Source organism: Phaenicophaeus curvirostris, chromosome 26 (genome assembly GCF_032191515.1).
Source record: "Phaenicophaeus curvirostris isolate KB17595 chromosome 26, BPBGC_Pcur_1.0, whole genome shotgun sequence".
NCBI classification, from domain to species: domain Eukaryota; kingdom Metazoa; phylum Chordata; class Aves; order Cuculiformes; family Cuculidae; genus Phaenicophaeus; species Phaenicophaeus curvirostris.
In genome coordinates, this window is record NC_091417.1 from 2,558,332 (window position 1) to 2,832,045 (window position 273,714).

Genomic DNA, 273,714 nt, shown 5'->3' on the forward strand with positions numbered 1-273,714 from the left:
GGGTCCCCGTGGGGGCCAAGCGCAGCCCCTTCCCCACCGCACACGGGGTCCTTCAGCTCGAGGGGTCCTCCCCCCATCGCCGCGGGGTCCCCTTTCCTTGGATGCTGCACACAGGGAGCGCAGAAGGATCTGTGTGTGGGATGGATGCCCCTGGGGAGCGGAGGGGTTCGGGGTGGGGGGGGGGATCGTGGGTCGCTCTGGGGCTGCGGGGGTCCTGGACAGGGAGGTTTGGGGTCCCCCTAAATATCCCGAGGGAGCCAGTTTTCTCCAGACTGTGGCACATCCCACTCCGAGCGCTGACGTTTGAGGATGGAGGAAAGGTTGTCGCTGTGTCCCCTCCATCTCTTTTTGGGGTTCAAAGCTAAAACCTAAGCGTTCCTCCAGTTGGGGAGGGGGGATCCTCATCACCCCCGCTTTTCTCCCCCCTGGGGAAGGAGCCGCTTTTGGGGGGGGTCCCCTAAGAAGGGGAAGGGGGGTGTCCTCATCTCCGTATCCCCCATTCCTCCTGGGAATGCGGTGGGAGCGGCTGAGGCGTAGGCAGCCGCCCGCCATCCCTCGTCCCCCCGCTGCCGCCATCCCCACTCCTCCTTCCTCCTCCTCCTCCTCTCGCTCGCTGCACGCCAAGGCCACCATCGTCACCACGGGTGGCTGCTACGGCGTGAGGAGGAGGCCTGGGCTCCATCGTCATCATCTCATCCCTCTCTCCGCCCGTGGCCCCCCAACATCCCTCCGTATCCCAAAACCCGCCGCCCCCGGCGAGCTCCATGGTGCGGGAAGGCAGCATGGCCCGTACCCCTTACAGCTCCTCGCAGGACATCCAGATGGACGTCTTCGACAACGCCGCCCTCCAGGTGACACCCCATAGAATTTTTTTTTGGGGGGGCTGCATGGGGAAGGGGCACCCATGGGGCTCAACCCTCCCAATCCCAACCCCGACACCCCCATCACGGGGCTGATTTTATCCCCTGAGCGTGCAAAACAGGGTGCCCCCCCGCCCCCAATCCCTCCCCAACCAAACGCAATCATCGCCTTCTTCCCATAGCAGCAAGGAAAGGGGGGGCTGGATTCCAGGTTTTGGGGGTGCATGGAATTTGGGGGGGTCTGTGCTGGTTGCTGTGTCACTGCCTCAGCGTGGGGAGGTGGGTCCAGGAGTGAGGGGGGGGGTCGTGCTTGCAAGGAAACTTTTAGGGATTGGGATATCTAGGAATGGGGAAAACTCTGCTGGAGCAGTGTCCCCCCACCTCATCCACCTCTTTGTGGGGGACACACAGGGACAGGGGTGTGTCTGTGCTTGGTACCAATATAGGGGAGCACCATGGAATGTCTTGTCCCTATGGTCTGCCAGGGGCTGACCCCCCCTTTGCACCCTCAATGGGGACAGAACCCCCCCCTTGGTGGCAGCTTGGGGGGCATTGGGGGTGACAGTTTTTTGGAGGGGGACACACATGGGATGGAGACCTGGTTGGGTGCTGAAAGGGCTGGGGTTCTCCCCCACCTCTAGGTTGGGTTTGGGGGGGACTTTTTTGTGGGGGGAATGCGCTGAACCCCACTGTCCCCCCCACTGAGACCTTCACCAGCCTCCTGGGAGCAGTGGATGGGGTTTGGGGGGCACTGGGGGGGCAAGGACCTAAAAATACTTAGAGCTTGGGGACCACCCATCCTGACTGGGTGGCAGCTGTCCCCAGCTGTCCCTTGGATCTGAGGGGAGGTGACAGCCCCCCCCCCAATATGTGCATGGCATCCCCCCCCACCCCGAGGAACTCCTGCAGGGGGGCATGGCTGCATCCCAGTTTCCCCCAGTCCATCCCAGTAAGAGGCAGTGGAGGAAGCTGGAAGGGGGGGGGGGGTGATGCTGTGGGGGTGTGGGGTGGGTGCTGGCTGGCGGGGGGTGGGCGCGGGGGTGCAGCCCTTCACACGGAGCGAGCACGAGAGAGGGGACAGTGCCCACGCGTGGGGACGTGGGCATGCGTGGGGTGTCCCCATAGCAGCCCCCCACCCCCAGGCATCGATTGGGATCTTGTTTGGCTGGGGCTGGGGGGGCTGCAGCGAGGCTCTCCCCCAAATCCGATCGGTCCTGCCAGCCCCCTCCCTGTGGAAAGCTGAGATCCAACACCCCCCCCCCCCCCACTAAGGCAATGAGTCCCTGGGGAGGGGGCTGCCCCCACAAGCTGCAGGACAACCCCATCCCCTCCGCTGCCTCAGTTTCCCTTCTTTTATCTCCCAGGAGCTAGGTTTGTTTGCAGGGCTGGGGGTGGGGGGGCGAAGCATCTCTGGCTGCTGGAGCTGGGGGGTGGGGAGCAGAGCTGCTCCTCATGGCCTGGGGGTCCAGCACTCCCCTCCTGTCCCCCTTTTTCTCCCCCCAGGCCAAGTACAGCAAACGCAAGAGCCGCTTCAAGCGCTCGGATGGCAGCACCTCGTCTGACACCACCTCCAACAGCTTCGTCCGGCAGGTGAGCAGGTGGGAGGGGGGGCAGGTATCTAGAGGTGGGGGGGGGGAATCTGCCTGCTGGGGGGGTCCCTTGTGCCCCCCAAGACCGAGACAGGGGTGCAAGTTTGCAACCAATCCCAGCCTGGAGGGAGCGTGGGCATCGCAGCGGCTGAGCTCGACCTGGCTGTGCCCCCCCCAGCCCTGTCTGCTTTGCAGGGAGTGCTGGAGGGGGGGTTGTCCCCCCGTATTGGGTGCATTTGGGGTCCTGTAGCCACCCCCCCAGGTTTCTCATCCCTCCTGGAGGTGCCAGGCAGGGGACACAGCCCTGGCATCACCCAGCTGGCACCAAAGCCGCCGTCCCCAGTATTGTCCACCCGGGCGGGCTGGCTGCTGGCTTGGCAGTGGCCCCTTTGTCCCCCCCCCCGGCCCCCACCCCCTGCCCGACACCGGGCTAAATATACCCTGGGCGGCTGCGAGAGTCCCAGGGCTGAAACCTGACCCACGGGCGCCCCAGCCCAGCACCCACCCGCCCCACTCACCCCCTGCCACCATGGAGATACCCGGCAAAGACCACCCCGCCGCCCCGGTGAGCGTGTCCCCCCCCATCCCACAACCCCCTCAGCCCAACTTCCCAGCTCTATTCTTGCTGCGAGGTCCCCCTTCAGCTCTGGGGGGGGGGTTGGAGCAGGTAGTCCTGGGTGCTGGTGGCACCCCCAGGATCTGCAGGGTGAGGGCATCGTGTCTGGACCCTGGGGACCCCCCTCAAAATCCCTTCCAGTCTCGCCGTGGGGGCTCAGGGAGGGGCAGCAAGAGGAGATTGGGGCGCTGGGCTCTGCCCCGTGGCTTTTTTGGGATGGGGTCCCCCTGGGGGGCTGCTGCCCCATGGCCGGAGTAGGAGTCTGTGCAAAGAAGAGCGGCCCCCACCTCATATTTGGAAAGAATGGGGCGCAGTGAGGGCTTTGGGGGGGGGCTGGTGGGGTTTAGGGCTTGGAAGGAGCTGGTGGGGAGCAGCCCCCAGGGCGGTGGGTGCCTTCGCAACCCCCTGCAGCACCCACCACCCCGGCACTAGGTGTCTTGGGGGTCTCCTTGCTGCCCCCCAACTGAGCTGTGGTCCTGAAGGGGACCTGGCGGGGGGGTCTCTGGTCCCACCTTGTCCTGGCTTGACCCCATAATACCCTTTCCCCGTCACCATGGAGCGGACAGCACTGTCCCCGCTGGTGAGTGGGGGGCAGCTGGGGGGCATCGGGCAGGTATGGGGGTCCTCGTCACAAGGGCTGGTGGCAGCGGGATGGGAGCAAGCGCCGGCTCGGTATCACGTTCCCTTGCCAGAGCGGTGGGAACAGCTGCAGCGGCCCTCGGCCTGCCGTAACCCCACCACCAGGCAGGATTTGTCCCCTACCTGGGGAAGGGGGCAGCTTGGAGGAGGGCTGGTTTCTCCCCAGCGCGCCCAGACGCCACGACGATGGGCACCAACCCCAGCGAAGAGGGTCCTGGGGTTGGGAGGTGGTCGGTGGGGTTGGGGTTGGGGCTGGGTTCCCCACTTTGGTGGGAGGACGGCGTGGTCCGAATCCCCCTCTTCTCTCGCAGGGCTCAGCGGAGTCCTACACCAGCCGCCCCTCGGACTCGGATGTGTCGCTGGAGGAGGATCGCGAGGCGCTGCGCAAGGAAGCCGAGCGCCAGGCCATGGCGCAGCTGGAGAAAGCCAAGGTGGGAGGGCTGGGCTGGACCCCCACACTGTGAGAAGGGGTCACAGAGAACCCCTCAATCCTCCTCCTCTCCATCCCACCAGCGTCCCATCCACTGGGTGTCACTGGGAAGGCAGTGGGGTCTCCTGGGTGGAAGTGGGAGCCTGGAAACCCGGGCTGGTTGGGTGCCCCACGGCTACGAGCCCAGGGCATTTGGCTAATGAGCCCCACGTTAGCTCTTGGGGTGTTGGGGCCACCGTCCCCAGCCCAGGCTCTGGTGAGCAGATGTGCCGCGGCGCCTAGAGGAGCCGAGCCAAACCCAGTGCCCATCCAGTCACACCAGTACCGGCACCTGCCTGGCTGGAGAAGGGATCAGCTCTTACTGCTGGTGGGGGGTGGTCTCTCCGTGTTGGGTTGGGGGGAGATGCTGAGCCCTCTCCTTTTGGCAGACGAAGCCGGTAGCGTTTGCCGTGCGGACGAACGTCGGCTACAACCCATCAGCCAGCGACGACGTGCCGGTGCAGGGCATGGCCATCTGCTTCGAGCCCAAGGATTTCCTGCACATCAAGGAGGTGGGATGGAGATGTGGGGGGCTGGCAAGGGCTGCAGGGCTGGGCTTTCTCTGGGGGTGGCAGCCCTGGGGGTGGGAATTTGGGGGTTTCAGGCGTTTCCCCTCCCAGAAATACAACAACGACTGGTGGATCGGGCGGCTGGTGAAGGAGGGCTGTGAGGTTGGCTTCATCCCCAGCCCCGTCAAGCTGGAGAACATGCGGCTGCTGCAGGAGCAGAAGATGAGGCAGAACCGCCTGAGCTCGAGGTGGGGTTCATCCCCGACCCCCCCAGCTCCTCTCAAACCCCTCTATCCACCCTCACCCCATCTGTGTGCTTCTCCCGTCCAGCAAATCAGGGGACAACTCCAGCTCCAGCCTGGGTGACGTGGTGACGGGGACGCGCCGGCCCACGCCTCCAGCCAGCGGTAAGGGTGTCCGGGGTCCCTGCGGCCCCTGGCCTCAACAGGGCAGCTCCAGCTCGGGGGGGGAGATCCTTCCCTCCCCGTGCTGCGTGACCCCCCTTGTCCACAACCCCGTCCCCTCTGCCCTGAGTGCAGGCAGGCGGGTGCACCCCCCTTCCCCTGGGGACCCCTTCTCCTCTCCTTCTCCCCTTCCCATCCCACCCCACTTCTTCCCACCCTCCCCATCTCCATTTTTCCCCTTCTCCCATCACCATTATCGCTTTTCTTTTCTCCCCCTCACCCCCGGCTCCAGCTGCCCCTACGTCCCCAGGTGCCCTGGACATGCCTAGCTTTGCCTTTGACCCCGATGAGTTAGAGGAGGACGAGGCCATGGAGACCCAGCGCTCCCCTAAGAGTAGCGTGAGCAGTGTCACCACCCCCCCAGCCCACTCCAAGCGCATCCCTTTCTTTAGGAAGGTAACTGGCACCCACCGCCCCCCCCACCGCGCTCGCCTGCTGCACCCTTGCCTGCCCTAACACTGCCTGCCAGGGCTGGCGGGGGCACCCGGGGGTGCCGGGGGCCACGCGCTGCCCCAGCGTGTCCCGCCTGCCTGCGCTACGGCGTGGCCTGCGCTGCGGCATGGGCATGAGCGGCTGCGGGGGACGGGGGGGACCCCATGGACCAGGGATGGGGCTGCCTCCCCCCGTGGTCCATGGGTCCTCGGGGAGGGTCAGTCCGTGGCTCTGGCCCCACGGGCCATGGGGTGGGTCAGAATATGGCTCTGTCCTCGTGGTCCATGGGATGGATCAGTCCATGTCCCTGTCCCTATGGTCCATGGGATGGATCAGGCTATGGTTCTGTCCCACCACGGTCCATGGGATGGGTCAGAATATAGCTCTGTCCCACCATGGTCCATGGGATGGATCAGAGTATGGCTCTATCCTTATGGTCCATAGGATGGATCAGTCCATGTCCCTGTCCCCATGGTCCATGGGATGGATCAGACTATGGCTCTGTCCTCGTGGTCCATGGGATGGATCAGTCCATGTCCCTGTCCCCATGGTCCTATGGGTGGATCAGTCCATGTCCCTGTCCCCATGGTCCATGGGATGGATCAGTCCATGTCCCTGTCCCCATGGTCCACGGGATGGATCAGAGTATGGCTCTGTCCTTGTGGTCCATGGGATGGATCAGTCCATGTTCTTGACCCCATGGTCCATGGGATGGATCAGTCCGTGGCTCTGCCCCACCACAGTCCATGGGGTGGGTTAGAATATGTGTCCCCGTGGTCCATGGGATGGTGGCCCATGGTCATGGACTCATCCTCCGGCTGTGGTCCATGCAGTAGCTGCCTCTCACCGTGATCCATGGCCCTATCCATGACTGATCCTTCCCCCATGGTCCATGGGATGGATCAGTCCATGGCTGCCTCCCCCGATGATCTATGGGACGGATCAATCCATGACTGATGCCCCCCCGCCACGGTCCATGCGATGGATCAGTCCATGTCCCCCCCCGCAGTGTGCGCATGGTGTGTGCCAGCACGGCCCGGTGTCTCGTCTCCCCCCGCGAGTTGGAATGGTCCGTTCCTCCTCCTCAGGCTAGGAGGGGGGGCTTGGGCGCAACCACAGCCGGGGGCGGGGGTGGAGGTAGGGGGGGGCTGCAGTCACCCCCACAGCCCTGACGCCAGCCTGGAGGTGGGGATGGTGGGGCGAGCTGCCCCCCATCCCGCTGTGCGAGCCCTGCAGAGCCCCTGCTTGCACCCCAAATGTAGCTCAGAGCGGGGTGGTGCCCAGGGGGCAACCCTGGGGGGGCACAGAGCCCATGTGGGGGGACATACACAGCCCATGGGGGGGGCACAGAGCCTGGGGGGCACTGCTGGAGGGGAGCAGAGTCCATAGAGGGGGGGAAAAAGTCCATATAGGGGGACACATAGGCCATAGTGGGGGCACAGAGCCCCATGGAGCAGAGCCTGGGGGGGGTGACACAGAGCCCCTGGGGGGCACAGCCCCCCTGGGGGACACACAGCCCCCCTGGGGGGACAGATATAGTCCCTGGGGCAGCCCCCAGGGGACACAGCTCACTGGGGGGGCACACGTAAGGCCCATGGGGCACCCTCAAGGGGAACATAGCCCCCATAGCAGCCCCCCCAGGGGACCTCTGTGTCCTCACAGCCTCTGTAGCAGCCCCTCAGGGGACCCACATGGCCCTCAGCCCCCATAGCAGCCCCCCCAGGGGACCTCTGTGTCCCCACAACCCCCATGGCAGCCCCCCAGGAGACCTCTGTGTCCTCCCAGCCCCCATGGCAGCCCCCCCAGGGGACCTCTATGTCCCCCCAACCCGCATGGCAGCCCCCCCAGGAGACCTCTGTGTCCCCACAACCCCCATGGCAGCCCCCCCAGGGGACCCACATGTCCCCACGGCCCTTGGCGCAGCCCCTGGCCCCCCCAGCCCCACTCAGTGCCCCCGCGCCCGCGGATAACACGCATGCCTTGTTTGTCTTCTCTTGCCCCCCCACCCCCGGCCCCGCGTGGCCCCTCGGGACGTAGCGAAGCAGAAGCAGAAATCGGTGAGTAGCCCCAGGACCCCCCCGGGAGGGCTCGCGGGGAGGGGATGGGGTGCCCCCCAGCTTGCAGCCCACCCCCCCACCCCCCAATCCCAGAGCTGCCCCCACAGGGGTGAAACCTGCTGTCCCCCAGCACCCCCCCACCCCACTGACCCCCATCTCTGCCCCCCAGACTGAGCACGTGCCCCCGTACGACGTGGTGCCCTCCATGCGCCCCATCATCCTGGTGGGACCCTCGCTGAAGGGCTACGAGGTGAGGAGTGGGGGGCACGACGGGGAGGGGGATCTTGGGGTAGGGGGGACCCCAGCCTCACGGCCTTCCTTCCTCCCTTCCTCTCTCCCTCCCCAGGTCACGGACATGATGCAGAAAGCCCTCTTCGACTTCTTGAAGCATCGCTTTGACGGCAGGTGAGAGCGGCAGCCGCGGGGCTGGGGGACCCTGGACCCCATGGGGAGAGTCCTAACCACATGGGGGGACCCTTAACCCTATGGAAGATCTCTAAGCCCAGGAAGGATCTCTAATTCTAACTCCATGGTGGGACCTTTAACTCCGTGGAAGCCCCTTAAACCCATGGAGGACCTCTGAACCCTGTGGAGGACTTCTAATCCTATGGGGTACCCCTAACTGTAATGGAGGGACCCTTAATCCCCATGGAGGTCCTCAAACCCCATCGAGTGACCCCTAACTCCACAGGGGTCACCTAATCCCATGGAGTGACCCCTGATCTCATGGGGGGCCTCCTAACCCCACAGTGTGACCCTAACGCCACAGCAGGATCTTACGCTATGGGAATGCCCCTAACTTCATGGAGGACCCCTAAACTTATGGGGGTTCCTCAGCCCCATGGGGGGAACCCTAACCCCGTGAGGGACCCTTAAGCCCATGGAGAACCTCTAAACCCATAGGGTGACCCCTAACTTCACAGAGGACCCCTAATGCCACAGAGAGACCTTTAATCCCATGGGGGGGGACCCCGAACTCAACTGCTAGCCCTGACCTCACTACAGTACCCCTCACTCTATGAGGGACCCCTAACTCCATGGAGGACCCCTAACTCCATGAGGAACCCTAATCCCATGGGGGACCCCTACAGCCACGAGGGCACCTCTAAACCCACAGCGAGGTGCCCTAACATCGTGGAGGACCCCTAACCTGGTGGGGTCATGCAGGGGACCCCAAACGCCTTGGGGAGACCCTCAGCCCGTCCCTGTGGTTCTTGCTGTTGGGATCTCTTCCCTGAGGAGCAGAAAGGGCTGGGAGAAAGCAGGAGGAAAGAGGGTCCTGTCCTGCCCCCCAAGGGGTGGGTCTGTTTGTGCTGGGGGGGTTTTCATGCCCCGTTGCTGCCCCCCAACTTACTCATGCCCTCTCCACCTCGCAGGATCTCCATCACGCGGGTGACAGCCGACATCTCCTTGGCCAAGCGCTCCGTCCTGAACAACCCCAGCAAGCACACCATCATCGAGCGCTCCAGCACACGCTCTAGCCTGGGTGAGGCCACGGTTCTGCCACCCCACACTGACCCCCAACCCACCGTGACCCCCCCCAAGCCTCCATCTGTATCAGCCTGGCAGCTCCGCATCCCCCATCCCGTCCGTCCTGGGGTGCACGGCTCGTGGGGCAGGCGGATCTATGGGGTGACCGACACGGGGGGACCCAGCTTTGTGCTCCCCCCGGCTGGTTTGAGTCTTTCTCCCTCTCCCACCCTTTTATCTTCTCTCTGTTGTGTTCTTCTTTCCTTTCCTCGTTCTCCTTTCTTTTGGGTTTCCTCCCCTCCACGCCGCTTCCTTCCTTCCCTGCTCCTGATACAGATGTCTTGGGTACGTAGATCGGGACCCCTCGCAGCCCCCTGCCCCGTGGGGGGCACTGGAGGACACGTCCCCTTGGATTTCCATCCTCCTTGCCTGGCTGTGACCACACTCTAGAGGTCTGGCCACCAAGGGCAGAGGCTGAGGGTTGGGGACACCTCGGTCACATAGTCCTATCTGACCCCACCCCACCCCAAACGTGTGGTCCAGGAGGCTTTGCTCCTTCCGCACCCACTGCCACCTCCCTCCTGCAGCGAATCCCCTTATCCCTTGGGTTGTGGGGACGATGGAATGGCCAAGTCCCACCACCAGCCTCCTCCTTATCCTGTCCCTGTCCCATTCCCGATGTCACATCTCCCAGTAACTGTCCCCACAGCCCCCACGGTGTCACCCATCCCCCCCCCATGCTGTCCTCCTGACCCTCACTGTGTCCCTGCTCCTCAGCCGAGGTCCAGAGCGAGACGGAACGCATCTTTGAGCTGGCCCGGACGCTGCAGCTGGTGGCCTTGGACGCTGACACCATCAACCACCCAGCCCAGCTGGCCAAGACGTCCCTGGCACCCATCATCGTCTACATCAAAATCACCTCCCCCAAGGTGGGTGCAGGTGGGGGGCAGCTCCAGCCACCTCCCCACAGCGCTGGGGGGTCTGGGCCCTGTGGCCACCCCGGGGATGTCTTCTCCTGCCCCAGGTGCTGCAGCGGCTGGTGAAGTCACGGGGCAAGTCCCAGGCGAAGCACCTCAATGTGCAGATGGTGGCATCTGACAAGCTGGCCCAGTGCCCACCTGTGAGTATGGCACGCCAACGCCACGCCATAACCACCCCAAAGCCATGTCCTGATCCCCCATCCTATAGGCCCATCCCCATCCCATTGTCCCTATCTCATTGTCCTCGTCCTCTCCTATTGTCCCCATCCCATCCCATTGTCCCCATCCTCTCCCACTGTCCCCATCTCATTGTCCTTATCCTCTCCCATTGCCCCCATCCCATTGCCCCCATCCCATCCCATTGCCCCCATCCCATCCCATTGTCCCCATCCCATCCCATTGTCCCCATCCTTTTCTATTGTCCCCATCCCATTGTCCCCATTCCATTGTCCTCATCCCATCCCATCCCATTGTCCCCATTCCATTGTTCCCCTCGCATCCCATCCCATCCCATTGTCCCCGTTCCATTGTCCCCATTCCATTGTCCTCATCCCATCCCGTCCCATCCCATTGTCCCCATTCCATTGTCCTCATCCCATCCCGTCCCATCCCATTGTCCCCATTCTATTGTCCTCATCCCATTCCATTGTCCCCATCCCATCATCATCGTCCCCATTCCGTTGTCCCCATCCCATCCCATCCCATCCTCTCCAGCCTGTTCCATTGTCTCCACCCTCTCTCATCGGCTCCTCTCTATTTCATTGTCCTTGTCCCAACCCGTTGTCCCCGTCCCATCACATAGGCTCCTCCCCACCCCACAGACTCCTCCCCATCCCAATGTCCCCATGCCATTGCCTTGGCCCACCTTGGGAACCCAGGCCCCCCAGCCCTGCCCCATGGCCTCCTCCCCAACCCCAGGAGATGTTTGACATCGTGCTGGACGAGAACCAGCTGGAGGAGGCTTGCGAGCACCTGGCCGAGTACCTGGAAGCCTACTGGAAGGCGACTCACCCCCCCAGCAGCAACCCCCCCAACCCGCTGCTCAACCGCACCATGGCCACCGCCGCGCTGGCCGCCAGCCCCGCGCCCGTCTCCAACCTCCAGGTACAGGTGCTCACCTCCCTGCGCAGGAACCTGGGGCTCTGGGGGCGCGGGGGCTCCGACACCACCCCCAGCTCCCCCGCGCCCCTCGAGGAGCACGCGCTGTGAGACGGCACTGGGGACACCCCCAGCCTTCGGGGTCACCGCTGGGATTGGGGACACCCTGAGGAACTGCAGCCCACCAGGAGTGGGATCATCCTTGGGTTCAACTCCTTGGGGACACCACTGGGACTGGGGACACCACTGGGATTGGGGACACGCTGAGGAACTGCAGCCCCCCAGGAGTGGGATCATCCCTGGGATTGGGGACACCCTGAGGAACTGCAGCCCCCCAGGAGTGGGATCATCCCTGGGATTGGGGACACCCTAAAGAACTGCAGCCCCCCAGGAGCTGGAACGTCCCTGAGATTGGGGTCACCCCAAAGAACTGCAGCTCCCCAGGAGTGGGATCATCCCTGGGTTCACCCTCCTCCTGGGGTCACCACTGGGATTGGGGATACCCTGAGGAACTGCAGCCCCCCAGGAGTGGGATCATCCCTGGGTTCACCCTCCTCCTGGGGTCTCCACTGGGATTGGGGACACCCTGAGGAACTGTAGCCCCCCAGGAGTGGGATCATCCCTGGGACTGGGGACACCCTGAGGAACTGCAGCCCCCCAGGAGTTGGATTATCCCTGGGATTGGGGTCACCTCAAGGAACTGCAGCCCCCCAGGAGTGGGATCATCCCTGGGTTCACCCCCCTCCTGGGGTCACCCCTGGGACTGGGGTCACCCTGGGGAACTGCTTCCCCTCCCAGTTTTGGAGTCACCCCTTGGATTTGGGCCCCCCTAGGGCTCTGCTCCCCTCCCAGGATCGGGGCTGTCCCCCCGGATCAGGCCCCCCCAGGGATCTGGCACTGCCACCAAACCCAGACTTGGGGTCCCTTTGGGGTGGTGCTGGTTTTTGGGGTGTCCTGGGGGGGTTCTGCAGAGCCCTGTCCCCCCGGGGGCCGATCCTGGGGGGTCCGCAGTGCCCACCCGAGGCCGGAGGCAGAGGAGGGACGTCTGTCCTGTCTTGTGTCGCTAATTCAGCAGCGAGCGGGACGCTGCTGCCCCCCCCGTGCTGCTTCCCCCCCACCTTGTCACCCCATTTTCCCCCTGTCCCTGCTCGGTGTCCCCTCCCTGGAGCTTTTGGTGACAGGCTGAGACTCGACGCCATCGTGACACGAGTGAGCGCTGCGGTGTGAGCAGATCAGGCTGGGCAGAGGCGCATGTTCCCCCCCCCCCCAAAACCTCAGCTAACCCCCCCCAAAACCTCAGCTAACCGCCCCCCCCAACTAACCCCCCCCTTGTCCGTCCGTCTGTCCTTGCACGGTGTGGTTGCTTCTCCTAACCAGGGTCCGTACCTCGTGCCGGGGGAGCCGCCGCGCGATGGGGAGCACGGCCGCCTCCGGCAGAGCCCGAGCGAAGCGGGGGGCCACGGACCCCCCCCGCCAGCCACCCGCTTGGCCCCCCGCCGCCTGCCCCGCCAGGAAACCTTCGACTCCGAGACCCCCGGCAGCGGGGACTCGGCCGGCACGGAGCCCCGGGATTCCTGCTGCATGGACGTCGAGATGGACCCCGGTGAGGAGGAGACGCCAGGGCCCCCCAACACCGCGCCCCATGTTGGCCCCCCCAGTTCCTGGCATGGGGATCAATCTGAGCGGGAGATCCAGGGGGGGCGAGCCAAGGGCCAAGAGCTCTGCTGCTCTGACCCCCCCGAGACCCCCAGCCAGGATGTTTACACCCGTTAGGGTTTGGGGGTGCAGGTAGGGATGGACCCCCCCTATCCCAGCACCAGCTTTGGGGTGAAGGAGAGCCCCCCCAGCTGCCTTCGTGCCCCCCAGTGCCATGGGGAGGCCCTGCATGGCCCCATGGGCTCCCCCTGCCCCACTCGGTGGCCCCCCCCGTCCCACCACTGGCTTTGGGGTGAGGGAGAGCCCCCCCCGGCTTGCCTTTGTGCCCCCCCCCAGTGCTGTGGGGAGCCCCTCCTTGGCCCCATGGGCTCCCCCTGCCCCACTCAGTGTGGGGGGTGCAGGGAGGGGTGGCCCCCCCATCCCACCACTGGCTTTGGGGTGAAGGAGAGCCCCCCTGGTTGCCTTCGTGCCCCTCTGTGCCATGGGGTCCCCCTGCCCCACTCAGTGTGGGGGTGCATGTAGGGATGCCCCCCCCATCCCACCACTGGCTTTGGGGTGCGGTAGAGCCCCCCCCGGTTGCCTTTGCACCCCCCCAATGCCATGGGGAGCCCCTCCTTGGCCCCATGGGCTCCCCCTGCCCCACTTTGGGGGGGGTCCTCGCACCCTCCCCACCCCACGGGGAGAACGAGTGACCAAAGGGGACTCCATGGTGTCCCCCCACCCCGGGCACAGAAGGGGGGGGGGGCTGTGCTCCCCCCACCCCAGCCCTTGCCTGCTGCCCCCCCCAGTCCCCCCGCTTTTCCATGGTGCTGTTACCCACCCAGCTGTGGGGGGACCCCAGGGCTGGCGGTGGCAGTGGGGGGGTCCCTGCCATCTATCCCCCCCCCCAGCCAGTGTCTGCACCCCACAGCCCCCCCAGCAGCTGGGAGGGTGTGCATGCGTGTGTGGTGTGTGCAAGGTTTTGGGGTGCTCCAGCTATGGGGGGGGGGATCCCCACAGCCCCAGCTGTGCCCCCCCCAAGCTGTTTGCATGTGTTTGCATTGTGGGGGGGGGCTTTGCCTGAATTTGGGGGGGGGGGGAGCAAATCTGAGCCAGTTTGGGGGGGTCTAACCCATGCTAACACTGCCCAGCCCTCACCTGCCCCCCCCCAGCACCCACTGCCCTGGGGGGGGCCCAATGCGCCCTTCCCCTGGGACCACCGGGTAGCACCAGGGCCCCCCCAAACCCCCCTGTGCCACCCCCCGCTCCCCTCGCCCTGTGTCTGCTCTCACCCCATCCGGCTGTGTCCGTCTGTCCGTCCGTGAGCCTGTTTGTCTGTCCGTCCCCCCCCCTCACCCCATGGGGGTGCACTGCCTTCTTCTGCACCCACCCCGGGGCATCCCTCACCCCCCCACCCCCCACACCCCCAAAATCCACAGGGGTGACCACGCCAGGGTGGGGGTCACCCCACATCCAGCCCTCGCCGTGGGGCTGTGCTGACCCCACTTATGGGGCAGCTCTGTGCCCCCCCCCAGGGTGATGCTGGGGGGGTCCCGCAGGTCGCTGCCTTACGCAGACCACCAGCCTTGCCAGCCCAGGCCAGGGGGGGCCCCTAGCCACCTCTGCCTGTTGCGTGCCTCAGTTTCCCCTTTTTATAGGGGGGGGGACTCAGTGTCACTGCCTGCCAAGTGCTCTCAGATCCACCTGCCCCGGCATTTGCCCCCCCGGGGGCCTGGGCAGTGGGGCCCCCCCAGCCCCCCCCGTGGGCAGAGGGACGTCCCCGTATTTATGTTGCTCCACAAACTTTTATTTAAAGACCTGACAAAGTGTTATTTTATTAATTTATTCTCGTTGGTGTCGGGGAGGGGGGGACTCGCCCCGCTCGCTTGGTTCTTTGTAATAAACATTTCGGTGAGACCTGCCCCGTGGCTGTGCCTGGTGGGGGCTGCGCGGGGGGACGGGGATGACACGCAGGGTCCACAGCCACCAGGGCTGGTGCTGAGGCCGGACACAACTCAGCTCTGCGATGAGCCTTGGGGTCAGCGTCCAGTGGGAGCTGAGATGGGGATGGAGCTGAGACTGGACACAACTCAGCTCTGCACTGACTCCAAGAGTCAGTGTCCTGTGGGAGCTGAGATGGGGATGGAGCTGAGACCAGACACAGCTCAGCTCTGCGATGATCCTTGAGGTTGTCCTCCAGCAGGAGCTGAGATGGGGATGGAGCTGAGACTGGACACAACTCAGCTCTGTGATGACCTTTGGGGTCAGTGTCCAGTGAGAGCTGAGATAGGGATGGAGCTGAGACCAGACACAACTCAGCTCTGTGATGAGCCTTGAGGCCAGTGTCCAGTGGGAGCTGAGATGGGGATGGATGGAGCTGAGACCGGACACAACTCAGCTCTGCGATGATCCTTGAGGTTGTCCTGCAGCAGGAGCTGAGATGGGGATGGATGGAGCTGAGACCGGACACAACTCAGCTCTGTGATGATCCTTGAGGTCAGTGTCTGGTGGGAGCTGAGATGGGGATGGATGGAGATGGGGATGGATGGAGCTGAGACTGGACACAACTCAGCTCTGCGATGATCCTTGAGGTCAGTGTCTGGTGGGAGCTGAGATGGGGATGGAGCTGAGACTGGACACAACTCAGCTCTGCAATGATCCTTGAGGTTGTCCTGCAGCAGGAGCTGAGACGGGGATGGAGCTGGGACCTGCCCAGCTCCTGTGAGGGTTGAAGTCGCGAAGCAGGAGTTAGCGAGGCTCCTGCCGCCCCGCTGCCAGGGTGACGGTCACCGGTGGCCGCGGCGCCCAGCGCGGCGTCCAGTCGGGTTTATCGGCGCTCGGCCAGCTCTGGACACACTATTTACAGGGAATAAATACAGCGCTGCCAGCTCAGGGCTTCCGACACCTCCACTCGCTCTTCTCGGGCCAGTACTCGAACGCTTTCCTGCGGAGAGGACACGATGGCACCTCGGTCCTGAGTCCATTCCCACCTCCCCGACCCAGCAGCGAGGTGCCCCCCGTCCCGGTGCCCCCGTACTCACTCTCGCGGGGGCGCGGTGGCCCTGCACACCAGCCCCTCCTGGCACGGGCACACCTGGTTGATGCTGAAGGCCAAGCCCCCGGGGGGCACGTGGCAGCTCTCGGCCAGCGCCAGCCGCCGTCGGCACACGCGCTCCCCGTGCTGCCTCGCGCAGCAAGCGGCTGCCCCGCAGTCCTCGTCCCGCTGGCACCGAGCTCCTGGTGGGGTACAAGGTGGGGTGAGGAGAGGATGGAACCCCCTGGCTCGCTGCCCCCCAGCACCCGTGGGCTTTGGTGGGAAGGGGCTGGAGAACAGGGGTGCTGGGGACAGCTGAGGGATCTAGGGTGGGTTTGGTCTAGAGAAGAGAAGGCTGAGAGGAGACCTCATCGCTCTCCGCATCTCCTGGAAGGAGGTGGTGGTGAGGTGGGTGCTGGTCTCCTCCTAAGTAACCAGGGATAGGATGAGAGGAAACAGCCTCAAGTTGCACCAGTGAAGGTTTAGACTGGAAACCAGGGAATATTTCTTCCCTGAAAGGGTTGTCAAGCCCTGGCAAAGGCTGCCCAGGGCAGTGGTGGAGTCCCCATCCCTGGAAGGACTCCGAAACCACGTGGAGGTGGCACCTGGGGCCACGGCTGAGCATGAGGTTTGTGTTTGGACTCGATGATCTTTAAGATCTTTTCCAACCTAGGTGATTCCAGGGGTCTATGAGGTGAGGTTGCCCCCAGGGCAGAGGCTGGGGGTGTTTCTCCTCGTGTCCCCCCATCCCCGAGCGCTGCTCACCCTCCTGCCCGTGGGGCACGGGCTGCTGGCACTTCCCGAACATGCAGAGGAGGCCGCGGGCGCAGTGGGCGTCGCGGCGGCAATATTGCCCGGCGGGGCGCGTGGGGAGGCACAGCCCGAAGTGCTCGTCGCAGAAGTGCCCCTGGCTGCAGGGGCTGGCGGGGCTGCACGGTGTCACCTGTGGGGGGGACATGCAGCGGTCAGGGATGAGACCCCCCATCCCTGACCCCATCTCTGGTCCTGGGACAAGTCAGAAAGAGCAGCTCCAGCCCTGACCACGTCCCTGACCCTGTGACAAGTCATTAACAGCATTTCCATCCCCATCCCCAACCTATCCTTGACTCCACGAAAGACCAGGAACAGCAGCTTCATCCCTGACCCGATCCCCAATCCCATCCTTGACTCCACGAAAGACCAGGAACAGCAGCTTCATCCCTGACCCGATCCCCAATCCCATCCTTGACTCCATGAAAGACCAGGAACAGCAGCTCCATCCCTGACCCCATCCCCAACCCCATCCTTGACCCCGGGAAAGACCAGGAACAGCAGCTCCATCCCTGATCCCATCCCCAACCCCATCCCTGACCCTGGGAAAGACCAGGAACAGCAGCTCCATCCCTGATCCCATCCCCAACCCTGGGAAAGACCAGGAACAGCAGCTCCATCCCTGACCCCATCCCCAACCTCATCCTTGACTCCAGGAAAGACCAGGAGCTGCAGCCCCATCCCTGACCCCATCCTTGACCCTGGGAAAGACCAGGAACAGCAGCTCCATCCCTGAGCCCATCCCCAAACCTGGCAAAGGTCAAAACCAGCAGCTCCATCCCCGATTTCATCCCCGAACCCAACCCAAATCCCATTCTTGACCCCAGGAAAGGTCAGAAACTGCAGCTCCACCCATGTCCCCATCCCCAACCCCACTCTTGATCTCAGGACAAGTCAGAAAGAGCAGCCCCATCCCTGACCCCATCCCTGACCCCCAAAACCAGCAGGATGGGACAAAAACCAGGGCTCTTCACACCAAGCCGGGGGGTGAGCGCGCAGGAGCCTTTCAGGGGGCAAAGGCTGGGGTGACCCCTCCCCACGGGACCCCCCCAGCCCCGCAGCGGCTCCAGGTTTATTTTTCCCTCGGGAAAAGGAACCCCGGGGCCGGGCTGGGAGGGAGGGGAGGGCGCGGCCGCCCCAGCCCGTAAAAGTCCTGCTCCAGGTGAGGCTCGAACTCACAACCTCGGCATTGCTCGGGTACTGCCCTATAAGTACCGCGCGCTGACCGATTGCGCCACTGGAGCGCCCGGCGCCGCCCGCTCCCCCCGCGGCCCCTCCCGGCCCGGCCCCCGCCCCGCACCCCAGCCTGCAGCCTGCACCCCAGCCTGCACCCCAGCCTGCAGCCTGCATCTCATCCTGCATCCCACCCTGCAGCCTGCACCTCATCCTGCATCCCATCCTGCAGCCTGCACCCCATCTTGCAGCCTGCATCTTATCCTGCATCCTGCACCCCATCCTGCACCCCATCCTGCAGCCCATCCTGCAGCCCAGCCTCCCAGCCTGCATCCTGCAGCCCACATCCCACCTTGCACCCCATCCTGCAGCCTGCATCCTGCATCCCATCCTGCACCCTACAGCCCATCTTGCATCCTGCATCCCATCCTGGACCCTGCATCCCACCCTGCACCCTGCACCCCATCCGGCACCCCATCATGCATCCTGCAGCCTGCACCCCATCTTGCAGCCTGCATCTCATCCTGCATCCTGCACCCTATCCTGAATCCTGCACCCCATCCTGCATCCCATCCTGCAGCCTGCATCCCACCCTGCACCCCATCTTGCAGCCTGCATCTTATCCTGCATCCTGCACCCCATCCTGCAGCCCAGCCTGCATCCTGCATCCCATCCTGCATCCCATCCTGCATCCTGCACCCCATCCTGCATCCTGCAGCCTACATCCCACCTTGCACCCCATCCTGCAGCCTGCACCCTATCCTGGACCCTGCAGCCCACCCTGCAGCCTGCAGCCCACCCTGCACCCTGCACCCTATCCTGCACCCTGCACCCCATCCTGCATCCCACCCTGCACCCCATCCTGCAGCCCACCCTGCACCCTGCACCCCATCCGGCACCCTGCAGCCCAGCCTGCACCCCACCCTGCATCCCATCCTGCACCCCAGCCTGCAGCCTGCATCTCATCCTGCAGCCTGCACCCCATCCTGCACCTCATCCTGCATCCTGCACCCCACCCTGCATCCCATCCTGCACCCTGCATCCTGCAGCTCACCCTGCATCCCACAGCCCACCCCGCAGCCCATCCCGCAGCCTACCCTGCAGCCTGCAGCCCAACCCGCAGCCCACCCTGCACTCCAGTGCAGAGCCTGCACCCCGCCCCAGGTCCTGCATCCCACCCTGCACCCCGGTGGGGAGCCCACATCCTGCATCCCACGCTGCCTCCAACCCAGCTGCAAACTCATCTCCCACCCCCATACTCGCCCCGTCCATCTCCCACTCCTGTATCCACCCTGGCTGCAAATTCTGCACCCATCCCAGCTCCCCCCCCTCTCCTTCTGTGGCTGCCAACCCAGCTCCCACTCCTTTTCCCAGCCCTTCTCCCATCCTTGCACCCACCCTGCTGCAGCGACACCCCTTTTTTTTTCCCCAGCCCCGGGTGGGTACCCCCTGCTCACCTCCTCCATCCCGTCGGCGTGGCCGGCGCTCCTGCCCAGCGCGGCTTGGTCGGGCAGGTGCTGGGGCAAGGAGTACATCCAGGCCCACAGGTAGCCGGAGGCAGCGGGCAGGAGCGTGATGAGGAGGTAGAGAGTGGCTGGGGACATCGTCCTGCTGCTGGCGGTGGCACTGGCTGCTGGCTCCTGGGCCGCTGGGTTTATGTAGCCCCTGGCCTATCTTGGCTCCAGCTGCTAAAACTGTTTGCCCACCTAATGGGGAAGGAGGTGGCAATCAGGAGTTAAGGGATTAACATAATTGCCAGCCTTCCCCTTGCTGGGTGCAACAGCCCCAAAGTAAACGGAACCCTCGGAGCAGTCTGGCTCCGGCGCCTGCTCGGCTCCAGCGCGAATCCTTGGGTGCAGCCGTGGGTCCCCAACAGCCCCTCGGATCCCCCAGTGGCTCCGGTGCCAGCCTTGGGTGTCTTTGGGTGCAGCCGTGGGTCCCCAACAGCCCCTCGAGTCCCCCCAAGGCTCCAGTGCCAGCCTTGGGTGTCTTTGGGTGCAGCCGTGGGTCCCCAACAGCCCCTCGAGTCCCCCCGAGGCTCCAGTGCTGGCCACGTGCAAACGTTTGGTGCAGCTGTGGGTGCCCCAAGTCCTTGCCAACCCCTCAGATCCGCCCCCATGGCTCACAGGCTGGATCCATGCAGCCCTGGGAGCAGCCCTGGGTCCCTTCAAGTCCCCCCCTGGCTCCAGCACAGCCCCAAGCACCCTTGGGTGCAGCTATGGGTGCCCCAGGTCCCCAACAGCCCCTCAGGTCCCCCCAGCAGCTCCAACACCAGCAGTGGCGCATCCTTGGGTGCAGCTATAGGTGCTTTGGGTCCCCAACAGCCTCTCCGGTCCCCCCAACAGCTCCAACACCGACTCTGGGTGCAGCTGTGGGTGCCCCCAACCCCTCGGGTCCCCCCATAGATCCAGTGGTGGCTCAACGCATCCTTGGGTGCATCCTTGGGTGCCTGAAATCCCTGTGAGACTTTTGGGTCCCCCCAGGTCCTGGGGTGACAGTGGGTGCCAGCATCGTGCCAAGCGGCTCCGTGCAACGGAATTCCCAGGTTTTTGTCCCCCACGTTCCCGGGATTGTGGGGTGCAGTGGGCAGCAGGGACGAGGGGGAAGGAGAGAAGTGGGGAGCAAAGGCTGCGACCCCCCAGGACGGTGAGCGGTGGGCACATGGTTGGCATCTGCCTTGGCGTGGGTGTCATCTTTGTCCCCCTAGCGTGTCCCCCCCCCTGCACACACCTATGCCAGGGGTGACGGGCTTTGCACCTTCCCTAATGGCTCCGCTAACGAGGTGTTTGCCTGTCCCAGCCCCATCCTGGCCCTTATCTCCCCCCCGGCACTGAGCAAACCCACAAACAGCCCCCCCTGAGCGCAGCCAGAGACAATGTCACCGTGTCCCCAAACAGGCGAGGGCTCAGCCACGGCCACCCTGCACCCCCCCGACCTCTCCAATACACTTTGGAGTGGCAAGAGCCATCCCAGGGCTGGTTCTGCGTTACCGGATCGTGGCACGGGGCTGTGGGTGACACTGCGAGTGGGTTTGTCCCCAGGGGCAGGATGGGAGCTGGTGGCTCGTGGGGTGCACCAGGGGGTCCCCTTTGTGCTCCAGGGCCGTGTCCTGCTGCGGGGAAAGAGCTCAACCTTTGGGATCTCCCTCTTTGGGACTCTATGCAATTCTCTGCGCCTCCGTGCCTCAGTTTCCCCATCCGTATAGAGGAAGGCGGTGAGGCTGGTGGTGACCCAGGGAAACGGGATGCTGGGACAGCCCTGTGGCTGCTTGTGTGGTGACCCCAAACCTCACTTCTCCGGGTGCTCCAGGAGGTGCTGGTGCCCGGAGCAGGATGCAGACCAGGATTCCCAGTTCCACCCCCGCGTTTGCGCAGCGGCTTAGGGAGCAAATATTGACCTCGCTCCTCAATCACGGCTTCTTCCCTCATCCGTCTCCCGCTGGGTGCTCGTCCGACGCTGCCATCTCAGCTAATCCCCCCCCACCCCAACCTCTGCTCCCCCCCCAAGGCCTTAGGGGTCCCCCAGCCCCTCTGGGGGGGTCCCTGTGTGCTCCCCCAGCCCCCAGTGGGGCGCACGGCCTGGGTTTGGCTTTGCAAGGAGGTCAGGGACTGGTTCCATCTGCGGGGAGGGTTGTGAGTGCCGCGTCCTGCATGGATTTGCACGAGCGTGCATGGGTGTGCAAGGGGCTGCGGTGGGTGTGCAAGGAGGTGCACGGGTGAGTGTGCACAGGAGCACACGGGGGCACGCACAGAGGTCTGGGGGGTGTGTGGGGGTGCTTGAGTCTGTGCGTGGGGGTGCGTGGATGTGCAAGGGGCTGCAGTGGGGGTGCATGGATGTGCATGGGTGCATTTCCAGAGAAGAGCAATGAAGCTGATGAAGGGGCTGGAGAACAAGAGGAGCAGCTGAGAGAGCTGGGGGTGTTTAGCCTGGAGAAGAGGAGGCTGAGGGGAGACCTCATTGCTCTCTCCAACTACCTGGAAGGAGATTGTGGAGAGGAGGGAGCTGGGCTCTTCTCCCAAGGGACAGGATGAGAGGGAATGGCCTCAAGCTCCACCAGGGGAGGTTCAGGCTGGACATTAGGAAAAAATATTTCATGGAAAGGGTCATTGGGCAGTGACAGAGGCTGCCCAGGGAGGGGCTTGAGTCCCCTTCCCTGGAGGGGTTTAAGGGCCGGGTGGACGAGGTGCTGAGGGACATGGGTCAGTGATTGATGGGAATGGTTGGACTCAATGATCCAGTGGGTCTCTTCCAACCTGGTGATTCTATGATTCTATGATTCTATGTGGGTGCATGGGTGCATGAGGGCGCGCAGGGCTGCAGGGCTGTGTGGGTGTGCACGAGGGGCGTGCATGGGTGCACGTGAACGTGTCAGTGGGGGTGTACAGGGGTGCACAGAGGCATGTGGGGTGCACGGGTGTGGATAGGGGCGTGTGAGCCAGCGCATAAGGTGCATGGGTGTGCAGTGGGTGTGCACAGGTGAGCATGGGTGTGCCCAGGAGTGCAGTGTGTGCATGGGGGGGAGGAATGTGCATAGAACTTCATGGGGGGGGGTGCATTGGTGTTCAGAGCTCACTATTCTATAAGCAATAATGGAGATTGAGTTTACAGTGGGGGTATAGCTCAGTGGTAGAGCATTTGACTGCAGATCAAGAGGTCCCCGGTTCAAATCCGGGTGCCCCCTCATTTTTCCTTATTTTATTTTTTTGGGGAGGGGGTGCCCCATATTTTCCATCCCTCTTATTTGCTCCCTAGGACACCGAGGGGACACCTCCTCCTCCTCCTCCAGCCAGCTCCCCCACCTCCTCTGGGGGGTTTCTTTTGGCAGGGAGACAGACCCCACTCTCCAGCAGGGACCCCCTCATCAGAGTGGTGCCCCCCCTCAAGTCAGAGCAGCTAAAGGGTCACAGAGCCCCACGCTGCTCCAGCCACCAACCCCCCCCCGCCCCCAAGGCTGGGGGTCCAGCATCGCTCCCCAGCTCCTCTGTGCAGCTAAGTGAGGTTTGCACCCCCTCTTCTGCCCTGGACCCTGGGGTGCCCTGGGACTCCCCCTCCCCTCCAACCTCCCCAGGGCTGAGCCACTTTGTGAGTCCCAGCGCTGGGGGTGCAGCCTGAGCCCCCCCTCAAAATCATCCCCACCAGAGCACGGTGGGGCCAGGAGCAGAGGGATGGGCTTGGGCTGCTCCTGAGCCACCTGGACCCCCACCTTGAGCTCCCCACCTTGTGCCCCCCCCAACCCGTCACCCCCCCCCATCCTCCCCAGCCCCCCAAGGAACCGCTGCTTCTGCTGCAAAGGGATAAAACTGGGGGGGGGGGGGGGGGGGAAGAACCCTCGTGGTTTTGCTGGAAGATGCGTCCCCTGCGGGTTCCTGAGTGGGAAAAGGGGGGGCCAGGGTCCCCCCTAAAGGGTCCCCCCACCGAGTGGGGCAAAGGACGGGGGATGAAGGGGCTCCGGACCCCCAAAACCGGTGTCGGGGGTCGGTTTGGGGCAGCATCTCCTCGTCCCCCAATAGGGGGGGGGCACCGAATCTGGTTTTGGGGGAGCTGGGGGGTGGGGGAATGAACCCTATGGGGTGGGGGGGCTCAGCAGAGTGACACCCCCCCCTCTCTCTGCAGGGTCAGGGACAGGGAGGGGACCCCAGCCCCACTGCTGCCCCCCCGGGGAAGAGAAGGAGACCTGGGGATGGGGGGGGATCCATCCTGAGCCCCTCCCTGGGTGCTGCCGGGGGGGGGAGGGGGGGCTCCATCCCCATCCCCACCCCCGGCCCCACCCCCGGCCCCACCCCCGGCTCCGGCTCCGGCTCCGAGAGACGCTCCCGGGGGCGCTGAGCCCCCCCCGAGCGGAGCGGGGACCCCCCGCACCCCCCAACCATGAGCCGGGGGGGCTTCATCCTGCTCTGCATCCTGAGCGGGGCACTGGGAGCAGGTACGGGGGCAACTGGGGGCGACTGGGAGGGAGGGGAGACCCGGGATGGGGGTAACTGGGACCCGGGATGGGGGGTAACTGGGAGGGCTGCTGGGGGGTAACTGGGAGGGACAGGGGACCCGGGATGGGGGGTAACTGGGAGGGGGCAACGGGGGGCAACTGGGAGGGGGGGTGGGACCAGGGATGGGGGTAACTGGGACCCGGGATGGGGGATAACTGGGAGGGAGGGGGGACCCAGGATGGGGGTAACTGGGACCCGGGATTGGGGATAACTGGGAGGGAGGGGGGACCCGGGATGGGGGTAACTGGGCGGGGGGGCACCCTGAGATGGGGGGAATGGGGGCAACTGGGAGGGAGGGGGGACCCCGGGGTGGGGGGCAACTGGGAGGGGGGGACACCCCGGGTTTGGGGAGCTGGGGGGGAACTGGAAGTGAGAGGGGACCCAGGAATGGGATGCATTGGGGGCAACTGGGAGGGAGGGGGGACCCCAAGACGGGGGGCAACTGGGAGGTAAGGGGCTCCCCCCCAGCTCAGCCCTTAGCTGTGAGTACTGGGTCTGGTGGGATTTGGGGAGCCCAGCCGAGCCTCGGTTGGGGGGTGGGGGTGTCCTTACAGCCCTGAGCACCTCGCACCCCCCAGCAGTATCGATTGGGGTGCCCCAATGCCCCCGAACCCCAGAGTTCCTTTCCCCCTCCCCTGCCTGCTCCGCCCTGCTGCCCCCCTGCCTCAGTTTCCCCTCCCGGAGACTCTGGGGACGCAAACCAGCCCCACGAGACGGCTCAGGAGCTCGTTAGGCAGCGGCAATTAATTAGCTTGCTCCAGGGGACCCCGGGCTGAAGGTGGGAGCCCCCTCCTAAGGGTGGTTCTGCTGTCCCGCTCGCTGGGGACACGCGTCCCGCCGGTGTCCGTGCCCGTGGGCGAGCGTGTGCCGCCTCCGCTCGTGCCGAGCTGCCAGCGAAGCTCATCAATCTCCGCAGATTTTGTCCCAAATGGCTTTTTCATCCCCCCCTGTTGAGTGCTGCGCCGCTCTCTGGCTTCAGCTCCCTCGCTGGGGCTGGGGGGGGCCAAGGGACTGGTTTATTTTGGAGTCTGCGCTGGCACTCGGACCCTGTCCCAGCCTGGAGAGACTGGGGGCTGGGGGCATCGAGGAGGTGGCAATGCTGATGCCCCATTGCTGAACCCCATCCTCCCCATCCCCAGGGCCCCCCCGTGTGCGGGGTACGCGCCGACTTGGGGGGGGTTGTAGGTGTTTTGCCTCCTTTCCCCGCTCCATCCCAGTGTTTGTCACCCATCCCTGCACCCGTGGTCCTCTCTGACCCCAGAAACCCTTTCCTGTGTCTCCATCATCCCGGTGATGCTGCTTATCAGGGCTGAGACCCCCCCCAAACTCGTGTCACCTAATCATAGAATCATAGAATAACCAGGTTGGAAGAGACCCACCGGATCATCGAGTCCAACCATTCCCATCCAAACCTGCCTTACTGGGGGGGACAGGGCTGCTCGCAGCCAATCTGGCCCCCACCGACCCATCCCCGTGTCCCCCCAGGACGCCCTCCCGGGAGCCCAGCGGTGGCCGAAGGGCAGCGGAGAGCTCGGGAAACCTCGTCGGGGAGCTCGGGGACCCGCATCAGCCAGGACCTGGTGGGGGGCAGCTTGGCCATCGACACGCTGCCGGCCAACGAGACGCGGATCGTGGTGAGTCGGGGTCCCTGGGGCTCCCACCGGCTGCTCCCCGCTTGCCCCCCAGGCAGGATCCAGCCAGGGCTTGACCACCAGGAGCTATTTCCAGGCTGGGTGGGGAGCTGGTGGAGCCGCTGGCTCTGATTTCATGTGTGGGGTTGGATCCCCACAGCCCAGAGGGTGATTACAGCCCAGCGCCCTGGGCATCGCTGCCAGCCCGCCCGGGAGCCCTGCCAGGTCCCGCGGCTGCGCCAGCGCTGAAACCCCAGGGATGCTTCGCTCGCCGCGGTGCCACGCGGGCACCGGGGACGATGCCGGAGCGAGGGGGACGTGGGGGGCGTCGGGGTCTCGGCTTGGGGAAGGCAGGAGCCTGTGCTGCCGCTAACGAGCTCCTGTCGCAGCGGTGTCACCTCCTGAGACTCCTCACTTGGTTCTCACATCCCTAATTATCTGCCCTCAATTAGCTCCTGGTTATTTCTGCTAAAAGCTGCGGATCCCTTGGCCGCTGGGGGGTTGCCTGGCTCCGAGGTCTCCGGGATGGGGGGATCTGGGGCTGCGGGTGGTTTCTGTGGGAGGATGCACCAGCAGGGTGACCAGTGCTGGTGGTTTTACCAGCAGCTGGTTGTGGATTTGATGGAATTGGTGCCCCCGTGGCTGTTTCTGCTCCAGCTCCGGCTTGGCCTCGCTCGTTGACCAGCAGGGATGGAGACGGGCCAGGAGCTGGAAAAGTCCCTGATGTGGAAGCGTTTAAAACCCCAAATGCAGCTCCAAACCACCAACAGCTGGTGGAGACGCCGCGTCTCCAGGGTGGGATGGTGCTCGTGGTTCCCAGGAGGGAAGGGCAGCAGTTCCCTGGAGCTGGGTGCTGTCGGGGGCACAGGGCAGCCCCCCCAGAGCGGGGACGTGTTCAAGGTCAGGGACACAGCTCCCCGCTGTGCATCCCTGCATCCCGCAGTGTCCAGCCCACAGAATCATAGAATCACTAGAGTGGAAAAGACCCACCAGGTCATCGAGTCCAACCATCCCCATCAATCACTAACCCATGTCCCTCAGCACCTCGTCCACCCGTCCCTTAAACCCCTCCAGGGAAGGGGACTCAACCCCCTCCCTGGGCAGCCTCTGCCAGGGACCAATCACCCTTTCCGGGAAATATTTTTTCCTAATGTCCAGCCTGACCCTCCCCTGGTGGAGCTTGAGGCCATTCCCTCTCGTCCTGTCCCCTGTCCCTTGGGAGAAGAGCCCAGCTCCCTCCTCTCCACAACCTCCTCTCAGGGAGTTGGAGAGAGCAATGAGGTCTCCCCTCAGCCTCCTCTTCTCCAGAAGGTGTGATCCTTCCTCAGGAGCTGCCAACCTGGAGTCAGGAAGAGTTTCCCCTCTCACCCTGCAAAACATCCCAGGTTTTGGGGTGCAGGGGGGCTGCTCTGACCCAAAGGATGGCGAGGGGTACGCTGCCACCCTCCCTCACCCAACTCCGCGCTCCCCACTGGTTTGCGTGTCCGAAACTTCCCCTCTCTCATTTTTTTTTGCTGTAACCAAAGCAAGGTGACGGATCAGGACATCCTAATGAGTCAGCGATGAGGTCAGGGGCTCGGCAGCCAGCTCCTCCGCGCTCCCGGCCCTGCTTATCTCCCTCTCCGTTTATTTGGAACGCAGCAGCGGGAAGACAGGGAGAGACGAGGGCAGGGGAGCTTTTGTCCTTCATCGCCAGGCCCCGTGCTCAGGTGGTTTGTGCTGGGATGCAGAAGGTACAACAAAGCTTTCCCCGTGCCTCAGTTTCCCCATCCATAGGGAAGGGAGCCCAGTCTCTCTCGCAGAGCTCAAATTGCTGTAGGGAAGAGCTAGGAGAGCTTTCCCTGGAGTCAGGGCTTACCCAGGAGGCAGAGGAGAACAGCGGCTTTCTCTGAACTTTGTTGAAGCAGAAAAAAAATCCATGTTAAAGGATTTTTCTCAGCATTTTATTCCTCCTGACTCCCGCAGACCTGCTGTGGCTCCCTGGGGAATAGCACAGGGCTGGTCAAAGCTGGGGGGGAATTGATTTCTCTTTTTTACCCCCTCCAACCCATTAAATGCTGGGCTGCTGGGTCCTTCCCTGCACCCAGGGCCAGGGCTGGGGGGGAAGATGCTGGGGCTGGGGGGGAAGATGCTGGGGCTGGGGGGGAAGATGCTGGGGCTGGGGGGGAGATGCTGGAGGGGAAGATGCTGGGGGCTGGAGGGGAAGATGCTGGAGCCAGGGGGAAGATGCTGAGGCCAGGGGGAAGATGCTGGGGCTGGGGGGGAAGAAGATGCTGGAGGGGAAGAAGATGCTGGGGGAGAAGATGCTAGGGGCTGTGAGGAAGATGCTGGAGGGGAAGATGCTGGGGGCCGGGGGGAAGATGCTGGGGACCGGGGGAAGATACTGGGGGGGAAGAAGATGCTGGGAGGGAAGATGCTGGGAGGGAACAAGATGCTGGAGGGGAAGATGCTGGGGGGAAGATTCTTAGCACTGGGGGGAAGATGCTGGGGGCTGGGGGGAAGATTCTTAGCACTGGGGAGAAGATTTTTAGAACTGGGGGGAAGATTCTTGGGGCAAGAGTGGCCGGGGGTCAGAAGGGGCCGAGCGGCAGCGGCGCAGCAGATGGGGCTGAGCGGCGAGCGTGGCGGCACGCCAGGCGCTGGCACGGAGCAGCCCTTTCCCGAGGAAAATGAAGATGCTTCCTTGTCTTCCCCCTCCCTGGCGTGAAGCTGCTTCCCCTGACAGGCGATGGCTCCCAGCTGTGCCCCTGGCCAAGGCTCAGCTGTGCAGGGCTGGCTGCGCCCCGCGACGTCGCCTGCTCTGCCCGTGTCCCCAGGGTGCTGCCGCAGAGCCGCGTGTCCTCGTCCCCAGGTGGGACGTGAGGTCCCTGACCAGTCTGGGATGGCTCTTGGCTGAGCTGCCGCGTGGTCCACGCTCCAGGCTGCCAGGGATCAGGGTTGGGGGAGCTCAGGGTGCTGCTGGGGGCTTGGCATCCCTCTCCATGCTCTGGGTGAGAACAAGAGGATCTGGTTCCTCACACAGAGCCGTTCCCCATCCCACACTCCGGGGTTGTCACCCAGGAGAACAGCCCCATGCCCCACAGAGCCCCCCAGCATCCCCCATCCTCAAGCCCTCAGTCCTTCTTGGCTGGCGATGGAGCCTCATCTGCCTTCCCGAGCTGCTTGCTCCAAGGTTAATCATGTCCTCTGAGCTTCCACGTCTCTGGTTGTTTGCTTCGCGTCTGGTGGTCACTTCAGCTGTAACCTCCAGCCCCTGGCTCCGGAGCAGGATGTTTTCTTCTCGGGAAGGTTGCATCTGCTACTCTGCGGTCTCTCGTGAGTCACAGCTCTCTCTCTTCCTCACCAGCCCAACCTCTCTGCACTCAATCGCTCTCACGGGTCATCTCTGCACCTTCTCCAACCTCTCAGCATCCTTTGCTGGCTTCAGACCAGGTTTTCCTGTGCTGGTTTCATCGCTGCTTTGTGCCGAGATGGGGTCTCGGTTGCTCTGGGGTTTGGCATCTAACCAAATCTGGGTGGCTAACGCTGTCCCCCGTCCCTCCCTGTCGGCAGGAGGACAACCACAGCTACTACGTGTCACGGATCTACGGGCCGGGGGACGCGCGGCTGAGGGGGCTCTGGGTCGACATGGCAGCGGCCAACAGGAGCCAAGTGAAGATCCACGGGATCCTCTCCAACACGCACCGGCAGGCCTCGGTGAGCCGGGGGTGTCCCCCGCATCTCCTCTGCCAGCAGGGATTTCCTGGGGCGGCAGCAGCCCCTTCCACATCCCCGTGATGGCCGGGTGCACCACAAGACTTGGGAAACGCTTGGGTCCCCCCAGTCCAGGGGCAAAAGGGGATGAGCTGTGGGGATGAGGGGTAGGAGGGGATGAGCTGTGGGGACCAGGTACCCGCAGGACCCCCATTCCCATCCTTTCCCACCCCTTCTCCAAGCACTGGCCCCAGCAGAACCACTGCTGGTGGGCACGGCCCCGTGTCCCCGCGTCCCTAGCAGGTGTTTTTCCAAGGGCTGAGCTGCTCTCACCCCGTTTCCCTTCTGTAGAGAATCGTCCTCTCCTTTGACTTCCCCTTCTACGGCCACCTCCTGCGGCAGGTCACGATAGCAACGGGTGGTGAGTCGGGATGGGATGGGATGGGATGGGATGGGATGGGATGGGATGCCCGTGCTCAGTCAGTATTCCCATGGTGGGAGGGTTGGACACGGCTATGGGGTTGGCTCTGCCCTCACCCCAAGTCCCAGAGCCTGGGAGCTCAGACAGAGAAGGAGCTGGCTGACCCAAGTCTATATTAGGAATAATTCCTTCACTGAGAGATTGATGAAGGCTGCCCAGGGCAGTGGTGGGGTCTCCATCCCTGGAGGGGTCCAAAGAACGTGTAGATGTGACACTTCAGGACATGGTTGAGTCAGCACGGTGGGGTTGGGCAGGATGGACTTAGGGAGCTTCTCCAACCTGAATGATTCCATGATTCCATGACTCTAACCCCTGCCCTGCTGATGGTGCCTCGGTTTTTCTGCAGCCGTTGAAGGGGGATTGCCAGGGGCTCGCAGAGGGAAGCCAGGAGGGGATGCCAGGGCTAAAAAAAGTGATGGGTGACCCACGGCAAGGTGGTGGGAGGTCAAAAGCAAGGAGGGAGCATCCCAGGGTGGTGGATGGGAGCGTGCGCTGCTTCATCCTCCTCTGCTCGCTCAGGTTTTATCTTCATGGGGGACGTCATCCACCGGATGCTCACGGCCACGCAGTACGTCGCACCCCTCATGGCCAACTTCAACCCCAGCTACTCCCGCAACTCCACCGTCCAGTACTTGGACAACGGTGAGTCCTGCTCCGGCACCTCCTCTGCTCCGCTCTCTGGAGCACCCGGAGGGGCTGGACCTGGGTGAGGGTGTGGGGAAGGGCAGCCCAGGGCAACAGGGGCTGTTCAGCACCTGGAGGGGCTTGGGGAAGAGGGGGTGGTGATGTTTGTCAGGGGCTCGTTTGTGGTCCTGCTCAGAGCGATGTGTTGGAGACTGGGGGATGAGGTGACTCGGAGCTTCACTGACAGGAGGGGACGGGTCAGGCTGTGGAGATGTGGGGTGAGGAGGGATGAGAGGGCTGATCCGCTCTGGTCTCTTCCCCCAGGGACGGTGTTTGTGGTGCAGTGGGACAAGGTCTATCTTCAGGGGAAGGAGGACATGGGCAGCTTCACCTTCCAGGCAGCCCTGCACAGCACGGGGAGAATCGTCTTTGGGTACAAGGAGGTGAGGGACACTCCTGCTGGGGATGGTGCAGCAGGAGGCTCCCTGCAGGCGATCCCTGGGGGTGAGGGAGGAGATGTGGTGGTGTAACTTGTTCACTTGCTGAGATTGGGCACCCCCAATGCCACCAAAAGCCCTGGAGACCTCTGCAGCAGCACCAGGAGCCCTGGGACAGGCCTGGGGTCCACCACGGCTTCTCTCCTTGGTTGCAGATCCCCATGCCGGTCCTAGAGATCAGTGCCACCCAGCACCCCGTGAAAGCTGGTCTCTCCGATGCCTTCATGATCCTCAACCCCTCTCCTGATGTGCCTGGTGAGTCGCTGCGCTTGAGGAACTGGGGAGGCGACTGCTGGGGAAGGGGAGCTCCTGATTCCTCCCTTGGGAATTCCAAGGCTTTCTGGCATCCCGGCTGGAGAGGGGGCAGATGAGGAAGGAGGGATGAGCCAGCCTTGTCTTTGGGCACTTTGAGACACGAGGATGCTCTGTGAGACACGAGGATGCGCTGCTTGGATTCGCAGTGGGGAGCAAAGGAGCATGTGAGGTTCCAAAGGAGCCTGCAGATGGACGAGAGGTTCGGGAAGGTGCTGGGTACCTCATTCCTCTCTGCGTGGGGGTTCAGGGGAGCCCACAAGTCCCACCGCTGCAGCTCTGGACTGTCCGGGAATGCGTAGGGTGGCACGGGTGCTGCATGGGGACAGCTACATACGTGTCCACATGCTTATTCCACACGTGCCGTGAGCTGCAGGCGTGATGTGAGCTTGCCAAAAGGGCTTTTCCAGCCTGTCCCATCCCCTCGTGTCGTGAGGAGCCCAACCTCGCTCCCGCCTCCCCGCGCTGCACCCAGCACGGTTGCTTTTCCTTGTTATTTATGGATCCTGCCATCTGGCCCTTGTTTAGGAGCACTTTAACAACAGTTTGTGTAAAACCCAGTGCCAGGCTGGATGGTGCCTCCCCTTGATCCTTCGCTCGCTGGGCTGGTGCCCTCTGTCCCCGCGGGGTTGCTGAGCGGAGCCTCCTGCCTGCCCAGGGGCACGAGGGGGAGCGAGTGGGAAAGAAGTGGGAGAACTGGGCACGAAAACGCCTTCTGTGGTGGAGAAATGAGGCTTGAAGGGAAGGGGAGGGGAGAGTGGTCCATCCTGCTCATCTGCTGGGCTCCAAGTGTGGAGCAGAGCCACGAGGAAGGACAGGTTTGATCATCCTCGCAGGGGCACCAAGCTGGAGGAGCATTTTGGCTGGTGGCGCCATCTGAGTTAGCAGCAGAGGATGGGAGAAGCCTGGCTCCAGGGTAGAACCCTCTAATCCCCAGGGGGAAGGGGAAGGGGAAGGGGAAGGGGAAGGGGAAGGGGAAGGAGAAGGAGAAGGAGAAGGAGAAGGAGAAGGAGAAGGAGAAGGAGAAGGAGAAGGAGAAGGAGAAGGAGAAGGAGAAGGAGGAGGAGGAGGAGGAAGAGGAGGAGGAAGAGGAGGAGGAGAAGGAGAGAGAAGGAGAAGGAGAGAGAAGGAGGAGGAGGAGGAGAAGGAGGAGGAGGAGGAGAAGGAGGAGGAGGAGAAGGAGGAGGAGGAAGAAGGAGAAGGAGGAGAAGGAGAAGGAGAAAGAAGGAGGAGGAGAAAGAAGGAGAAGGAGAAGGAGAAAGGAGGAGGAGGAGGAAGAGGAGAAAGAAGAAGGAGAAAGGAGAAGGAGAAGGAGAAAGAAGTAGAAGGAGAAGGAGAAAGGAGGAGGAGGAGGAAGAGGAGAAAGAAGAAGGAGAAAGGAGAAAGGAGAAGGAGAAGGAGAAGGAGAAGGAGAAGGAGAAGGAGAAGGAGAAGGAGAAGGAGAAGGAGAAGGAGAAGGAGAAGGAGAAGGAGAAGGAGAAGGAGAAGGAAGGGGGCGAGGCGTGAGGGAAAGGGGAAGGAGGAGGCTTTGGTGAAAATGGGGCTGCGGAGTGGGAGCCTGGGGAGCGATGCGGCGCTCCGGGTGAGTGCTGAGCACGAGAGAGGCTCACAGCCCTGTGAGTCACTGCCCAGCAATGTGTTGTGCAGCTTCGTGTTTGTTTAGAGCAGTGCAGGACTGGACCACATTCATCTCTGATCAGGGAGAACGGGATAGAGAGCTCCAAGCTCCTCCTAGCAAAGCTCAGAAGAGGCGATCTGCACCCTGACACCCTTCCTCTCCCCAGCACCTTCTCCAGAACCCTCTACATTGTCTTGTCCCACAGGAACAACCCCAAGATGTGGGGTCACCTTTACCTGTCGGAGGGGAGTCAGCAGCAGCCCAAGCTTGCCCTGCACACGCTGCGATTCCCACGTGGGATGCGGGATGGGGGCTCGTGCCCAGTCTAAAGCCGAGGCGCTGTGTTTCAGAGTCCCGCCGACGGACCATCTACGAGTATCATCGCGTGGAGCTGGACACCAGCAAGATCACCAACATGTCAGCTGTGGAGTTCAACCCTCTGCCCAGTAAGTCGGGAAGGCTGGTGTGGTGCCCTGGGGGGTGTTTCCATCCCCTGGCTTCACCCAGTGGCTACAACAGCCTCTAGTTTACAGCCAAAGGGGGAAGCCAAGCCTGGAGGAGACAAGTTTGACGTGTGCTGGAAAGGTGTGTGGCTGCCACCCATCACCCAACGGCTGGGATCCCACTGTGGAGGGAGGGTGTGTGATGGGTCGGGGTGCAGCTTGTCCCTACTCTGGGGTCCCCTGGTTTTTCTGCCTTTGCGAGAAGCCTGGTTATCGCTGAACGTCTCATACGTGCAGCCCTGCCTGGATTTACCAGCTCAGAATCATCCCCAGCCAACAACAAATCCTGCACATGCCGTAGCCGAGGCACAAGCCGGAGATGCAGTAAAGCTCGGCTGGCATGGGAGAAGCCAATAAAGCTGGATCTGCAGACAATTACACCTTATATAGGTGAGGAGAGCAGCAGTGTTAGCCCTGATGTCCCCAGGAGCAATGCTCTGTGGTCCCAAGCTGCGCTCCATGCTGCTCTGCCAGCTCCTTTCCTCATGATGTCCCCAGGAGCGATGCTGTGTGGTCCCCAGGAACGATGCTTTATGGTCCCAAGGTGTGTTCCATGCTGCTCTGCCAGCTCCTTTCCTCATGATGTCCCCAGGAGCGATGCTCTGTGGTCCCCAGGAATGATGCTTTATGGTCCCAAGGTGTGCTCCATGCTGCTCTGCCAGCTCCTTTCCTCGTGGTGTCCCCAGGAGCGATGCTCTATGGTCCCAAACTGTGCTCCGTGCTGCTCTGCCAGCTCCTTTCCTCATGCACAGGCTCTGATTGCTCCCCAGTTGATCCCCTCTCACCCCAGTACTCGCTTCCCCGTTTCCTGCACCGACAGCTCTTCCCACCATCCAGCTCCTTCGCTTCGCTCCCTAAGCTGCCTCTAATTTTGCTGGACACCGGTTCACTTCAGGTCTGTCTACAAGACATTTTCGACGCCTCCGCACTCAGATGAAACGTCTTAAGGATCTTGTTAACTAGATACATTTTTAGTGCTGGGATCCAAAGAGTCATGCGCACGAGGGAAAGCCGTCATGCAGTCCATAAATACAGGGCAGAGAGTAAATCTGTCATGAAGATACCGAGGTTGTGCATTTAAATGGTCTCCCCAGGGTATTTTATGACAATTTTAACAGCAGGCAGGATTGCTGCAAAGCAGATCGTAAATAAGCATTCTGCAATAAGTTTATTTTCTTCTCCTTAAGCCTCTCTATTTTGTTTTTCCAGGGTAGCTGGGAGCAGCATGTTCAGAGGAGCCACAGAGCTAGGGAGAACCAGACTCCACTTTTTTTCTTCTGGGGTTTAGTTTTGAGCCTTATTCAGGTCAGAAGCGGCTGAACTGGGTTAGCCTCTGCCTCTTCTCCAGAGCTCCTTGCTTGCTCGCTGTCTCTGCATGGCAGGGAGCTTGGGGAAAGCTCCAGACAGGAGAGCAAAGAGATCAGGACTGCAGGACACCAGAAAAGTGTTGGCAGTGGTGGTCTGGGGTAGCAGCAGTGGGGAGCACAAGGAGCCCGTGGATGGAGAAACGATGGAGATGTGGGTCAGGATGGAGGCGTTCTGGGCATCCCAGGTGGGGTGGCTGCTGCCTTTCAGGATCCTGCGCATCAACGCAAGATGTGAACCTCTGATGGTTTGCCTTCATCACTTGATATTTCACGCACTGGAACAGCTCTGGGGACTCCCAGGGGGCTTGTTAAAACTGCTGATGTCCTTGATGGTTTTTTGCAGATGAGCCCTTCTGGCCATCGTGACAAGCAAGTGATGGTTCTCCTCCTCTCTGGTGTGGAGATATTTTTGCAGGACGGCATAATATGGACATAAGAGCAGAGGGTTAAACCATTTGTATTGCTGCCTTCCTTCCTCTGTCCAATAAGAAATGCCATACATCTCAGATGTGCTTTAATTCCCAGCTAAACAGGATGGGAAGATGCTTCCAGATGGATTGTGAATCCACTCCTGCGAAAAAGGTGCTGCCTGGTCCATTCCAGAGAGGCTGGGCTTGGAGACTCGTCTCTCAGCACCGGTTCTACCCACGCCACCAGCTCTCAGCCCGTGCTCCCTCGTGGCTGTGCAGATGCTGGTGAACCACGAATATGTCTCTCCTCTCTCTTTCCCAGCTTGTCTCCAGCACCAGAGCTGTGAAATGTGTGTGACCTCGGAGCTGACCTTCAACTGCAGCTGGTGCCACGTCCTGCAGAGGTAGGAGGGATGAGCTTCCATCCCACCTCTTCTCTTGCTCATGTTCCTAGAGCTGGGAGCAGCTCCAGGGCTGATGCCCCTATCAGCGTTGCCGTGTTTTTGTTATTATTTTCCTTTGTATTGGTTTTTTTGTTGCTTTTTGGCTTAGTTGGACTGTGACACCCTCACAGCGATGGTCAAGAGGTGATCTGATCTCTGGTTCCAAGCCATGGAAAGGAGATGTTTCTCAGGGCTGGAGTTCTTGGTGTGAATGTTGGGACAAGCTGGGACCAGAAGTGAGACTCACATTTTAGTCAGTGAGATTAAACGTGGAGAAAACTCCTGACTTAAGCTGTGATTTCAGGCAGAAGAGAGGTGGAGGGCAGGGGATGCACTCGGGTCTGAAGGTTGAGAGGTCAGAGAGCTGAGGATGCTCCTCAGGCCCCCAGCAGAGGACAAGTCCTCCTTGTTGGGGACAAGCTACAAGGAGGGTGGGGGGCACTTGGTGCTTTTTTTGGGGGGTAAACAGAGGATGTGGGGTCCAGGGCTGGCCTCGCTGCAGTCCTGGCCACGCAGCAGTCCTGCTCCGCGCTCTCCTTGTGCTCAAGCAGCGCGGTACGGAGCGGCTTAATGAGATTGTGCTGAAATATTTATTTCGAGCGAGTGGCAGGGGAGAGGACCCAGAAACACAGATCCTCACCCGCGGCTCTCCCAGGGAGGCCGATTCCTTCCTCAGCCGCCTCCTGCAAGGGCAGCCTCCGCTCGCCCCAGCATCGCGGGGCACCTTCCCTTCTCCTTTTGGTAGCCCTTCTCTTGCCATGCTCAGGACTCACCCCCTTTCCTTACACGCAGCAATTCCAGCAAGGTATGAGCAGGGCAGCTGGGGCAGGGGAAGATCCTGAGGCATCAGCACAGCGAGCCAATAAATCAGTATTGATTCACTGCCTTTCGGTGGGCTGGAATACAGCCCGAGCCAGGGGAACATCATTTCTCAGTGACAGTTGCTCAGTGGTGGCTTCAGATCAGAGAATATTGTGTTCTTGCAGCTGAGAGAGATGCGGGAAACCAGATGTGGCTTTGGTAGCAAAACCAAGCCTGGGATGCGGTGGCTTAGTCTGGATCTTGTTTGGGCTGAAACCCCGGGGCTCGAGTTCGTCATTCTGCTTATTCCAAACACCAAGCACCATCTCCCACAATCCAAGTGGCTGTTGGTGATGTTTGCTCTTATCACTTACGGCACGGCGACTTCGCGATGTGCTGGCTAAAAGCCACGCTCCCTGCAGCCACCGCTGCTCATCGGCCGCTCGGTCCTGAAGAGCTTAGGTTCCAAACAGCTAGCGTGGTGGAAACAGCAGGCTAGAGCAAGCCCACCACTATCTTGGTGGCTTCCAACCAGGTTGGTTTTGCAAAGCCAACGTGACCTTCCCCAAGGAAGGTTCGGTGGCTCCCAAGTGACTTCTACTCTATCCTGAGTCCAGCTCAGTGATTTAACCTCCTAGTCCTCTCCTGGACAGCAGAGTTGGGTTTTTTGGCTTTTGCTGAGCCCATAATTGTGACAGGAACTCTAAGTAAAGATCTCAGTGTCTCAGTAGGACCTGAAGTTTTTTGTGGCATCTCCTCTTTTGCTGGTTGGTGGTTGGGTGAATTCGTGCTTGTGTGAGCTGAACCCCTGATTCATCTGTTGGTTTCCCCAGAGACTTCCCAAAGGTCAGAACGCTGTTTCATTCTTTCTCTTTCTGTAGAGATTTCTCAAGCTGGTGTTTTCCTGATGTCGTCTGTAATTTCTTCAATGTGTTTTTCCTGTGCAGATGTTGCTGGAAAAAAAAAAAAAACAAAAAAACTCATGGAGATCATGGCCTTGCCCTGGCACAGAGTCCAGGAGATGGAAATTCAGACTCAGTCTATATATTTTTCCTATTTCTCTGCTTCTCCGTTTCCCTTGGAGAAGCGATGTTGACCCTTTTTCCTTCTCTGTGAAGAGGAACATTCGGGTCCTTCCAGCACAGCTGTACTGGAACCCCTCTGTCTTTGGAGATCAACTTGTATGGAATCTTTCCAGTCCTTGGATTTTTGTTTCTCCAAGTGTGTGTGTGCACAGCGCCCGTCGGGGCAGCATTTGGGACTCTTGGGCAGCTTAGAACTCACGCAGAGCAGGCAAATGAGCACTACACGCTGCCCAGGGAAGCGGTGGAGTCACCCTCCCCGGAGGTGTCTAAAAGACGGGGAGATGAGGTGCTCAGGGCTATGATTTAGTAGTGCACAGGTACGGTGGGGCTTAATGACCTCAAAGGTCTTTTCCAACCATACGATTCCATGGTTATCCCTGCTGTGTCCTAGGAATTCCTCTGCCCCAGGTTAATGCTGCTTTTCTCTGCAGATGCTCCAGCGGCTTCGACCGATACCGTGAGGAGTGGTTGTCCTACGGCTGTGGCCAGAAGGTGAGACTGGGAACGGAATCGCTTCTTTTAGGTCCTCTGCTAGGAACGGTGTGGATCTCCAGGAAGAACAATGGCCATTTCCCAGCTCAAAAAAGTCATGCTCGGCTCCACTCATCTAGAAGAGACTGGGAATCCCTTGAGCTATCCCTTTTCCGTTCCTGCAGGGCCACCAATTCCCTGGGCAGGTGCTCTCTGCGTTGGAATTGTTAAAAGATGCTCCATCTAATCCAGCATTTGCCTCCCTGGTGTCTTGTTTCTGCGTTGGTTGGTGCTGGATGCTCAGTAAAGGTGCAGGGACCTCCCTGAGTTACCGAGTGGTGCAATTTGAGTACACGGGGATATTTTTTTCTCCACCTCCTGAAGCATGACTCTTACTCACTCTCAAGCATGAAGAAATTAGCCCTTGTGATTTGTTTTGTCCTTGCTAGCACAATTATCTCCACGTTGGATGAACTGGTTTCTTTGTCTCAGGAAGATCAGCTCAAACAAAACATCTGTTTCTGCTTTGGATCTTTTTTTTTTGGTTTTTTTCTCTTCTCCTACTGAAAACTCAGCTTTGTTCCCTGTTAACCAAGAGGGCTGAGAGAGGGAAAAGGAGGTCACAGGACCTGTGTGAAGTCATTCAGTGATGCAAGAAGGTCAGACTGGAGGACCTTGCCAGGTCATTGACATTTGTCCTACTTAAGTGGTTCCCAAACTTTTCCTCATTTTCTCCAGCCTCCAGGTTACCCCCATCACTTCTGGACCATGTCCCCTGCGTCTACTGCATGTTTTGAACCCCGAGAACTCAGCAGACCTAAGCCTGAGAAGCACAGTCCCTCCTACCAGCTTCCTGGCACCTTTCCTATATGAGAATTAGGAAAAGCAGCTATTTTTCAGCAGCCCAGAAGGCCAACCATGTTCTGGGCTGCATCTAAAGAAGCGTGGCCAGCAGGCCAAGAGAGGGGATTCCGCCCCTCTGTTCCTCTCTTGTGAGGCCTCATCTGGAGGATTGTGTCCAGTTCTGGAATCCTCAACATAAGAAGGAGATGGAGCTGTTGGAACGGGTCCAGAGGAGGCTACAAGGGTGATCCGAGGGCTGGAGAACCTCCCGTATGAGGAGAGGCTGAGAGAGTTGGGGTTGTTCAGCCTGGAGAAGAGAAGGCTCCGAGGAGATCTTAGAGCGACCTTCCAATACCTGAAGGGGCTACAAGAAAGCTGGGAAGGGACTGTTCACAGAGGCTTGTGGTGATAGGGTAAGGGGCAATAGGGATAAACTGGAGAGGGGCAGATTTAAACTAGACATAAGGAGGAATTTCTTCACCATGAGAGTGGGGAGGCACTGGAACAGGTTGCCCAGAGCAGGGGTGGCTGCCCCATACCTGGAGATGTCCAAGACCAAGTTGGATGGGCCTTGGAGCCCCTGATCCAGTGGGAGGTGTCCCTGCCCAGGGCAGGGGTGGAACTGGATGGGCTTTGAGGTCCCTTCCAACCCTAAGTGAGATTCTATGATTCATTTTCTTTCCAGTCAGATGAGAAGACCTGTGAGGATTTAGCAGAAGGTGACCACTTCTCAGCACCTCCCGACAGCTCTTTCTCACCGCTGGATGAGGATGTTGCCACCTCCACATCCTCGCTCTTCATCGACAGCCTCACTACGGAAGGTAGGGGCGGCCGGGGCAGGGACACCCCAGCCTTGATGGGAGTTGGGGTTGTTCAGCCTGGAGAAGAGAAGGCTGTGGGGAGACCTTAGAGCAGCTTCTAGGACTGAAAGGGGCTCCAGGAAAGCTGGGGAGGGGCTCTGGATCAGGGAGTGCAAGGCTAGACAAAGGGGTAATGTTTTTAAACTAAGGGAGGGTGGATTTAGACTGGATATTAGGGAGAAACTTTTTACAATGAGGGTGGGGAGGCACTGGCCCAGGTTACCCAGGGCGGTAGTGGAGGCACCATCCCAGGAAACATTCCAGGTCAGGTCGGATGGGGCTCTGAGCAACCTGATCTGTTTGAAGATGTCCCTGTTTAGGGCAGGGGGTTGGACGAGACGACCTGTCAAGGTCCCTTCCAACCCAAAGCACTCCACGGTTCTATAGCAGAAGTTAATACCGTTCACAGGAGCTCGTGCTTTCAAAGTGCTCGTTCCTAGCTGGTGGCTCAGGGCTGCTGGTGCTCTCAGAGTGGAAATAACACCACAAGCTTGTGATTGCCCTCTGCTCCGGAATGGTGCTCGTTCCAGCATAGGAAAGCTCCACATAAAGACCCGAGTTTCCCTCGAGACACCCGTGTTCTAAAGCTTGATAATCCTATTAAGACAGGGCTGGCTCCTCAGCTCCTAGCGGCAGGTATCACTTCAATTTTGCTGCTTAATAGTCCCTAACGCAAACTGCTAATTAGAATAAATAGAAAGGAACATTAGTAATTGTCCTTCAGCAACGGGAAGGAGGAATGGAGCGCCTGGCTGCCAGAGTTGACTTTGAAAGGAGCAATTAAAGGAGGTGGCGGGGGGGTGTAACACCACCACTGAGATTATTTTCCAACTCACCGCCAATTCTTGGGGAAAAAAAAAAAAAAAAGAACAAGAGGCTTTCTGTGACATAGTCAAGCATGAAGTTAATTTGTAATCTTGGAAGGAAACAAGCAGCCAGCTGCGTCAGGCAGCGAACTTTATCTGGGGAAGCGAAGCAAAGGCACGAGCGAAGCAAAGAAGCGGATCCACCCCTCTGCATCCTCCCAGCCAGCCCGGCTCGCTGGCCCCGCGGCTGGAGATGTTTGTGAACGTGTCTGACTCGCTGGTCACGTGTCAGCAACGGCGTCGGCCAAGCAGGATGAGTTCTGGATTGGGCATGGAGTGCTAGGACAAGGGGGAAGGGCTTTAAATTGGAAGGGGGAAGATTTAGGTTAAGACATTAGGAAGAAATTCTTCATGATGAGGGTGGTGAAGCCCTGGCCCAGGTTGCCCAGAGCAGGGGTGGCTGCCCCATCCCTGGAGACGTCCAAGACCAGGTTGGATGGGGCTTGGAGCAACTGGATCCAGTGGGAGGTGTCCCATGGCAGGGGTGGAACTGGAGGAGCTTTGAGGTCCCTTCCACCCCAAACCATTCTGTGATTCTATGATTTCAGCTGGACTTGTGAGGACTGTGGTGTGGAGACCATCAGGACATAAAACCTTGTACAATATATCCTGGTTCTTCCAAAATGAGATGAGGAATAGAATTGAGTTTTGGGGCCCAGTGGAAGATACCTACAGCATAACATCCCACAGATTTATTCAGGATGTATTAGCAATGTATTGCTGCAAATGCCGTAGCCTGAACACAGACCCAGAAGAGCTGGGGGCTCATGGAGTGTATTTGCAGTCTGTTTTTCTCAGATGTTTCATAGAATCATGGAATGGTTTGGGTTGGAAGGGACCTTAAAGATCATGCAGTTCCAACTCCCACCTCCCACTGGATGATATTTGTGCTCCAGGTGCCACCTTTGTGAAGGAAGATGCCCCATAAGCCATGTGCTTTCTCCGTTTTTCTTTTCTGGGTGCCGTACTCTTCCACCAAACCCAGAGGTTTAAAACTCACTGGCCACGGAGGTGCTGTGTACGAGCTGTGTTCTGTCAGTGGCCCCGTTACAGAGGGATGAAAGCGGGTGGGAAGCATGCAGAATATCACAGAAAGTACCTAACTTTATGGTTTTGCCTTTGTTTTCTTCTTTGAGACGATACGAAGCTCAATCAGTATGCAGGAAGCGAAGGTAAGCCCTTAATCTCCTCGCTGCTGCTCTCAATCGGTCCAAGAAAAACACGTTACACTGAAAGCAAATGCACCGGGGAGTCGCGATCCGTCAGCAGAGGGGACAGGTGAAACCGAGACTGGAAGGATGCAATCAAGATAAGACTCCTATTGTCTTTACCCTGATTAATGCCATTTCAGGTAGCGAAAAGTGAGAGTCGGGACTGATCTGTCTCACCCTGCTCCTGTTTGTCTCCTTTGCCCACTTAGTCCTGCTGTGCAAATGAAGATGATGAGTCTCCTCTTTGCGGTTTCTCTTTCTTTGAGGTTTTTGCATAGACACAAAGTCCTTTTTCCCTTGGAACTTCCCCAGATGGCCAAAGGAGCAGCGTAAAAGCCAAATTTAGAGTGTCCTTAGCCCAGCTCTGCCTTTTTCATTTCTGTTCCTGTGGATCCTTCTGCAGTCGGAGTTTGCTCAGCAGCCCCAGGGGCAGGGAGCCCAACTATTGCTGTAATGATCTTATGAATTTCAGAATCTGGGGAGGATCCGAGTGTTCTTTGCCTGATGTCAGGTTTGCAAGAGCTGTGGTTGTGTGCAAACCAGGAGCCCATCCCTTGGTCGTATGCAAACCATGAGCCCATCCCTCCTACCAGAAAGAAGCTCGTGGAAGTTAAACAGGCTGAACTGGGTGCAGGCTTGGTTCCTTTGCAGGCGTGAGGCCTTTGAAACACATCCTGGTTTCAGGCAAATTGCTCCCAAAAGGGCTGGTAATGTCTCGGTTCCACCCTCTGGGGCTCTGTGCCATTGCCTGTTCCTCTCCGAGCACCGAGGGCAAAGCTGGAGGGCTGTGGGAAGACACACTCAGCATATGGCTCGTGGTTTTCCATCAGAGTGTGAGCCAATAGATAAAGAATATGGATTGGAGAGGGGGATTACTGCATGGTGGTTTAATCTTCTTTTGAACCAGCTATGCTGTCATCCGAAAGGGATGCTGAAGCTCAGACAACAGCTCCCTGGGGCACCTTCCCCTCTTGTTGAGCCCGACAGGAGCAGGCAAAGTTGCTCAGTTGTACATGTAGAGCTGAAAGGTGTTTCCTACAAGGTCTCAGCACAGTTCAGGACTCACCTGAATCCTTTTTTGCAGGTGTGGGGAGCAGCATCCCTTCTGAGAAAGCAGGTGCCCCAATTCACACAGGTACCATCGTGGGGATCGTTCTGGCAGTATTGCTGATTGCAGCTATTATTCTGGCTGGATTTTACATCAACAGCCACCCCACCTCAAATGCCGCCCTGTTCTTCATCGAGGTGAGTGGAGAATCTTATTTCTGGCTGGTTTTATCTTCCTCTATCGACACAAATCCTGAACCACAGGAGAAAAGCAGGGAGCAAAGAGGAGCAGAGAGAGGAGCTTTCATAGAGTTCATATCTGAGTTTCTTTTCATGGTCCTCCAGTCGATGATGTTTTAATCTTAGGCTCCCTCCCTCCCACGCTGTTTTATTTTACTCCTTTCACATGCTCCCTATCACACATTGCCTTTTTTTTCCCCCGTGCTATGTTAGCCTCTCCCACCTGTTTGCCCGAGCAGTCGACACGCAGCCGGGTTGGAGGGCTCAGTTGGAACCCAAACCACCGTCTTTTGAATTGCCCAGCTGGATTTTGTTGACCCAAATTGTCAGACGTTACTGATAGATGTCATGCCGTCGGCTGCTGCGTAAGCGATGGTGTGAAGGCTCCAAATGGAAGATTTTAATGCACAGAAAGATAGGGGGTCCAACAATCTCCATCTGCTGCTAAAAGCCAGAAGACCGCGTGGTGTGGGATCCCGAGGCAGTCAGAAGCGGGCTGGAGCTTGGCATCGGAGCTGCTGTGGAGGGAGCGAGCAGCACTTAGCCCTCAGCCTTTCATTATTGCTCCCTGGCGTTTTCCTGGAGCGCTTGTCTTCCCTCCATCTGTCCTGTTTGCAGCGACAGGCTTCAGAGAATTGATCTCCACGGCCTCTGCCAGTTCGGTACCTGCGCACTCGGCGACGTTTGATGCGTTTATCTGCACAGGAGCAATGCAGTTGAGAGGAGACACAGAGCTGACTTGCATGCGGTCGCACTGGAAGGCCGTGGTGTCCTCGACTGCTGCCCCGGCCATCCTGGTTCTGGGAGAAGATTTCACTTAAAAGTTTCCATCTCCTCCCAGCTCCCCATTTTAACCCAATAAGAGGGTCAGCTCGGCCAGAGCGACGCATTGTAATGACCTCTTCTAGGCACGACGTGGTTTTTTAAAATCTACTTTTATTAATCACAGAATAGTTTGGGTTGGGAGGGACCTCAAAGCCCATCCAGTCCCACCCCTGCCCTGGGCAGGGACACCTCCCCCTGGATCAGGGGCTCCAAGCCCCATCCAACCTGGCCTTGAACCCCTCCAGGGATGGGGGAACCACAACCTCTCTGGGCAACCTGGGCCAGGGCCTCCCCACCCTCACAGGAGAACATTTCTCCCTAAGATCTCATCTCAATCTCCCCTCTTTCAGCTCAAAACCATTCCCCCTCATCCTCTCCCTGCCCTCCCTGATCAAGAGCCCCTCCCCAGCTTTCCTGTAGGCAATAAGAAAAAGTCAAACTTTCACGAAGACTTTCTTTCAGGACCGAGTTTCTGGTTTCCCTGCGGGCTTGGCCTGGAAGGCTCTGTTGTAGCTTCTGACAGCTCTTTGTTTCTGTCCACAGCGAAGGCCACATCACTGGCCTGCCATGAAATTCCGAAATCACTCCAACCACGCAACGTACTCGGAGGTGGAGCCGGCCAGCCAGGAGAAGGAGGGTTTTGTCGAAGCAGAACAGTGCTGAGCGCTTCTCCCCCTGCACCTCGAACCTTCCATGTCTCAAGCGTTGGAGTCTTCTGTTATTCTATTGCAAAGTCTTTCCCCTCTTGGAAAAGAAACAGCAAGTAGAGGAAAAAAAGACCCAATGGAGCTTTTGATAAGAAGGAGTCAGGGCAACGTGAGGCTGGGACTCACCTGGATTCCTCCCGGGCAGCAGAACCTGCAGCGGTCGGTTGTGACATCGGACTCTGCCTGTAGTCCGGAACCAAAGCCCTGGATGTGGTGGTAGAAAAAGTGCAAAGTCTGGGTTTGGCGTGGGTTTTTCAGTTGATTGTTGGGTTTTTGCCCCCTTGCGTGCGGCTGACGTCCTCCCTCCTCCACCAGGAGTCTTCGCAGGGGCAGCAAAGGGAGGCAAACCTCAGCGCAGAGAGAACGGGCAGTTATCTCAAGCAGCAGGCTCTTGGGGATGGCAAAATAGCTGCCTTTTGCTGCACACTGGCTCTGCCTGCGCTCAGCTCAGGAAAGCTGGGCTGGTTGCCTCTGCGCCTCTCCGCGGAGAAGCTGGGTGGTTGGGGGAGATGCTCTTGGTGCCCCAGGAGAGGTACAGTTGGCTCTCTGGGGCTGCTCCCCTCTCCCATTTCCACTCCCCCAGCTCTGGCCTTTTCTTTGCTCTCCCCTTTGCCTTCTTTTGGGGTGGGCAACATTTCATTTTCTCTTCACGGCCCAGAATCCTTGTGCCCTTGTCTTTACATCCGTTGCACTACGGCTTCAACTCCTTGCCCTCCTCTCCCTCCAAAGCAACAGCTCCCTCCCCCTGCTCCACAGAAAGGGAAACTGGATCTATTTTAAGGGCAAAACCCTGTGGAGGATTCACCTTCAGGATGTTTGTGAGCCAGTGGCTCCGGTGCACTGTTTGGCATCTAATTAATTCGCTAAATTACTGACTATGACCCTTAACCCAAAGGAGAGGGTGGAAAACATCTTCGATTCCTCCAAAATCCTCATGGCAAGGCCACTAATCCAGGGTAGTTTGTGATGGAAGAGGATGGGGACAGAGCAGTAGAAAAAGCAGAGCCCTCCCACGGACTAAATCCAAGGAGTGAAGGCATCCATGCCCGGATACCACTGAAAAATCTCAAAAATCACCTTAATACTGCAGCTTTCAGAGGCCACTCAAGCCAGGAGAGTTTGTTGTGGTTTTTCTTTTATTTTATACAATGTCTGAGATGGGCCCCTGGGCTGGGTTTGTCTGCGTATCGTGATTCCAGAAGCTGATCTTAACCAAGGGCTTCGGCACTAGACCTCTCAGGGTTCTCTGCTCCTGTGTGCAATCACAAGTCAAGACTGATCTGCAGGATTATGCATCCCTACTGCAGGATTGGGCCCTAAACTGTGGACAGCTTGCATAAAAAAAAAGAGTCTAAAGTCCAGTGTACACTAATGTTTTCTTTTCCCCACCAAAAAAAAAAAAGATGTTGTTTGTTTGGGGTTTTTTTTTTTTCCTTTTTTTTTTTTCATTTTCTCCTGATCCTCAGTTATTTATTCTGATAATCATGTTTGGTGCATATTTTATCCACTGGCTGGTTCAGCTGTCACTGGTGGTGATTACTGCCAAAGGCAGGGTCTGTCTAATTAATGTTTTCCTTCTCATCTGCTGAATTTATATAGCCATTAAAGATAAATATGGATGCTTTGTGGCATTTAGACCCCAGATTATACTTTCTCATACATAGCCACTAGGGAGGCTTTTGATGCATCTTATTATGGAATAAAGGCACCAAAAACGCTCAAGCAGGGTAAGTCAGCCTGAGCTGTGCCAAGTTGCTATGGCCCACAGTCTCTCTTCAGATGTATTTTGAAGATAAACTTTATTCCCAAATAAAGCTTTCAACTGGAAGGTTGTTTTTCTCCCCTTTCCCTGAAGTAGAAAGAATTCAAAGGGATGCTGTCATCTAGTTCTTGCCCAGGATCTGATCTCCTTTGAAATGGTTATGAGCTAGTAAGGAATATTCTCTGGATTTTAACTCTTTTCAAGTCATAGCCTTGGTTTTATTGTTTTACTGAACGTGCGTACACAATAGCAGCAAGATTTTGGGTACTTCTCTTCCCCTAAAGCCCCTAGAAATGCTAGGTAACATTCTGAAATGGTGAGAATTTAAATGAAAACAGACTTCCAATAGAGTGCAATTGAGCTGCACGAAGGATTCAGAAGAGGATCAGATACTCAGATAGAGAATAACAACATCCAAGAGCCACAGAGACAGCTGAGATATGCAAAATACCTGCACTCCAGGGGACATGCCAAGTTCTGGGTGCCTGGAGTGAAAAAGGCTTCTTAAAATTCCTTTAAGGAGAGAAACAAACCAAACCAGGCTATTCTGTATTCCGTAGCTGTGCAACAGATGCCTGGCCCACCTTCTACCGAGGAATAGAGTTTGGGGTGTTGTGAAGTGGAGCGTTAACAGCCCCAATCCATCATCTCTAAGACCTTGTCTAGAGTAGACGGAGAGTAGAGTAGACGGAGAAATTCCTGCCTGTAGTCATGTGTGTGCTTGGAGCTGAAGGCTGGGATTCAACCAGCATCTCCCACTGCCGAGCCTGAAGAAGGAGAAAAAAAACCCCAAATATTCTGTTTTGACAGTTCCGGGCACTTCTGGGCAGCTCATGAGTCAGCAGGGAGCAATCTTTTCTGAATATTCTTTGAAGAGGTGGTCTATTAAATTCCAGAAAGCCTGACCGTGACATTGCCAATGTCTAGAAGAAAGAGAAAAATGTCTTTACCATCAACAAGTGCTGCTCTAATGTTGAAGAGGAGAGTCTGGGCTCGAGTACGATGCATCAGGATCAATGCTCCTCTCTTACCTGTGTAACTCAGACTTCAAGGTGCCGGTTAATCTTGTCAGTCTCAAGTGCCGAACCAAGAAAGTGATGGTGGTGACTGTGACATAAAAAGAGATTTATTTTGCTTTTAATCGGTGGCTTCTTTAGTCCCATCCTGAGGTTTTCCTCTGGATTCCGATGAACCCAACGCTTGGGCTTGCTTCAGAGCAGATGGCATAAGGGACCTGTGTATTGACCTGCGTATTTTATAGCTACGGAAGGCGCCGAGGCTGTTGGCTGCGCTCAGCCCATTGCTCAGCTGGTTAAAAGAGGATGCAAAACACAAACTGCTCTGGCTCCTCATTTGTCTCGCCAAGCACCGTGCCCCGGCCGTTTGTGGCGGCTGCCGAGCATCCTTCGGGCACAAGGCAGCTGCCTGTCGTCAACCACAAAAACGACATCACGTATCTGCTCCTTGGCCTCTGCTCCGCTGCAGCGGTTGGGAAAGCAGCACAGGGCTTGTCAGAGACCAAGGAGAAGCTGGCTCTGCTCCTATCAAAGTCAGGGGCTAACCCCCCCTATTTTGACACCAGTGGGAGCAGCACCCAGATCAAAAAATATTCTCTAAAGGCTATTTTCCACATACTTGAATTCACAGCACAGTTGGACTGTTTGGGGGGACTAAAGGCACTTTAACCATCTTTTAATGCAGTGTATTTACTACGGATTATCTGCATGGAATACAGTCTTAATATTAAAAACAAATCTTCCTTTTGGACTGCTCTGTTTTCAAAATAAAACGTGGAAAGGATTACTGGTCATGTCATGCAAACTTCTATTTCCATCTTGTGTTCTTTTAACAGACACTATAAGAATACAAGGATATTTTTTAAAGACATCCTTTTCTGTCTTAGCAATAACACATCAGATCAGGAGGCGTTCCCAGGATATAGCTAAGATTAAAAACAACACAACTGAGATTTGAGTCAAGACTATAATTTTCTTCTAATTTTATTCTGCTCAGCTTGCTTAAGATTTTTTTTTTTTCTTTGCAGCCTTCTCAGCTCTAACATTTGTCCAGCCTATTTGACTTTTTGGCAGCAGTAAGGTTTAGTGTTTTGATCTCTGCACTAGAGCAAATCATTTAAAAAATATAAATCTTATTTAAGATCATTATCCGAGACCTCTGGGTAGCACCTCTGGGTTTGGGCTTCCTTCACTGTTGTACATTTAAAATATGAAGAAATAGGCATGATGCAGGAACCGAAAAGAGATGAGGAACTACAGGAAAAGGCCCATAGAATCATGGAATGGGTTGGGTTGGAAGGGACCTCAAAGCCCACCCAGTTCCACCCCTGCCCTGGGCAGGGACACCTCCCAGTGGATCGAGTTGCTCTAAGCCCCATCAACCTGGCCTTGAACACCTCCAGGAATACTTCTAGGGAGTTCCACCTTGCAATTAACTATAGATGACAATAGATTAATTTCCATGGGAGCTTTGATAACACCGCTTCCATTTTTTGTCCCTCCTTTCGCTGGCTATAACCATGTTGCAGCACTGGAATAACAGTTAATACATCAGCTGCTCCTCCTTTCCCCTTCCCAAGCATCTCGACTCCCTGTTCATCCCCTCTTCCCCAGGAATCTTTTCTAGGTTGGAAGAAATTGTGCATCTATAAATTAATTTAAACACGATAAATTAATTCTATGCTCCCAATGCCTTGTTCTGTTTTTCTGAACAGAAATGTAACAGATAGATAATTATAACATATATACTCTATTTTTATATACACACACACACATGAACACTAGTAGTTTATAATACACAAATATGCAAATACATCAGCTCTCCTGAACAAATAGTTTTCATACTAAGCATTCCAAAAACGGGGAAAAAATACTTTAGGCTTTACGCAGGTAAACAAGGATTTGTACCCTTGGAAATGCAACTTCAGGTACAACAGGATGCTGAACCATAATTAATGGCACCAAAACCAAGCAGCGAGCAGATTGCTACAAAAGGGCCCGTGGGCGGTAGAATAAAATCAGAAATAGATGCACAGTTCTGAATCTGCACTTTACAGGCGCTGCAGAATTAAGCTTTGGTTATGACCGGGAGCAAGGAATTAGGGCTCGTGAAGTCCCCAGCTGGTTGTATATTAAATGGCTTTATGCCTCGCATTGTCTCACCTAGAAAGGAAGGACATGGGACTGCTCAACAGGCAGCAGGGAAGAGTAAGATAGAAGCTTGAAGAAATCATCATAGAATGGTTTTGATTGGAAAACACCTTTAAGATCATTGAGTCCAACCATCAACCCAGCCCTGCTAGACTATGCCCCCAAGTATGACATCGACTCATCTTTTAAACACCTCCAAGTGACTCAACCGCCTCTTGCAATGCTTGACAACCCTTTCTCTAAAGAAATTCTTCCTAATATCCAACCTAAAGCTCTCCTGCTACATCTTGAGGCCACTGTCCTGTCCCCAGCTACCAGGGAGAAGAAACCAGCCCCTGCCTCGCTACAACCTCCTTTTGGGTAGTCGTAGAGAGCGATAAGCTCTGCAGCTTTGAAAAGAACTTGCATCCCTACGGGACCAAGGTTTTTCTTGGTGTTTCTTCAAAGGATACCAGGGCCAACCCAAATGCTCAGCCTAAGAAAACCTTCATCAGATCATAATGCAGAGCAGCATCGGCTGCAATAACTTCCTAGCTGTTACGAAGCTTCCCATGGCTCCAATGGGTAATTATCTCCACGTTGTGCTGACAGGTTCCCATCTGTTTAGGGCTGAACGCTGCATCTTAAAAAGAAGTAGAAAGGCAGAGCACGAGCCACATGCTGACAGGTTCGCTCAGCCCTTCAGACAACCAGAGGAACTGGATTTGAGATGCTAATGAAGTCCTAGGAATCCACATTAATTTTTTTGCTGGTTTGTTATTTCTCCGCAAAACTGGAAGATGGAGAAAACCTGAAGACAGGAAAAAGATAAGGAAAGTTTATAAGGAAGAAGCCGACTAGAAAACCTGGAGGCCAGATCCTCAGCGAGGATTTGGCAACCGCAGAGGAATGACTTCAATGAGAGGTAAACGCTTAATATCAGAGGAAGGATGGACAACATCCCCAGGGCACAAACCCTCCCCACCTTGGCATCCAATAATTTCCTTGCCTGGCCTCTTCCAGTCCAACATCTTCTCCATCCAAACGTTTCGTTTGGTGCCATCATCTGAGGCAGGAAACAAGAGTCAGAACTGTGGATTCTGCCTCTGGTATCTTCCCAACAACCTTGAAGAAGTCCCTCGGCTCTGTCTGCTCCAGCAGATTCGGATAAGGCTCACCCCATTACACAGCTCTGGGATTCAACGCACACAAAGCATTTGAAAATCCTTGGTTGAAAGGCATGGAAGGAGGCCAGAGCGTTGTTAATTTGTCTCAGCCATGGTCAGTGTCCAAAGTGAGGGGAAGAGGTAAGGAGGAAACAGCAAGTCCTGGCATCAAATCCAACTCTGTCCCACATGCCTCAAACGTGAGATCCTGAGAGGAACGAGGACATCAAAGAATCACGTGTCTCAGTGAGGATCCGGCCATGGTTTTCTGCAGCCCCATGGTCCAACACTTTGGTTTGAAATTACAGCGAGGACACATACAGCGTCACAGAACCATCAAAGCAACCAGACCATGGATTCACCTCAGTTCCTCAGTGCACAGAATGCATCATCATGTGATTCCTTCTTAATTTTTTTCCCCATTTGCCTATTTTTTCTTAAATTTTCATTCCTCCAGCTGCATCTCACCAACAGCGCTGCACGGTTCTGCAAGCAGAATAACAATGAACAAAATTCCAAGCAGTTTCTCAGCAGATCAAGCCATTCCCGTGGTTGTTGGGTGCACAGCTCCCTGCCCCTTCCCGGCCATGTTTCACTCCTCAGCCCTTTCACATTCTGCCAGCCAACCCGAAAGCCAATGCTGGCCAAGGAGGGCATAGATTCATAGAATAGTTTGGGTTGGAAGGGACCTCAAAGCCCAGCCAGTTCCACCACACCATGGGCAGGGACACCTCCCACTGGATCAGGGGCTCCAAGCCCCATCCAACCTGGCCTTGAACCCCTCCAGGGATGGGGCAGCCACCACTGCTCTGGGCAACCTGTTCCAGGGCCTCCTCACCCTCATGGTGAAGAAAACCCTTCTTATGTCAAGTCTGAATCTGCCCCTCTCCAATTTACACCCATTGCCCCTCGTCCTATCACTCCAAGCCTTTGTAAACAGTCCCACCCCAGCTTTCCTGGAGCCCCTTCAGGTACTGCATGTTGGTTTTTTTTCTGAGGATTCACTAAGAAGGATGATACAAAAAGGTGCCGTGATGTGCTCCACAGTGCGGGATGAGTCAACGATTCCCCACTAATTGTATGCTTCTATCATTTTGTAACAAGCCTTAAACTCCTTTCTTCAAGTATAAACGAGAGGCTGCTTCTGAGCTCCTTAATAACACTCCAGTGTTTCAGTGAAACCTCAGGAGTGAATAAATATTCAGCAAATGAGGAAAAATATGATTTCAACAGAGCTGAAGAAATCCTACAGCCCAAGACTGCGGATGAAGTGACACGAAACTTGGCAGCGTTATTATCTTTCTTCTGCGGTGTATTATTATTTTTTCCATTTTAGAGCGCACCAGATGCTGTTCTTAGTGCTGGTCCTCGTGGTGCAATTTTTCCAGCCTCTTCTTTCGACTCCCACCACGTTTGGTGTTTTAATGCCCCAGCTCAATTCACGAAACCATAGCAGAATACCAGTTTTTCTGCTCGTTGCTCAGCAGCTTTCTGTTTATCCACAACCCCTGCGGTGGCAGGCAATGGCTGAAGGCATGGAGGATATAATATTCAAAAATAAAGGTAAAAAGAACACCTGGAAGCAGTAAGCTCTTTGGGGAGGCTGAGCACACCGGCTTGGCACACACCTCCTGTCTGCAGAGTGGGAAACACAACAGGGCTGGCGTGAGCGGGATGGAGAGGAGCAAGATACAAGCCTGCCCTTGCAGATCCAGATGTGATTCACTGAAGAATCACTAAGGTTGGAAAAGACCTACAAGATCATCCAGTTCAATTGACTGCATGACAGTCTGCAGAGCCCCTTCCCTCACCCTGGAATCGCTTGGGCTGGAAGGGGTCTCCAGGGGCTCCTCCAGCTCCCCAGCCTGATGTACAAAAGCCTCCTCGCTCTTTCTGCTTTTAATATCCCTCCCTAACCACTCTTATTTGCACCTAAAACAGAGATGCTGCTCCTACCAGGCGCTCTCCTATGCTTTTCCTGAAAACAATGCCCGTGATAAATGAAATGACGAGTGAAAACCGTGCTGCTTTTACAGCACGAAAGATTTAGACCTTGCCCACATGGCCTTTGCGGAGGAATTTAATGACATGCTTAAACACGTCTTCGACACATTTGCAGCCACCTCCTGCCTTCCTGTGGGTTTTAGATGCCCATCGTGCTTGGGCTCTTTGGAAAAAATCTCACTAGCGACTGTCTGCCATCTAAACCCGAGGAATTTGAAAAGCTGACTCCATCGCAGCCCCCTTGTCATTTAAAAGCTGCCTCCGATTCTGCCCCCAACAGCAGCAAAGCTGCAGAGACACGACTGGTATTTTTACCAGTTACCGAACGCCGCTCACATGTTCGGTGTAGGCAGAGCAAAGATAAATTAGGTACAGGAGACAAGACCACTCACGCATAGAATAAGCACTTAGCACTCCAGGAGAACCCTTACCATAGTTTATACCAACTCAATTGTACTTTTTGCCTTATTAGCTTTCATCCCGTCACCTCAAACCCATTTACAAACACTGACCAGATTAGAGAGCCCCAAACAGGGGAAAAAAACCCCACCCTGTGACTCGTTCGACCAACTTAAGCCAAACACAAGGTAATACTTTTACTCCACAACGCAATTAAATTGCACAGCTCAGTGTCGCTGTCGTTAATTATAGCAATCACTGTGTATGTATTTATGGAGGTCCACAACTGCATATTAAATATAGGAGCCTGGAGGGAGCTTCTGAGTCGGGAAACCCTGTCAGGCTCCAGAAAGCTGCACCAGTAGAATATAATAGAATGGTTTGGGTTGGGAAGAATCATAGAATAGTTTGGCTTGGAGGGGACCTTAAGGATTATCCATTTCCAACCTCCTGCGATGGGCAGGGACACGTCACAGAATCACACAGAATCACCAGGTTGGAAGAGACCCACCGGATCATCGAGTCCAACCATTCCAACGTCCCACTAGGTCAGGCTGCCCAAGACCCATCCAACCTGGACTTGAACATCTCCAGGGATGAGGTGTCCCTGCCCATGGCAGTGGGGTTGGAACTGGATGATCTTTAAGTTCCCTTCCAACCCAAACCATTCTATGAGTATGTTTGGTGCTAAATAAAATTTTACCTTCAAAAAAAGATCCAGAAAAGAAAACAAAATAAACAACTGTCATTGGGGGGGAAAAAAAGCGACTCGGGAAGAATCCTTGAAAGCAGCCACAGTGCTTTGCTGCCATCGTATGGGAAGGAGCAGGCAGGAAACATCCCAAAGGGGTCCAGTTACCATCCCAAAGAGATTGGTTCTTCCCAGTCGGCTACTTCGGAAGCAGAATTTGTAAGAAGAAATAGTTCTATTAAAAAAATATCACTTTTTTAGGGAATACAAACTGTTTCCTGCTCTGACAAAGAATGGCTTTCCAGAGATGGCAGCACCGTGGGACAACACTGTTTGACAGGGGAGGTTTAGGCTGAAGATTAGGAAAAAAATTTTCATGGAAAGAGTCATTGGGCAGTGGCAGAGGCTGCCCAGGGAGGGGATTGAGTCCCCTTCCCTGGAGGGGTTTAAGGGACGGGTGGACGAGGTGCTGAGGGACATGGGTTAGTGATTGATGGGAATGGTTGGACTCAATGATCCGGTGGGTCTTTTCCAACCTGGTGATCGTACGATAATGCAACAGCATCTAACGACTACACCATGATTTGCAACTACTAGTAGCACAGCCTCCACTGACGATGTTTGTGGCTGGAATGGTGCCACGTTTTTGTTTTACAACGCTACAGCTTTGCTCAAAGACATATTTTACGGCACGCTGACATGGTGACATCTTCCCACTGCAGCATAATTAATTTGTATGCAGGCTCCATGGCCCCGCGTAAGCGTGGACCGCAGCATCGTGCTGCAAAAGCCACGTAGAGATCTTTGGAGAATCATAAAATGGTTTGGGTTGGAAGGGACCTTAAAGATCAGTTCCAACCCCCCTGCTATGCGCAGGGACATCTCCCACTGGATCAGGGGCTCCAAGCTGCATCCAACCTGGCCTTGAACCCCTCCAGGGATGGAGCAGCCACAGCTTTCTCGGGCAACCTGTTCCAGTGCCCCCCCGCCCTCATGGCGTAGAAATTCTTCCTTGATCTCACAGAATCATGGAATTGCTTGGTTGAGGTCATTGAGTCTAACTGCAGATATTCTCTACGTTTCTGAGCACCTTGTCCTCTTGTCTTTTAAACACCTCAAGGTATGGGGATTCCACCCTGGGCAGGTTCCACCAGTGCATGAGGATCCTGCCAGTAAAAAATTCTTTCTGAACCCTCCCTGGTGCAACCTGAGGCCATTTCCTTTTGTCCTATCGCTTGTTACCTGGGAGACGAGACCAACCTCACCTCAACCTCCTTTCTGGGAGCTGCAGAGAGAGAGATGAGGTCTCCCCTCAGTGTCCTCTTCTCCAGCTCCCTCACTCCTCCCAGAACACCTGTTCTCCCCTCCCTTCCCTTCTCCAGACACGCTCCAGCCCCTCAATGTCTTTCCTGGAGTGAGGGGCCCAAAACCGAGCCCAGGATTCGAGGTGCAGCCTCATCAGCGCCGAGGACGAGGGGACCATCCTTTCCCTGCTCCTCCACGGCTGATCCAAGCCAGGATGCTCATGGCCACCTGGGCCACTAAGGGCTCTTACTGGCTGTCAACCAGCACCCTAAGCTCCTTTCCCACCGGGAAGCTCCCTCAACAACTCTCCTGCTGGAGCATTTCACAGGGTGGTCGCGTCCCACCTGCAGCACAGGAGGCGCCTCCACGTGGCTAGAGAACTAGCGCCCCATTCACAAATGGCGACAAACCACACCCACTTCATTAATTATTCATGAGGGGCGGAGCCACAAACACCAGATTGCTGGAGAGTGGGCGTGGTCTAATTGAATATTAATTAGGTGGGCGGAGCACACTGCGGGCGGGAAAGCCGCGCGCGAGGCCGCCCGCCCCCCCCCCCCCCCCCCCCCCCCGCCTCGCGGAAAGGGGTTGGCGGGAAAAAAGGCGGGAAAACCGAGGCGCCAAAGTAATTAACCCAGAGCGCAGGAAGGAAGGGGGGGGGGGGGCAGAGTTATTAATAATAAGGCTAACAAAACGCTGCTGGAATAAAACACCCCGGTTGCCTGTGGCGATGTCTTCCTTCCCACGCTTATGTGCTGTCCGCACACACGGCCCTGAAGGTGAAAATTGGGGTTTTTAACCTGTTTGCAGCCATTTCTAGCCTGATCTAGTGGGACACGTCCTTGCCCGTGGCAGTGGGGGTTGGAATTAGGTGATCTTTAAGGTCCATTCCACCCCAAACTATTCGATGATTCTGTGATTTGTGCCCCTGAGTGAAGCCCTCACACATAGCTCTGCCTGCCTGCATCCATTCCTGTGCCTAAGCCCCTCTTTGAAGCCCAGGAGGTAGCGAAGTTAGACTGAAATTGTGCTTAAAAGGGATAATTTTAAATAATAATCTCCAAAATGATGTATTTCTCCATTTTTTCCCCTCAGAGCGTGGCAGGCAGCGAGGGCTGCGCACCCCATGTTCCTTGGCTGCTCCCTCAGACACAGCCTGGGGGGGGGGCAGGGTTGCTGAGGTAAAAAAAGCACTGAAAAGGGGCTTTTTACTGAAAAGGTCAGTAGGCACTGACCAGAAGACCTTCTCTGTTACCTCTGCATAAGTTTGAGGGTACAGGTCCCCATTTTCAGCCCTTTAGCCCCGATTTTAATGGGCAGCGGGGAGGGGCTGCTGAGGAGAAGGAGTAAAAGTCTGCCACAGTTTGGCTAAATAGACCCCAAAAATACAGATAAAAGCCTAAATATAACCCACTCCCTCAAATACCACAGTCTGAGGAGCAAACCAAGCGTGCGTTGAGGAGAAAAAACGGGTGCTGGTGCTCCCCAAAGAGACAAACCCAAACCAACTCTCCCTCACAACCAAGAAATCCCAGTCGCCATCAGCAGCAGTGGGGTCAGGATTATACGACCTGTGCTTTCTGCTCGTGGTTGTTCACGGATTTAGGTGCTTACGGAATGGTTTCCACTGCTAATACGATCTGGTGTAAATAAAAATATGCTTTTTTGTAAGCTGTGGGGGTCACAAGTCCTGAGAGAACCCCACGGTTGTGCTCCGTGCTCTCAGGTTTGTCATCCTGCACTTGAACTCGCAGATTTTTATTTGCACTGGCAAAGAAAAAAGAGAAAATGGGGAAAACAAACCCCAAAAAACCAAAGAAAAACAACCCTATCGAGTTAATATTCGAAGCGATTTTCGGTTTATGCTCGCTGTGAGGAGGCAGGGAAACGGAAATGTTCCAAACCAATCTCCAAAGCAAACAACCTTTTGCAATAAATGTTTGCCAAATGCTAACAGAAATATCAGGACAGAAATGCATCCATTAGCAGGAGTTTAGCAACTGCTTAAGGACAAGAAACATCCTAGAGAGGGCTGGAAGTTGATGCTTTCTGCCTTGTAAACAAATTAGCTTAGAGCAACAAATAAGATGACCCTTCTAGGCTAATATTATGAGTTTAGCTTGTTAAATATTTAACGTTTACCTTTCAATTTTCCAGCCTGGATTAAGCAGTTCTCTAAACAAGTGGTATCCCCGCAGCAGATGGAGATGCACAGCCCATTGCCCCGCTCTGGCTGAACTCCCTAAGAAATAAAACCCACATTAAGTCAAAGAGGAAGCAAATGGGATCTTTCAGTAAAGCCTACAATCTTTGCCTTTGGACCTCACTGCATTTACTCACTTTTATTTACATTCATTTTATCTAGCGCTGCTCTAAATTTGTAGTCGATTCGAATTCAATCAAGTTGAATCGAAGCAGACTGAGCGCTTCTGAAAACCTCTGTGGCCAAGTGGTTCTATCTTCCACATAACACAATTGCAGACCCAAGGTAAGACTTTCAAAAAACAGAGTTAAAGATGCCATAAATCCTTACAGTCCTGCAAAAGACAGTAAGGGGAGTTGGGGAGGAAAAGGAAGTCTCATACGACTGCACCTCTATTTCAGAATCAGAAATATGTGTCAGATTTAACCTGCTCCGATCCAAGTTTAGCATTGCCCTGTTTTTAAGCAGGAGTAGGGCTGCCGTGTGTGTTATACACAAGGAATTCAAGGTGTCTCACATCCACCGTGGTGTGTATAAAATTTCCACTGACTTCAGACTTTGCTTTCTTGGATTTTAGAAGATAAACATTTTTTCACACAACAGTACGTTTATCTATAGGGGATATTGTGATGATTCTTAAAGATACTACATCAATTTTCTGTCTGAATGCCTAATGAAACACTAATTTTAGGAGCAGTTACTGTTGCTCATGAGCCTCGTGAGTTTAAACTAGAAGCTTCTTTAGCTAGCTGGAACAATACCGTACCCAAACTAAAACCGCTCCCAGCAAAGCATAAGTTCTTTAAATGCACAATGCAAACTCTATCCAGCACTCAAGCACAAGCCAGCCAGACCCATTTGTAACACATTTAATGAAATGCCCCGTATTCTCTCCGTTGTCAGCACAAACAGTGCTCCCATTGTGGATGTGGCAGTTTTGCTTAGTGGCATATTAGAGAGGTCTGGCTTGCGTGCTTTCGTAATAAATATGAAGGATGTTTGGAACTTGTTTTCTGTAATTTCTGTAAATTTTTAATCTCTGAAACAATGAGGTCTATTCTCCGAGTGTATTTCCTGCTGATGGTAACTGGGATGTTGCACTGCAGCTTGGATGGGTTCCTGTTATCTTACCGCTGCCAGCTCTTGTAATTATACTGCAGCACTCATTCTCTCTGGCAATTTCCCTGAAGCCTCAGCTGCTGGAATCAAGGAATAGTGTGAAAAATCTCAGTTAAAAAAATATACTGAGGAACTTCTGAGTCGCAAACTCATTGTTGCCTGACCACACAATGTGTATCTGTTTGAGAGACTTGGCACCCAGGAGGCAACTCAAAAGAACATACTTATTGATCTTTAAAACTCATTACTTTGCAGACCTTCATCAATTTGGCAAAACCTGGGTCACTGGGAACATTTATGTGTTTATCACGCATATGCAATCATATGAAATTAAGCCATGTATCAACTCAAATGCTGCAGGAAAAAATGGTTTGAAGCATCACTTTGGCATTTTTAATCTTATTTTTTTCAGTCATATGCAAGCACGCCTGCCAGTAGTTGTCTCTCTAAAGGAATCAAATACTGTGAAAATAATTTCAGTAACGTAGAATCACAGATTTGGGTTAGAAGGGACCTTAAAGCCCATTCAGTTCCAACCCCCTGCCATGTGCAGGGACACCTCCCACTGGATCCGGTTGCTCAAAGCACCATCCAGCCTGCCCTTGAACACCTCTAGGAGGTGACGAACATCCCTAATTTTTTTGTACCCTGTTGAATATTTAGTGTAAAAGATGAGAGAATGTTAATCACCATAGGTTGTACCATCGGATATACACCCTCAAGTATTTCCCTTTAGAACTATCTTCTTCACTTTTTGATGTCCTACTCATACGATGTCCCCCAATGCTTTTGGCTTTTCCTCCTCCACGATCAGCCAAACACTCCATCCTCTGAGACACAGAATTAGAAAATTCTTTAGTACTCTGCATGCCATTGCACTAAATAATAAAAAAAATTCATCCTACCCACATGACAAAATTTCCTGTGTCTACAATGGAGAGATTTCCTCTTAGCCTAGTATTTTCCTCCTCTGAAAACAGGACTTTCGCTATCCAGGTGAAGTTGATGGGACTGGCAGAGCAATGACCCGCTACACCTTGATTCCCAACCAGAAACATCAATGCCGTAACCGTCGCTCCAGACGGCGCAGCAGCACCTCGGGCACAGAATCCCAACCCCTGTCAACACTCGGACATTTTAAAATGCTGCCATTAGAGATCTTTCAAATGGTATTGAACTACCTTCCAGGTGAGAATCTAAGAAGAAAACTATTACTTCCAATAACTGAAAATTACCACGAAAGTTTTCCATTTAGAGAAAGCAATTTTTTTTTACCTTTTAGCTAAAGTCATTTTATACAACTTATTCTCTGCATTTCACCTTTTATGTGTGAAGAATCAAATGAACAAAATTTAAATGACAATCACAAATTTTTTGAAGTGTTTTTTGCCTTTTACATGTGGAAAGTATTCCTTAGATCTATTGATTTCTAATTACTACAGTCTGTTACCAGAGGAGATAAACTAATTAAATCCTGTTTTATTCGTAAATCATATAACTTGGCCTGTTTTTGAAGTAAGATAAAGTTATTGACTAGCAATCAACATTTTTCTTGCCAGTAAATGTTTACAAATATACTGGGTTTTGCTTTTTCAGTGAAGGATATCAGCATACTGAGCATGGTGTCAAAAACCATCAGCAACCGCCTCGTTAATTACATCTCAACCCCAGCAGGAAACCGAAGGCTTTTACTGCAAGACTTCCATAACCCTGAGCTACCTGGCAAGAGAGAAGGATCCTATATTTTAGAGCACTACAAATCTCTAGGTGACCCTTTAATGCAAATGGTAACAATTAGAGGAGAAACAAACCTAGCTAAAAGGTTCCTTCTGTTAAATGCGTTGATCGGTAAAACGCTGAATATGTGGCGCAAACCATTCGCGCAGCTCCCTCTGAAAGAGAAGTTCCTCCCCATGCCAAAAAGCCCTCTCAAATACCATTGACTGGCAGGGAGAGGAATTACCTGAAATGATTCCAAAACCTCTTAGTTATGGAAAACTAATGTACATTCTGCCTCCTCTGTGTTAAATTTTTCATATTAGATGGCAAGCAGGGCTCGGGCAGAGGATCGGTTCTCAGTAGTAGGTGTTTCCAAATTTAGTTTGTTTGGACACCACCACTGGAAACTGCAGCAGAAACCGAGGCTCCCAGGCCCCACACGAGCCTGAGGAATTTGGCTGCTCAGACTGCCTTCGTGTATCGCTTTGGAGTAGCTCGCATTCCTCAGTCTGGGAAATGCAGCCGCAGTACTTAAACCCAGCCTAGTCCTAAAGTGGCCAACAACAGTTTCTGTCAGAAAGCCAGCTCCATAGTCTGCTTGGGATGTATTGCAGATCACGTTCCTCTTCTTAGGAAAGGAGTAAGCTTGTCACAAAAAATGTTATCACAATTGTCAGTAAGCAGCGATCTCTGTAGCAGCTCTTTGTCAGAGTGCAAAAAAAATGGGCACGAAGGACATATTTTCCTCTGGGTCTTAGCTTAAGGGCAGTGTGAAAAAGTCTGCACTTTTGCCATCGCTGTGTGCTAACCAAACCCTTTCTGTGTGAAAAGTTCTTTCCTTCAAGTGCTCAGACCTCTTCTGTCATAGCGTAACAGAAATGTAGATCAAATAGCACAGGCTGAGCGGCAATGAGGAGCCGTACAGCCTCACATTCAAAATTGTATGCTTTTTAACTTTTCTGCTGTTGTCTAAAACACATCGATTCTCGCTCATTCCAAAGCTTTCTATCAGAGAAGCAAATTAAATTAAAACATAATTTGATCTATATCTGTTTACTGTTACCTGTGAAGAATTATAGCAGGTTTGAACTTAAGACATTAAATGAAGGCATACACAAGGGTAAAGGGACACTCTTAAAGTCATTTAGACCAAAGACCTCCTATTGTAAGCAATCCACGCAGGTTTTGAATAAATAATACTAGCATTTTGTTTTTAAAATGAAGACCGAAACCCTGCCATTCCGTTAAAAAAAATCAAAATTAGTTTGGGCTTTGTAGCAACAACATACAAAATGGCAGCTGGTGATTTAAACCTAGGTGTGAACCCAGTAGGCCTAGCAGCAAAACCATCCCATATTCAAAACATAAAGATCTCTAGCAATATCTGTGTCATCAGTGGAAGGCTCAAGAGAACGTTTCTGTGAAGAGGTCAGTTGCAAAATCAATATTTACTTTAGAGCAGGAAAGCCTAGACTCCATGGGAAAAGTCATTGCTGTGCGGAGAGCCTGGGCAGGCTTAGCCTTTGCATAAATCTCACTTAAACGTGGAGGGGTCTGGCTCTACTCAAGTTCACAGTAAAAACCTTCCAGCACTTGTAAAACGGGTCAGAATTTCAGTCATTGTTTAAAACAGGCTTGAGTTATAAATGATGGTGGCCCAGTCCTTCCCCACAGCAGGGGTTTTGCTCTGCTGCTCCTGGATTTGTACCTTTTCCTCAACCCTTTTTACTCAACATAGTTTTCCCCTGTATTCTGATTTGCAGCTACACTGCCCGAACGACTTCAACTGCTCTTCAGGGAGTTTTCTCTGAAGTCTGATCCAGTCCATAGAAAATTGCCTTGGCTGAGCTTTGGACCATGTCCTCAGCTGATGGATAAATTGTGTCTGTCATGTAGGAATGCTAACACATTTCTAAATAAGGAAGGACACCATTTATAACCACAGTAAATGCATAAAGTACTTTTTGACATTGGAGAAGTTTTGTATTTTGGAGGAGACTTTTTTGTCTCCCCAGGAGAGCACATGCTTTTCTGTGGATTTCTTGATTAATTAACAAAAAAAAGATACCTATGTTATTCTGGTAGAAGTTTTTGAAGAGCAGGCTGTTAACTCATTTTCTGTTAGCGAGGTAAGAAAAGATGCTGTTAACAAACAGCTGTTTCACACTGTAGCGAACTCTAGACTCTGACATCCTGAACATGTATCATTCCAGCCCTGGAGAGGAAAATCATTTCACCTCTTGATTATGTTTTACATTAATACAGTTTGAATATTTTCTTTTTAAAGCAAGTGGCTACTTTGAAAAAATATTGGAAGTTCTGCTTTCCGTGATGTAAGGGGAAAACCAGCAATCCCCAGGGGGCTAGTAAAAGAGGTGCAACCAGTAACGTTTATTTCCAGTATTTTTAACAGTTGTAATTCCCAAACCAATATAATCATTTTAACAAGGCTCCAACTGTGACTAAGAGGGACTTTCAAACAACACAATAAACAAATTACAGCATAGGAAGACTACGTACTCCTTGACACCATTTCTTTAGTAAAAGACATCCCTGCTGCGAAAACACACAACGTGCGGAACACTGGTTTGTGCTGTTCTTTGCCTCTTGCAGCAGCAGCTCTGTCTCCCTCACGTGCACATGCCTGCGAGGCAACCACGTGAGCTGATTCAGGAGTGTCTGTGCCACACGTATATACTCAAGGTTGCGTGTGCAATTGTTTTCCTCACAGGGTTGTTGCTTAAGAGGTGCACACTTCTATTACCCACAAAAGACCGGCTGAAGTCTGTACACAAGATTCTCGCAGAAGTAAGTTCACATTCTGTTCCTTTAACTAGCATTTGCCCCTTGCACTTACAACACCGTTTCTATAAGGCAATTGCTAGCTGAATTATGCCTTGTACTATCCCTTTGCCACAGCTTATTAGCACAGTACAATGAGTTTATTGATTTTAGATCAGTTTTTTTTTGAATAAAAAGAGAAAAACCTAAGCCAGCATATTGAACCCAAGGCTGTTATGAGATTTCTTATTCCAAGATCAGTGGTTTTCAGCTTTTCTTTAGTTGCGGACTGCTAGGAATTTAGCAGTAAAAGAGCACAGCTCTCTATTGAACTATTACTCTCATGCAAACAGTGCTGCTCTTCTTAGAGGCCTTTAAACACGATGCTAAGCCATAGCATAAGCGCTATAACTTGATTCCACATGCAGTAAGGGAAGGGTATCCTCCTGAATCTCCCTAATCAGTGTTGATAGGAATGGTTGGACTTGATGATCCGGTGGGTCTCTTCCAACCTGATGATTCTATGTTTCTATGTACAACTTGTACGGAGAAATTTCATTCACAGGAATTACCTTATGGCTGGTTAAGATTTATTACCAGTGCTTTGCACTTGCAGGTTTCCTGTTTTAAACTTCATGGTTGTCCAAGTCCTTTGAATTGTTTAGGATTTCAGTGCTATGGGATATTCTTACAGGTACAGTATCTTTATGGAGAGAAGGCAAGTATCACAAATATAAAAGAAAACTAAGGTAGTTTTCTAAATATATCTATTTTTTGCAACTTGTATCGAAGTTTGAGATGGTTTTGAGCCTTGGGAGGTAGGCACAAGGTGCTTATTCATACAGCTCTCTGAATTTCCTTTCTGGTTGTTTAAGTAGCTGATGTGACTCTCGAGAATTCCTTGGTATGGATTTCACTACCAACTTGTCTGGATTTTGATTAGCGATTTATTATCTAATAAGACATGGGAGAAGAGGAGCATTTTATTACCCAGATTCAGATTCACAAATCAAGAGCAGAGATGGTTTAGTTTAAAAGCAAATGGCTAAACATATCATATTTCTCTGAGCTTGTGGTGACTTAAAATTAATTTAAAACCAAAATACTATCAGTGTCAACTGAATTAGTTCAGCAATGCACAGCTTATTTGCTATAGTGACTCCTGTGATTGCAAATATGCAGTAAAAAGCAAAGTGTAGGATGGTTTAGTGTTTGATAGGAATGGTTGGTCTCGATGATCCAGTGGGTCTCTTCCAACCTGGTTATTCTATGATTCTATGATTGCCCTAATTGAGGCTTTACTGGAGAGCAGCTTTGGTCATGAAAATACAGAAACAAATTCTCTCATAGAAGAACAGGCATTTTGAGCACATTTTAAATGCATTTCAGTCATAGAAACTTGTGCAGATAGGTGCCATATATGTATGCAGCATTAAAGTTATTTGAGAATACAAAAAAAAATGTGATTATGTTTCCCTTGTTAAGAGTTACAGATAATTATTTTGCTGGGACATTTCTCTTCATAGAAAATACCTTTGTGTACTTTTCCACATGAGGTTCAAAACCAAAATCTTGGCCCTGACTGTGGAACAGTGTTAGCAGCTTTTCATTCTGGGCTGCAGTAAGCGTAAGCACAACCTCTGCTGTAACGTACAGCAGCTCTGCGGCAGATAACTACAGGGACAACACCTTCCCTCTGCTCTCTGATAAATTGCAAGACAGATTGTATTTATCTAATATGAGAAATGGCATTGTGATCTAAATCTATGGCTCATTCCATTCATTTTTAGTCCCTCTCTTTTGTAATCTCCAGATCCTGACAGCAGGCTGGGATGAACTGGAGTGTCACCGGGTTTTTAACTTCCTCTGTGAGCTGAGCAAGTTACCCCACAGAGTACAGACAGTTGTCAGCAGCAAACCAGGTAATCACCCAAGCAGATAAAAGTCATGCAAAATCAAAATGTGCTATCATGGAGAAGTCAGGAAATGGGTCTTGATTATAAGATGTGCCTAGAATTGAGAATGTTTTAGCTCAGCTAAGCCTTGCAGCACCAATTCCTTCCTGACTCACACGTGCGTTCTGTTACCTCCAGTACTACGCAGAAAGCAGATGTTCTAAAGCAAATACTCAGCCTTCATATAGATGAACACAGCTCTTATTTTCTTCACTAAAAGCAAAGATAAGTGCTTTTGTCTTTGACACACATCCTGTACTAAGGAGAGCTGTCTTGAGAGGCACTTAGGGTTTTCTTGAATCATTCCATTATCAAACTGATGCATAAATTACGTATATACGTAAACAGTAACCTGGACTTGAATCTTTCCCACTGTACCCAGTGCCAGCGAAATCAATGGCAAAGGAACCAGCACAGAACTAAAGCGATGCAGTAGAAAGTCATTTGATGTTTCTGAAACACAACACTGATATGGCACACGTCTCAAGAAATTCCCATATTACCCAGTCTAGACTTGGCTATTTCTGTGGAAGACTTCATGCCCAGCCTTGTACACACTTCCTCCTGTATTCACCTACTGATGCCACAGAGAGAAAGATCAGAGTAACCAAAAACTGTAGCCAAGAGCCCTTGAATACACACATGATCTGCTGCAGAAAGGCATTAGAGGGTCCATCCATAGGTTCGATAGCCTAAATTAGTTGAACATATCCAAAAGAGCCAAATTTGGGAAGTAACAGCTGAGAATTTTACTAAAACCCTTTCAAGCTTTGAGAAAACCCATTTTCCTATAAAAACTGTGATCATCTGTATTGCTTGAGGCTTAATGGATTTCTAATACCTTCACTCTTTTACCTTAGGAAGTGCCCGAAAGCTGGAGCTGCGGGTAAGGTTGTACTGCCGTAACGTCTTGTTGAGCCACTGGATTCACCGGAGCGATTCTGCATTTTGGTTGACACGTATTTTAAAGCCATGGCCCATGGTCAATCAAGCTCGCCTGCTGTATATCATCTTCGGACCAGTGTCCCCTCTTGATGGCGAGTAGTCTGGAGGGGGGTTAATTTTCAAATTTAAGAATGAGGTTCCTGTGCAGGATGCAGAATTACTGAAAACCAAGCTTGACGCAAATAAAAATGTATTCTTATCACCTAGAAAAAAACCTGTTCTGCTTAAACAGATCTCTCAAACAGACGATATACATGTATGTGTGTATATACATCCCTATATATGTATAAAGTTACAATTCAAGTGCACCCCTGTTCCTCGATTCTCCCCTTCTTGGGGTAGAGTTAACTCGAATGTGCCTCAAAGCAGCATCTGTTTCCCTGAAGACAAGCATGCTTTCTCACTTAATTACTAGACCTGGGTTTCTTTAATCGCCCTTTGATTCATGCTGCAACTGCCACTGTCCCTGCAGAAACAACAGATGGAAAAAAAAAAAATCTCTCTGTCACAAAGACAGAGTTGTTTTACCTGAATTCCCCTCCCCTGACTCTGCAGCGAGGCCCAGTTTAGCACCTTCCTTGTTTAAAAAGAATTGCTTTGTCACTTAATAGCAGTTGTGATTAATATATTGCTCAGGACATGTGGTTTGGCAGAAAATGATAGAAGGACCAACAGATGAGACCAGTCTGAAAGGTCTGGCAGATGCAATTAAACTGCTGTATGATACAGAAGCTAAAGAATGGACAGCAGATGATGTTATCAGTCTTGTGGATGAGCTGTCAGGTGTGTTTTTGCCTTTATCATTAATCCATAGGATTATACGCTCCTGTCCTCCAAATCTGGCGCTAAGTGTGTTTCAGACACTCAGCCGCCTCAGGAAACAGACCGTAATCTTCCTCGCAGTAGCTGTGGTGCAACTGGAAAAGTCATTAGACTGGGAAGCCAGGCAGTAGCTGGGGATGAGAGAAACCCAGCACTGCATACAAATTCACGCTGTCTTTCCCTATTGCGAGGGATTTTAAGAATCCATTCAGACCTTTAAAATTCAAAGTCTTGTCCAGCCATTATTAAGGAAACATTGTCCAAGCTGTGTAAGCTGAAAACATGTTTGTTCAAGCCAAAATTCCACTGAATGATGTTAATGGCCTCACTGAAAGTTAGTTTGGGGTGAAATTGTGTCACAGAAGCCATCAGAGAAAGCTCTAACTGTACTGACACTAATTGCTTATAGAGCTTCATTGCTGCAACTGTATTCTAGAGGGATCCCCTCACAAATTCTGGTTACCTATTAAAGCCAACAATTCCTAATTTCACGTCTTCCAGACAGTTTTTGTGGCACTGTTTCTGTCTAAAATTCACTAAAATTTTTCTCTGTTTTGTTGCAAAGTTGTTCCTCACGAATGGCTCATGGAGAACAACGCTCGGCTTCTCATCCTGAGTGGAAACAACATTTGCTTCACTTTCATGGCCAGTAAAGCTATGAATGGGAGAGTCACCGAGTTAGCCAGGCTCATGGTCTTCCTGGCTTTGGTGAGTACCCCTGAACACAGCAACTTCGGGCCTTTTGTTTCTTTACCTTCAGATTTGCTTCCTCAGACTGCAAAGCTGTTTCCCCACCTACTCCTACACAGCCTGGCCTTGAACCCCTCCAGGGATGGGGCAGCCACCGCTGCTCTGAGAAACCTGGGCCAGGGCCTCCCCATCCTCACAGCAAAACATTTCTCCCCAAGATCTCATCTCAATCTCCCCTCTTGCAGCTCAAAAATGTTCCCCCTTGTCCCATCCCTGTATTACTCGATCAAGAGCCCCTCCCCAGGTTTCCTGGAGCCCCTTCCAGCACTAGAAGCTGCTCTGATGTTTCCCTGGAGCCTTTTCTTCTCCAGGCTGAACAATCCCAACTCTCTCAGCCTGTCATTGTACAGGAGGTGCTCCAGCCTTCTGATCATCTCCATGGCCTCCTCTTGACTCATTCTAACAGATCCTGCCTTTAACAGCATCGTACTCATCATAAAAAGCTGTTTCTACTACTTCCTGTCTATGCCAGGTCTGTGAGAAGGACCTGTACTGCATGGACTGGACTGTAAGAATGATGCAGAAGGTCTGCAAAGTTTTTGACACTGCAGGGGAGAGGAACAGCTTCCTGCAGTGCGTGGAGAACGCCTTTGCTCACGCGATTATGGACATGCTGCAGACTGTCCTGTCCGGTAAGCACACAGGTCTACCAGCCAGAGCAAGCTCCTTGATCAGAATAGAATCATAGAACAGTTTGGGTTGGAAGGGACCTTAAAGATTATCCATTTCCAACCCCGCTGCCATGGGCAGGGACACCTTCCAAGGGATCAGGCTGCCCAAGGTCCCATCCAACCTGGCCTCGCATCAAGCTACACAGTTACTGCGGCTTCATAGCCTGTCCTCTTCCCTGCCCTCACCAGGCAGAGCAGCACCGGAGCGCCTGAGGGGTTTTGAGAACATAAAATAATGAAATCAACTGTCCTAATGGGGAGAGGTATTTATTTTAGCCAATCTCTGTTGCCTAAGAGATTCCTAGTGCCTGAAATGATGAAACCAACAGTGATTTAAAACACATCCCACCAGAGCACTGGGCCTGAGCTCCTTGGGGCTGTGTGCAGGCTCCGTGCAGCTGCCAGCCAAGCCTGTTCAACTCAAGCTGCCGTTGCTCCCTGCTTTGCAGCTTGTCAGGAGTCCTAAAGCCTCTCGAGTGATGAGGATGACAAGCTGTAAAGGCGAGTGGCCTGCTCACTTAGGGCAGGTTTTTGTTGTGACACGCAATTGCTCTTGTCCATCTTCGCACAAGCTGGGGAAGGGATTTTGGAGCTAGTCTCCAGTGTTGCTGCACAGCTGCCTGCCGTCAGGTGCAGCAGCCGAGGCCTCATAAATCTGAGAGGAGGCTGCTGATTCAGCCCCTGCTGAAAACACTGAATGAGTAACATTTATCTTCAGAGAGTCGTTTAGCTTCACTAATTATTTAAAAATGTTTTTCTTTGCCCTGGTAGGGGACCGCGACAGAGAGGACAGCAGCTTTTTGAATTTGTTTCACCTTGTAAATGCACAAGCAAACTTCCATAAAGAAATTCTGTACCTGACCATGAGAAGCAACCCCATTTGATGCTCTGGATTTTACAGACTCTCACTCTGCTCCTGTTGGATTTGGGTTTGTTTTCTCTTTCGCAAAGAAAAATCCAATTATTTCTGAAGTTTCCATTCCAGTAAGAGTTGGAGTGGCAGCAGGAGAAGTCGGTGACATGTCAGGCCAGCTGAATGAGCTCATGGAATGTTCTGGGGGACCTCGAAGTGTTGGCAGCAGAGCCCTGCACCTTCTGCTTCTCTGCAGTGAGAGACACTGGGGAAGCAGGCTGGGGCCCGCTCGTTTGGGAACACCAACTGCATTCTTTTCCCACTGTGTCTGTTTGCATAAACAATAAAAATGACATGGTTTTCATATTTGATGTGCATACACAAATTGAAGAATGTTATCTTAGTTCAGAAGTGAAAACATTTTGATCGTTTCATTTTGTTTTCTCTTGGGAATCAGAGGAGCAAGAGAAGGAGGCAATTAGCTGAGCTCAGCCACATTGTTCCAGTTTGCTGGGGTCTCTCCCCGACTCTTACTTTCCACGACAGAAGCTCCATAGGTTGTACATTCAGTCTTAGGGGAAAGGGGAGATTCCTGAAAGGAATTTGATGCCTTTGACAAAACAGGACAATTTTATTTCCTCCCTCAAACCACAGATGCCTTTAACCATCAAGCAGAAGAGACTTGAAATCCTTCTCCTTGCCTCAAATACCCACTGACCTGTTAAAGTGGATTTGCCTTTAGAGCACTTTACTGAGTTACAGACACATTTGATGCACGTAGGTTGAGATCACTGTTTCATTAAAGTCTGTAAATGTTTGCTACTTATAAAAGGTTTTGATTTTCTGCTCTACTGCCTTGAAAACAAAAATATGTGATGCATAATAAAAAACCACTTACTTCCCAGTGTGTTGTTTACAACATGGCTCTTTCCTCCACGTTATTTAATAGTTGCCTTCTCCTCCTGAATGTTCTTAGCATTCCTTCAGGACCAGGTCTGACCTACAAGGACTCACGTCCAGCTTTAAAAGCTCCTCAGCTGCTGGGAGTGGCTAAATAGAGTTGATTGAGCTCAGGTGTCCCCACTTGATTCCATCAGGCTGGGCTGACAGCAGTTCTGTGATTATTTGCCTCGAAGTTTGTGTGTTACAAATCCTTGTGATATTTGTTGTATATACAATTACAGACAGGATCGGGGTACGTTAAGGAGCAGATTTGGGATACGGTTGGACTCGATGATCAGATGGGTCTTTTCCAACCTGGTGATTCTATGATATGAATTTACTGAGTATCTTTGCAGCGTGCCGGTAGATGGCAGAGGTGAAACCTTTCCCAAGAGGAGTGTCTGCTAGGAATCGCTCCTGACATCCCTTTTTTCTCTCTCTTTGAAGGTTGTAGTTGGGCTCACGCTGCAGTACTACAGTTGTGCTGGAGCTACGTGTTATTTCTGACGTAACCAAATCCAAGGCTCTGCTTGAAGTCTGCTCGGTGAACCGAATGCCTCCAAATTTATCGCTGAGGAACTCAAAATACAAGGAGAAAACAGGCGTAGAGTGACAGGGAAACGCAGCCAAGAAGGCGCTGAGGCGGAATGCTGCAGCCCAGCTCGTTAGCCCTCCCTCCCTTCATGCGCAGGGATCGCTACCGACAAATAACCTCCACAGATGGAATTCAGAATAATGGAGTGGAGCCTCGAGCAGCCGCATCTTCTCGGCCCATTGTATTCCTTGTGACACAAAGCCCCACGGGGCTGGCGTGGCTTCGCTGCCAGTGCCGGTCTCATCTCCCAGGGCCAAGGACACAGCGGCAATAAATTACAGCCCCTCACAAGGGATTCCATTATGTGAGCACAGCCATACAGGAAAAGTAAGTTCTTTGATTCACTGGCAGCAGTCGACAAAGATGAAATGTCAGCTTTGCCGGCGCTAGCTCTCGCTGCAGAGCCTCCAGGAATGCGAGTTCTATGTGGCTGCCAAGTGTGAAATATTGATGGTGTTATTAATTATTATTAACTGCTCTTTTTCTTGCATGCACGATAGCTCTGCAAGGGTTTGGTGTCGCAGTTTTCATACGTGCATCAGTATTTCCACCAGCCGAGGACTTTCCTCCCCAAAGGCTCAAAGTGCAAACCCATCCAAGTGGAACTTCCCAAACCAGTTTTGTTTGAACTGGAAAAAAACAACAGTCTTGCAGCCTCCTTTTCCAATATTGCCATCTGAGTGGCTGTCACAATTAAACACCACTGGGCTAATGGTGCCCGGGGGAGCTCCTGGGTGGCACCGTGTGCCAGAGGAGCTGGGGCAGGGAGACAATAAAATGGTGCCATGAGGAGTTGATAAAACTTTCTCAGGACGAGAAGCAGAATTCTCCTTGTGCCAGGGGAATTTTCATAGAACCATGGGATGATTAGGGTTGGAAGGGACCTCAGAGCCCATCCAGTTCCACCTCTTGCCATGGGCAGGGGCACCTCCCACTGGATCAGGGGCTCCAAGCCCCATCCAACCTGGCCTTGAACCCCTCCAGGGATGGGGCAGCCACCCCTGCTCTGGGAAACCTGGGCCAGGGCCTCCCCAGCCTCATCGTGAAGAATTTCATAGAATCATAGAATAACCAGGTTGGAAGAGACCCACCGGATCATCGAGTCCAACCATATTTCTTCCTAACATCTAATCTAAATCTTCGCTCTTCCAATTTAAAGCCATTCCTCCTCATGCTGTCACTCTATGCCTTTGGAAAAAGTCCCTCCCCACCTTTCCTGGAGCTCCTTCCAGTACTGGAAGCTGCTCTAAGGTCCAATTCTGTCTCACATGCCTCAAACCAAGACACTTGTGATCCCGAGAGGAATGAGGACGTCAAAGAATTCCCATTGCTGTCTCATGTGGTGATCCTCATCAACCAGCACCCCATGTCCTTCTCCTCAGGGATACTCTCTATCATATTTTCAGAGCAGGGCTGTACCCCGACTGCCACCTGGACTGTGGTGAACCATATTCCATCTGCTAAACATCTAACCCTGTCACCACGGCCGCGTGTCTGTCTGCAAACACCTCTCCTGCCTGGTGCTTTCCATCCCTTTCCATCCCCAGCTGCCGTGATGGGTCCCTTCACCTTCCAGCTTGGAGCTGGGGGGTGTGGAGGATGGGGCTGCTGCTCACAGCTGCCGGGTCCGTCCAGCTTTTCGTGGGGAAAGGAGCGCTTGGAGTAAGAGAAAATTATTGTTCCTGGTTTCACACTCAGCTGAGTTTCCATTCCATGCATTCCTTGTTACTCATTCACTCTTAATCACTGCAGATGTTGACATCAGATACAGGCTGACGAAGCCGAGGGGGGAGGTTATTGAGAACATGACTTATGCCTGAAGAAATTCCTCTTGGAATATTTCAAGTTTCTGGTTTTCGACTATATTTGGTGGTGAAGAGAGGAGAAGCTTTGCCGCATCCCAGGGCTCTGGTGAGGAGAAACCTCCCTGGGAAGCTGGGGTTGAGGCTGGTGCCCACGCTCGGGAGCAAAGCCACCGACTTTGCGTTTCTCTCAGGAGTTTTACTAACTGGAAATCGCAGTGTCAAGCATTCAACTGGCAGCACCGGCCACAACCAGCATTCCCAGACTCTGAATCTCTCATCTGACAGTGTGCACGGGGCAGGGATCGATGCAGGCCTTCCTAAAAAGTCAGGAAAAATCCTCCTGGTACCCCAAATACCTTCCCAGACCTCTCCAAGCTGGGGGAGATTAAGCTCTGAAGTGGTCTTTCCATCCTACAGAAATTTCCGTCGCGTTGATAATGTTCCTTTTCCTACGCTGAGGTGACCTGAGACCTCCTGGAGCTTCCCTGAACATCGGAGAGGGGACCTGGGTGAGGGCGACCCACAGCTCAGACGCTCGGGAACCCTCCAAACCGGGGAGAGCCCAGTTCATCCCCCACGGTGCCTGGATCAGGGGCCCCTCCTGCTCAGCCTGGAGGCTACCGATGTGTTTTGGAATGGTTTGTGACTCTCTCATCCTTCTCAGGGCTCGCATCTCTCCCCAGAAGTGGGGTTTGGTCCCCTAGCCGTGCGCCCCCCAGCCCTGCGGTCGATGCGTGGGGGTGTGTTTTGGCAAGAGTCAACACCAGAGATGCTCTCGGTCTCCCGCGTCGTTCCTTCTCTTTATTTCATTTCCTTCAACATTTTTCACTAAAAATAGAAGCGCTTTCTAAAATTAAACCCCACCGACCTCGGAAGCCACGTCGAGGGGCAGGACCCTTCACATCCCCCCCAGGGATGCGTCACTAGGGACAACCCACGCCCTGGCAGCGGGACCTCACCTTGCCACCCCTGCCACCCCATTTTTCCCCCTCCAGACCCCTCTGCGATGCCAGCTCCGTCCTCCGCCTTGGGCAGCCGGTTGCTCGCAGAGGGTTAACGCTTTTCCAGAAGGCTCTGAGGAAGACGGACCAGGCGGTGGCTGTGGAAGAGAAAAGGAGATGCTGGAGGTGAAGGGGTGGGATGAGCAGCGTGTGTGAGCGCAGGCAGCACCAGCAGCCGCCCCCCCACTGCGCCTGGCACCCCCCCTTTTGCCTCCTTTAAAATGATGCAGCCAGGATTCCATCTCACTTCCCCCTCTACGCTGTTTTATTTCTCTCCCTCACAGGAATAAAAGCTGCAAGTGATGCTGCAGCGCTATAAAAGGGAGAGAGCAGCTTTTCCAGAGGGGAAAAGGGGTGATAAACCCAGCAGGGAGAATCCAGCAGCCGCTCAGAAGGTGAGATGCTCTCCCTGATTTATAAAATAAATCCTGGTGCCCTCCTGCGGTGTCAGCTCGGCTGCCTTGGCCAGGCAGAGGGAGCAGCCAAAGACAACAGCGTTAAACACAAACCCATCCCCTCTCCCCACCTTCCAAGACACGTTTTATTCCCAGAAATTAAAGCCTGTCGGGAGACGAGCAGCCGGCTCACCTGGACGATGCTTCTTCGCTTGCGAGGCTGCTGCTGGGCCGCATCTCCCCCGGCCTCGCTCTCAGAGCATGTAAATGATGTAGGAGAGGATCACCAAGCCGATGATGGCGAAAAACATCAGGATGAAAATATCCAGCATGGTGAGCGAGGAGCTGGCGGGGCAGGAGCTGGCGGGCTCCCCGCGGCGTGGGAAAAGGATGCTCGGCAGAGCCGCTGCGTCCTCGCTCGGCTCAGGAGGGAGAGATGATGCTGGAGCTGACGGAGCCGCTTTCCGGCAGGCAGGCGGAAAATAAAGGGATGAACACCAGCGGTCAGATGGGGTTTCAGCCTTGCTGGGGTGGAGGAGCGCTCGCTCAAGCCAGACCTGCGAGCGGGGCTCCCGGGAGGCACCGGCTGCTTTTGGCTCTTCCAACCCAAACTGCAGTTTGTGGAGCTGCTTCCGGAGGTGCAACCGCTGTTTGCAGCTGGGAAAGAGCTCGCCAGGTGGGGAAAGCAGCAAAAATGAGCCTGGGCCATCACAAACCTCACGGATCAGCTGGGACCACACTGATCTCGCACCTTTCAGAGTCTGGTACTCCTGGGATGCTGCAGCATCCTCTGGTTTTGGTGTCTCACCGCCTGCTTCAGTGTAGTTTACAGTAACGAGGCTTTAAGTGAGCAGCACCAGCCACTGAGCCGTCATAATCTCAGTTTTTTGGCTGGTGGTGTTGATGCAAACAACATCCTTCTCCACACACCTTTAAGATTTTCTTATCCCACTGCCAAACACTAAAAAATCTCACCTTGAGAAGCTGCAGCAGCCAAGCTGAGCTCTCACCAGCTGCTTTCTGGCTGGGAGTAGGAGGACCTGGCTGTTGTTGTGCTGTGTTCCTGGCCAGGTTGGGTGAAACCAGGTCCTGGTTGACCATTTCCCTGGGTGGTTCTGGTGTCCAGAACACCTGAACCCCAGCAGATGCCAGAGCCACGGTGTAACCGGCACTTGGCATTGAGAGAAAGACCCCAAAGTGGGTCAGCAAGCATGGAGGCATCGCCTGCACCCTACTCTGCAAGGGTTTCTCCAACCTGGCTTGTGGGTTAATTTTGATGCTGGTTTCCTGGGGTTCCAAGGTACCCAGCAGCCGCAGCACAGCGGCCAGACACGCTGCAACAGGGCTCCCAACGCCTCCAGCATCCCATGCAGAGAACAAGGGACAAGCCAAGAAGTTGCATCCCCTCTACTCGACTCTCATGAGAACTCGCCTGGAGCCCTGGGTGCAGTTCTGGAGTCCTCAGCACAGCAAGGACGTGGAGCTGGTGGAGAGAATCCAGAGGAGGCCATGGAGATGATCCGAGGGCTGGAGAACCTTTCGTATGAGGACAGGCTGAGAGAGTTGGGGTTGGTCAGCCTGGAGAAAGCTGCGAGGAGACCTTAGAGCAGCTTCCAGGACTGAAAGGGGCTCCAGGAAAGCTGGGGAGGGGCTCTGGATCAGGGAGGGCAGGGAGAGGATGGGGAGAATGGTTTTCAGCTGCAAGAAGGGAGATTGAGATCTTGGGGAGAAATGTTTTGCTGTGAGGGTGGGGAGGCCCTGGCCCAGGCTGTCCAGAGCAGGGGTGGCTGCCCCATCCCTGGAGGGGTTCAAGGCCAGGCTGGATGGGGCTTGGAGCCCCTGATCCAGTGGGAGGTGTCCCTGCCCATGGCAGGGGTGGGACTGGATGGGCTTTGAGGTCCCTTCCAACCCAAACCATTCTATGAGGCTCCTCTGACCCCAGGTTGGCTCCCAGGATCGCTGGCGTCTCCCACTCCCAGGGGATGCAGGCAGAGATGAGATCCCAACTCCATCAGCCTCCCCAGCACCGAGATCCCTATGTCCAAGGGAGCCAGAAAAGGCTAGAAAAGTGACCACAAGCAAAGCCAGCACAATCGGCAGGTAAAAATTAAACTTTTATTTTTAATTGGGGGAGAGAATCGGTCGGTTTGTTCCATTCGATGGTTCGGTTAAAAAGGCCAAATCGCTTTTTTTTTTACTGGTGGGTGCTCAACCCGACGGGAAGGAGACACAAGGACAAACCCCAATCAAGCAACGGATCCAGAAGAAAACACGTTCTAAGCTCAGCACTGAGACGCAACCGGGAAAGCTGGGATGGACAAGATCTATTTTACACGTGATGAGAAGCAATTTAGCTTTTACTTTTTTGAGGTTGTTTTTTTTTTTAACTATTTTCTTTCTTTCTTTCTTTTAAATACAGGTTTAGGTGCTTTTCAGCTATGAAAAAAAGGCAAAAAAGTGCATAAGTCGAGAGAAAAGGCAGAAATCAAGCGGTAAGAGGTTTGTTTCCCATGGCAGGGAAGAAGGGGCAGGGCGTGGGAGGGGAGAATCGGGACAATGGTTTCCAGGTAGCCTTAAAAAAAGGTTTATATACCAAAATGTAATCGCCTGTGTTATTTGGTCCATTAAAAAACAGTTTATTCACATTGATACTCCCCCCTGTTCCCAGACAAGAATGTGATTAAGAAGAGGATTAGCAGGGAGACGCAGACTCCCCCGACCCTGTCCGGCCACCCCCTCTCCCCTGCTCTTGTGCTCGTTTGTTTTAGCACCAACCGGGATTCCCTTCCCGTAAAGCCCCTCCCGGCTCCTTCTGGGGTCCCGTTCTCACCCCGCGGCGATGACGACGCCAGGAGTCCCTGTCACTCTTCCCATTCCCATTGCAGCCGGCTGGGGAAGAAGCCAGGGACAAAATACTCCCATCTCATCATCTCAGGTCCTTCTGGTGGGTTTCCAGAGCCCTTTCCTCACCAGAACAGCGTTTGCTCCAGAAGCTCCTGACCCCTGTCACCCCAACCCCAGCCACACACCAGCCCTGCAGCCCCGTGAGCTCTGAGAAAGGGAACTGCAAGCACGAGGTGGTGGGATCCTCTCCCCTTCCGTGAGACCGACCTGAAGGATGTGGCCCCAGAGAGAGCCAAGGAACATCTCAACTCAGCCGCTTTGGTCCCTAGATTCCCTCTTTTCCTTAAGAAACAGCAAAGTGGCAGCTCCTGGCATGGGGATGGTCCCCTCCGGCTGCCCCAGGCTGAGCTGCGAGTGGGCACGGAGCAGTGGGAGCAGCGGGAGCACTGGAGGCAGCACAAAGGCATCGCTGCTTCCCAATGTTTGGCTTCTCGGAGCCAGAAGAGCATCTTTCTCCCACCCTCCCCGCACAGGCTTCCAGTTAGCCCTGCCCCATCCAGCTCCAGTACCTTCAGAGCCCCAAAAGAGCAGGGGACGGGGATGTGCTTTGAGATTTTGGTCCACGACACGATGCTAAATGAGAGGTGGTCCCAGAACTACCACCGCTGAGGAGCAACGAGAGGTGCTGGGTGGCTCAGAGTGCTGGACCCTGGTCTCCACCACTCAATACTGAGAGGACAAGCACCCAGGATGGTCCTCAGCACGGTGAAAGAGAGGGACGCTCTTTCACACGAGGCTCAGAGGAGGCACAGGGACTGGGGTCGATCCTGCTGGCTCCCCAGACCATCTAGTCAGAGTGTCCCAAAAGCCCCACAGCAGCAAGAGTAAAGCACAAGATTCTGAGTGAATCTGGGGAGCGACCACTGCCAAGGGAGGAAGAGGCTGCTCACGGGGAGCAGAGGACCCCCAGCTCCTGGCCCCAAAGACAAAACTGGAGCTGGAAGAGGGGACAGCGGGGCTTGTATCGCAGTGCTCGCCCTCAGCGTGGAGCCCAGCCCGTCTCCAGCCCCTGAGTGGGAGCAGCAGCCTCCAGGTGAAGCAGCGCTGTGGCTGCACCTTTACCTGCACAGCCCCTCAGCTCCATCCCGAGGGATGGGGAGGTGGAACGAAGCAGCCAGAGCCTGAGGCAGAAGCACCAAAAGCTGCTTCCAGGGCTGCCCAGAGCATCCGCTTCGAATCCCGAGAAGAAAGAAAGATTTTTGTGTAAGGATTTTAACCTCGAACGTTTTCCTGTTTGGAGGACTGAAGGGAGCGAAGACTGAATGGAAACGCTGCGCAGGAGCCGGGAGAAGCACCAGGATGAGCCGGAGCGGCGCAGGATGGAGGCTGCCAGCCCACCCCAGCCCTGGGAATGAGCAACCCTCACCTTATCCCTGCAATTTGGTCCTAACAGAGGGTTTCCTCCTTCCTTTGGGGGGGTCCCAACTGATTCCCTCAGCCGGGAAATGCCGGAGCGCCCGGGAGAACCAGAGAGGAGCGAGACCTAAGGAGAAGGAAAGCTGCGGCGGTTTGGTCTCTCGAGCCCCCAGCATCCCTGGCAGACAGTCCCTGGGTCCTGACAGAGCTAGAAGAAAGCTAAATTGGCAAGAGAAACCAGAGGCGGCTGCAGAAAAAAAGAGTAACCGAGATGTCAGGCCACGGCTCTGGCGGGCACAGGCAGAGCACGCGGGACGAGGGATGCTGGGGCAGAGAGAGACGCGCACACACACACACACACACGCGTGGGGGCCGGGGGCTCGGCTGTCGGCCGCGTGCCCCGTGCCCTCCCGCGGCTCAGATGGCCTCCACGTAGTTGGCAGGGAGCATCCCCGTGTCGCCCGTGCGCTCCACCGTGCCGTACATCCAGCCGTCGTCGATCTGCTGCACGTTGATGATGGTGTCGCCGTCCTGGAAGGAGACCTCGTCTTCGTCGGCCGCGTTGTAATCGTAGACGGCGCGGAAACGCTTCTGTGGAGAGAGAGAGAGGGGTCAGCGGGCATGGAACGTCCCTGTGCCCGGTCACGGGGGAGTCCCAGGGCAAGGACAGCGAGGCCAGAGAGATGATTCGAGGGCTGGAGCATCTCCTGTACGAGGACAGGTTGAGAGAGTTGGGGTTGGTCAGCCTGGAGGCTCTAAGGAGACCTTAGAGCAGCTTCCAGTGCTGAAAGGGGCTCCAGAAAAGCTGGGGAGGGGCTCTTGATCAGGGAGGGCAGGGAGAGGATGAAGGGGAGACATTTATTGCTATAAGAGGGTAGATTGAGGTGAGATCTTAGGAAGAAATGTTCTCCTGTGAGGTGGGGAGGCCCTAGAACAGGTTGCCCAGAGCAGGGGTGGCTGCCCCATCCCTGGAGGGGTTCAAGGCCAGGCTGGATGGGGCTTGGAGCCCCTGATCCAGTGGGAGGTGTCCCTGCCCAGGGCAGGGGTGGGACTAAGTGGGCTTTGAGGTCCCTTCCAACCCAAACCATCCCATGATGCTATGATTCTAAGGAGCTGTGTTGAGTCCCGTGCAAAAGCCACGCTGGATCCAGGAGGTTTTTACCCAGCACCAAGATGCTGATGAAGGAGAAACCTGGCATCCAGCATCCAACCCACCACCCTCTTCGAAACAGCTCTTCCCCTGCACAGGGGTGGGGAGCAAGCAAAGCAAACCTTGACCCTCAGGGATGGAAACTGAGGGGCTGGCAGCGAGGCGGGCGCTGGGAGCCCTGGGCTGCACTCACCCCTGCTCCAGAAGGAGCGTTGCGCTGCGTAGAGGCTGGTGCCGCGGGCTCCTTGTAGCCGTAGGACTGGGACGACGGCTGCTGCTGCTGGTAGGCTGACGGGGGAAGGATCGATCCGTTATCTGGAGCTGGAACGCGGGGGGGACACTGCAAAGCCCCTCGCAGAGAGCTGGCTGTGCTTCCCCCCCACCGCCTCACCTGGGTTGCTGGGTTGGACGTGATGAGGCGGCTGATGCTGCTGCTCTGCGGGTCTCCGATAATTGGTGCTCTCCTGGGAGTTCCTGCGCTCCGGCTCAGCACCCTCGCTGGGACTCGGGCCCATCCTGCTCCTCTCGAACTCTTCATGGTATTTGATCTACAGCAAGAGGAGAAGAAGGAGAGGTCAGAGCGTAGCTAGGATGGCCCTGCAGCGCTGGCTGTGAGGCTGAGCCTGGATCCTCAGCGATGGCAGCAGCTCCTGCAGCCCTTCAACACCAGAAACATCCTTCACCTCATCCCAGCTCATTTCATTCTGCTACCAAGGTCCCAGCCACTGCAGAGCCTCCCCAGGGGCTTTCCTCCCCCACCTCCTCAAGGACCCTCGCTCAGACCCTGGTTTGTGGCACAAAAAGGAGACAGTTTAAGCATCCGAGGTGTCAGATATGACTTTTTTTCAGGTGTGGCTGAAATACAGGCTCCCACACCCCTAGGTTGCAGGGGAACAGAGCAGAAGTACCTTTAGGAACCACCCCCTGCACACACCGAGTTCCGTGTGCAAATCCCGCGTCCAGTGGGTGCCGTGGAGGTTCCACTCCAACATCTACCCCCAGATTCTCTTTAACCGAAGCACAAAAGGACCTCAGGGGGGTTTTCACTGAAGAAAACTCAAAGCAGATGCCACCAAACCCACCAGCACAGTCTTCCCCTGCAGCCACTGGTAGGGGAAGGGTTAACCCAGCTGCCTGGGTGTGGGTGTAAAAATTAATAGCCATTTGTGTTAATGAATGCACTGCTGTAGGAAAGCACCTGGAGCCCATTTGTCTGCTGGTTAAACAGTTATTTACTGAAGGGCACTCCAGCAGGTTCCCTGCGCAGGCAGGAGGCAGAGCCTGGAGCAGAGCCGCCCTCCTGGGAAGGAGAACATCCCAGGATGAGCTCCTTGTAATGGGAACCTGAGCAGGGACAGATCAGGACAGCGTTTCCAGGAGGTCAGAGGCTCAGGCTTTGCACAGCTCCATCACCAGGAGGGTTTCTCCATCACCAGGAGGGTTTCCCCACACGCAGGACCCTATTGGCACCCTGCACTGAGGGTGGTGGGACGGAGAACATCCTGGGATGAGCACCCTGTCTTAGAAACCTGAGCAGGGACAGATCAGGACAGCATTTCCAGGTGGTTAGAGGCTCAGGCTTTGCACAGCTCCATCACCAGGAGGGTTTCTCCATCACCAGGAGTTTCCTCGCATGCAGGACCCTACTGGCACCCTCCACCCAGGGCGTTTTGGGGCACCTCTGAGCTGCAGATGCTGCCCGTGTGCCTGCCCAGCTGCACCTCTGGGACTGAAATGCTGCCTGCTGAGCTGAGCTTTCTGCAGGGAGCAGGTTTGTCTTTATTAAGTGGGTCACTGCAACCCCAGGCTGGCAGCCAGATGCCCACGGGGAAGCTGCTGAAAACCGCTCCGGTGGCCGAGAGAGGGTGAAGGGGGCTGAGCAGAGCGACACAGGCTGGTCTCAGCTCTCTGCTGTGTTATTTAATGCCCTCAGACCTCCAGATGCTCTCAAAAAGAGCAGTGCTTTCTGGAACAAAGATCAAAGATCAGCTCAGACCCCACTGAGATGCTGCCTCCAGGGAAAATCTTCCAGCCAGGTCCATTTCCCAAGTGGGAAACCTTCCCCAGCCCTCGACGTCCTGGGGTTTGGGATGCAACATCACACAGTTCCCCCAGGAGATATCAGTCCTTGCCCCAGACTGCACAATGGGATCAGAAAAGGGAATAAACAACCTCCTCCTCCTGCTCTGCTGGGGTTTGTGCATGCGTGTGCGCTCCTGCAAAGCTCTCCCTGCAATCCTGTGAGCACAAACCCTCCTCCCCTGGACACCTCGAGGGTGCAGACAGCAGCTCCCACCCCAGATTCTTTGTCCCTAGGGTAGGGATGTCTCAGGACGAAAAAGCAAGAGCAGCTCAGAGCACCGCGGAGCTGGGAGAAGCTCACACAAGCCACGGATGCTCAGGAGTTTTCTCATGCGAAGCTGCGCTCCAGAGGCGGGTTTACTCGTCAGGGAGAATCCAGCCTTCCCAGCTCTGCTGGGTTGAGTTTTGCAACAGCTCCTGGCCCTCTGATAAGGAGCAGCGTGACTTTCACTAGCGGCTAAAGGTTAACTCACTCCCTGCAGACGCCGCTGCAGGCTCCCGTGTCACAGCCTCTGGAAGCACAGGGTCACGCGTTTGGGCTGGGGACAGATCCACCCCACGGCTGCCGCAGCCGGCGCCGAGCGAGCATCTTCCTCCCTCTCCATGGCAACACGGAGAGGTCCACGTCTGCCACGTAGCGCTCCAGCAGCACCCGGACACCGACGGCGGCTGCTGGGAGAAGCACAAGCTGCCACGGAAGCCGGGCATGGCTTTAACCTGGCTTTCAGAAATAGAAGAGTGGAGTCTCTTGTAGACGTAGGACACAGCTCCCCTTCCAGAAGGTCAAAGAGATGCTGCTGGAGGAACCCCTCCATCCAGGGGGCATGGGTTAGTGATTGATGGGAATGGTTGGACTCAATGATCCAGTGGGTCTTTTCCAACCTGGTGATTCTACGATTCTATCTCTGCAACGAGGCAAGAGGGGAGCTGTGCTCCTCAAGGAGCTCCCCGTAAGGCTGCTGCGGCTCGGTGGCCGCGGTGAGATGTGGCTGTGGGTAGGAAAGGGGATGATGTTCCCTGTCCCACGAGACACAGGCACCAGGTAGGAAAGCGGATGATGTTGCACGTCCCATGAGATGTTGGCTGTAGGTAGGAAAGCCGATGACGCCGCCTGCCCCATCCCTTGGGGTGGTGACAGCGGGTGGTGGGACCCTGGGGACAGCACGCAGCCTCAGCACAAACCAACAACTGCAGCAGCAAGTGCTCCCCAGAGCCGGATGGCTGAAAGCATTTTGCAGGAGTTGAAGGAACCCTTCAGCCAGGGTTTCCATACATGAACACAAGGCAGAGAGAGCACAGGAGGGACCAAGCCCCTCAGGGGAGCAGCGTGGGGCTGGGCCCAGCAAGCACAGACCCTGCAGTGCTGTTGGCACCACGGGTCACGGTGACAACCAGGGGTGGATGGGGCTTCCCCGGTCCACATCTGCCCCCACCGAATGCCACTCTGCTGCTCCCCTCCTTGTTTCTCACAGTCACAGAATCACAGAATCACCAGGTTGGAAAAGACCCACCGGATCATCGAGTCCAACCATTCCCATCAATCACTAAACTATGTCCCTCAGCACCTCGTTCACCCGTCCCTTAAACCCCTCCAGGTGACTCAACATGGACCTGAGCACTTTCAGAGAACCGAAGGACTCTGATATCCCTCTGGATACCCCTGGATATCCCTCGTATACCCTCAGCACCTGCCAGCACAGCAGAGCCAGGAGAAGGTGCAAGAGCATCACAGATGCCTGAGTAAACTTGGAGAATTTACACTGCCAGGCTTTCTCGATGCTGCAGCCTCGTGTGTCCGTTAGCAGCCTTCGGAGCAAGGGTCTGCTTGGGCAGAGCCCCCCAGCCTCCTCCAGCAGGAGGAAGGTCACAGCAACATCCCACACAGACAGAAGCTACTCACATTGCTGATCTGATCCTGAGTCTTTTTGATTCTCTGCAGCTCCGGGGTGTCGGCCACCACGCTGAAGCCTTTCCCCTTGTTCTTCTCAAACTCCTCCTTGTAGCGAATCTGGGTAGCAAGAAAAAAACCAATTTAGAATCATTGAACCACAAAGGTTGGAAAAACCCTCTAAGCTCACCCAGTCCAACCATCAGCCCAACCCCAGCGTCCCTGCTAAACCACGTCCCAAAGTGCCACATCCACGTGTTTTTTGAAGCCCTCCAGGGCTGGAAACTCCCCCACTGCCCTGGGCAGCATCTGCCAGGGCTTCACCACTCTGTCAGGGGAGACATTTATCCCAATATCCAGTCTAAACCTCCCCTGGTACAGCTTGAGGCCACTTAGACCCACACGCTTCAGGAGATGCAGCAGCTCTCTCAGACCCTCTGCCTTGCTTGAGAGATCCCAGTGCACCCAGTAACAGCGAAACAGAGTGTTGCCATGTGCTGAAACACCCAAGCAGCTTCCAAGGCATCTGCTGGTCTTGTTTTTCTTCCAGCAGGCGCTGCGGTAACGCAGATTTACTTTGAGTTTCCTACAGGCCACCAGCGAGCCCAGGTCACGTCTCATGGAGCAGCTGACCCACGGCAAGCCGCCTGCTCGAGAGCCCCGAGGACTTAATGAGCTGCATACAAGAGCTTTTCCACGTGAGGGGACATTTCACTGCCTCTAGCAAGGAATACACCCAGGAAGACCATAATGAAAGCAAAATGTGGAGGGTGGAGGCTGGCAAAACACAAGCGTCCCCCTTTCTGTTTGCCAGACCCTGACATCAGCATCCCTTCCCACCACACCCTGAAAAGTCCTGGTTTTCTTTGCTCTACACAGCTTCAAGACTGGAGTTTCCAGCTCTGCCAGGAGGGAGCTAACACAGCTCCCCAGCCCTCAACAGCCCCAGCTCTGATGGTCCCAGTCCCTATCCCGTGCAGGAGCTGCTCCCACCCGTGTCACGCAGAAGCAGCTTCTGCAGAAGCTGAAACCCAATTGCTTGATGGCTCCAACAGGGAAGGAAGCAGCACCCAGCCGCCTCGCCCACCCGACACAGCAGCTTTGCTGACTGTCAGATCCGAGCGGCCAGAAAGACGGTGCAGAGGAAGCAGATGTGCAGAGAGGTTCCCTGACCTCCTCTCCACGAGGTTCTGGCCCCGCACCAACAGCTGTCGGGAGCTGCCTCTGCCCGTGTCGGGAGGGAAGAGCCTGAAGGGGCTCCGTCTTCGTAGAATCATAGAATCACTAGGTTGGAAAGGACCCACTGGATCATCGAGTCCATTCCCATCAATCACTAACACATGTCCCTCAGCACCTTGTCCATAGATCCCTTAAACCCCTCCAGGGAAGGGGACTCAACCCCCTCCCAGGGCAGCCTCTGCCACTGCCCAATCACCCTTTCAATGAAACATTTTTTCCTGATGTCCAGCCTGACCCTCGCCTGGTGGAGCTTGAGGCCATTCCCTCTCGTCCTGTCCCCTGTCCCTTGGGAGAAGAGCCCAGCTCCCTCCTCTCCACAACCTCCTCTCAGGGAGTTGCAGAGAGCAATGAGGTCTCCCCTCAGCCTCCTCTTCTCCAGGCTAAACACCCCCAGCTCTCTCAGCCGCTCCTCTTCTTCTCCGGCCCCTTCCCCAGCTTCGTTGCTCTTCTCTGGACACGTCTTGTAGCAGCTGAAGCTGCCCTGCCCAGGATTCCCCTCCCTGGCGCTCACCTCGAGCCCTGCAGACAGTTGCGTGGTGTCACAAAATGAAAAGGTCACCGTTGGCTCTCACGCAAGCAGATTAAACCTCAGGGTCGCTGCGCAGCCAGGGCAGACACAGCAGCCTCTGGCTCTGCGTGTGCAGCGTGGGGATGATGCTCAGAGGTTCCAAGTGGTGGGAAGAGGAGCAGGAGCTGCTTGTGATGGGGGAAGACTGGGAGAGCAGCCGAAGCCTTGTTTCCAGAGCAGGGAAACGCTCACCCGAGCTCAGGGGCCAGACACCAGCGGGTCTGCCAGCGCAGGCAGTTTCCCGTAACCCTTCCCATCCCGCGGTCGGACGCAGCCTGTGCCAGACGGACGGTTGGGAAGCTGGGCTGGCCCTGCAAAGAAAGAGCTCACAGGATGAAGGCTGCGCTTGCAGATCGCCGCCACGCTCACGTGTCGTGCCAAGAAAAAGCTCGGAGGCAGCGAAGCACTGAGGGAGGTGGGATAAAGCCGATTTCTTTCCGACACGCACTCCTACGGAGAGGCTCCTCCAGACCTCACGTATTCGCCTCCCCATCCAGACGGCGCAGCCAGCTGAGCCTGGAAACACCTTTCAGGAAAGACTGCCAAACGTTTTATAGCATCTTCTGGAGAAACCAAGACACCTCTGCTGCCATCTGGGCTCCCCCACAGCTTTCCCTGGCTTCAGAGCAGGACCTGGCACAGCAGACGCGCCCCTGCCAGGGCTGTGGGCAAGCAGGACACCGCAGAGCAGGTCCCACCCCCTCCCTGATCCAGAGCAGCACAGGAAAAGAGAGATTTCCAGAGGAAAATGAGGCACCGCGGTTTCCATTTTGCACGGAGCGCTCTGCATCCCACACCCCGGGGGCCCGGCCAGGAGGAGGCTGCGTTGGCTCAGGGACCACAGCGCCCACAGCTCTGGAGGGTTTGTTGGGAGCAAGAGGTGACGCCAGACACCAGCCCTGCCCTCGCTGCTGGCTGCAGGGGTTACGGTGGTGCAGACACCCCAGAACTCAATGATGTGCTCGCAAACACATTTCCTCTTCCTACCCTGCAGACTAAGAGAAATGCAAACCTTGAAAGCATGTCAGAGCCCCTGCTGCCTCTTCACGGCCATGAGGTATCAGCGAAATCCTCAGATAGATGGTATGAACTGAGTCACGCCGGATTTCTAACTCTAATGTGACATTAGAAAGCAAAAGCTTAATGAACCAGGCTGCTGAGTCCACCCTGGGAGGATATTCACACAACCAAGATGCCAAAGCACATCAGAGGAACACGAGAGACAGATTTCAAGGCAGAAGCCTCCTTTTGCTCGAATCATAGAATCACAAAATGGGTTGGGCTGGAAGGGACCTCAAAACCCATCCAGTTCCAACCTCTGCCATGGGCAGGGACACCTCCCTCTGGATCAGGGGCTCCAAGCCCCACCCAACCTGGCCTTGAACCCCTCCAGGGATGGGATCTGGAGGTTCTGGTTGATGGGAAGTGAGAATTGTAGACCTATGAGATGGTTTGCGTTGGAAGGCACCTCAATGCCCATCCAGTTCCACCCCCTGTCATGGGCAGGGACACCTCCCACTGGATTTGGTTGCTCCAAGCCCCATCCAACCTGGCTGGCTGGAGCAGAGAACACAGCTCCAACACCAGCGATTAGGAAGGAGCAGCCTCAGGGTGTTAACCTTTGGTTCCTCATGCCTGATGGTTACCAGAGCTGGCGAGGACGCCCATGACGCAGACCCACACGGGGGATCAGGAGGGGGTGAGTCAGCCCCAGTTTGCTCAGCGAGAGGCGGGCAGAGGGGCCGTGCTTGTCCTTTATCTGCTCTGCTTTCAATAAAGGCTGTTTTCCTCTAGAGCTCTGCAGCCTAAGTGGGGGATGCTGGCCCCGCTGCTGCTCAGAAGACGGTTTCTCCCGAGCCAGCCCCAAGGAGGGCGATCGAGACATCTGCACTGGCTGCAAATGCACAAGGTGATGAGCTGTAAGGAATCCAGGCTAGAAAGGGAAAGAGCCACCAAGCAAGAAGCTGATCACAAGGCCAAGCAGTTCCTTTACCAAGTTCTGTATTTTTACCCTCGTAAATGCACCCCCTTCCATCTTCCTTGGGTGTTTTTACCCCTCTAAAGTCCCAGATGACAGCAAATTCTAGTGGGACGTGTCCCTGCCCATGGCAGGGGGGTTGGAACTAGATGATCTTTAAGGTCCCTTCCAACCCAAACTACTCCACGATTCCATGAAATTAGCCCTAAAAAACTGATGTGCAAGGATGCCTGACTGCAGGGGGACCTGATCCAGGAGTCGTGGGGGAAGATGCTGGTACCTGGGGGCAGGTCTCACCCAAAACATCTCCACTGCTGGTGCAGCCCATGGAAATCAGGGCATGGCATGAGCATCAGAGATGCTGGGAAGAAGCAAGAAGACCACAAGGCAGATGCTGTCCCCGTGCTCAGCATGGGGGAACTGCAGTTGAACAGGATCCAGGACCCCATTCCTGGCTTTGGTGCAGGAGAAGCCAGATCCTGCTGGGCTGGAGCCATAGCCAGGGCTGAGCGAGAAGACCGGAAAGAGGGAGGAAGCGTTCAGACAAGGCGCTTTTCAGCTTCTCCCTGTCCTTATAAGGGCACCAGGGCGTGCAGAGAGGAGTCTGGCAGCAGCGCTGGGTGGGAGAGGCGCCCTCCGACCCCCCGGCCGTGGAGGAATCCCACTTGCACGCAGGCTTAGAGACCCAGGAATCCTCGCTCCAGCCACGCTCGCTGAGTCCTGCTCCCTTTGCTCCCTCACAAACTGGAGGGCAAGTGACCCCGGCTGATAAAGAGGGACAGAAATGCATAGCTTGATATGTCCTGCACGTGAGCAATGCCGGGAAGCAGCTCAGCGCTGTGCAAGGAGCGTAAAGAGAGCCATCGCTCCTGCTTCTCCTGCCAAAGCTGCCAACCCACGTACCCACTCCTGTCGCTCCGGCTCAGAGCTGCCGTTCATCCGCACGCTGAATGATTCTGCCTCTCTGCTCCGCTCTGGTGAGACCCCACCTGGAGCCCTGCGGCCAGTCCTGGAGTCCTCAGCACCGGAAGGATGTGGAGCTGGTGGAGCGGGTCCACAGGAGGCCACGGAGATGATCCGAGGGCTGGAGCACCTCCTCAACGAGGACAGGCTGAGAGAGTTGGGGTTGTTGAGCCTAGAGGCTCCAGGAGGACTTTAGAGCAGCTTTCAGGACTGAAAGGGGCTCCAGGAAAGCTGGGGAAGGGGCCGTCAATGAGGGAGTGCAGGGATAGGATGAGGAGAATGGGTTTGAGCTGAAAGAGGGGAGATTGAGATGAGATCTTAGTAAGAAATGTTTCCTTGAGAGGGTGAGGAGGCCCTGGCCCAGGTTGCCCAGAGCAGGGGTGGTTCCCCATCCCTGGAGGGGTTCAAGGCCAGGTGGGATGGGGCTGGGAGCCCCTGATCCACTGGGAGACGTCCCTGCCCGTGGCAGGGGTGGAACTGGCTGGGCTTTGAGGTCCCTTCCAACCCAAACCATTCCATGATTCTATGATGCAGCACGGTCGTGCTGCATCCACACCTCATCCCATCATCATCATAATAAAATGGGATCTACAACTAATTTCCCGGGAGGAACTGCTCCTTCCACAATGGGAAAGAGGACAGTGACTTGTGCATCTGTGCATCATCCAAAGGGAACCAGAGCAGCTCTTCACACATCCCAACCCCTCACGGTCTCAGCTCAAGCACATTAAACCCTCCTTGATGTCACCGCCAGCAGCTCTGAGGTGATGGCTCCAGGGCTGTAGGATGGATGGGAGATGGGCACCTGCCTCCCACCCCAGGGGAGCCTCCACCCTCCGGCAGGAAGGGCTGTGCCCCAAACCACCCATTTTAAGAGTCTGGAAGAAAAGCCACAGGCTGGGAACATACAATTTTCTTCCCGCACGTGGGAAGAGAGGCCAGAAGAGAGAGCTGCAGGTGTAAAAGCTGTCACTTTGGAGCCCTATTTAGCCACACAAGAGATCATTATCCAGCATCTACCAGTGACCGGAACAGAAGACGCCTTCTCAGCAGACACAAATAGCGGAGGCAGCGGGATCGACATGAAACCGCTCCAGCTCGGCACGCAGCCGCCCCATCCCCACCTCCCCGCACACACCACAGCCCCGCTGACCCACTGGCTCTTCCAGAGGGGACAGGGATTGTAGTTTTGGTGGGAGGAAATACAGGTTTAGCCTCCTCAGGGTCTTCCACAAGGACAGTGATTCTCCAGCCCCACAAAAGCTCTGTTCCAGAGGAAAAGGCAAAACTGGGAGTGATGCTCCGCAGCATCACTACGGAACGACCCTCCATCAGTCGAAATCCCTCACAGAGGACACAGACCCAGCAATTTCTCTTCTCCTGCAGCTCCTGGCTGCTCCCACCAAGGGAAATCTTGTACTGAGCACAACAGGCTTGAGGACAGTTGAGTTTGGCCGGCAAATACAAGCTTGAGCGCAAGATGTGACTGCTCACATAGCCCCGATCCCGCTCCACAAGGGATTTTACTACAAGACCCGCACGCAGAGCTCTGCCTGTCCCAGCAGCTTTAGCCAGGATGTGCTTTTTAAGTGGCGCTTGAACTAATGCACAAACCCTCCTGCCAGGCTGTCGCCCCGCAAAGTGGAGCCAGCAGCCCTTCTCCCCAAGCCTCTCCCTGTCCCAGCTAACAGCTCCAGTTCACCCCAGTTAATTTCCAAGACTAATTTCCAAGACTGTGAACCCCGCTGCCTGCCCTGGATGGGCTGCAGTGACCTATTCCTGTCCCCAGGGCTTTGCTCAGCTCCTGCAATTAGAAAGAAGGGATTGTCAATAAAGCAGAGCTGCTAGTGTTAGAGCTGGAGTGCTTCAAGAAATACAAATGTTTGGCATTTGGAAAAGAGGAGACTCCCTTTGTAGGTAGAACAAAGGCACTGGGAAATTAAGATCTTATCTCAAGTGTGTTTAGGATCTACCCTCCCCAGGGCGCAGGCGGTTCAGCCTGGCAGCTTCCACCTGGTTCGGCTGTGCCACCTCCCTCCCACTGCGTCCCCATCCCTCCCACTGCGTCCCCATCCCTCCCACTGCACCCCCATCCCCCTAACTGCACCCCCAGCCCTCCCCCTGCTCCCCCAGCCCATCTCAGCAGCTTCTCTCTTCTCCCTCCAGCTCAGACAAGTCCCACTTTGCAGCTCATCCCAGCACGAGACCAGCACCTATGGTACCTGGCAGACCAGAAGACCCTGCCTGCACCCCAGCCCTTCTTCCAACTTTTTCACATAAAACCAGGAATGCAGAAGGCTCCTCCACCCCTGTGCTACCCCAGCTCCAGCCCCTGTTGAGGTCCAGGAGCAGGGCAGGGCTGCATCCCTCCCAGGCTTCATTCCTGCTCCTGTTTGAGTTGTGGTGACCAACTTCTGGAGGCGCAGGCTTGAAAGAATAAAGACACCCCCTCCTCTAGGTTTCCTTCCAGCCTCCTCCCACACCCCACAAGGAACTGGAAGTTTCAACCAGCTACAAAAAAAGCACAGGCAGCGGAGCACACTCCCTCCCCAGGGTCTCCTTTAATAAGCAACAACTAATGAAGAGCCTGAATTCATTGTAAGAACAGCGCTGGAGACTCCAGGCCACTCGGTGCAGCAGTATCTCGATTGTTACCATGGAAAAGCAACCGTGTCCCCTTAACCGATCTATGAAACACAAAACCAGGCTGAGCTCTAGCTCTAACCTTGAGCCAAGCTGCGCTTGTGCAAGCCAAGGAGCTGTTGGGCAACTCGCTCTGAGGAAGGGACCTTGCAAAAGGCGAGGTTTCAAAATTCGATGCTGGCTGCATGGGAGTTCGATCTGCTCACAGGTGAGGTGCTGAGGTCCCCCCTCCTCCTCCTCCAGTGGGAGGTAATTTGCTTTTCAGCTCCTGACACTCTTAGTCTAATAGGAAGAGAAGGAATCATAGAATGTTTTTGGCTGGAAAGGACCTCAAAGCCCATCCAGTTCCACCCTCTGCCATGGGCAGGGACACCTCCCACTGGATCAGGAGCTCCAAGCCCCATCCAACCTGGCCTTGAACCCCTCCAGGGATGGGGCAGCCACAACTTCCCTGGGCAACCTGGGCCAGGGCCTCCCCACCCTCACAGCAAAACATTTCTCCCTAAGATCTCACCTCAATCTCCCCTCTTTCAGCTTAAAGAAAGGTCACAGCCTCCCTCCCAGCCCAGCAGGAATGATTGCTCACCCTACGCTGCTCAACACTGCATTAAACCCTCTGCTGTCCTCCCTCTGCCCAGGACCGACACCAAGCTGAGCCAACATGCCTCGCTGACAACACTCCGGGCAGTCTTTTTACCCCTTTTGAAAGGAAAAATTGAATTAAATAGATTCCCAGAACAGTTGCCACATCCTGTGCTCCCCCGCGAGACGCTGACTCAAGCCAAAATTGCCGCTGGATGCGTTTTCTTCCAGCACAGCGAACTCCAAGCACACGTCTGCAGTTCTGTGACATCAAAGCTCCTAACAACGGCTCAGGGCATCGTTTCTGCTTCTCCATTCTCCCACGAAGACAGGTCACCCACCAGAGCTGCCTGTTTCTGTGGTGACCTTGCCCTTTCAGTGCTTTCTCTGCAAAAAATCGATGCTCACTTTCTGTTCTCGATGCCTCAGAGCAAGAGAAGGAAGCCAGGGACTGCACCTCAGCCCACCCAAAGGACCAGTTCCCACTGCATCATCCAGAGTTAATCAACACCAGAACCCAGCCCACAGCCACACTTTGCTGATCCAGGGATACCCTCAGGACATAAAACAGGGCACGTCTGGACAACACCCTTCTCAAACAGGCTTTTCTCTTCCCACGAGAGAAAGAAACCCTTATCTGCGCCAGGCGTTATCCCTTCTATCTGTTTATTTCTGCTCACCAGAGCTTTCAAGCCTTACAGGATTTGGGTGTACCTGAAGCCCTAGAGAGTCAGCGTCTGTCTGGATGAGGCCGTTTGCCATCTCACCTCATCGTTTGCCATCTCACCTCATCGTGGGGCTGGATGTCACCTGGGAAAAGGTCCCATGGACTGGGAGAGGCAGACTGCCTCCCAGACCCTTCCCACCTCCAGTTCCCAGCAGCCACGGAGGGACAGAGAAAACACAGCGGGGACAGGCAAGCCTTGAGAGGAGGGACCCACGCCCCAAACCTTCCTCTCCCTCCTGTGTGTGAGGATGTAGGAAAGCACCAGAGCACGGGAGAATGGACAGTGATGGGGTAAAATACAGTGACCCCAGGTGAGGAGAGACCCACGCGCTCACCTGGCTCTGGAGCTCGCTCTGCTGCTTGAGACGCAGGTTCTCGGGAGTGTCTGCCACCATGGTGAAGGACTGCTTCGGGTAGTGTCTGGGGAGAGAAAGGAGACCATTAGGACAATATTACAATATTCCTCACGGACACGACCGTGCTCACTGCTCTTTCCCACCCACCTCATGACCAGGGGAGCCCAGAGCTGCATCCCCGCTCTAGAGCATCGCAGGGAGCAGCAGCACAACCAGGGCTGGAGGCATCTCACCACGCATGTTTATCAGCAGTCGCTGAGATGATAAACCATCCTTCTCACCATGCAGGCTCCCCTAAACCCAACAACCGCCCCACCAGATCCATGTTTCTCACTGGGTTCTCACAGTCTCTGATGTTAAGCTGAAAAAGGGGAGATTGAGATGGGATCTTATGGAGAAATGTTTTGCTGTGAGGGTGGGGAGGCCCTGGCCCAGGTTGCCCAGAGCAGGGGTGGCTGCCCCATCCCTGGAGGTGTCCAAGGCCAGGTTGGATGGGGCTTGGAGCCCCTGATCCAGTGGGAGGTGTCCCTGCCCATGGAAAAGGGTTGGAACTGGCTGGGCTTTGAGGTCCCATCCAACCCAAACCATCCCACGATTCTATGATTCTATTAACTTCAGCTAAACTTCCCCAACAGTTTTACTAAAAAGAGGGGTTAAAGCCATTCTAGGTTTGTGCCTGTCTAATTGCTGGAGAGACCTTAACACATCTTGAAGGCTTTCAATTCCTTATTAAACAGTCCTCAGGGTAACATTAGTCCAAGCAAATGCTGCTAACGCTCTGATTTACAACAGCTCTGCCCCTTTCACCGTTGCAGCTGTCAGAGGGGAGTGGGGTGGTTTTACTTGCTTATTTTACTGAAGATTCAGCCACAAAAGCCTCACGTTACGGTTTCCTGGTGCTGCAGTCCAGAGAAGGCTATAAAGATGATCCGAGGACTGGAGCACCTTCCATACGAGGACAGGCTGAGAGAGTTGGGGCTGTTTAGCCTGGAGAAGAGAAGGCTCCGAGGAGACCTTAGAGCAGCTTCCAGGACTGAAAGGGGCTCCAGAAAAGCTGGGGAGGGGCTCTGGATCAGGGAGGGCAGGGATAGGAGAAGAGGAATAGTTTTGAGCTGAAAGAGGGTAGACTGAGATGAGATCTTAGGGAGAAATGTTTCCCTGATGAGGGTGGGGAGGCCCTGGTCCAGGTTGCCCCGAGAAGCGGTGGCTGCTCCATCCCTGGAGGGGTTCAAGACCTAGTTGGATGATTCTCTCACCAGAGGGCTACACAGCAAACTATGGGGTTGCTGCAGCTCCTATCCCTTCCCAGACCACATGAAACGGGTCTTTGTGGGTCTCAAGAAGCCCCCTGGGCTGTGCTTTGAGAGGTTGTGTCCTCCAGCCTCAGCAATTATCTCTGTACAGGATCAGTGTTAGCGCCTCTGCCCAAGGTAATCGAAGTGTGACCATAAGAGGGTAAATGAGCAGAAAACCAGCTGCCTGTGGAAGAGCCCGGTTGAAAACTGCTGCCTCGAAACAGCAGGACAGCATCAGACAGGCAACCACAGACCTGGAAGAGCAGCACATACCTCAGTAAAGCAGCAGTGCAGGAAACGCGAGAATAAAAATAGCTGCCTCAGCCTCACTGAAAAAATAAAGAGAAACCCCCCCCACCCCAGTCTCCACACACAGAAACCAAACAATGCAGATGTGGTTTGCAGAAAGGGGAAAAGACAACTCAGCAAGCAGCAGCTCAGTGCCTGCTCCCCTCCCCTGCATGGCAGCGAACACAGCCTCCAGCCAGCTTCCCAAAAACCTGCAACTGCCCTGCTTTATAGAATCATAGAATCACCAGGTTGGAAAAGACCCACCAGATCAGCGAGTCCAACCATTCCCATCAATCACTAACCCATGTCCCTCAGCACCTCGTCCACCCGGCCCTTAAACCCCTCCAGGGAAGGGGACTCAACCCCCTCCCTGGGCAGCCTCTGCCAGGGACCAACGACCCTTTCTGTGAAAATTTTTTTCCTAATGTTCAGCCTGAACCTCTCCTGGTGGAGCTTGAGGCCATTCCCTCTCATCCTGTCCCCTGGCACTTGGGAGAAGAAGCCAGCACCCTCCTAGGGTCTGGTCCTGCTGGGTAAGACCTATGGCCCATCACCACCATCCCAGCTGCTTTGGGGAGGTGAGCGTCAACACCAGGGTCCCACGGAGATGGGAAAAGCTGCTCATCTGAGGATAACCATCCCACGAGCATCTGATGGGTGAGGACCATGAGACCCCAGCATGTGGGGAGCACAGAGGATGCAGCTGTACCCACTCCAAACAAGCCTAAATTAACCCTCCTCCGCCCCGGCAATGAGATTGCAAAAGACAAGAATCAATTTTAGACAAACAACAGATCACAGACTGCTTGGAGGATACTGTTTAATCTCTGGTTAGATTAATCTGATTAGAGGGGATATAATACTGTGTGCTCAGGCTCCCTTCCTCACTACCTCCAGACACCGGTGTGTCCAGGATCGCTGGGATACGACATCAAGGCAGATATTCCATAAAGCCACAGCAGAGCTGTGGCAACTGGATGGGCTTTGAGGTCTTTGCCAGTCAAAACCATTCCATGATGCCATGAAGAAGGCCCTTTAATCATCACAAAGCCGACAAAACCCCTTCTTTGTGGCCAGGAGCCTTCGGTGGCCCAGGTGGTGCTTGCCCAAGGATGTTCAAGGGGTGCTGCACCCCAGGAACTCCCCGGGATGAATCCAGCACCCGTAACGGCTACGGGGAGGCTGGGAGCTGCTGGGCAGAGTCCAGAGCCACCACCAGCAGAAGGTGGGCATTAATTTGTCACAATTAGGCAACTGCTGGGGGAGCTGGGGCTTAATTACCAGTAGCACTAATCTAGTAAATACACTAACTCAGCTCAGAGGGGCACGAGAGGACAGTTGTGAGACGCGTCTCTTGTTTCACCCGAGTTCCTGCTTGCATCCTGGAGCCCTTTCCTGAGTTTCTTGGAAGTCACTGCCTGACTCACAGCAAGGTCAAAGAAAACAAACCCACCTTTTAAGGACAAACAGCTCAAACCCTAAATGCCCTCCCAGATCGATAATTCACCATTTGCAGATCGGGTCTGGAAGGTAACAGGTACCACAGACCAGACCTGATGTGCTGATGGGAACGGAGCTGCGCCCCAGTCCTACAAGGAGAGCCAAGCGCCATCCCCACTGCCTGGGGTGTTCCCAAACCCAGATGACCTTCCTGGTCATGGTTGGGTCTCTTCCAACCTGGTGATTCTATGATTCCTGCTGCTCAGCAGCAGCTTTTCCAGAGATCCCCAACTCTAACAGCCCCGTTCCCCGCAGGGCACAGGGACGGAGGGCTGCACGCAGCCCCCAGGCTGGCAGGAAAGCCCCACGGGGAGACACACAGAGGACAAATGTGATATTTAAGTTGTGTGCACCACCAGGCAGAGCCGCGTTTACAGCTCAGCTACGGCCCAGGAGCTCCTGTACAATCTGCCGGTGCTGCCAGCTGAAATCATCCCATTGCCATGGCAACCGCATCCCATGCCCTGGGCATGCTAATAGCGCCTGGGAGAAGATGAGTCCCCACCAACCGCCTCCGGATGTCGGGAGGAGGGAAACCCCAGTCACTGCGAGGGCTGGAAACGGAGAATTCCATCCCAGTGGAGCTGAGGAACTGGAAAGGCACAGACGGAAAGGAGAAACAATAAAAACCATCGGAAAGAGAGCAAATGGCTCAGCTTCTTGCACCGACAGGAACACCGTGACCACAGCGAGCTGTGCCCTGCTCAAGCCACAGACTGGCAAGGGAGAGGAAGAGACAGCCAGAGAGCACACAGACTACACCAGAATGAGGTTTCCGCTTCTGTTAGATTTTGAGGAAACCTCCCAAGGATTGGAGGCAGCTTTTTACTCAGCCCCGAGCCCCTGCAGGCTGTTGTTAGGATGCAGCAGTAATCCATCCGTCTGCACCAGGCGGAGGATGAGATGCACAAGCTGAGCGTCTTCCCCTAAGATTAAGCATCGCTTTTCGCCCCAGCTGATGAGATAAAGAAAAAGCATTTCAGACCTTGGGGAATTTAAAGCTGGAGGTTCCCGAAGCGGGAGTGGTGACAGCCCCCCACTCCCTGCCCAGCCGGTACACAGACAACCGGATCCCTGCCACACACCAGGGAGGGGAAAACCAGCTCGTGTGCATGAGAATCAGCCACGAGAACAGTCAGCAATAAATTAAACCTTAATGAGAAAGCAGGGAGTGAATTGCCTTGGGTTGGGAGCGCGGGAGGCAGCGTGTGCGTGGGAACAGGGCGGCTGCGGGATCTGCGGCAAAGACGGGCTCGTCCCTCGGCGCGTGGGGTGGTCTCGTAGCAGAGAAGAGCCTTTTCTCACAGTCAAAAAGCCAAGGATGGAGCAGAGCTGTGGGTCCTCGCTGCCCTCCCCCAGCCGTCACCAGAAATAGGTCTTGGCTGGGGATGCAGGGAAGGGGGAGGGTGCTCATTGCTCAACCTGCCTCTCGAGCAACACACACCAAATCCATCCGTGCGATTCCTGAACGGGAACCAGAGACAAAGGCTTCCAGAACTGGCACCAGCAGGAATTTTGGTGCCCTCCATGCAGGGCTGACCCCAAAGTCCATGGAGAAAAAGGCTTTCTGCCAGCAGTGGCAGAAGGGATCACGCTCCAAAAGCTCACCTGGCTGCAGCCGGCAGGTCCCTCGCCAGCATCCCACTTGCGTGACAAGGACACACCTGCCCTGATGCCCCTTACACCCTCCTCCTGCAGAAATATTTGTTTCCCAAGTTAGTGCAACAGGTAGAGAACCGCGCTGGGAGCAAGGGTCACTATAAGGGAAGAAGAAGCCTTGAGGGGCCATGAGAAAAACGTTCCGAGAAAACAAACAGGGGAAGCTGCTTCAAACCATCCGTCTCTGACAAACTGCAAGGAAATAATTAGTCCCACGCACCCTTAGACATGACATTTGCGTAAAGTCTGCTGCTCAGCAAGAGCTACCCAGGCAAAATCAGTCACCTCTCTAGAGCAAATGGGAGCCAGGGAGAAAAAAAGGTGTGAGCTACCTGGAGGGAGATCCCCTGGTTCCTGCTTCTGTTTGATGCTACAACAGGACCCAAACACTTTGCTCCTGTTTTGGAGGGAGCATCGCAGTGTTTTCCCTGCCTGAGGGTGCAGGGATTCGAGAGGACGAAGCAGGAAAGGAGCCAAGTTTCAGTGGGAATGCTGGTGCTCCACAGTTTTAGTGATGCTGCGGCAGAGCCAGCGGCTGGAAACCAGGAGGGATGCAGGTAGAGCCCTCGGCATCCCCACAGCTGCTCCAGACACGGATTATTTGACCAACCAATGGTGATGAAGCTGCTGGTGTCGCGGACAGAGCCGCCAGACGGCCAGTGGATTGGCCTCGCGCTTCGGGGTCTCTCCCCGCAGCCACTGCTGGCATCCATCCTCTGCCTGATTAGAGGCTAACGAAGAGGACACGTGGCCCCCTCCCCCAGCCCCAGCCCCGCCGCGGGGGGCTCTGCTGTCAGATTAAGCCAAGCGGCACGCGAATATGTGGGGCAGAGGGACACGTGATGGAGCGAAGGTTCGGCCCTTGGGATGGCGGCGACGGCAGCATCGTCGTATCCTCGCTCGGGGGGGATAGAAAAATCCCCCTGTTCGTCTGCAGCTCCGCAGATTGCACCCATGAGGAGAGATGCTAAGAAAAGCCACCCCAGGTTTCACGCGCTGCAGAAAGAACTGAGGAGGAGCGCAGAGCCCCAGCTTGATGTGGGGCATCTCTCCTCCCAAAGACACAGCCCACAGCCCTTTCTTTTTTAATTTCTTTTGCTTTCTGCATCACAGCAACACCCCCCAGCCAGGCAGGGGCCATCCGCAGAGGGGATGGCTGCTCACCGCCCGCTAAAACCCATAAAACTTCCATTCCTCCACCAAAAAGAGGAGCTTTTTAGGCTCACAGCACAACCCTGCATACGAGCCCTTGGTGAGATACCCCAGCGAGGCTGTTTGGGTCCAGCCGCAGCCACCACAGAGGAGTCTTTTTGTGTTACGCTGCTAAATCAGGTCAATCGAGTCTCCTCTGGCCAGACAGAGCCTGTCTGGCTCCTGCACGAGGAGCTGCTGGAGTACAGGAACTCTGAGGCTGAGAGGAGTTTATGCTGCTGTTAAGAGCGAGATGCGGGGCTCCCGTGGGAAACGGGGCCGTCCGCTCTTTGCATCTCACAGCCCTGCCCTGAGCAGCTCTGCTTTCTCCCCCAGCATCACCACAGCCACCCTGGCACAGCCAAAAGAGCTCCCCTGGTTCATTTCATAGAATCATCAGGTTGGAAAAGACCCACCAGATCATCGAGTCCAACCATTCCTATCAAATTTGAGGAATACGAGCAACAGCTGCACAACCAAAGGCAAGGCTAAGGTAGGAAGTTTCTCCTTTGTTGGAAGACCTAAGAGAGCAAACACAGCCCCCTCCTCCATACACCATCCAGAAACAGCCCCACACCAGCTCTCAGTCCCAGTTTCTTTGGGATCCATACATCAACACCCCAGTCCTGCCCCAAAAGCAGCATTTGCCCCTAAACTTGGCTTCCCAAGAAGGCAATTCAAGTAGCAGCGCTCAAATCTCTGCCTTTGGAGCTGCACGTGAGCTGGAGACAGAGTTAAACTCCTCCAACAAAGAGAAATTGGTGAGACACATCTGTAAAAGCTCATTGAGGTGCAGCACAGCACGGTCCAGCTGCTCTACAAAGAGCCAAGTGATGCAAGACCCACGCTCTGCATCTCCAGGGTGACTCAGAATTCCGTATCTGCTCCTACAGCAAGGCCAGTTTACACCACAAACGTGTGAGATGACGGAGTGTTTAGAAGAGCTTCTCCAGCTCCAAGTGTTGCTTGTATTCAATACAGGCTGCTTTAAGCAAGCGCTTTTGGCAGCAGCGCAGATTTCAGCCCTGGATGCAAACACATCGTCCCTCCCTCAGCCCCAAACCTGCACGGCCAAGGGGGTGACAGTCACCTTTGTGCAGCTGGATCAGGGTTTCGGAAAAGAAGAGTTAAACAAGGGAAGTAATAGGCTCAGCTCTGCCAAAAGGCTCCCAAGTTCACATCCTGCCTTTCAAAGAGTTGCTGATTCTTGGGGACAAGCTTAAAAAAAATAAACTGTTCTCTTTAATAACAAAAGCAGCATCGTGCAGCTTTGCAGAGGGCTCGCAAACATCCCACTATAAAAGCGCAGGCTACAGAGAGCTCCTCCCAAGTTTTTTGGGAAGAAGCTGTCAAAACAGCTGGGCCAGCCCTCCCCCTGCACAGCTCCTGCCTTCTCCCAGCATCTCAAAAGTGGCTTTGCATGATATTTTGTAAGGTACCGCTTCCCAAAGATCATCCCATTACCCACCCAGTGCACTGGTGCCAGTACAGCACCAGAGAAGGCAGGAATCAGAGAATGGTTTGGGTTGGATACCCATCCAGTTCCAACCCTTTTCCATGGGCAGGGACACCTCCCACTGGATCTGGCTGCTCCAAGCCCCATCCAACCTGGCCTTGAACCCCTCCAGGGATGAACTTTTCCCCCTAAGATCTCATTTCAACCTCCCCTCTTGCAGCTCAAGACCATTCTCCTCATCCTATCCCTGCACTCCCTCATCAAGGGTCCCTCCGCAGCTTTTCTGGAGCCCCTTTCAGTCCTGGAAGCTGCTCTAAGGTCTCCCTGGAGCCCTCTCTTCTCCAGGCTGAATAACCCCAACTCTCTCAGCCTGTCCTCAAATGGGAGGCACCCCAGCCCTCATCACCTCCATGATTCCCCATATCCCCTCTCCCCGCAGAGGATGCTCAGTGAGCCTTTCCCCAAACCCAGAGGTGAAGCAGAAGCACCCTGCACCCCAAGCTCCTCAAAGCTGTGGTTCCTCCCTCAGCAGCAGCATATGGGCAGGCCAGCTTTCATTTACACCGAGGCAAAAAGCAGAGTCTGTTCAGAGCTGCACGGCACGCAAAGTGTGCACACCGAGACAGAAACGCGGCTCTCATCCAGAAACTCAGCACAAATAAAGCATGGGATAAACACCTGGACTCCATCCCAGCAGCACAGTTGTTCCTCTTTCCCTTCCTGCCTCCCCCTAAACTTGGAAGATCACTTTATTAATGTAGTAGGCTGCTACCAGATGGAGCAGAGAGGGATGCCAAGAACAGATCAGTGCCTCCTTGTGAAGCTCAGAGCCGCTCACTAACTTTTTCCGAGCAAGGAGTTAGCCCAGAGGTATCCAACTGCTCCCCCATAATGAAAAAGCGAGGACTTGAACCACGAGAAACGCACCAGGGAGGTTCTTCAGGTCATTAAAAGGTTTTAAAGCTCCTGTTCGGAGTCGCTGAGCCCCAGGAGCTCCAGGTGCTGGGGTAGGTGAGCCAAGCAGGGTGGGAGCCGCTTGCCCTGACTCAGCGGAGAGGAATCTCAGCCCCGCAACCCCCTGGGACACATCCACATGCCACGGCCGTGCCGGGTGGGGTTTCTCCACAAGGAAAAGTCATTCTCCTCCAAGGAAAGCTGAAGTCACGCAAGTACGGCAGATGGAAGGAGCGGAGCCCGTGCCGACACACCTCCGCGAGATATTTTTGGCAGTCTCACGTAGCCTTTAGCCCCTTTTTGAGGGGGGGAAAAAATGCAGTTTAGCAAAAAGGGGGAGCACAGCTCTTTATTTCCACGTGCTCTGCGCCAGCAGGGCAGCCAGAGCCAGGGCTACAAAGGTGAGCAGAGGGGCTCAGCACCACCTCCCTGGGCACCTTCAGACAAAGGATGCTGCACTGTCAGGTCAGGCTGCCTCTCCTCGCTGGAGAAGGAGGGACTGCTGAGCAAGTAAGACCATTAACTTCCTGCCAGCGAGTCCTTAGCAGTAAGGAAATCACAAAAAATCCAGCACCGTGGGGCGTGCAGGCAGACAGCCCCGGCGGCAGCCACGCTCCAGCAGCGGGAGGCCAGCACAGGGATGCACGTGCGCAGGCAGAGAGGGGCGAGCCGGATAGATGCATCCGACAGGGCAATTGCTTGCACAGTAGCAGGAATTCAGTCTCACCTTGGGTTTCACCTGGATGTCCTCAAGATGTCTGGATGCCCTGTCTTCAGTCCTGGGCCCCTCACCACAAGAAGGATGTTGAGGCTCTGGAGCGAGTCCAGAGAAGAGCAACGAAGCTGGGGAAGGGGCTGGAGAACAAGAGGAGCGGCTGAGAGAGCTGGGGGTGTTTAGCCTGGAGAAGAGGAGGCTGAGGGGAGGCCTCATTGCTCTCTGCAACTACCTGAAAGGAGGTTGTGGAGAGGAGGGAGCTGGGCTCTTCTCCCAAGGGACAGGACGAGAGGGAACGGCCTCAAGCTCCACCAGGGGAGGGTCAGGCTGAACATTAGGAAGAAAAATTTCACAGAAAGGGTCATTGGTCCCTGGCAGAGGCTGCCCAGGGAGGGGGTTGAGTCACCTTCCCTGGAGGGGTTTAAGGGACAGGTGGATGAGGTGCTAAGGGACATGGTTTAGTGATTGATGGGAATGGTTGGACTCAATGATCCAGTGGGTCTCTTCCAACCTGGTGGTTCTATGATTCTAAGGGCAGAACAACCTTGTAGCCAAGAGGGACAGAAAAGGAGCCTTTTGCCCACGATACTGCTCCTTCTCAGAAAAAGAGAGGACTTTTAAGGTTGGAAAAGGTCTCCAAGATCAAGTCCAGCCACCAACACTAACATGCCTACTAAATCTTATCTCCTCACCTCAACACAGCTCCACACCCAGGTGTACACCACCTTCTCTCTCCACCTCAAGCAGCCGCGCTGCCCAGTGATGTCTCTGAAGACGCTGACTCCCCAGACCAACTATCCAGCTTTGAACTCTCAGACAGGATTTTCCAGGCATAGATTTGTGCTGCACACCGAGCCACAGCCAAGCTGCCAGTCACCAGGGCTACCTGGAAGGAAGGGACCAGCATCCTGCAGGTACCACCTCCATATGGGAATCACAGCTAAAGGACACAGCCCCATCCCTCAGCCTCAGCACAGAACTATTACCCCTTCAGCACAACAAATAAGAAGTTAAAGCCTATACATAATGTATATTTGGGAGCAGTTGGTCCCCTCACACTTGCAGCTCAGCCCTCCCCATCTTCACGTGCAGAAGGCTCAGGCTTCACCTGAGCATCTCCCTTCCTACACTTCCACCTCTTAGTCCAAAGGTCTCATGTACAGAGATGAGCCCAGCCTTACATTCTGCTTCCAGTGAGCAACCAGTCACCCCAGTAACCAGCTGAAGTCAGAAGCGGAACAGCAAGGAGGGTGGAGACGGTCGCATCTGCCAACAAGCAAGTTCCCGACACCGATGGGCAGCGGAGGGCAGAGCGAACCAGGCACCTTCTTGAAAGGCTCCACACAGAGTTATTGCTGGGGTAATGTCAGATAGGGAGGAAGCCCAGCCCTCTTCCTCCTGCTCTCTTGAAGAAAGACTCAGGAATTTGGCAGGAGGCCACGGCTCAAACAGAGGAGACCCTGTGCCGAGGCATGTTCAGAAAAGCAGCCTCTTCTCTGCCAGGATAAAGGTTGCTTTTCCAGCCCCTTCTTGGAGGACAGGAGATGTTGTCCCTTAACTCCAACACCAGCCAGAGCAGCTCGGAAAGGGGGGCTCCTGTCCTTGCCCCAGGCACATTCACCTTGCCTGGATGGTTCTTCCTCCCCAGGATAGTCCAGGGTCGCCACACGCTCCAGATACAGGGACAGCAGTGAGAAGGAACCAAATCCTGAAGCTTCCCTTCACCCCACACCTGAGCATTGCAACCCCACAGCCTCCACCCCAGCAAACAAGGGGTTGGCAGCTGCTGGAGGTTTTCTTGCATGCCAGCAGTTCTCCTTTGCTCCCACTTCCCTTCTCTTTAAGCGCAGCTGAGCAAAGCAGGAAGAACAAAGCGTTTAACACAGGTTTGTGGGCACAGCTCTGAACAGCCAGGGTTGCCCTGAAGTAAAGGCAAGGCAGGCAGCTGCCTCTTCTGCAGGGAGGTTGTTAAAGGGTTAAGACAGCAAGGCAGCATCAAAGGGAGCTTTGGAGCAGAGGGGGTTGAGAAACTGAGATGGGTCGAGGTTTCGCAGACTCCTTGGAATCTCAGGAATTTCCCATTATTATCCCACTTCCCTTCCAGCAGCCTGGAGAGAGGGAGCAAGACCAGGACCCCAGGCAGAAGCATCAGAAGAGAGCCCAGCCCAGCCCTGGGTGCCAGGCAAGGGTGTCCACGATCCAGAAAAGAAGGACCCTATGGAGAGCTCAGGGTCTCATCTCCTACAGCTCCCCACAAAGCAAGGTCTAGAGGTCAGATCCCAGGCTGGTTGGACCACTCCGCAGTAGGTTTGGAGACCTGCACAGTCCAAGAACAAGTATCCCTCTAAATCAACAGCTCATCCAGCCTCAGATCACCAATTTCACCCTGTGCTGCTCCAGTACTCCAAGAAGTTCCCCATTTCACTTCAGAAGCTGGAGCTCTAGTAGAGGTGGTGGCCCCATACAACAAGATAACCTGAAATGATGAGGCACTGGCCCAGGTTGCCCAGAAAACCCATGGATACCTGGAGGTGTTCAAAGCCAGGTTGGATGAGGCTTTGAATAAACAGATCCAGTGCAAGGTGTCCCTGCCCAGAGCAGAAAGTTGGAACTCAATGGGCTTTGAGGTCCCTTCCAACCCAAACCATGATTCTGCTTCTCACATGATTCCCATCCTGCATTTCAGGTGAGATCCTAGGACACAACCATCACCAGCCAAGACCTAAACACCTACGGGTCTCATCCCAGCTCAGAGTTTTGATCGCTTTGGACAAATCCCAATGGATATCTGACATCAGCAATAACCAACCTACAGAAGAGCTGCAGAAGCAGGAGGCTTTTGCTGAGGCACCAAACAGCTGATGGCCTCTACTGCTTCTCCTTTCTACTGGTCTTAGACATCAATAAGGCAATAATCATCTCAGAAGGATGATGGCAGGATTAATGTTTCTAAAGCACTCCGTGAATGGTCCGTGCGAGCCAAGTGCTAAGCAGCATTATATTAACAGTTCTTAAAAAGAAAATTGGATAACGTATAAGAAACCACTACAAAAAGAAAAAATCTTATTGCAAAGCTGCTTTATAGACATTAAGAAACATGACAGGTATGTAGAGCTCAGCGCTTCCCTACGGACTGAGCAGGGATAGTGTTCATTATGCATCAGCAGAGCCCAGAAAGCTGGGAACAATTAAAGGTCCTTCTTGACAAGAAGAAATGCAGCTTGGAAGACCCAGACAAGCAACTCGAGCTGTGGTCCAGGCAGCTGCCCTCGTTCTACCTGTATTTGAATTTTGAATTACAGCCTGTCTGTATTTGAATTTTATCCACATTTAGTCTGTCCAGGCTGCAACTGGAGAGCAGCCACCCCAGCAGCTCCCAGTTAAGCCAGGAAAACACTGTTTTAACACCAGCATTAACCGGGCTGTGTGAACCCTTTAGTTAGGGCATCACAGGTACTCCCAGAAAATGCTGCCGAGCAGCAGGGAAAGGCAGTTTTGGCAGAGGTCAGGGTGCCCCACACCCCCGACTTCACAAAGTGAGGACCAGTTCTTGAGAGGATGGTCCTGCACATCCTACAGCAACGAAAGCAAAGACTTACGCATTGCAATACGGCTTCTTCTCGTAGCCCTTGTAGTTTTTCATGTTTAGGGTCATCTTGCAGGTCTCGCAGTGGAAACATGCTTTATGCCAGAACTGGAAACAGAGATGAGAGAAACATTAACACCAGTGACTCGCAAAACAGGGCCACGTCCCGCTAGAATCGTACAACTCGAACTCAGCAGCTCCTCCAGCCTAGAGGGGTCAGTGATTGCATCCATAATCCTGCAAAACCTAGAGAACAGACCATATTCTTGCTAGTTTAGGACACAATCGATTCCCTCCCCAACCCTTCCAGTGCATCTTATCTCAACAGGGCAGCAGCGTTTGTGATTTGCATTGTAGCAGCACCTTGGTCCCCATCACCAGGAATTCATTGGGCTTGGACAAATACAGAGCAGAAGAAGCCTCCTCTTCCACAGGAGGCTTCTCAACACAACCCTGTGAGCATGGAGACCATCAACAGAGTTAACAGCTGGGGTTTGCAGTCTTCAGAGAGGTTGGTTTAGGGTTTTTTTTTTTGCTGATGTTAGCCAAGAGATAGCCAGAAGAGCAGGTCAGGTAAGGCTGCGCAGACACCAAGCCAGGGAGACACAGAGAAAGGTTCTCGTGAGAAGCAGACAGTCCAGACACCACAGATCTCGCCCTTCTGCCTGCAACTCCCGTGGCCAACCCCCACAAACCCAACAGCCCAGAGGATGCAGGATTGCCCCACGCACACCTTGGTCCCCCTCTGTGCATGGTGGAGCTGCCAGGAGCTATGAATGCTCTTGCCAGAGCTGCATCCCAACGCAGAATCATAGAATCACCAGGGTGGAAGAGACCCACCGGGTCACTGAGTCAAAGAAGAGGAGCCGCCAGCCTGGGTGAAGGGAGTTTTTGTATCCTCTCCCCACGACTCTCACATCAGCAGCCTCCAAGATGACCCCCCCACAACCCTTCTCCTTTAAAGCAGCGAGGCACGGGCAGGGTCAAGGTTGATCCAGACTCCCCAGAATTCAGATCAGTACTCTACATTATGGCTTGCAACACCTAATGAACTCGAAGTTAATGGGCACAAGTGGCTTTCTAGGCTGGAAGAAGACCTAAGAGAACAGCTCGGAGCTGCTGCTGCTAAGCAATCGTGCAGTTCCACCCCCGACACACCAAGGTTGATGCCCTGCTGGTCACCAGGGACCACGCTCCGTGCTTCCCCTGGCATCCTTGGCCATCAGGGTCTGGTGTGACATCCCAAGGACCAGACCAGGCATGGCAGAAAGGAAATCACAGGCAGGAGCTGAGGTGATGCAGCTCAACAGGGAAAGTGGAGCCTGAAGCGATGCCTTTCCTCACTCCAGGCAAGGCAGAGCTGCCCTGCTCAGCTCAAACCCCCTCCCCTTCAGCAGGCACAGCTCAAACCACCCAGCATCACCTGCAAAACCAGCCGAAAGCTGCAACAACAACTCACAACACCGAGGAGATCACAGTCGGTGTGACACCCAGGACTCCGCGCCAGGCACACACCATGCAGCGAACAAACCCCAGGAGAAGGGCTGGTGCTGGTTGCTATGATTTCCACCCTCAAGCTTTAAATAAGTCATTTCCACCGCTGCAACTCCTGGCTCAGCCTGTGTTCCTGCCAGCAAAAGCCAAGCCTAAGCCCTTGTGCCTCCTACCCCCAGGTACCACACCCTGGTGCGCAAACACGGCTGCAGCTCTACCAGCCTGTGACTCAGCCCAAAAGGACAATTCGCCTCCTTTCAGTTGCTCACAGCAACATATTTGTTCTTTTCCTCTAGTTACGAGTTCCTCCAGAGCTCGCTGCTTGCTTCTTTCTGCCAACACCCTCGTTCGCATCCAGCCTGCAGGGGATTATTCCCCCCTTTCCAGCTTCCAGACACTAAGGACAGATGGACAGCTGAGTCCTGAGGTCTTCAGGCATCTCAGAAGTTACAGCCTTCCAGCTGAGTTCCTGCCACGTTAGAGGTAATTAATGGACCTCTCCACGCTGCAATAGCTGTGCACAAATACCAGAAATGCCACTATAAATATGTGGAGCTGAACTGACAGCCAACGTGACCTCAGAGCCTCTGCCTCTAAGGAAAACGCGGGCTCCCAAGAGCCAGGGAGGATCTGGGAAGGCCAGCTGTCCCCCTGCCCGCAGCAGCTCCCACAACAAGCACAGAAGGGATGCTCTTCTCCCCCAGCCAGAGAGCGATTCATGCATGTTCCTGCCTCAGATCGCATCAGGCATCGTTCAGCAGAGGTGTTGCTGTCCCGTGGCTGCTGGGAAGGACTCGAGCAGACCCAGAAAGCACCATCCCTACAGAGATCTCCCCGTCTTGCTGCCTCTGAACTCTGCATTATCACTGATGGTATTGATGCTGGATCCAGGAATCTAAGCCAGCACTAAAGGAGGGCTGGAAGACAAAACTGACACGGGGGACCAGCAATTATCTAGGCTTCCAGCAGCGCTACCGCTCACCCTCCTGCACGGCTGCAGAGAAAGAGGGCAGCTTTCAAATAGGTTTTTGGAGAAGCGTTAATGCCTCTGCTTGACAATTCTGAGCTTGAAGTGCTCCAAACACCTGGAGCTGATCTCTGGTACAACTCCACGAGAAGCACGCTGGCTGCAGCCCAGCAGAGACAGAGCCCTTTCAGCAACTTCGCCACTTGCAGCAGATGAGATCTGGGGAGAGAGCTCAGTCCATGTTGGTGTAGCCGTTTACAGCTCGTGCTACGGCTGCACAACATCCCTGTGCCAAGCAAAGCTGCTGCTCCACACTGAGGAGTAAGCATAGCTTGACTCTCATGGGTTAGAAGACAACAGAAGGAGGCTCCTTGGGCTGAAGGGAAATCCTTGCTACATTTAATGCACTGTAACAGCTCATTGTAACCTCTACTCGTGTTAAAAAGTCATCTTGCATCATAGAACCATGGAATAGCTTGGGTTGGAAGGGACCTCAAAGCCCATCCAGTTCCAACCCCCCTGTGATGGGCAGGGACACCTCCCACTGGATCCAGTTGCTCCAAGCCCCATCCAACCTGGCCTTGAACACCTTCAGGTATGGAGCAGCCACAGCTTCCCTGGACAACCTGTTCCAGGGCCTCATGACTCTCATAGGGAAGAAATTCCTCCTTACGTCTAGTCTACATTTGCCTCTCTCCACTTTATCCCCATTGCCCCTCGTCCTATCACTCCAAGCCTTTGTGAACAGCCCCTCCTCAGCTTTCTTGTAGCCCCTTCAGGTACCAGAAGGTCTCTCTAAGGTCTCCTTGGAGCCTTCTCTTCTGGAGGCTGAAAAACCCCCAACTCTCTCAGCTTTACGTGGGTTCAGAGGTTGCAGCTGCAACCGCCAACCCCCGCGACACCAGCGCAGGAGATGTCACTTCCACAGCGGAAGCCGGCCCCGTCACCCAGCACCTTATCTGGAGCAGTGGTGGGGACGGCTAGGGGAAGGGACACCACCCATTTCCCCCAGCCCCAGCAGGGCATTCACCTTTCGCAAGGGGACAACATGAAAAACGAAGGCGCAGAACTCAGAGTCCCAGCCGAGCTGGGGGTCTCCGCTAAAGCCTGATGAGGCTGCAAGTTTCCCCCTCATCGCTGTAAATCTCAGAAGGGAAACAGACTTTCCTGATCTCACTGTGGGGAGAAAGCCAAGCACATCTGCTCGTCAACACACCAAAAGCTCGCACGCTTCTCCTCCCGACAGCCCTTCAGCGCTGCGGTTCAGCCCCAGCGCTTATGCAAACATTGTCAGAGCTGCCCTTTCGACTTTGCTCTGGGTTGGGTGAAAACAGGGGAACGGCCACTCTATAAAAACCTTCTCAGGCAGGAGGTGACCCTGCCCATGGCTCAGGGGTGGAACTGGATGGGCTTCGACGCTCCTGAGCCGAACCGTTTCATATAGGACTGGTAGGACTTGATGATGCGATGGGTCTTTTCCAACCTGGTGATTCTATGATTGTACAATTCTGTACTTTTATGGGAAGTGGGGAGGCTCTTCCAGCCTCACCAGCCAAAAACCCCAGGAAAAAAACCCCAGGGAGTTTGCTGAGGGGAGTTGTTTGATCAAGGGCTGACTGCTAGCAAGATAAAGTTATCCAGACCCCTAGAAGTAGGGGATGATGCCGGCAGCCTCCTGCCTGCTCCCAAATAACCAGGATTGGGAGTCTTGGGATGCACTTGGGGTGCCCCCACAGCAACACCCCCTGCCAGCTCAGCAGAGCCCCAAGGTTTGAGGTGCTGAGGGACACGATTTAGTATTTGATAGGAATAGGTGGACTCGATGATCCGGTGGGTCTCTTCCAACCTGGTGATTCTGTGATTTGCTGCACAGGGGGAAGCGATGGGTCGCGTCCCAGCTCCCCTTCCAGTTATCCCCAAGCTGGAGGCCAGCGCGGGCTCCAGAAACCAGAGCCACTTCCCTGCTCCCAGCAACCCAGCTGGTCCCTGGAACACAGGGCTGATAGTTCAGCTTCCAGCCGTTCCCGGCTTCAGGAAGAAACATCATCTGCTAAAAATGCGAGCAACAGGGTCTGCTGAAGCTCAGGAATGCCGCTGCCCAGCTCGGCACATTCTTGAAGTTACTTTTTTTAGTCCCTAAACTGCTCGTCCCAGAAGCCTGGAAGAAGAGGGGGAGGAGAGCAGCTCGGTTAGCTCCAGAGAGAACCCCATGGGAGCAGGGGATGGGGACAGCAGCATCACCTCCTCCCCCAGACCTCAGCTCCAGCTCCAAGGAGCTCGGGAGCTCCGGTTTTGATGGGAAACCAGCGAAAGAAGACGCTGAAAGCTCTTGCAGAGCACGTTAAGGCAGCACAGACGACAAAGCCTGGAGTCTGGAACAGGGAAGCATCAATTGGGATAGAAAGGGGGGGGGGGGGGGGGGTAAGAAAGCTGGGCTAATGCAAACCAGATGAGGCTCCCAGCTTCAAGAAAAGCGTTAACTGCTGCTTTCCAACTGCCTCCACAAGCACCAGGCTGCAGCTTAGGCTTTTCCTCTATGGAAAAAGGATCCCAGCCCCATCCCAGGGAGCCGCCACCCCCGCTCCCACGGAGTTGGGAGGAGCGTGGGGGCCAATTCAAGGGGTCCCACAGCAAGAAGACCCCAAAACCCCACACGTCCAACGCTAAAAACTCCCCAAACCCCCTCAAAAAAATCCACCAGGGATGCGCAGCTTGAAAACTCGCCCCTAGGAGAGCTCCCAACACCCCCCCACACTCGAAACTCACCTTATCCAAGCAGTTCACCTTCTCGGTGGGATAAACGATCTTCCCGCAGCGGGCACAGTTGGGATTCATGGCTCGGGATTCACCGGGGTGGGTGAAACCCCCTCCCTCCCGCAGCCACCTCAGCGTCTGCCTCACCGCCCGGGCTCCCGCCTCTCTAAATAGCGGGAGGGGGGGGGGGGGGGCGGAGCGAGCACGTCCACGTCCACCTCCCACCCCCCCCCCATTTCCCCCACGCGTGCGCAGCCCCCGCCGCTCGCCTGGGGGCGCTGTAGAACGAGGCCGGTGCGGGGTTCTCCTAGCGCGCGGGGGTATAGCTCAGTGGTAGAGCATTTGACTGCAGATCAAGAGGTCCCTGGTTCAAATCCGGGTGCCCCCTCGCTGGTGTCTTTTCTGTTTTAATTCTTTTTTTTTTTTTACTCGGCGCGGGTCAGAGCCGGCAGATGATTCTCTCGCTGTGTTTGGCAGCGGTGAAGGCGCGTGGCTCAGTTTTAGGCCTCTCGCTGTAAGAATCATAGAATCAAAAGGTTGGAAGAGACCCACTGGATCATGGAGTCCACCCGTCCCTTAAACCCCTCCAGGGAAGGGGACTCAACCCCCTCCCTGGGCAGCCTCTGCCAGTGCCCAGTGACCCTTTCCATGAAATATTTTTTCCTAATGTCCAGCCTGACCCTCCCCTGGTGGAGCTTGAGGCCATTCCCTCTCGTCCTGTCCCCTGTCCCTTGGGAGAAGAGCCCAGCTCCCCTTCTCTCCACAACCTCCTCTCAGGGAGTTGGAGAGAGCAATGAGGCCTCCCCTCAGCCTCCTCTTCTCCAGGCTAAACACCCCCAGCTCTCTCAGCTGTTCCTCAGAATATTTTGGGTTAGAAGGGACCTTAAAGATCATCTAGTTCCAACCCCCCTGCTGTTCTAGGTCACCTCCCACTAGATCAGGCTGCTCAAGCCCCATCCAACCCAGCCCTGAGCACCTCCAGGGATGGGGCAGCCACAACTTCTGTGGGCAACTTGTTCTAGAGCCTCAACCACCCTCATTGTGAAGGAATTCTTCCTTATGTCTAGTCTAAATCTGCCCCTCTACCAGTTTATACCCATTGCTCCTTGTCCTATCACTACAAGCCTTTGTAAACAGCCCCTCCCCAGCTTTCTTCTGGTTCCTCCAGGCACTCGAAGGTCTCCTCGGAGCCTTCTCTTCTCCACCCTGAACCCCAAGCCCCATCCAAGGGGTTCCAGGCCAGGTTGGATGGGGCTTGGAGCCCCTGATCCAGTGGGAGGTGTCCCTGCCCAGGGCAGGGATGGAACTGATTGGGCTTTTGAGGTCTTTTCCAACCCAAACCATCCCCCGATTCCGTCATTCCATGAAAATCCAGGTAGGGGACCCGCATGGGTGAGAGGCAGCAACCCTCATCTTGATGCAGGGTTTTTCCAAAACCGATTCCCAACGTGGTTTCAAATTTTAGCTTAACTGTATTAAAATACATTGTGAGCAGCTCAGCTCGACCTCAGCGAGGTGGCCCCAGCCCCATGGGATCACACAGCCCTGGTTCATCTGAATTTTGATGGGAATGGTTGGACTCGATGATCCGGTGGGTCTCTTCCAACCTGGTTATTCTATGATTCTATGATTCTATGAATTTTTCCTGCAGGACAGGCCCTTCCACCTGGACACGTGGCGAGTCAGGTGGGCAGTGTCGATTTGGGTTATTACGTTACAAAAGACTCGGTAAGAACATTAATTCCATTTCTATCAGGAGGTAACAACACCTTAATTCTTTTCCAGAGCCTGTTAGAAAAGAACCAGGCTCAGCAATCGCTATTTGCAGGCTTTAATAAAGCACACCCACATCAAACGAGGCTGCGCTCAGCTCTCTTCCCTCTTATTCATTTCAGGATGCGGCTTAAAATTGGCTTCCTTCATTTTAAAAGCAGCTTATCTGATTCTCTCACAAAGGCGCCCACTCCTTCCCTTTCTGATCACCTCACCCAACACTTCCCAGCCCCCCGAAACCCTCCCTCCCACCCTTTCCTGGCCCATCGCAGCTTAAAATAAGACGAGCTTTTCTGCTTATCCAGCTCTTTGGGATGTGGTGGGTGGTTTTTCCTCTCTTGGCTCGGGAGATGCTGCTGGGGGAGGGAGGCTCCTCGTCACCCAGACGTCGTCGTCGTGGGTGCAAACCGCCGTTCAGCTTCCCCGGGGGCAGCCGAGGCCATCGCTCCGCCGAGGCTCAGCTCACCGTGCAGATTTTCTTTCTCTTGTTTCTTTTCCTGAGCTGCACCGTGTCTGCAACCTGAAGCATCCATCCCCTCAGTTGGGTTCACCCCACAACCTGGCCCGGTGATTTTGCAGGGATGAAGGATGCGAGCTGACATCCCAGGATGAGCCAAGCAGCATCGTGTTTCCATACATCAACATCGTTATGCGGGAAAACGCTTCGGTGCTTGTCTCTCATTAGCTCCAAACCACGATTTTACTGTTAGCGGTTGATTTTACAGCCGTGAAACGACAAGAGACTTCTTTGCTTTGTGGAGTTATTATCTCAATGATACATTTCTCATGATTTGCTTTCAAGCTGCCAAGCAGAGGAGCAGGCAGGTGGAATATTACAAGCAGCAGCGCTTGTGCTTTCCTTCTGAAATCAGATTGAAGGAATCCCTGAGTAAATAAAAAAAGGTTTCTTGCTACCGGGCAAAAACCTCTTTCACTTTGTGGTTAAACTACGCTGGAATTTGCCGAATTACGAGGGCTAGAAAATCCACATGGAGGCAAAACGCACAGGAGGGCAATTCCTGCTGATGACACGGAGAGATCCATTTCTTGCTTTGCTATAAGGAGCACGGTGAGAGATGCAGCCGCTCTCCTGATGCAGCCGCTCCCAGCAGCATCCGTGGGCACGAATTGGCTGCTTGGAAGTGGTTTTCCCCAGCCTGGAATTGCTGCTTTCACTCCTATTTCTCTGCTAACGTTCTCAGCCATGGAATTCTAGCGGGGTGGGGTGGGAAAGGCTCTTCGGAGCTCACCCAGTCCAAGCCCTGCTAGAGCGGGGGCACCTCCAGCAGTGGCCCAGGAGCACATCCAGGTGGGTTTGGATCTCTCTGGAGAAGGACACTCCACACCTCCCTGGGCAGCAGTTCCAGCGTTCCATCACTTGCACAGGAGAGACCAGTTTGTGCCCGGTGCCCCTTGTTTGGGCACCACCGAGCAGAGGCTGCCCTCTTCTCCTGCCCCACACCCTTATTATCAGCATTGACGATCATGGTTGGACTCGATGATCATAGAATCATAGAATCACCAGGTTGGAAGAGACCCATCGGATCATTGAGTCCAACCATTCCCATCAATCACTAACCCATGTCCCTCAGCACCTCGTCCACCCAGCCCTTAAACCCCTCCAGGGAAGGGGACTCAATCCCCTCCCTGGGCAGCTTGTTCCAGTGCCCAATGACCCTTTCCATGAAATATTTTTTCCTGATGTCCATCCTGACCCTCCCCTGGTGGAGCTTGAGGCCATTCCCTCTCGTCCTGTCCCCCGTCCCTTGGGAGAAGAGCCCAGCTCCCTCCTCTCCACAACCTCCTCTCAGGGAGTTGGAGAGAGCAACGAGGTCTCCCCTCAGCCTCCTCTTCTCCAGGTGAGTCTTTCCCAACCTGGTGACTCTATGATTCTACGAGCAGCATCGATCGTTATTCATCTGCACCTGCGGGATCCACTCTCCTCCTCCTCCTCTCCAGGCTGAACAACCCCAGCTCTCCAGGTCCCTCCCAGTCCCTCCTGGTCGTGGTGCGGTGCCAGTAGGACAGGACCATTCTCCCCAGTCCCTCCCAGTCCCTCCCAGTCCCTGTTTACCGCAGGCTCCATGGAGTAAGGACCACACCACTCTCACCAAGTGGGGGTATAGCTCAGTGGTAGAGCATTTGACTGCAGATCAAGAGGTCCCCGGTTCAAATCCGGGTGCCCCCTTCTTTTAACTTTCCCCTCTCCGCTTTTATTTTTATTTTTATCCCCCTGTCCCCCAAACGCTAAATTGCCCAAAGAAGAATTTTCGCCCCAAATTACCCCCGGCGGGGACCGGTACTAAAGCGCTGCCGGTAGCCCGGGCCACACTCATTCCCAGGCTTACGGAGCCGGGGAGCCGCTCCCCTCCCTCCCACCGTCGCTAGGAGCGGAGGTGCCGTTCCCCGCCCCTCCTGTTGCAGCCGGTACCGGGGATGCTGTTCCCATCCCCACCCCCCCAACGCCGTCGCCGGTACCGGGGGCGCCGCTCCCCGCCGCCTCTAGAGGGCGCCGGAGCTCCCCCCTACACCCGCATCACGTGACTCCCGCCTCCCGGGAGGAGTGGGCGGGGCAACCGCGTCTCCCACATCACGTGACTCTTCCTCCCACGTGACCCGCCCCCCCAATATCCCGGCGTGCCCCGCGCGCCGCCTTCTCTTCCGGCGCCAAGATGTCGAAGCGAGGTGAGGTGGCCCTGGGGCGGGGGGGGCGGCAGGATCCGGCTCCATCCGCCTCCCTCCGGGGTCCCGCGGCCGGGAACGCCCGCCTCGCTGCGAGGGGGGGGCCTGGCGGAGCGGGGGGGCCGGGGAAGGTTGGGGAGGGGGGCGTTAGTGGAACGGGAGGCCCCGGCGAAGATGGCGGGGGGGGTAGTGGAACGGGAAGCCCTGGGGAAGATGGCGGCGGCGTTAGTGGAACGGGAGGGCCTGGGGAAGGTTGGGGGGGGGCGTTAGTGGAACGGGAGGCCCCGGGGAAGGTTGGGGGGGCGTTAGTGGAACGGGAGGCCCCAGGGAAGGTTGGGTGGGGGGGTTAGTGGAACGGGAGGCCTGCAAAGCGGGGAGGTTGGTGGACTAGAGAGGCTGGTATCACAGCCCGGGGTCAGGCCGGTTCACCAGAGCCGCTTTGTGCACCCTCACCGGCTTCTTAATCGTCGTCTCGACCCGCAGGACGTGGTGGTTCCTCCGGTGCCAAGTTCCGCATCTCCCTCGGTCTCCCGGTGGGAGCCGTGATCAACTGTGCGGACAACACAGGTGAGCGTGGCCGCCGCCGCCGTGTCTCGCCCACCGGGGCCTGAGGAGGAGCCGCCCGTGGTAACGCAGAGGGCGACCGGCTGCGGAACGAGTTCGTAAAAACCAGTTTTCATTTCCAAAGCTCTTTTGTGTTGGGTCTGTGGTTGAGGGAGGAGGCGGCAGCAGCATTGCTCCTGGGTGATGGGACAGCCTAGGCTGCTCCTGTGGGTTGGGATTTGAGGAGAGAAGCGTCTTCCTGGACAACCTGCTTGATGCTCGTGTCTCTCTGCAGGTGCTAAGAACCTGTACATCATCTCCGTGAAGGGCATCAAGGGGCGCCTGAACCGGCTGCCGGCGGCGGGCGTGGGCGACATGGTGATGGCGACCGTCAAAAAGGGCAAACCGGAGCTGAGGAAGAAGGGTGAGTGAGGAGAGGAGCGGCGAGTCCTGCGGGGGAGAGGCAGCTGTCAAAAGGGGGAACAGTTCCTCCTCAGTCCCATGTGGAAGGTTGGGCAGCGGATCTGCCGGTACTGAAAGGGGCTTCTGGCAAGCTGGGAAGGGGCTCTGGATCAGGGAGTGCAGGGAGAGGACAAGGGGGAACAGTTTGCAGCTGAAAGAGGGGAGATTGAGATGAGACCTGAGGAAGAAATGTTCCCCTGTGAGGGTGGGGAGGCTTTGGACTAGGGGAGTGGTGGCTGCCCCATCCCTGGAGGGGTTCAAGGCCAGGTTGGATGGGGCTTGGAGCAGTTAGATGCAGTAGAAGGTGTCCTTGCCCACGGCAGAGGGTGGAACTGGACTGAAATCTGTTCCAACCCAAATCATTCCATGATTCTGGGATCTCTGGAGTGTTGCCTCCACCCTTCTGTAAAGCACTCGCAGGGTCTGTGTGCAGTGGCTCGGTGAGTTGTCGCGGAAGGGCAGAGCAAAGGCATCACTTTTGGGTGAAGTGGCAGCTTGTGCTGTTGATTTCAATCAGTGGTGCGACATTCTGCCTTGGAAACAACGTTTGGCTGCTGCTGTGGCCAGGAAAGGAGGAATTCTGGGTGAATATTGTCTGCGAATTGATGATGCCTTTCGAAATAAAGGTGGGGAAGTGGAAGAACAAGGAATTTACCAAGTGTAGGTGCAGCCCTAGGTCTAACAGGGTTGGTTTTAAGTTACCACTGGCTATAAATCGCCGTTTCTCTTTGTGATTCCCAAGCTTTTGGTTTCTCGTTGCAGTCCATCCAGCAGTGGTGATCCGGCAGCGGAAATCGTACCGGAGGAAAGACGGAGTGTTCCTTTATTTTGAAGATAACGCAGGAGTGATAGTCAATAATAAAGGGGAAATGAAAGGTATGAACAAGGATCTGGTTGCAGTGGTCAAAAGGGGAGCACGGAGAGGGGTGGTGGGGTGGCAGTGCTCACTAGAGGCTCTGCTTTCCTGGGAAAAAGGATCTGGATTCTTGTGTGAGCGCAATCAGACTGAGCTTGTGCTTGTATAAAACACTTCCCTGAACTATCTGTGTACCTGCTCGGTCCTCACACGCTGTCCTTTCCTCCTCTTCCAGGCTCTGCAATCACGGGCCCTGTGGCTAAGGAATGTGCGGATCTGTGGCCCAGGATAGCCTCCAACGCGGGAAGCATTGCGTAGATGCGCTCTGCTCCAGAGGGATCCAATAAAATTCCTTGTACCAAAGACGCGGTGTTTGTCTTGCCAAAGCACCTGCCTCTGCCTGCGGGACAGCGTTGTGATGAGGGAGGTTTCCTGGGGAATCTCTGTACAGAACTAGCTTGGTGGATGGATACTTCTGCAGGAAAATGGTATTTTTTTGGAGTCGAGTATCCAATCCAGAGTCTCTTCCAGGCTGGTTCTTGTACTGCTGGAAAACATCAGGATGGGGATTGCACTGGAGTGACTTAAACTTTAAAGTTTAGGCTGAACTGATCCCATTTAGAGACTGGGGGCGTGATAGAGTTGCAAGAAGGGAGATTGAGATGAGATCTTAAGGAAGAAATGTTCCCCTGTGAGGGTGGGGAGGCCCAGGTTGCCCAGAGCAGGGGTGGCTGCCCCATCCCTGGAGGGGTTCAAGGCCAGGTTGGATGGGGCTTGGAGCCCCTGATCCTGTGGGAGGTGTCCCTGCCCATGGCAGGAGTGGGATTGGATGGGCTTTAAAGGTTCTTTTCAATCCAAACCATCCCATTATTCTATTGAATGTTTTAACTGCTTGCTGATAGCAGTCTCACTGGGGGTGGGAATGCTGCTGATCTGTAGCAGGAGCTGCAGGAGCCTGTTCTGGACAGGGAGCAATGAAGGTTTCTTGCCTCATGTTGAGGAGCCAGGAGGACACCACAGCCTGGAGCTCCTGGCTGAAGCAAATGCTCTGTTGGGTGCTGCTGGTGTGTAAAATAGAGGAAATCTGAACTTTGGGAATCAGAGTTGGGAGGTACAGCTGTGCAAGAGCTCCTGGTGCTCTGTGAAGATGCTTGTGCTGTTCCTCTTTGGCTGAAGCAGAGCTAGGGATTCTTTGATTGCTTCCTGGTCCTCCTGAGCAAGTACCTAGGCTCACAAGCGAAAAGAGGGTGACTTCGTCCTGGATGTGGTGCTCTTGGTGCCCTGTAGTGCTCAGGCTCACCTGACGCGTGTGCTGCTGGGGTTGTGGGGTGGGAAATGAGGGGCTGCCCCCTGGACCCCAGGCTGCTGGGCTCGCCTCAGTCTGCAAGGCACAAAGCTGTTCCTGCTGCACGCTTCACTTTTCCTGTGGAGATTTCTGAGATGCTTCCATGCTTCTCCCTAATGTTCTCAGTGGAGAGTAGAGGGAGTGGAGGAAGGAGGATGGTGAGGGGGGCAAAGCCTCTGGTGTAGCTGCACAAACCCGGGTGACAATAGATGAGAGCACCAGGGCCTTGCAGAGGTTTGTAAAGCATCAATGGTTGTGATTCCTGGTGGCCCAGTAACCAGGATCTGCTCTGCGGGGTCTGGAGAGTGGGAGAGGCAGCAGTGCAGGAGCACAAGGACTCGGATGGGATGGAGCTGCCTGGTCCCTGTCCCCAAGGAGCTGAAGGCAGCACTGGGGACTCGTGGGGGCATAGCTCAGGGGCAGAGCATTTGACTGCAGATCAAGAGGTCCCCGGTTCAAATCCGGGTGCCCCCTCCCTTTTTCCCCTCCCCTCAGCGAGGAGGAGCTCTCCAGTTCAATGCCTTTCCCTGTCTCCCAGTAGAGCCTCATTTGGAAGCTTCGGAAGTGGAGGTGAGATGAGCAGACAGCAAGAAGGCTGAAGAAGCAGCTCCTGGTTGGGTTGGGATTGGTGATACGGGGCTCAGTTTTGTTGAACATCTTCATCCATGGCCTGGCTGACCCGGTGGAGGCCGTGCTGCTACTCAGAGAGACCTGGACAGGGCAGAGAGGAACCTCACGGAGCTCAACAAGGTGAACCGATAGGATCTGCTCAGCTTCCTCTCCAAAGGATTCTTTTTCACTTTACAGCTGGAGCTCAAAGAGTCCGGAGTAGTTGCTGTGTTGAGCTCCCACTCGCCAAAAGGGAAGGGACTGCTGCTGGGAGAGGACACAGAGCCAGGGAGGAGCTGGTAAATAAGGCTGGGAGGCAGTGTTTGCTGTGTCAGAGCGCAGGTGCTGGGGGTCTGTGCGCTGGCACTTCAGGCTTGGGAGTTGTGCAGCAGGACGTGGTTCCTGTGGAACAGAAAAGGCTTGGATTGAGGAGGAATAGGCTTGGAATGCTGTTAGCTGGGACGTTGGTTTGTCAGTAAGGGGGTATAGCTCAGTGGTAGAGCATTTGACTGCAGATCAAGAGGTCCCTGGTTCAACTCCAGGTGCCCCCTCCCTTTTCCATCTTTTTATCCAGAAAAATTCACTGTGGAGCTCTCTGGTTCATTGCTTTGCTCACGGGCTCCATCGTCTGCTTTTATTGGCTTATGGGGAGAGGGAAAGCAGGATTCTCAGGAGGGAAGAGGCCACTCAGCGGGTGTTGGTGAGGCAGGTGAGGAGCTGTTCATGCTCATCTGCTTGTTGTGCCTGGAGTGTTCATCTCTGAGCTCGGTTGCTCAAGGTGCTGAGTCCCCAATTGTCACAAAACACAGGGGCTGTGCAGGTTAGGACCGGCTGCTTCCTGCCTGTGTGTACTTGTTTCTGCTCTAGATCCTGTTGTATTTACATTGATGATAATCAATCCTATTTAACTCCCTATACGGCCTTGGGATGGTACATGAAGGGCCACAGGGCTCTGCCTGTACAAGAATCTCATCAGTGGACATAAAAACTTAGCTCTTTATATTATATAGTCTTTAAGGATAGTCTTTCATCCAGGGGGTATAGCTCAGTGGTAGAGCATTTGACTGCAGATCAAGAGGTCCCTGGTTCAACTCCAGGTGCCCCCTCCCTTTTCCCTTCTTTTTATCCAGAAAACGTCGCTTTGGAGCTCTCTGTTTCGATGCTTTTCCCACAAACTGTTTGTAAGCTCCGTCTTGTTTATATTGGGTTCTGGGGAGAGGGAAAGTCGTGGATTCCCTGGTTCAGCTCCAGGTGCCCCCTCTCCCCTTCTCCTTCCACCTCCATTTCCAGCCTTTCCCTCACGAAGCAGAGGGAGAGCTCCCTGTGGGGCGTGGGAGCATTTGCTGTGCTCGGAGCTTGGTTGCTCAGGATGCTGAGTTTCTCACCATCAGGAACCACAGGGGCTGCGAAGGGCGTTAGCGACTTCTCCCTGCCTGTGCGCGTTCTCTCTGTTCTCAACTCTTTGTCGTAATCCTATTTATGATCATTTATCCTATCTATCTCCCTGGACGGCCTGCGGCCGGCACGCAGAGCTGTGAAGGGCTCTGTCTGTAAAGGAATCTCATCAGAGGACAGCAAAACCTGTCTCCCTATAGAAATGCTTTGAAGAAGGTGCTGTGCAAGGGGGTATAGCTCAGTGGTAGAGCATTTGACTGCAGATCAAGAGGTCCCTGGTTCAACTCCAGGTGCCCCCTCTCAGGCTGCTTTTTCACCTTTTTCTCTGAGATTGGGGAGAGGTGCTGACACCTCTGAGCTCCGGACGTCAGCTGCAACCTCCTGCCATGCATGGAGAGACTCCCCTCTCCCTCTTTCCTGCATGGGGTAGGTACGTGGGCACGAGCTGGCTCAGCAAAGCTGCTGCTGCTCTCATTGATGCTGTAATTGCGTTGATTACACGTTAACTAGCGTGTGTAATTAACGCCTCTCTAGAGGTGATGCCTGTGGCTTCAGCTTCTGAGGGACTCGGGGCTTCCTTGCTGCTGCGGCTGCCCCGGGGCTCGAACCCGCGACCCCCAGGCCGGCAGCCGAAGGCGCTGCCCCTCAGCTGCGGCCGCGCGGGGGGCGCGGGGGGGGGGCGAGGGCGCGGGGTGGGAGGCGGTGGCGCCTCGGCTCTGCGCTGGGCCGGGACCTGGAGACCCCGGGTTCGAACCCCAACCCCGCTGCGCTCTGAGCGTCACTGCTGCTCTGCACCCTGACCCTTTGGATTCTAATAAAAGACTATTGAGATCATCAATTAGAGAATTATGGGATGCTTTGGGCTGGAACATCAAAGCCCACCCAGCTCCACCCCCTGCCCTGGGCAGGGACACCTCCCACTGGATCTGGTTGCTCCAAGCCCCATCCAACCTGGCCTTGAACCCCTCCAGGGATGGGGCAGCTGCCACTTCTGACATTGATACCTAACTCTCTGTCCACTACTGAATGGCAGCTGTAAGTACCTCACCTGCCTGCCTTTTAGGTCCCTTTTAGAATCATAGAATCACTAGGTTAGAAAGGACCCACTGGATCATGAAGTCCAACCATTCCCATCAATCACTAACCCATGTCCCTCAGCGCCTCGTCCACCCGTCCCTTAAACCCCTCCAGGGAAGGGGACTCAACTCCCTCCCTGGGCAGCCTCTGCCACTGCCCAATGACTCATGAAATATTTTTTCCTGACGTATGTTTTCCTTTTACATACAGACTCCACCACTGTCCTGGGCAGCCTCTGCCAGTTCCTGACAACCCTTTCAAGGAAGAAATTTTTCCCAATTCCCAGTCCTGGTGCAGCTTGAGGCCGTTTCCTCTCGTCCTAACTCTTGTTACCTGGGAGGAGCCCAGCACCCACCTCATCACAACCTCCACTCCAGGAGCTGCGGAAAGCGATGAGGTCTCCCCTCAGCCTCCTCTTCTCCGGGCTAAACACCCTCACGTCCCTCAGCCGCTCCCAGAACCCTTGTGCTCCAGCCTCTCAATATCCTTCTTGCAGTGAGGGCCTTAAAACTGACTCCAGCATTCGAGGTGCGGCCTCACCAGCGCCGAGCGCGAGGCGACGATCCCTTCCCTGCTCCTAATGCTCACGAGTCCGGGTGCCCTTAGCCTCCTTGGCCACGCGGGCCAAGACCCGAAACGCAGGGATTGGGAGCCCCGTCACCGTTTCTTTTTCCCCGTTCTCCCCTCCGAGCGCACCCGGAGTCGCAGCTCCACCCCGCCGCCATCTTGGCCGTTGCCCCCAACAACAGCGACGCGCCGGAAGTGGCGTCACTATCGCGGGGGAGGGGGCGCAGACGGGGTGACATCACTAACATGCGCCTCGCGGCGCGCTGCGATGACGTCACTGTAGTGGCGAGGGCCGCGCCGGTATGGCGGGAGGCGACCGGGATTGGGGGGGGGGTCTCTCCTTGTCCCGTTGAGCCCGAGGAGGAGCCGGTACCCGCAGAGCAGACCGAGAGAAGCAGGCGGAGGAGCGGCGGGGCTGAGGGCTCGGTCCTAGGAGGGGAGCGGGGCGGGATCCCGGTGCCCGGGGCTCTTTGTAGCGGCGGCTGCCTCAGGGAGAACCGGCTGGGCCGGCGATGCCGCTTCTGCGGTGGAGCCGTGTCAGGAGAGTCTGCTCGGCTAATTGCTGCTCCCTTTTATTAAGGTAATTAGCGGTTTGGGGGTAATTAGTGTTTTCCTGTACCTGTGACGCATAATTGCGCGTGCAAACAAGAATATTGCCTTGCCAGGGGTTGGAAGCTGAACGTCTCTGAGGGAAAAATGGCTCTTGTTTGTATGGAAATGAGCGTTCGCCGCTTCACACCTCCCCTGGATGAGCCTCCAACTCCGAAATCCTTCAGAATCTCATTGAAAAGGAATTGCAGGTGCTTGGGAGCAGGGGTTATGAGGTGAGGCTGTCCGTGTCCCATCTCTTTCCCTCTCCCCTTTCCCTCTCCCCTTTCCCTCTCCCCTTTCCCTCTCCCCTTTCCCTCTCCCCTTTCCCTCTCCCCTTTCCCTCTCCCCTTTCCCTCTCCCCTTTCCCTCTCCCCTTTCCCTCTCCCCTTTCCCTCTCCCCTTTCCCTCTCCCCTTTCCCTCTCCCCTTTCCCTCTCCCCTTTCCCTCTCCCCTTTCCCTCTCCCCTTTCCCTCTCCCCTTTCCCTCTCCCCTTTCCCTCTCCCCTTTCCCTCTCCCCTTTCCCTCTCCCCTTTCCCTCTCCCCTTCCCCCGGTCTCTTTCCCTTCCCCCTTTCCTGCTGAGGCTCCTGTAGGGAGGCAGGATCTGTGCTCCCAAGCCCTTGAAGGATACGGATCCAGCTCCTGGCTCCTTCTTCTGCCCAGCCCCGTTCCAAGCTGCTTTGGAATGGAACAGTTTGCAGTGGGTCCTGAAAATCTGCCTTCCCTCAAAAAAAAAAAAGCCTTCTCTCACAAATGTGCCCTTTCTTCCGGCCCCATCATCAAAGCTCGTACCATTCTTCAGTTTTTGTTCTCCCTCTCTTCCCTGCAGCGCTGTCCTTGCCCACGCAGGGAAGGATGGATAGTGGATCCATTCTGTAGCGGTGAGATGGAGCAGAGGAACCAGAGCAGGAGTTGGCGAGGTGCAGGTACGTGTCCTGCTCCCAGCTCCTGGGTGGGATTTTCTGGAGTCTGATGCTTTACGTGAGGAACAGCCACTTAAAACCACACCGGGATGTTTGTAAAGCACCATTTGGCCCAGCCACTAGGAATTTGCCAAAAAGCGTGGCCTGAAAAAGGTTTCTTGGGGATTCCTGAGAGCTGGGAGCTGGCAGCAGCCAGGGCGGGGGATTTTGGGGGAGGTCTTGCACGGACCAAAGGCTCCTCTCTTTTCTGCAGGCCGTTCCACGGAGCAGGCGAGCGCTTGGAGCTTCTTCCCAGCAGCCCTGGAACCCCGGAGGGTGCAGCAGGTGCTCCAGCTGTCCTGGCAGCTTTCCACTCTTGCAGCTGCGATCGAGCTCTTTCTTCCCGAGAAATCCTGGAGCTGTTCCTTAGCCTGGGGAGAGAGACAGAGAAACCAGCACGGGAATAAAGGTGCTCACCCTCTATCTTTTTTAACGCTTGTTCTGGATGTTTGCCTTGGGAATTATAGAGTAGTTTAGGTTGGAAGGGACCTTAAAGATCATCCAGTTCCAACTCCCTGTGATGGGCAGGGACACCTCCCACTAGATCAATTCCCCGGGCAACCTGTTCCAGTGCAATTTCCAGGCAGGGCACGGCCTGGCAGTCACACAGATGCTCTGGGTGTTGATTTTCCCTGTCTCCATCCCGTGGGCAGCACGGGAGGGGCTGTGGAAGGTGATTTCTTGGTGTGGCTGGTGAGCTCTGGGCACAGCCCGGGAGCAGGTGGAGCTGCCGAGTGCCGGCAGGCGTGTTTGGAAGTCAGAGCTTCCAAAAGTTCATCGTTCTCTTCCAGGACGGGAGGTTTTAGAGGCAGGTATCTGGGCATCCATAACCTTGGCTGCCGTGAGATCTCTTGTAAGAACAGTGAGAAGCTTGAGGGGGGTGAGGTGAAAGGAAAGCCAGTGTGGGATGGGAGAGGCAACAACGCGGGAGCACAGGAGGTGGGATGGAGCAGAACCACCTGATCTTTCTCCCTAAGGAGCCAGACTTAGCTTGATTACACAGCTGGGGGTATAGCTCAGTGGTAGAGCATTTGACTGCAGATCAAGAGGTCCCTGGTTCAACTCCAGGTGCCCCCTCCCTTTTCCTTCTTTTTATCCAGAAAAAGTCACTTTGGAGCTCTCTTTTTCAATGTTTTTTCCCACAGCCTGTGTGCAGGCTCGGTCCTTGGTTTGATCCGGTGCAGGGAAGGAGGAAAAGCAGCAGATTCCCTGTAGGGAAGAGGCTGCGCTGTGGGTGTTGCTGAGGTGGCAGAGGAGCTCTTCATGTGCATTCTCTCCAGCAATGGGATCTCATCAGAGGACAGGAAAACTTCTCTTACTCTATAAATGTTCATAAAGTCCACTTCTAGGAGCCCTTATCCAGGGGGTATAGCTCAGTGGTAGAGCATTTGACTGCAGATCAAGAGGTCCCTGGTTCAACTCCAGGTGCCCCCTCCCTTTTCCTTCTTTTCATCCTGAAAAAGTCACTTTAGAGCTCTCTTTTTTCAATGTTTTGCCCACAGCCTGTGTGCAGGCTCCATCCTTGGTTTGATCTGTTGCAGGGAAGGAGGAAAAGCAGCAGATTCCCTGTAGGGAAGAGGCTGCTCCATGGGTGTTGGTGAGGTGGCAGAGGAGCTGTTCATGTGCATTCTCTCCAGCAATGGGATCTCATCAGAGGACTGGAAAACTTCTCTTACTCTATAAATGTCCATAAAGTGCACTTGTGGGAGCCCTTATCCAGGGGGTATAGCTCAGTGGTAGAGCATTTGACTGCAGATCAAGAGGTCCCTGGTTCAACTCCAGGTGCCCCCTCCCTTTTTCCTTGTTTTTATCCAGAAAAAGTCACTGTGGAGCTCTCTGGTTCAATGATTTTCCCACAGACTATCTGCAGGCTCCGTCCTCAGATTTTACTGGGTTCTGGGGAGAAGGAAAGCAGCAGATACCCTGGTCCAACTCCAGTTGATTCCTCTTCTCCTTTTTCCTTCCTTTTGCCAACCTTTCTCCTAGGAAGCAGAGGGAGAGCTCTCCCTGGGGTGTGGGAGCGTGTGCTGTGCCTGGAGCATTGGTCTCTGAGGTCAGTTGGTCAATGTGCTGAGTTCCTGACTGTCAGGAACCGCAGCGATTGCCACCCTGCATCCTGCCATGGGGAAAACAGACTGGGAATGTGGTTGGTTGGTGGATGGACAGGTTTAACAGGGGGGTATAGCTCAGTGGTAGAGCATTTGACTGCAGATCAAGAGGTCCCTGGTTCAACTCCAGGTGCCCCCTCCCTTTTCCTTCTTTTCATCCTGAAAAAGTCACTTTAGAGCTCTCTTTTTTCAATGTTTTGCCCACAGCCTGTGTGCAGGCTCCATCCTTGGTTTGATCTGTTGCAGGGAAGGAGGAAAAGCAGCAGATTCCCTGTAGGGAAGAGGCTGCTCCATGGGTGTTGGTGAGATGGCAGAGGAGCTGTTCATGTGCATTCTCTCCGGCAATGGGATCTCATCAGAGGACTGGAAAACATTTTTTACTCTATAAACATTCTTAAAGTGCACTTGTGGGAGCCCTTATCCAGGGGGTATAGCTCAGTGGTAGAGCATTTGACTGCAGATCAAGAGGTCCCTGGTTCAACTCCAGGTGCCCCCTCCCTTTTTCCTTGTTTTTATCCAGAAAAAGTCACTTTGGAGCTCTCTGGTTCAAGGCTTTGCCCACAAACCATGTGCAGGCTCCATCCTCGGCTTGATCCGGTGCTGGGGAGAGAGAAATCAGGATTCTCAGGAGCGAAGAGGCCACTCAGCGGGTGTTGGTGAGGCAGATGAGGATCCGTTCATGCACGGCTGCTTGTTGTGCCTGGAGCGTTGGTCTCTGAGCTCGGTTGCTCTGGGGTCTGAGGCCTTGATAGCTGGGAACCGCAGGGGCTGTGCAGAGTGTGCGTGGCTGCTCCCTGCCTGTGTGTGCTTGTCTCTGCTCTAAGTTCTCTGTAGCAATTGTATTTATGGTAATTTATCCTATTTAACTGTCTGTACAACCTTGAGCCGGCACACAGCAGGGCACAGGGCTCTGTCCAGTAAAGGAATCTCACCAGAGGACAGGAAAACCTGTCTCCCTATCAAAATGTTTTTAGGAAGGTGCTGCGTAAGGGGGTATAGCTCAGTGGCAGAGCATTTGACTGCAGATCAAGAGGTCCCTGGTTCAACTCCAGGTGCCCCCTCCCTTTTCCTTCTTTTTATCCACAAAAAGTCACTTTGGAGCTCTTTTTTTCAATGTTTTTCGCACAGCCTGTGTGCAGGCTCGGTCCTTGGTTTGATCTGTTGCAGGGAAGGAGGAAAAGCAGCAGATTCCTGATAGAGAAGAGGCTGCTCCGCGGGTGTTGGTGACATGGCAGAGGAGCTGTTCATGTGCATTCTCTCCAGCAATGGAATCTCATCAGAGGACTGGGAAACTTTTCTTACTCTGTAAATGTTCTTAAAGTGCACTTGTGGGAGCCCTTATCCAGGGGGTATAGCTCAGTGGTAGAGCATTTGACTGCAGATCAAGAGGTCCCTGGTTCAACTCCAGGTGCCCCCTCCCTTTTCCTTCTTTTTCTCTGCAGAAAAGTCACTTTGGAGCTCTCTTTTTCAATGTTTTTTTCCCACAGCCTGTCTGCAGGCTCCATGCTTGGTTTTATTGGGTGCTGGAGAGGGAAAGTGGAAGTTTCCTTGTAGGGAAGAGGCTGCTCCATGGGTGTTGGTGAGGTGGCAGAGGAGCTCTTCATGTGCATTCCTGTCCTCTGATGAGATTCCATTGCTGGAGAGAAAACTTCTCTTACTCTATAAATGTTCATAAAGTCCACTTCTAGGAGACCTTATCCAGGGGGTATAGCTCAGTGGTAGAGCATTTGACTGCAGATCAAGAGGTCCCTGGTTCAACTCCAGGTGCCCCCTCTCCTCTCTGGCCTCCTTTTCACCTTTTCTGTTTCCCCAGCCTCCTGGGCTGTGCAGATTCCTGCCCCCTGAGCCTCTCCTGCTGATGGAATCGGCCTCTGCTGCACGGGATCGGTCTCTGCCGTTTCTCTCCCTCTTCTTCCGCGCACGGGCGTGCCCTGGCTCGGCAGAGCGGCCGTTCCTCTCGTTTATCCTGCCCTTAATTGCGTTAATTACACGCTAATCAAGGCGTATAGGCAGTAATTTGAGCGCGGCGTTCTCCTCGCCGGAAGTGGCGTCACTGACACGCGACATAGGCGCAGAGGGGGCGGTGTCGCGGCGCACTCATGACGTCACTTCACCGCGCGGCGCGCTGTTTTAACGTCAGCGTGGGTCCGGGAGCGGCGCCGCCATGGGAGGAGGCGACCTGGTGAGGGGGGAGCGGGGCCGGGGCGGTGCGAGCGGGACCGGGGGCTCCCCGGGGGGATCAGCGGGGCCGGGGCGAGCGGTTCCCTCAGGGCCCGGCCTTAGGCGGGGCCTACAGGCTCTCGGCGGCTCTGGTGGGGCGGGAGAGGCCGGTGGCGACCTCTGGGCCTCGGCCTCGCGGTGTCGGGGGGGCTGCAGGGGGCGCGGAGGCTCGGTATTAACGGTCCCGTCTTGTAGGGTGGGGCAAGATGAGTGTGTGGCGTCGGCTGTAGGGTGGGAGCGCGGTGGCCCGGTATTAACGGCCCCATCCCGGTGTGGTTGTGGCTCTGGGTGGCTCCCGGTGTGGTTTTGGCTCCTCCAGTTGTTAAAGGTCCCGTCCTGGTGGGGCAGGAAGAGCTTGTGGCATTGTCTGGGCCCAGGGGTGGCAGGGAGCGCAGTGGCCCCGGTATTAACTGTCCTGTCCTGGTGTCCCCCTCCTGTAGAACCTGAAGAAGAGCTGGCACCCGCAGACGCTCCGCAATGTGGAGAAGGTGTGGAAAGCCGAGCAGAAACATGAGGCCGAGAGGAAGAAGATTGAGGAGCTGCAGCGGGAGCTGCAGGAGGAGCGGGCACGCGAGGAGATGCAGCGCTACGCCGAGGACATGGGCACCGTCAGGTGAGGGGCGGCTGCTGCCCTCTGGAGCGGTGGTTCCAGCCCTCGCCGTCCTCTGGAGGCAGGCACTGCTGTCTAAAATGTGACTTCGTTGCCCTGTGTGCAGTAGCCAATCTCTACATCACCAAGAGTGGTGTTGTTCGTTCAGAGTTTGCGCAAATTCTGGGTACTCGGGGGAGACAGACCCTCCAAACTCGAGTATGAAGCCCCTAACACAGACCCCACAAATTTATACACTATAGATAGGTCAATATTCATAGAATTCCCAGAAAAGTCGTGCACAAATAGTGGAAAATGTTTCATTTTTTCATAACAGGTTGGGGAAAGTGTCTCCTTTCTGATAACAAGTTTATTCATCGCAAAACCATGTACGATCCAGCTTTAGCGCCTTGTAAAAGTCTTGGGGTCTCTTTGCAGTTTTCTCATTTCTTTCAACACTGCCTGCTGAGGTGGTGCGGGAGCTCCCAGTGCCTGTAAGAGCCATGGGTTTAGTGGTTTTGGTGCTAAAACTTTTCCACTTGCCTCGATGAGCCTTAAAGCGTAACTTTAGAACTGCCAGAAGTGAAATAAAATGGTCTTGTTCGCAATAGGAAAAAAGAAGAGAAGCTGGAGTGGATGTACCAGGGCCCTGGCGGCATGGTGAACAGAGAGGAATATCTGATGGGTCGCCCTGTGGACAAATACGTCTTTGAGAAAGGAGAAGACAAGGACGCAGGTTGTTCCAGTGAGACAGGACTTCTCCCAGGCTCCATTTTTGCCAAGAGCGGTGCCAATTCTGTCCTAGACATGGCAAACAAGATCCGGGAGGACCCGCTCTTCATGATAAGGTATTAAAGGTGGAGCTTAAGGCTCAAGTTCGGACATTTATTGGCATTGATGGCAACAGAACAATTATTTGTTTACCCTGCTTGTTGCACTCTTAGCTGGAGAGATAAGGATGAGACTCCTCTTAGTTGCATCTGTTCTGCTGCATGTACAGAACTTGCTGTGTTTCTTCCTTCTTGTGTTCTTAGAGCTTGCGCTTGATCAGTGTCTTTCATGAAAACATGGTATTTTCGGTTGTTTGAAAGCAATAATTTATTTTTTTCTGCTTTAGGAAGAGGGAGGAGGAGAAGAAGAGGGAAGTTTTGAATAATCCTGTTAAAATGAAGAAAATCAAACAATTGGTAGGTGCATCTCAGCACTCCTGTACGGACTGAAAGCACAGAATCCATGAAAACAGGGAGAGGAGCATGCGTCAAAATTAGTATCGTTAATAAGGAGCTGAATTCCATTACCTGATTCTTTCATGGAAAAACAGAACAAACTCAGCTTTCTGTAATCTTGGTGTAATAGAACAAGGTTCCTTAGCGGTCTCTTAGCAGGAACTGATTTCTTTTCCTTTCACATTCAGTGTTATTTAAGTCGTTTTGCTCTACTTTTTATTAGCTCCTGATTAATTATTGATTTAGTACCACAGGGTGATTGCAGACATAGGATGTGACGTGTGCTGGTACCAGGAGTGGCTCCGTGCTGCTCATTAGTTTTGAGAGAAGAACTCGTTAAAGGGTTTGGGTTTTGTTCTGGGAGCCTTTGCACAGAGAACTCTGCTGCTTTGTACCATGATACTTACTGCCCAAGGGCAGAGATAATAATTATTACTAACCAAACAGTGTCTTGCTTTATAGCTGCAGAACAGTTTAGATAAAAAAGAGAAAAAGAAGAAGAAAGAGAAGAAGAAGAAGCACAAGAAACATCGACGTCGCAGTTCTAGCAGTGAAAGCGACAGCAGCGAGGAGGAGCGGAGCAAAAATAAGTATGTTTGAGGTTTTGTGGTAAAAATACCTTCTTTCCTGGTTATCTGTTTTTCATATCTTTTTGTTATCTTGTTGATTAATGCTCTTAATTGGCCTAAATGTTTCTGTGTTGTTACTTTATTGGTTTAGCATAATTAAATTATTTATATGACATTTTAACGCTAAAAATATTCTTGAATCTGCTTCAAAAGTGGTGTTCTGTGTTCTCGCTAGGTCTCAGAAGAAGATGAACAGTTCCTCCTGGAAACCTGGTCCCACCAAAGTTCCAGGATATGGCTTACAAGTACGTGTTGGTTGCACAGCTCTCTCGGTAGCAAGTGCCCTGGGTTAGGGAAAAGCACGTGGTTTTGCAGTTTGGTGCATGTTGGTCTCTTCTCCCAAGTAACAAGCGATGGGGTGAGAGGGAATGACCTCAGGTTGCACCAGGGGAGGTTGGGATTGGATATTGGGAAAAATTTCTTTCCATACAGAGTGGTGAAGCCCTGGCAGAGGCTGCCCAGGGCGGTGGGGGAGTCTCCATCCCTGGAGGGGATCAAACAACGTGAGGTTGTTGGCATGGTGGGGTTGGGTTGATGGTTGGAACTGATGATCTTTGACGCCTTTTCCAACCTTAATGATTCTATGACTGGCGAGGAGTGACATGACGGAATGTGATATAACACAGTTCAGATCAAATTTGGAGCCACCTAAGCCTTGAAATTGAAGTTGTTCAGACCCTGGTAGGGCTTCTGTCTGCTCTGAATTCAACTGAAGTTCTGTTTAGTTTCTTCAGGTTTGCACATAAGTTCAGATCCTCTGCTCAACTGTTTTGGCTGCTTCAATTACTGAACATGGTACAGAAATTATGTTATTAGACATGTGATTTAATACAGTTCAGATCAAATTTGGAGCCACCTAAGCCTTGAAATTGAAGTTGTTCAGACCCTGGTAGGGCTTCTGTCTGCTCTGAATTCAACTGAAGTTCTGTTTAGTTTCTTCAGGTTTGCACATAAGTTCAGATCCTCTGCTCAACTGTTTTGGCTGTTTCAATTACTGAACATGGTGCAGAAATTATGTTGTTAGACACAGGTGTGAATGAGAACCCAGGGAATGAGAGAATTAGATGCAAAATTTCCTGCAGTGAGCCTGGCCTGAGGTTTCCCCTGCAGCCTTACATTGTTGTTGTGCTTTTCCCTTATGTCTCTCCTGACAGACCCTTCTGAATTCCAGGTTAGAGACTCTGACCAGAACCACAGGTCTCGGAGCTCTCCAGCTGCCGGCCAGGAGAGGGCACCCCACAAGCACCGGGATCGCTCCAGGTCCAGGAGCCAGTCCCGCTCCCCTCAGAGGCGCTCTAGCAAGAAGAATTCAGAACAGTCTGGATGCAGGGGGTCAAGATCTCCTTCCAGACACAGCAAACAGTGAGTGCGGCCAACCTGGATGGTGTAAAACTAGGGCTGCTGGCGGGGGGCAGTTCTCTCGAGCCCACATCCCTCCTGTCCAGTCTCATTCCCCCACTTCACTGTTCTGGCCATGCGATTGTTCAGTTCTGGGTGTGAAGGCAAGAGTTGTGCAATCATAGAATCACAAAATAGTTTGGGTTGGAAGGGACTTTAAAGGCCATCCAGGTCCAACTCCTTGGGATAGGCAAGGACACCTCCCACTGGATCAGGCTGCCCAAGGCCCCATCCAACCTGGCCTCAAACACCTCCAGGGATAGGGCAGCCACAGCTTCCCTGGGCAGCTGGTTGCAGTGCCTCAGCACTCTCATGATGAAGAAATTCCTCCTTATGTCTAGTCTAAATCTGGGTTTAGAGTAGAGACAGAACAGTCTTACAGCTACAAGAGACACCTTGGTTTCAGAATGTCTACAGAACAATCCAGGGAAGGTTTAGAGATGTAACGTGTGTCTGTCCTGACAAGGGTGTTTCGGGGTTACAGGCACAGCAAGGAGGAGAAAGGAAGAACTAGAAGCCCTTCCCCTAAGAAGAGCTATCGACGGCAGCACGCTCCAGGTTACACGAGGTATGCAAGGTCTTCTTCCTCTGCTTTGGGGTGGAAGCTGCCTTGGTGATTGAGAAACAGCCAGGTGTAATTTGCGAATCAATTGTTATTCTGTTAATTGTAACAGAGAGGATCAGATGTTCGGAAAGCTGAGCAGACAGTCCTAGAGGGCTCTGTTTCCTGCTCTTGAGCCTGATTATTCGTTAACGCCTTGGACAGCTTCCCTAACCCATGGGGATCTCGTTCTCCACGTCTTGCATCAGTGTGCAAGGCAGTGACATGAAGTCACTCTTTGTCCTGCAGGCTGTTAATTAGAAGCGTTCTGTTTCACTGTCATCAGGAAAATGTGGCCTTGACAAGCATCATCTCACCACTCAGTTAAAACTAAGGGGGCGAAAGAGAGAAAATGGACCCTTGCAAGGGGCGTGGTAAAGCAGAATGTTTAGACATGTACTTAGGAGCTTTAGTGATTGGCCACCAAAGGAAAAAACATGTTAAACACCCCTAAGTTTGGGACTGTAAATCATTTTAAAGAGTGGAAAGCAAGAGGGGGGTTGGGTCCACTGTGCCGTTGATTCACAGCAGTGATGTTCTGTACTCAAACAGAAAGATCTCTCCTGAGGAACTAGAGCGTAAACGTCAGGAAATGATGGAAAACGCCAAGTGGCGGGAAGAGGAGAGAGCGAACAACCTCAGGAAACACAAAAAGGAGGAGGAGTTGGAGCGAGAGCTGGAGAAACTCGACTCCAGGGATGGGAAGTTCTTCAAGTGAGTGTCTTTCAATATTTCACTCGGGAAATTGAGGCCACAACTGCTCAGGAGCAAGTGTTAGCCTCAGTGTTTGAGGTGTTTCAGACTATGAAATCCAGCTCTGCTGAGCTGTGCGGTAGATTGTGCCGCTGTGCTCTGGGGAGACCTCACCGGGAGCCCTGTGTCCAGCTCTAAAGTCCTCAGCACAGGAAGGACGTGGAGCTGTTGGAGTGAGTCCAGAGGAGGCCACAAAGATGATCCAAGAGCTGGAGCACCTCCTGTACAAGGACAGGCTGAAAGAGTTTGGGTTGTTCAGTCCAGAGCACAGAAGGCTTCAGGGACACTTTAGCGCATTCCCCAGGCTCCATAAATTACTCAGAGGAGAACGTGTACTTAATTCCTGAAGCTCCCTTGAGCTGGAATTGCTCAAGGGTGGCTTAAAATCACAGCAGGTTTTCTCCAGGAGCAAAATATCTTTTGGAGAGGGCCTTTTGTGTGTTCCCTTGTGCAGAAGAAACTGCTTGAACTGGCAAACTATGTTTGTCGATGCGTTGTTTGAAGTGGGAGGGGGCACGAGGAGCACATTGCTGTTCCCTCCTTTGCTTCATAGAAAGCAACCGTGTCCCTGGTGATGGATGCATTTGTAATTAGCAGTTGTATTTAGAAGGTGGAAGAGACTTGAGAGCTACTGAAAATGTTTTTCTGAGTGCTGGCCTTTAAGGTATTGCATCCGTCACTAAACTAAAAACCATTCCATTATTTCAGTGCAGGATTTCATGTGGAACAATTTGCTCATTTTTGTGTTAAATTGGATTTGGGGATGATGGCTCCTGCTAGAAAAGGTGTAATGCTTAGAGAGAGATTCTGATTTCTTTCTTTGCTTCCCTTTTTCACAGTCGCTTAAAACTAGAGAGCGCATCCACTTCTACCCTGGAGGACCGGGTGAAACGCAATATCTACTCCCTTCAGAGAACTCCTGCTGCCTTGGAAAAAAACTTTATGCAGAGATGAGCCTTGTTCTTGCTCTGCTCCTGCGAGCAGCGAAACGGACGCTGGTTCTCAAAGGTGAGAGACCTCTGGCACAGACATGCTGCTCCCTCCAGGAACAATTCCATCTCCCAAAGAGCCGCTGGATTTCCGTGCTGCGGCCTGCAGCGTGTTTGGGACTTCTGGCGCCGTGAATACCTTTCTCATGAGCGTGACTTTGCGAGCAAACCTTGGCTGGAGAGCTCATGAGGCTTTGTATCCTATTTTTAATGTATCACCAGGTCTTTTCCTTCTCTCTCCACCGTAACTGCTGCCACTTTTGTACACATATTGCAGATGGCACAATCTGGGAACTGCTTTCTACGCTGGGCAGACTGTCCAGGCTCTTTGTATGCCCGAGCAAAACACCTGGGTTTGTTAGTCCTTAAAAATTGGAGCGGAACAAATTCACGTAGGAATTAATTTCATGGAATTTGATAAGGCTTGCACGAGGGATAGACAAAATCCTGCTCGCTGCTGTCCCCATTCCAGGTGTGGGTTGGAAGGTGATGTTAGATGAGTCTGTGAATCCCCTGTAGCTGCTCGTGGGTGTGGATGTTGTTTGACCCAAAGGAAGCTGCTTCCAAGGGGAGGGAAATGAGCAGAGTGTACTTGGTATAGCAGGTATTTCTCTGAGATTTTGTGATGTAAGTAATGTGTATATGTACAGCACTGCAGAGCGCTCTTTTTTTTTAAATTAAGAAACATTTCCTGTCATTTTTAACCATTCTTTGTGGCTTTGGAGGGCTGGAGTGAGTGAACCCTGCAGTCTGAAGGTTTTGGGAGGGTCTAACTGGCAGAGGCAGCCCCGCTTCGGGCGCCTGACCCTGGTCCCCAGGCCCCCTCGGTGTCTCTGCTTCCCGATTCCCGGTCCCTCCCATTCCCAGTGCCCCCCACTCTGGGTTTCCCCAGTTCTGTGACCCCGGGTTCTCCCAGACCTCCAGGTCCCCCAAGTTCCCACTGTCCTCAGGTTTCTCTCGAGTCCCCCAGTTCCTGGACCCCCCCATGTCCCCGGTTACCCCCTGGACACCCTAGTGTCTGGTGTCATCAGTGTTCCCCAGTCCCCTCGGCTCCCAGTCCCCCCCGGACACCCCAATTCCGTGTGTCTCCTTCCCTCCCAGCCACCCAATGTCCCCGGTTCCTGGTCCCTCCTGGACACTCCGCTTTCCCCATATCCCCTGGTGTCCTCGCTTCCCGCCCCCCACTGGACACCCCAGTTCCCTGTTTCCCTCCTTCCCCCCTCGGTGTCCCCGGTTTCCGTGAACACCCCGGTTCCCCGTGTCCCCGCCCCGGTGCCCCCCGGGGCTCTGTCCCTTTAAGGCGGCCGGTGACGCGCCGCAGCCCCCATTCATAATTCCAGGCGCCTCGCTGCTCATTGGCTCGCTCTGAGGGGGCGTGGCCTAGGCGGAGACGTCACGCCAGCTGGGCGAGACCATCTCCGGGAAGAGCAGGAGGGGAGGCCGCTTGCTTTCCCTTCTCTCCTTCCGCTTAGCCCTTTCCGTCGCTCCCTCTCTCAGCCTAAGCCGCGCTGAGGTTCTCCTCGTTCTCACCGCAGGTCGGATCGGGGCGAGCCAGCGGCCGTCGCTGCGGTGCCGCTCATTGCACGATGCTTTCCCCCCCCCAGCGCAGACATGGTACTTGCCGCTCCCCGCCTCCTCCGCCCTCCGCCATCTTGGCGCCTCCTCAGAGCGGGGCCGGAGCGGGCTCGGCCGGCGGCGGCGGACCGAACCACCGCGGGGGCGGGGGGGGGGAGGGAGGGAGGCTGGGACCGCACCATTGCGGCAGCCGCGAGGGGGGACGCGAACGGGCCGGGCCGGACCGAGGGGCAGGGACTGATAGGAGCGGGCGGTACCATTGGGGAGTGAGGGCGGGGGGGGGCGGGGGCGGAACCATGCGCTGGTAGCCGGTGGGGGGGGGGGGTCTCTCGGTCCGGGTCCCGGTGCCGCTGCCGGTCCGGGTCCGTCATGGCCTCGAACTGCGCGGGGGGTTCGGCGGCGGGAGGCGGCGGGGCCGCGCTGGGCTCGGTCCTGAGCGCCAGTAAAACCAAAACCAAGAAGAAACACTTCGTCTGCCAGAAGGTGAAGCTGTTCCGGGCCTCGGAGCCGCTGCTCAGCGTCCTCATGTGGGGGGCGAACCACACGGTGAGCGCGGGGCCGGGCCCCGACCCTTCCCCCCACCCCGGGATCAGGCCCTCACCCTCTCCCCCCCAAGGCGGCGCCTTTTCCCACCCCCCCGACCAAGCCCTCGCCCCCCAGGATCGGGTCCTTCCCCTCCCTCCCTCAGCCCTGAGCCTTTCTCCCCCAGATCAGCCCCTTTCCTCTCCCTCAGCCCAGTTTCTTGCCCCTCTAGAGTGGCTCCTTCTCCTCCCCCCACTAGAACAGCCCCTTCCCTTCCTTCTCGCCCTTCCAGGATTGAGCCTCAAGCCCCAGGATCGGGCCCTTCCCCCTTAAACCCCCCTAGATCGGGTCCTTCTCCCTTAAACCCCCCCAGGATCGGGTCCTTCCCCTCCCTCCTTCAGCTTTGAGCCTTTCTGCCCCAGATCAGCCCCTTTCCCCTCCCTCAGCCCAGTTTCTTGCCCCTTCCCCTCCTTCTTGCCCCCAGGATTGAGCCCTAAGCCCCAGGATCTGGCCCTTCCCCTGTTCCCTCTTCAGAAAAAAGCCCTGGTCCCCCAGCATCGGGCCCTTCCCTCCCTCAGCCCGCTTCCTTACCCCCCAGATCAGGATCTTTACACCCTCCCTCAGGCAGAGTTCTTGTTCTCCACCCAGGATCGGATTCTTCCTTCACGCGGGATCCGTGCCCCCCGGGATCGGGCCCTTCCCTGCTCTCCCCCAGGCAGAACCCTCACCCCACCTCAGTCCACACCTTCAGCCCCCCCAGATCGAGCCTTTCTGCCCCCAAAATGGACCCTTCCCCTCCCTCCCTCAGGCAGGGCCTTTTCCCACCCCCACTGCCCACATCAGGCCCCATCCTTGCCCTCCACCTTCCCCCTGTTCCCCACCTTCCCTCTCCCTGGCACTCGTTCCCTAACTCAAGTCCTTCCCAGGATTCCACCTCACAGGTTTGCCCTCCTAGCCTAGATGATGCTGATCATCTCTGGTCCTTCCACCTCTGTCCCTGATGATCCCTTTTTCCTGGCCTTGGGGCTCCTTCCCCAGCGCATCCCTGTCTCCAGGCAGTTTGGATTCCCCTGGATCAGTGGGTGCCTCCCAACCGTCGTCCTCACGCCTGGGGTGGCTTTTAGGCTTCTCTGCTGCTGGATGCTTCCCTTTGCCTGCTCCTCGCGCCCTATCTTTGCTAACAGCCCCTCTCTTTCCCAGGGCTGGGGAGGGGTGATGCCGTTTTGGTTTCCATCTCTTTGTGTTGCCGTCGCCTGGCACGGCTCTATGGGACTGGAGGCCACAAGGATGCTCCCTCCACCCCCACAGCGCTGTCCCTGTCACAGCCTCTGGCTTTCTCCCTCCGAGCATCCCAACGTAGCCGTAACAGTGAGGGGACCCCACGCCACAACCACAATCCCATTCCTCACTTGGCTGTGTGGGAGAATTACACGCGTCTCTCTTCTCCCTCCCAAAACATCATGGGGTCTTTTGGCCCCATCTCTCCAACCTTGTCACCATCATCCTCTCGGCTTCCAAGCTCAGGCCGTGTGTGTGTCCTGGCTCTCGGCCTGAGTTTCTCTGGGTGGAGGTTGGAGCAAATCTTGGGATGGAGCTGGGAGAGAGTCCCTTGGAAATGTTGGTGAAGGCTCCGCTCTCTGCTCCACCTCCTCGGGAGGCCCCGAAGACCATTGTAACATTTTCCTCTGGAAGCTTCTCCCTCATCTGTGATGGCACAAACCTCCTACTGGAATTGATTTGCCTTTGCTATCTGGATGCTGTTCTGGGAGAATGATCAGGGGTCAAACAATTCAGAAACCCAATTCCTTCCTAAATTAATACACATTCAGGGCTCAGACACCTATTTCTCTGATGGCTTAACAGATGTTTCTTAGAGAGTGGAAGGGATTTAGGTTTAATTTTTGCGGAAACAAACACAAAAAAATTAGAATTAATTAAATTAGAATTGTATTTCTAGCTTGCCTGCTGATGGAGTGAGAGCTTCCCAATGTAGTTCAACACAGTGCTGCCTTTCTGAGCCAAAGGATGTTCCAAGTGCTGCTCAGAGCCTTCCCAGGAAGCAGGATAATGAATTTAATCAGGCTTTGATCAGTGGGGCTATTGGGAGCCCTGGAGAAATGGAAATTGGATTCTCTGAGTTGCTTTTGTGGCCTCGTAAGGATGGTTGTGGCTTGGTTGCTTTTGGAGGATTTTTTGGGAGCTATCTAGGTACAAGGAATCTGGGAACGTTTTTAGGTGCTGGTTCAGGACTCTGTAACTTTTGGAACGTTTGGCTGTGTGGTATTTGGGCAAAGGGAGGGAGGCAAGCTAGCAGTTCTGCATGAACACTTAGCTAGCAATGAGATTATGTTCCTTAATGACTATATTATATTCCTTAATGATCCTATGATTCCTTAATGGTTCTATATCGGGGGTATATTACCGAGGAATTGCTGCCAGAGAGGAGGACGCTGTCCTGAGGGGCTGGGAAGGGGTGAGAACATTTCAGCTCTGACCTCCTCCGCCTTGGACAGGCAGCCAGGATTTCCCAGCAAATTCCTCCTGGTTCCTTTTCCTCCACCCCTGTGCTGCTGCTCTCGGTTTGTTTGGGAGAGCCCTGGGAATGCCGAAGGGCCCGTGCTGCAGGGCAGGCTGTGATGCGATGGCTTTGCCTGACACAGGAGCAGCAGCTCAGCCTCCTCTGAGTTTAGGAGGTGGTGTTGGTGCCCTGGTGATGGGAGAAGCGGAATTGCTTATGTGCCTCCAGCAGACGGGTCTGGGCGGTTGAGGAATACGTCCAGGACCAGCTTTGAACTGTGCGAGAAACCTTTTATGGGGGTTGGTTGATGTTCAGCTCCTGGAACGGGGTTTTACGAGGAGGGATGAATCCCTTGGCTGTGTCTCTAGAGCCCTGCCTTGGGATCCCTGCAGTAGGAGAGGGAGAAAACTGCTGTCGGCACAAACCACGAGGCTGTGCCAGGAAGAGCCTGTCAGAAATATTCGCTTTTGAGATGAACGTTTTCATGGACAAATCAAACAAACAACCATTTTATGCAATCCACCATTTCTGTTGACTGAAGAAATTCCCTTGGGTCCGTTAAGCGAGTCTGGCGGCAGCTCGGCCCTGCCTTGTGTTTAAACAAGCTTGTTAGCAGCTGGTGTGAATCCAGGCGGAGATGGGTCTGGAGAGGATCAGGAATGGTGATGTTAACACACCCAGAACAGGATCCGGTTTCTGGAACACCAGTTCTGAGCATGAGCTGGGTCTTGGCTGTCCTGGCGGTCCGCAGCCATTTAAGCCGAGTGAATTTGGATCTGGTTGGGGCTGTAGCTGGTGTAAACAGGGCCAGGCGTGGGTGGTTTTAGTCCAACAGCGGAATTTTGAACTAGAAAACCATGGAGAGGAGGGGAGAGCTCGCGCAGAGAGGAGAAGAAAGTGGAGACGTGGAGACACGCTCTTGATTTCTGAGTTTTCTGTAAGGCGCTGTGAAATTCAGCAAACGTGGAGATGGTTCCTGGGGAAGCTTTGCTCGCGGCTGCTGTTGTCATGGCATTGGGAGAGGAGATGCAGCTCCTGGGTGTTGGTTACGTGCTGGTGGCTCCATGTGTGTTCTCCACGCCCCGGCTGGGCACGTGTGCCTGGGAACTCGCCAGCGGCAGAGGGAAAGTTGTGATGGTTCTGGAAGGGAGAAGCCATCTCGCTCTGAGCAGCGAGATGCACAAGGTGGTGGTGTGTGATGCTCTGGAAACCATAGAAACAGTTGTAAGGTGCTGGTCGTACCAGACACTGGGATCCCGGCGAGTCCGGGGACTGTTGGATCTATGACTCTGGTTTCTTTTGGTGAAATGAACCATTGGGTTCATGTGGTCCGTGGTGATGGTCCTCTGGGTGTCAGTTCCTCCACTGGGAGTGATCCCTGGATCTCTGTGGATGTCGGCAGGGGCACGGGATGGCCATAAACAAGTCCCATTTCTGTGGAGATGGGTAGATCATTGCTGCTGGTGGTGTAGATCTTGCCCGAAGCAACCTCCTGTGCTCCAGAAGCTCCGCTTACTGGCTGAAGCCCATCTCCCAGGACCTTCAGGAGTGATGCCAGCCGGAATAAAACACAGCTATTTAGTATTCAAGTGGAATAGCAAAATCGGGATTTGCAGCATGCTTCTCCCTTCTCTGCAGCATCGGTTTTGGTGTTGCCATGTTAATTCCAGCCGGCATCTGCCACATATCAGATGTTGAAGTCCTATAAATTGGTGCTGGCACAGGGAAAGCTGCCTGTATTTGTCCTTCCCGATGCTGGCTCTCTGCTGTGGCTCTAATTGACCTCCGGAGAGCGCAGCATATGGCGATGGCTGCGATCGCCCCTGCTAATGACTGGGGCTCTGAGCCTTCTTAGCTTGTGAAAATAGAGATTCCAGGAGCCCTTTTATTTCTTGGAGTCTGGAGAGAAAATGTTTCCCTCTGTAGTTCAGTGAGGAAAATGGGGCTCAGTTGCCTGCTGTGCCCCCGACTTGTGTGGCCGTGGGTAGGTCGTTTAACCTTTCTGTTCCTCAGCTTTTACTGGAACCAGGGGCAGCGCTGGTCTCCTCGCAAGCAGACTGGGAGGACAGATGCTTTGCTGTGGTCCTGCAGTCGTGATGGGCAGCGGGCAGCAGGGTAGCACTGGCTGATTCCTCTGCCTGAGGCACAGCGTCACGCTGCAGCTCCACTAGGACACGGGAATCCTTCCCAGCAGGCTTCCAAGTACTTTGTTCAGGAAGAGGTGGGTTCGCTGGCATGGGGAGATGCTTTTTCTTCCCTCTTAAAGAACATTGCTGTCCCTAGAGCACCGATAGAAATTATTGACTACAAGATTCATGCTCCCATAGCGTTGCATGGGGGGGGTGTTAGCTTGGATGCTGATTAATCATGCTCCAATTCATGGAAAACGGTATCTTTTTCTCAAACCATTGCCCAGATGCTGTTCTCTGTTAGGCAGCGGCAAAGTTTTGCTGCAGATGTGGATTTCTCTCCATGCTAGTTAATGTGACTTTGCTTTGTGTCTTTTCCCTCCTTCCCCAGAGCATTATGAAGCTTAACTAAGGCTCGTGAAGTTCTTTGAGATGCGTTGCCTGATGGAAAAGCTTTGAGAGCAACAAAGTATTTTTATTTTCCTGAGCAAATTCCTATTGTAAAGAATCCTAGAGAGCAGACTCACACGCTCCATCATCTGGATCTTGTTAGTAAACAAATTGCCTTTTCCCATCAATTTACTAATGGTAATTGCCACTTTGAGGCTACAGTCAGGTTTTGAAACGAAATTATGCCTGGCCCATTCGTTCTGACAGCTGTCCCTGAATGACACAGAATATTGATGTGTCTCTTATTGAAAAAGGAGTTGGCTTTGATGGGGAAGACAGATTATCAGCTACTGATAAACATGTAATCGCCCTGACTGGTATTGCACAGGAGTTCAAGTGACCAGGAAAAAGAAGCTGAACCAACAAGGGAACTCATGTTTTCCAGCCCTGCAAGAACAGGGGTGGCTGTAGACATCTCAGCGGCGTAGGCAAAACTGAAATCTGCTGACAGAGGCTGAAGGGCTGGGCCGCTCTGGGCGAAGGGGAGAGCTGCTGGCTGGGGCTGGAGATGGTGGAGCTGAGCTTGCTGTTCCTCTGGCTGCTGGGCGAGTGGAGGAGGAGGCAGCTGCAGCTTCATAGAGGTGGGGGTCTGCCCTCTGTCACTGACTTTTGTTGCCCAAGTGCTTGTGCATCCCTCAGTGGCATCTGGGAGCCTTTCCCTCTGTAACTTTGTCTGGGATCGTGGCTGTTTGGACATAGCAGGCAATTGCTGCCTTACCTCCTCTCACTTGGGTGGCCTCCAATAACACAGGGCTGCTCACCTTGCTTGAGAAATTCCTCCCTAGTGCTTAGCATATGGGATATTATAGAATGGTTTGGGTTGAAAGGGACCTCGAAGCTCATCCAGTTCCAACTCCCCTGCCATGGGCAGGGACACCTCCCACTGGATCAGGGGGCTCCAAGCCCCATCCAGGCCCCACCTTAGCCTTGAACCCCTCCAGGGATGGGGCAGCCACCACTGTGCAGAGGCAGATTAGGTCAAAAAACTGGAGGACTTACAGGAAACCAGCATCGTGCTGGGTCTGGAAACAAATCCCTGCTCTAAATTAGCTGCTTTTAACTTCTTCCACTTTGGGGACATCTGAAGCTTTTGTAGTGGAGATGTGGAACTGCTCCAGGCACAGATTGCTGTACAGCACAGACCTGCGGCTGCTCTCCTCGGAATAACCCTGCGGTGAGGGACCGAGGTGTGTGACTGCTGCTCCCTGCTGTTCCACTTCTGCTCCTGCCTCTTCCAAAACAAAGAACCACATCCAAGATCTCACTGTCCGTTGTGTGGCCACCACCAGCCCCAGGTCCTGGTCCAGGCAAAGTTCCTACAGCTGGGTGGCATCTCTTTGTGGGAGACAGGTGGGTCAGAATCATCGGAATGGGCTCCTTGGGAGCCAGGGATTGCTGGGCACCTCCTTGCTGGACCCCTCGCTGTGACCTTGCCTTCTGTAGCATAAATACACAGAGACACACACTCTGCTATATTTAATCTCCTGCTACACGCCTCTCCCTGGGGAGAAGGCGAGAGAGCAAACATGTGCCAGGCGTTAGTCACGTTGCTCTGGGAGGCTGCTCAGATTCCACCACGATAAGCACAGGAGAGGATCCCTCCTGAGCAATGCTGTCTGCTTTGGGCAAGGTCTCCTACTGTTTCACTTGGCGTCGTGCTGAGACCTGGCCCGATAACCCTCAGGAAGGGGCACTGGATGCGGAGGGTTGTGCTGCAAGAAGGGAGGGTCTGGGATATCCCTTTTCCAAGGCAGTGTGGGGAATTTTCATTCCTTTGGCAGCCTGGAGTGTCAAGTGCGGGAGTTACTGTGGGAGCAGCAGCGCACCTCCCTCTTGCTTAAAAACCAGATTAAAACAACAATAACAAAGCCACCCAAACCAAACCCATATGTTCTTCCAGCCTGGTGTCAGGAGCAAAGGCCCGGTTGCCATCTAACTGAGAGTTGCCGCGTGTGGTGGAGGGTGGGCTGGCAGTGCTGGGACTGGAAACTGCTCCTCAGCAGTGATTCTAGTCCCCACCATGAGCCCTTCCTTCTCCATCTCCTCCAGAATCCAGAAGAATCCAGAAAGCTGTGCTGTATGCAGCTGGAAGAGGGGAAAGGCTTCCACAAGGAGGATTTTTTGGTTGTTGTCAGGCTGTTTTATCTTGCGAAGAGTGGGGGCATCTTTTAAATGAGATAAAGCATCCTGGTGCTCCGTTTCTGCCAGTCAGGAGACTCACAACAGGTACAACACTGCTTTGAGGTTCCTGCTTTGGCAGAAACGAGGGCATCCAGAGACGTCTTGACATCTCACTTTGCTAACATTTGTGTTTGAATTTCTGGCAGGGAGGAGACGATCTCCAAATCGCTGTTCCCTCTCAGCCGTCAGCAGCCTTCCTCCGCTCTGAAACAAGCCGATAATAGCGTGTTTGTGCCTTACCCACTGCCGAGAAGGGGGCTGAGAACAGGCGTGTCTGCGGAGCTGTGCTGCTAGGCTTCCCCTCTTGTTAGACAGCCGTAATTAGTGGCTGGAGGCAGCACGTCTCCCCGCTGTTTTCTCTTCACCCAGAGGGGAAGTCACTGCATGGGGATCTCTGATACAGCTCCCTGCGGTGGCTGGAGCACCTTCCGTTCGAGGACAGGCTGAGAGAGTTGGGGTTATTCAGGCTGGAGAAGAGAAGGCTGCAGGAAGACCTTAAGAGCAGCCTCCCAGCGCTGAAGGGGACTCCAGGAAAGCTGGGGAGAGGCTCTTTGTCAGGGTTTGCAGGAATGCAAGGGGCAAGGGGAATGGTTTTGAGCTGAAAGAGGGAAGATTGAGATGAGATTTTAGGAAGAAATGTTTCCCTGTGAGGATGGGGAGGCCCAGGTTGCCCAGAGCAGGGGTGGCTGCCCCATCCCTGGAGGGGTTCAAGGCCAGGTTGGATGGGGCTTGGAGCCCCTGATCCAGTGGGAGGTGTCCCTGTCTATGGCAGGGGTGGAACTGGGTGGGCTTTGAGGTCCCTTCTAACCCGAACTATTCCATGATCTGGAAGATCCCTTCCTCTCCTGCAGTCCTTACATTTCTTCCGTTCTAAGGAGCGGCTTGGTGCAGGAGCGAACCTTTAGCATAAGCTGGTGGGTGTTGGCTTCCCTGTTCGTTGTGATTACAAATGATGGGAGGTGTATGACATTATTAATTCATTCGTCTGTTTGACATTCTCTATACATCCCAGAACACTTTATGGGAGCGCTTAATGCTCCTTGGTGCTGCTTGAAAGTAAATACTGGGCAGGGCTTCAAAGAGCAGCATCTCTGCTCTTAAAAGAGCGTTGGCCAGTTTACTTTCCACTTATCTGTTGTGTGGGATGACTGTCTCTGAAAATAGCCATCTCTTCTCTTTGCAGCATGTACGTGTCTGTCTTCCCAGTCTGACGTTTGTCTGTTTTTTTCATTGGGAATGATGGAAAAAGGATGTGAAAAATACTTACTTCATCAAAGGCTTGCTCATATAATTAGACAGCTTGCTGTAGAGCTGAGACCTCCGTGGTCCTAGCAGAGTTGAGCTGTGGAATGGCACCCTCATGCTTCCTTTCATCTCCGACTCTTTGGAGGAGATGTGGCAGCAGCTCTTTGGATGGGATCACGTGTCCTGTTGCACGCAAGGAGTGGGGAATCCCAGAACTGGAGACTTTTTCCTTCGGCTGGTGGCTTGGAGCCCCTTCCTGGTTAGCAGGGAAGCACCGTGTGCTTTCCAAGCGTGCTGAGAATCGCTTGACCTGCCTGAGGTTTTGGTGTTGGGAACAGAACCCAGGCCTGACTCATAGCCAAACCCTGCTGTTGCCAGCGTTGTCTGCTGCTCTCTGGCATTACCTGCTTGGCACAGGAATTACAGGAATGGAGTTGTAATGAAATTGCTTCCCAAATCCAGCACGTTATTAGCAGCTCAGTTAGATACGTGATTCCTGGGAAGTCTATGTGTGTGAATGATGCCAGGGCCACCCTCAGAAGAGGCAGCTTGGAAACGAGCTGCCTCTTGACCCACTCTTGAGCGCTGGCACATGCCTGTCAGTGCGTGCGGGCTTGTCTGGAGCAACGCAGCTAGACAGAGTCCAGAGGCAAAGTTTTTTTGATGCTCTCGCTGCTGGGTGCTGTAGCACGAGCCTGCCTGCACAATAGTAGCTGAACGTTCATTCTTCTGCTTTCCTCTGTTCCTGTGGCTGCCACACATGACTAAGGAGCAAAAACAATCTAGTGGAGTGACTCATCCCTTCAGAGAAGGTAGGTTAAGAGCAACAAGAGACAGTGAGCATAGAAACAGCATCCACGGGGGAGCTGTGCTGCCCCAGCACTGCCCAGAGTCTGTTCTGGTTGGCCATGGCGAAAGCTTTGGTCACTGTGGTTTGTAATGGTGAGACTTAGTTAAGGAATAAAGGTGGTTTATCTAAAACATAAAACATGTTATTTATTGGTCTCCAGGTTTGTGTCTGTTCTAAGCTGTGTCCTGGGTGATCTCAGTGGAAGGTGAGCAGATGAAAGTGCCGGGGCTGGCTCAGGTGCACGCACCACACGATTGAATGAGACGTTTCTATACCTTGTAACCACAATTCTCCGGGTCACTTCAGCACAGCAAGTTGCTCTGGGAGTCTGATGGGTTATATTGCTTCAAAAGCAGCTTCTGGGGAGTTTGGCATCCTCCTAAGTCCGTTGACAATAATTGCAAGGCTGTGGAGCTTGAGTTTTGAGTCTCCCATTTCCTTTCTCTTTTAGATTAACGAACTCAGCAATGTTCCCGTCCCTGTCATGTTAATGCCTGATGACTTTAAAGCCTACAGTAAGATTAAGGTGGACAATCATCTATTCAACAAGTAAGTAACTGCTTCCCAACCAGTTTGTAATTAGAGCTCTTTGCTGTGGGGAAACTGGGATGTTGAAGACATTTGGGTTTATTCCCTGTGACAATGCCAAGAGGATTTGGTGTGGCTGGACATGTGCCCTGCCTGGACCACTCAGCAGGACAGGGATGGCTCTGTCTGTCACTGAGATGCTGTCTCGTGGTTTGCTTTATGTCCTTCAAGTGATGAGAAGTCATAGAATCATTAAGGTTGGAAAAGACCTCAGCCCAGTCCAACCATCAGTCCAACCCTACCATGCCTGCTAAATCATGTCCCAAAGTGCCATGTCTGCATGTTCTTTAAACCCCTCCAGGGATGGAGATTCCACCAGTGCCCTGGGTGGCCTCTGCCAGGGCTTCAAAGCTCTGTCAGTAGAGACATTTTTCCTAATATCTGATCTAAATCTCCCCTGGTGCAGCTTGAGGCCATTTCCTCTTGTCCTATCCCTTGTTTCTTGGGAGAAGAGACCAGCAGCCACTGGTCCAAGCAGGACCATCCTCTCTTTGTGGAATAAGAGCTGTGATAGGGAGTAGATGCAGCATCCCTCAGCGACAGGGGCGTTATCCATCTGCTCCTCTGTGCTCTGAGGAGGTCCCACTCCCGGCTGGTGAGGCCTGGCAGCAAAGCTCCCCCTGTGACAGCTGGGGACAGTCTGGAACACGCCAGGCTGGAGCTGATTCACCCTGTCCCCTTTGCGTTCTGGGTGAGATGCTTTGTCATATGTTGACCTTTCTTTTGATACATGAATGGTCTGATCTGATCTGAAATCGGAACCTCCCCCCTTCCTTCAGCTTTTCATCTTAACCAGTAAGAGTGTGTTGCAGGGGCAGCTGTGTTGCTGAATGAAACAAAGCAACGAAGGAGGAGGAAAGAGAGGAATTACTCCATCAAATTTGTGCCTGTGGCAGGGGAGGTTGCCCTTCCTCATCTAAACAGCCTGTTAGTTAAAAACTGCATCCTGCAAGCATTTTTCTGTGAGCAGTTGACTTCTGTAGGCATCCAAAGAAACAAATTGCCCTGATGAGAGTAAATACTTGCAGAATAGGGCCCTCATAGTTAGGAAGGGGCTGAGACATCCTGGGGCATTAGCGGTGAAGTGGGAGAAGAGTGAAGTTTCATTTCATAAAGCGATCGTTGCCTATAAGTGTCTTTTGTGCTTTGCCCTAGGGAAAACCTGCCAAGTCGCTTTAAATTTAAGGAATATTGTCCACTGGTGTTCCGAAACCTCCGAGAGAGATTTGGGATCGACGATCAAGACTACCAGGTACTGTCTCTTCTCTCCCTCCTAACACCTTTTCCTAGGACTGAATAACCAAGCTGGCAGACTAACGATGATATCGACATTCTTGTGTGGTCAGGTTTTATGGGTTTATAATCGTGGTTTGAATGGTTTCACCGTAACCCTCAGGGCCTGCAGCGATGGAGCAGATCTTGCTGTGCCAAGCACTGGGCAATTGCAGAATGAAAAGATGGTCCCTGCTCTGGAGAACTCACAGTCTGGGCGTGAAATAAGAGGCAGCAGATGGTTTCAGACAGGCAGGAGCTGGAGGATAACAATGATCTAGTGCGGAACATCTGCAAGGAAAATGAGTCTGTCGTGTTTTTACAGATTCAGGTGCTGCTTTAACTAAGCGTGTGTTCCGAGCGTTGGTGCTGTTGAATTGGGTTTATCGAGGTGGGATGCATCCCCTAAGGCCAGAGGCTTGGGTTGTCTTGGAGGGGAGAGACATTTTCTTGTGTTAATGCTACTGGGCTTAAATCCAGTGATAGTGATGTCGTAACTCTTGCTGCTGCTGCAGCAGGGCCACCCTTCCATGCTCGGCCCTTAGTCTCGGGCACGCAGGAGATATGTAGTAGCAGTCTCTGCTTGGAGACCTCTTCAACGAGGGGAAAGCCAGTGCAGAAAAAAAGAGGGTGGCTTTGATAGCGGCGTGGCCTTTGGCAGGCTGAGTGTGAGGCAATTAAACCCAGTATCATTGACACTGCGCTGCAGTTGATAAAGGCTGGCAATGCGCCAGCACCAACTGGTCGAGAGCTTCAACTAAATTCCTCTCTGGAATCCACCAGCCCAGTGAGGCACGTTGGTGCTGGAGTGGTGGGTGAGCGGTGCAGGCTCCCTGCTTTCTTTTTTTTTCACTTCACGTGTGTCTCCCTGCTCTCCTGGTGTTATGCGGAGGGGAGGTGGGGGCAGAGCTGTTCCTGCTGGTCCCACCAAGCTGCTTCCTTCTGGGGGAGTGTGTGTGCATCCATGTGCACGTATGTCTGTGTTTGTGCCCTCCCCACGTGTGTCACGGTTCCCCTTGATATCTGGATTATTGTCTGATCTCACCCTGTTTCAGAGTTAATATAACAAAGAGACCTGTTCTGTTCCTTCAGCTGCGTGGTGCCTTGCACCAATGAGATGCTGGATCTGCTTGATCTGATTTCTCATCTGGTGTTGGGCACGGAGCAGATGTGTAGCACCTGCATCCCATCCTCTCCCCCAGGTTCCCAGGGGAGCATGTTGATCCGTCTGTGAGAAGGGATGACCTTGAAGGAGACCAGAATCAGTGCTATTTTGCTTCTTTGTGTCTCGGTTGCCTCTCTGCGGGCTGTGAGGACCCATCCTCCTCTCTGCCTGTTCTCTGGCTTGCTGGGCGCTCTGAGGGCGTTTGCTCCATGTGAGACACGTTTTTCAAGCAGAACTGACAGTTGTCGTTGCTTTCCTTCTGTGAGGGGCCGGCCGTCCCCAGAAGGAAAAGTAAATGTGGCAGCTCCGGTCTGGGCGCGTGCCCATCCTCTGCTGGCGATAGAGCTGGGCAGTGGGAGAGGGAAGCGCCGTTGTTCATGCCTGTGTGTGCTCAGCACCTTCTAATTACCTGCAAGACATGAGTTGCGCACACAGATCTTTTCCTGCTTGTGATGGAAGAGCTCTCTTATTTTCTGGACGTGGCTGCTCGGTCCATGCTTATTAATTGTATTTTGTCCCTCCTGCTGCCAGGCTTGTTCTCCAGCAGCAACGGTGCTTTGCCAGGAGAATCAGTGCTGTTGCCTCCTGGTCTGTGGACAGTAGCTCGTGCCAGGATGCATACGGCTCTTGAGGAGGCCTCTTTGCCAGCAGCTCCTTGCCCATGGGGCTGGCTGTGCCAGGGAGTTACTTTGCCTGCTGGCTTCCTCCATACCCTTCAACATACTTGCATGCAGTGAAGTCCATAGAACCATGAAATGGTTTGGGCTGCAGGGACCTCAAAGCCCATCCAGTTCCACCCCTGCCATGGGCTCTTTCAAAGTGTCCAGCTGGAACAGAAAGCAGAAAACATTCATTGAGCTAAATTCAGGTGGGTGAAATGTGATGGCTTGAGTGGGAATCGAGCCAGGATGATAAATATAACACCTGGACTGTGGAAGAGGTGGGAGTGATAGGGAGGGAACAAAGTAAACCGAAGCACTGTGAATTTGGTGATGTCCATATGTGGTCACGATTTCTCTTTTCCCATTCTCCTCTAGAAGAAAAGCTCTGTGGTTTGGAGGTGAGGGGGTGATTAAACAGAGTAGCCCAGACTCATTTGCAAATATCAGCCAGAAACAAAGGATGTTTTTTGTTTCTCTTTATTTTCCTGATGCTTTCAAAAGCCATTGGCAGGAGCAGAGTTTTTCCTCTGCTTCATTAAAATTTTAAAAGCTTTAAATGCTTCGTTCTGAAAGGAAACCTCTCGGCTCACTTGCAGCGTGACTTGGTAAATGCCTCTTTGCAGCAGGTTCGCAGAAGAGCAGGCTCCCTCTGCTGTCAGCTCTTCAGAGAGCGGAGAGAAGGAGAGAAGAGCTAAAAATTACACTATGAAACGCGTAGTCTGGCCCCGAGACCCTGAAAGCCACATCCACCTTGAGCTGATGACCACTAGCCAGGTGTCAGCACCACCGTGTTTCAGAGCACAACTCTCACTGTGTGAGAGCGGCAGGGAAATGATAAATGAGAGATAAATGAGAGATAAATGAGAGCCTGCTGGGTGACAAAATGGCTTCTGAGCAGCCCCCTGTGGCTGGGGTGATGGAGTTGGAAGGTGCTTGCTGGGCTGTGATGGAGGAAACAAGCCGAAGACTGGTGACCTGCTTAAGTTAGTCCAGAAGGTGTGGAGAGCAGTGGGATGAGGCTTACAGCGATGTTTGGTTGCTAAGGTGAGAGAGGGAGAAAAAGACAGATGCTGCTGGTTGTCGGAAGAACAACCAAAGCTATTTATGCTCCCAGTCTTTTTTGTCCAATTGTAAGAGGAGCAGAGGCTGAAGGTGGCTTTTGGTTTCAGGGTCACCTGTAAAGGATTCCCAGACAATGAGACTTTTGCCTGTTCAGGCTCTTTTTTGGTGGAAAGGAAGGCAGGCCTTTTCATTCATTTTGGTTTTCCTTAAATCTTAGAAATACCCTGGCAGTTTTTACATTTCCAGGAGGAAATACTAGAAGTCATGGCCTGTGTATGCTGCTCATTAGCTAATGAGTCAATAAGTGAATACCAGGTGTTGGAGTAAAGCACACAAACAAATACAAGGCCCAGATGAGAGCTCTAATCTCTATGTCCAGGCTTGTAAACAAGAGGATTCACCTCCATAGTGCTGAACACTCAAAGATGCTTGTTTATTAATAGTCCAGATCAGTGTGTGTTTGCAGATGTGCTCTGAAGCTTGGTCAGGATGCTGTCGTCGTTTCAAAGGTGGAACACAAAGTCTCTGGGATGTCTTGTTCCAGAGCCAGGTTGTGGAGCTGGCCCTGATCATCCATGTCTCATCTGCTTTCCAAGACTCTCTTCTTTCTTCTTCAGGAAGGCGACAGCTTCTGCCTCTCCTCCTCACTTTTTTGCTCTGGTTCCCTCAGAACTCAGTGACGCGAAGCGCCCCGGTGAACAGCGACAGTCAGGGCCGATGCGGGGCCCGGTTCCTCACCACCTATGACAGGAGGTTTGTCATTAAAGCGGTGTCGAGTGAGGATGTAGCAGAGATGCACAACATCTTAAAGAAGTACCACCAGGTACGGTGAGTCTGGAACCCTGGGAGGGGAGGTGGCGAACGCCTTGGGGAGCATCTTGTGGTTTGCTAGGAGCTTAGATTCACAGTGTGCAACCTGGTAGAGCTTGCAAAGAGCTTTTGCAAAAGAGAACAGTGTTCTTAGCATCTGAATCACAGAATCATGGAATGGTTTGGGTCCATTAAAGCCCATCCAGTTCCACCTCCCCTGCCATGGGCAGGGACACCACTGGATCCAGGGCTCAAAGCACCAACCTGGCCTTGAACCCCTCCAGGGATGGGGCAGCCACTGCTTCTCTGGGCAACGTGGGCCAGGGCCTCCCCACCCTCACAGGAAAACATTTACCCCTACGATCTCATCTCAATCTCCATTCTTTCAGCTGCAAACCATTCCCCTTGTCCTGTCCCTGCACTCCCTGATCAAGGGCCCCTCTCCAACTTTCCTGTAGCCCCCTTTCGATACTGGAAGGAGAGAGCCAGTTATGGCACAGCTACCTGCTTCTTCACAGTGGTGAGCCCCTTCCCAGCTCACCCTGCTCCTTACGTCAATGAATTATGGATTGTTGGTACCTGAGATCTGTAAATGTGCTCCTAATTCAGTCCTTTGAGTCAGACTTTCCAGAAGAACCAGAGAGGAGGTGATTCCAAGCAGCAGGGAAGGGCGGGGTGGTGTGCAAAGTGGGTCAGCTGGAAATATTCCACCATGGTCCAGGTTATCTGCTAGTCCATCTGCTCTTTGCTTTCAGACTCACATATCCACAAGAAGGAGTTGGCCAGTGCCGAGAGCAGGCTCGCCCCGCTGCTGCTGGGTGACAGACACACACGCTGAGCCCGTTACAGCAGGCTGGATGTGCACACGCAGTGGGATGCTCTGTCTCAGCTCAGGACGGGAAGATTCTTACAATGCTTTAACTTGTTTTTTCTTGAGACACCAGGAGCCATTTGCAAGCCTCCTTTCCTTTCACATCAGTGTCAGGTGGCTGGAACCAGAGGCTTCGCTATCACCTTCTTGCTGAGCTTGTGTTCTGTCAGAGATGGGTTTTGTGTGACAGTGCCATCTTTCTCTGTCCTTCTCTTCCTCCAGTTCATTGTGGAGTGTCACGGGAACACCCTCCTGCCCCAGTTCCTGGGCATGTACCGGCTCACCGTGGACGGGGTGGAAACCTACATGGTGGTTACCAGGAATGTGTTTAGTCACAGGCTGACTGTGCACCGAAAATATGACCTGAAGGTGAGGGTTTGGAGGGCAGTCACTGAGCTGAGAGCTCCTGTTCCAGGAAAGTGGTAGTTGGACACCTACTTGACAAGGCCCTGGGCTTTGTTTTCATTCAGGGGACTGGGTTTGGAGGGCTCTGGGTGGGGCATCCGCCTATCCTGAGCAGCCTGTGCTACACTGGGGAGATCTGTAAGTCCATCTTAGGCATGAAAAAGGGATTGAGCACTGATAGTATCAATACTTTCAATATTTCTCTGCATGGAGTGATTAAATGATGTGTCTGAATTCTTTAAGAATATGACACACAGCTTAGCAATGCTCTTTTCTTTATTCTTTTATCAGGGCTCAACAGTATCCAGGGAAGCAAGCGATAAAGAGAAGGTATGGACCATCCCCAGCCAGCCTTTCCTTCCTCCTGGTGGTTGGCAGCAGATAGGATCCAAGTGACTTCCCTTTTCCAAAGGGATTTTGAGCAGGGGATGTTAAACAGGCCCTGACCGATAACCTCTTTCTGTCCCACCTTTCAGGCTGTGCCCAGTAACTATTCAGGAGGAGGTGGTGCAGATCTGATGCTGCCCTGCCCTTCTCTGTTATTTTGATACTACCAGGAGTGGGAGGAACTTCTTGAGGGACAATCCCACAAGTACTGAACTCCACGTTAGTGCAGTGGGGTCTTTATGTGGAAGGATTTCTTCGTAGTGCTCCCTGTGTGCCAAGCTGAGTCAGGTCAGCAGTTGGCTTTTGCGTCAGAGGCTTTTATAAACCAGAGCAGCTCCTTTCAGGTTCCTGGCATATCTCAGCATATTTGTAAGTTTGGTTTCTGGTGCCGTTAGAAGAATTTAGGACTCGGAATCATGCTGCCATGAAAACTCCCGTTGAAATCACAGCAATAACTCACAGTACTGCATGATTTGCCCATGCATGTGGAATTTTCAGGCTTGGGACCACAGAGTAAGTCTGCTCCAGCCTGCCCTAAAATTAGATCTCTGGCACGAGCCAAGGAATTCCCATTTACACGGAGTGCTCTGGCGTCGAGGCACAGCTGCATCGTGCCCAAACGTCCCTGGCTCACTGGCTGTTTACTCTCCAGCTTTTTCTGCTTATGCAGTTTGTCTCAGACCATTCCTGTTAGATCTATATAAAACCACCACACGCTCATATATCATTCTAAGAAGAAAACAATTGAATTCTCCATTGCACAAAGGACTTGTATGTTCTTCCGTATCCCGGAGAAATCCTTGGGGCCTGCTGCAAGCCAATTCCTCAAAAAGCAGTGGTTTTAATTTTTCCCTCAAGTCTTCAGGGAGAGGAGCATTTTTTTCAAGCCTTTACTGCTTCCCTCGCGATCAGGAGCCAACAAAATGCATTTCTTTTCTATTCTGGGAGCTGGGTAGACCATCTCTGGCAGGAGCCTGGCTGCCAGGCTTTCAGCCTGCAATATATCTTCCTGGCAGTCTTTAAAGTTGAGTTGGGCTCTGCATCTCCCTCTGGTTCCATGCAAGGTAGAGCTCAGCACATGGTTTTACTGGCAAATGCTGTGCTCTGCCTGACGCCGGTTTCCTACTCAGTGGACAGGATGAGGCTCTTCACCTTATAAACAGGCAAAAGATCCTGGTGCAGCCCCACGCTGGATGGGTCTCTGCCCAGTCAATGTCCCAATCCCTAATGGATCAGCGTGCCAGCCCTCCCCAGGGAGCAGGGCTTTGAGGAATTTGACACAGGCTCTTCATTGCAGGCCAAGGATCTCCCAACGTTCAAGGACAATGACTTCTTGAATGAAGGTCAGAAGCTGCACGTTGGAGAAGAGAGTAAAAAGAACTTCCTTGAAAAGCTGAAGCGGGACGTGGAGGTAGGGTTTCCTGGGGGACAACTTTTACTCAGTCTCCCATCACTGGTTCCTTACTGTAGCCTCTGGCCCAGGGGGTGCAGCAGGGACTGAAAAGCAAGTTGTTCCTGGATTAATCAGCGATTACAGGCAGGATTATGCTGATAGCAGTGGGCACATGAGCTCGTATGTAGATTCTCTGGAGTCTAGTATGAGTTTAGCTCTCACTACAGCCCTTTCAGGGAGATACCAGCAGGGAAGGACTAAGAATTTCTGATCCCATGTAGCTGCTGCTGTTCTCACTCATCTCTTTCTCTCAGTTTTTAGCTCAGCTGAAGATTATGGACTACAGCTTGCTGGTTGGGATCCACGATGTTGACCGAGCAGAGCAGGAAGAGATGGAAGTGGAGGATCGGGCAGAGGATGAGGAGTGTGAGAACGATGGTCTCGGTGGCAACCCCATTTCCTCCTACGGCACCCCCCCTGACAGCCCTGGCAACCTCCTCAACTACCCTCGCTTCTTCGGGCCAGGAGAGTTCGATCCTTCTGTTGACGTCTATGCCATGAAAAGCCACGAAAGTGAGTATCGCGGAATATTGCTCTGAAGAAGGTCTGGAGGGTGGAGGAGGTGTCCTGTGGTCTGGCTGGACTAAATGGAGTGGGAGGACTGTCCAGAGAGAGAGAGAGACCCTGCTGAATATCCCCTCCGTTGCTGTACAGTCTGTTGTGGATGCTGCAAGCTGGGATGGGTAGAAGTGATGCTTGGAGAATAGTGCTGTGTTTGGAGAGCATGTAGGTCCCTGGTGTGCTGTTTCCTGTCATTCTCTGCCCTCTGCAGCCTCCCCCTGCCTTGCTTTCTCTGCTCGTTGCATCAAAACAGATCTGCCGAGTATTTCTTAAGGAGGGGGTACCGCTGGGCTTTGCTCACAGCTCAGGGTGTGCTAGCGACTCTCTTGCCTTGCTAGGTGCCCCCAAGAAGGAAGTGTACTTCATGGCCATTATAGACATTCTTACGCCATACGATGCAAAGAAGAAAGCTGCACATGCTGCCAAAACAGTGAAACATGGGGTAAGCAGCCTGCCACCTGCAGGGAGAAGAGTGGGCTTTGAGGCTTCTGCTCTGCTTGCATGCCCGCGTCCGTCTGTGTGATGTCTTCTGACACTTTTTTCTATCAGTATGGAAATTCTCCTGTGATCCTGTGCCCAAGAACAGCTTTTTCCTCATTTACTGTCTCCTCTGACTGCCTTGGAAAGGGTTTCCCTCTGGGGGATTGGAGATGACTTGTGTTTACATCCCAGTTTGGGATGTGCTCCATTTCTCTGACGTGGCACCAGTGGCCTCCCAGAGCAGAAATGGATTGGCTGCAGGGAGACGTACCACCCTACCCCTTCCTGGCATCCGCTGGTTCCCTGGCACCAATCCTGACCTTCCCAAGAGGGCTTGAATAAAGCCCAGGTTAGCAGGACAGTTTTTCATGCTCCTTCCAAATCTCCTGTAAACCATGAGGGAACAAATCCAATGTTTTGACTCGCTGGTCTGCAGAAGATCCAGATGGAGCTTAAGATCCTTTGGGATCTCTCTGGATCTTTCCAAATGTTGTTTTTCCCTAGAACTTGCAAGTTGTGATGGGTCTTGCCCAGGAGTGATGGGTTGTGATCGCTGGCTGTGTTGTGACTTCTCTCCTCTCTGCCTTGCAGGCTGGGGCAGAGATCTCCACCGTGAACCCTGAGCAGTACTCTAAACGCTTCAACGAATTTATCTCCAATATCCTGACATAGTTGTCTTCAGCCTTCAGCAAGAAACGAAGAGAAGAGGGGCTACTTCCAAGCAGAGAACGCAGCCTGTGACACTAAAACAGACACTGTAGCAGCATGTGGGGTGTGCGTGTGTGTGTGTGCAAGAGTGAGTGTGTGGCACTGCGTGACTTAAAAAACTAATTCTAGGTGCACCCTCCAACAGTCCACTTGACCCAGGTGGAAAAGTGGGTTTTTATGTTACAGAAGTGCCCAGACATAGATTTGAGGGCTTTTTAAAACCAAGAAAAGTGCATTGTTTCAGCACTGCTCTTTCTTAATGACGTTTTCTCCTCTCTGATCCAGAGAATCCCGTAGGGATGTGATACGTGGCACTGTATGAAAGGGGTTGCTCTAGATCATGTTCAGTGGCAGCAAAGCAGTGCCTGATTCCACAAACACCTACTTTTATTTTTTATTGGACTGTCTTTAACCAGAAAGACGTACAAACCCTTTTATTTCCCTCTTGGTAGGAATTGGAAGGAAAATAGCTCATCATTTCAAGGATGGAAAATATTACTCTGATAAGGAGGAGTCGCTGAACTTTAGGTAAATTCAGACTGGGACACTTTATATTTTTTGGTTAATTTAAGTAATAAAAACCTTTTTTTTTTTTTTTTTTTTGTAACTGCACTTGATTTACAAGAAAGACAAGGGGAATGAACATCTACCAAAGATGATTGCTTAAAAAGGTGTAACTCCTAGAGCCTAAAATTACAGTGTGAGAAGTGGTAGAGGCATTGAACAACCTCAGACAATAACGTGCTCGGAGCCATTGTGTTTTAAATTGGCCAGCTAAGAAGATTTCATAAAAGAGGTAAAAAAATGCATTTTGTATTTGTAGATACGGGATAGTAGTGACTATCCGGAACGTTTCCCCGTTGCACCTCAGTCAGGAATTGCCGTCTCTCTTAGATTACAGCTTCTCATCGTGGTTCTGCCAGTGTTAATCTAACTAATGTTCAGTCTTCCTTACTCGCCCGATCTGCAACAGGTACTTGAATTTGTGTCCTGACAGAGGTTCTTTGGTTCGTTTTTTCCATGGCAATGTGACTTGCACATGAAGGCACTGGACTCGCTACCAGTAGGGAGTACTGGGAGCTGTGACTGTGGAGCAAGTTCCACTGCTCAAGAGGACTCAAGACTTGAGCCATGATTATTTTTACTCTTCTCTGCTCCGAACCCCTCTCTAGAGCGACAGCCGAGGAGTGGAAATGGTTGAACACTTGCATCAGATTATTTCCCCCCCCCTCTAAGGAATTGGAACTGATTTGCGTGATTGAATAATGTCCTGTTCTGTCTCCGGAACGCTTGTAATATTTTTCACAGCCAAGCTTGTCAGACTTGCTTTGGGTTTTGTTAGCTCTGCTGCACAACGGTTACAGATCCTTCGGTTCTTTTTTTAATGTTCTTTTTCTTTCTCAGCAGGATTTAGTGTTTCAAACAAACCTCTTGCAGTTGAAACATGTTGCTTATCTGCCTTGAAACTGTTTTCACATATGCCTTTGTTTCGGGAATAAGCTGTTTCGAATGTCTGTCCTGTGCTGTAACGCGTGCTACAGTTTGCTGTGTGGAATTTGGTCCTTTTGAGAGATAACTGGTGCTCATCACATCCCGATAATTCCCCTAGACTAATACTAGCTCTGGTCTGGATTCGGAATGTGGGCGTGGGTTTTTTTTGATGTTCATACCCACATTTGTGATGTGAATCCCACAGGTCTCAACTTTGAAGGGGACAAGAGGGGGCTAAAGCCTCAGCCCACGAGAGTGCACTGTAAATAGTCTTGAAGAAATCGAAAATTAGTATTAGGGGTCATAACGAACCTTTTTATTCATACATGGGTCATTCCCTTTGACAGGGGACAGATTTCTTCTGCCGCTGCAGTCCAGTCCCTGTGTAACGCGGGGCTAACGCACCACGTCTGGGAGGCTGGGGAGTTAGGAGTCTTAAGGCGTGTCGCTGGAAAAGCCACAAAACAAATGCAGCTGTGAGGATACTGTAAAAAAAGGGAGGACTTAGAGGGTATCATCAGCTTAGTTTTGTGAGTGTTATGTCAGTTTTCTCTGAAATGATGCTTTTCTCTTAAACAATAAGCACTTACGTTTACTGTCAATTTGGAATTAAACACCGATCACTTTTTATTCCTGACAGTTGTAAAAATCTGCATTGAATCCGCAACTTTGGCCTGGTAAGTTTGCCGTTCTCCTTTTGCGAAACTAGCTCGGATCTTTTAGGCTGTTTACCTTTAAATTGCATATTTGAAAGAAGAGAAAAAAAGAGGGAGGAGGAGAGAAGGGAATTAGCGAACTGCAGGCGTTCTGCAACGAGACATTCGCAGAGCTCTGAGCAAAGTCTCATTCCTTGAGTTTCATGAACAGGAATGAAATGAAAATGCAGTCAGTCCCTGCAGCAGTTTTTAAGAAGTCGTGATGTTAAGGGCTTAGAGCAGCTCAGCTCTATTTTCTTATTCTACTCCAAACTCCTGCTGGAATTAAATTGCCTGCCTCTGGCTCAAGGGATACGAAAAGCCCCGTGAACTCTGTTCACATTAGTGCTTCCCCAGTTCTGCCACTGCTGTCGAGTTGCCATACCGTGTGTATTAAAGTAATTAAATGCAATTCTCTCACTTAACGATGTATTACCCAGGTATGTAACTTTGTTTAACATAAGCATTTTGTATATTGTTTACATTTTGAAAGGTAGCATTACGTTAAAAATGCTAATTTTTGTTTCTAGACAGTATTTTTATTACCAGAATAAGAAGTGAAGCTGCAAATATTTGATTTGCTTTTAAAAGGGACTTTTTCTTTTGGTTTCGTTGTTTTATTTTGGTTTTTTTTTAATCTTGTTTTAGGTCACTTTTTAAACTCAAGTATTTAAAAGGAAAACCCAGCCCTTTCAATTCTGGTTTTACAACTGCTTGTGCTAGTTTGTTGTCTGTTTCTAGTGTGAATTTAGTTCTAGTGTAGATATTCCTGTCTGTAGCGTGTACCCCGTGGAACACTGTACACTGAAACCCCCCCTCGGCTGGAGCAGCTCCAGAGCGTAGGCAGAACCCTCAGATCCTGCTCAGACCCCAGGATTTTTCAAGTCATTGCAGGGTGATTCTTTGGTCAGCTGGAGTTTCCGAAAGAAAACTGAACTCGGTGTGCAGTGTCTTGTCTCCAGGGCCTGAGGGCAGGGTGAGTTTGCACGAGGAGCTGCAGGATCATCATAGAATCATGGAATGATTTGGGTCAGAAGGGACCTCAAAGCCCATCCCATTCCCACCCCCCCTGCCACAGGCAGGGACACCTTCCACTTCCAGGATTTGTAGTCCTGCCTGCGCTGAGGGTCTCCCTCTTTTTGAACAGGGGCCTAATCAGTCAAAATTTAAACTGTTTTGAACCTAGAACTTAGATTTTCCCCGCTGAGACAGCTCCTACAGCATAAATAAGAGTGGGAGAGGGAAGGCAGAGCGCGGAGTCACCGTTTGGGTGCTGTTCTGCCCCAACAGTGCAATAAAAGCCACTCAAGAAGGTGTTGGGTCACCCTTTGGTAGGAACTGCGCATTGTGGAGGGACCAGCACCAGGAAGAGGGTTTGGTGTTTGCTGTGTGCTAGCAGAACATCAGCAGGAGATTGTTTCCCGCAGCAGTGAGATCCTTCCCTTTGGTCCCTTATGTGCTTCTGATTGACATGGTCTTAATTGTAAAAGCTGTGATCATGAAATTCATCGCAGGAAGAACTTCTGGGGATAGTAGGTGACTCCAGCTCTCCTGCAGGATCCAGGCTGTGCTCCCACAGCCCCTAATCCTCATTTTGAATTGGATGATCCTAACCAGCAGGAACACTGAGATGCTGGAGTTGCCTCCTTTGCTGGGAGGAAGCTCCTCTGTCCCCTCCAGAGTGAGTGCAGTGGGAATGCCAGCCAGGAATCAGCTCCTGGCTCAGGAAGGCAGAAACCAAGGGTATTACGGTACTTATGGTCAGTTTGGTGAGGGCTGTGGATGCTTCCCTGTGACTACTCCGCAGGCTCTGGTTGCCTCCCCTCAAGCTGCACAGAGGTCAGCGTGTAACCCCAGGTGGTACAAACCTTCCAGAAATCAGCGTGTGCATCCTAAACTTGGTTTGCAAAACCGCGTAACCAATCTGAGACAGATTGTCCTTCAAACAGCTCCAAAACCAAACCAGTTATCCTCTCCCCGTCCGTCTTAACGCCCTCTTTCAGGTTTGCTTGGACTTTCTTCTCCTCCCACAGAGCCATTCCCCAGTATCCCTAATAGCCACTACTGATTTTCCTTGCTCTTTGAAATGAGGATCTTGTGTAATAGCGATGGAAAAAGCTCGGGGAGCCCACTGCTCATCATCATGTTTAGCAAATTCAGTTTTCAGCACCCAGAAGCCGTGCAGGCTGAGCTGTGTCGCGCAAACGCATTACACACAGGTCACAGGGTGGGCAGGGCCAATCAGTGCGACTGAAAAAAATGTGAATAAATTAAGTTAAATCTAAAACTTAAAAGAAAAAAAAAAAAAAGGCATTTTAGGTTTTTTCACTGCTGTTTTTTAAATAGGAATTTTAAGTCCTCTGTGCTTGTCTGTTTGCTAGGAGCAGTTTGAGACACTGTTACTGTTTTGAAATGCATGCATGTTACAAGATGAGTCTCCAACCAGAGAAAAATAAAATTAAAAACTTTGTGTACATCTCTTCCTTAACCGGTTTCCTCTCTAAAGTCCTCAGCTGCGAGGTACGTGCTTGTTCTCAGTCCTATATTAACCACAACTGGGAAAGTCTTTTTATATGTGCCTGTAAAACTGGGGGGTTTAAGAAAGAATTGATTTTACCACGTCATGGATATGAGAACAGTGACAGAAGTGGATGTGACCATGGTGCTTCAGGACATGGTTTAGTCGGTGTGGTGATGCTGGGCTGGGTTTTAGAGATCTTTTCCAACCTTAATGATTGTATTACAAGCTGCCATCGTGCCTGGGGGTGACGCTGCAGTGCCACGGGGTGCAGTCGCAGCTCCAGACACACTGAGGGGAGCTGTGGGTGACTGACCCAAAAACCCCAGCTCTTTCTGACAGCATGAGGGATGGGAACGCAGTCCTCGTGTTCCGACTCAAGAAAAGGAAGGGTCGCTACCATAGAGAGGTTTATTTAAAAAAATTCCAAGCCAGCCACGATGTGGAGCACAGGGAGCGGTGCTGGGCTAGTCCATGCGAGCTTTCAGCGTCCTGGTGGTGATCTTGTCTTTTTCACTGAAGGGGGAAAGAGAGAAGACTCGGTAAATCTGCATTCAACAGCACCTCCAGAGTGTGTCCTGTCCTTAGGAAGCCTCAGTGTTTGCTAGCATGGGATCACTGGAAGCCAGCAGTGGCCGTTACAACTCCCAGGGGTTCAGTAGGCGGCAGAGCCCGGATTACCGCACCCCCTGCAAAATGAGCTGCTTGAGAAGTCTGGAAGGTAACATCACACCCAGCTGTAGCAAAAAGCATCCTCTTGGCCAGTGCTAGCCCTGCATGAGGAATTCCACTCCTAAATCCCTGTGGGAATGCAGCCAGGGAATCCCTGTCTAACTCTAGGATGTTTTCCCATAGCTCCTGCAGCTCCAGCAAAGCCACAAACCACACCAGGGAGCAGCCATGAGGGATAAAACGCTCAAAATGGACAAAGCATGGATACCGCTGGAAGGGAGCAGGATTAGGGAGACCCTGGGAGCCACAGCCCCTTTGATGCACAGCTTGTTAAATCCCACTTCTGTCCTGTGGGGAAGAGCGCGGCACTTACATTACGTGTACAACCACACCCATGCCGGAGATGGCATCTCTGTCCACCGCGTTCAGCATGGCCTGCGAGATGGTTTCGAAGAGGTGGTCGGGTTCCTGAGGAACAGAAACCATTTTAGTCGGCGTAAACATGGAACGTTGAGTTACCAGCTCCTGTTCAAACCCCAGAGTTATCATCCAAAATGCTGTTAAGACTTTTTCTGCAGGCAGCTATAGCCTTACAGCTCGTTCTCCTGAATCCCTTCAAGAAGTATCGCAGCTTTCCACCCATCCCTCATACCTCGGCGTGTTCAGTTAACAGCAAGAGCTGAACCCCACAGAAGGGGAGCTGTGCCTGGGCACCGCACTCACCATGTCGGGCTCCCAGAGGGACTCGCACATTCCGTACATCTGCTCGGAGCAGGTGCCGCTGACCACAAAGTCATCAGTTATCATCGGGCACCCGATCAGGTCCAGGGAGCAGATGAAAGGTTCATGGGTGATGGGGTCCAGCCCGGCGATGACGGGTTCTGTGTAGTAAGGGCCAAACCTGTGAAGAACAACACAGCATTAAGCAGTCCAGCCACCTGGATTCACTTCCACATCCCAGGTGAATATCCACACAAGGAAAATCATAGAATCACCAGGTTGGAAGAGACCCACCGGATCATCGAGTCCAACCATAATCCCACAGATGTGTTTGGTGAGGGACCTTTCAGGTCAACCTAGAGGTGCCCCCACAGTGTTTAGCACAGCAAACAGAACTAACCTGTACTACTACAAGGTTACTTTAACAATACTCAGCGTCCTTTTGCATAGAAATTGAAAACAACATTGTCACTGAGGTGCCCTTTTGCTATCCCTCAAGCAGTCGTTACAGCAGCTCCCCTCAGCCTCCCACCTCTCTAGAACCAGAGCGGCTCCAACAACCACGACCTTCGCTGACGCACAAACAGTGACTCCAGTGTCCGACAGTTACCGTCTCTCGTAGAGCAGGTTGGAAACCATGCTCATGAACGTCTGTGGTTTGATCTGCCGGCCTTCCTTCAGCTCGTAGAGATTCAGCCTGAATTTCAGCCTCTGGGCACTGCAAGAGACAAGGATCAGCATTAACACAGAAGGAGATTCCTTTTCCTTTCACCTTCACCCAAGCCTGAACTGTTCCACCGCATGCTGACAGGTACCAGCCCCTGAGGCAGGCAGGTATTCCAGGTGCAGCTCCTTTTAAACTCGAATTTATTCTTAGTAAGGATGATGTGAGGGCTGGAGCACCTCCTGTATGAGGACAGGCTGGGAGAGTTGGGGTTGTTCAGCCTGGAGAAGGCTGCAGGGAGACCTTAGAGCAGCTTCCAGCACTGAAAGGGGTTATTTATGCTCAGCAAAAGCTGCCACTTAGTATTTTCTGCAAATACGCCTCTTACGGGCTCAGCGTGGGAATGCACAGGAGGGTGGGATCTCACTTACACTGTCTGCACGTCGGTGGCCAGTCCTGCCAATCCAATATAGAGTCTTTCTCCCATAGGGAAAATCTTCTGGAAGTCTGTGGTCACCATCTGCGCCTGGATCCCGAACCGCCGGTCTGCGGCAATAGCCACGCAGTTCTTCCCCTTCATGGCCATTACGGCCCCACCGTTATAGGACATAATAGACTGGAAGAGAGAAGGTAGCAGGTACTGCTGGGGCTGAGGTTTGAGGTGTGGGGCTTCCTGCACCTTGAGGATCCCCTGAGCCCACCCTGCACATCATGGGGGGGTCACCAGCGCCTTCCCTATGCTTTGGGGGCACATCCGACCCTAGCCTGCACCTTGAGGACCACTCCCTTCCACCCGTTTGGCACTTCGAGGACCCTCCTGAGCAACCCCCTGCAAGTCAGAGACTCCCTTAAGCCCACCCTGCACCTCAAGGTCCCCCCTTAACCCCTCCTTTCACCTCAGGATCTCTCCCTCCACCTGCTTTGCACCTCAGGGACCCTCCCTGAACCCACCTTGACTCTTCCAACCGTTTCCCTTGAGCCCCTCCCACACCTCAGGGTCCCCACCCCAACCTTTGAGCACCCCCCTACTTTGAGCCCCTCCTCCTTGAGCCATCCCCTCCCCCTTTAAGCCCTACCCGCACCTGTGGGTCCCCCCTTGAGCCCCTCCTGCACCCTCAAAACCCTCTCTGGGTCCCTCTCCACCTCAGGCTCCCTCCCTGCGCCCCCGCCCATGTGTGGGTCCCCCCTTGAGGCCCCCCTGCACCTGTGGGTCACCCCTTGAGCCCCTCCTACAACCTGGAGACCCTCCTGCAACTCAGGGTCCCCTCTTGAGCCCCACCATCACCTCAGGGTCCCCCCTTGAGGTCCTCCTGCACCTTTGAGACCCTCCCTGAGCCCCTCTCCACGTCAGGCTCCCTCCCTGAGCCCCTACCCATGTCTGGGTCCCCTCTTGCGACCCCCCTGCACCTATAAGCCCCCCCTTGAGACCCTCTTACACCTTGGAGACCCTCCTTGAGGCCCATCACCACCTCATGATCCCCCCTTGAACCCCTCCTGCACCTCTACCCCCCCCCACCTCGGGCCCCCCTCATCCTTTGAGCCCCTCCCGCACCTCGGGGTCCCCTTTTGAGCCCCTCCTACCCCTCTCAGAACCCCCCCCCCGATCCCCTCTTGCACCTCGGGGTCCCTCCTTGAGCCCCCCCAGCGCTCACCATGGCTGCGGCTGTACAGTCCCCACTCCCCTCACAGCGCCCCGGAAGCCCCGCGCCGCTGCTCCCGCCCCTCGCCGCTCCCTATTGGCTGCTCGGCTCAGAGCGGGAGGCGCTGATTGGCTGCTCCTCTCGCTGGGCGGTGCTGATTGGCTGCTTCCTCCGAGAGGCGGCGCTGATTGGCTGCGGCGGCGGGGAGGGCGGGAAGGGCGGGGGAATTGACGAGTCATAGCGCGCGGGGCACGCCGGGAAGGTGGCGGACCGCGCTGGGCGGGGTGGGGTGGGTGAGCGCTGGGGCGGATCCAGATGTGCGGGGTGGGGGGGGGCTCCACGTCCTTACAGATGTGTCAATGGGGGGGGGGGGTGGCACAACTGGAGGGGTGTGCGGGGCGGGGCACAGCTGGATGTGCACGCAGGGGGCATAGAACATCTGGAATGATGTACAGGGCACAGCACAGCTGGATATGCACACAGGGGGCATGGAACATCTGGATGGATCCATGGGACGCAGCACAGCTGGAGGGAAATATAGGGCATGGCACAGCTGGATGTGCACACAGGGGTCGTGGAACAGCTGGATGTGTGTGGCACAGCTGGATGAGTCCATGGGGCATAGCACAGCTGGATATGCACACAAGGGGCATGGAACATCTGGAATGATGTGCAGAGCATGGCACAGCTGGATATGCACGCAGGGGTCGTGGAACAGCTGGATCTGTATGGCACAGCTGGATGAGCCCACGGGGCATGGCGCAGCTGGAGGGGAAATGCAGGGCATGGCACAGCTGGATATGCACACAAGGGGCATGGAACATCTGGAATGATGTACAGGGCACGGCACAGCTGGGTGTGCACACGAGGGTTGTGGCACAGCTGGATGTGCCCGTGGGAACCTGGCACAGCTGGAGGGATGTGCAGGGCTCGTCGTGGGGAAGGGAAGGGCCCTGGCAAGGGGTGGCTGGTAGTCGATGCCCCATCCCTGGAGGTGTTCGCGGCCGCGTTGGATGGAGCTCTGAGCAACCTGCTGCGGGTCAAGATCATAGAATCATAGAATCACCAGGTTGGAAAAGACCCATCAGATCATTGAGTCCAACCATTCCCATCAATCACTAACCCATGTCCCTCAGCACCTCGTCCACCCGTCCCTTAAACCCCTCCAGGGAAGGGGACTCAACCCCCTCCCTGGGCAGCCTCGGACACTGCCCAATGACCCTTTCCATGAAAAATTTTCCCTAATGTCCAGCCTGACCCTCCCCTGGTGGAGGTTGAGGCCATTCCCTCTCGTCCTCTCAGTCGAAAGGGGGATTTATGCTCCTACAAGGCTTGGGTTTCCTTCCCCATCCCCACTCCCGGCCTTCTCCTCTCCTGGGGGCGACGGGATGAGGCGGTTTATGTCGGGGAGTGATGTTGTGCCAAAGGGAAGGAGATCCATGTGTTTGGAAACGCTCACAACCGCCTGGTTCCAATGAAAACCTCCGGCCTGTGCCGGGGCGGCTCATCCCCCCCGGGCTGAGTGCCGGCAGCGCGGCTCCTCCGCGCTGGTTGTGGTTTGAAATTGTTTTCCATCAAAAAAAAAAAACACCCTGATTTCTTGCAGGATTTAAGTCAGAGGCCACGTTCTGCCTGGTGGCAACAACCCACGTGCCGGGGAGAGAAAGAGCGGAGAGGATGGGAAAGGCCCTCAAGGCCTTGTAGTGATTGATGGGAATTTTAGGGATTGATGGGAATGGTTGGACTCGATGATCCGATGGGTCTTTTCCAACCTGGTGATTCTATGATTCTAAAGTGGATTTAGGCTGTTTCGGTGGTGATGAGGGGGTGATCCCCGCTGGGCCCCGCTTCTCTTTTCCCTCTCCCACCGCGCTCGAGCTCCCAGATTTGGAGCCATTCGGCTGCCGCCGGAGCGTTTCGTGGCTCTGGGCTTTGGAAACGCCAGGGATTCTCCTGGCTCGGCTTTGTGCCCTGCGTCAAAACCCTCACTTCATTATTTCTGGTAGGAAAATAAACTCAGGGCGAGCGGGGAACGTAAATAGATTTTACGAGGCTTTGTGAGAGAGGGGAGCTTTGGCGAGGCAGCTTTTGGGCTCCTTTCAGTTTATTTTTAAGGCAAAATACTGGCTCTGGATGGAAAAAGGCTTTCAATCTCCGTTTTAACATCCCAACATATCCTTTCGCTTACAGGAGAAACTGCAGCAGGGAGCACGGACGGGGCAGGAAGGATTTTGTTCTCACCGGGGTCTTGTTCCCCGTCCCCAAAGCCCCTTGGAGCCCCCAGGGAGCTCCAGGACCGACTCCTGCTCGTTCACAGCATCTCCCCACCCAGCTCATCCTGATCTTGAGGGTGAGGAGCCCTCCAAAGGGGTGGGAAAAGCCCCACTGAGCCCCCTGCGTGGGTGTTTGTGTGGTGAACCCGCTCCTGCCTGCCCCACAGAGGGTGGGGATTGGAAAATGCAGCCCCCATCCTCGCTGCAGCCTTGGGAAAGGGGGATCCGGTGCTTGGGAAAGGAGGGGACAGCGAAGGGAATGGGAAAAAAAAAAAGAAGGGAAGAAAAATGGAAGGAAAAACAGAGGAAAAAAGGGAGGTATGGAAAAAGAAGGAAAGAAAAGAGGGGAAAAGGAGTAGGAGGAGAGGAAAAAAGCAGGGAGAAAGGGAATGAAAAAGTAAAGGTGAAAGGAGAAGAAAAAGGGTAGGAAAACTGGGAGAAGAGAAAAACGGGAGGAAAGAAAAATGGGAAGGAGGGAAAAAAAAAGGCAAGGAGAAGAGGAAGGGAAAAAGGGAAATGAAAAAGGTAAGAAAGCGGGAGAGGGAGGTAAAACGGCTAGCCCCGTCCCTGGGTGGGCTCGAACCACCAACCTTTCGGTTAACAGCCGAACGCGCTAACCGATTGCGCCACAGAGACAGCGCTGATAGGAGCGCCCCGCCGGCCCTGGGTCAGGGTGAGCGGCAGGGAGGGCCCCGCGATAATGGGGTACAGGGGTACTGGGATAATGGGGTACTGGGAGGCTGGAGTACCGGGATACTGGGATTCCAGGAGACTGGGATACCAGGAGACTGGGGTACCAGAATAATGGGATACTGGGATTCCGGGAAACTGGGATACTGGGGCACCAGGATACTGGGGTACCGGGATACTGGGATACTGGGGTACTGGGAGACTGGGATACTGGGATACTGGGGCACCAGGATACTGGGGTACCGGGATACTGGGTTACTGGGGTACCAGAATAATGGGGTACTGGGATTCCGGGAGACTGGGATACTAGGAGACTGGGATACTGGGGCACCAGGATACTGGGGTACCGGGATACTGGGATACTGGGGTACTGGGAGACTGGGATACTGGGATACTGGGGCACCAGGATACTGGGGTACCAGGATACTGGGTTACTGGGGTACCAGAATAATGGGGTACTGGGATTCCGGGAGACTGGGATACTAGGAGACTGGGATACTGGGGCACCAGGGTACTGGGATAGCGGGATATTGGTATACTGGGGTACCAGGATACTGGGGTGCTGGGATACTGGGATACTGGGGTACCAGGATACTGGGGCACTGGGATACCGGGATACTGGGATACCAGGATACCAGGGAACCAGGACACCGGGATACTGGGGTACTGGGATACTGGGGACCGAGTGGCACTGGGGACCAGGACACCAGCCCAGGGATACTGGCACCGGGGCACCAGCACACTGAGATACCACGCACTGGGACACTGGGCTGTGGATAGTGGAAGTGTCACTGGGATACTGGGGCCCCAGGCCCTGGCACTGGGAACCAGCACATGGGATACTGGGCGCTGGAACCAAGACACCAGGACGCTGGGAACTTGTACTGGGACAGGGACACCGGGCACTGGGCACCCACACTGGGACTGCCCGCACCGAGCCCCCTTCCACTCCCTTCCTTCCCCTTTCTCCCCTCTTTTCTTTCTTTTCCGCTTTTTCCTTCCCCCCTTCTTCCTTTGTTCCTTCTTTTTTTCTTTTCCTTCCTTCCTTCCTTCCTTCCTTCCTTCCTTCCTTCCTTCCTTCCTTCCTTCCTTCCTTCCTTCCTTCCTTCCTTCCTTCCTTCCTCCCCTTTTTCTTACCTTCCTTTCTTATTTTTTGCCTTTTCCTCCTCACTTCCTTTTTCCATTTTTCCTGCCTTTTCCCCCTCCTCCTTCTTTTTTTCCCTACTTTTCTTCTTTTCCTTCCTCCCTTTCTTTTTTCTTTCCCTTTTCCCCTGCCTTTTTTCTTTCCTTTCCTCCTATTCCTTCTCCCCCTTTTCTTCCCTCCCTTTTCCATTTCTCCTTTTCTTTCTCTATTTTTCTTTCTCCTTTTTATCCCTTTCCTTTCCTCTTTTCCCCTTTTCCTTTTCCCCTTTCCTTTCTCCTCCCTTCTCAGCTCCTCCCAAGCACCGCATCCCCTCCAGGGGGTCCCGGACCCCCCCGTATCCAAAAATCCCCGCATCCCCGGGCACGACATCCCCCCGGGGCTGGGATTTTGGGGCCATTTCAGTGGGTTTTGGGGTTATTTCAGTGGTTTTGGGGGTTATTTCAGTGGTTTTGGGGGTTATTTTCTCGAGCACAATGCGGGGGGGTCCTGGGAGGCGGAGATGGGGATGGAGATGGGGGGATGGAGATGGGGGGGGGGGAGCGGAGCGGATTGAGGAGGTTGGGGGGGGTTTCCAATCTCAGCCCCTCACTCCCCTCCTCCAACGCCCCCCCAAAGGAATGAGGTCACGTGACGCGGGGCGGAGCCTGGCTGGAGGAGGGGAAAAAATAAGAGGAAAAAAAAAAAAAAAAAAGGAGGAAAAAAAAAATAAAAGAGGGGGGAAAAAAAAAAGAAAAGGAGGAGGAAGGAGGGGAGAAAAAAATAAAAAGAAAGGGGGGAAAGGAAGGAGAGAAAAAAAAAAAAAAGGCCCCGACTGCCACCACCGAACGGAGCCGCCACCAGGTAGGGATGCGGTCGGGACCCCTCCAAACCGGGTGTTTCCCCCCCCCGCCTTCCAACCCCTTTTTTCTCCACGTTCAAGATGGCCGATGGCCTCCTCCCCCCCCTTGTTTTGTGCTGGGAACCTCCCGGGAACGGGGGGCACCGGCACCGAGCTCTGACACCCCCGGGTACCGGCTCCCCCCCCGCCCCCAATTCCCGGAGCGGCGGGGATCGAGGGAAACGGGAGGGGGGGGGGGAACTTTGGTGGGAGCCCCCAGCCCCAAATCCTGGGGTTTCCCCCCCAAAATGAAGCAGGAGATGCTGCCCCCCCCGCCCCCCGCCTCTCCCGGGGTCCCGCGGGTCCGCGCCCCGGGGTGTCACTTCGGGTGTCACACTGGGTGTCACTTCGGGGGTCACGTCGGGGCTGGGGAGGGATGTGGATGCGAAGGTTGGTGCCCATCGGGTGTCACACACCATGGGGACAGGGTGTCGGGGGTGTGGACACGTGTATACGTGTCCTTTGCATGTGTCACGCGTGTCCGTGCCCCGTAGGTGTGACATCGGGTGTCACTTCAGGTGTCTCATTGGGTGTCACACTGGGTATCACATCGGGTATCATGTCGGGGATGTGGATGCAAAAGTTGGTGCCCGTCGGGTGTCACGCACCATGGGGACAGGGTGTCGGGGGGTGTGGACACGTGTATACGTGTCCTTCGCATGTGTCACGCGTGTCCCTGTGGGTGTCACGTCAGGTGTCACTTCGGATGTTACATTGGGTGTCACACTGGGTATCACATCGGGTATCACGTTGGGGATGTGGATGCGAAGGTTGGAGCCTGTTGGGTGTCACACACCATGGGGACAGGATGTCAGGGGGTGTGGACACGTGTATACGTGTCCTTTGCAAGTGTCACGCGTGTCCGTGCCCCGTAGGTGTCACATCAGGTGTCACATCAGGTGTTACATTGGGTGTCACGTTGGGTATCATGTTGAGTGTCACATCGGGTGTCAAATTGGGTGCTACATCGGGTGTCACATCGAGGGTCACATCAGGTGTCACGTCGGGTATCACATTGGGTGTCACGTCAGGTGTCACATCAGGTGTCACGTCAGGTGTCACATTGGGTGTCACGTCAGGTGTCATGTCCGGTGTCACATCAGGGCTGGGGAGGCGTGTGGACACGAAGATTGGTGCCCATCGGGTGTCACGCACCATGGGGACAGGGAGTTGGGGGTGTGTGGACACTCGTGTGTGTGTCCCCCTACCTGGCTGGGGATGAAGGGGATATGGACACATGCCGTGGGGACAGGGAGGGTTGTAGACACGCGTGTCTGTGTCCCCTGGCTGTTCTTCTCTCCTCTCCCCGCTGTTTCGCTCCTCGGCAGCCCCGCTGCCCTCGTCCCGCACCCCGAGGGGTCCTGGCTTTGCTCCTTTATTCCCCGGTGGGTGCCACGGGGAGGGGGCAGCTGGGAGAGTCTGAGTTATCGGTGACTTTGAAATGTCCTTCCCCACCTGGGGATTTTGGGGAGGGAGGGGACACCGGGGACACCGCCCAGGGGATAGAAGCGGCCAAATGCACCCCAAAATGCAGCCGGGGGATGCTGGGCTGAGAGCTGAGCCTGGGGAGGGGGCTTCCACACCCCCTGCTGCCCCCCTGGTGCCACCATCCATCCCAGTCCCCGTGGTGTCTCCATCGCAGTCCCCGTGGTGTCTCCATCCCATTCCCCCTGGTGTCTCCATCGCAGTCCCCATGGTGTCTCCATCCCCGTCCCCGTGGTGTCTCCATCCCAGCCCCGTGGTGTCTCCCATTCCCCCTGGTGTCTCCATCCCAGTTCTCCGTAGTGTCTCCATCCCAGTCCCCTTGGTGTCTCCATCCCTGCAACATCTCCATCCCAGTCCCCATGGTGTCTCCATCCCCGTCGTGTCTCCGTCCCAGTCCCCCTGGTGTCTCCATCCCAGTCCCTGTTGTGTCTCAATCCCTGCAACATCTCTCTCCCAGTCCCCGTGGTGTCTCCATCCCAGTCCCCCTGGTGTCCCCATCCTTGCATGATCTCCATCCCAGTCTCCGTGGTGTCTCCATCCCCGTCCCCGTGGTGTCTCCATTCCATTCCTCGTGGTGTCTCCATCCTATTCCCCCTGGTGTCTCCATCCCATTCCCCCTGGTGTCTCCATCCCATTCCCCCTGGTGTCTCCATCCCCGTCCCCGTGGTGTCTCCATCCCCGTCCCCGTGGTGTCTCCATCCCATTCCTCGTGGTGTCTCCATCCCATTCCCTGTGGTGTCTCCATCCCAGTCCGCCTGGTGTCTCCATTCCTGCAACATCTCCATCCCAGTCCCCATGGTGTCTCCATCCCAGTCCCCCTGGTGTCCCCATCCTTGCATGATCTCCATCACAGTCTCTGTGGTGTCTCCATTCCAGTTCCCGTGGTGTTTCCATCCCATTCCCCCTGGTGTCTCCATTCCAGTCCCCCTGGTGTCCCCATCCTTGCATGATCTCCATCCCAGTCCCCCTGGTGTCTCCATCCCAGTCCCCCTGGTGTCTCCATCCCAGTCCCCCTGGTGTCTCCATCCCAGTCTCCGTGGTGTCTCCATCCCAATCTCCGTGGCGTCTCCATCCCTCTCCCTGTGGTGTCTCCATCCCATTCCCCCCGGTGTCTCCGTCCCATCCCCGTGGTGTCCCTGTTGCTGTTGGCACACCCTGGCGCTGCCATCACGCCCACGCTCATTCACACACACACACACACACACACACACACACACACACACACACACACACACACACATCGGGTTCCTTCTCCCTCTCCCATTGCCTCGGATGGTTGTAATAATATTCTGGCTCCTCTCCAAGTATTGGGGTTGCCATGGAAACAATAAAACTGCAGCGATTTCAAGGCCCTGGCTCCGTTCTCTTTCCCATCGGAGACCTGGAAGTGCCGGAGCGATTCCCGCGTGGCTGCGCCCCGTGGCCCCTGGGTGCACCCACCCGCACGGGTGCCGCGGGCACGTGGCCAGCGCCGGGCTCGGGAATTTCTATAGACACCTCCAGGCTGTGGCTGGAAATGCCTTTTCCATTGAAAAAAATCGAAAATGCACTTTGTGTGTGTGTATGTGTGTGTGTGCAGCGTGTGTGTGCTCAGCCCCGGGCGCTGCGGGCGAGGGGCTGGGTAACAGGGGGGATTTGTCCCCGCTCAGAGGTGTCCCAGCATGGGAGGGACCCGTTTAGGGGTCCCTAGGATGAAGCAGAGGGAGCGTGGCACTGATTTGGGGCTGGGGGCTGCGGGGATGCTGCTTGCACCCCCCGAAATGCAGAGCTGGGGCTTCTCCTGTGCTCCCAGCACCGCGCGTGGCTCCTCTAGGGGAGCACCCAGCACCCCAACGCTCCCTTGAATTTGTTTCTTAATGAGTGAAGTGGGTCCCGCGGGTTCTGTCCTTGCACCAAGCGGCTGTTAAGGGAGGTCTCGGGTGTTTCCCTGCAGGGAGGATCCGCCGCGGCGCTGCTCCAAAATGCACAGGACCACCAGGATAAAGATCACCGAGCTCAACCCCCACCTGATGTGTGCCTTGTGCGGAGGTTACTTCATAGACGCCACCACCATCGTGGAGTGTCTGCATTCCTGTGAGTGTCCTGGCACCCAGGGGTGCTCCGAGCCCTGGGAAGAGCAGCCGTGCCACACCGAGACCCTCCCTCAGTGCCCAAACCCATCCTGATTTGGATTTTGTTGCTGCAGGGTTGGTCCCGTGCTTTGTGGGTGGGGTGGATGAGCAGGGTGCTGGCCCTGAGCTGGTTTTGGGGTATGGGGTGCTTCACCGGGCTGGCACAAGGGCTCTACCCCCTCGTCTGTCTGTCTGCTCGCACCCCAAAACCCTCCCTCAGTGCCCAAATCCATCCTGCGTTGTTGCTGCGGGGACCTATGAGGTCGATCTCATGCCATGGGAATGAGGTGAGCAACCAGAGTCCTAGCCCCAAGCTATTTTTTGGGCTGTGGGATGCTTTACTGGGCTTGCACAGGGACTCTGCCCCCTGGTGTGTCCGTCCATCCATCCATCCATCCATCCATCCATCCATCCATCCATCCATCCGTCCGTCCGTCCGTCCGTCCATCCATCCGTCCATCCGTCCGTCCGTCCGTCCGTCCATCCATCCATCCATCCACTCACTCACGCTGAGTCTCTCCAAACAGTCTGCAAAACCTGCATCGTTCGCTACCTGGAGACGAACAAGTACTGCCCCATGTGTGACGTCCAAGTGCACAAAACCAGACCCCTTCTCAGCATCAGGTGAGTTTTTTGGGGGGGTTCCTCATGTGCCGTGTCCCTGCGTCACCGAGCCCTGACCTCGTGTCGGTGCAGCCTGTGCCTGCTCTGGGGAGCCGCCCTGGACACCCCGGGGTGGCTGGAAACTGCCTGGAGGAGAAGGACCTGGGGGTGTTGGTTGACAGTGACTGACCATGAGCCAGCAGTGGCCCAGGTGGCCAAGAAGGCCGATGGCATCTTGGCTTGGATCAGACACAGCGTGGCCAGCAGGGCCAGGGAGGTTCTTCTCCCTCTGGCCTCGGCCCTGGTGAGACCGCTCCTCGAATCCTGGGGTCAGTTGTGGGCCCCTCACCACAAGAAGGATGTTGAGGCTCTGGAGCGAGTCCAGAGAAGAGCAACAAAGCTGGGGAAGGGGCTGGAGAACAAGTCTGAGGGACCTGGGGGTGTTTAGCCTGGAGAAGAGGAGGCTGAGGGGAGACCTCATTGCTCTCTGCAACTCCCTGAGAGGAGGTTGTGGAGAGGAGGGAGCTGGGCTCTTCTTCCAAGGGACAGGGGACAGGACGAGAGGGAATGGCCTCAAGCTCCACCAGGGGAGGGTCAGGCTGGACATCAGGAAAATATTTTTCACAGAAAGGGTCATTGGGCAGTGGCAGAGGCTGCCCAGGGAGGGGGTTGAGTCCCCTTCCCTGGAGGGGTTTAAGGGCCGGGTGGACGAGGTGCTGAGGGGCATGGGTTAGTGATTGATGGGAATGGTTGGACTCATGATCCGGTGGGTCTCTTTCAACCTGGTGATTCTATGATTCTATGACCCATGGGGACGACGCTGCGGCCCTCGAGGGGTGCTGGGGTAGCAGCACCAGGTTGGACCCGCGGTGGCGCGGGTGAAAGGTGCTCGGCCGTGGTGGCTTCGCGCCGGCTCTGCCTTGGCCTCCGTCTGGCTGGGAAAGCCAGACACATCCCGTCAGCTGTGGAATTGGCTCTGCAGGTGGTTGGCATAGAAACCGTGAAAGGCTGCAATACATCACTCAGCTCTTTTTTTCCCTCCTTTTTTTTTCCTCCATGTAAATCTCTGTCTGTAGTAACACTTTCTCCACCTCTTTTTTTTTTTTTTTTTTTTTCCCCCCGCCTTGGTTCACTATGAAATATTTACACTCCAGCTCCCACGGCTCCTGCACCGAAACATCCCTGAGCGCGTGTGGAGCCGGAGACGCAGACGGGCACCGTGCACACCAGCAGCCCCAAACGCATCCCCTTGGGTGTCAAGAGTAGGAATCGCGTGCCACGTGTGGGCAGAGGTGATGCTGCAGGGCCTGATCCGGAGATGCTACCATAAAAAAAAAATCATTTACACCACCAAAGAGCTTGCTTTTCCCTTTCCTCCCTGAAAAACCGGGCTCTGAGCGTGATGCTGCGCGGTACCGAGGATGCTGGCACCGCATCCCACGTGCCACCCCGGCTCCCACCCAGCGCTGAACGGGGTTGACTCACGCGGGAGCAGCCAGCGGCTGGTAATTAAGCTGCCAATCAAGGGGCTGAGGTTGTTTTTTTTTTATTAGCTTGCTGCAAATTATAAAGCAAATTCTCTGGGGCTGCGTTATAAATAAAATCACAGCGGGGCCCCATGAACCGGAGTGACATCACTGAGGAGTTAGGCACGAAAGGGCTAAAAATAATGTAGGGTACGGTCATTTGTTTTTCTTTAACATAAAGGCCTTATTATTAAAATGGAAATAATTGCAGATCTAATTTACTTTTCACCATGGTTTTTTTTATCCGGCTGAGCTGCTGCTTTTCAGTTGTGCCGGATGCTCTGCCTGGTCCGAGCCTTCCAGCAAACCCCATTCCTGGTTCTCTGCTTCCCTGAGGGTTTTAGAGGATCCTATCTTGAGATGCTCACATTTTCGGGAACCCACTCTGCTTCCCTGTGCAGCAGCACCCACTATCCCCAGCCTTCCAGCAGGAAAATCAAAGCCTGAGCCGGGGCCAAATCCAAAAATGAGATGCGAATTAAAACTCATTTGCTGATAGATTATGGGTTTTGGTAAGTTCTCAGTGTGGTTTTGTAATCCTTTTAACTACTGAAAGGGGTCCTGGCCCCCAGATCCTGCTGTCAGCATCCCTAGCAGTTAAAAGGAGTTTTGATGTGGTTTTCTTTCTTTTTCCAGAGTGGTGAGTGCGAGGGTGGACGGGTTTGCATATGAGACAGGGCTGTGGCATCATTATGGGATGGAGAGCAGGGCTGTGGCGTCGCTATGGAATGGAGAGCAGGGCTGTGGCATCATTAGGGGGATGGAGAGCAGGGCTGTGGCATCGTTATGGGATGGAGAGCTGGGGCTCTGTGCCAGGAGTCCCAGGAGGGAGGCAGTGCTCGGTGTGACCGGGGGCTTTCAGCAGCCCGAGGAAGCAGGCTGCTCCCTAATCCAGTGGTTTCTCTCTCTTTTCCTATTTATTTTGCTCCCCTAGGTCAGACAAAACCCTCCAGGACATCGTGTACAAGCTGGTCCCGGGGCTTTTCAAAGGTACGGCCACGGAGAGTTGGAATTGGGGGGGGGGGTTGGGGTTGTAACACGCTCCCACCCTCCAGGGAAAGCGGTTCCCCAGATTTTGTGCTGCCCACGTGCTTCCCTGTCTGCACAAAGGGGACAGCAGGAAAATGAACGTGTGGTGTGACCAGACAGGGATGGATCCACGTGGATAGAGCCCATCTACGTTCCATCAATCCGGGGATGAAGCCCGGGAGGCAAAGCTGGGAGCAGGAGCTGAGGATTTGCCCATCCTTGAGGGGAATAAGCGTTGGGGTCTGCGTGTGTGGAAAGATCCAGGGCAGGCGAGGCCATTCCCACAGCTGCAGATTTGCAGCCGCTCGCAGGGTTCTACTGGTTTGACTCGACTGCTCTTACTGGAGCCGCTGCTCTCCCATGGGTCTGTTGGCACCAGGTAGCTCGTGATTGAGTGACCAGCACATTGGACAATCTGAGCCTTCCTCTTCCTCCCCTCCTTGCGCCCTTGGTGTGATTCCTTTTCCTCCTCCCCTAGATGAGATGAAGAGGCGGCGCGACTTCTACGCAGCGTACCCCATGGCAGAGGGTGAGTGCCAGCCCCGGGGACCCCCCTCGCCCTGGCTTTGTCCCCCCCAGCATCTCATCCGCTCCCTCCCTCTGCTCCCGCAGTTCCCAACGGCTCCAACGAAGACCGCGGGGAAGTCTCTGAGCAGGACAAGGCGAACCTGACGGACGATGAGATCGTCAGTCTGTCCATAGAGTTTTACGAAGGGTCCAGGTATGGCTTGCTGGGTGAGGGGTTGTGGATAAACTCTCACCTCTTCTTCCCGCTTGGGAGACGGCGCTGAGGTGCGAGGTGGTGATGGCCCCTGCTTGGGGCTCAGCATCTCCTGAGGTGCTTGAATGGAGAGAGAAGGACCCAAAACCCATCTGACCTGGTTCCCCATCCTGCATCCTCTGTGGGCGCTTGTTATGACCATGTGGTCCCCACCTCAACCCTCCCTGGGCACGCAGGAGAAGGCTCCTTCCCTGGTAGCGTCCCCGGGGCTGGTGGTGGCCTCCAAGGCTGTCATTGTTCCCTGGATCAGGGTTCATCAGGAGGCAGGGATGGCAGCAGCCTGGGCAGTGGTTGCAGGGCGCTGGATTGGAAATACAGCAACCTTGGTCATGTATCTGGTCAATATGGTGAAGCCAAAGCTTGGCTGTTTCCCTTTGTAGCCCTTCCATGGAGAGCCCTTCTGGTAGGTTATTTTTCCTCTCTGCCTTTTTATTCCTCCATAAACTTCATCCGGCGTTTGCTTTTCTCTCCTCAGAGAGGAGAAGAAAGGGGCTGTCGAGAACGGGGACCTGGAGCAGGAGAAGGTGGGTGTAGTGGGATCGTGGCACGGAGAACTCCGTGTCCAGCTGCCTCCTGGGCATTTTGGGGGCAGGGATCAGGAGGGCACCCAAAACCGCCTGCGGAAGGAGGTGGGAACTGCCCGTTAACCGCACGGGGGACTCTCAGCAACACCTTTCCTGCTGTGTTCCCAGAAGAACGGGGTGCGGTTCCTGCGCTGTCCCGCTGCCATGACCGTCATGCACCTGGCCAAGTTCCTCCGCAACAAGATGGACGTTCCCAGCAAGTACAAGGTGAGCGTGGGCCCGGGGTCCACCTGCCGCTCAGCTTTGGGTTGGGATCTGCTCGCTCCCTGGCTTTAGGTTGGGATTCACTCACTGACCCGCTTTGGGTTGGGATTCACTCGTTCCATGGCTTTGGGTTGGAGACCACTTGCTACTTGGATCTCAGTTGGGATCTGCTCACTCTCTGGCTTTGGGTTGGGATCTGCTCACTGCCTAACGTTGATCTGGGATCCGCTCACTGTCTAGCTTTCATAGAATCATAGAATCACCAGGTTGGACAAGACCCACCGGATCATGAGTCCAACCATTCCCATCAATCACTAACCCATGTCCCTCAGCACCTCATCCACCCGTCCCTTAAACCCCTCCAGGGAAGGGGACTCAACCCCCTCCCTGGGCAGCCTCTGCCACTGCCCAATGACCCTTTCCATGAAAAAGATTTTTCTAAGGTTCAGCCTGACCCTCCCCTGGTGGAGCTTGAGGCCATTCCCTCTCGTCCTGTCCCCTGTCACTTGGGAGAAGAGCCCAGCTCCCTCCTCTCCACAACCTCCTCTCAGGGAGTTGCAGAGAGCAATGAGGTCTCCCCTCAGCCTCCTCCAGGCTAAACACCCCCAGCTCTCTCAGCTGCTCCTCTTGTTCTCCAGCCCCCTCCCCAGCTTTGTTTCGATCAGGATCCCCTCAGTGTCCAGCTTTGGGTTGGGTTCCACTCACCACGGGCTTTCAGAGCTCTCCGTTGGGCTCGGAGGCGCCAATGCCGATTTGGCCGTGTCCCCTATCTCATCCCCTGCTGCAAACACACCGAGCTTTGCCCTCTCCGGCATCTCCTGGCAGCTCGGGCTTTGCAGGATCCATCCTTTGATAGGAGTGGTTGGACTCAATGATCCAGTGGGTCTCTTCCAACCTGGTTATTCTATGATCCTATGATCCCTTAGACCTGCCCCGTGACCTTGCTCCGGCGTTGGCACCCCCGGCTCCGGGAGAGGCGCTTGGGGACGGCAAAGCCCCCGATGCCTCCCGAGCGGCTCCCGGGGGCGTCTCTGCCCCCCGAGCCGGGGTCTGACACCGTGTCCCAAACCAGGTGGAGGTGCTCTACGAAGACGAACCCCTGAAGGAGTATTACACCCTGATGGACATCGCCTACATCTACCCCTGGAGGAGGGTAAGTGCCCTCTGTGGGCACCAGGGCTGGGAGGGGAGCTGGGAAACGTTGTCCTTGAGAGGAAGGCTTAGAAAGCTTTAAATTTGAAGGTCTTAACTTAAAAAAATGAAGAATTAAAAAATCTGCGTTGCATGAAATTGAAGAACTTAAAATCTGAATAACTTAAAAATTTAAGAATTAAATATTTGAATAGCTTAAAAATTTGAATAACTTAAAAATCTGAATAACTTAAAACCGAAGACCTTAAAATCTGAATAACTTAAAACCGAAGATCTTAAAACTGAATAACGTAAAACTGAAGAACTTAAAATCTGAATAACTTAAAAATCAAAGGGCTTAAAATTTGAAGAACTTAAAAATGGAACAACTAAAAATGAACTTAAAATCTAGATAACTTTAAAATCGAAGAATTTAAACTCTGAATAGCTTAAAAATCTGAACAACTTAAACGTTGGAGAGCTGAAAAATTGAAGAACGTAAAATGTGGATAACTTAAAAATTGAGGAATTTCAAATCTGAGTAACTGAGAAATGGAAGAATTTCAAAGCGGAGTAACTTAAAAATGGAAGATTTTAAAATTGGAGTAACTTAAAAATGGAAGAATTTCTAATCTGAGTAACTTAAAAACCGAAGAACTTAAAATCTGAGGAACTTAAAGGTTGAAAATGCTAAAAAAATTGGAGGGCATCAGCCAGTTAACCCCTGAAGTGCCACCTCCTCGCGGAGGCGTTTGTCCAGGTGGGTTCGTTGGTGTCGCCGGTGCCGTCGGGAGGGCTGGTGGCCGCGGTGCCGTCGCGGCACAGGGTGCTGGGTGCCACCCTCCTGCCCCCGTCCCTCTTGCAGAACGGCCCCTTGCCTCTGAAATACCGCGTCCAACCCACCTGCAAGCGGCTGAAGCTCTCGCAGCCGCCCGCCTCCGAATGCACCAACACCAGCGGCGCCTCCGAGTGCGAATCGGTCAGCGACAAAGCCCACAGCCCCGCCACGCTGCCCGCCACCTCCTCCTCGCTGCCCAGCCCCGCCACCCCGTCCCACGGCTCCCCCAGCTCCGGCACCGGCCCCGCGCTCAACGGCACCTCGAACTGCCACCCGCTGCCACCCGCCGCCGGCCGGTGCCGCAAAACGACTCTCAACGGCAGCACGGCCTCCGCGTTGACCTAAGCGTCTGCTCAACGGGGACTCCTGCCTGGGTTTTATATATATCTATATATATTATATAGATACGTATATAAATATCTATGTGTACATAGCAAGAAAAAAAAATAATTATACATACTTATTTTCTATTGATTGATCAGATTAATTTAAAATGCAAAGAAGACACATAAATGTGGTTGGATATTTTTAAATGCTTTTCTTTTTCTTTTTATTTTTTTTTTGAGGGGTTCGGTTTTAACTGATGTAAAGCTGCATGCCGGATCCGGGAGCCCCACGGGCTCGGTTTTCTCTAACGCTTTTCCCTCTCCTCCCCATCCCTCTCCCCTCACGCCCGCTCGGAGCGAGCCGGGGCGGTGAGCTGCACAGGTAAGGGCCAAGCACAGGTAAGGGCCAAGCACAGAAGCCAAAAAACTGCCTCCCAGCCCCACCGTGTCCTGGTTTTTTAGCTTTTTTTGCCTTTCTTTGGGGTGCTTTGGCCCCAGGGCTGGTGCCTGTGGCTGGCTGGGATCACCAGTCCATTTGTTGGCATCGAGCATCACTCGCTGGCGCTGCCCCCGCAGTTTCCCCTCGCTGGGCGTGTGTTTCTGTGTCTCTTTTGCTTCCCCTGTGTGGTCTCTGGATGCTGTTTCAGGCTCTGATCTAACACAGACGCTCCCCTTCGTGCACAGTAAGTAGGTTCTTTATTTCTTTCCTCCCAGTGATGCTTGCAACGTGGTGGTGACGGCGGCAGGAGCGCAAACCCCACCGAATATTGGGGTTTCTTCCCTTTCCGAGGGTGCTGCCTCCTCCGTGGGGCAGGGCACCACTGGGAAATTGGGGCTGGGGGCACCCTCGGGGGCTGGAGACCCTCGTGGGACCCAGAGGCTTCACGCTCAAGCCCGTGGTGGGTGCAGCACCCGCTTAGGTGATGCAGGATCCCACGCTGCCCGCTCGCCGTTCACCTCCACAGCTTCAACGCCCCGTTTTTATCGTTTATTACTTTTATCCCCCCCTGCTCCATCCCGTCCTTCCCACCCTCTCCTCCCACCCCCCCACTGGGGTTTCACAAAAAAATAAAACACAAAACTAAGACTACAGTGCCTTTAGCCAGGAGGCTGTGGTGAGGGGCGAGCGTGGGAAGGCGCCGCCGGGGTCCAAGCGGATGCGCGGAGGCAGCGGCATCGCCCGAGCGCCCCGGGGAAGGGACCAACTTTCTATATTCACAAGATAAAAAGCACACGAGCCTCGGGGGGCGCAGCCCTCGGGGGCTTCCTCTCCATCCCTTTGCTGGGGAAGGGGGCGAAGGACAAAATTGAAGTGCCTGCAGCGCCCGGGTGGCACCGGCTGCCCGCGACGGCACGGTGAGAACCAAAGGAAAGCGGCATAGGAATTGTATGAACAGCCCGACTCCAAAGGTCAGGAACCGTGGGATGTTGTTATTTTTTATTTTTAATTTTGAATTGGTTTTTTAAGTATTGCACCCCCATGGTGGACTCGGCAGCAGCGCCGTCGCTACAGCCCAGCCCCGAATCCACTGCGGGGGGCGCCCGGGAAGGGTCCCCCCGGTGCCCCTTTGGTTTCTCTCTTCCCCATCCCCAAGCTGGGGCTGGACGAGGAATTTAAACCGTGTCGGGGGCTCCGTTTGTCTCGACTTTGACACCCCTTTTCTCCTTGTAAATAGGTCAGAATGGACTGAGGGAGGCAGCTGAGGCGCCTCGGGCTGGGGGGTTTGTGTGGGGCTCGTGGGGGGGTTGTTTTGTTTTTCGTTTTTTTCCTATGTGGTACAAACCAAATTGCTCTGTATGTTTGCATCCTGTACGATGTTTTAATGTCTTGTAATATATTCGGATATTCATATATCGTTATTGGTTAAACATTTGTATAACTACACGGCTTTGTAAATGTAATAAATGCTGCAGACTGTCACTCCCATCGTCTCTCTGTACGGATGCAGCTGCCCGGGTCCCTCTGTCCCACATCCCGATAGGCGCCTGCAGCTCTGGTGATGCAAAAATCCCTCCTGAAAGTCCCATTATCCAGTGGATTATTTCTTTCCCCGGCTACTGTTGTCCCTGGCAGAGCCCCAGTAGGGCAGAAAGCAAAATCGCTGCTCCATGATGGGCTGAGGCTGTTTTTCTGCAGCCCACAGGGCTCAGTAATTAAGTTTAATTGGTGTGGGAGCCGGTCTGCTCCTTCCACACCTCAGAGGGCTGATCATCCTGGTGGTCCTGGGGCTCCCGTGGGCTCCGTGATCTCCATCCCTGCAGGATGCAACCGTCTCAGGGCTCCGCAGAGAGCTGGGTGCTCTGCACCATGTCCCCCAGGTGGGAACCGTCGCAGTACGGGGGGGAGCGGGTGTGCTTGCACCCACACAGCCAGGCGGTCTTGTCCTCCTCCGGGGTGAAGCGCAGCGGGGAGATCCCTGGAGCCGCTTTCTTGTGGGCGCCGTCGCAGAAGGGCTGTAAAGCAAAGGCGGAGCAGGTAACGGTGGGGATTTAGAGGTGCTGGGGGTGCCTGGCAGGTCCAGGCTCTTTGGGAACAAAATGAAAAATTTTTCACAAAAAGGGTCACTGGGCAGTGGCAGAGGCTGCCCAGGGAGGGGGTTGAGTCACCTTCCCTGGAGGGGTTTAAGGGACGGGTGGACGAGGCACTGAGGGACATGGGTTAGTGATTGATGGGAATGGTTGGACTCGGTGATCCGATGAGTCTTTTCCAACCTGGTGATTCTATGAGGGGACCGTAATCACCCCCAGGTTGTGCTTTGCCCCCCACCTCCATGGCCCAGCACATCCCTCGGGAATTGGGGTGCTGCAGGAACTCAGGGATGGGGTGCTCCAGGCATCCCCATCCCTGAGCATCCCAGCTTGGGGTGGGGGGCTGGACCACATGGTCCCTCATCCTCATCCCTGAGCATCCCGGGCGCGGGGGGGCTGGACCACATGGTCCCTCATCCCAATCCTCATCCCTGAGCATCCCAGCTTTGGGGGGGCTGGACCACATGGTCCCTCATCCTCATCCCTGAGCATCTCAGCTTGGGGAGGCTGGACCACATAGTCCTTCATCCTCATCCCTGAGCATCCCAGCTTCGGGGGGGATGGACCACATGGTCCCTCATCCTCATCCCTGAGCATCCCCGGCGCCGGGGGGCTGGAACACATGGTCCCTCATCCCCATCCTCATCCCCGCGAATCTCGGCTTGGAGGGGCTGGACCACATGGTTCCTCATCCCTGAGCATCCCAGCTTGGGGTGGGGGGCTGGACCACATGGTCCTTCATCCTCATCCCCGAGCATCCCAGGTGCGGGGGACTGGACCACACGGTCCTTCATCCCCATCCCCGTCCCTGAGCATCCCGGGTGCGGGGATCCGCATCCCCCCGCGGGTCCCTGTCCCCCCCCAGCCCGGACCTGTCTCTTGCTGTGCCCGCAGGCGCACCACGCGTACAGCTTCCCCGCCCTCAGCTCCACCGGGAACGGCTCCTTGGCGGCGATCACGGGCTTCGGGGGGGCGGAGGAGAAGGAAACCGTGTGCCAAACCCCCGCGGATCCCCGGCCGGGCCCCGCGAGCGCGACTTTCCTCATCAGCGTCCTCAGCCCCATCGCTCCGGTCACCTTCCCCGCAGCGGCTCCTCCTCCTCCCGGCTCTGCCGGAAGACTCGGGCACGAAAGGCTCGGCAGGAGCTCGATTCCTCCCTCTGGAAAGGTTCCTCCCCTCCCCAAGCCCCGCACGGAGCCTTCCAGCCCCCCCCTCGCCCTTTGCATCCCCCCAGATCCCAGCTCCGGGGTGTCCGGTCCCGGTGCGCGGCCCCTCGCACCCCCCCTTTCCAATCAAACCCCTTCTTATAGGGTTTAGGGGTTCACCCCGGCCCCTCCCGGGGTTTAGGGGTTCGCCCTGACCCCCCCATAGAGCTGCAGGCAAAGGAGTGGGGGGTTATCCCTCTGCTCACCAATTGTGAGCTCCATCATTTGCCTGGAAATTCAGCTTTTAGGCATCAAAGGGTTGGATTCCTCCCCCTCCTCCCACTTTTCTTTATTTTTTTTTTTATTTTAAACGTTTCACTAATGGGAAAATTGGCTTTTTTGGCAGCTGGGGTGGGGATTTAGCTCTGCAGGTGGGGTGGGGGACACAACACGCTCCCTGTGTGCTGGCGCCGCTGGCAGCATCCCACACGGCTTAGGGGTCCCAGCCCCTGCCCCTCTATGTCCTGTGTGGGGTGTCCGCGGCCAGGTCCCTCCATCCCAGCTTCTTGGGGCCATGGGAGCGAGGTCCTGACCTGGGCACGGTGTGCATCACCCACGGTCAGGTCCCACCGTGCTGGTTATCATCTGCCAGAGGATGGCACTGAGCTGGGTGGAAGCTGGATCTGCTGGAGGGTCGGGAGGCTCCAAAGGGATCTGAACAGGCTGGATCCATGGGCTGAGACCAATGGGATGAGGTTTAACAAGGCCAAATGCCGGGTCCTGCACTCGGGGCACAACAACCCTGAGCAGCTCCAGACTAGGAGAAGTCTGGCTGGAAACTGCCTGGAGGAGAAGGACCTGGGGGGGTTGGTTGACAGCGACTGAACACAAGCCAGCAGGGGCCCAGGTGGCCAAGAAGGCCAATGGCATCTTGGCTTGGATCAGACACGGCGTGGCCAGCAGGTCCAGGGAGGTTCTTCTCCCTCTGGACTCGGCACTGGGGAGACCGCTCCTCGAATCCTGGGGTCAGTTCTGGGCCCCTCACCACAAGAAGGATGTTGAGGCTCTGGAGCGAGTCCAGAGAAGAGCAACGAAGCTGGGGAAGGGGCTGGATTCTATGATTCTAAGGGTAATGTCCCACATCCTGGTTTCCTAGTGCCATAGGAGCAAGGTCCTGATCCAGGCTCCACCTGCATCCCCCTAGAGAGGTGTTAAACCCAATGCCCAACCCGAAGCCAATTTATTTTCCTTTCTAAAGTGCCCCCCCAACCCTTGGGCTTGGAAAAACACCCCTCTGGGCATCAACTCCCAGACCTTGATCCCTGGATTCAGTGCCTCTGCTTGCAATGTTACTTGGAGGCATCCAAACCTCCTCCTTGCACATTTTTTTACGGTGCAGGTTGTACATCCCCTGTTTAATCCTGCATGACCTGTCGTCTACAAATCCTTTGGGATCCCCTCATCCCTCCGTGGCGCCGCGCGTGCCGAGGGGCATCAGCTCTGTCCAGAACCACCGAGACCAGCACCCACTTTGTATTTTTGTTGGAAAACATTCTTTTATTAAAAAGACCAAGGACGGTGACGATGTCTCAGTCGTACAAATACAGCAACGGTACAAAGACGCGGTTTGAGTAACATACAACGGAGAGAAACTGAGGCTGCTGCCTTCCTCTCGCGCTGGAGGCAGGAGGAGGGTGAACAGGAGCATTTTCCTGCTCTCTTAGCACCTGAATTGGGTTGGTTTGGGTTTTTTTGTCCTTAGAAAAGAAAGAAAGTGTCCTTGGAGCAAGTGCGGATGATGCTGATGCCCGGTAGTTGTATAAAGATATAAGAAAGTCTGAACATTCCCGGCTACAAATCTACCTGTGTGGTTTTCAAATAAAACCCTTTGATTAAGAAAGAACCAAAACAACTGTACAAACATCTGCGTCTACGTTTATGGTCTCGTATTCCCAACTCACAGCCTCTCTCCTCACCTTCTTTTCATGCTCATCCCGTTCCCACCAGCTTCTCGAGATCAGCTCTGCCACGGGGAGCCCTCCGAACTCCGAGGATGTGCTCCTATCCCTCGGAAATCCTGGCTGTGCGTGTGAGCAGGGGCTTTCCTGAGCACAGAAGGACATCCACACCTTCCCTGCTTTCCCATCCAGCTTCCAAGGGGCAGCAACACCAGGGACCTGCCTGCAGCCCATCATTTCCTTCACTCCCCCTACACGGAGCCTCCTGCTCGCTGTGGATTTAGGTCTGCGAGTGCTCTTTGATTCAATATCTGCTTCCTACAGCCCAGGCAGGTGCTAAAACTTCACATTTACTGCTTAAATTAAAAATCCAAACCGGGCCCTGGAGGGGGTTTCTGCTTTTTACCCTTCAGCTGTGCTGTCAGATGGAATTTGGAACACGCTGCTGGGCAGGATGCTGATGACTTTTCAAAGTTAAAATCATAATCGTTAACTAAATTTTTTTTTTTCCATTTTAAACTTTTTAAACATCAGCAGCACATGGCAAGATCTTCAAATTCTGATCGATTTTGAAATAATAGATTAAAAAAAACCCACGTAACACATCCCTCCTTCCATCAGGACAGATGTTATTCCAGTGGGTTTGTGGTGGGGAGCCCCTCCAAGCCAAGCAGCTCCACCACGGGCAGCATCAAAGGAAAGGATAAATGAGGGAGTGTGGATCTGGTTGAGCCCAAACTACCCCCCAACTCTAACCACAACCTCACCAAAGGTTTCACCAGCAATAAAGTCCTGTCCTTGTGGTGCTGCTGCTCCCACCCATCCACCCATCCATCCACCCATCCATCCATCCATCCATCCATCCATCCATCCATCCATCCATCCATCCATCCATCCATCCATCCATCCATCCATCCATCCATCCCAGTCTGTCCTCCACAGCTCCCCCTGCAGCGATGTCCCGTGTCTGGTGGCCTGAGGTGGGTCTAAGACAACTCTCTGCAGGACAACTCTCTGTGGGGACAACTCTAAGCCTAACCCTGACCTTGAACTTAACCCTAAACCCAACCCTAATCGTAATCCTAACTCTAGTGGCTCCCTGTGGAGAGTTGTCCTATGTGGAGAACTGGTCCTTCCCATTCCAAGGCTGGGAACAGTGGATTGGGAAGGGATTTTCCATCCTGAAGGATGGATCCTCATGCCAAACCCATGGAGCCAAGGGGAAGGCTCTGCCTGCCCTCGATGCCCCACACATCACCCTGCTGGGCACAAAGAGCTGCAGTGGGAGCTGGGCTGTGCCCGTTTGGCTCTGCAGGAGCCCCAGCAGCTGTACCAGCACACTTAGAAGCTGCCTCTGCACCTCGTTGTCCCCCAAAGACACTTCCCTGCAGGACTGAATCCATATGGGACACTCAGGAACCCACAGTTCCCACTGGGGAGGGAAGAGCAAAGTGCAGGAGAGCTGGGTGAGCAAATTCCCCCTCTCCGTTCTTCCGTGTCCCCATCCAGAGAGCAGGGGGGACAGCTCGGAATTGCAGATTTGGACCTGCTGCTGCAAAGTTACTGTTGAAATTATTGCTACTTCACCCTTTCCTGCAAAGGTGACATCCACAGCCTTTACAACAACTCCATTTCTCAGACTAACCGCACGGAGGAGAGGCACTGGGGACCCATTCAGCTCCCTGCCTCAAGGCTGTTTGGATCACAGGCACTTGATTATTTTTACTTATGTGGGTTTAAGAAACCACACGGCACAGCATCTGCCAAGGGCAACGGTAAATAACAGCTCAGCAGAAGCTGCCAGCTCTGACCAACCCACTGGGCTGGAAGAGAGTCCTTGGAAAACCACTGTGGGTGCTGTGTGCTCAGCCCCATCCTTCCTAAAAGGAGGTTGTGGAGAGGAGGGAGCTGGGCTCTTCTCCCAAGGGACAGGACGAGAGGGAATGGCCTCAAGCTCCACCAGGGGAGGGTCAGGATGGACATTAGGGAAAAATATTTCATGGAAAGGGTCATTGGTCCCTGGCAGAGGCTGCCCAGGGAGGGGGTTGAGTCCCCTTCCCTGGAGGGGTTGAAGGGCCGCGTGGACGAGGTGCTGAGGGACGTGGGTTAGTGATTGATGGGAATGGTTGGACTCGATGATCCGGTGGGTCTCTTCCAACCTGGTGATTCTATGATCCCTGCCAGAAGCTGACACACAAAGCTCTTATCACCGCTGGGATGGGGCAGCGCATGCGCTGGAAAGGGCTGTGCAAACAAACCAGGCTGAAAGGGTTTCGAAGCAGCCGGCCCCTGATGGAAGCGGTGGCTGCACTGTCCTTCCAGAGGTCTCAGGGACTAGCAGGACATTTCAGCCCAAGGGATGGACTTGCCCTTTTCTCCAGCTCTCCTCTGCAGCAGGAAAGGTTCTGTCTCCTAAAACCAATCCACTCGTCACGCCAAACAACTGCTGCCTGCTCTCAGCTCCCAGGGGACCTGTTCCACCACCGCAGAGTGCTGGATCCCCTCTTGCTTCAGACATATCGGCCACCTCCCCTCCTGCCAACTAGCCTGAGCATTTCACCCCAAAGAGAATGACACCATCTGCTTGGAATGTCTCCTCTGGAGTCATCTACTGAGCGTGTATGAAGACCTCATCCCTGTCTCTATTGTCTTTGGTACAGAGCCAAGGGGCTCAAGCCATCTGCAACCATGCGGTTTTGCAGGGACGGTGCTGGAGTCTGAACCAGCCCCTTCCCGCTGGGGCAGCCGCCTCGTGGCTGGAGCACGGAATCAGAAAGAAAATTAAGGGTTTTACAGAGTCCAGTGAGTGCCAGGGCTGCGGGAAGCCTCATTCGTACACGAGTTACATCCACATGACAGTGGTGACTGGATGGGAGAGACCTGGAGCAGAGCCCGTAGGACCTAAGGGCTGTGGAAGAGAAGGTCTCTGCACAGCAGCGGATCGTGCGCCTCTGATAGACACATTCCTCCCATTATCCTGGTCCAAGGAGATGCCATGACCTGCTTGTCGGGCACAAAACCAGAGAACATCGCTCAGCACCTTCCTCTCCTGCCTCACCCGGTCTCGTCCATGCAAAACAGGAACAGAAATGCTACCAAGAGCCAAGTGGTGGAAAGAAGAGAACCATGCCAGGACCAAGCCAACGTAACTCTGCGGAAATATTCAGCTTCTTTTTATATTTCAGGGCTCCAAGAAACACAGCAGAACTGGGTCTGTGACCCTGCTGCTCCACAAGCATCCCCTGCTTCTCCCCCCCATCCTGTACTCTGGCACTAACCACCAACAGGCACAGCCGAGGAGGCTTTGCAGCCACCCCAGACCACAACCAAGCCCTCAGAGCCAGACACCAAACCTCATTTTCCCTTCCAGAACCACCTGAAAGTCTCCTACAACGACCCAGAGCACTTGATGACCCAGCTCTGCAAAGACCAGCCTCTGCATGCCAAACTCTGCTTCCTCTGGATAAGCCTCCAAGTGACCAAAACCATCCTTACAGATGGAATCATTGACTCCTGCGTCTCCAGTTCACTCCGTGCTCCCTTCCTGAGAGCCCTTGGGCTGCCTGAAGAAACCCACAGCAATTCCGTAGCCTCCAATTTCCAGCCGCCCCGTGCTGACTGCTGGTCAATAAGAGAGAGAAAAATCCCATAGAAGAATGAGGTGCTGGGGGAGAAGCTATCCCAAGGTCTTTAAAGGAGCCTTGTGAACGCAGAGGATGAGCAGGGTCCACCTCACTGGTGGGGTGAGGGCACACGTGGCTGGAGAAGAACAAAAGACCAATAAACCCAGCTTCAAAAGCAGAAGGAGAGGGCAGAACCGTGGGTGGGCTCCAAGACAGTAAATCATGCAGCTTTGAAGCATCATCCATCCAAGTGGATGGATCTAAGAGCCAAGATCTAAGGGCTGAGCCCTCGAGAGCTGCTTCGCTCCAGCACAGGACCTCTCTCCAAACCATCTAGTGAAAAGACCTCACCACCCAGCTATGTGGGGCTGGTTTTGGGGGAAACAGCGCAAAATAGAAACAGCACGAGCCCTTCTTTTTGTTGCTGAAGAGACGGGAACTCTTGGGAGACAGGAGGAGCGAGGAGCCAGCTGGAAAGCTTACGTGGTCAGGGGTTTCAGGGTGATCACTGCTCTTTTGAGAGGGACCTTCTTGCTAATGAACAACAACCACTGGCTCTTCCCTCCCCCTGGTTTCCCTTCACTCCTAGGAAGGAACCAGGTGGAAAACCCTCCTTGGGTTCCTCTTCTCGAGGCAGGAGCCTCCTTGAGAGCATCACTTATCCAGCCCAGTGCCAAGCATGCAGGGGCACTGCAGACAACAGGACCTCAGCACACACACAGGAATTTAATCACACAGACCCTACTCTCTTGTGCATTTTGAACCCCTAGCTGTATTAAAAAAGTCTTTGATATTAATATTAATATTATTTATTATAATAAAGAACAGTCAAGCAGCGTGAAAAAAATATATCTTAGCTACATTACCTTAAAATTGCCAAAAATATACACATTTTTCTCTTTTATTTAATAAAAAAATCAAAACAAAACAAAAAAAAAGACACATGCAACATACTAAATGAGACATTAGCATCAAAATGGGTAAAGAAACGTACCCCAGTGCAACTGAAACACAGATAATCTTTAGCTTTTATTTTTCCTTTCCCCTGCTCTCCCTCTTTTTTTTCACAGAGATACAAAAGTTTAACGTCGACCTCCCGGCAGTGCCCTCTGCCCCCTCCAGCTGCCAAAGGGACCTTTGGCTCTGGGGCAGGTGGAGGCAACAAGAAGCCCACTCCAAAGGGACCAGGTGCCTTTGGAAGATGCCAGAGAAATGTCTTAAGTGCTATTATGACTCTTCCCTCGCTCGTCCTCTCCAGCCTCGTCCCTCCCTGCTCCCAAAAGCCCCGGAGAGCGGTGGCTTCGCCTGCAAACCATGGCCACCACCAGAACTTCATGGCAACACGGAGCAGGGGGAACCAGGCGTGCAGTGCAGCTCAGCCCTCCCTGCTTTTAAGCGTGATCCTGCTCCGAATTCCTCGAATTCAGACCTTGGTTTCCCACCTCTGCTGATGTGGGGGTTCCCATCGTGGTGGGGAGCCCCATCCAGCACATCTCAGCCTCCTGAATGGAAGCTCATCACTCACCAACCTCCTCCACTCTCATTGCCCAGAGGTTTGGGCACTGAACACTGACCAGGACAAGGTTTGTTGGTCCTGGAAGACCCTGCATGTTGCACCACAGCTCACCACACACCTGCTTGCCCTCCATCCCATCCTCTCTCTTCCCGATTCTGGCTTTTTTTTCTAATTCCAGGGTGTGAAACATGGTTAAATATTGGAAGAACGTGAGCGGGTCTGGGCACAAAGTCAGGCTCTGGTATTTATAGACTGGTCTGAAGGCTGTGCTGCTGGTTGCTGTTACGGCAATGAAAATTTAGAGCAAAAAACAAGTAAAAACCAAAATAAAAATCCAACCCCAGGCAAATCGAGCTAGCAGAGACCACACCTGCACTGTTAACAGCCGCTGTTTGACCCCATTCATCATCTTCCTGACCCAAACCATCGCTAAGGAGGATCCGTTCCCAAATCCCAAGGAGCAGGTGGAGCTTCCACACGCTCAGAGCCTTCACGTGCACAAATAGGGCATCTTGGGGCAGGACTGGAACAAACTCTGCGTGTTGCCTTCCATCCCAAGGCTCCTCACACGAGGAGGGGACAGCGAGGCCGGACCCCACTGTAGACGCGGCTCCTGCAGCGAGAAAGGGGGTCCCTGCGCTGGGGTGGTTTGGGTGGCACCTCTGCTTGCAGAGGGAAGGGGGGAAAAAATCAGCTCAGGGGGAAGAAATAGGGAAAAAACAAAAAGTGCAAGAATGCAATTGCGCCCGAGCGATTTCGGGGACAAGGAGCCAAAATTAGAGGCAAACTCTTTGCAACTGAAAGATCTTCCAAGGGAACGGAAGGAAGATGCCAGGGTGGTGCTAGGCTGGACATTAGGAAAAGGTTCTTCCCTCCAAGCTCTGGAACAGCTCCCCAGGGAAGCAGTCAGGGCACCAAGCTGGACTGTAGTCCAGGAGCATTCGATGCCCTCAGACCCGCGGTGGGAACGTTGGGATGCCCTGTGCAGGAGCTGGACTCGATAATCCTTGTGGGTCCCTTCCAACTCAGGACATTCCAGGATTCTACGACCCCATTCCCTGTTTGTAAGGACCAGAGAGGTGGAAGGTGGCAGAGCCCAACCTGACTCCCTCACGAGGTGATGGGCGAATGCATCAGCAGAAGCCACAGTTCCATGCTCCTCTCTAGGTCTGTGCTGCAGGGACCACAAGGGAGACTTTTTTTTCCTGCATTTGCACATTTAGCTGCCATCTCCACCTTTCCTTTAACCTTAAAACATTAGTTTTTCTTTATAAAAAAAAATTATATATATAATATCTATATATTTCTGAGCAGACAGCAGTGTTCTGCCCAGTTCACAGAACTGGAAGCTGAGATCAGAAAGGTATTTTCTCTCCTTTTTAGCCTTATTCAACCATCGTGGTGACAATCTTCCAGACAAACCGGAAAACAATAATGAAAAAGAAGAAATAAAATAAAATTAAAAATAAGAAAGGTATTTAGCAGATGAGTTTTGCCTATAACAAGCTTTTCTAGGACTATCAGCACAGACCCACTGCTGACGAATTTGAATAGTGCAAACTAGTGGGGGGCAGTGGGAATGTGCTGAAAAATACCCATTAAAGTCTGACAATGTTTCGTTTTAAGACCCTTGGAGTGTCTTTTAGCTCGAGTCTTCCCGCCTGCCCCCAGGAGATCTGGATTTAACCAGGGGATGAGGAAAGGAAGGGGCACCGGTACGTTTGACGTAGACGCTCCCCTTCCCCCAGCGCTGCCCCACCTGTCCTTCCATCAATCCGTCGCATCCAAGCTCAGAGGAAGCCGATTTCTTCGCCGAGGTTCCAGGCTGCAAGATGGAATTAAGGTCAAAAGGTGGAGAATGATGAAGGGTCCGCTGTCCTAGCTTCATGAGACCGGTCATTGTCCCATTGCTTGGAGATCCCTTTTCCAAAGTGCCCAAGACCAGTGGAAGAACGCGGGTTTTGCCGGACTGGAGTGATTTGTGGTGGATAAGAAAGAGCAGGTACTGGATTTAGGACTCTCTTTTCCCCACACACGCTTCTATCTCTCAGCTTAAGCCCAGGAAACAATCGCCACGTTCAAACGCACCTTCTGGAGTTGACTACAAGGGTAATACAGGCTACTGCCCCTTTTTGCAAGCTGAGCTCTTAGGCTTTGGAAATCTTGGAAGGAAACAGAGACGGCACAAGGAACAGGAGTGTGCTTTTCACGTGGGATGTACAGCACCGACCCGACAGCAGCTGGCAGAGCAGATGTGGCAACGTCCTTTAAAGAAACAGGTGGCTTCCACCTCCTCCCCAAGCACCAGTCCAAGCCCATCGCTCCACCGCTTGTGTCTTTTTCAGGCTGGGTTCGGATCCAGCTGAGGTGTCGGGGCTTCGTACGATGGCTACAGAGAGAAGAGCATCCTAAGAGCCCAGGAGATGAAAAGCAGGGGAGAAATCTCAGCTACGGGACTTCTTCTTAACCTTCCGCATCGGGGCGAAGCAGACCACGTAGGCACTGCCACCGCATCCTGCTTCCCCAGCTGCCTCCGCGGGGGCACTGCCGGGTTCCTCTGCACCGTGCAGAAAGCACCTTTCCACCGAGGGGCTTCCCTCCACCGAGGTCTTGGCCAAGGATGCTCGATGGCTTGGGAGCTACACACCCGCGCGCACACGCTTGCGCTCCCGGCAGGGAGCTGGTGGTACCTCTCCTCCACTCTGCGTGGAAACACAGCTTCGCTCTGAGCGCGTGTGGCTCGCACCAGGGCAGCAGGCAGCCCCCTGCCTTCGCTCCTCCCGATACCAAGACTTGGTCAGAGACGTTAGTGTCTTCCAAAGCATCTCTTGGCATTGCCCAGCGGCAGAAAATGCTTCTCGGAAGCCTTGTGCTCATTGCTCTAACAGTATCAAAGTTGACTGCGGAAAGCCACATTCCCCTGGCTGAAAGGAGTTGGCTGCTGGTTTGTTCAGGGTGAGGGGGGAGCTTAGCCCTTGTCCTGGGTAAGAGGAGCTCCCTTTTCATTCATGCTCTTTAAGAAAACAAACAGAAAAAAGAGACGCAGAGGAGACAGGTATCAGTACCGGACGGGCAGCAACACGAGGGGGGCAGAAGCAGAGAGCCCTGCTGTGCTGAGGACCTGGCCCTGCTCACTGCAACCTCTGAGGCTCCTCTGAGATCAACGGAGACACGGGAGCCCCAGGCTTCCCCTCTGCCCAGTTCAGACCAAACTGGGCCCTTGACCCTGGTCTTTGGCTCCTAAGTGTTTCCAACTGGGTAGAGGCAAAGGCCAGGGGAGGGATGGAGGAGAGATGAAAGCATCACACCATCAGTCCCTAGACACTGGTGCTCCAGTGCTTTACAGAGAGGCCGTAAACCTCGTCACAGCCTCTCCTCTCAGGTGCAAAATTCCTTCTAAACCTGGGCTTTCAACATGCAGTCACCTTTGGGTTTCATCGCGGGGCTCCGATAGGGCCAGCGCTGCCAGGGGCACATGGTCCCATCCGCATCCTAGGGTTAACGGAGACAAATCTCCAGCCTCTCTGCCTTGCTCCCGCAGCAGGTCTGGTGCGTGTCTGCACACACGCGCACGGAAAGGCACCTCAGGAGCCTCTGTGCCTACCCACGCCCCTGCCTGAGCCCTAGAGAAGCCCTCGGAGGCCAGCACCACGAGCTCAGTGGGGTTAGGGTTGCGCTAGCAGCATACGCACCGTTCCTTTCGGGGCGTTGCCGTCAGCCTGCAGGTTGAGGAACGGGTTAGTCTGTGCCGTAAGGACGGGTGGGATGCCCGTCCCCGAAGCCAGGAGGCTGTTGCCAGGAGCGCTGAGCGGTGGGGTGGCCTGGGGAGCCAGGAGGGCACTGCTAGGGTTGAGCTGTTGCGGGGAGAGGGATGCCATGAGAGAGCTGCTGCTGGGGGGGCGTTGGGGGGCCGAGGTCATCAGGGCGCTGGTGCTGGAGTGCAGGGGAGTGGAGGTGGCCGCCAGAAGGCTGCTCATGGACAGCTGGGATGAGTTGGTCATCTGCAGCCGCTGCAGCTCCCTCTTCTGCTGGATTTGCTGCATCATCTGGAACACCAGGGCCTGCTGCTCCTGCAGGGAAAGGTAAGGAAGGGATGTCGAAGGGCTTAGAAAGAGGTGACACCTACGAAGAAGCCACATGGGCACTCTCCATCCCAGACCAACGCTGCCAGGGACAGGGAGGAGGTCCCCTTGATCACATTGAATCATAGAATCATCAGGTTGGAAAAGACCCACCGGATCATCGAGTCCAACCATTCCCATCAATCACTAACCCATGTCCCTCAGCACCTCGTCCACCCGTCCCTTAAACCCCTCCAGGGAAGGGGACTCAACCCCCTCCCTGGGCAGCCTCTGCCATGCCCAATGACCCTTTCCATGAAAAATTTTTTCCTAATGTCCAGCCTGAACCTCCCCTGGCGGAGCTTGAGGCCATTCCCTCTCTCTACAGGTAGAAACACTCTGCCTTGTGTCCATTAACAGCCTGCGCTTGTGACCTTTCCAACCCCGTTGTTTCCCGAAGCGTGGAATTAACCAACCCTCCCCAAGACACCTGCAGGCACACAAATCTACTCAGCTCTTCCCAATCAATCGAGCCACAGTTTTTGAGTCTGCAGCATCCACTACCCTGAATCTCTCAGACAGGCTGCTAATTTCGTTCTCCCCAGCCCTGACCCACGGGGTCGGTGCAGGTGAGCCGTGCGCAGTGGGACGAGGGTCACAGCTCACCTGCACCCGGAGGGACGCCCTCAAATCCAACCAAACCGCGGAAATCACTATAGCAACCATCGACCAAAGCAGCAGGCTGAGAGCTGACATTGTTCTGTACCCACAGGGATGCAGCTGATGACACGGTGACATCAGCTGCTGTAAAGAGAAGCCCTTTGAAATTTGCTTTGCCCGGGTTATAAATAGCCTAACCCAGAAATCTATCCAAAGCAACGGGCCAAGCTCACGGCAGATATAAACGAGCGCAGCTTCATTGACGGGAGCTGGTAGCGCTCCCGTGCAGCTCCACCGCAGGGGAGGGACACCACGGAGGTTTCTGCAGGGCAAGTGAATGTGGTTCTTACACATTCAGGGGCTTGTTTACCATCTATCCACGCAGTCGTTCCCACAACAGCCCGGGATGGGGTGGCTGTTTTGCCCAAGAGGATGCAGGCAGAGAGCCAAGATGCTCAGAGCAGCTGCCTGACCCCGAAGCCCTCAGCCACCTACGCAGTAGCTGGCATCTCCAGCTCTCCATGTGCCCAGACACGGCTCCCCGGCCTCAGAACTAAGTGATTTGGTGCTTATCTCTTCGTAAACTCAAGTAGTGTCCTCAAGCGAGTTCCTCTTCTCCTGTGGGCCTCAGCACATCTGCAAGCGCCGAGACTTGCGTGCTCGTGGCAGCAGGAGCAGACACGATTTGCATTCAAAGATCGCTGGAGGAGGTAACAGCACTCCTGATTTTACGGTGGCTCAGCGTTACCATGTTCTCACACCCTTAGGAGGTGGGAAACCCTGATTAAATTTTTCTCTTTGTACGAAAAAAAAATGTTCAAGCTCCCTCCTTCAAGGAGGTGCCGCACCTTCCTGCCTAAAGCTTCTCTCCTCACTCCACCCTCAGCAGCCCAGAGCCAGGGCACGACTCCACGGCCCCGTGGGCAGGGGATTCGCGTGAAGGAGGGAGCCCCAAGTTTTGCTCGCCGCTCCGAGGCTTTCCCGTTAAACAGCTCATCAGATAAAAGGTGCCAGCGGGCACGCTTACCGGATTAAGCGGCTGGGAAGTCAGGAGCTGCTGAAGCTGCTGGAGCTGTTGTTCGTGTTGGTGCAAGACGTGCCGCTGCTGCTCTGTCAGGGGACTCAGGCTGGGGATGCTGCAAGGGGAACCAGGCAGGGAACGTCAGCGCAGCCCGTCTTGGTCCTGCATCCATCGGGCATCCCTCCCTCCCTCCCTCCGTGCCGGCGCTTGGCTTCTGCTGGAGAGGGCAGGGCTGTCCCCCCACGAGCTCCCCGTCCTCACCTGCTCAGGCTGGTGGAGAGCTGCAAGGTCGGAGGCCCGCTCGCCTGCGTCAGCGCGCTCGGAGGCTGGGCGGCCTGAGCTCCGTTCAGATTCCCCAGGATCCCGTTGATGGGCATCTGCTGACCTCCTGCCAGGGTCCCCATCAGGCCGTCCACCATGGGCACCGTGGAGAGGCTGTGGCTGGCAGTGGCGCCTCCCCCCAGCCCGCTGCCTGCCACCCTGGCCAAGCCGTTCACCTGCTGCGCCCCGGGCAGGGGCAGCGAGGCAGGACTCGGCTGCAGCATGGGCAGGGGCGGAGGAGTGCTGTGGAAGGACAGGGAAGAGCTGCTCCTGCTGGGGCAACCTGAATGAGGGTCCTGGGGGAGAAACGGACATAAGAGCATCGGACTGGGGCAGCTTGCGCAAGGTCAGCTCAGCTCCAAGGGGGCTTCGGGCAGGAGCTGGAGGTGGGAAGGGGGGCTGTGAGTGCGAGTGTATGCTCAGAGAGGTCCCAGAACTCAGATACGGTTTGCAGGATCCCTAGAAGCGCGGCCAGAATAACCTAGAAGCATCCTCACCTCACGCTCCCAGTCTCAGCTACTCTACTCAGACCCTCAGCACCGAGAAGAGTGGAAGAACAGGCGCTCCAGAGAAAGAAACCTGATTGCTTTATGAGTGGGATATCAAGTCAGAGCCCTGGGACTGCACTGCACTGCTCTGCTCCCTCCCCGAGTCCTTTCCCTGGTGGATGTGGTGGCCAGTGTACCTCAGAGGATGTGGAGAGCGAGTTCTCGATCCCAAAGCTGTTCTTGCACGGGGGGCTCTTGCTTATGCTCAAGGAATCGTTGTTGCAGACTGTAGGGAGGGAAGAAGTGAGGATGCAGAGTCAGGGGTGAAGCCTGATGTTGCCACAGCAATAGCGAGGGACAGTGCTTACTTGCCAGTGGCTACAGAGAGACATATGGGTCAGATCATCCCCACTGGGAACCCCTCCTGCCCACCCCAGACACCGCTAGGAAAGGGCTCAGGGTGATGCTTCTACCGGTCCCCTCACCGTTAGGAGGCAGGATGTATTGGGCTTGGGTGCCTGGGCCATTGCTGCTGGTCACCACGGGGAAAGGGACAGAGAGCTGGACGTTGAGGAGCTGCAAACGCTCCTTCTTGGCCGTCAGCGTCATGATCTGCTCCTGGAGCCGCTGGTTCTCCTTCTGCAGCGAGTGCAGGGCCTTGAGCATTTCTACGACTGCAGGGAACGGAAGGAGGGAAGGGGGACAGGGTCAGGGGAGAGAATGGGAGCCAGAGGAGAGAGGAGAAGGGGATCCATGGGAGGAATCACAATTAGAGCACACCAGGGGAGGAGAATGGCCCCAGATCACAGCCCCACTACCAGCTCTTCCCCCATGGCACAGCGCTGTGCTTTGTCCCCCACTCAGCTCCTTTGCCTGCGGGTAAAATCCCAGCTAGCTCCCCCAAAAACATGCACAAGGACCTCTCATCCCACAGCTCTGAGCAACTCACTGTTTACTCCGGCTTCCCCATTGCCCTGCTTCTCCAGGAGCTGCTCGATGTTTGGGGTGGCCTGGGGAACATTCTCCAGCTGCCCGCTGCTGCTGCACGACACGGTCTGGTCGAAGAGGGTGGGCAGGCTGCTGATGGGGGACCTGGGGACGGGGTGGGGGGAATGTCAGGGATGCTCTCCCAGCAGGGAACCGCACTCCTCCGCTCCCTTCTCCCTGCATCCCTCCCAGCCCATCTCTCTGCTCCCTTCTCTCCACACCCCTCCCAGCCCATCTCTCCGCTCCCTTCTCCCCGCATCCCTTCCAGCCCATCTCTCCGCTCCCTTCTCTCCACATCCCTCCCAGCCCATCTCTCCGCTCCCTTCTCCCTGCATCCCTTCCAGCCCATCTCTCCGCTCCCTTCTCCCTGCACCTCTCCAGCCCATCTCCTCTGTTCTCTTCTCCCTGCACCCCTTCCAGCCCATCTCCTCTGCTCCCTTCTCCCCGCATCCCTCCCAGCCCATCTCTCCGCTCCCTTCTCCCTGCATCTCTCCAGCCTGTCTCCTCTGCTCCCTTCTCCCTGCATCCCTCCAGACCATCTCTCCGCTCCCTTCTCCCTGCATCCCTCCAGCCCTTCTCCTCTGCTCCCTTCTCCCTGTATCCCTCCCAGCCCATCTCTCCGTTCCCTTCTCCCTGCATCCCTTCCAGCCCATCTCTCCGCTCCCTTCTCCCTGCATCTCTCCAGCCCATCTCCTCTGTTCTCTTCTCCCTGCACCCCTTCCAGCCCATCTCTCTGCTCCCTTCTCCCTGCATCCCTCCAGCCCATCTCCTCCCCTCCGGTCCCATCCCCAGGCTCCAGGAGGAGGGATGGAGCTGCCCCTGCATCCCCCCCCAGCATCCTTCCCTCCCCTTGCTGTGTCATCCCCCGGCTCCCCGGGGCCGGGAGGGCTCGGCCGGGGCACTCACATGGAGGAGAGACTCTCCTGGGGCGACGTCCCTCGGCAGCCGAAGCTGCAGTCCTCCAGGTCGGGCTCTGCGCGGGGAGAGGGGCGAGAGAGACGGGGCGGTCGCGGGGAGCTCGGCGCTCGCACGGGGCTCGGTCCCCGCTAGGTGGGAGCACCGAGCGGCGCCGGCACCGAGCGCTCCTCCCGCGGGGAGGGGCTGCGGGGAGGGAGCACCCCGTGCCACGGCCATCACCCCTGCTACTGCCATCACCCCATGTCGCTGCTGTCATCCCCTCCCATTGCCATCACCCCGTGTCGCTGCTGTCACCCCCTGCTACTGCCATCACCCCATGTTGTTGCCACCATCCCCTCCCATCACCCCCTGCTATTGCCATCACCCTATGTGGTTGCCATCATCCCCTCCCATTGCCATCACCCCATGTCACTGATGTCACCCTCTGTCATTGCCATCACCATTACCCTGTGTTGCTGTCACCCGTGTCACTGCTGTCACCCCATGTCGCTGCCGTCACCCTCTGCTATTGCCATCACCTTGTGCCATGGCCATCATCTCCTGCTATTGCCATCACCCCATGTTGTTGCCACCATCCCCTCCCACTGCCATCACCCCCTGCTACTGCCATCACCCCATGTTGTTGCCATCATCCCCTCCCATTGCCATCACCCCATGTCGCTGCTGTCACCCCCTGTCATTGCCATCACCCCGTATTGCTGTCACCCGTGTCACTGCTGTCACCCCATGTCACTGCCGTCATCCCCTGTCATTGCTGTCACCCCATGTCGCTGCCATCACCCTCTGCTATTGCCATCACCTTGTGCCACTGCCATCACCCCTTGCTACTGCCATCACCCCGTGTTGCTGTCACCTGTGTCACTGCCATCACCCCATGTTGTTGGCGTCACCCTCTGCCATTGCCATCACCCCGTGCCATGGCCACCATCCCCTGATATTGCCATCACCCCGTGCCATTGCCGTCACCCTCTGTCATTGCCATCACCCTGTGTTGCTGTCACCCATGTCACTGCTGTCATCTGTGTCACTGCAATCACCCTCTGTCCTTGCGTCACCCTCTGCTATAAGCATCACCCCGTGCCGTTGCTGTCACCCTGTGTCACTGCTGTCACCTTCTGCTATTGCCATCACCTCATGTCGTTGCCGTCACCCCACGTCGTTACTGTCACCCTCTATTGCTGCTGTCACCCCATGTCGCTGCTGTCACCCTCTGTCGTTACTGTCACCCTGTGTCATTGCCACCACCCCGTGTTGCTGTCACCCTGTGTCACTGCTGTTACCCCGTGTTGTTGCCATCACCCTGTGTCATTACTGTCACCCCCATGTCATTGCTGTCACCCCATGTCACTGCCAACACCCCGCGTCGTTACTGTCACCTCATGGTGTTGCTGTCACCCCGTGACATCTGAAGGTGGGATGGAGGGTGGTGTCACCCTGGAAAGGTCACCAGCGCGACCCCCTCCCCAGCTGGGAGTGCAAGGAGTGCGTGGGGAGGGGGCAGTGCTGGATCTGACCCCAGCCCCAGCCCCAGCTCCCTCTCCGAACGTGGGAAGCTGAGGGATGAGCAGAAAGCGGCTTTTCCTTCAGCTGTAAAGCTGCAGCAGCGCGCGGGACACACACACACACGGACTCTGCTGAGCCTGCAAGGATGACTCAATCCTGTGCAAAGCCCTGCTCAGCTCCCTAAGTGCTACTGCAGCCCTCTGCCTCCAGGATCCCTTCCCAAAACTCAGCTGGGGTCCTCCAAAGTTTCCAGATGCTCAGCTCCTCTCTAAAGAGCTTAAATAAGCGGCTCAGCATCCAGACACTACCCCAGCGTATAACCCTCCGTCCCAGGGAGCTGGGAGAGGGCAGCGCTGGGGACAGAACCGCTGGGCATGCGCCCGAGAGCTCCTGTCCGAAGAGTAATCAAGACGCGAAGTATATTTATCTGCCATTTGCTTTCCAGCCCCAGAGCCTGCCAGCCCATAAACACACGTTCCCCTCGCTCTGGGAGGTGTCAGATGTTGTGACTACAGCCTGCACCAGCTGGCGGACTCGCCCCTCCTCTTCTTCACACAATAAGAGACGTTTCTTACGTGCAAGAATCCAGGAAGTCTCCTGCGGGGAACACTGTGATTTACAGTGTAATGCCCTGAGTGGGGTATTAGTTATTGGCAGGATTTTCTACCGCTGAGAACAAGCAAAAGCAGCTGTTGTTCAGTAGCTCCCACAGACAGGTACAAGTGGGATCCTCGCTCCTCCATCCGCGTGGGAACCTCTCTGGCCATCAATAACTGGGTCGCCCTTCTGGGGAGAAGCTGTGGCTTTCTGCAGGTGACCAGCTGTTGCCACACTACAGCGGTCGCCCAGCCCAAGACACCGCGTGGAGACAAGTCTTGATGTCAGGGACACCACGAGGCATGAAATCTTCCTAAGTTCTGTAACCAGCACCAGCTACCAGAAGGCTGGGAAGAGTCAGACCACTCGTTTCCATCCGAGGACCATCTAAACCCTTGGAGAAACACCCACAACCCACCGTGTGCTCCTTCACCTCAAGGGTTTTACCTTGCAAGCCGATAAAGCTTGCCTGCCCGCTTGTTACTGCCACGTAATACACGATCCTGGCTTTCTGACCCAGTACCAGGCTCTGTATTTAATTATCTCCTGGCCAACACCAGCCTGTTGTCTACAGAACAGGGAGATGACTGAGTTATCGCACCGAGACAGCGCTCTCCGAGGCAGCAAATACGAAAAAAAAGAGGCTTGAAGACAACTCGAGAAGATAAATACACTTGGCCTGTCAACATAACGAGGCAGGATCCAGGACAAGCGTGGGAGGAAGAACTAGACAATAGCTGAGGGAATGGGAAGATAAGAATCAGACTTTTTGTAGTGCCAAAAGCATCCTGGTATCAACCTGCATCAGGGATAAGAGTTTCTCAGCTCCTCCATCCCGGAGACAGGGATTGCCCTACACCACAGCAACATTGAGAAAAGCTTGAATATTACTGCAATGAAAGCTACGTCTCCATGGGATCTGTCTACACAGATGCTCTCAGGACAGATAATCTGAATTAAAGACAAAGCAAGATTACTTAAAACTTCACAACCACCCTGTTAACAAATTGGGATTAAGGCAGTCACTACACTTTAAAGCGAAAATGGCCCCAGATAGGAGGTTATATGCACACTGAATAATCCTGCTGGAATAAAATGTAAATTTGGCTTAACAGCCCTGGGTCAGCAGCTCCAGCAGGAGGAGATAGTGATGGACAAACCTTAAATAAATAAAATAAAAACCAGGAGTGGTTCTGAAAGCTGCCTGGCACTGGAAGAAACACATCCTGAAAGCTCCTAAGATGCCAGTCGCACAAAAAAAGGAATCTCAGAAATGGAAACTAAGGATCAGGCTATTTTTTTTGAGCACTTTGTATGATGGATTTTGCCTACATGATTCACTCGTCAGTAGCTGCAGGGTTGGAACAGAACCCAGAGTGCCAAGCCTCCGTGTTGTGCCTGAACCACATGATTCTATGATTCTATAAACCACGGGGCTATTCCTGACAGCTGCCTCGCTCGCTTCTCCTGTCAGCACCTCATGAAAATAACAGCAAAGGGGAAGTGGCAGCAGGTCATCTCTCTTGTTGATCGCCATGAGGGAAGAACAACTCTTTGAATCATCCCATTCCAGGTGACTGAATCACTCCTGAACGATTTAGATAGGACATTGGGAAGAAATTCTGCATGATGAGGGTGGGGAGGTCCAGGTTGCCCAGAGCAGTGGTGGCTGCCCCATCCCTGGAGGTGGCCAAGGCCAGTCAGATGGGGCTTTGAGGAACTGGATCCAGTGGGAGGTGTCTCTGCCCATGGCAGGGGTGGAACTGGAGGAGCTTTGAGGTCCCTTCCAACCCAAACCATCCTATGATTCTATTCTCACAGCTCCCATGCAACAGCCCTGGCTCTGCCCAGGGTCAGCTGCGCAGGTAAATTCCCATTTCACTCAAGCTAACGGGGGGACACGGGGACAAAATGCTACCAGTGACACACAGAGAGACACACAGGCACCTTCCGCGGGCTTGCAGAGGTCATAAGTAAGCATACGTGTTCATTCATGCTTCACATGCAGGCATGCACGCTCGTTAAGGCAAATAAGGGCGCAGAGGTGTCAGATTATCCAGAAAACTCAGAGCCACCTCTAATGAGGGGTTTTGCTTTTTAAAGGGCTTGTCACTGTGACACCACAGGGGCAGAGTTTTACCTCCCAGGAGTTCAGCATCCAGCATGCCGAGCTGCCACGTTTGTGGGCTAGGGGAGCAGGAGACAGTTGCATCACTAACTGCAACATCTGCAAGTCAGGAGGGTGCTTTTGTTTCACTTACTGGTGCAAACCAAAAATGAGTTTTCCCACTCTGGTTTGGGAAAAAGAAAAAAAAAAACAAAAAAAACCCAGTACGATGCTTCAAGTTTCCTGCTTATTAACCAGGCAACATTCCAAGAAAAATGAATTTGCCTTGGTGGGAAAAAATGAGCAGTTTTGAGTAATCCAGTGTTGGCACGTTCACGTTTGGAAGTTACAAACAGTGGATTCTGTTGCATTCATGACAAAGCCAAAGGGGAAGGGCAGAAAGTAACTCAAAACAGAAATGGAAGATGAAAATTAAGAAGGTGAGAGATGTTTCATTTTAAAAGAAACCCAGAAAACAAAACCCCAGCAAAAACTTTTTAACTTATTTTGAGCGAGCGGTAGTTTTCATTCGGTTTGTACAGCTTCAGCGCGTAAAAAGTCAACAAATCGTTGCAGGGAAGGACTTGACATTCTTGTACTTTTCTAGCCCGTGTCCAGGGACACACGTTATCCAATGGACACACCAGCTGTGCTTTTACAAGACCGCAAGCCAACACTTCATTAAAGCAAACACAAGCACCCCCTGCCTTGGGGAAAAGCCCCCGTCCTGCTCTCCTAGCCCCGGCTCTCACACGCAGAGGATGGGAGCAAGCAGGGAGGGCTGCTGGAGAACTAGGGATGCAGTTGTCTCGCCTCTTCCAGGGAGACCCCTTTGGAAGCGCAAACTCACATACCTTCTGGTTCACGTACCTGCCCGGCTGCTTTCCGACTGATTTAAGAGGGGGTTGATCGCTAGCCCAGATGTGAGGGGGCTTCCAAAAATGTGGGAGGAAGGGAGGCTAAACGTTGAACCTGCCAGTGAGAACACCTACACGGCAAAACAAGGAGGCAGAGAGAGAGAGAGAAGTGACTTCTCAAAACCGCAAGAGGAAAATAACTTCATTATTCCATCTCTTCCTGACTCTTGAACCCAGCTCGCTCATGAGAGAGTGTTCAAAGTATCTCCTTGGAAGTCTTGCTCAACAGTTGAAATCTCCCCAGCCCCATCCCAGAGCCAAGGGGGCTGAATGAGCCGCGTTAACACCGAGGTTGTAAAACTAACCCCCTCCTCCCTGTAAAACACCCCTCGCAGTCAGACCCTGACAAAGGACCAGGCTCCATCTCCTGGCACGCACGCAGCCCACCCAGCAGGGATGCAGGAGCCCTCCCACAAGTTATCTGTGCTGCAGAGCCAAGGGAGGGCTGGCACCGCTGGCAGGAGGGGGATGAGCAGCAGGGGACGAGCACGCTGGGACACGGCACACGCCGACAACCAGGTCTCCGCTCCCTGAGCGCTGCCCATGCTCTCCTTACAGTCCAGGGAATCGCCGCCGCCTTTGAGGTTGCAATTCCTCCCACCCCAAAACAAGCTGAGATGCAAAAATACCTACATCCTTCTCCCAGCTCAAAGAGAATCATAGAATCATAGAATGACCAGGTTGGAAGAGACCCACCGGATCATCGAGTCCAACCATTCCCATCAATCACTAAACCAAAAGAAGAAGCTGCAGTCAGCAACTCTCCTCCGAACTGAAGGAAGAGCTGCTGTTCCCAAGTGGAAAAAGCAACTCCTCTGTGCTCATAAACCATCCTTGCTCTGCCAGTGGCTGCTCTACCCAATGCTCTCCTGAGCTCCAGGCCCCCTCCTGCTCCTGATGTTCTTACCTGCGTGGTGGAGACGGAGGAGGAGGAGGCTGGGATGGTGCTAGCGAAGGGAGATCGGTTGAGCTGTGGGAGAGATGACGTGCCCTGGTGTGCCAGCAGGCTGGAAGAGAGGGGTGTACTGCACACAGCGCGGAGCACTCCGCCCCCGTGGGAAATAGGGTCCTTGTTACTGGTGTAGATCCCTACAAGGGGAGGAGACGCGTTAGAGAGCCACGCTCCGCTCCGATGGCCCCGAGGCAGCTGGTTTTCTGCAAAGCTTGATCTCAGAAAGATGGTGACACCGATCCCCAAGTGTAAAACATGGCACTTGAGCAGCGCGTGGCCTGGCATGCGCGGTCGCAAGCCCCAATCCTTCTATCAAAAGGGATCACAAACTTTCCCAGCCTTGTCCCTGCCCCCGTTTGCTCCCCACACCCTGATACAACCCAGCAGAGAAATCACAGCCCAAAGGGACTCACCACAAGCACAAGTCAGCGGCAGAAGCGGGTAGGGGACTCTGAGAGTCCCACTTTCCTGCTTCTGCTTGTCGAGATCACATTCTCACTGACCTAACCTGTCCCCTTCCATGATGTCCAGGGACCACGGTGGGGTGTAGACAGATAAATGAGGAAGAAAGGGTGAGGAGAGAGCTGCTGCAGAAGGAGGGGACCCATTTGATTTCCCTCTGGCTTGGGCACACAGCAGAGCCAGTGCCCAAAGCCAGGTCCCTCGCAGCCAAGCCAACATCTCTCTGCAATGGGAGAATGAGCAGGCAGAAGCCTGGCAGCCTCCTCCTCTTTGAAACATCCTTTTGTTGTTTCAGGGGGGGAGGCAAGAAAAAAAAAAAAAAAATTGGCCTAAGGTTATGATTATGGGAGTCGCATCAATTCCTGCGGCTCCTTCGCCCTCTCAGGCAGCGCAGCCAAATGGGTCAGAGCTCCCAGGGCACGCAACAAAATTATAACCCCCCTCCCTCTTGCAATCTGACCTAAATTGGAGCATCTGCAAACAACCCACAATAGACCGATTACAAGTTCTGCTGCCAGAAGAGTGTCAAACCTCAGCCCCAGCAGCAGGCTCCTCCTCTGCCTGCTGCCCTTAACCCCTTCCTGACACATCTCCTGCCTGCCCTCCCCCCTGCCAGGCTAAGGAAAGGGACTCCAGCTGGGAAGAGCTGGAAGCAGAGTTACTGGTGTGCCAGTGTCCCAGCCCTGTGTGGATGTGGTGAGACCAGGATGAGTGGTTTTGCTTTTAAAAGCAGGATTAAACTTGAACCGCTGATGAGAGCCCCTCATTTGGGGTGAGGCTGTGGTTGCGCTGGTTTGGCTTGTGAACATCCTTCTCCATCGCTTTGGAAATTAAGCTCGAGTTAGCTGGGGTTTGCCAGCACTGGAGCAAAAAGGGTTTGAGGTGGCCCCACCAGCTCAGATCTGCAGCCCAGCGCCAACAACAGAGAAGCTGACCCCAAGGAGATTCCAGGGTGATGGCCAAGGTGCAAAGGGGAGCCCCAGATGTGGATTTTTGTAGCTCCTGGGACTGAACTGAAGGGACTGGACTCAGCGCAGACAGGTCCAAACACCAGCAAAAGGGGATGAAAGAGAGCAGGGCTGGGAGGAACCGTGCACACCTGGAGCCCTAAGGGGGAACATACCTGAACCCAGCAGCGGGGACTCCATGCTGAGGCTGGGCAGGTTCCCCGTGTGGCTGAAGGAGCGCGAAGAGTTGCCAATGCTGGAGCTAACGAGAGAGCCCCCGGAGAAGGGTGATGAGGAGGTAGAGGTGGACCCAGCCAGCTGGGCACCCAAAATCTCTTTGCTTTTGCCCCCTTTTGGCCTGCCAGGTCCATGTTTGTTCTTCTTGCTACCCTTGTGCTTCTTTTCCTTCAGCACCTCTCCCTCCTCCATGCTGAGGGACGGCATCCGCTTGTGGCTGCTGGTGCTGCCACTGGTCCCACTGGTCCCCACCGAAGAGCCGCTGACGGGGTTTGAGGCTTTATAGTCCACGGGGGAAGCATCACGGCCTCTCTGCTGGCTCACCGCGGAGGTGGAGAAGCGCATGATGGACCCAAAGCCTGAGAAGATCACCTTCTGCTCAAAGATGTCCCCCTTCTGGCCTTCATACAGAGGGGAGCAGTGGGAAGAAGAGGAGGAAGAGACAGGCTTGCGGTACTTCTCGTCGTCCTGCTCAAGCTTGGGGAAGGTCACAAAGTCCTGGGAGCACTGCAAGCTGCTGCAGGGGGTACCTGGGGAAAGCAGAGGAAAAGCAGATACAGGAAGGCTCGTGGTGGCAGCAACTCAGCCCATAAAGCAACAGCAGCACGGTCACAACGCGGGTCCTCTGGCACAGGCCAGTTACGGAGCTGAAGGACACCTCTGTCACCTTCCAGCCCTGCTCCTCCCTGTAGCTTTGACGATTTCCAACAAGAACGAGAGATGCAAACCAGCAGGTTCATCCCACTCAGATGTGCAGGTGTCTGCTCGCCCAGACCCTGTGTCACCGCTGTCCCTCCAACCCAACCAGGGTCCCAGGAGATGAAACACGCTCATCGTTACAACAGCTCAAAAAAGAGCTACGCAAGGTCAGAGCAGATGGGAGCCCTGCAAAGCTTGGACTCAAAGCTCAGGGGAGCTTGGCTATCAGGTTTTGGCTTGGGTTTCTCCACTAGTACTCCCCAAATCACTGCTGCAGACAGTACCACCTAGAGAGGAGAAGGCAGGTGCTGCCCATATTGCCTGTGCTCAGCATCCCTTCCCTCAGCTCAGACATCTGGATGTGTTTTATTTGCAGTGCAGCAGGCCTGCACAGGAGGGGAGCTGTAACGCTCAGCTGACTCGGTTCTTCCCTCTGTGCATGGAGTTAGCAGCAATAAGACCTTCCCCTTTCTCTTCAAGAGGTTACAATAACAGCCATCAGCAAAGCTTCGCAGCACTCGCTGGTGCAGGAGGAACTAAAAAGATATCAGAGGAGCAAAGCAAAACATTCCCTCGCTCTCCCTTCCTTTCTTGCTCCTTCTTCTCTCCTTACCTGCAGGCTGGAAGGTCCCGCTGGAAGAAGCGGAGCTGAAGCCAACCGAGCTTTTTCCACTCCCCGTCTTTTTCCCCTTGTGGCTGCTGCCATGGCTCGAGGACTTCTTGGCCTTCACCTCCGACCTGCCGACCTCCGAGGTCTCTTTGCTCCCCTCATGGTGGCTGGTGGAGCCCTGGCAGGCGGCAAACACAGAGGTGACTCACTCAGGCCAGATGTGGCCACAGCAGGGGCTCTTCTCACCAATTTCCCCTTCGGAGAACTAATTGCCCCCTCTGCCCGCAAAGTGATGCTCAGGTCATATTACTCAGGAGAGAAAAAGCACCATTCCCTTCTGCTGCTGTTTGGTGACACCAGATTTATACCCCTAGGGATTACGTTCATCCCATCTAACTCCAGAAAATTAAACGACAATCAAGGCGCAGACACCGGAGATTCCCCACGTCACCAGCAACAATGGGAGCACCTCCGAGCGCTCTTCAACCCAAAAGACAATCTGAAGTTGGCTGGGATTCAAACACAGATTTCAGCTGCACCTCTCAAGCGAGCTGTTCTCAGCGAGGTCAATCCACCTGGGGGAACTCGCTCGTCCTTGTGCTGGAAAGGGAGTTTCCCCGGGGTTCTTTAAAGCAGCCGCTGAGGCACCTGCACTGCAGGCTCAGGGCTTTCCGAATCTACTGCAGTAGATATTTCACGGTGACATTGTTAGAGCAGCATCGGAGCACGCAGCAACAGATGCTTCCCAAACCCCATCTAAGCCCGCAGGAGACAGGGAAGCAAGGGGGAAGAAGAGGCTGGCCAGATGCTAGGAAATCCAGGAGCTTGGGATGAGAGACAGAGAGAGAAGCGTGGGAGTTGAGCAGGGGGGGAGCGGAATGAACCGAAAACCAGATCCCCCCCGGGGCACCCACGCTAGGATATGAAACCTTCACCTTCAAGTCACTTCAAAGCAAAGTGTTCAAAGATCCTTTCTTGCCGGGTATGGCTGCAACCAATCCATATTATAGACAGAGCTCCGATGTGATGGCTACAGCCCAAAGCACAACACCTGTATCCTCGTGCAAACACCTCTTACTTCTTACTGAGCACACAGAAGGAAGATGCAGAGAAGCACAATACCTCTCTTTACATTCCACTATCCCTGACTCCAGGTGACCTCTTCTTGGGGAGAGCTACAGAAAAAAAAGGGCTTGTAATGCAGACTCATGAATGCCCAGATAAAAATCTTTCCCCGTTCCTCCCACATGGTTTAATCACTCTGCACAACGCAACAGCTGGCAGCCTAACACACACCAGATGTGCCGGGAATATGAAAGACAGGAGGAAGGGAGTGGTGGAAATTAGGGGGGAGAGGTGGGGGAATCTGTATTTTCTCATCACAGGCTCCTGGATGCAGGAGATTAAGCTTCCTTGATTTATGTGCTCAGAGGGAGCATGAAAATCTTTCCGACTTTCCACATCTGCCTGGGGAGGGAAAGGCGAGCGGCGTCCGGGGGCTATGGGAAGGTCTGAGCCCGCTCACAGAGTCGCAGGAATGAGATGGCTCAGGTCTCAGCAGAAAAGCAAAGCCCCACATTTTCCTCTCATAAATTCACCTCTTGGGAGCTCGGCACAAGGTGCACGAGGCCACTGAAGGGCAGGGGGAAACCACAGGAGAAGACACGTTCTAAATCCAGAGTGTTGGGAAGGGAGTTGCAGGGCAAGTAATGAATTAGTGCAGGGTGGGAGGAGGAAATCTGAGCTGGGAAATAAATCTTAATTGTAAAATTAAAGGGTAAAAATAAAAGGAGGGCGTGGGGAGAGAGGCTGAGCTGGCTCAGCTGCAGGTGGTGAATGGACACTCACCTACCTGCAGGGTTCACCTGACCTCACAGACCTCCCCGAGAGACTCACCGAGGTCCTAGGGGCAGGATTTTCCCACCTCTTAGATATTATTTGCCAAACAGGCTGCGACAGGAAGATCTGTACGCTGCTACCACAAGCCCTTCTCACCCCAAATCCTTCTCCAGCAGCCGTGGGGCAAAGACCCAAGCACCTCAGCCAAGGAGCAGAGAGAAGGACGCTGAATCCACACTAAATCACTTCCTCCCTCCATGCCTCCACTTCTTCTCCACTTTGCTTCGTGGAGCCTGCAAGCTCTGTGGCAGCAGAGCCTTCCAGGAGACACACGTGGGCTGCCAAGCACAACACAGCCTTGATCTGGAGGGGAGGGGTCTGCTATTATAAGGCCAATATTAACAACAGTAACGAGGGCTGCAGCCCCACCACCTCCCTAACGAAGGAGATTCTGCTCAGAGGAACCAGGACTGGAGAAACCTACATGCCTGCTGCTTGCCTGGTGCATAAACAGAGGTCTCAAGCTCTGGCTCATCGGCTTTTCTCCAGCACGTAAATCCGTGTGTGCGTGTGTGTGAGCAGAAACCGATGTCCCGTGTGCTGCAAACAGGTTCAGGGGAGGGCTTGCTGCAGAGGGAAAAATAGGAAAGCACTGAGGAAGTGAGAGCTCTCTTTCAGAATGAGGCAGCAACTACATTTTGAAGGTCTACTTAAAGCAACCAAGTGAAAAACATCACCCGAATAAACCTCCTGCCCTCGCTGGAGGTGATGGTCTGATGGAGAAACTCCTGCCTCCGCCGGGGAGAAGAGGAGCAAGTGGTGCAAGCACCCAAGAGGCAGGTGGGCATCTCCTCCCCTGGCAATCTCTGACCCCTGATGGGCTGTACCTGATTCCTGGCCTCTCTGAGGCACCCAAGCTTCTCATTCATTAATTTATTTATAGGAAATCAGAAGAGCATCGCTTTGCCTCCTGATTGGCGCGACGAGCTCCTAGATGGAACCACTGATGAAATACAGAAGGGGTGGGGGAGGCCGGCGCCGCGCTGGAAACACAGAGCAGCTTTGCCCTGGATTAAACTACTGGTGAGGGAAAGCAGAAAGGACATGAATGAGGAACAATGTGACAAGAGCAGAGGCTCCTCCAGCCCATGCACCGCAGGGATCAGTCACCGTTTCGTGTTGGACCACTGGCTGGAGGTCAGGTGAGTCTCCACCAGGAGCTCTGGGCCAACATCCTTGTACAATCTACAGCATCCCTGCGTCTGAGCCACTCACAACATTTCCACAGCCCTTCTCTCAGCCTCAAGATCAGACAGCGCTGTGCTGCTCTTCTTTCTAGGTGGGGACAGGAGACAGAGATGGGCTGAAAACCATACTTTTAAGTCCCTGGCAAATTCCCACTCGTGTCAGGACAAGGGATGCCAAAAGGCTCAAAGATTCTTACTGCAAATATCCATGCTGAGACACGCTTTGGTTTGCAGGGGTAATCATCATCCTTCCCACACAACCCCCTACCCCATCACAGCAACTGTGGATTTGCCCGAGCCAGGCGCAGTACAGAGGTTCCCAGGATCCACCAGCTCCAGGTTGGTCCTGGGCAGACGCCAAGAGCTCAAATAACAGTGGGAAACCTGGAAAGTCTCCTTGCAATCGTGTGCTCTTCCCCCTGCTCTGCTCCCTCCCCAGCACCTGATCGGGAGAGGGTGGGTGCAGGGAGAGCCTTGGCATCCGCGGTTTTGCTTACAAAACCCAAAGCGAGCCAGATGTTGCAGCCCAAACCACGTAACATGTGTGCGTGTGGTGTCAACAAGTGATCGTGACGCCTGCAGCTGGCAGAGGAAGGCAGCTGGGGTGGATGTGATCCTGCAGATTTACTGCAAGTGCAACAGAGAGCGCAGCAGGACGGCTCCCCAGGGGCATCTGGCAGCCTGACCTAGTGGGATGCTGGAACTAGATGATCTTTAAGGTCCCTTCCAACCCTAACTATTCTATTATTCTATGATTTGCATGGCGAAGGGAGAGGCAACGCTGCTCACTGCTTGGCTGCTCACTACCCTCGATCACCAGAACCAGGCACCGGCTACGCGGAGAGATCCTGAGCTCCTCCCCGTCGAGAAACCCTCCTCTGCCCCAGGCCTGAGTGCCACCTTTCCAAGAGGCTGTTCAAAAGTGTTCCTAGTTGGCAGCATTCTGGGATAGACAATGCAAAATAGCCAGAAACCACTATAGCCAGAAACTATTGCCCAGAGGAGATGTGTTCTGCCTCCTTCCCACTGCCCCGAAAAGTCTGTGGGAGCTCCAAGTAGCCAGCACGACCATGAACGAGAGCCTATATCCAGCACAAATCCACTCTCCACAATCCTCTCTAATCCAGCCAAAAGCCCTGGAGCTCCGCTCAGGGATTTTCAACAGGTCAGCTGCTCTGCGGGCTCTTGGGAAGGACCCTCCTGTGCCCCACGAGCAAGGTCTCCTGCCCCTCTTGGAGAGCGATGAAAACCCCATCGCCCCAAGACATTTTTCAGAGGCAGAAGAGCTCAGAGGAGGTGTTAGGAAGTGTTGTTTGCATGCTGTGAATTCACACCCTAGTTTCACTTTCCGGTGCAGCTGAGAGCTGAGGCCCCACCACGGTGTTTTCCGTATGTTTATCCCCAAAACGGAGCATGGCAGCGAGAGCTTGTTACCGCACGAAGCCTGGTAGAGTCCACATGTCAGATATTAATGGTGTTTAGAGTCCTAGAAGACATAGGGAAGCACTCGGGGAGATGTTCAAACCCCTGGCAGAAGTCAGAGGTCTAGCACAACTGATTTCAGGAGAAAGACTGAAACCACATCAAAGGATGTTCTTCATAACTAAACGTTTCAAGAAGGGAGCGCAGGGTGGACGACGTATTGGGTGAGAACTGGAAGTGAAAAAATAAATCTGGATCACAAAATTAAAGAAAAAGGGGAAGGCAGAGGCCGGGCTGCCTGAGAGAACAGGGAAGTGGGATGCACCGCTGTTCCTCCAAAGCAATGAAACAGTTCCACTGCTGCCTGATGGAGTGGCTTGAGAAGTCCCACTATACAGGGCTAGAGCTCTGAGAATGCATTATTAACGGGTCACTGCAAGTTTCAGAGGACTCTGGTAGCAACATCAGACGCTGGGGCTCAGATATCTGCTGCTCCAAGCTCCTTTTAGGTTAAGCAAACTGGGAGCAGACTGGAGAATGGATCCAGGTACTGGTAACACCTCTCCATGGCTACAGTCTGGCTGCAGTCCTGGTGCCCAAGGAGCAAGCAGTGCCAGGGACCTTCTGTGGATTCACCCAACTGATGCTCCTGCTCCTCACTCCTGGCTCCAAAACGCTGGTGACGCTCAGATCCTCCAACTCAACTCCCGCACACCGAGACGGGACCCTGGGACTCGCTGTATTTGGTGCCACTTTGGCTACAGCGCGGGCAGCAGAGCGAGTTGGCAGCGTGGGGCTGGCGGGGACATCAAGGGCTGCACCAGCCCCCTGTGGCTCTGCACGGCTGCTCCGAGCCAGTGTCCTTCTCCCAGGCACCTGGACACGGCCATCTGCCCTCGCTGCTGCTGTAGGTCACAGCGATCCGCTCTCGCTCAGCTGCTGCCCACAGAAGATGGGAGCTGTGTCACCTGCAGGGATTATCCCTGGGGCATTTAGGCTCTGGTTCACTGGGTAACTTGGAGAAGCCCATGGAGGCGATTTGCGCAAGATCATGCAAGTGGTGAAGGGAGGAACAGAGAGGAACAGACTCCAGCTCTCTTCAGAATCTAACCACGACACTGCAGGGACGAGCAATGCTCTCTTGCCTTCTCACAAGTCAGCTTCTGGTTTGCTGCATCCCCACTCCCCAGCACACTCGACTGGGATGGGCTGTCTCCAAGACCCAGAGAGGACAAAGATGGTTTTGCTTTCCAAAGGAAAAACCTGTTTGGACACGCTACATCAACATGTTTCAAGGTTTTACATTAATCTAACCTGTGCAATCTTACACTGGTGCAACTACCCAGAAAGCCCCATTCAAGCATCCCCGAGGGGATTGCACAGGGTTGGAGCTGGCTGCTGAGCAGCTCTTAAATTCGATCTGGACTGAGGAGCTTTGGTAACAGAATTTGAACAATACTTTGGGATCTGTGCACAAAAAGGCGAGCGAAATACGCTCTCTCTTATGAGGATTAATAATAACTCCCTAGGGAAACTCTAAACCCCTGTCACTCAAGTACAGCTACAGTAATTAGGATCTCCTGAATTTTAGCTTACAAAGAGTTGAAAGCTGCCTGTAAAACTGAATTGCACCCTTCCCTCCTTATTTATAAAGGTCTGGCAGGGCTTTGGAGGAGACAGTGGGTAATTGTCTAACAACCGCTCTGGCTGGCCAGGAGTCAGGTTTTGGGTTTCAGTTCAGCTTGAAAATAATCTTCTTAGGCCATCAGTTCCTGACAGCTCTGTTAACCGGGTGAATCTGCTGCTCCCAAAAGGCAGAGCTGAGCTGCCCTAACACGAGCACAGGTAAATCAAGAGTGATTGCAGCTCAGAGGCTCGTCCTTCACTCTGCCCTGCTGCAACTTGCTGCTTCTCCCAGACTGAGACCCAGGAGACCAGCCACACCATTCCAACTCTGCCCTGGATCTCCTCCCCACATCCAGGCTTGGCCTCACGCAGAACGTAGAAAATCCTCTCCAGTCCTAACCCAAAGCCACCCTGTGCTGACTGGCAGGAGCCTTCGCTCTTCCAGACTGCCCCTGCAGCGCTTCTCACATTCACAGACACTGCTAGCCTGTGAATTTTCATTTTCACAAGGCAGCTCTGCCACACAGAGGACACCCAGGCCTTTCCAAGTAGTTTTTCTGTGCACAAAAGGACATTCCTGGGACATGTTGTTTATTTGTTCTAGCAGGAGCTTGGCCCCAGTCCTGCTCTCACTTACACCAGAACAACCCTGCTAAGGAGCTGCATTAATTTACATTCCCACTAGAGAGGAGAGTGCAACTCCAAAGGTCCGGGTGCTGGAGTAACCTCACTTGTTCCCTGACCCTGAACAACTGCAAACTTGGCCTTCACCTTGTTGCATGCAAGCTCGAGGCAAGTTCCACTGTGCCTATTCTGCATTATTGGAGTTTGGGGCTGGCACCAATCACAGAAAGCTCAGGGCTCTCCTGAGTTATAGCCAGGTACAGAGTCCCTGCCAGCAGCACAACTGCTGAACAGCAAAACCACACCGACACCCTGACTGTGCCCCACCAGCCCTGGGTGAGGCACAGAGCTGAGAATCACAGAATCATTTGGGTTGGAAGGGACCCTAAAGCCCATCCAGTGCCACCCCTGCCATGGGCAGGGACACCTCCCACTGGATCAGGGGCTCCAAGCCCCATCCAACCTGGCCTTGAACCCCTCCAGGGATGGGGCAGCCACCCCTGCTCTGGGCAACCTGTTCCAGGGCCTCCCCACCCTCACAGCAAAACGTTTCTCCCCAAGATCTCATCTCAACCTCCCCTCAACCCACACAAGGAACATCCTCCCAGCAGGGAGCTGGGCTGCCTGTACACCTCAGGAGCAAAACAGGCCACCAAATCGTGCTCCTCTGCCTGAATTTTCCTGAAACGGAGGAACTAAATAAAAAAATCAACCCCCTAGTGTCTCATAGAATCATCAGGTTGGAAAAGACCCACCGGATCATTGAGTCCAACCATTCCCATCAATCACTAAACCATGTTCCTGATCACCTTGTCCACTTGTCCCTTAAACCCCTCCAGGGAAGGGGACTCAACCACCTCCCTGGGCAGCCTCTGCCACTGCCCAATGACACTTTCCATGAAATATTTTTTCCTAATGTCCAGCCTGAACCTCCCCTGGTGGAGCTTGAGGCCATTCCCTCTCGTCCTGTCCCCTGTCCCTTGGGAGAAGAGCCCAGCTCCCTCCTCTCCACAACCCCCTTTCAGGGAGTTGCAGAGAGCAATGAGGTCTCCCCTCAGCCTTCTCCAGGCTAAACACCCCCAGCTCACCCAGAAACACCACCTATTAAGAACATTGAAGATCTCACCTGTTTCCAAGACTCTTTTTTCCCCCCTCAGCTACATCAGTTTGCCTAACGGAGGCTAACACCTCCTCCCACAAGCCGCGCTTTGCTTATCCGCCTGCCTGAGCTGTTCACAATGCGGCAGCAGCAAAGGCCAAAGCACGGATATTTATCTATTCCGTGAGAGCTTCGAATCTGAACATCTGCTGCAAAACAGGCTGGCACTTACAGCTCAATCACTGGGGTGTTAACCCCATGATTGTGTCGTCAGTGCTGACAGAAACCAAGGCAGCTGCCGTGTTAAAATTCCCAAGGTGGGCATCGAGGTGGGGAGCCGGGTAGAGAGCGAGCGAGAATGTGACGAATCAGGAATGAAAATAAATGGACAAAAGCCCTTTCTCTGCTCTCCTGCACTCTCCTCCCTGCTGGAAGCCAGTGGCGATGGTTTCCCCCTGCCCTCCCTCCCCACCCTGCGTTCTCACACTCGCATCCCGTGGGTTTGGTACCTTTTCTGCAGCGATGGGCACTGAGGATGGGGTAAGGCTGGTGGGAGACTCCGGACGTTTTTTGTGCTTCTGTTTAGGTCTTTCCTTGTCCTTTCGACTCTGCAAAAGAAATCAGAGAGTGCTGGAAGGCTAACTTTCCCTCTGCTGAGAGCAGCAGTTGTAAGGGAAAAGAAAGGAGGGTGTGTAGGGGTGGATTTACAACCATACATTCATATTCCTCTTTCCTTCTCCACCCACCCACACGAGCCCAGCATCCCTTCCCCCACATCCCAGCTTCTGGCTGAGAGCGTCCCACTATCTCCATCCCAGCTGCAGCCAACATCTGGAGTGCAGAATATCAACAGAAGCCCCCAAATCAGTTCATGGTAAGATGATAGGGAAAGATTTAACAAGCTCTGGCTGATTTCAAGAAACCTGAGCCTTCCTCTTGCTATTTCCCCAAAGGGACTCTGTACCCCACTTCCTTCACTCTCTGCCTTCTCCAAGGATTTCTCAGAACCACCCTGTACAGCCAACGGGAGAATCTTCACTTCGGCACGTGTTGCACGTGCACAGCTAAAGAGATCAGTCGGCTAAAGAGATCCCAGAACCCAGAGATCCCCTACATCTCCTCTCCCAGCAGCTGCTCTGGGTCCAGCTCTGCTAACAGGAGACAAACTATTTAGTTTGATTTCTTCATCTTGGTTTTTCCCTTACTAAAACCCCAGAAACACAGGGTTCTCCAAATTACAAAGCAAGGAAAAAGCACGGTCTATGAAACACCGCCTGTCCCTATTTTATATTTTACTGTCCCTATTTTATATTTTATAGTTGTGCTATCTGGATGTTTATGCTAAATCTGAGATACTTTCAGCAAAAGGACTGAAAATGCAGGCATGTGTGACCTCAAGTCAGTGGCTTGAGGATGTCCAGGCCAGCTGGCGTACAAGGATGGATGGACAGAAGAGCATGTTCCATCACCCACTCCTGCCTCCTCCTTGTCTTCCTCAGCTGTGGGGACACACTCAGCTGACTACAGGAGCTTTTCCATGGTACCAACATCAGCTAACGATGCAGCCTTCTTTACCAAACCCATAGAAACTTATGTGCCGAGTTCCAGCGTTCCTAGTCTGGTCACTGGTGTGTGGACCAAGAAAGCTGCTGTTACATGAGATGTCGGGCTTTGAAAAATGCATCCTCTGGCTGGAAAGCTGCCCGGAGGAGAAGGACCTGGTGGTTTTGGCTGACAGTGACTGACCATGAGCCAGCAGTGGCCCAGGTGGCCAAGAAGGCCAACGGCATCTTGGCTTGGATCAGAAACGGCGTGACCAGCACGGCCAGGGAGGTTCTTCTCCCTCTGGACTCAGCACTGAGGAGACCGCTCCTCGAATCCTGGGGTCAGTTCTGGGCCCCTCACCACAAGAAGGATGTTGAGGCTCTGCAGCGAGTCCAGAGAAGAGCAACGAAGCTGGTGAGGGGGCTGGAGAACAAGAGGAGCAGCTGAGAGAGCTGGGGGTGTTTAGCCTGGAGAAGAGGAGGCTGAGGGGAGACCTCATCGCTCTCTCCAACTACCTGAGAGGAGGTTGTGGAGAGGAGGGAGCTGGGCTCTTCTTCCAAGGGACAGGGGACAGGACGAGAGGGAATGGCCTCAAGCTCCACCAGGGGAGGGTCAGGCTGGACATTAGGAAAAAATTCTTCACAGAAAGTGTGATTGGGCCCTGGCAGAGGCTGCCCAGGGAGGGGGTTGAGTCCCCTTCCCTGGAGGGGTTTAAGGGACGGGTGGACGAGGTGCTGAGGGACATGGGTTAGTGATTGATGGGGATGGTTGGACTCGATGATCCAGTGATTCTATGATTCCATGATTCTTGTCTCCGAGACCCTTTTGTGGGCAAGAATGCCTCTTGTGGTACAATTCCCTCTTGCATGGGTGTTTTATTCTCAAAGCTGAAGTCCTCAGTCTGGACCAAGGGTGTGTTCAGAACAGAACAGTCACATCAGAATTCACTGACTCTCCAGAAAGATGCTGGTTGCCTCCTCGTGCAGGCAGAGCCCTGAGGCTACAGCTGCCAGCTCAGGCCAAAGCTGGGATGCTCTCAGGGAAAGATGCGATTGCGGCAAATATATGAGCCCCACTGTGTGGTTTTGGGGAGGAGAGAAGAGAGTGGAATCATTGGCTTAAGAAACAACACACTAAATGGCTTTAAAAAAGGGCAGGAGGAGGGACGGAGCAGGATGAAAAGGCTGGAGAAGGCGGGCACGAAGCGATGTAGAGGTGGAGCAAATATGGTCCAGAAATCAACACCTTCCAGCGTGGATTTGGCTGAGTTTTCACTGCACTGCACACACTGTGACCCTGCCAGTGGGAACCTGGAGGCTTTTGCTGGGATGAGCTGGTGGAAAAAGGAGGCAAATCCAGCCTAGAGCTTCAATGCACTTGCAGAGTTCACAACCAACACGGCCAACAGCCATCATCTTACCACAAGACTCCTGGTATATCTTTTTCTAAAAAGCCTGTTTTTAGAGCTACAGCATTCCCCAAGAATCCGTTTTCTTCTCACCCTCCTTTCTTAAACGCACATTTCCAGCTGTGGCAGTGAACAAGGAAAGCTTGGAAATGTGATTTCTACAGATTAAGCGCTGAAAGACAATTTAAAACTAAATCTTTACTAAAACTCATAACGTTTTAAATACTTGGAGGCTTCTCGTGCTATAAAACTGTCCGAGTCTCATGGGTCTTCTAGGACAGGAAGATGGGGAAACCGTGTCCCAGTTAGTGGAGCAGTTTGGCACAACCCACGTGCACATCAGTGTTCATTATCCCAGCAGCAGTTAACGATTTATACTCACTGAAAAGCGCACAGAGAGAGTTTCAGCGAGCTGAAGAGAGGGGTTTAATATCTACATCTCATTTTACAAATGGGGAAACCAGGGCAGCCGGGATGAGAGAATTTGCTAAGATTTCACAAGAAAGTCATCCAAAAATTCCGAAAGAAAAGTCAGGGATCCCCACCCCACCAAGAAACACGCTCGCCTGCTTGCAGATGCCGCCAGTGCCGCTCGCGGAAGCCAGAAACGGAAAACAGGAGCCAGACACCTCATTACAAAACATTTTGCCAAATAACTGCACAAACCCTGGTCCTGAAAATTTTCAGAATACCACACAGCTTATTGTTTCATTTTCAGAACCCAAATCCCAAATGCATTTCAATTGCGAAGGAGTAAGATTCAGTGCTGCAAACGCCAGTGAGACAGTACTGTAAGGATTTGATTTCACATATCGTGGTCAAGGTGAGCCACGGCAGAGCCAAAGCCACTTTGGCTAATGATCCAAGGGCTGGAGCACCTCCCGTACGAGGACAAGCTGAGAGTTGGGTTGTTCAGCCTGAAGAAGAGAAGGCTCTGAGAAGACCTTAAAGCAGCTTCCAGGACTGAAAGGGGCTCCAGGAAAGCTGGGGAGGGGCTGTTTAGGAAGGTTTGGAGTGATAGGACGAGGGGCAATGGGGATAAACTGGAGAGGGGCAGATTTAGACTAGACAGAGGAAGAATTTCTTCACGATGAGAGTGAGGAGGCCCTGGAACAGGTTGTCCCATCCCTGGAGGGGTTCAAGGCCAGGTTGGATGGGGCTTGGAGCCCCTGATCCAGTGGGAGGTGTCCCTGCCCATGGCAGGAGGGTTGGAACTGGATGACCTTTAAGGTCCCTTCCAACCCAAACTATTCTATGATTCTAATGACAATGAACCCACACACCTACATACACGTGCACGGGGGGAAAGCAGAAACGTCCTGACTGCCACCACAGCGAACCATAAAACCTCCCCCAGTCTCACTGTGATGGCAACCACCAAACTCACATCCTCCAGCTTCAAAATCCCGGCTGTCTCTGTCTGAAAAATCTCTCTTCACTGTCAGCAACGCGGCGTCTGACAACAACAGCGAACTGAGCAGTCTGCTGGTTATACGTAGGAGTGCGTACATATGCACTTATTCAGCAAGAACCCTGCGCTCACAATGGGGACCACAGTTCTGGAACGCTTCAGCTCTCATTTAGATGCTTGAATAAACGCCCAGGTTTGCCAGAAAAGCTAAACGCTGGTTACTGAACTCTTTTGAAGATCTGGCCCCAGCTCCATGTGCTGAGCAACTGCACTCAAACTATTTAGAAAATCTGTCCCACAGAGACCAGTCTTCGTGCTCTGCTCAAAGGAGCGCATTGAAACCAGAAGCACCACAGCCTGACGAGGTGCTCAACAGCACTTCTGCTCCCTGTCACACAATCCTTTAGGTTGGAAAAGACCTTTCAGATCACCCAGTCCCATCGTAAACCTCACACCGCCAACTCCACCGCTAAACCGTGACCCTAAGCATCGTGACTTGTCCCTGCACGCAGCCCCAGGCTATGCCCACAGGGACACCTTGGCTCCTCTGTCCTGCTTCCCAAGCCCTTCTCCCTCTCCTCCACCACCCTAGAGAGCGAGAAACCCACAGGACGTTGTACCCAGGAGCTTTCTGGGCTGCAACCTTTAAGCTTTGCCAAGCTGGGGTGCTCGTTGCCTTTGTGCATCCACCTCCCGCTCCACAGTGACTCTCTAACACCTTTGGGTACTCAGAAAAGCAACAGGATCTGACATCATCTGTGGTATCACTGGAGAAAAGCAGTGTCCCATGTTCAATAGGCAGGAAAAGAAACTCTGTTAACCCATGGAAACTTTGCAGACGGGCTGCGCTGCCCTCACATCAAGGCACTGGTGGGAACTTTACACCAGCTGCCTGGCTTGACCACGGCACGGAGATGCTCACAGTGCCTCATCACTCCTGGCTATCTCACCTGTATTGTCAGGCCCTCAGACAACCTGGGGCATTCCCTCGCTTGCCCCAGCAGCTTTTAAACATGTGGGTTCTCTTCAGGAACCCGAAGGCTTCGAACGCTTCCTGCAAGAGCTGCAGGGTGCGAAGGGAAGGGAGGGCAAGGGGATAGGGGGAAGCAGCCCTCAGGTGCCCTCTCCCCACCTGGCTGCTCTGTTTTCCCAGCACACGGGCACTCTCCTCTGCAAACCCACCTTTCAAGGAACTTCACAGCCTTCCAACAGCCCTGGTTGTGCCACGAGGCAGGAGCCAGCAGAGGAAGGAGGGTGGATGCACGGCGAGTGCAGGAAACCATTCAACACCCCCATCCCAGCTTTTTACGAGCAAAAGCCGAGCCCTACCTTGCAGCCCTCGGCGCTCGCTGCTGCTGCAGCCTGGGTGAGCCGCGCTTTGCAGGGAACGTCAACCTGCCCTCAGCAACCAACTTCACGGAAAAAACGCTCTCCCCGCGCGGGACCGAGCAGCTGGAGCTTGGCATGTGGGCACGGAGAGGGCCAAGCCTGCGGCGGGGGGGAGCGCGGCTGCATCAGGGGGGGACGTGCTGATGACACCATCTCCCTTGGAGCTCCCCAGCTCCGCAGGAACGAAAAACGGGATCGCCTCGCTGCCAAAAAAAGGGTTGTGCACAGCTCCCCCCTCCCCACCGCCGTCTCCCCTTCCCCGAGCCCCCTCTTCTAATCTGTTGGACGCGAGCAACTGGATCATTAAAAGTAGACTGCACAGGGGTTGGAAGGAGGGAGGGAAGAGCTGCGAAGAGCCAAATGGGCTCTGCTGCTCCCTCCCCTCTTTCCCAGGCTCTCTGAACTCCCTCACCCGGAGGAGGAGGCTTGGCTCTGGGCTGCAGCCATGGCAGCGGCAGCCAGGAGGAAGGCAGCACCGGGCAGAGGGATGCTGAGCTCCTCGCTGGCACCAGGGCTGGGGGTTGCGTCGCTTTGCCTTCAGGCACGCTGGAGAGTTTTTAAAAAGGCCACACGGCCAGCCCTCGCAGGCCCCTGCGCGCCCGCCAATTATTGCTGCAGCCCCTGCTAATAGAAGGATTTGCTGGGGGCTGTTAAACACCAACATAACAAGAGGTCATAGAAAGGATGCTATAAAACAAGGCTGCTTTGGCTGAATTCAGATTCAGTTCTCCTTCCCCAAAAAAAACCAAAAAAAAACCTGCGCTGGTCTTGAAAGCAGCCGCCTGCATCCCACTTGGAAAAAATGTCCCCTTTGCCCTTTGGTGCCTGTGCGGACACAAAACTCGCAGAGGCAGATGTCTGTCACCAAGGCGAATGCGAGCACAAAGCCCCTTATGGGCTCACTGGGCTTAGGTTTCAGCCCAGCACAACTTCTCCAATGGGCTAAATCTGCCAGACCAGATCCTTGGCTCCTCTCCTCCACTGGCATCAGGTCCAGCCAGCCAGGCAATAGGAGAGGGGACGCAGGCTCAGCCGGGCATCTGCTGAGATGCTGGGGGATCGTGCGCTGCTCTGGCTGGTCCTAAAGGGCTAAGGGGGCAGAGCAGAGACAGCCCCTGCACCCCCATGAAGTGCCCGAGCCATGGCTAGGGGAGCAGTTCAGGAGCTAAAGGCTCACAAATCACAAATCCTGTTGTGGCTGGGGAGATGTGGCTCCGTACCCAGACCTGAGGAACAACTGCAGGTGAGTTTCTTCGCTCCAAGTCTCTGCCTCTCTTTCCGACGTCACCGGGCAGGGCACGTTCCTCTCGTAACAACATCCCACATCCATATTAAAAGCCTCCTTAGTTTGCTTATGGGTTCCAGGTGTTCACTAACTGGACAAGCATCTCCCTCCATGGGGAAAATGCCTAAAAATGCTCTAGTGCGTGTGCTCCCGTCTGCTCCTGGTGGGACAAATTCCATTCCACAGAGCATGGTAGTTCTGTTCTGTGTGTTCCAAGCAATCTAGGTGACAGAACATCTGTACTTCATTCAACTCCTGCGTGTCATCCAGCATTTTGTTGGTATTTAGCTATTGTTTCCTTTCTTCCTTCTTGTTTTAAACCAACCCTGCAAAGGCTCCCGCAGGGCAGAGCGCACACATTGCAATATTTATTTCCTTGGGGTTGGTTTTGCTTAAGGCCTGGTATGATCTGAGGGAAAACCAAAGCCTGGAGAGCCTTCCTGTTTTCAGGATAGCACAGAAGAAAATGCTGGGGCTGGTATCATTTGTGCCTGCAAGAGGCGGAGGGGGTGCTGATGCTGGCTCGTGGTCCCACGTCACAATTGTCCCTTGTTCTGCAAAGAACAAGACTCTTCACAAATGCTCAACTGTTTTCCAGCAGGGCTTAGGGTTCCGAATCCCAAGTCTTTGCTGTCTTACTTCAGCCACTGGCTTAAATCCTGTGCCCCTCACTTAGTCGTTAACTCAGCCAGAGCTTTCCTCCATAAAGCCTAAGCAAACACTCACATCACTGGAAGGGAGTTGTCATGCCCCAAGCTTTTTCTGGAGCAAAAAGCCACGAGCACCTGCAACCCAGGGACTCACACACACACGCCTCGGTCTGTCCGCTGAGCGATCAGCTCCCCTGCAACGCCTCCAGCTCGGGGAGGACGGGACCAGACGGCTGCACAGCTGGACAGGCTCAAGGAAAAGCTGTTCTGCTCCAGCTCAGCACAGCAGCACACCCAGTTCCTCTCGAACACGTGCAATTAGATCATGCGCTGCGAGTCACGTACTCCAAACCCATATGGGAACTCATGGTTCAACCCCCTCTTTGGGCAACCCTTGGGAAGGCCTGTGTCCCACACCACCTCACATCCAGCCCTGCACTTCGGATCCAAGCCTAGACCTACCCAACGCCCCCAGCAGCCGAGAGTGCCTTCCTCACCCTGCCCATCTCCGCTGCTTGGCTCACCTCAGCCCCTGTTCTGTGTTGACTCCCCCCGCTCTCTAAACGGAAGGAGTCGATTTTACACTTGCACTGCAGCCCTGCCAAGCAATCCCAGCCCTGGAAGGAGCCTCCATGGGATCCGCTGCTCGCAAACCTGATGAGCCATCAGGAGGGGAGAGCGGGGAGGCAGCAGCGAGGAAGAGCCTCTGCACACTTGTGAGGAACCCAGAGGCTAACAATAGTGGCAAGCGCCGCCGAGAAGCCTATAAATAAACCCGGATTCCTCCTGTTTTCGCTCTCCCCCTGGCGCTGACCCGCTTTCCCAGCAAAGCCGGGAAGCAGCGCTCTCTGCTCCTACCTGCCAGGCGCGTGACTGCGCTCGCAGCCCTGCCACCAGAAGCTTGTGCAAATATAGAAACCCTCGTCCGGTCCCCAGCCTTGGACTCGCACCGTCCGTCGGTTATAATTACAGCCGAGCTCTCCAAAGCTCCCGTCAATCTCCCCGGATCCTGCCCTTTCCCCCACCCCTCTGTCTGCTTCGTCGGCTAAAAATAGCATGTTCCAGTAGAGCCCTTCACCTTGTGCCAAGCGCTCGCTCCCCGGCCGCGGCACAGATGCTCTTTCTCCCTCTCGCCTCCTCCTCTCCTCGCGGCAGCTGAACACACAAGAGGAGTAAATACTCCCCGGACGCTTCAGCCTTGTCGGCAGCAGGAAACGTTCTGCCTCGGTGTCACTTTGTAAGCGAGGTTTGCCTTGTTTGTCTAGGTATGGATCAGGTACGGTTTGGGCAAGGCTCCCGAACACGTCACGGACGTGGTGGGCAGCGTTTCAAACTGGATATTGCGGGATAACCTCTGTAAATAAAGAAGGAGATGGCTTTCCTGCCCACGCAGTTTATGGCCTTTGAGCTGGCCATGCCAGGAGGGTGTCAGTCAGCATTAACTGATGGCCAAGCTGCTTTCGAAAGCCTGGATGCCCTTGTACCTTGGAGACTGGGCTGAGATCCATCAGGCTTAGGCCACGTAAACCACCGGAGTGTCGTCAGGCTGTTTCTGGATGTGGGTCACTAACACTACCTTTCGAAATCGTTTATGCGTTGTGAGGATGCCAACGAAACAAAAACAAACAGAAAAGAAGTGAACAGCCAGACACACAGAGCAAGGCTTTTTAAAACACTCACACTGCGATTTCATAGAATCATGGAATGGGTTGGGTTGGAAGGGACCTCAAAGCCCATCCAGTCCCACCCTTGCCATGGGCAGGGACACCTCCCACTGGATCAGGGGCTCCAAGCCCCATCCAACCTGGCCTTGAACCCCTCCAGGGATGGGGCAGCCCCCACTGCTCTGGGCAACCTCCCCACCCTCCCAGGAGAACATTTCTTCCGAAGGTTTCATGTAAATCTCTTCTCTTTCAGCTTTGCAGGACACCAATTGTGTCTGTACACAAGGTAAATTTGGCTTTTGATTATAGTGGAATGTATCCAGAGGTTGCTCGGTAGAGTAACTCTGCATTTCTGCTAAAAAAAAAACCCAGGATACAGCCTATAAAGTATTAAAAACTCTTTCACCGTACTGAGAATATCTCTGTATAAGTTATTTCTGCTCCAGATCCCACCCCACCGCTCCGGATAGACAGGATGCAAAGGAGGCTGGCAGGGCTACGTTCTGGATCCTTGATACTCCAAAAGCCACATCCACAAAGAGAAGATATCTTATTCTGCTGCCACTTGCCTGAATCCTCAAAAAGCCACATGTCCTGCCTTTTAGGGCTACTTGTTGTTATAAGTAACAAGTACTTCCCAAGCCTCTGGCCTCCTCCTTTCTTTTGGCACACCCCTTCCAGACTGGAACCTGCTCCCCCCTCCACAAGTCAGGGATCTGCTGGGCTTCTGCCTTACACACTCGCTGCTGCTTTTCCTTGAAATATGAGCATTCGTCACGTGAGGCGGCTGGTTAATTATGAACCTCGGTGTGCTGTTAACATGGCCTGTAACACTGCAGCGGTTTTGATGAGTACATCTTAATCAGCAGAGCTGGATAAATAACTACTATGCCAGTCAGAGCTGGCATGCGGTGTTCTTCTCAATAACTGTTTAACCTAGATAACCTCTCCTCACAGATAGACCTGAAGCAGGTGGCATCCCTGTGGCTGGTTAATCTGACTAACAAAGTACCACCTAGCTGATATGAGTTATCGGTTTTGCCTACAATGAACCTGCTGACCACCATGTAGATTACTAATCAGTGTCTTTTTGTACTTTAAAACATGGACTCTGGGATGTGAGGACAACGACCTCCAACTTTCTCTTCTTGAGCTGCTGCGTTTAAAACCAGAGTCCAAACTACTCCCATGCAGATAAATCAGTAGCTGGAAACCACAGCACAATGTCATCCACAAAGCAGAAAGGGGAAAGCTGCACATTTCACAGGCATGTTCCACCAGGACCCTTCTGACGTGACCTGAACGTGCAAACTCAACCTCACGTTGTCCCTGGCTGCGCTGCTCTCCTTCCACACACATTTCCAGAGGCTTCTATAAAAACTACTCAGATCTCTGACCACAAAACTCTTTGCAGAGATAGGGCTCACCTGAGGAGCCACCGCTGCTCTCTGCACACCCTTCCCTTTCTCACCTCCATCCCACAAGCCCACGCCTCTCAGGGTGGACGACCTCTGTGCGGATCTTACCTTCTTTGGCCTTTCATGGTGGGATACGTGCTTCTCTTGAGTAGGGGACGTGGATCGACTCCTTCTTCCAGCAATGAAGGAGCTACCTCCAGAGTGACGTGAGGTCTTCTGAGGTAAGTGGGGAAGGGGAGAGGAGGCGGAGAACAGGAGAAAAATGAAAAAGAGAGAGGAAACAGTGTTAGAATGTCCAGTTTTCACTGTTAGGGTGAGCAAAGTTACAGTAAATGGCTAACAGATGCAGGACCAAGCTGGTTTTGTAGCAGACGTCCTGGTTCCTCACACGGGGAGACCTCTGGAAGAGTGGTGTCCAAGCTTTCAGTCCCGAGTGGGGCTCAGGAGGATGCCCTGTGCTCAGACTCCAGGCACGGCGAGCGCAGGTCCCGCTATCTATCTCCGCATCGGTGAACTTGATCCAGAGCTACGTTCGTGTCAGATACGGAGGGGACCTGAAGGGCACGGAAGGTGCCCTCCCGCTTGACTTTGAGGGGAAGCTCAAGACATCAGTCACTGTATGTGACAGCACTGATAAGCTGGAAAGAAAGTGGGAAAGGCCAGCAACAAAGGAGTCACTGAGACATAAAGCTGTAGGGAGAGGATCAAGTTTCCTTTTTGCCTGGAGGGGGGAGAGCAGGTGTCTACTCATTATGCAGAACAGGAAAAGGGTTCCTCTCTTCCCTCTGGGTGCTATAATGGATAGGGGGAAGCCCTTTGCCCCAAACAGCCCTCAAACAGTGAATGACTCCAGGTCTTTTCTGGGTGGCTTCTGTGCTCAGGCAGAAGTTCTCCCTGTTCTGCGTTGCACCCTCCTGCCCAGCAGTGCCAGAGATACATCCATAACTCCCTGGAGCACCAAACACCACGGCTGCTCCCCTTCCTTGGGACTTATCTTTCAGGGTGGGTCAGGGAAGCCAAAAGAGATGGAAGGAATTCAACCTCTGGTTTTGAAAATGGGCTTAAAGATGCTGTAGAAATGTAAAATAGAAATGAATCTTTACTCCTAAGTGACTTTGACTAAGAGAGTTAGGTGTTTATGTGTTCTCGGCAATTCTTACTGCTCTGAGAACAGACACAATCTAGGATGAAGACAATGCCTTTTGTGTGACTGAAAAAAACCCAAACTCCATTGCAGGATGAAGAAACTCACCATTTTATTGAAGTGGTACTTGCAGTAGCCACAGTATTTGACATTGTCGACTTCTAGGACCTCCTCTTCACATAACAGGCCAGCCATCTGGGCACTGGAACAGATGGAATTAGGAGGAGAATAAAGCAAATTCTGCAGCCAGGCCACATATCCCATCAAAGGGCAAAGAATACATCCTGGAGGTGTTCAAGGCCAGGTTAGATGGAGCCCTGGGCAGCCTGATCTAGTGAGACGCGTCCCTGCCCATCGCAGGGGGTTGGAACTAGATGATCTTTAAGGTCCCTTACAACCCAAACTACTCTATGATTCAGGATATCCAGGTAGGGTCTCGAAGTTTCGTGTTCTGCTTGGCAAAGAGTAAGCAAGGAGGGAGGAAATTCATATTAATTCATATTGAGATCTTCAAAACTCTCAGCACTATTTTACCAGACTGCCTTGTTCTTAAGGGAACCCTGGGAGACCAGTAACAACTCCAATGAAAGACATTTAATGAGTAAGGAATCCATGAAAAGCCTGGAATCTCCCTGTTCTGCTTGTAGACGTTGTTGTTTTCAGACTGCGAGGGTACATGAGGATATCAGCCCTTAAAATCACATCATCTAGATGATACTCTTGTATGTACTCTGCTGGAGAAGGAACATTCCTCGGTCATGACTCATCTCTTCTCTTCTTGGATTCCACACAGTCTTAGGGAAATCCCCAGCCTTGGTTCTCAGCAGGGAAGGCTCGCTGGTGAAACCTCAGCCTTCCTGGGGAAGTTCCCCTCAGAAACTCAGCGAGGATGAGATACCCCTTGCACAAAACCAACCCAAGCTCATTAGGTCAACTGCCCACATCACCCCTTTGGCACGGCCTCAAAGCCCCAGCAGCAAAACCAAGAGTTTGAGCTATTCTTGGGGTGATGCCGCGGAGAACTCACCAGGTGACGTGGAAAGCTTGTCGACAGCCGTGCCGGTTACAGGCCATGCACGCTCCAGAGGCTGCTTTGCTCTCCCTGCCCTGCTCTTCACAGATGTAGCAGGTCTGCAAAACACAAGGAAAAGCGCTCAGGCAAAGAGGCAAAGCGTCTGCTTCCCTCTCACTGGTCACCAGGAGGCAAAGCCTTCAAGAACTCATAACTTGGTGTCCAATCCTCTCCCTCCTATGACAAGTGCTCCTATTTCTCCGTGGCGTGCACAAAACTCATGCATCTTCTTTTTCTCCCCAGAAAACAATTGTGTCACATCAAAATGTGGAGCAACCAACTCAAAACTCCGAGGTGGAGATTGCTCAAGTTGCAGGAACTCGGGGAAGAGAGAAATGAAGGACCAAAAAGTTATTTGTAGGAATGGGGATCTACTTTGTTAGTTACTTTTAAAGGAATCTGAGCACCTGGAAATGAAAATATATTGGATAGGAGATAGGGTAGAACAAGATGACCTCAAAAAGCCAAGGTGGGACGAGTCCACGAGAAAGAGATGGTCTTACCTTGTTGAAGCGGTCGTGGGGTACGTACTGCAGGACAATTGGCTCCATGGTGAGCACGTTGGCAAACTGAACCTCTGGGATGTACAAAGCACAGACGACATGGGCCCACCCTGGGGAAGCAAACAAGACCGAGGGTGGAGAATCACATTGGGGCAACCAAGAAGAGTCTTAAACTCAGGGCTGCAGACAAGCAGGAGAGGGAGAGAAGGAAGAGAGTGTAGGAAGGGAGCCAACTTAAGTTAGATATGAAATACGGCTTGTTGTAACACGGTTAGGAATCAAATCCTTCGTGGGTGAAAGACAGACAGATACCACCTCCAGATTAAATAAGAAAGCAGAAATTTCTTTGGGAAAGCAATTGTACAATGCTCTTCGTTCTCAAAAATCACTCTTCTCAGGACTTAAAAGCCAGAGCTGAAGACCTAACCAAACCTCAGAAAAGCATCCAAGCAGTAAATGATGCTGATGGGGCAGGTTTGACACGTAATCCCATACCACTGGAAACAAAGCTCCCTTTATTGGCTGTTATCAACAGCTATAGGAGGCTCTTTTTCATCAAGCCAAGTTAGATACAAATCTAAATCCACCAAGACGCTTCCCAAATCAGATGTATATGTTGAAACTCCATCTGGCTGGGACAGAACTGAGAAAGTTTGAAGGTCAGGAGCTTTTGGGGGCCGATCCATACCAGTATGGCTGCTGCACTGGAAGGATTTGGCTAGAACTAGGATGGATCCACCTAGGCAGGTGGAACTAAACTCTGTGGTTACGGAATCATACAGCACTGTAAGTACTTGGGTTATATTATTTATAAAATGGTTTGAGTTGCAAAGGACCTTAAAGATCACCTAGTTCCAACCTCCTGCCATGGGCAGGGACACCTCCCACTGGATCAGGGGCTCCAAGCCCCATCCAACCTGGCCTTGAACATCTCCAGGGATGGGGCAGCCACCCCTGCTCTGGGCAACCTGGGCCAGGGCCTCCCCACCCTCACAGCAAAACATTTCTTCCCGAGATCTAATGTCAAACTCCCCTCTTTCAGCTGAAAACCATGGTTGCAACCCTTCTTGTGCCTGTCTACACGGACCTGACCAAGCTACATAACATAATATCTTCCAAATATGTTGTTATTAGAAAATCATCTCCCAACACGACACTTGTGCTGTTGCACTAAAGCTCTTGGCACTTAAAACCAGCTTCTACAAAATATCCTGAACTTCAGGCTTCTTCTCTAAATATGGGATCTATTAGAATGAAGATCTCCTTGCCTAATTTAACTCTTTGTATGTTATAAGTGGCAGGTAGGTGTAGAGAAGCCTTTCTGAAAAATAAGGGCTTGAGAAAAATTAAATTTGATCTATGCAGCCAGTAGCATCAATAGCTAAAAGCTCTGACAATTGAAATAAGACTCTATCGTGCTTCACAGTACCAGAGGCTGAGAAGCATCAGGGATCAGCATGTAAGTCCTGTAGAAAAATAAACATCTTTGCTGCATCCTGGATGAAGACTCAAGGCTGAGGCTCTGCTAACCCAAGGATCACACCGCTGCTGTGCCAATAACTCTGCAACATCCACCACTCTGTAAGCAACACCAGATCATGCACCGATTCCTGCGAGGTTATATCGAAGACACTGCACGTTTCTGGGGCTCCGCTTCGATGCCAGCAGAGGTCAGGGAGGCTCCCCCTCCAGGGAAAGGTCTGAATGCTGAGGAGGCTCCAGAAAGTGAAAAAGGCAGAGTTTTCATTCCTTGGCTGCCTCCAGCCTTCCCCTTCTGGTCTCACAGGGTCAGAAATAAATGATTTTGTGCCCAGGACACCCCGAGTGCTCTGCGCAGGGTACTCACCTCCGTTGTCGGTCCGTTTCAAGGCTCCATCCTTGTGGGGACACAGTTCACATCTCTTGAAATTAAGCAGAAACAAAGCAATTTTAATCGGACTCCCAGGGGCACGGAGACAGAAAAGAGATGATTAATTTACAACGTGGGTATGAAAGATGGGGCTGCTTCCAAAGAGAGGAAGTGGAAGAAGGGATGAGCATAGTTTGGGTGCAAAGAGATACTCTGACACAGCTCAATATCATCTTGATGGGGACGTATTTAAAGCCTCAGCCCGAGAGCCACGAGGCTGCAAGAGAACCTTGACTTTCATGGGGCTTTTTAAAGAAAAGGCTTTGCGGTTGGGGACTAAAACTGAAAACCATGACTCAGAGAGCAGAAGGCAAATAAAAAGAAGCCATTATCTATCTTTGCCTCTTTCCTTCCTTCCTTCTCTCTTTCTCTTGTGATGTTTTTTCCAGTCTCATGAGAGGCGGCTGAGGCTGCTGGGGCATTTTTGCTGGTGGAGCGTGGGGGGCCATGGTGACTGGTGGGTGGGCACCTTGCTCCCCCCAAACCCAGCCTCAGGGAAGGCTGAGGTGTGATGGAGAGGACGTGAGGGGAATATCAGCATCAGCAAGTCCCTGCTGCCCAGGAGGAGAAGGAGGAAGCTCCCTTAGCGCCTTCATGCTCAACCCAGCATCATGATAGGCTGGAAGGGATGCAAACAACTCCATGCCCCTCTCCATACTCAACCACTCGTGGTTGATTTTAGGGAAAACCATGATGGGGAGACAGGTTGTGTCCTCCATCAGAGGCCAGCATAGAATCATAGAATCACCAGGTTGGAAGAGACCCACTGGATCATCGAGTCCAACCATTCCCATCAATCACTAACCCATGCCCCTCAGCACCTCGTCCACCTGTCCCTTAAACCCCTCCAGGGAAGGGGACTCAACCCCCTCTCTGGGCAGCCTCTGCCAGTGCCCAATGACCCTTTCTGTGAAAAATTTTTTCCTGATGTTCAGTTTAAACCTCCCCTGGTGGAGCTTGAGGCCATTCCCTCTCGTCCTCGTCCATTTGTCCTCCCTCACTAATTTCTGCCCTGCCCGGCTGATATTGGCATCCCCATCATCTGATTGCCATGGGAGGGCTCGCCCCTGGCCATCACACCCTTACAGGGCGTTGACGAGAGGTCGGGTGGTTTCGGGGCGCGTTGCCACGCATGGGGGAACACGCTACAGTCAGGAGGGCTCCTCCTGGGCTAAGCCACCCAAACACAGTCACCATCTCCTCATGGCACCACTCTAAATGTCTACATGTTTGTAGTTTTCTCTTTTAAAAAAGGCCTGAAAACCCATGAGGCACAAACCTTTTCCTTCCCCAGCAGAAAGGTCTGATTTATTAAAAAAAAAAAAAACAAATCAAAACAACCCCTAAAAAGCCTGGTTTTCTGTGAAATATGTGCTTTGTCATCAGGTTCAGAAATGAGGTGTCAAAGTGAGACAGCGGGTTGTGCCGCTATGAGTGTGCGGGACCCGGCGCTCTCGCCTGCCAGCGCTCAGATCCTGTGAGCAGAATGGGGCAGGTGCTCCACGCCCCTCAAAAAACCAACATATTGAGCAATAACTGGCCATGAGCAAAAGCCTCTGCCACCAAGGAGTCCTCAGAGACCTTCCACAAAGGTGGTTTCCCTCAAGCAAGCTCAAGATTTCCTCAAGCAAGCTCAAGATTTCCTCTGCTGAAGTTTTGCCTCCTGGACAGGCAGGGAAAACATGGAATCATCGAATTGTCAGGGTTGGAAAAGACCTCTAAGATCATCCAGTCCGACCATCAACACAATAAGAACACGCCTACTAAACCATGTCCTGAAGCACTGTATCTACATGGGTTTTGCACCCCTCCAGATATAGGGAGTTCAGCGCTGCCCTAGACGGCCTCTTCCAAGAGTGGCTTCACTACTCTTTCAGTAAAGAAATTTTTCCTTATATTCATAGAATCATGGAATAGTTCGGGTTGGAAAGAACCTTAAAGACCATCTAGTTACAACCCCCCTGCCATGGGCAGGGACACCTCCCACTGGATCAGGCTCCTCAAAGCCCCATCCAACCTGGCCTTGAACCCCTCCAGGGATGGGGAAGCCACAACTTCCCTGCGCAACCTGTTCCAGGGCTTCACCACTCTCATTGTGAAGAAATTCTTCCTTATGTCTAGTCTAAACCTGCCCCTCTCCAGTTTATCCCCATTGGCCCCAGTCCTGTCACTCCAAGCCTTTGTAAACAGCCCTCCCCAGCTTTCTTGTAGCCCCTTCAGGTACTGGAAGGTCACCTATTCAATCTAAATCTTCCCTGGTACAACTTGAGGCCATTTCCTCTTGTCTTATCACTTCTTACGTGAAGAGACTAGCATCCACCTCCCTACAACCTCCTTTCAGGTAGTCGTGGGGAGCAACGAGGTCACCTCTTGGCCTGGAGAAGAGAAGGCTAAACAATCCCAGTTCCCTCAGCTGCTCCTCATCAGACTTGTACTCCAGACCCTTCACCAGCCTCGTTGCCCTCCTCTGGACGCACTCCAGCAGCTCAATATCTTGTACTCAGGGAAATAAATAGGATTCCAACGCTACTGGAAGCAAGGAGGATCCTCCAGCACCTTGACGGGACTCAAGAGTGCGGGGCTGTCATACAGGCACCTCTGACAAGCAGGAAATCCCAGTGATTAGGAAAAATTTTTTCACGGAAAGGGTCATTGGGCAGTGTCAGAGGCTGCGCAGGGAGGGGGTTGAGTCCCCTTCCCTGGAGGGGTTTAAGGGACGGGTGGACGAGGTGCTGAGGGACATGGGTTAGTGATTGATGGGGATGGTTGGACTCGATGGTCCGGTGGGTCTCTTCCAACCTGGTGATTCTATGATTCTATAACATATAAATAAGAGACGAGGGACAATGACAGATGCCATCGTTAGCTGCCCATCTCCCTACATCTTCATAGGACGGATGCGTACGGGAAGCGTTTCTCACCGCTCTTGGTTAGGTCCAGGTTGGGGAGCTGCTCTCACAATTACTATGGAAAGCCCAGCAGAGCCAAGACAGCAAAAGAACTGGGTTAACTGAGGCACTGTAATAAGAAATTTGCACTTGAAAAGGCCCCTCCGCTCTCCCCTCCACCCCTCAGATCAAAGCGGCTCTCCCACCACGCGATTAGCAAAGCTCTGATTGTAACAAGAGGGGTTAACAGCTCCATCGGCCCCACACAAGACTTTTTTTAATAGCCCTGCCTCTAAATGACAGCTAAAGCCTTCACATGATCCCTCACATGAGTGCCCTCTGGCCATTGCAGCTCACCGGGCTTCCCAGACAATTTGATTACAAAGTGGATGGGCTTTCAGTTGCTTACAGTAAGCACAATAACATCCGCAGCATCCTTTAGGGACCTGAGCATCTGAGGAGGGGTTAGAAGCAGGGATTAGAGGTACCTCTGCCTTTCATTCGACCTGCCCAGGCTGAGGCAGTCTCCAGGGGGTTTTATTGCAACTCTGGGAAAAAAAAAAGCAAAGCTTGGTTGATTTAAAGCAGGTTGTGATGAGTAAGGTTAGAACTCCTCAACCCCTGGGGCTTCTAAGGCAGGGATACACCACCAAGGGGACTGCAGTTAAGGCTCCTGAGCTCTCTTTCCAGTGCTGGAGAAGGGATGGAGTCCATCTCTCCTCCTCTTAGAGACACAAAACCCAGGAGACTGTGTTTTGAAGCACTCCCCAGGGAGTGCAGTACCCTTCATCCCTCTATATCTCAGTTTCAAAGCTAAAGCATCAATATTTAGCCACTCAATATGTTTGTTATGGACAAAGCTCCTAAACTGCTTTAAGAGTCTTCTCTGAAGGCAGAAGAGGGAAGAAAAACATTGTTGTTTTTCACATTATTGTTTTTCAAAGGAGTCTGCCACCCAGTCACTATGAAAGAAACAGGAACAACAAGTCACCCTGCTGCTGGTGTCAGTGCTCAAACAGCAACATCTCTTCTTCCAGATCCTCCCAGCAGGCTGATCAAGTCCATTTTACAGTTGGAAAAAACTCAGGGCAGTGGAAGCACCCCACCCTCCAGCCTCTCTGGACCACGGAGCACAAAGTCCAAGTGGTTTATCGGCAGAGCCACGCACGCTCTCATAAGACTCGACTCATTTCCCTTAACTCCGATCGCGCTGTTCTCTACATCAAAGAATGAGATTCTTTTTAAGTATTTACCCATCTGCGTGTCTGTTGCTATGACTGCTGGTGTTTAACTGAAAAAGGTGAAGGATTTAAATAGGAAATCATCCCCAGCTCTGCTTAGGAAGGCAGATTATCGCTGTTCCGTTATTCTAGTCGCAGGGCTGAATGCCACGGGACTGAATGGCATGACTGAAGCCCACCACGCATTGTCTAACAGATTTCACCGTCCAAGAAGTTAAAGAAGGAGCCACCTGCAGGGATATTGTTTTCTTGATACCTTGGAGGCATTTTGAAGCGTACAACGTGCAAGTGAAAAGTCACAGTCCTTGCCACGAGCCCAGGTGAGGAGCGCTCGTGTATCTGTGTTTTACTACGGTTTACGTTGAGTCGTAGCTAATGCTGAAGAGCTGCTCTCTGCCTGCACGGTTGGGAGAGCCGGGGAAGGAAGCCCATGGAATCTAAATTCCTTTCTTTTCTATGAAACTAGCTGCAGGATGTAAAACCATTCAAAGCCACATTTGATCTTCTTTACTGCAGTGCACATAAAAGCAGCATCTTACAATGGGAACAGAGCTCAGGTATGAAAGTCTGGTCTTGTTTACACTCCCGCTTCCAACAAGGAACGAGTTAACGTGATGTGGAAAGCACGGTACAGATACCTAGTTCCCCTCATCACTCATCTTTGCCAAGTTCTTCACCCATCTGCAAAACAGATTAAACTCGTGTACTGCAGCGAGCAGAGCGCCCAGCTGAGACGGAGCACGCGATCCGCTCAGCCCCGCACGGATCCGCACACCCAGAGGTCACCCACACCAGCTCCACTAGGTACGTGCTGCAGAAAAGACCGAGCTAAACCAGCCTGGAAGGCAGCACCAAGCATCAATAAACATTGTTGGTGCTGCCTGAAGCCTTCTGGATTGAAGGAAAGCCAAAGCTGAATTTAAATCCATCTTTAAGAAAGCAAAAGGAAGAAGCTCTCTTGGATTTACGGTATGACAAGGGCTGCATGATAGAATCATAGAATAACCAGGTTGGAAGAGACCCACCGCATCATCGAGTCCAACCATTCCCATCAATCACTAACCCATGTCCCTTGACATGGTCCCACGTCCATGGGACAAGTGAGGTGTTAATTAATTAAGAACATTTGTAAAGCTTTCTACGTTGCCAAATTGCTACTTTGACAGAAACTAAAGGCGGATCCAGCTTCCTGTCATCTTCTCTGCTGTTCTACAAACTCAGAAAGACTTCATGGAGGAGACTGTTGCTGCGAGATAGGGATGCCAATCCCTCCTGTCAGTCAGAGGGATAACGTTGACAGTACAGCAGCATCCCAGGTGATGCCAACTTGCCCTTACTCCAAAGCTTCCTGAGGAGCTGTACAGAAAAAGCAGCAGGGAAACCACCTTTGAGAAGAACACCATCGTTTTTTAGAAGGTGGAGGTCTCTAGACTCAAAAAAGTTGTCACTGGTAACTTGCTTAAAAGCACCTCTGGCAGCATCTTCATCCAAAAGGCAAACAGCCTTGTTTAAAACCGTTTGATGCAATTATTCCTACTGTACAAACAAGCTTTAGCAGGAGGCTACAGGCAGAGCTGGGACTACAATCACAGGAGCGCTGAAATGCCAGGCTCTAGTGCTTTTGCCGAGGGACAATATCGCTTCCAGCAGAGACGTCAAATCACAGAATCATAGAATGGTTTGAGTTGGAAGGGACACCTAATTCCAACCCCCACTGGATCCGGGGCTCCAAGCCCCATCCAACCTGGCCTTGAACATCTCCAGGGATGGAGCAGCCACCCCTGCTCTGGGCAACCTGTTTAGTGCAAGTACAGGCGCGCTTCGTACTCACCACCCTGGCGGCTCTCTCTTGAGATTCACATTTCCGACAGAACCAGGGTCCAGTAGGAACCTGGACAATTCCATAGCAAGCTGGAAGAAAAGCAGAGCGTTCATTAGACCATCTTTAAGTGCACCGTTTAATTCCTCCAGTGTACAGAAAAGTTTGCCAGAGCCGTTATCAGTCAGAGATGTGTGACAAACCCCAAAATGACATCTATGTTGTATTTTATTCCCCTTTCTACTTTCCACACCCAACAGCAGCAGCCTTTCGCAAGAGGTCCAGCATGATCCTTTTATTCAAGTAAACAAACCCTACGCAAATCTGGCCTAAGTGGGAATGCAGCACTTGATAAACTGTGCCTGACTCTGACCTAGTGAACACAAACGGAGCAATTTTACCTCTCCGCTTTTCAAGCACCGTTAGTGACCTAAATACAAAATTGCTAAATGGATGGCTATGAAGCACCTTAACCATAATTAGGACTAAGATAAAACCTCAGCATCATGAAGGAAATAACCTCAGCGAGAATTCAGGCAGACACCAAGCCAAATTCCTGTTTATTCTGCACACCCTTAAGTCTCCAAGTCCCAGCCAGCAGCAGCCTTTCTCAGCGTGCTTCCAAGATCATTGGACTCAGGATTTTTAGGACTACCCCTGGGAGCAGGTTCCATGTTAATACAAGTCTCCAGCTGATAACCCAGCAAAATTAGCGTTCTTATCCAGCTACAACATGCGTCCCTCGTGCTTTCTACATCACTACTGATGCTCCCAGGGTTTCCCTCTGCAAGCTGCAGCTCCCACTTCTTTAAAATCAGCTCCCTTCTCTGATAGTGCAATGTTGCTTGGAGACCGTTCACCTTCTTTGGTGACCTCCTCCCTCTAACCACCCAAGGATGGTGCTCACGAGTCCCGAAGGAAGCGTTTCAGACCCTGAAAGGGCTCTTAGCCACCACGCAGGTGGGTTTAAAGCAACAGAGGCTGGTAAAGATAGTGGGAAGAAGGAAGGCTATGCATCTCAGATGAGGGTATAGCAATCTCCTAGGAAAGAACAAATTATATCTTCCTTATTCCACCTTCAAGTGCAAGCTGGCAGTTGGAATGGAATCCCAGTCACTCAAGACATTTGAAACTAGGTTGGACAAAGCATCTGAAAATATCCTGCTGGAAGCAACGCTGCGATGCTCCCCGGGGGATGGACCAGCCACGACCCACACTAGGTTCTCTCCTTCTCTCTAATGCAAGTTATTCCACATCAGCCAGGAAAACGAACGCAACCGAAAGAGCCGACTGCGAGAGGAGCCAAGGCATACACATAAGAAAACAGAAACTACATGAAAGCAGTGACAGAGGAGCCTGCCTTGGGTCCATCTTTAGCAGCGGGCTGAGGGCCAAAAGCAAGCGCTCAGCTGGAGCCAGTGCGAGCTTCTGTGCCCACTGCTTCAAAGGGGAAGAAAACAAGGAAGAAAGCGAGGAAAAATGCAGAACATATGTAAGGCAGAGTTGAAAATACGGCTTGTAAATGCTCTTAACTATCTCAGTAGAGCCTTCATTCCCAATCAGACGCTTCTGTTAACACTTTGAGTTTTTTACTCGAGAGATAAGATTTCTACCCATCACAAAACCCCCTATTTTTAAGAATTGGTCTTCATGTGTAACGACAACATAAGCTTAAAAAAAATACACAGGGTTCTTTATTGAACTGTACAATCATTTCAGGAGGTCACTTCGGCGTTGCGGATATTCAAGCAGCACAACAAGATACCAAACCCGGTGTGGGATTGCACGGAATGAGACTGGATGACCCAGCTGATCCCCCGCAGTGGTTTGCTTCTATTTAAGAAATAAAAGCCTACCAAAACACCGCTCTACTGCTCGCCTTCTCAACAGGCTTTACAAAGAGGGCTGAAGAACACCCACTGCACGCTGCGACGCTCCTGATGAATTATTATACCCTGAAGGACTCTTACAAGACCTAAACAGACAGTTGTGTTGTCCAAACACACAAGCAGAGCCCTCTCTGAGGCTTCTCCAACATGGTCCAACTCTATCAAAACAACGCCACGTGCCCGCTTCCCCTCCGCCGCGGCAAACACCCCTTCCCTGTACCTGGGTGGGCTGGGGAATAGGCACCCTGAAGGAATAAAAGCATTGACCATCCAAAAACTGCTCTTGCACACCCAAAACTGTTCTTGTATACCCAAAAAACTGCTCTTGCACACCCAAAAACTGTTCCTGCACACCCAAAACTGCTCTTGCATACCCAAAAACTGCTCCTGCACACCCAAAAACTGCTCCTGCACACCCAAAACCCGCTCCTGCACACCCAAAACCCGCTCCTGCACACCCAAAACCCGCTCCTGCACACCCAAAACCTCTTCTTGCTAGCAAACAGAAGCGTTTATATCAATCTTGGGAGTGAGCATGAAGGATGCCGATACCCTTTATCCCCCTCCAAAAGAAGGTGATGAAGAAACCCATTCCCTAGCCTGTGCTCTGCTAAATAATGGAAAGGATGGAACACTTAGACCAGTAATATTAAACAGAAAGAAGCATCCTTCTAGAGAGACCCTGATGACAGGAGACACCACGCGTTGCCTGCGAAGGAGGAGAAATCCCCTGCCAGCTTCGCTTCCTCATTTCTTCTCCCCTTTAGTCACCTGGTTGTAAGCGACTTCTCACTAAAGACGTGAGCGTGGACACCTCAACCATACAAAAAGCAAAAAAGAAGCCCAACCCAGAGACCCAGAGCCCTGACAGCAGGTAGAGGGGCAGGACATATTCCCAGCTGGAGCCAGGAGCGTGTGCATGGAGACCCGGAGAGGAGAGATTGCACAGGAAGAGGCTGGAGATGTGCAGGGAGATGGAGAGGATAATAATAGATGGAAAAACAGACGTGCCAGATGAGACCAGAAACCTTCATGCGATTCAAAACAAACCACGCAGGGCAATCACCGGGCCTTTCTGCCGGCTTCAAATTAAAGCTAATACGTGTTTTTATATTTTTTTTGGGGGGGGGAGTGTGTTTAGAGGGATGAGGACAAACTTTCCACCCTGCTCCCGTGTATCGGGGGTGTGCTGCGAGTGATTTAAACCACAAATCGCCTCTATATCTGAAAGGAGGAGGAGGAGGAGGAGGAGGGGGGCTGCCTTCCTCCCTGCCTTTGCAGGAGGCAGCTCGGGGTGACCCCCCCCCCCCCCCATGGGGGTTACCCGGGGCCACGAGGAGCAGCACCGGGATGAAGTGAGGGTACTGGAGGCGAAGCTGGGCAGCCCCCCCGACCCCTTCCCAGGGCACCAGGGGAGGGGAAAAGAAGGGGAAGGGGGCACCTAGACAACCCCCCCCCCCTCCTCCTCCTCCGCAGGGTGCTGGTCCCCAGCATCCCCCCCTCCATCCCCCAGGAGATGCCTGCCCCCTATCTCCATCCCGGGGGGCTTCTCTGATGGGTGACTCCTCTCCATCCCTCGCCCCCCCCGATTCCCCAGGCTGCCCCCCCCCCCTCATTTCTCCTCCCCCGAGCCACCGGCAGCACCGTTATTTGGAACAATAGGGATAAAACAAAGCCTTCCCCCCCCCCCCCCCAGCATCCATCCCCACCCCCAGCCTCCCCGGGGCTCCTGGCCTGGGGATGGAGCCGGGTTGGGGGGGGGGGGGGGGAGGTTTGGAGCCCCCCGGGGATGGCGGGGGGGGGGGGTACCCGGGGTTAGGGGGGTATCCTGGGGGGGGGGGGGGCTGTGCCTTACCTTGGTGCACAGCCACATTGCAGCCGTGCCCGTCGCAATAGACCAGCGGGTTCTCCGCCCAGCCCCGCTCATCAGAACACACACAGCAGCCTCCCACCATCTCCTTCATACTTCCATGAGGGTTTCCTTCCCACCCCCCCCCCGCCCTCCCTCTACGCACACATCACTCCTCCCTCCCTCCCTCCCTCCTCCTCCTCCTCCTCTCCTCCTCCTCCTCCTCCCAGCTCTTTCACACGGGGGTGCCCAACATCCCCCCCCCCCCCCCCCCAAACCCTCCTTCTCCGACCCCGGGCGGAGCTCGTTGGGGGGAATGGGAGGGATGGAAAGAAAGAAGAAGGAGGAGGGGAGGCTGGGGAGGGACCCGGGGGCGATGCCCCCGCCTCGCACCCCCTGCAAACACACCGACCCCCCCCTCCTCCTCCTCCTCCTCCTCCCCCCTCCCTCCAGCCCATCGCAGTCATGGCTGCGCAGCCCGCATGCTCCCATCCAATCTGCGGCTCGGGGAACGGCAGCCTGGCTGGGGCGGGTGGCGTTTCTTTGCGGAGCCTCTGGGGGTGTGCGATTTGCGTTCTTGTTAACCCCTTCATCCAGCCGCTTTCGCTCGGTTCTGGTTGGGTTTGGCTTGTTTCGTTTCCTTCCACCGCATCCTCCCCCCCCCCCACCACCCCCAAAGCATCATCCCCCTCGTCCCCCTCTTCTCCCCAGCAAACCGAGCGGAATCCGAGTGTGAACCCGGGTGTGCAAAGCGCTGGATGCGTGCCCGAGCCAGGCTACATGGATCGCTCCGGAGCGAGGACTCGGGACCGTTCCGCAAATCCTATTCTCTCTGCAAACCCTCTCGGAGCGATCGGGGCTCCGTGAGCGCCACCGCCTGTCCTGCTCTCCGAGGCTCCTGCAGAAACGGGGGGGTGGGGGGGTGGGGAATTTAACCCCTTGGCACCTGTTTTGTTGTCTTCTGGAAGTTTACGCCCTGCAGGACAAGCGTGAGAAATCGTGGAATAGTTTGGGTTGGAAGGGACCTCAAAGCCCATCCTCAAAAGTTCCACTCCCCTGTCCTGGGCAGGGACACCTCCCACGGGATCAGGGGCTCCAAGCCCCATCCAACCTGGCCTTGAACCCCTCCAGGGATGGGGCAGCCACAGCTTCCCTGGGCAACCTGCTCCAGGGCCTCCCCACCCTCATAGTGAAGAAATTCTTCCTTATGTCCAGCCTAAATCTGCCCCTCTCCAGTTTATCCCCATTGTCCCTCATCCTATCACTCCAAGCCTTCCTAAACAGCCCCTCCCCAGCTTTCTTGTAGCCCCTTTCAGTCCTGGAAGCTGCTCTAAGGTCTTCTCAGAGCCTTCTCTTCTCCAGCCTGAACAACCCAACTCTCTCAGCCTGTCCTCGTACAGGAGGTGCTCCAGCCCTCAGATCTTCTTCACAGCCTCCTCTGGACCCTTTCCAACAGCTCCATCTCCTTCTTACGTTGAGGATAAATCAGCTGGAAAGCAGTCAAAAGAAACAAAGCTAAAAGGTAGTGAGGAACGGGATTGCATCTGCAGGTCCTCTTTAGTCTGCACAGCATCATGAGCACCTTGGGACATCCTTGCTTTGGATACATCGTCCCAAACAGGCAAAGAGAAATGAGGAAAACCCAAGCACGGAGAGCAAAAAGAATTAAATCTTATTGAAGAGGCCTAGGAGGAACCCAAAGAATCCATGCAAAGGGTTCTTAGGGCTCCAGCTCTGCCTGAAACTATCTGCCCGAGGACACTGAGCGGCTCCATGGGAACAGAGCCCAGTTCTCATGGTCTCTCAGGCAGGTCCTCACTCAGCCACCACACTGTCCTCCTGAGAGAAAGGAAGAGCCTGATGTAGCTACACGGTTAGAACAGGGCTTTTTGTAGGGCTGATGGGGGAAGGGTACACAGGAAATTCAATAAAATTGCAGATAAAGGTGCCTAGTTCCTATTCCTACTTTTCATTTCTGAAGTGGTGGCTGCCCCACCCTGGAGGAGCTCAAGGCCAGGTTGGATGGGGCTTGGAGCAACCAGATCCAGTGGGAGGTGTCCCTGCCCATGGCAGGGGTGAGACTGGATGGGCTTTAGGTCCCTTCCAACCCAATCCATTCCATGATTCTTTGGTGTTTTAAAATAAGAAATGTTCTAAACTGCATCAAAAGGAGTGTTGTATCTTGCTTGGGAAATTTTGTGGAACCACTGAGCTACCTCACATCTTTTTTCCCCCCTGTTCTTTGTGAGCGCTGAAGAGGGATGGTTGTGGTAGTGAAGGAAACAGCGAACAAACCAAAAGCTGCTCTTTCTGCTTCCAGGAGTAGGTGCTTCAAATTGTTTCTGGACGCCGGCGTGTATGCGAGTAGCCAGGAGGCTGCACCCTTACTCCAAAGTCAGTCTTCAAACCTATTGATGTTTCTGCGGAGAGATGCCCTCCCTGGAACACAACCTCACAGGTCTCTTCTCTTCTTCTCTTCGAATGGTTGGACTCGATGATCCGATGGGTCTCTTCCAACCTGGTTATTCTATGATTCTATGATTCTGCCACAAGTTCATCGCTGCAGAGACTCCACGGGAACAATTCGTGATTTACAGCAACTTTAATAAGCCCCAAACCAGCATCAAAGTTGTTGATGTCTCTTAGACCTGTGACCCTCTTCTTGCTCAGTGTTTCCCATGCGACACGAAGCCTTGGGAAGCTCGGCATATCCCATCCTAGGGTTTCTTTAAAAAAAAAAAAATAAATCCCATCGGAGAGGAGAGGAAACCCATTCCAGCAGCCCTAATAATCACCAGTTTAGCATCCTTTATCCTGCACCTGTTCAAGCGTTACATCAAGGGGCTGGAAGGCAGACGGCTCCCTGAGAAGCTGCCTGCTGGGTTGCTGTCTTCCTTTTATTACATTCCTTTGAGAGTCACAGGCGCAGACAATACGTTCACCACATTGCTGGAAATTCACTCAGCCTTAGCTCACTTTTCTGGGAGGGTTTCCCCTCCTCTCCCCCTCTTTTATTTTTTTTTTTTTCTTTTATCTATTGTGGTATGAACTTGTTTAAAAGAAAAGGGGGGAAAAAGCTGGCTGGTTGCCTTTGTAACCTGAAGGCGATCCGTGTGGTTTGAGATTGTCTTCGGCTGCAGGACAAAACACTAAAACATCCGCCAGCCCCCGATGGTCTTGGTTCCAGTTGGCCATGCTCGCAGACACTTGGACTTGAACTGCAAATTTGCCTTCAGGGGATTAAGTTCCAATTTACATAACTAATCCCTGCGGTGAGGCAAGGCTGGGCCAGGGAGGAAAGGGCACGGCGGTTGCTTGAGAAGAATTTGGGGGAAAGTTACAACTGCGAAAACGGAGACGCGGAGAGATTTCATTTATATTGGCCCGTTGTTCTTTTATCAGCCTGTTTTTAAATTGTGGCCTGGATGTGGGAAGCAGGCGAAGTTAAAGTGATGTGGACTGACTCTTGGGAACCGCTGTCCTCGTGGCTCTCAGACCTTGGCTACGGAAGTCGTTACTAAACTTAGTTCTTTACAACTCTATCCAGAAAACTGTGGGTAAGGCAACAGGCTCACACATCACGAACAGAGCTGCTGCCCTTATCTCTGTCCATATGGACCTTGTTATGGGTGATTTCTTGTTTTCAGGGGAATCTTTTGCATTTACTTGATTAGTAACAAACTTATCACCTGACATGGGAATTCTTGAGATACATTAAATAGAATCATAGAGTCATAGAACAGTTTAGGTTGGAAATGACCTTAAAGATCATCTAGTTCCAAGCCCACTGTGATGGGCAGGGACACCTCCCATTAGACCAGGCTGCCCAAAGACCCATAAAATCCTCTTGCTGGGGTGTAGAGCCGTATTATTGCCTTCTCCAGATTATTTATACTATTTCATCTACAATGTACAAACATTATGGTTGGACTCGATGATCCGGTGGGTCTTTTCCAACCTGGTGATTCCATGATTCTATCTTAAAGAGCAAAAAAGCAGCAATAAAATTTATCTTTCTTATGATAACTCCACGTGCTCTTAGGAAATCTAGAGATTATTAGAGTATTAGAGAAGCACTTCTGGCCTAGCTTACACAAAGGGTCGATGCGAGGAAACACTGGGATGTACGTATTTGATGGCTTGCAGTGATGGATTGCCTCTCTGTGCAGTATCCCAGCCTTTTCCAACTGCTTCTCCTGGGAATGAAGGCTCTTCCTCCCTTCATTTATGGGGAAACTGTTACTTGAGGTTGTCATGAGTAAGGACTGTGATTTATCTGAGTCCAAGGAGGGTTAAAACTTGCCTTTGTGTGGGCAGGCAAATCCGTGTCATAGAATCATAGAATCACCAGGTTGGAAAAGACCCATTGGATCATCGAGTCCAATCATCCCTATCAAATACTAAACCATGACCCTCAGCACCTTGTCCACCCATCCCTTAAACCCTTCCAGGGAAGGTGACTCAACCCCCTCCCTGACCAACCTGTTCCAGTACCCAATGACCCTTTCCGTGAAAAATTTTTTCCTAATGACCAGCCTGACCCTCCCTTGGCGGAGCTTGAGGCCATTCCCTCTCGTCCTGTCCCCTGTCCCTTGGGAGAAGAGCCCAGCTCCCTCCTCTCCACAACCTCCTTTCAGGGAGTTGCAGAGAGCAATGAGGTCTCCCCTCAGCCTCCTCTTCTCCAGGCTAAACCCCCCCAGCTCTCTCAGTCGCTCCTCTTGTTCTCCAGCCCCTTCCCCAGCTTCGTTGCTCTTCTCTGGACTCGCTCCAGAGCCTCAACATCCTTCTTGTGGTGAGGGGCCCAGAACTGACCCCAGGATTCGAGGAGCGGTCCCACCAGTGCCGAGTCCAGAGGGAGAATCACCTCCCTGGCCCTGCTGGTCAAGCCCTTTCTGATCCAAGCAACCATTCTGTGATTCCCTTTTGTGCTTGCTCCGTTATGGGCCAAACGCCACGTTTCTCACGTACAAACACCCACAGAAAGATTCAGAGAGTAAAGGACACCCAGAGCCAAGCACACGCACGCCCAGCTTTGCTTCGTCAGTCACTTTCTGGCCTCGGACAAGTCGCTTCCTCCCTTTGTGCCTCATTCTCCCCCTTTGTCTGAGCAATTCCCCACTGCACAGCACTTTGGGGTTGTTTGTCTGAAAATCGCCATGTAAGTGCAAGTTATTATTCATTAAACAATGTCATTAAGGACTCTGAAAGGAAACAATGATGTCATTAACAGCTTTGAAAGGAAATAGTGCCATTAATGACCCACAAAGGAAAAAAAAAAATAGCGATTTAAATGTCTCCTATGTCTTTTTTTATCCTTCAGCAGCTTAAATCAAACGAGACAGCGGATCATGTTTGTCTTTGTGGGTTTGATGCATTCAAAACAGTAAAATTGATTAATATCATTATACAGGAAGATGACAAATTCGGTACTAAATTACTCTTTTATAAGTGAAAATAGGTGGAAGGGGTTGTTCAAATCTCTCTCTCTGCCCTAAAAGCCCAAACTCCCGCGCTTTCGTGCCATACCCAGATTTATGACCCCTTTCCAGCCCACTTTCCCTACCGCCTTCTCCCACTGGGCATTCCTATCATTGTGTATTGAAAGTGCTTGAGCTGTTTATTCACTTCTTCCTTCAAACGAGAGAATGTGCTCCAGACTGTGTGGTTTAGGAACATCTCTAAACAAATCCGGTTTAACACACCTCGTGGGATGGTCATAAAATCACGAAGACATTGCTTTGGAAGGAACTTTAAAAGAGCAATTAAGCTGATTCCCTATGGGGAGGCAGAACCAAGGACTTATTGGCATCACATCGCTATTATTATTGTTATTGCTATTATTATCATTATTATTTACATAAGATAGTAAAGTACACAACAATTACCAGAGAAATAAGTGATGTGGTCTGTGTCTAGAAATCAGGAGTATTTTTTGAGGAGCCTGTACTTAGGCTTTTGTTTTCTTCTTAGGAACCTGAACCAACACCCTTGGCTTTAAATCCAAACCGAGCTCTGGAGCTCTTGGCACACCCAAACCTCTGCTGAGGTTCATGGAGCAGGACCAAGGCTTTCGAGGACATTTATACTCTCCCAGGGTGCTTTGGCATGGCAGAGCGTTACCTTCTTCATCGAGTTAGGCTCTGATCCTTGAACCCAGGTCCTGATGCGAAAGAAGGGATTTAATAATCACAAGCAGATCTGGTTTTAAAGGGAGTGAGGCACCTGTTTCCCTTTGTGCCTTGAGACTTTTTTCTCACATTCCTGCCTTTTTAGCACCTTTAAAAAACACTTGGGAGTAATTGAAGCTTTGCCGATACCCACCAGTTGCTCTCATTTAATTGATTTACCGACCAGTTTAATTAAACACCCTCTTTTGCCATCCTTGTGTTGGTTTAGAGCATTGCATCAGCTGAGCTTGCGATTGTCTGTTCCGTTCTTGGCTACGCTATTGGAAACTGCCTTTAAGACAGGAAACCTGAGGTAAAACCTGAAGGTAACAGCTCTGCAGCAACTGCACAAACCCAAGTTGTTGTTCCAGGCTGAAGCTGCCTTCCCAGGGCTGAAATAACCTGAGTCGAGGCAGTGGGTGAAGAACATCAGCCCTCAGCTTCTTGTTGCCAAGCCAAGAGGACTCTGAGGTGCTAAACCAGATCAGGGTCAGGCTTTCTCCTCCCTTCCTCCTGAATTACCTATACGTAGGCTTATATTTATGTATATAATGACTTCTCAAGCTGGTTTCAAGTACGCAAAAGGATCTGTTAGAGAGCTCTGCAGAAAAAGCCACTCACAGGGCTCTCACACAGAGTCAGCTCTCCCCAAAATCCATCCTGCTACCTAAGATTTCTGCAAAAACGAGCCTTTACTGACAGCCCAGGGCGTGTGCTGGGGGCTGCAGGGCTGGGGGGCTGTGGGGACCCCCAGTGGGGGTGCTGCAGCTTGGTAGTGGAGCTACCCTGTGTCCAGTGCCCGTGTCCAATGAGCCAGCTTGGACCACACCTGACGTGTGGGGCTGATCCACCAGGGCCGAGAAAGCCCCGAGAATATTGACAGGAAACGATCGGCGGCTTTTTTGGTCGCGAGCTGCAGCGCTGAGGTTCAGGCAACGACATCCTGCCCCCCACGCAGTGCCAGGGGCTGGGGGGGGAAGCGGGGGCTGCGGTAGCGCTGACAGCAGCCTGGGGCCAGGACCAGGAGGCGCTGGGCGCAGGGAGCCCTCTGCCCACCCATCACCCATTCTACAGGTGGCAGAGGTGAAGCATCTCCCTGGAGTCCTTCCATCTCTGCACCCACCACTGCATCTGTTCCTTCATCCATCCCTCCACCTGCATCTACCCATCATCTGCCTGTAGAGAGAAGCCATGTAGGGAAGGACTTGGGGGTGCTGGTGGATGAGAAGCTGGACATGAGGAGGCAATGTGTGCTCACAGTAAAAGAGCAGTGGTGGCTGCCCCATCCTGGAGGGGTTCAAGGCCAGGTTGGATGGGGCTTGGAGCCCCTGATCCAGTAGGAGGTGTCCCTGCCCATGGCAGGGGATGGGACTGGATGGGCTTTGAGGTCCCTTCCAACCCAAACTATTTGATTGTTTCTATGATCGCTTCCTATCTAAAACTACAAAACCCTACAACACCATTTGAACCTCCCCCCCAAAAGCCCCACAGGACCCAGTGGGGTTGGCAACAGTGAGTGCCCCATGTAGGACAAGGCAGCTGCAGGCTGCACTTCACACCTTCATAAGCCACTGAGTAGCTCTCATTCTTACTAAGACCTGCAAAGACAGAAAAGAAAGCATAATCAAACCTTCAGCCCTTCGTCACCACCCTGGGGAGATTTGCATGGCCCGTTCTGAGATGCCTGTTTAGTATAAATGTCAATTATTTGCCAGAGGAAGCAACTGTTTCCTTTACTGATAATTTTGGTGATTTATCATAGACTCTGCCAATGTGCCTGGCTGCTAGGATCATCCTTTTAATCATACGTCTATTTAGTGCCTCTTACAGGGTGGGTTAGATCTCCCTGCACACCCTATTAGTCATCAGAAATGTTGAGGCTGTAACCTCTTAGTCACTGGTGAGTCAGAGCTTGCCCCTTGGAAGAGGAAAGCTGGCCAGATTCTAACAGCCTTGGGGCTCAAAATAGTGTGGAAAGTCACCGGCACCACTTCTGTGCACTGCTACCCTATGAGAGCTAAGGGATTGAAATCAGACTGATGATTTCAGCCCAGTTCATGAGTAATACATAGAATAAATGAGTTTGGCTGTGATTCTGATCTATCTAGCTTAACGCTTAAATACATTTGCACTCAACTTGAGAGACTCAGCAATAGAAATCATTTCTAAAACTGTCAAAAATTGTAGAATCATGGGATGGTTTGGGTTGGAAGGGACCTCAAAGCCCATCCAGTTCCATCCCCTGCCATGGGCAGGGACACCTCCCACTGGATCCAGTTGCTCCAAGCCCCATCCAACCTGGCCTTGAACCCCTCCAGGGATGGGGCAGCCACCACTCTGGGCAACCTGGGCACCCTCACAGGAAAATATTTCTTCCTAAGATCTCATCTCAATCTCTCCTCTTTCAGCTTCGAGCCATCCTCCCTTGTCCTACCCCTGCTCTCCCTGACCAAGAGCCCCTGCCCAGCTTTCCTGGAGCCCCTTTCAGTCCTGGAAGCTGCTCTAAGGTCTCCCTGGAGCCTTTTTGAGTCCGTAAAGCTTTCTGAGGGCAAGACCATCACAGGGTGCTCCGAAGCAGGTCTGCAGAGGAATGGTGTTTTCTTGTCTGCATTACACTGAGGAATTTCACAGGTGGAAAAACTATTTCAGGTGCATGAAGTCCACCTTTAATTGAGGATTAAATTAACCTAATTCAATCTGGTTATTGGCTAAGTTAAAATAACCTGTCATAAGCACAGTATGAAGCAGTAATGGGCCTACATGAGAGGTTTGCACAAACACAACAGTATGTTTATATTCATTTCCTAATATAGACAAACCCACTGTGTTCTCTTTCTTTCTTTCACTCTGTGTTGGCTCGTTGACAGTGGGATGACAAAAATAGTGAGAAGACCTGAAATCGAAAATGAAACTCCGTTTGCAGAACTCTGTGACTTGGAAAGGCAGAAAGAGTTGGACTGATGTGACTTTCAAAGTGTCAGCTCTGACGGGGCAGCCTTGAGTGGTGTTTTTCCCCTACAGACCCTGAATTGTCATCTCGAGGTGGGCTCATTCTCCCCTGCATGGCTTTAACCACATCCACCCAGGCCAGTGGGTGGACTTCCAGGTCTCTGCTCTGAAATTTCCTGCCTGTTTCAGTCGAATAATCTCTCAGAGATCTCTGAGGGCTGGAGCACCTCCTGTCCAAGGACAGGCTTGATCTCTTGAGTTGGGGTTGTTCAGCCTGAAGAAGAGAAGGCTCCAGGGAGAACTTAGAGCAGCTTCCAGGACTGAAAGGGGCCGCAGGAAAGCTGGGGAGCGGGTCTTGATCAGGGAGGGCAGGGAGGGGACAAGAGGGAAAGGTTTTGAGCTGAAAGAGGGGAGATTGAGATAAGATCTTGAGGAGAAATGTTTTGCTGTGAGGGTGGGGAGGCCCTGGCCCAGGTTGCCCAGAGCAGGGGTGGCTGCCCCATCCCTGGAGGGGTTCAAGGCCAGGTTGGATGGGGCTTGGAGCCCCTGATCCAGTGGGAGGTGTCCCTGCCCATGGCAGGGGTGGGACTGGATGGGCTTTGAGGTCCTTTCCAACCCAAACCATCCCCTGATTCTGTACAGTCAGGCTGTTTGCCCTGGCATGCAGGAGAGGGACACATCCCTGCGTGAATTGTGCCAGCAAAGCAGATTTTTCGCTTCACTGCTGCTCTGTCCCATGCTAGGAGTTTCTCTTCCAGCTTTGCCGCTGGATCCCGTGGAGATGAACCCTCCGGGGGGGGTTCCCAGGGGCGGCCGGGATGTGATGCTCGGGGTCGGGGAGGGGCTGAGCAGATGCCCTGGGGATCAGAGGAGGGGGAGATCACCGCGTTGCCAGCAGCAGCACCGGGACCGTGCTCGTGGCAGGCAGCCGGGGACCTCTGCTGGGCGAAGGCGAAAAATCGCCTTTTCTCCCCCAAAGGCGTGCCCTGCGGCCAGGCTGCAGCTGGGAAACCTGCGGGCGGCGCCAGCAGCTCGCCTTTCCCCGCCGGGAGCAGCCCCCTCCCCAGCCTGGCTGCCCCAGAGCCGGGGGGCTGAGCCCTAGCCCCCCCCCCCCCGGCACACCCCCATCCTCCGGGCAGGGGAGGAGTGGGGGCTTCTGGCTGGGGTCCGGGTAGGGTAGCGCCGAATTGTTTCATAGGATCATAGAATCACCAGGTTGGAAGAGACCCATCGGATCATCGAGTCCAACCATTCCCATCAATCACTAACCCATGTCTCTCAGCACCTCGTCCACCCGTCCCTTAAACCCCTCCAGGGAAGGGGACTCAACCCCCTCCCTGGGCAGCCTCTGCCAGTGCCCAATGACCCTTTCCGTGAAAAATTCCTGAAACTTTTCAGAAATGGGAATTATCACAAAGGGCTGAACTCTCGGCTATTTCTCCCTCCCTCCCTTCCTCTTTCCCTTCCTCCTTGCATCCCTCCCTCCCTCTATCCATCCCTGCATCCCTCCCTCCGTCCCTCCATCCCTGTATCCATCTCTCCCTCCATCCATCCCTGCATCCCTCCCTCCATCCATCCCTGCATCCATCTCTCCGTCCATCCATCCCTGCACCCCTCCATCCATCCCTGCATCCCTGCATCCATCCCTGCATCCATCCCTGCATCCCTGCATCCATCCATCCCTGCATCCATCCATCCATCCATCCCTCTCTCCCTTCCTCCCTGCATCCATCCCTGCATCCATCTCTCCGTCCATCCATCCCTGCACCCCTCCCTCCATCCATCCCTGCATCCCTGCATCCATCCCTGCATCCATCCATCCATCCCTGCATCCCTCCCTCTCTCCCTTCCTCCCTGCATCCCTCCCTGCATCCTTCCCTCCCTCCCTGCTCTGTCCGCTCCCTCCCCGCTCTCCGCCGCCCCATCCCGATCTTTTTTCATCCCAGCAGCCGAAGCGGAGCTGAGTTTTTCCCCACGGGAGAGTCCGACTTTAGCAGCGAAGAACCTCCCTGGGATCTCGCTTTTCCTCCGGAGGCGGCTCGGGGCTGAGGCTCCCGGGGGGACGAATCCTCCCAGCCCGGATCCCCCGGGATGGGGATACAGCCTGGGCTCCGGTGCGGGGCTCCGGCTGCTTCCCCGGGGCTCTGCGGTTCCCGGAGCCCGGCAGCGGCGTGGAAACAAGCCGGCAGCACCGCAATCTCCCACCTCAAAACAAACCCAGCCCGGCTGGGAGCAGGGTCAGCTGCGGGCACAGCCCCTTCCCGGACAGGACACAACCGGGAGCATCCTCTGCTTCGCTTTAATTGTTTTTAAGCGCCTCGCCGGGGGCAAAGGAGAAAATTCCCGGCCAGGCTGAGCTCGGGAGCCGGGGCTGAGGTGAAGGGGCTGGAGATGAGGCAGAGGGGCTCGAGGATGAAGGGATGGAGCTGAGGGACCGGGGCAGCCGCTGCCATCGCTTCTTCATGCCCTGCTCTGGCAGCTCTGAGGGGATCTGAGGCACTTGGAGCACCCTCCTGCCAGGGTAACTGGGGTGGGATGTGTGTTTATGGGTTCCCCCTTGACAAAAAAAAAACAACGGGAAAATCCAGTGGAAGGAGAAGAAATAGCCGGGGCGAGCAGAACCGCATCCTGGGACGCTCCAGCAGCCCCAGACCACGGGCTGAACGCGAGCAGCCCCCCTGCCCCCCCCGGGTGCCCCTGTACCCCCATCCCGGTGTCCCCCTGCCCCGGTGCCCCCACACCCCCTCCCTGATGTCTCCTCCGCTCCATCCCTGTGTCCTCTCCCTCGGGGACTTCAATAATTGGATAATAACTTAGATCCCCCAAGCCGCATCTCTTTATTTCATCTCTTTTTGGGGACCACAGGACTCACCCCCCACCTCACCCGAGGAAAAGGTGGGGGGAGCAGAGCCTAAACTCTCCTGTCCTTCCCCCACGGAGCAAGAGGCTTAAACCAGGCGATTCCTAGAAAGTGGAGCTGAAGCCGAAAATATCCATTTTGGAGCGTAAGGCAAAGATTTCCTATTTTATCCTTTCCCAGCTCGGTGCTTTCCTCTCCCTTGAGGTCTCAGCATCTCCGAGAACCATTTGGCAGCAGGGAGACACCGCGGTGTTAAAATAATCATAATAAAAATCAAATAAAGACAAAGAGATGCAGCCTCCTCCCCTCCACACGCAGGGACGCACTGAGGGAACAACCCTCAGCCCTTCAGGAACTTCGTTTTCATCACGAATCCCAAGGTTTAACCAGCTCCGGAGCAGGTAAAGCAGCTCTGTCCGTGTGTCCGGCTGCTGCCAGACACCAGGATGTGCCAGGACACACGGACACTTCAGCTCCTTGAGCCCCATGAGCCCTTGACGTGACTCCTGCATCCTGAGTTTGGTGCAAATCTCTCTCATAACCCAAGATTTTAATCCAAATTCAGGCTGATAAAGACTCTCTACCCCTCCAAGCTGCTTTTTCTCGCCTTTAGGTGCTTGGGCCCCGCGGTTTGGAATTGCAAGAACTTTTCTGTCTGGATGCTCAGAGCTCTAGTGCGTTATCTCCTGCATTCACAGCCATAGAAGTGCTCACAATTATGTATTTTTCTGTCGTTCAGCCTTAAAAAACACCCCTTTGGGTCAAACTGAAACCTGTAGGGCGAGAGATTTTATTATTATTGGTGCTGTTGCCAGAAACCAGCAAACTTTACAATCCAGATGTTTGAAGAGTGTCAGAACAACTTGCTGCTTGTTGGTTGTTTTTTTTTTTATGGTGAAATCCAAAGCAATCGCTGTGTTTTATCATCTGAGAGCATCCAGCCTGGCAAAGAATGCAGGTTGATTTTTGCTTTCTACCTCTCGAACCCAGATGCTCCGGGTAGCTCAGTGCTGACAGCCGCTCTCTTCAAAGGCTTGTCCCCAGCGCTCCATCAATTAGGATAAAAAATGAGCTCTCCTTCTCCTGCATTTGTTTGGGGAAGAGGGAAATTATTTAAACAACTGTATCTCCAGTCAATGAGGGAGCGAGGGTGGGGAGCAAAGCCCCAACTTTCCAAAAAAAGAGGGAAATGATGTTTAAAAAACCATGTGCTCTCCGGGCCATGGAGCATCTTTTTGCGAAATTTAGAATTACTACACAAACCCTCCAGAGAAAGGAAGGAGAGGGGCTGGATTTCAGGGGTAGGAGCCGCTCTTCCCCTTCTTTTCTTCACTTAGTGCTTAAAACCACATTTTAGTTAAGGAAACCCTTGCTCGCATTGCAATCCCCTCCCCAAAGAGAGGGTATGAAGGCTGCTATCCACTCCAAAATTTTTAGTGCATCTCATCCTTAAAGGCCTCGATTCCTCCTGCTATCAGAGCCCCAAAATTTATCACAAATTGAAGAGACCCTTCCCTGGGGGAGCTGGAGCTCAGCCAGCCCCGAGCAAGGATGCTCGAAGGGAAAAGAGCTGGGATGGGAGTGGGTCCTCCCATGGGATTTCTGGTTTCTTCCCAAAAGGCTGATGCCGTTTGGGATTTGAGAAAACCGAGCAACTCTTGGAAATGGGATAAATCGCACTGAGCATCCCCCCGGCAGGCAGGGACCTCGGCAGGGCGAGTGGCAACCTCGCTCCTTTTATTGTCGCCAATTAGGCGTGTGTTGGTCTCAAAAGGGCTTGGAGGTTTCCAACATCCCCCATCCCCTAGGTAGCTGCGACCCTTTAGGACGCGTTCCTTTAAACACCCCCCTCTTTGCCTTTTTTTTTTATTTACAATAAACACATTTTGGTTAATGAAACCCTCGCCCACTTTGCAATCTTCCCTCCCTCCCTTCCCCAAAGCCCATAAAGCTCCAACTTTGCATATCTGAGCCCTGTTCTGTGGGGCTGGGTCCTTCGGGGGTCCCAGGGTCAGCCTGGGGGCAGCAGGGTCATTGTGTACCCATCATGGGTCAATAAGCAACTGGTCAGGCTCTCAATCCACATCAGGCCTTGAAGAGGACTGGGAAATGGGAGAATCCATTCATAATAATAATAAACTTGTCAATCAATAACAGGCAGGAGAAATACTTTGTAAAAGGTAAAAAAAACCAAACCAAAACAAACCAAAAACCAAAAAACCCACCCAAAGTTTTTTTTCCCCTTTAAAATTTGAAACTTTGCACAGTTTCAAATGAATTTTAAATCCCAATTGCTTTAATATAACATTGAAAAATTAAGGAATAAGTGTTGGAGGGATGAGAGTAATTTAAATAAGAATTAATACATCTTTCAGAATATATATAGAAAGAATGGTCTTAGATATTGCTTTTTCCCTAAAAATAGCAATATCCAAGACCATCCTCCGTCTGAAACATCGTGGCTGCCTTGTCTCACCTTTAATTTCTACCAGTGCTTATTGAATGGCAAGGAAGGGGTTAGGTTTAAGCTTATTTTAGCAACAAAACTGTTTTCCAGCGTTCTTTTAATTCTAAACTGAGCTATCAAACAACTTTAGTTGTAAATCACCGGGTTAGACTTAATAAGAGACTTTCTCTGTTCTAGCTGGGCTGGATTTAAAGGGAAAAAATACCCCACAGGTTAAGATTTCTTCAGAGGAAATTTGTCAAAAAAAGAAAATGGTTTGGGTTAATAATTTACTAATTTTTTTTTTTTAGTAGTAGTTGTTCCCGTGTAAAAGGAGGAAGAGCCTGGATTAAGCAAGAAGAGGGAAAACAAGTAAATCACGGTGTAATATGGGCAACGTCAAAAGAATAATGTGAATTTTCTGCTGGGTTTAAGATTGAGGCATGAAATCTTCCCTCTAAAAACTCGATTTTCCTCTTTTTCTTAGAGATCTGTTGGGGTTCGGGTTGGTTTTAAAGCCACGCGCACCCCCCTATTGCCACAAAAATCATCTTGGAAATAATTGAGGGGTAAAATAAACTGGGGGAAATGGAGGAATTCTCCTTTTTCGCATCCCTCGAAGCTCCCCCCAACCTTTTTCTCAAGGATTTCTTCAGGAGAACAAACCCCCTTGGAAGTTTTGAGCTGCATTTGCTTAGGAAAACAAACAAACATTCCTCCCCCCTCAATCCACAGTGTTTATTACTGTATAATTCCCTTCAGCTGCTCGCTAGAAAATGTGGTTTCTTTGTTAGGGGATGGTGAAAGGCCGTTTATTAAGAAAGACAGAAAGAAAGCAGCAAAGTTGGAGCGAGCGACCTTGGGATGTTTGGAGCTGGTGGAAGGATGGGAGCGATTTTAATTCCCTCCTCCCACGGCAGGAAAAGCAGAAAGGGGAGCTGGGAGCAACCACAACCCACTGATTGAAAAAAATCCTCCATCCTTTGGGGATCTGCTGTCTGACTTTGCCTTAAATCCCTTGTTTTTACCTTTAAAATGCGCTCCGAGCGGCACCATTTGGTCTGCTCCAACCTCTTGCTCTTCCCAGGCCTCTCTGCTGCTCTAAATCCCACATTTTTCAACAGATTGAACATTTTCAACTTTTACATTTTGATTTTTTGTCTACATGCGTGCATTTTTTCCCTTAAAATCGTGTTTTTTACATGAAAGCAAAGGGAAACTCATCACCCGCCCCACCAACCAAACCTATTTTCCAACTAACCCCATTTTTCTGGCTTTGTATTTTGAAACAAAAGAGAGGGGAGAGCAGGGATTTGCATCTTTATAAATTGTCATTAAATACTGCTTTTGTTTGCACCGGGGTAGCACTTAAATAAAGTCCGAAAAGACCCAAAATATCTTCTAATAACCCCAACCTGAGGCTTGTGCAGCTGCACGCTCCTTGGGTCCCAAAGTCTCTAAAAAACCATGGAAATGGGGGGAAAAAATAGGTAAATTCATATTTTTTTAATAAGAAATAGGGTTTATGGAATGGTAGTGCGATGTGCTCAAAGTTTAGATTGAGAATAAGGCATTTTTCAATGGTTTCATTGAGTATTTACAAGAAAGAAAGGAAGGAAATTCTGAAGAAAGGAAGAGGGGAGTATTGAAAAATAAGAAATATTGAAAAATAAGGAAGAAATATTGAAAAATAAGAAAGAAATGCTGAAAAACACGATAAATCCTGAAAAATAAGAGAACAATCTTGAAAAATAAGAGAGAAATCTTGACAAATAAGAAGAAACCTTGAAAAATAAGATAAATCCTGGAAAAATAAGACAATAATTCTGAAAAACATCCCTAACCCATGAGAATGAGAGGGAATAACTCTGTTTCTAAATGCATCTGAAAGCATTTTAGCAAACCCTGGCTGCTGGCAGCAGAAAAGAAGGTCCTGGAGCAGGGAGAGGGTTTACAAAGCCACCCACCACCCCAAAAGGGAAGGAGATTTTATTTTGCCTCCCAGCTCTGGGGCTGCTTGTCCAGCTCCCTCCTGTAAAATGTCCCAGAGATGAATCGAAAGCCAGGGAACCGAGGGATTTGTTGAAATATTTTCATCCCGGACAGATTAAGTACCTGTCAGGAGGAATTGCCTGCGATCGAAATATTAGGGAGTGTCGCTAGAGCCTGGTGCTGGGCTGCTCTCAGCTCCCAGGATGAGCTGGGCTGCCTGCAGGGCTGTTTCCAACTGAAATTTAAAATATATACTTATATATATATATTTATTTATCTATATATATATTTTTATATATATATATTTTTATATTTTTATATATATATACGCGAGCTGCTCACTGCAGGGGGCTTGGATGAGATGACCTTCATGGTCCCTTGCGACCTAAACCATTTGACGAGTCTATGATTATATATATATATGAATTTCAATACTTCCCCTTGAAAATACCCCTCATATCCAAATCCAAAGGGCTTTTCCATCCCTCCAAGGAGCCTGAGTGGGAGCATGAGGCCCATCCTGCCCCAACGAGCAGTGGGAAGGTGGGAAATTGCAGCCTCTCCAAGGGGATTTCTCAATGAGAACCATGGTGGGAGCATCTCCTGGGGGAATTCTGCTCTATATAGAGGCACAACCAGGCTGCTCGAGGCTTCAGGGGTCTCTGCGTGGAGGCATCTTGGCATCATTTTGGTCACCTCATTCTTTGGGGTTTGTTTCTTGCAAGAAAAGGAAGCAAATAAAATAATTCATTGTGGTTGGGCCAATATTCATCGTCGATTCGTGGAATGGGTTGGGTTGGAAGGGACCTTCAAGCCCATCCAGGTCCAACTCCCCTGCCATGGGCAAGGACACCTCCTGCTAGACCAAGCTGCTCAAGGCCCCAGTTTAATTTAATTTAATTTAATTTCTAATCACTTTTATTTCGTACTAAATCTGAAATCTCCTCCTGAAGCACCAGCCGCTCGGTGAATTCCTCCCTGCTCCCTCCCTGCCTTCTCCCCAGCTCCCCGGGCACCATCTCTCCTGCTGGCACCTGCTTTTTTTTTAGTCTTTTCCTTTTCTTTTCTTTCCTTTTCTTTTCTTTCCTCTTTTCTTTTCTTTTCTTTTCTTTTCTTTTCTTTTCTTTTCTTTTCTTTTCTTTTCTTTTCTTTTCTTTTCTTTTCTTTTCTTTTCTTTTCTTTTCTTTTCTTTTCTTTTCTTTTCTTTTCTTTTCTTTTCTTTTCTTTTCTTTTCTTTTCTTTTCTTTTTCCCCAGATCTCCCCCTTCTGCCAGGGCTGTTGAAACTGGAAGAGCCACAAGTGAGATCTGAGCAGTCGGGGCAAAACCAAACCCTGCACCCGCACTGAGACTCCACGCAAAACCCACACAGAAGAGACCCTAAAAATTCTTTGTAAACGGTGCAGCCCAGACCAATTTGTGAGTTTCAGGGTGTTATCTTCTTTTGATTTTCCTCCCCCGACCTGATGCGCGTGCACCAGGTCAAGGAGAAAATAGGGAAAACATGGAAAACGTGGAAATCACGGGAAAGCCTCCAGGACGGTTTTGCAGCTGCTCCCATTGTCTCTGCTGGAGAATCGCAGATCCCACCCTGATCCAAGCAGGGTGGGGCCCCCATCCCATCCCATCCCATCCCATCCCATCCCATCCCATCCCATCCCATCCCATCCCATCCCATCCCATCCCATCCCATCCCTCTCCGTCCCTCGGACACGCGTGGATCCCTCTTCTCCTCCTCCTCCTCCTCCCGAGCCGGGTGTGTGGATGCTCTCACCTTCTTCAAACCAACCTGAGAACCCCCTCAAGCTGCCCTCACCCCCCCCCACAGTGAGGAGATAGGGGTGCTAGGAAGGGGTTCCTGTGCCTCCAGGATCCCCTGGAATTGCGGGGATCCCCATAACCGTGAAACTTTGAGTTCTTCCTGCAAGAACAATGAGCCCCGACAGGTACAGGGTGGGGGGTATGAATCACCCAAGGATGCTGAGATGCAAAGATATATAAACATAGAAATACGTGGATATATAAACGTACAGATACACCAGCACTCAGATAGACAAACCCACACACTTCCACGTCTCCCAGCTCGCACCCATTTTGCACACCAGCATCCATCACTGGGACCAGTGCACCCCAGCACCCCCCAAACCCAGCCCCACCGCAGCCCAGCACCCCCAAACCCAGCCCCACTGCAGCCCAGCACCCCAAAACCCAGCCCCAGCACCCCCAAACCCAGCCCCACAGCAGCCCCCGGGTGGGACCCATGGAGCAGCCCAGTGGCTACTTCCACGCCAGGCCTGTAGCCACCCTAACCACAACCAGAAAGACGTGGAAAAACCTCCTTGCCCCCCATTACTCCCAGTTTGTCCCAGCGTTTATGAACTGGGGGTAGAGGGAAGCTGCACTCAGCCTGTGCCTGCATGGTCAGCTCGAGGATGCTTAAAGCAGGAGCAAAGGGTGCATCTGGGGGGGCTAAAACACCACTGAAACGCTTCTGGGGTGGCTAAAGTGCCACTGAAACGCTTCTGGGGTGGCTAAAGTGCCACTGAAACGCTTCTGGGGTGGCTAAAGTGCCAATGAAATGCTTCTGGGGTGGCTAAAGTTCCACTGAAATGCTTCTGGGGGGACTAAAATGCCACTGAAATGCTTCTGGGGCAACTGAAATGCATTTACTTATGAGCCACGACCCGGGCGCGAGCACCACCATCGATATATAGATACAGGGATGAGCCAAGAGTCCGTGTGTCCCACGTCGATCTGTCTGCGTAGGGACATCAATGCACACGCACACATTCCTTAGTGAACTTTATCCAAAATATCCCCCCTTTGCGCTCCTGCTGACAGAGATTTACTGGGAAATGACGTATCCATACATTGGCCTGTGCGTGGCTCCCCGTTTCCTCCTGGCTGGGGGGCTCTGGGTCCTCTCTAAAGCCCCTCGAGAGCAATTTATGGGGTCGCTGGAACTTGTATTTTCTCTATATTCCACTCTCATCAACTGCATCAAGGGTAGAACCTCCTGGGATAGGGATGTTCCCTGCCAGCTCCTTCCCCTCTCTCCCCTCCTCCAGCCTGGCAGGGAGCTCAGCCTATAGGTAAAATGGCTCTGGAAAGAAAAATACCCGGCATCTCCCTTTATATTTGCGAAGGAAAACTCCAGGCTGGCTGCAAAGAGGACTTTTCGGGGTCCCTCGCAGCCAGAAGCGGGACCCGGAGCCCCAGGACCCCACTTTCCATCCCTCGCGATGCGAATCGAACTCTTCTCCCCCCTCCCCTCTGCCCAAACAAAGAGGAATTTGGTGTTTGTGTTGGCCGGCAAGACCTTTACTCACAGGAAACTCTTGCCTCTGGAAAACGAGGGGGAAACGGGGTGGGTTTAACGCAGCCAGAGCTGGAAAAGGGTGGTTTTTAACCTTTCCGCAGGATTTTTTTTGGGGGGGAGGAGGTGGCGCCCATGGGTGCTGGGGAGCAGGAGAAACCCTCCCAGGGGCTGCTCCCCCAGCACAATCCGTGTTGGTATCGAGAGGCGCAACCTTTGAGGAGGTAAAAGCGAATCAGGTGAGCTCCGCACCCGAATTAAAGGCGCTGGTGGAGTTATTTTAAGTTTTTTTAAAAAAATTTTTACACGCTTCCTCAGGAATGCGCTTCCTCCTCCTCCTCCTCCTCCTCAGGGAGCGTTTCTAAATCGGGATCATTTGTGGTTGCTCGTACACAGAGTCGAACAAATTATTATTATCAAATTACTCCGATTTTGCCATTTGAACCACAAAGAAAAAAAAAAAAAGGAGGAAAAAAAAAAAAAGGAAGAGTCAAAACAATTTTTCATGTGGGAGACAGACGAAGCTCGGAAAGGAGCAGCGTGAGCTGCAGGGCAGCAGTTTCCCTTCCCCCAAAAAGGTTTCCGAGGTAACTGTTTCCCCAAAATTAGCCTCCTGAGCAGAGAGTTAAACTCCCTCGGTCCAGCCTCCGCGGCTCCACTCGCTGCGCTCAAGTAGCTTCAGGTTCAGAAAGAAATCGAGGGGACGGGACAATGGAGCTGAGGGGATGGGGCTTCTCCCCCTCCCTCTTGTTCCCCCTTGCAAGCAAAAATCTGCAACCCTGAATTTGCTAAAACCTCACCTGGTTTGTGAAGCTACCGAATACGGAAGAAATTTGGGGACTTGAAGTTTGAAATAAAGTTAAGCAGCGCAAAAGGCAAAAGAATTTCACTTTTTCTTTTTATTTTTCCCTTTTTCTTTCTACTTTTTTTCTTAGACTTTTTTCTTTTTTTTTTTTCTTTTTTTTTTATTTCTTTTTCTCAAGAAAGAGTTCGGAAGAAAAAAGATGCCAAGTGATTAAAGACCGTGAGTGAGTAAAAAAAAAATAAAATCTCTTTGCATTGCTTTTCTTTGCCCAGATTCTCGCTGTTCTCGTTGATCCCGCGCTCCAACCCCTGCTCATTCCAGATAATAAATACAGTAATTGGCAATTAATAAGCATTCCACGCCGGGTTGAAGGATGAATCGCTGCGGAGCCAATCGTTTCGAAGTAGAGTAATATCTTTATTAAATATATACGTACACACACCCATCCCGGAGGAATCCGGGTGGATTTGGGAAGGCGCAGCGACCAACCCTACGTGAAAAAAAAAAAAAAAAAAAGAAAAAAAAAAGAAAACCCGCGGAAACAAAGCGGAGGCACCTCGAAAATGCAGCGAGATTTGTAATTTTTTTTTCTTAAGGGGGAAAAAAAAAAAAAAAAAAAAAGAGAACCCTCATTTCCACCCCGGCTGCTTCTATTGTGTGCGGGGCGGTGGATCCGCGGGTGCTGCGCGGGTTGATGAGGTTTTGAGGCGGGGGTGCGCGTGTGAAATGTTGGGGTTTTCGTGACATCACAGCCCCGCGGGGCCCAATCGGCTGGAGGAAAGGGGGGGGGCTGGGGGGGGGGGGCTCGCTGGGGTGTTCCCTAGAATATACCGAGTGCGGAGAAGGTGGGAGCCGCACGGAGCCCCTAGACCCCCCCCTCCTCCTCCCCAGACCCCCCCTTCTCCCCCATTTTTCTGCCCCCCCCCCCTTATCGGTAGCTTTGTTTGCTTAAGCATCTCAGTGGCTTCGCACAGAAAAGGGGGGGGGCTGCTCTTGTTGATCCCCCCCCTCTCTCTCTCTCCCCAAGAGATTATTTTGGAGGTGGAAGGTGGGGTGGGAGGGAGCCTGGAGGATGCAAAATGTTTGACTTCTTGATTTTTCTTTCTCCTTTTTTTTTTTTTTGGCTGGGGAGGGGGAAGACGAGGAGGCAAGTCCCGGTGCAGGCGGAGGAACTGGGTGTTTGGAAGATGTTGCAAACCATTGACTGGAGCGTTTGAAAGGGAGATCGGCTGCTTTGGCTTTGCTTTTTTAATTTTTTTTAATTTTTTTTTCCCTTTTTTTTTTTTTTTTTTTCTCCTTTTCCCCCCTTCCCCCACCTCTCCGGAGGGGCAGGAGGGATGTGTGTGTGTGATCAGGGAGTGGAAACAAATATGTCCTGATTTTCAAAGCCCCCTTTGAAAGAGACCAAGTAAATGCTCCTTGCAAAATGTTCCTGACCTGCGAAGGGACCTTCGGGATTGTTCCAGCCACCATGGATTATAACGGGGGAGCCGGCCCGGGGGATTTTCACGCCGGCTACCAAGAAATCGAAGGGATAAACTTGGGATACTTACAGATCAACGGCACCCAGATGTTCGCTCTGGCCCAGGTCCTCAGCGACCTGTTTAAGGATATCCCCAGGGCCACCATCAGCAAGAAGATGGAAACCTTAAAGATCAAGAGCCGACGCTGCGACCTCCAGGAGCTCCGCACCCTCAAAGCCATCAACTCGGTGCCCACCCGCGCCGTGAAATGCTCCCTCATCTCCAAGGCGGACCTGGAGGCTCTTTGCACCTCCTGCAAGAGCCTCGGCCCCCGCCGGAGGAAGAGGAAGAGGAAAAGCAAGAGGAGGGAGCAGCAGCAGCTGCTGCTGCCGGACCCGGGGGGGCTCTTCTCCCGGCCCCCTCCCTGCCGAGCCGGCGGCTGCTGCGCCCCCGCGGCCCCCAAACCGCGCTCGGCCCCGGCCGCTCGGCTGCCGCAGCCCTTCCCGGGGGGCTTCCCCGCTTTCCCGGAGCCCCCCCGGGGGAGGAAAGCTTGCGGGCTGGATGCTCGAGGGGAGTTGTTCGCCGGGGTCCTCGCCGGGTACCCCCGCGACCTGGCGCTCCTGCATCCCGCGGCCGCGCATCCCGCCGCGCATCCCGCCGCGCTCGCCCAGCCCGGCAGGCGCAAGCGGGGTCCCTGCTGCGCCAAGAGCTTCTTCCCCGTGGAGAAGGGCCCCGGCCCCCCCAGGAAAAGCCGGTCCTCCGGTTTCCCCGGGTCCAAGCGGCAGGGCACCTCCGCCGGCTACTCCAGCGACTCGGATTCCAGCTTGGACTTCGGCGGGTCCAGCCCTGCCAGCTCCAGCGACTCCTCGGAGGAGGAGGAGGAGGAGGAAGAGGAGGAGGAAGAGGAGGAGGAGGAAGGGGACAGCTCGTGCAGCAGCGAGGAAGGCAGCTCCTCGGAGTCGGAGAGCAGCTCGCTGTGCAGCGGGGACTCGGTGCAGAGCACCCGGTACAGGCAGGCGGCTCTGCCCCGCTTCCAGCCCCCCCGGGACCCCCAGGGCGAGGACCCCCCACCCCCGAGCGGGACCAAAGCCCTGCGCCCCGACCCCGACCTCCTCTTCCTCTCGCAGCAGCTCTGGGCCAGGACTTTGCGAGCATCAACTTTGGAAAGTTTGAGCTCGGCTCCATCCTCCGGCTCGGGGGCTCGGGAGCTGCTCCTGTACGCCAAGCAGGAGGCCTCCCCTTCCCTTTCCCCTTCCTCCTCCTCCTCCTCCTCCTCCTGCTCGCCCCCTCCCTCCCCGAGCAGCACCCCCGGGGGGGACCCTCAACCAAAGGAGGGGGGCTCGGGGGACGCCGAGCCCTGCGCCCAAGGGGAGGATTTGCACAAAGATGCTTCGAACAATAGAGCCTCGTCAGGCCCCGGGGAGCGAGCCGAGAGGCAAAACGGAGCTTTAACCGGCCCGGCGCCTCCCCAAGAGCCGGTCCCGGCGCAGGAGCCGGCGGGGAGCCCCAGCCCGGCTCCCCCCGGGGATGAGGAGGAGGAGGAGGAGGGCGAGCCCCGCAGGGAGCACTTCGACCGGCTGATCCGGCAATCCAAGCTGTGGTGTTATGCCAAAGGCTTCAACCTGGATGGGAAAAGCTTGCGGCACGGGGGGGGGAGGACGGAGCCCTGGAAAGCTCCCCAGCTCCAATCCGCCGGCTCCAAAAGAGCAGGGAGCCCCGGCACCTTGTCAACCAAAGCTTTGAAGGGCAACGGCTCGGAAAGGAATGCCAAGCGCAGACGCCTCGCCAGAGGCGCTGAGGCTGAAAGGCAGCGCAGCTCCTCTAAAGCGAGGCCACAAAAGGCTCGGAGGAGGAATTCCAAAAAGGGAAACGCTCCTTGCAAACGCCTCGGCAGCTCCGGGCCAACCCCGCCTCGGAATTCCTTCAGCCTCATGGGCAACTTCCCCTGCATCCCCTCCCTGGTCGTGGGGGAGGATGGGGACCTGCGTCCTGCCTCCTCCCTCGGGGTCAAGAACTCGTGGGCTCTCTCCAAAACTCACCCTCTGTGGAGCTGGCACCTGGGGGGCAACGCCATCCCCGTGCCCCCCAGCCTCAAATTCCGCGGTTATAGCTTGGAAGAGCCCTAAGGACCAGCGGACAGCCCGCAGGAGAGGTTTACGCGCAACAGATGAGAGCTGCAGGGGGGGCTGGGGGGGTGTTTTTTTTGGGGGGGCGCTGGGGTACCCCGGGGGTCGCAGGGGGGTGCGGATCCCTCAGTCCCACCGAGCCCTGGAGGTTCCCGGTTGGGGAGGTGGGGGGGATGCTCGGAGTGCGGGGTTTGGGGGTGCAGGAGCGGTTTTTAAATTTTTTTTTAAATTTTTTTTTGGTTTTTGGGGTTTTTTTGGGGATTGTGAGTGACTGTGTGCGCGGCTTCGGCTGGGGGGAGGTCGGAGGCGGGGGTGGATTTTGAATCCTTTTATGCGCCGGGGGCCGGTGTTGGTTTCGCGAGGAGTTTAAGAGACGAAATTAAAACGTTCGGGGAGGTTGATGGGCGCCTCCCCCTCCCTAAACACCCCCCAACCCCTGCTGGAAAATTCCCAGGAATGGGATTTGGGATGAACCAGGCAGGGAAGGAGCTTTCACACCGTCAGGACTCGCCCTAGCAGCCCCTTTCCCCCCATCCCCTCCCCGAGACCAAAAACCCGAGGAAAAAATAGACTTAATTTCTCCTTTTCCTCTGTAAACACATAGGATTAAACTCCTAATAATCACACGCGGAGAGAAATAATGATGCCACGCAGCATAAACGCTCCTTTTCGGGCCGAGTCAATCCCTGAGAACCCGGGAGCAGCAATTCCAAATAAATATATTAATAGCGGTGTAATGTTTTCTGGCTACTTAAGAGACAGGAAGAAAAGAGCGACTTTAAAAAGCCCAGGGTATTCTGTTTGCTAAAAGAAAACAGGAGGCTTCGAGAGGAAGTGATTTAAAACTGCTGCGTGTATTTAAAAAAAAAAAAAAAAAAAGAAAAAAGTGAATTATTTGCTGGATAAAACCCCCCAACTCCGATGGCCTGGAGGTAGCAGGCCTGTAAAAGCTTTACAGGCACAAGAAATAGGATCCAGGAGCATTAAGAATAGAGGACAGATGGACAATTTGATCCCTCCCGAGCTCCGGAGTGGAATGCAGGGAAGAATGCGGAGGGAATCATATCCCACTTTAACTTTTCCTGCAAACCCAGTGCCTTTGTAATTGGCTCTTTTGGCTATTTCTGATGTGATTTCCACCCTGCTTTGCTACCAAAGCTCTATGAAGTTCTCACTCTTGTTTTGGAAACGTTGAGCAAATCAATTTTTATTTTTTTTTTAATTTTTTTTTGAAGATGAGGAGCATTCCTTTTCCCAACAGACAAATTTTGCAGCCCATGGTCTGGAATCGCACAATTCCTGCCTGGGGGTTTCTACTTTTCCTCCCCAATCCTCTCAAAAAATTCCTTCCTCAAAAAAAGAAATAAAAGTCCCTCCTCCAAAAAAAAAAAAAATTCCTTCACAGCGCCCTTTGCTTCCCGAGGAAAAGAGAATTATGGCAGAATTCAACAGAAAATATTCAGATCTGGCAGGGCCTGTTTTGATTTTTCTGGTTTAATTCCACCAGTGGGTTAAAAAAAAAAAGAAAAAAAAAAGACATTTATAAGGTCAGGCGTATTTTGTATCTGTTAAGTGATGTTTTTCTTGGAGATGGGGAATTGTTGCTAAAAGCAATGTTTGTTTGACTTGGGTTTTCAGCGGTTTTTTTGGTTAACTGCCCTTTTTTTTTTGTTTACTTCCCCCCACCTCCCGCTCCCCCCATGCCGAGTGAAAGAGGGGGGGTACCCACCTCCCAAATATCCAGGTTTTCGAGCCCAAACTGTGGTTACAAAAAAAAAATATATAAAAAGCAAAAAAAAAAAAAAAACAACTAAACCAAACCCCGCGTGCTTAGGAGAGAGAAAAGCTGATTTTAGGGGGAATTTGCCCTCGCACCCAGGGATTACAAAAATGAGGGGATTCTACCCCAAAATCCCTCCGCTCCCCTCAATTTAACCCCCCAGGGGAGCAGGAGAGGGTGTAGAGAGGGGGGAACGTGGCCTTTTTCCATGTGATTACGGAGCACGAACGCTCGCTCTCTCCCTCCTCCGACTCCTCCGACTCCAGCTCGGGTTAAAAAAAAATGTATTTTCTAGGAAAAAGAATAACATTTAAAACAAACTGAGGGCGGTGGGGGTGGGAGGGGGGAGTCCTGGCCACACAGAGCGGGTGGAGCGGGGATGGAGCAGGAAAAACCCTGCTCCGTACTGGGAATGAACGCTAAAAATACATATATTTGTGTGTATATATATATATTTGTATGTATATATATGGAAATTCATATATGTGTGTGTATATATATGGAAATTCATGTGTATATATATACACGCACATATATAGATGTGTATATATATAGATATATATGTGTGTGTATACATATAGATATATATAGATATATATAGATATATACACACACATATATACACACATATATATCTATATATATACATCTATATATGTGCGTGTGTATATATACACACAGGTAAATATATCTGTGTATATATATACACATATATATATACACACACATATATATGTGTATATATATATATACAGGTAAATATCTATACCTATATCTGTGTAGATATATATACACATCTATCTATATATATATATATATATATGTATATATATACACAGGTAAATATCTATATATCTGTGTGTATATATATATACACATATATGTGTGTGTGTATATATATATATACACACATCTCTATATACATCTATATATGTGCGTATGTATATATATACATACAGGTAAATACCTATATGTGTGTAGATATATATACATATATATATACATGTATATATACATGTATATATGTGCGTATATATATACACAGGTAAATATCTATATCTGTGTAGAGATATATATCTATATATATACATCTATATGTGTGTGTATATATACACAGGTAAATATATCTGTGTAGATATAGATATACATATATATATACATCTATATATGTGTGTATATATATCTAGACAGGTAAATATCTATATCTGTGTAGAGATATATATATATGCATGCATATATATATATAAATATATATATATATATATATAAATAGCAATCCCAGACTCCGCAGCTCCTTCTGCCTCGGGCAGCAACAACCAAATAACTCAGGAATATTTCCTAAGGGATAGAATCCCCTCGGGAATCGCGGGTGTGTGAGGGGCCAGGGATGTTTATCCCCATCTCCACCCACGGGGGGGGATGCGGGTGTCCAGCTATGAACACGCGGGGTGGGTTTAGACGTGTAGATATGATGATCCTGGACACATTTATCTGTCCCCGCGTGTGTCGGGGTCGGTATCTGTATATAATGCACGGGGATTGGGAATAAAATATAAAATACCTCAAAAAGTCCCCGCACAAACACACCTTGAATGGCTCCTCAAGCAGCAGAACCATCCTGTTCACAGCAGAAAATAATACTAGTAATAATAAAAATAATAATAATAATAACAATCCCCCCAACTTGTTTTTAAACGTGTTTCGAGGGAATGAAGTGATGCAAAAAACCAGAAAGGAATCTTCCTAGCGATCCCCCAAAAGAGATTGGAGAGGGAGGTATCGATGCAGCAGAAGTAAATAATTAAAAATAATAATAAAAAAAATAGGAGGACTCAAATTGTTGTCCAAAAGAGCCGGTTTTGTACTTAAAAACCGAGCAAGGCCAGGGGGTAGCTGGTTGGAAGCAGCGATTCCTCTGTGGAAGACAATGAGCTGGGAGGAGGGGGACAAACTAGTTCTGGTTGGAAGCAGAAGATCAACTCCCATCAGCATAAAGAGTATAAAGACACCTTTACAATGACAATAGTGACTTTGCTTTATTTCCAAACGTGTGCAAAAGAAAGAAAAACTGATTTTTTTTTGTTTTTATTTTTTTTTCCCCATAAAAATATTTGTCCAAGGAGGAGAAAACCGAAAGTATCTTGTAAAAAAAAAAAAAAAAGAGATAAATAAAACTTTTATGAAAGGGCACTGCTTTAAAAAAAAATGCAGCCTGCTTCAGACTCAGGAACAATCTCAGCTTGGATCCGGCGTGGTGCTTTGGAATCCCGGTTTGTAAGGGTTTGGTTTGGGGCTGGGGGGGTGGATTTCAGGGACCTTTGCTCTCTCTCTCTCTCTCTTTGCGATGCTGGATTAAAAATTCCCATCCGGCGGGTTTAAAAACTGTCGATCACGGGGCTTCCCTGCTGGATCCAGCGATGCTTCTGCCCAGGGATAATTTATTTTCCGGGGGTGCTGTGGAAGGGGAGTTATTTCCCCAGGCTGGGCACATCCAGCTGCCTTTCCTCCACACCTCATCCATAAAATATACATTTAAAAAATCACCATGCAGGGGAGGAAAGAGCCTTTTTCCAGCCACATATTGGGTTTTCTCTTTAGGTTTACCGTATCTTTATTTATTTGAAGTTGTCTGTAAGTATATGACGATGAAAGTGTTAATTCCTGCGTGCAATATGGAATCTAGGCTGAGAAATAAATACAATTTTTTTTTTCTTTTTTTACAGAACTGGCTGGTATTTGGTGCTTTTTTGTGGGTGCATGTTGGGATGGGGGGGGACGTCGGCTGCCGTGCACCCGCGTGTGTTGGTTTTGGTGATGGGGGATCGTGTGTTTGGACACGCAGGGGCCGTACGCGTGTGTGTCTGAGCGCACGGGGAGGAGGATCAGCCCGCGCCGTCCAGCTGTGGCCGCGCACATCTGGCTGCACGTGTGCATTTAGGGTCCCGCCAGCACGTTCCTCCTGCTCGCCGGACCCCGCGTGCCTGCTCTGAGCCTCTTAGCGTGTCAGCTCCTCGTGTTCGTGGCCACGTGGCTACCACCCTTCGTGCCGGGCGGCTGTGCCGAGCGACGCGTGTGTGGCTGTCGCGTGAGGCTGGGTGCTCACACATCTGCTCCCCTCCTTTTTTTGGGGGGGTGGCTCCTTCTGTAGGCAAATTTTCCCCAATAAACCCCTTTTCCTCCACGTTTAATCAGAAATCAATAGCTCCTTCCCTCTAATTTGCAAGCCAGGGACTAGTCTCCAAGCATATGTTTCTATTTTGGGGGCCTCAGGAGTCGCTGCCCCTCACAGAAGGAGATAAATACATATATATATACACATATATATATATTTAAATCCCTACCAAGTTAAAAAACAACTGAAGACTGGAAGGTCCCATTGGAGCAGCATCAGTAGAACCAGATTCAAACACAAACCCCAACGCAGAGCAGAGCGAGCGACTTAAAAGAATAGAAGTGGGTTTTATCTCTGCAGCATATCGAAGGGAGCCTAAAATAGGCTAAACAAGAGACTAAAATAGCTAAAATAAGTTAAATAGAAGCCTAAAATAGGCTAAATAGAAGCTATAATAGCTAAAATAGGCTAAATAGGAGCCTAAAATAGCTGAAATAGGCTAAATAGGAGCCTCAAATAGCTGAAATAGCCTATTTTGGATATGAGTTGGGAAAGTTGAAATGCTGACCCAGGAAGCATTTGCACAGCCAGAAGGATTCTCCCTCCAAACTGGGAAAAATGGGAAGAGAAACAAAATGCACCCCTAGGCAGGACTCCATCGGTTGTGGTTAATAAATACGTATTATTCACTTGTGTGCAATACGGGATCCAGGCTGAGAAATAAATAGAATTTTGGGGTATTTTGTTTTGGTTTTTTTTTTGAGGGGGGATTCCTGGGGTCAAGGGGGGTGTTGGCTGCTGTGCATCCTCATGTGTGCGAGATGTGGATGCTCTTGGGGTGCCGGTTTTGGGGGAAGGGGTGATGTTTCTGGGGGTGCCATGCATTTGTACAGCCAATATCAGGTGATCCCACTGGAACAGCATCAGCAGAGCCAGATCCGAACCCCAACACCGAGCAGAACAAGTGACTCGAAGCGTAGAATTTTTTTTTTTTTGCTACCTGTCGGGAGAAGCCTAAAAATCTGCAATTTCGGTTACGAGTCGGGAAGGTCGAAATCCTGACCTGGGAAGCATTTGCACAGCCAAAAGGATTAAAAAAAAAATGGGAAGAGAAATGAAACGCAGCCCTAGTCAGGACCTCGTTAGTTGTGATTAATAACTACATACAAGTTGATTGCCACAAACCCATGCGATGCCCTCAATTCTGTGGGAGGCCAGGTAAACCCCTTAAAAGCCACCGAAATCCAAATTAAGCAGGAATATCGATTGCGAATGGGGAATGAGGGGCTTGAAACCTATTTGCAGCTTCATTCCTTCCTCCTTTTCGGGCAGGAAGGAAAAGAATCCGAGTCCAAGTGACTCCCATTTAAATAACATTTCCAATTTCGAGAGGCAAAGCCTTGGACCAGGAGGCAGCGATCCCACACCGGGTTTAATCGCAGCCAAGTGACCCCCGCTATTATTATTATTATTGTCTTTTAAAGCAAGTAATTTAATAATGATGTTAATTATCTGCAGGGACCAGCACAGGGAGGGGGCTCTGAGTTCCCCAAGTTAATTTTTGACCAAAAAAAAAAAACTCTGGGGAAGAGGAGGGGGGGGAAACCTGCAGCCCCAAGGTGTGGGGGAAGCAGAGCTGCATTTATTTAGTTTAGTGTCAGGGTGTTAATGATAAATTAGATAGCAGGGGAGGGGCTGGGTAAAACAGCAAGCTGTGAGAAAAAAAGAAGAGTAACCCCCTAGCAGGGCTGGGGGCAGGGAGGGAGAGGAGGGGGTGAAGCAGGAGGGGGTGAGGGATTAAGTGTCACTAAAGGCCTTTCATTTACCATGTTTACATGTAGTCAATAGAAGAGAATGGACAAGGGTTTATTGTGAGTTATGAGGCTCTTTTCGAACTCCCATGTTATCAATATCTCCCTCTTGAAACAAAAAAACAGGGGGGGGAAGGAAGGAAAAAAATGAGTTTACTTTAAAAAAAAAAAGTGGGTGGAAAAGGGGAAAAAAAGAAAAAATAAGTTTACTTAAAAAAACACACAAGGGAGACAAAAATATGAGCTTTTTAATTTTTTCAAAAAAAGAAATAAAAGAACTTATCCATCAACCTTTCAGGAAGGTGGGAGTCAGCCCTCCCCACCAGCCCCCAAAGCTTTGGAGGAGACTTCAGCTGTTCCATATAAATCTACGGGCTCAATAGGTGGAGTTTATGCTTTTAGCAATTGAAAGAAATTACCCTAAATGAGGCCATATGGGAAACTGTGCTCATCCTCCCCCCTCTTCCCCAAAACCGGGGGAGGATTTCGCCTGCCCTTTGTCAGGAGAAGGAGGTTTGGGGCTGGAGCAGCCTCTGCTCCTCTCCTCTTCCCAGCCTGGAGTGGGGAGACAAGGAAAAATGCCGTTAAATCTTAGCTTTGGGTTGGTTCGCACCACCCTGCGCAGCCACCAGCACCTTCGGGGGGTCCCCAGGGCACTGGGGTGACCCCAGGGGCTGCTCCCCCAGGAGGGGTTTGGAGGTGGCAGGAGATGGGGAGGTCAGAGCAGGGTTGGCCCCTCTGCGCCGTTTAGAAACGTGGAATTGGTAAGGTTGGAAAAACCCTCTAAGCTCTTCCAGTTGTACCATCAGCCCAACCCCACCGTGCTGACTAAACCGCGTCCTGAAGCTCCACATCTATGGATTGTTTGAGCCTCTCCAGGAACGGGGGCTCCTCCACTGCCCTGGGCATCCTCTGCCAGGGCTTCACCGCTCTACAAGTAAGGAAATTTCAGCTAATATCCAATTTAAACCTCCCCTGGTGCAGCTTGAGGCCATTTCCTCTCGTCCTATCGCTTCCCTCTTGGGAGAAAAAAACAGCTTGCACCTCATACAACCTCCTCTCCAGGAGCGGCAGAGAGTGATGAAGCATCCCCTCAGCCTCCTCTTCTCAAGATCAAACACCCCCAGGTCCCTCAGCTGCTCCTCATAAGATTTCTCCCCATTAAACCCAACTTTTCCTCAGCCTTTCCGCAGCCTTCCTGGATCTGCTCCCTCTCCCCAGCAGGATCCGGCCCCTCTGTGCGCTGGGACCCTGCACATTCAAAGCATTTACCTTAAATCTCACTTTTTGCTGCAGTTTTACATCCAGCCTTTGAATCAGCTGGGAATACCGGGTCAACCCCCTCCCCACTAACTGAAGACATTGAGCAGGAGAGTTGGGATCCTGCATGCAAGCAGCACGTCATAAAGAAGAAATGATGCATGGGGATGGGCTCTGAAATAGATCCTCTGGGAGCAGCGTGCTGGATCCAGAGTGTTGAGGTGCTCAGTTTGCAGCTGGTGGTTTCTAATATGAAGAAAAATTCTCCTGACTCCCAGTAAAGGTCTAAATTGAGGATTATTTTCAAGCTGCTCTTTAATTTCTCAACTGAGATGGCTTCTTTTTTTTTGGGAAATGACAACAATGCTGCTGTTATTATTTTATATTCTTAGCTCTAACTGGTTTTATATGTTCTTAGCATCTCTTTCCAGATGCTGGGTTCACTTTTCCTAGTGCTGCATAAGCAGAACCGTCGGGAACAAGGGAGAAAAAGTGAATCCCATTGGGTTTGGATTTTGGGAGCAGGAAATTTGGGAACAGCTCATCCCCTGAAGGGCAGTGGAAAGGGTGGCAGGTCCTGGGGAGTCCTTGCACTTTCAGCCTGAAACGAGGGCAGGGCTGTGAGGTGCTACCATGTCCCCAGCCCTTCCCCAGCTGCTTCCAGGCAGGAAAATCCTGAGCCAAGGTAGTTTTCTAGGAAAGAAGGTTGAGGGTGCAGGGGATTTGTCCCCTCTGTTGCTCTTCTCCCTGTTGGGCTGGGGCTCAGCTACCCCCCAGCAGCAGAAATACACAAACACACGTGGAAGGGAACAACATCCCATGGGGCTGGGAGCTCCTGGATGGAGCAGGGAGATTGTGGGGATGGGACGAGGCTGATTCTGCCCTGCTCTATGTCCCCCTGGGTGCCTGCAGGACCAGAGGTGCCCTGCAGAAACGGAGCCACCTTGCAAACAATTCCCACTCTATATCTGCATCTTTTTTTCTTGCTGATTCCCCTTCCCCCCCTGCGTTTTTTTCCATGTGGGATCCCCTACCCTGAAAGGTGCCCCAAGAGAAACAACCATGCATGAAAACTTCTTGAACCCCCAAACTGATCCAAGGACACCGTGTGCCACTTGGGGGTGGGTGCTGGGGTGTGGGGCCAGGTCCTAGCAGAGTTGTGGGGCGGGGGGGCACCACGACACCCCATTTCCTTCTTTATTTCCTGATTTTTAGGACTGAGAACAGGGAAACGGCTCTGAGGGAGCGGTGTGGGTCCCTGGGGTGCGGGTTAGGGTGCATGGCTGGGGTGCAAGCCCATGAGATGCAGGTTGGGGTGCATACCTGGGGGGGTGAGCACACAGGTTGCAGGTCCCCGGGGTGCAGGACACTGGGATACGGGCACACGAGATGTGGGAGCCTTGGGATGCAGGTTGGGATGAGGGTCCCTGTGGTGCCCAAACCTGGGATGCAGTTTGAGGTGCACGGCTGGGATGTGAGA

General features: G+C 53.5%; 13 protein-coding genes and 18 non-coding genes across 38 annotated transcripts; 24 read left to right on the forward strand and 7 right to left on the reverse strand.

Annotated features, from left to right (window-relative positions):
* The first annotated feature begins 714 nt into the window (after positions 1–714).
* Positions 715–13,126, forward strand: CACNB1 (calcium voltage-gated channel auxiliary subunit beta 1). Of its 4 annotated transcripts, none has more exons than XR_011339130.1 (14): positions 715–851; positions 2,364–2,450; positions 4,016–4,135; positions 4,563–4,685; positions 4,794–4,930; positions 5,013–5,089; positions 5,379–5,542; positions 7,805–7,885; positions 7,982–8,040; positions 9,012–9,121; positions 9,883–10,034; positions 10,130–10,225; positions 11,004–11,389; positions 11,461–12,509. XR_011339130.1 is itself a non-coding variant. In XM_069876664.1 (14 exons), the coding sequence occupies exons 1-14, from the start codon at positions 765–767 to the stop codon at positions 12,954–12,956; spliced, it is 1,875 nt and encodes a 624-aa protein (XP_069732765.1). In that variant the 5' UTR covers positions 715–764; the 3' UTR covers positions 12,957–13,125. The 4 variants fall into 4 exon arrangements, 3 of the variants coding, with proteins under 3 accessions (XP_069732765.1, XP_069732767.1, XP_069732766.1); XM_069876664.1 differs by lacking the exon at positions 11,461–12,509 and adding an exon at positions 12,561–13,125 and having other exon boundaries at positions 11,004–11,189; XM_069876666.1 differs by lacking the exons at positions 5,379–5,542; positions 11,461–12,509 and adding exons at positions 7,616–7,635; positions 12,561–13,124 and having other exon boundaries at positions 11,004–11,189.
* Positions 13,127–15,707: 2,581 nt separating this feature from the next.
* Positions 15,708–19,439, reverse strand: LOC138731001 (dickkopf-related protein 1-like). Its single transcript, XM_069876691.1, has 4 exons — positions 19,293–19,439; positions 16,618–16,795; positions 15,860–16,055; positions 15,708–15,762 (listed from the first exon to the last, which is right to left on the reverse strand). The coding sequence occupies exons 1-4, from the start codon at positions 19,437–19,439 to the stop codon at positions 15,708–15,710; spliced, it is 576 nt and encodes a 191-aa protein (XP_069732792.1).
* Positions 17,817–17,906, reverse strand: TRNAI-UAU (transfer RNA isoleucine (anticodon UAU)). Its single transcript is given in 2 exon segments — positions 17,817–17,852; positions 17,869–17,906. It is a non-coding gene; the product is annotated as a tRNA-Ile (tRNA).
* Positions 19,440–22,444: 3,005 nt separating the features above from the next.
* Positions 22,445–22,516, forward strand: TRNAC-GCA (transfer RNA cysteine (anticodon GCA)). The gene has a single exon. It is a non-coding gene; the product is annotated as a tRNA-Cys (tRNA).
* A 1,097-nt stretch (positions 22,517–23,613) lies between these two features.
* On the forward strand, positions 23,614–47,452 carry PLXDC1 (plexin domain containing 1). The gene is made up of 14 exons (XM_069877233.1): positions 23,614–23,758; positions 25,305–25,453; positions 29,003–29,146; positions 29,495–29,564; positions 30,144–30,266; positions 30,573–30,691; positions 30,901–31,000; positions 33,026–33,121; positions 35,278–35,359; positions 37,716–37,776; positions 39,284–39,419; positions 41,461–41,496; positions 42,620–42,780; positions 44,191–47,452. The coding sequence occupies exons 1-14, from the start codon at positions 23,704–23,706 to the stop codon at positions 44,308–44,310; spliced, it is 1,452 nt and encodes a 483-aa protein (XP_069733334.1). The 5' UTR covers positions 23,614–23,703; the 3' UTR covers positions 44,311–47,452.
* An 11,719-nt stretch (positions 47,453–59,171) lies between these two features.
* Positions 59,172–69,097, forward strand: FBXO47 (F-box protein 47). The gene is made up of 10 exons (XM_069876674.1): positions 59,172–59,337; positions 59,746–59,916; positions 62,600–62,676; positions 63,266–63,343; positions 64,463–64,571; positions 65,465–65,641; positions 66,186–66,332; positions 66,937–67,079; positions 67,594–67,753; positions 68,564–69,097. Exons 1-10 carry the CDS (start codon positions 59,172–59,174, stop codon positions 68,674–68,676), a joined length of 1,341 nt encoding a protein of 446 aa, XP_069732775.1. The 3' UTR covers positions 68,677–69,097.
* A 6,378-nt stretch (positions 69,098–75,475) lies between these two features.
* On the reverse strand, positions 75,476–109,831 carry LASP1 (LIM and SH3 protein 1). The gene is made up of 7 exons (XM_069877243.1): positions 109,694–109,831; positions 104,480–104,574; positions 91,799–91,883; positions 82,776–82,883; positions 79,185–79,341; positions 78,987–79,081; positions 75,476–78,234 (listed from the first exon to the last, which is right to left on the reverse strand). Exons 1-7 carry the CDS (start codon positions 109,760–109,762, stop codon positions 78,061–78,063), a joined length of 783 nt encoding a protein of 260 aa, XP_069733344.1. The 5' UTR covers positions 109,763–109,831; the 3' UTR covers positions 75,476–78,060.
* Positions 109,832–109,997: 166 nt separating this feature from the next.
* TRNAC-GCA (transfer RNA cysteine (anticodon GCA)) lies at positions 109,998–110,069 on the forward strand. Its single transcript has one exon. It is a non-coding gene; the product is annotated as a tRNA-Cys (tRNA).
* A 3,501-nt stretch (positions 110,070–113,570) lies between these two features.
* Positions 113,571–113,642, forward strand: TRNAC-GCA (transfer RNA cysteine (anticodon GCA)). Its single transcript has one exon. It is a non-coding gene; the product is annotated as a tRNA-Cys (tRNA).
* Positions 113,643–114,019: 377 nt separating this feature from the next.
* On the forward strand, positions 114,020–116,360 carry RPL23 (ribosomal protein L23). Its single transcript, XM_069876760.1, has 5 exons — positions 114,020–114,139; positions 114,620–114,703; positions 114,975–115,103; positions 115,904–116,017; positions 116,233–116,360. Exons 1-5 carry the CDS (start codon positions 114,127–114,129, stop codon positions 116,313–116,315), a joined length of 423 nt encoding a protein of 140 aa, XP_069732861.1. The 5' UTR covers positions 114,020–114,126; the 3' UTR covers positions 116,316–116,360.
* Positions 115,539–115,671, forward strand: LOC138731414 (small nucleolar RNA SNORA21). Its single transcript, XR_011339164.1, has one exon. It is a non-coding gene; the product is annotated as a small nucleolar RNA SNORA21 (small nucleolar RNA).
* Positions 116,361–117,744: 1,384 nt separating the features above from the next.
* On the forward strand, positions 117,745–117,816 carry TRNAC-GCA (transfer RNA cysteine (anticodon GCA)). The gene has a single exon. It is a non-coding gene; the product is annotated as a tRNA-Cys (tRNA).
* A 614-nt stretch (positions 117,817–118,430) lies between these two features.
* TRNAC-GCA (transfer RNA cysteine (anticodon GCA)) lies at positions 118,431–118,502 on the forward strand. Its single transcript has one exon. It is a non-coding gene; the product is annotated as a tRNA-Cys (tRNA).
* Positions 118,503–118,985: 483 nt separating this feature from the next.
* Positions 118,986–119,057, forward strand: TRNAC-GCA (transfer RNA cysteine (anticodon GCA)). The gene has a single exon. It is a non-coding gene; the product is annotated as a tRNA-Cys (tRNA).
* A 516-nt stretch (positions 119,058–119,573) lies between these two features.
* On the forward strand, positions 119,574–119,645 carry TRNAC-GCA (transfer RNA cysteine (anticodon GCA)). The gene has a single exon. It is a non-coding gene; the product is annotated as a tRNA-Cys (tRNA).
* Positions 119,646–121,272: 1,627 nt separating this feature from the next.
* On the forward strand, positions 121,273–133,751 carry CWC25 (CWC25 spliceosome associated protein homolog). Of its 3 annotated transcripts, none has more exons than XM_069876933.1 (13): positions 121,273–121,290; positions 121,656–121,814; positions 122,409–122,505; positions 122,756–122,950; positions 127,310–127,482; positions 128,070–128,306; positions 128,576–128,645; positions 129,147–129,274; positions 129,489–129,558; positions 130,485–130,675; positions 131,196–131,279; positions 131,865–132,026; positions 132,905–133,751. In XM_069876933.1, exons 5-13 carry the CDS (start codon positions 127,448–127,450, stop codon positions 133,017–133,019), a joined length of 1,092 nt encoding a protein of 363 aa, XP_069733034.1. In that variant the 5' UTR covers positions 121,273–121,290; positions 121,656–121,814; positions 122,409–122,505; positions 122,756–122,950; positions 127,310–127,447; the 3' UTR covers positions 133,020–133,751. The 3 variants fall into 3 exon arrangements, with proteins under 3 accessions (XP_069733034.1, XP_069733033.1, XP_069733032.1); XM_069876932.1 differs by lacking the exon at positions 121,273–121,290 and adding an exon at positions 121,413–121,570; XM_069876931.1 differs by lacking the exons at positions 121,273–121,290; positions 121,656–121,814; positions 122,409–122,505; positions 122,756–122,950 and adding an exon at positions 126,790–126,831.
* TRNAC-GCA (transfer RNA cysteine (anticodon GCA)) lies at positions 123,547–123,618 on the forward strand. The gene has a single exon. It is a non-coding gene; the product is annotated as a tRNA-Cys (tRNA).
* On the forward strand, positions 123,904–123,975 carry TRNAC-GCA (transfer RNA cysteine (anticodon GCA)). Its single transcript has one exon. It is a non-coding gene; the product is annotated as a tRNA-Cys (tRNA).
* On the forward strand, positions 124,261–124,332 carry TRNAC-GCA (transfer RNA cysteine (anticodon GCA)). Its single transcript has one exon. It is a non-coding gene; the product is annotated as a tRNA-Cys (tRNA).
* On the forward strand, positions 124,717–124,788 carry TRNAC-GCA (transfer RNA cysteine (anticodon GCA)). The gene has a single exon. It is a non-coding gene; the product is annotated as a tRNA-Cys (tRNA).
* Positions 125,074–125,145, forward strand: TRNAC-GCA (transfer RNA cysteine (anticodon GCA)). The gene has a single exon. It is a non-coding gene; the product is annotated as a tRNA-Cys (tRNA).
* Positions 125,639–125,710, forward strand: TRNAC-GCA (transfer RNA cysteine (anticodon GCA)). Its single transcript has one exon. It is a non-coding gene; the product is annotated as a tRNA-Cys (tRNA).
* On the forward strand, positions 125,995–126,066 carry TRNAC-GCA (transfer RNA cysteine (anticodon GCA)). Its single transcript has one exon. It is a non-coding gene; the product is annotated as a tRNA-Cys (tRNA).
* TRNAC-GCA (transfer RNA cysteine (anticodon GCA)) lies at positions 126,351–126,422 on the forward strand. The gene has a single exon. It is a non-coding gene; the product is annotated as a tRNA-Cys (tRNA).
* Positions 133,752–134,936: 1,185 nt separating the features above from the next.
* Positions 134,937–155,545, forward strand: PIP4K2B (phosphatidylinositol-5-phosphate 4-kinase type 2 beta). Its single transcript, XM_069877238.1, has 10 exons — positions 134,937–135,175; positions 144,976–145,073; positions 146,268–146,364; positions 149,944–150,096; positions 151,177–151,323; positions 151,651–151,689; positions 153,044–153,157; positions 153,454–153,712; positions 154,099–154,202; positions 154,832–155,545. The coding sequence occupies exons 1-10, from the start codon at positions 134,999–135,001 to the stop codon at positions 154,910–154,912; spliced, it is 1,269 nt and encodes a 422-aa protein (XP_069733339.1). The 5' UTR covers positions 134,937–134,998; the 3' UTR covers positions 154,913–155,545.
* A 4,504-nt stretch (positions 155,546–160,049) lies between these two features.
* Positions 160,050–163,424, reverse strand: PSMB3 (proteasome 20S subunit beta 3). Its single transcript, XM_069877244.1, has 6 exons — positions 163,361–163,424; positions 162,140–162,324; positions 161,655–161,762; positions 161,048–161,225; positions 160,698–160,792; positions 160,050–160,168 (listed from the first exon to the last, which is right to left on the reverse strand). Exons 1-6 carry the CDS (start codon positions 163,361–163,363, stop codon positions 160,120–160,122), a joined length of 618 nt encoding a protein of 205 aa, XP_069733345.1. The 5' UTR covers positions 163,364–163,424; the 3' UTR covers positions 160,050–160,119.
* A 2,759-nt stretch (positions 163,425–166,183) lies between these two features.
* Positions 166,184–166,257, reverse strand: TRNAN-GUU (transfer RNA asparagine (anticodon GUU)). Its single transcript has one exon. It is a non-coding gene; the product is annotated as a tRNA-Asn (tRNA).
* Positions 166,258–168,246: 1,989 nt separating this feature from the next.
* PCGF2 (polycomb group ring finger 2) lies at positions 168,247–179,131 on the forward strand. 2 transcript variants are annotated; one of them, XM_069876789.1, is made up of 10 exons: positions 168,247–168,295; positions 171,751–171,890; positions 172,456–172,552; positions 174,992–175,047; positions 175,565–175,615; positions 175,699–175,807; positions 176,343–176,391; positions 176,560–176,658; positions 177,728–177,808; positions 178,652–179,131. In XM_069876789.1, the coding sequence occupies exons 2-10, from the start codon at positions 171,779–171,781 to the stop codon at positions 178,967–178,969; spliced, it is 972 nt and encodes a 323-aa protein (XP_069732890.1). In that variant the 5' UTR covers positions 168,247–168,295; positions 171,751–171,778; the 3' UTR covers positions 178,970–179,131. The 2 variants fall into 2 exon arrangements, with proteins under 2 accessions (XP_069732890.1, XP_069732891.1); XM_069876790.1 differs by having other exon boundaries at positions 176,563–176,658.
* A 1,619-nt stretch (positions 179,132–180,750) lies between these two features.
* CISD3 (CDGSH iron sulfur domain 3) lies at positions 180,751–182,570 on the reverse strand. The gene is made up of 2 exons (XM_069876888.1): positions 182,352–182,570; positions 180,751–181,404 (listed from the first exon to the last, which is right to left on the reverse strand). Exons 1-2 carry the CDS (start codon positions 182,541–182,543, stop codon positions 181,225–181,227), a joined length of 372 nt encoding a protein of 123 aa, XP_069732989.1. The 5' UTR covers positions 182,544–182,570; the 3' UTR covers positions 180,751–181,224.
* Positions 182,571–189,214: 6,644 nt separating this feature from the next.
* On the reverse strand, positions 189,215–240,288 carry MLLT6 (MLLT6, PHD finger containing). 2 transcript variants are annotated; one of them, XM_069877231.1, is made up of 20 exons: positions 240,156–240,288; positions 236,424–236,503; positions 230,401–230,455; positions 228,555–228,664; positions 228,007–228,110; positions 227,088–227,181; positions 225,944–226,048; positions 215,575–215,673; positions 207,212–207,386; positions 205,839–206,429; positions 204,209–204,390; positions 203,255–203,372; positions 198,166–198,232; positions 197,222–197,364; positions 196,758–196,946; positions 196,470–196,558; positions 195,725–196,080; positions 195,470–195,578; positions 193,414–193,791; positions 189,215–192,734 (listed from the first exon to the last, which is right to left on the reverse strand). In XM_069877231.1, exons 1-20 carry the CDS (start codon positions 240,262–240,264, stop codon positions 192,690–192,692), a joined length of 3,198 nt encoding a protein of 1,065 aa, XP_069733332.1. In that variant the 5' UTR covers positions 240,265–240,288; the 3' UTR covers positions 189,215–192,689. The 2 variants fall into 2 exon arrangements, with proteins under 2 accessions (XP_069733332.1, XP_069733331.1); XM_069877230.1 differs by having other exon boundaries at positions 225,944–226,051.
* A 21,700-nt stretch (positions 240,289–261,988) lies between these two features.
* EPOP (elongin BC and polycomb repressive complex 2 associated protein) lies at positions 261,989–264,316 on the forward strand. The gene has a single exon (XM_069876930.1). The coding sequence runs from the start codon at positions 262,109–262,111 to the stop codon at positions 264,269–264,271; it is 2,163 nt and encodes a 720-aa protein (XP_069733031.1). The 5' UTR covers positions 261,989–262,108; the 3' UTR covers positions 264,272–264,316.
* The last annotated feature ends 9,398 nt before the right edge of the window (positions 264,317–273,714 follow it).

What these genes read in the sequence shown, in the direction of transcription:
- PLXDC1 (XM_069877233.1), top strand. Translation starts at nt 23,704, where the DNA reads ATGAGCCGGGGGGGCTTCATCCTGCTCTGCATCCTGAGCGGGGCACTG. An exon ending in CGACAGCCTCACTACGGAAG is followed by an intron (nt 39,420 to 41,460) that starts GTAGGGGCGGCC and finishes TTCTTCTTTGAG; the next exon opens with ACGATACGAAGCTCAATCAG. An exon ending in CCGCCCTGTTCTTCATCGAG is followed by an intron (nt 42,781 to 44,190) that starts GTGAGTGGAGAA and finishes TTCTGTCCACAG; the next exon opens with CGAAGGCCACATCACTGGCC.
- CACNB1 (XM_069876664.1), top strand. Translation starts at nt 765, where the DNA reads ATGGTGCGGGAAGGCAGCATGGCCCGTACCCCTTACAGCTCCTCGCAG. An exon ending in CCTCGCTGAAGGGCTACGAG is followed by an intron (nt 7,886 to 7,981) that starts GTGAGGAGTGGG and finishes CTCCCTCCCCAG; the next exon opens with GTCACGGACATGATGCAGAA. An exon ending in CAGCACACGCTCTAGCCTGG is followed by an intron (nt 9,122 to 9,882) that starts GTGAGGCCACGG and finishes CCTGCTCCTCAG; the next exon opens with CCGAGGTCCAGAGCGAGACG.
- FBXO47 (XM_069876674.1), top strand. Translation starts at nt 59,172, where the DNA reads ATGACCCGCTACACCTTGATTCCCAACCAGAAACATCAATGCCGTAAC. An exon ending in AGAGCACTACAAATCTCTAG is followed by an intron (nt 59,917 to 62,599) that starts GTGACCCTTTAA and finishes TTTTCCTCACAG; the next exon opens with GGTTGTTGCTTAAGAGGTGC. An exon ending in TACACAAGATTCTCGCAGAA is followed by an intron (nt 62,677 to 63,265) that starts GTAAGTTCACAT and finishes TTGCACTTGCAG; the next exon opens with GTTTCCTGTTTTAAACTTCA.
- RPL23 (XM_069876760.1), top strand. An exon ending in CAACTGTGCGGACAACACAG is followed by an intron (nt 114,704 to 114,974) that starts GTGAGCGTGGCC and finishes GTCTCTCTGCAG; the next exon opens with GTGCTAAGAACCTGTACATC. An exon ending in TAATAAAGGGGAAATGAAAG is followed by an intron (nt 116,018 to 116,232) that starts GTATGAACAAGG and finishes CTCCTCTTCCAG; the next exon opens with GCTCTGCAATCACGGGCCCT.
- CISD3 (XM_069876888.1), bottom strand. Translation starts at nt 182,543, where the DNA reads ATGGGGCTGAGGACGCTGATGAGGAAAGTCGCGCTCGCGGGGCCCGGC. An exon ending in GCGGGCACAGCAAGAGACAG is followed by an intron (nt 181,405 to 182,351) that starts GTCCGGGCTGGG and finishes TTTGCTTTACAG; the next exon opens with CCCTTCTGCGACGGCGCCCA.
- PSMB3 (XM_069877244.1), bottom strand. An exon ending in GCCACCGACGTGCAGACAGT is followed by an intron (nt 161,763 to 162,139) that starts GTAAGTGAGATC and finishes TGTCTCTTGCAG; the next exon opens with TGCCCAGAGGCTGAAATTCA. An exon ending in GGTGTGGTTGTACACGTAAT is followed by an intron (nt 160,169 to 160,697) that starts GTAAGTGCCGCG and finishes TTCCCCCTTCAG; the next exon opens with TGAAAAAGACAAGATCACCA.
- LOC138731001 (XM_069876691.1), bottom strand. Translation starts at nt 19,439, where the DNA reads ATGTCCCCAGCCACTCTCTACCTCCTCATCACGCTCCTGCCCGCTGCC. An exon ending in ACGCCGACGGGATGGAGGAG is followed by an intron (nt 16,796 to 19,292) that starts GTGAGCAGGGGG and finishes TCCCCCCCACAG; the next exon opens with GTGACACCGTGCAGCCCCGC. An exon ending in GCCACCGCGCCCCCGCGAGA is followed by an intron (nt 15,763 to 15,859) that starts GTGAGTACGGGG and finishes TCCTCTCCGCAG; the next exon opens with GAAAGCGTTCGAGTACTGGC.
- LASP1 (XM_069877243.1), bottom strand. Translation starts at nt 109,762, where the DNA reads ATGAATCCCAACTGTGCCCGCTGCGGGAAGATCGTTTATCCCACCGAG. An exon ending in CGTCCAACCCAGCAACCCAG is followed by an intron (nt 79,082 to 79,184) that starts GTGAGGCGGTGG and finishes TTCCCCCGTCAG; the next exon opens with CCTACCAGCAGCAGCAGCCG. An exon ending in ACGCTCCTTCTGGAGCAGGG is followed by an intron (nt 78,235 to 78,986) that starts GTGAGTGCAGCC and finishes CTCTCTCCACAG; the next exon opens with AAGCGTTTCCGCGCCGTCTA.
- CWC25 (XM_069876931.1), top strand. An exon ending in TGAAGAAAATCAAACAATTG is followed by an intron (nt 128,646 to 129,146) that starts GTAGGTGCATCT and finishes CTTGCTTTATAG; the next exon opens with CTGCAGAACAGTTTAGATAA. An exon ending in AGGGATGGGAAGTTCTTCAA is followed by an intron (nt 132,027 to 132,904) that starts GTGAGTGTCTTT and finishes CCTTTTTCACAG; the next exon opens with TCGCTTAAAACTAGAGAGCG.
- PCGF2 (XM_069876789.1), top strand. Translation starts at nt 171,779, where the DNA reads ATGCACAGGACCACCAGGATAAAGATCACCGAGCTCAACCCCCACCTG. An exon ending in CGTGGAGTGTCTGCATTCCT is followed by an intron (nt 171,891 to 172,455) that starts GTGAGTGTCCTG and finishes CTCTCCAAACAG; the next exon opens with TCTGCAAAACCTGCATCGTT. An exon ending in AGACCCCTTCTCAGCATCAG is followed by an intron (nt 172,553 to 174,991) that starts GTGAGTTTTTTG and finishes TTGCTCCCCTAG; the next exon opens with GTCAGACAAAACCCTCCAGG.
- PIP4K2B (XM_069877238.1), top strand. Translation starts at nt 134,999, where the DNA reads ATGGCCTCGAACTGCGCGGGGGGTTCGGCGGCGGGAGGCGGCGGGGCC. An exon ending in TGTGGGGGGCGAACCACACG is followed by an intron (nt 135,176 to 144,975) that starts GTGAGCGCGGGG and finishes TTTCTCTTTTAG; the next exon opens with ATTAACGAACTCAGCAATGT. An exon ending in CCAAAACAGTGAAACATGGG is followed by an intron (nt 154,203 to 154,831) that starts GTAAGCAGCCTG and finishes TCTGCCTTGCAG; the next exon opens with GCTGGGGCAGAGATCTCCAC.
- EPOP (XM_069876930.1), top strand. Translation starts at nt 262,109, where the DNA reads ATGTTCCTGACCTGCGAAGGGACCTTCGGGATTGTTCCAGCCACCATG.
- MLLT6 (XM_069877230.1), bottom strand. Translation starts at nt 240,264, where the DNA reads ATGAAGGAGATGGTGGGAGGCTGCTGTGTGTGTTCTGATGAGCGGGGC. An exon ending in CCTCCGTCTCCACCACGCAG is followed by an intron (nt 203,373 to 204,208) that starts GTAAGAACATCA and finishes TTTGCCGTGTAG; the next exon opens with GTGTTCTCACTGGCAGGTTC. An exon ending in GTCGGAAAGCAGCCGGGCAG is followed by an intron (nt 198,233 to 203,254) that starts GTACGTGAACCA and finishes CTCCCCGCGCAG; the next exon opens with AGCCCGACCTGGAGGACTGC.